This window comes from Sinohyriopsis cumingii, chromosome 16 (assembly GCF_028554795.1).
Source record: "Sinohyriopsis cumingii isolate HCF-2022 chromosome 16, ASM2855479v2, whole genome shotgun sequence".
NCBI classification, from domain to species: domain Eukaryota; kingdom Metazoa; phylum Mollusca; class Bivalvia; order Unionida; family Unionidae; genus Sinohyriopsis; species Sinohyriopsis cumingii.
Window position 1 is genome coordinate 63,316,907 of NC_142976.1, and position 275,428 is coordinate 63,592,334.

The following is a 275,428-nucleotide window of genomic DNA, read 5'->3' on the forward strand; positions in this document are numbered from 1 at the left end:
TTTCATGTCTGATGTCAGGCTTATACTATCTTTTCAAAGACAGCCATACCAGAAAAGAATACAACTAGAAAGTCACTGACTCCAGTATCATGTCAATAAAGTTTATATCTGATCAATGGATGGGAATTGTATATGTGTGTGTGTATGTGTGTGTGTGTGAGAGAGAGAGAGAGAGAGAGAGAGAGAGAGAGAGAGAGTTATATATGCAGCAGTCAAATACAACGTGATGATAGCAAATATGGATCTATGTATTTACAACCTTACATTGGTAACCTCCAGACAGACAGACACACCAATGGTAACAATTTTGTTTACAAACTTGAATAACATTGTCAAGGTGTGAATACAAAGAGTATTAAAGCCAGATGAGGTTACCACCAACAGGAGCAGAACTACTCAGCATCAGTTTTGTCGACAATACATTCCACACTCACATATTGACATTGGACTGTTTCTACATAAAAGGCATTAAAAGATGCAGAGTTATCTGAGTGAGAAGTAAGTGTTAGAATTCAAAATGGAATGCAGGAGCTTAATGCTGATGCTATTGATAAAGCTCTTAGAAAAGTACCAAATAGCTTACTCGATAGCAACAAAAAAAACCCCCCAAAACAATTGGCGTTAAGCAAAGACAAACGTTAAGTGAAATTGAAGCGAATTCTGCATTTTTGGTCACAAACAATTGGGAGTCAGAGAGAGAGAGAGAGAGAGAGAGAGAGAGAGACTGTGATGAGTGTATTCAGAAGTACACAATATCCCAGCAATTATTTAAGAGAAATTCAGAAAGTTCAATCCCTGTGAAGACAGACTAGATGAATTTTACTGCAGGTACATGACAGGTGAATCATGCAATAAAATCTTTGCAGTCGTAAAGAAGTTGCTTGTTTATTCACATGGTCAGGCTTCAGTAGAGAGAGGATTATCTGCTAACAAAGAAGTAGAAGTTGAAAGAAATTAATAGAACAGTATCTACACAGAGAATGATTTGAGACGATTTACATGGGGGATGGGGGTGGGGTGGGGCATTTGCAATGTTCCTGTTACCAATGAGTTAATTTGCAATTGCATTTCAGGCTTTGACGTAGATACGAAGCCTACTTAGCCCAGGAAAGAGAAAAGAAAAAAACTGAAACAGAAAAGAAAAATGGGGCAATTATTAATGGTAATTTAAAAATTAAGGAAACAGTGCGAACTCCGAGGTTGATGATGAAACTAAAACGTTTGCTAATGAATATTCTCTGAAGGTAGAAAAGGAGGGAAATTATCACATGTTGCCCATTCTAACTCGTTTAGGCAAAAAGTAAAGAAAACATCTGGTTTGTTCAGCATGAAACTAGAGGGAAATGTAAAAGCCTTGAAGGACAGTTCAGTCTTTGTTGTGTAATATTGTTGAATTTGGACAGTGGACATAAGATGTGAATATTTTAATTTTATTGGTTTGGACAGTGGCCACCTACAGTATAAATAATTTAAAGTATTGGTTTTGACAGGGGCAACCTACAGTGTAAATAATTTAAAGTGTATAAAATGCATATAGAAAGATTGAACTAGAGAATTACATGTGGAAAAAATGAAGACTTACACATGTGCAGTTTCAAAAACATGCAAACAGCTATTGGAAAAGGTAAGATAAACTGGTTTAATGGGTCTTAAAATGGGAGATAAGGTCGCAGAAATGTCCCTAAAAGTATTTAAATTTCATTTCAGTTTGAAATATATGTATGAACCATGCTATAATAAATATTAAGTTGGAGATTTATTTGTGCATATTTTGAATGCATATTGATACCTTCATAATAGTCATAGATTTATGTGAAAATACTGACTCTTTTTGGGGATAGCAGCAGTAGTGTATCCTTGATAGAGCTCGCGTACATAATATTTTCACTCGCAATTTATACATCAATAAACACATGTGAGAACACAATGTTCCTTCAGAATATCTCTCCGAGACAATTACAAAAAAATTTTTACGATCGCATGTTTCTTGCGCACTGGTACATTATAATTGCGTGCACCATCTCACTCGTGTAAAGGGTACGATGTTCATTCGTCATCATTGCTGGGTGAGCGGTTTCCCGAGGGAATAACATAAAACCTCTCCATTAAAGACAACGGCATGTTTAGCCATGTGGGGATTACATTCCAAATCAAGAAGCATCATGCTCTACATCCATATTAGAAATAACTAGAAATCTGGTTAGAGCGCCCGCCTCTGATGTCATACCAAAGACGTATATAAAAAATGGAATTTGCAGCTACCTCGCCTCGTATGGCGCTCTGCATTAAGAGGTTAGTATTAGAACTGGTCGGCCTGGTGTCAGGATAATGTTACTGGGTTGGACATGATGCTACATGTCTGCAGCATGATGCCCCAGTGCTGGACATCACTATAAACTGTCACACTGCAGACATCGTAGAGGTATGACTGAAAAATTGTTAAAGCTACGTGTAATAATCCAACACACACACACACACACACACACACACACACACACACACACACACACACACGCACGCACGCAAACACACACGAAATCTGAATTAAGGCTGCTTTTAAATACTAATTTTTTTCCTGGCCTTTAAAAAAATATTAAGTGTTGCATGCCACTTCACTTGCATAATCCAATGGCTTTTCACAAAACTGAGGAATCTGCAAGGCAATTGCATAATAGTGACACAGTGATACTGTAAAAGGGAGGTAACTTTGTCATGCTTCGAGTACTTACTGAGTCAAATTTAATGATCAGGGTATTCAACAACCGCATCAGTTGGACTTTGCATACCTTTATGTTACAACGGATTGTAACATTATTTTCTCTTTTCAGCTTGTCTTGTGTCAATGACTGTGGTAGTAATGGGTGTCAAGGGAAAGGACTATATTTACAGCATGAAGACCGATACGGAACTAATATTTCGTTATTTTCTGAAAGGCGTTGTCTTGTCGGGTCTGTATGAAATTGGATGGTCCATGATTGTTGCTATGGTTGCCTCTCTTGTGACTTTCATCGCATTTCTCGTTTGCTTTTTTGAATACAGAGACATAACGGAAGAACCTCGACCAACACGCGTTTAACAATGCTGGTGGCATTTGTATATCGAACACGAGCTATTTCGAAACAATTGCATATTCTAACAAAATAATGACGAACTATGCTGTCCGTATCTTCTCAACGTGTGCGCATTTCATGTACTGTCATTCGATGGAGTGGCGATCATATTGAGATGTCCGTTTGGTGTGATGACGAACCAAAGGATCAAAATGTTGATATCATGCTGTGTTCGAGTTGCAGAGTTAAACGTCAATTAGCCACACACACAAAAAAAAAAATGCATAAAATTTATACCAGTACCTCATTTCAGAACAATCTGTTGAATTGCCTAATTATTCATTTTACTAGTGTACTCAACTGGCGTTGTTTTTGTACGATCAGAATCTCCGTATAGATTGAGAACCATTGTAATGCTAAAAGACGTTTTAGGAGCGGGGGAGGGAAAGGCGATACGCAGCGTTTGGAAGGTCAACATATTTTAATTTTATTTTTTCTTGTATTAATTACATTCCACAGTTTGCGGGTTTATTTAATCTTATTAAATTATAACATACCTTTGTTTAATACTAACAACTGAATCCTCAAAGCCAATATTATGTTAGACTTTGTGTTGACCTTTCACAATATCAGCATACAACGTAGCCTTTATAATCTCATCGTCACAGTTTTACAGTTGGTCTTGTTTGCATGTTTGTCAATAGTAGTTTAATGCTCCTGAGTACAACTCACAAGCACATATTAATCTGATGAATTCACAATTGACGCTGGTGTTATCTTAAAATTAAAGATTGGTAGATGAATGAGCAATCAGTGACACGAACTCGTGTTCGTTTATAGATATAGATATATCTAAACTTGATATCTTTGGTGTTTTTTCACGGCACTCAAATATTGTGCTTTTCACCCACACGATTTCGTTTCTTTAGACTTTAAAATAACCTTTAAAGTTTGAGAATGTTTGAATGAAATTGATTTCTTAGTCCCGCAGTATATTTTTCGATATATGGTGGCTTTGTTTAAGGACTGATTGCATTTAGGAAGTGTAAAATGGTCGTGATTAAGTTGACGTTTTCACGAAAAAGCTATTTTTTAAAATTAAATAGACATATTTTGTATTCGCTGCTTTTGTTTTGTTATTTTTAAAACTTGCTAGCAACTCATGGTATTCATTAGAATATGTGTGATAGCCCAGTACTTAATCTAATTCTATCAGAGACACATACAATTAAATTCTTGCTACCGCGAACAAACTACATGTGACGCAGTCCTAATATCGAGACATAGAAAATATATTTGCATTCACTTACTGGCCGTTTAGAAATGCATATTCTGTTGAAAAATATCACTGAAGGAATTATACATTATGTTTCAAAATGTCTGTGATTTAAATGTAGATGTTCACGAAAATTAAAGAATATTAGGACATATCATATTGATCTTTCGTTTCTTTTGTTTTTGTTTTGTTGTTTCTCTGTTTTTCATGGAGAGTGTTGTTATACGATTGAGAAGGATAAGGATTTCTTTGTTTTTAACTATTCCTATTACAGCAGCGAGACTTCAGTGTCTTTCACAGGTCGAAAAATTCGAATTTCTATAACTTATAAAGACCACACCGACTACACGAAATGAGACTGAATCTTAATTATCCCGAGTGTTTCTCATGTTGTGATTGAGTCAGGCATTTCGCTTTAGTACGGCACAGATAATTCATGACGCTTAACTATTTATTTGACCTATCGTCCATAGACAATATCCATTTATTTGACGTATCGTCCATAGACAATATCCATTTATTTGACGTATCGTCCATAGCCAATATCCATTTCCTATGTTGAAAGAATAACTAAGCATTTTTATGATGCAATTTGATATTCAGGCTCTTTTTAAACAAAGTTTTTAAATTAAGGTCATTCATCTCAGTTAAAATATTAAAATATATGATTTCCATACTTTACAAATTCATAAATAGTTTTTTAAGGATTAGGTTTTTAAAGCAAATTCCTTTTAAAGAAAGTTGTGAAGAGCATATATAAATAAATAATATATATATATATATGTGTGTGTGTGTGTGTGTGTGTGTGTGTGTGTGTGTGTGTGTGTGTTACATAATTAAATACCCTCGTAGTGATGGAATGGTAAATCAAACTCGTTCACTGTCTCCAATATTCAAAGAAAGCAATGAACTTACAAGTATATGTAATGGTTTAATACAAGATTGAAAGCTACAAATGAGCTTCTAACTGCCTCCCTCCAGGTAAATACAAACCAAATATTAATAGTAATTAGTATACACCCATCATTATACAACTCATTGTACAGGCTCCTTGCCCCAAGTCTTATCCGAAATATTGCTTATAATACAGATATATATTATTTTATAAACCCCATTTCATAAGCTATCTAAGAGAAAGAAGCAAAAGCAGACAAATTTAGTTAAACCAACATATAATTTATGTCTGAGTTACAAAGTGAAAATTTAAAAGGCACTTACAATATTGCGAATTAAATCCTTGAAACTGTCCTAAAATGTCCTATCATAAGTCCAAAATTATAGAATGTTCAGAATAAATTCCAATGGTCTTGAATGTAATGATGATACAACAGTATAAACTTGCTGATTTGCTGATTTGCTGATTTACCAATTGCCTTGAATATCTTCACAATAATCCCAAAGTACTGGATTAGTCTAAATGTCAGTGAGCACTTTGTAATCCCAAAGAATAATTTAAATAAGTAATATTACTAGAATTATATCTGAACAGAACCTTAAACACTGCTCATGGATTGAAATTGATATGACACAGGAACGAATCTGTTTACCAAATCAGCTATTTATAAAAACACCCACTTGACCTGCGACGCAATAGACTGCATTGGAAAACTCTAATTTCCGATGAAAAATAATACCAAATTATCAACAAGTTCTCTTCCAAAACATTCCAAATCAAGTTAGGATTTGAACTCAAATTTTAATAAATGTTTCTTTTTAAAAACATGGCTAAAGTCACGTAGACCAAAACTCTACCATCAATCACGGACAAAATTCAATTACAATATAAATGAAATGTGCATTATATATTAATTGTTATCAAGGATGACGTCGCCTAAAACGGTCACATGAATGGACTGCTGCACAATATACAACGTGAGTTGGTGTATGGAATCAAAGTATAAATTTAAAAAATAAAAAATAAAAAACCAGAATAACAACACAAAACGTTTATCGTGAATACTATCACGTTTCGTTTGTTAACGGAATGACATTGGTTTATGATCAGTCCTTCGGGACTCGCGAGTTATGATGTTTTTCCATTATCAAACTTGACGTGATACGAGCACGCAAATCAAGGTACTGTACTGATAAACTGTACTTCATTGTTGTTTCTGTTCGTTCTTCGAATTCGAATATGACCATGACTGACCATGATATCACTAACTGGTTTTGTTTCTGTGATTTGAGGGAATCTTGAAAGCGTTTCTTCTGACCACCCTGCGATCATCTTCCTTTCCCTTCTACAGCTCACCATAGAAGATCTTTTTTAGTAGTTGCTCTTCTAACATCCTGGTGACGTGACCTGCCCATCTCAACTGTAATTTTATAAGTAGAGTGTGGATATTTGGAATGCCTCCCGGTGTGAGAGCCTGAATGTTTGAGACACTATCATATCATCTTATCCTCATTAATTCATCAGACGGCCTACGTGCAAATGATTGAGCTTCTTGGTATGGCGTCTGTACACCATCCATGTTTCGCAAGCATACAGCAGGGTTGGCAACACACTATGTTTGTAGACCTTAAGTCTTGTTTGTAAGCTCATACCTCTCTGCTCCCATACATGTGCCCGGAGTCTGTCAACAGCAACACTAGCTTTAGCAATTCTGGCGTCGGTGTCATCATAGGTGGCAACTGCACATGATAGTGTGTTGCCGAGATAGGGAAACTTATCCTCTGGCATGAGGGTTTGGCCATTTACTGCGATGGTAGGATCTACGTACGTCTTTCCTCGCGCAGGTTGGTGCATCACCACTGTCTTGTTGATATTGATTTTGAGACCGAAATCGTCACAAGCTGAAGAGATATGATCTGTTGCATGACATACACGTATTTTACATTTCACGAATAGTCGTCAGCAAATAGAAGAATACGAACAGTCACTTATTGTAATTTCGTCTTCATCTGTAGTCTCCACAGATTTAAGAACTTGCCTTCAGTCTGGCATCTGATGTTGATTGCAGTGTCATAGTCAAGAAAGGTATCAGTAAACATGGCAGAGTACACTGAAGAGGGTTGGAGCCAACACACAACATTGTTTGATCATTGGTGTCAAGCAAAGTTGTGTGTTAGCCCCAACCTCATTTATTATAAACTCATCTTTACAAAGCTCATTGTTAGGGTTACTTTTCCCAAGACTGATCTGAATCCTTGTGACATTCGATGCATAATTAGGTCTCACTAGGTCCAATGTTCTTACTCTGTTATTCTCGACACGATAAAATCATTAAGATTAAGTTCCTGAACTGATAAACTACACAATTTGCTTGACATCTAGATTTCATGTAACTAAGTAGTCAACGGAATTGTAGTCTGTAGCGAAATTTGTACCAGGCAACACTGATAGTGCATTTGTTTCTTCAAGATCTAACGGTAATATTTGTAGAAAGCATGGATCAAGAAATACAATTTAATTTGGATTCTTAAAAGAGAATAGAAAAATCTTTGAATTACTCATAACACTGCTTTAACCCTTGACCTGTAAATAGAAATATGAAGGAGAAATATACTTGACTCAGTTTCACAGGGAACAAATTGAAATCAGAAAATTACACAAATGTGAACAATTACAATAATTTTTGTCATACGAATTATTTTTCTTGCGAGAAATACATACGCTAGATGTTTTTAAGCATGAAAATATAAAGAAAATATTATTTTAAAAAATAATGTGAAAACATTCATAAACTAAACATTGATTTCTTTCAGCTCTATTTCCTCAATGTTTGCGCAATATTCCTGTTCCTTTGAGCTAGGCAGAAAAATATTGATGGGTATATTTTCTCCATGGCTGTTGTTTTGAGCTTCCCCCTTCAAAGAAGTCTCCAGTATGTGTCCAAATTTTTCTTCCTCCACTTCAGACAAATTGTCTTTCTTCTTGTTGAAATATTCCAAACAAGGTTTCTTTGTGATGAATCTCTCTCTGAAAAATAATGGCCATGATTCATAGAACAATTTCAACCAAATGACCGCTGTTTATTATTATTATTATTATTATTATTATTATTATTATTATTATCATTATTATGTTACAACATTATGGTCGTAAACTATGAAATGGAAAGAAGCGAAGCCAACAAGATTAGTTAAATTCAACAAGCAATTTATTTCCCAAGAATACAAACTGAAGAATTTAAAAGACACTTTCAGCATTGTGATTTAAATCCCAAATAGTCCTGGCTGTTCTATTACAAGTCCTAAATTATAGAATGTTCCCAATGAATTCCGATAATTTTGAATGTCCTGATGTACCAAGAGTTCGATGTCTTGCTGTTCCACAGTTATATAATCCATACTGTCTTTGAATTCTTTATAATCCCAAAATAATTTAAGTCCGAAACAAAAATGAGCATTTTGTAACTCCAATGAATAATTTAAATAAATTATACTTGTCAAATCATAACTAAACACAGGTTACCAAAGACTGATATTAAAACATAAACATTTACATAAATGGCTTTTATACATTCCCACTTGACCTATGTTGCAGTAGCATTTTCTGAAAATCAGAAACTGTTGTCAGCAAGTTCTCTTCCAATCTGATCAAAATCAGACCTTCACTGTCCTACCTGACTGAAGATCTGACAATGACCGCTTAGGGGTCATGTTCTGATGACCGTTGAATTAGCCAATGGAAATGAAGCATTAAAAAATCGGAAAGTGATTGAAATCGTTCGGCACATGTTGATGCTCCTCAGCTACACTGCTCATTCTCTTAAACGTGAAGATATAAGACTTAATCTGACTGACTGTTAAAATTAACTATTATAGCAATAACATAGGTCACCAGAACATGACCCCTAAGTGGTCGCTGTCAGATCTTCATCGACAGCGGAGTTCTGATTTTAATCAGATTGGTTCTCTTCTAAAACATTCTAAGGTCAAAAACATACTATACATTAAATATGCATAGCAATTATTATTATTATTATTATTATTATTATTATTATTATAAAATTATTATTATTATTATTATTATTAGTAGTAGTAGTAGTAGTAGTAGTAGTAGTAGTAGTAGTAGTATATTGTTGTTGTTGTTGTAGATTTTGTGTACTTTTCCTTTCAATGACGATGGTGAGTATTTTCGTATTTATTTTGAAAATGTATTGTATGACTTTATTTTTCTTTGTGCTGTCGAAACTTTACGAAACCAAACAATAGCCATCTACCTATTTGTGATTAAGGTTCAAAGATTGTCGAAAACGCCTAGACTGGTTTAAAAAATAATAATGTTGCACTATGTTCGTTGTCAATTATATCACAATTATAGTATTCAATCCCTGACACATGCTCGATCAATTGCACTCGAAAGGAATGTGCATTTGATATATCCCTTTATTGCCTTCGTGTTTTGCTTTTATCTGCAGAAAATGCCGACTTGTTTCAGTTTTCCTTTTCTTCCTACGTTACCTATTTGCCTCTATCATTGCACTACCCTCATATTTATATCTTGAAGGTAAACTTTGTATGATTCGCCCATCTGCACCATTCTGCGTTATATATGTGGTAACCACTTGAGGAAATTTTTTTGTCATGGGATGTGTCCCGAGATATGTTCCCCATCTGAGAGGGTCCTGAACATTTTAAAGCAGTGCGGTTTATATTAAAAGTTGTTGACCATTAATATGACTGCTTGTATGATGGCAGTTTCTTGTGTCTTATGAAATCACTAAAGGTTACAATGTTGGCAGCAATAAGATTTCCATCATTTTAAATTGAAAGCTTTCTTAATTCATCACTTAAGACGATTATTCCATGAAGTTATATTTTGTCTACAATGTTGTTATTGTTGTTGTTGTTATAGAGTTTAACGGCATTTTTCAGCACTAGATAGGCTATACATGACGGCCAGTAAAGAACCACCGACCCACAAGAAGCTACTGGCAAGCTTTTCTCACATACCCACGTTGGCCGAACCCGAGACTCGAATCCACGCAGACAGAGGTGATATGGCAATGATCCATAACGGTGAGCGCTTAAGACCAATCGGCCACTATGGGCCCCTTGTCTAAAATGTTGTACAAGCAAATAAACTGATCTATTTAATGAATGTTTCTTAATGGAAAGATTCGGATTGAAGTCAAATAAAAAAGATTTAATTTTTGCAAACATAGTATTCGGAATCATTTTCTCTTGTTCATCAACAACATGTAAACACAGTCTAAAAGTGTATGTGCATGCTTTTTGGGCAACTCTAATAATAATAATAATGACAATAATAATAATAAACTTTCTTTAACGAGGGTAACACATTTGGTCATGACTGACCCATCTACCATGTGGTCCCCAGTTTATTTTATTGACTATGTAGAGAAAAAAAACAACACCATGCACATAATCAGGTATCGTCACACACTCATTCATACATATTTAACATGAATGACTATATGTGACTCTAATGGGAAACCTATTCACTTCAGCATAAGTCGTACGTATTGTGTTTATCGAATAAGATCTGGACGTATTATTTAGGGATATAATGATAACGTCTTCTAATCAGAGTCTTAATATGTTATTCCAGCTGGTCAAGAAAGAATTTCTTTAATGATAATTTAATACAATCTAGGGAAGTTGAATTACATATCCTCAGTGGTAAGTAATTCCATACAGTAGGTGCTGATACAGTAAATGAACTTTTGTAATGATTGGTTTTCGGCCACGAAGAATGGAAAGGTTAGAGATATAACCTGGAGAAAGACCGTTTAAAGGCTTATGTCATCATTCCTTTAAAAAAATACGTTTTTTTATAGGTATCCGCTGCAGACATGAAAACAAAACATTCGAGGGAGTTAAAACAAAAAGTTTCAGTATTATTCGGGTTGCCCTTTTCTGGAGTTTATCAGTTCTGGACAGATTATAATTGGATGTGTTTCCCCATATGGTACAGCCGTAATCTATCATTGGTAGTATATATCCCGAAAAACAAAGTTTAAATGATTGGGGAGGTAGAAATTTCGAAAGCAATTTTAACAGAGTTATTCGTTAGATAGGTGATCGATATGTGCACTCCAGCTGAGGTGTTGATCAATGTAGATGCCAAGAAGTTTTTGTTTTTTGACAATAGATACGTCTAAGCCATTTTGAGTTAGAAGTAAATCCATGTTAGTAGATAGACGCTACCTTATTCCGATTGTCATAAATTTCGTTTAAGAGATATTAACATGCATTTTGTTTTGTTGACACCAAACTGATATATTGTTGAGGTCGATTTGAAGTTTAATTTTAACGGAGTCTAGAGATTTACCAGATAAAACCAATGTAGAGTCGTCAGCAAAAAGACCTGTGTTAGAGTACGTGGATACAAGGCTATGTCATTGATAAATAGCAGAAAAAGAAGAGGACCTAATATAGATCATTGAAGAACACCACTTAAGATATGACATCGGTGCGGATATATATTTACCCGTGTAAACAATCTGGCGTCTGTTAGTGAGATACGACGTGAACCAGGCAACTGAATTTGAAGAAAACTTGTAGGCTGAAAGTTTTGTAATGAGCACCGAATGGTCAACCAGATTGAGTGTTTTTTTTTTAAGATCAGTGAATATTGCGCTATTAAGTTCGCCTGATTCTACTGCTAATAGCCCTTGGTCAATAAGTTTTGTCAATGCAGTTTGACAAGAATGATTCTGACAAAAACCTGATTGTGATTTATAGAGGAGTTGGTATTTGTCGAGATATCTGCAAATATGTTTGCTGACATATTTTTCAATAATTTTTGAAAGTAGACAGAACAGATATGGGTCGATAGTTGGATGGGCAATTCTTTTCATTTCCCTTATAAATTGAGAATATTTTTGCTAACTTCAATGACTCCGGGAATTTACAGGAAGTGTTACTACAGTTAATTATTTCTTTCAACGACTCTGAGATTGACAAAGCCGACATTTTCAGAGTTTTGTGGTGAATTCCAACCAGATCAGCTGATTTGTTTGTGTCAAGTGTATTGAGAATATCAAAAGTGTCATTTATTGTTATTAAGGGAAAGTTGAAACTAACATGCTCGGGTACCCTTTTAGTCACAAATTTAGGAAGTTTGTCTAAATTAGGCTATGTAAGATTAGACCTGTCAATGGTTTGGGATATATTAGTAAAAAAGAGGTTCAGTTGGTTTGCAATATCTAGTTCATCAGTATAACTAGTGCCATCAACTATAATTTCAGATAGAGCTAGAGGTGCAGGTTTCGTTGAAGTTAGATTTCGCAAGTGTGTCCAGACGGATCTGTTATCAGAGTTTGAGGTGATGGGTTCTTTGAAAAATGAGCGCTTGCATTTTACAATGAGTGATTTGACTTTATTTCGCCACAAGCGATAGTTTGTAAAGTCTTTATATTTACAATAGTAGTTTCGTTTGCGTTGTGGCTCTACGATTTCATTGGTATACTATTATGGTTGTTTTGATCGTTTAATTCTTTTGATGCGTATGCGGGGGGGGGGGGGAACGTGTTTATTTAGGATAGTAAGAAAACAGTGGTTCCAGATAAACAAGTCATAATCTGCGTCTATGTTAAGGAAAGTTATTGAGTTGATGTTTTGTGAGAAATTCATTTTCAGAAAAGTTTTTAAAACATCTGTGTTGCATGTAGGAGTGTAAGTTATTTTTCTTTGCTCTCTGTTGCTTACGAGTTGCACAAATAGGATAGTGATCACTAATAGGGAAACATTACGTTTGTCTCGTAGAGATTGGTAGGATGGGTAGTGTAGATGTGGTCGATCATAGTAGAAGTACTGGCTGTTACTCTTGTTGGAGCATTTATTACCTGTGTAAGGTCGTGTTGTTGTATCATATGTAGCCATTTAGTGTTAGTATCAGAGAGGAAATCAATATTAAAGTCTCCCATGATAAATACTTCATTGTTGGAAGATAAAGCTGTCTCTAACTCATGTTCAGATTGGTCAGTCCATGAGGAGAGGGTGTTTGGGGGGGGGGGGGTCGGTATGCTGAGCAGATATAGATAGATTGATTACTGAGGAAACTCAATCAATATTGATTCTGTAATAGAAATTTCAAAATCTGTTCTGTTATATGTTAAGTTATTTGAAATGTACATGACTATTCCTCCTCCTATGCCTTATGGTCGATCTCGTCTTTCCAAAGAAAAGTTGCTAATAGAGATAGCACAGTCGGGTACATTAGAATCTAGAAACGTGTCGCATAGTCCAATTACTGCAAGGTTGGGTTCATTTTGTATCGTAAGTCTACGTTCATCGATCTTTGGAAAGAAATGTCTTACACTGAGGTTGGTTAGTTGCAAACCTTTCTTTTTCAGAGCAAAATATGTACAGTTTATATATTCCCAGTCGTACGGTTTCACGTAAGACTATTTAAGTATGCGGATACGTGTCACGAGTCTGTACTTTTGAATTAAGTAACAGAAAATGTGAAAAGCAACCGGCTTTGTAAAATTCAATAAATAATTTATTTCCCAAGAATACAAAGTGAAAATGAAACAAAGAAAGAACTTACGGTATTTAAATCCCAAAATAGTCATAGAATTACAGATACAAGTCCTAATCATTTAAAGTTTTGAATAAACTTTAGTGTTAATCCAAATTAGCTATAAATATAAAGTCTTTTACTGAAATTACAATATATAACTTGGACTATGTCAGGTACGCCAGGTAAATTGTAAGGGAATTCCAATAACTTAGACACATCCCCAAAATAAACATGTTTACTTCTATTAATAATAATCCTTTTACTAAACCTATACACATAGATAATATTTTAGCTATGTATTAGTTGTTTACAGAATTATGTATATATACAAAATCAACAATTTAGGTCAAATAGAAAATAAACTTGATTTTGGACAAGGTTAAGTCCAATATAAAATGTTACAATACAATAGCATCAAATAAAATTAAACAAATTTGAAACAACTAACAAACAACGCAGATTAAATATACATAGCAATACATTCTAAAAGTACAGAACATTATGTTGTTTGTTTTTTAAAACCATGGGTAACACATTCTTGGCATAGTTCAAATGTCCATACATGTTTCAGGGAAACATTTATGAGAATATTGAATTAAATGTTTTAAAACTATAGTTGACAATTTTTTTAAACTTTGTGGGAACTAGTCATAGTTTCCAACAAGTAATTTTTGCTAGTTATTAAACTGAGTGCATTTTTCATTTTAGTGCTTCTACATCAATCTCTTTTTAATGAGTGCGAAACTAAAGCTGTAAGATTTAATTTGAAATGCTGAACATTTAGCACCTTTCTTAACTTCACTATAGTTAGCAAACTTTTTTTCCTCTTTTTGAAACCATGGAAAACATTAGAATGATTTTCCTATTTTTTCTGCATAGAAAATCTACCTTGACAGTGACAGATCAGTCTCCTCACTTGCAGGTTCATCTTCTGACGTGTTGAGGTCATTGTATTTGAATGTCCTGTTGTATGCTTGCTGTCTTTTCAACATCTTTAATTTCATGGCTGTCATCTGAAGCTGTTTTTGCACTGTCGATTCAGGACACCTGAGATAAAGGCACAATACGTGTTCGCTTTCAACATCATAATCGTAGCTTTTGCCATCATCATTATTAACAGAATATTTTATCGAAAATCGCTCAGTCGCATTAAGCAGAAGGCATATTCGTACTGGGTACAATATGGAGGTTCAAGTTCAATATAAAGGTTTAAGTGAATCGGGAAAAATATCAATTATAAATTTACAGAAAACTCTATACTTTTTGTAAATATAATTTCAACTGTGATAAACTTAGAAAGGAAAAGGGCGATGCACGAATTTGATATGAAGGACATTTGTTTATAAGTATAGTATAGTACAAGTATAGTACAGTACAGTACAAGTACAGTACAGTACAAGTATAGTACAATGCAGTACAAGTATAGTACAGTACAGTACAAGTATAGTACAGTACAGTACAAGTATAGTACAATACACTAGAAGTATAGTACAGTACAGTACAAGTATAGTACAATACAGTACAAGTATAGTACAGTTTAGTACAAGTACAAGTATAGTACAATACAGTACAAGTATAGTACAGTACAAGTATAGTACAGTATAGTACAAGTACAGTACAGTACAGTACAAGTATAGTACAATATAGTACAAGCATAGTACAGTACAGTACAAGTAACCACTCCGGTGGCCTAGTGGTTAGAGTGTCCGCCTCGGAAGCGGGATGGCGTGGGTTTGAACCCCAGCCGAGTCATACCAAAGACTTAGAAAAATGGTACTAACAGCTGCTTTGCTTGGCGCTCAGCATTAAGAAGTTATTGTTAGGACTGGTTGGCCTGGTATCAGGATAATGTGACTGCGTGGGACATCATGCTACATGTCTGCGGCATGATGCCCCAGTGCTAGACATCACTATGAACTGCCACACTGCAGACATCGTAGCGATATGACTGAAATTTTTTTAAAGCTACGTTAAAAATCCTAATCACACACACACACACACACACACACACATACAGAGAGTACAGTACAGTACCAGTGCCGTACCAGTAACGTACCGTCCCGTACAGCACAGCACAGCACAGTACAGTACCGTACAAGTATAGTATAGTACAGTATAGTATAGTATAGTATAGTATAGTATAGTATAGTATAGTATAGTATAGTATAGTATAGGATAGCATAGTATAGTATAGTATAGTGATGTGATTTTTATTTTTAACGTAGCTTTAACAATTTTTCAGTCATATCGCTACGATGTCTGCATTGTGGCAGTTTATAGTGATGTCTAGCACTGGGGCATCATGCCGCAGACATGTAGCATGATGTCCCACCCAGTCACATTATCCTGACACCAGGCCGACGAGTCCTAACACTAACCTGTTAATGCTGAACGCCAAGCGAGGCAGCTGTTAGTACCATTTTTTAAGTCTCTGGTATGACTCGGCCGGGAATCGAATCCACGTCCTCCCGCATCCGAGGCGGACGTTCTAACCACTAGGCCACCGGAGCGGTAGTACAGTACAGTACAGTACAGTACAGTACAGTATAGTATAGTATAGTATAGTATAGTATAGTATAGTATAGTATAGTATAGTATAGTATAGTATAGTATAGTATAGTATAAGTATAACATAATAAGAATAAATATACTATTCAATTTATCACGCAACCAGATGTTAACTCTGTCGATTGAATCGCAAACATAAACCCCTGGTAACAGAATTTGTACAATTTGACCCTACTGATGTAGTACATTTATTCGAATCTTTGATGTTATGCTACCAATCAGGATCATATTTGAGTCGGAAACTTAAATTTGGATTTATCTTTATATGATAATATGCCATGGAAAACTGCATTGCGTGTCTGACATACCTTGGTTCACTTCTAACATCTTTGAATTCTTTACAGTTACTGTCAGCTGACAGTCGACTATCAAGAGAGGAATGTTGCGTCTGATATGCAGAGTCTTTAGGACGATAATCTGTGAGATCAGGCACCAGACTGGATGAATATTGCACTGACAAAAATGTAGAGCAACCTGCCGAGGATCTTATACTTGGAGACGAACTTGAAACACCGTCGGCATCGAATTGCGGGGAAAGTCGGCCTCTCATCTCTGTAAGATCCTGTTTGTGCAGGCGTGGATCAGTCTTATAAAGGTCATGAACTGGACTTATTCGCAGGTCATACGAAGAACCCGAGGTGGTTGATTCGCAATAATTTGCTGATATGTATTTTTCAACTCTATTTGAAAACGAGTTACCCTTACTCTTCACGTGAGAATAAGCAGTTTCAGCTTTGAAATCCTTGTTCCCGTCCCCATAACCATGTCTTGATATTGGCATATATAGACTTGCTGGGTGTCTGGCTTTCGAAATATTTATCCATCTCCTTCTTACGCTGAGGGATTTATCAGAGTGCTGCTCGATTTTCTGATAACTCCTCCTTTTCATTGCAACACTGTTGTACGGTTCACAATCATCATTCTCAAATCTCGAAGATGATTTGTACAACTGGAGTGATCGTGTGCTAAGTCTTTTTGCACTAGGGCTGTAAGAATGCAACTTCTCCCTAGATCGTGAATGGCACCGTATACTGCTGTCTGGTAAAGAATACGCATGTCGTAGGTATCTATCTACACATATACCACTTACATACTCATGAACATACATCCTGTTGTGGTGCTCTCGTCTGCCATTCCTCTCATCAGTACCCCTACAACGTTTGCCTTCATGATATTTATGATGACAGGGTTCTGAGATGTCATGGCTTTGTTGAGTGTTTTGTTCGTTTTTACTGATATGTTTATCTGACATTTCTAGAGCAATGCGTCTCCTATAAACGTCACAGTCTATTATCTCATTATAAACTGACGTGCTTTTGCTCTTTGATGCATACTGTCTTCGTCTTTCTGCTGCCAATGAATGTTTTGGCTGCTCAGCATCTAGAGAAATCGCATTCCAGACCTGTGGACTATCACACCGTGTATTCTCCACATTCGATGTAGATGAGCAGCCACTGTCGGCACTCCAATCATCACGGTGTTTGTCTGGTGAGCACCTTTCTCTAAATGTGTCAGAATTCCAGGACTGCTTGTCCTCGTCATTGGACCTAGCATTACTGTATTCGCTTGTATCCACTGTATTGTTATCTTCGTTGAGAATTATTATATTCGGATAATAATGCTCAGAGTTCGTTAGTGATGCCCTTGGATTCATCCCTTTTCTGTGAAGATCAATTCCTGGGTTTTCAGTACCAGATTGCAAACCAAGCGAAACTGTTCTTCTCACGCGATTGAACATTACATCGTCTTTGTTCAGTGTTCCAGTTGTTGAGGAATCAAGCTGCAAATTGAAAGACCTAGATCTGATCCAGCTGGTAGCACTTGATTGTGCAGGCGGAGAATCAAATGAGAATTTCAGCTGCCCACCAATTATTCCCAACGAGGGGCTATCGTTCCCTAAACCAACAGCTCCTATGCTGCCACTGTGCTGAAGGATTTTCGCATCAGATGGTATGTGTGTCTCAGAGGATTTGTAAGAGGCAAACAATCGGGCTGCAGCCTCGCGATTATTTTCATTTATGTCTGGAGACCCGAGCCGCTCATGGTAGTCGAAGTCAACGTACTTTCTTGTTTGAGCCTGGAAACAATATTATATAAAAATTAGGCTTTTACCATAGTCTATTGTATCAATTTAAACCTAGTATTAGACCCACACACAAGGCACAAGCAGCCACAATGTCCTTTATATTTCAAAGTTATTTTTTCTGATGACTACTGAAATAATGGTTTACAGTTGTCAACAAATATGTTCAAAGTTAAGTACATATATTTCCGCCTGACTGAACATATGGACACTTACATATACAGAAACGTCGGAAGAAAGAAAACTAGACACGTTGTTTATTAGTTCTTGTGACAATTTGCAATAAAAAGGCAATAAATTCAATCTGAGTAATTCTGAGAGTTATATACCATTACAATGGCATTTACTGAGTAAACTAGGTACCTGCATATTTGACTGAACTGTTGGTGAAGTAGGGAAACTGAAGTCAGTCGTTGATTCTGTTTCTATTCTCGGAATATCAATCACTAAAGATAACACATTTCTTTTCGGATTGGTCTCTTCTTTTGGCGAAGCTAGTAATAATAATGATAATAATAATAATAATAATAATAATTATACAATTAAATAAATAAAAAAACATTTTCACGTTACAATTCGAGTAAAGCAAACTAAAAGTACAAATATATGACCGATACCTTTTAATTTTTGGACTAATCCTGTTGAGAAATTTAGTTATTTATTTATATGTACAAATTTTCAAAATGAACGTCAATTTCTAAAACAGCTCTATTACCACAAAACCATGTATTGCAAAACTGCAAAACAATTTTGCCACCACCAATGCAAAATTCTCCAAAATCTTGCCAAATATACCAAATTCATTGCTCTTTAATAACCAACACAATTTTATACGCTATGTGGTGCTGTTCATTAAACTAAATATTTCTCATCTATTTCTTCTCTTTTGCTAACTTTTATACACCCCAGGATGGTTGTCTTTTCCATTACTCTCTTGTATCAGTATATATTCTGTATTAAACATGTTACCATTGTATATCTAAATGTAGTTGTGTTTTTTTTTTTCTTCTTTTATAATACTCCTGCTCTGAGTGTCTGATTGGAAACGTTGATGAAAAACCTCGTGTTTAAACAAAGTTTTCGGTGTCACTTCATGAAACTCTGACAGTTGTGGCATTCTCATGCCCCGAGATTAATTTTCATTAACTGAAGTTTTGTTCTGCTGTATGAATATTTATTAATATGCGTCATTTTTTTCTAGACATCTTGATCAGTGATATATTCTTGAAACTTCAACAAACAAACAAAATGTTCTAAAGCCGTATGACCTCGCTTATAAGTCAAGCTCAGCTGCTAACAACATAGTCCCATCGAATAATGAGTAGGCAGATCGGAGTTAATGTTGTTTGTTCTACTGATTACTCTGAACGAACAACATAGACCAAAATCTGCCGGCGCATTATGCAACTGCATGTTTGTAGCTAGACCCAAATTATTAGCCCGTATATGAGGTAAGTAAGAAAAATATTAAGTAATTTGGCAAACAAGGAGAATTTCGACTTTACATACTTATTTATATAATTAATTTTAAAAGAATCTCTAACTTAAGATGAAGTTAGGGTTGATAGTGCTGGATTCATATTTATGATCACCAGGTTCGATTCCCAGGCTGAGTCTGTTGTCGTGTTGTGTCCTTATGCAAGACAATTAACTCTCATATCCCAATAAAACAAATCAAAGTCTACTGGCAAAATTCTATATAAACAAATTCCGGGTAACCCCTACCAAACCGAAATCTTCTCCTGCATCTCTGATGCACACCAAAAATGTATATGAGGATCAGGCTAATTTACGTTCAGTACGTTTTTCTTAATTATCAGGGTATTGTGAATTACATCATAAAAAACGGAATATTGGATATAAGGTGTTTTCCTACCTTACTTCATATTCGCTTAACCAAGGCCCTAAGATTATATCGTGCTTTAGAATCTCACCAGAACTTAGCAAGAGATTAGATTTGAAGTTTCATCGAAATATGTATATTCATAAAAGCACTATTTACGCTGGCATTGTCAATATAACTGAATTTTCTTTTTTTTCCTCCACACTTACTCTAACATTGTGGTAACAAATATAACCAGCCCAGCACTATCTAGAGATATAACTGTGGCGAGATTTGATTTATTTATCTCTCTGATGAATAAAGGGATGTTTACCAAATTTGTTTTTATTTTGACGTACAAAAGCATATACATCATGTAAAATTGTGTGTTTTGTGTGAATCAGATACTTGTAAAGTGCACCATAGCAAAGTTGTAGTGATAAATAGATCAGAAACAATGTAACTATTATTCTTCCGATTTAGGCCGAATAAAAATGTTCGAATGCACATAGTTCAAGGGGCGCAATTGAAGGAAAAAAAAAAAAAGCTACCCAGCACTTGTATGATAGAGATCAAATGATATTGGCATTTACCTGCATTCAATAGTATATACACAGAGCTTATTCCTGGAGAAGGATAGTTTAGGCGAATACACCGTGTAAAAAACGTAATTGTTATCCAAACCGCAGAATAATTATATTACTTTATACACAGATATTTTGCACTAGACAGTTCTATGTTTAAGCCATGCTTTCTCAAGGATTTGCGTGCTTCGTGTTGGTCCCGTTCATATTTTAGAGCGCTCCGGAGCTAATACGTGAGTATCAAAATTTTGCACACACCCTAAATCATTAGAAATCTATGTTGATGGTTTGTTAGTAACAAGAGCATTTGTCTCGTCCGAACAAGATTTGTTTTCTTCTGCCCAATACCAGATCATTAAATTTTTTTAATTAATACGAGGCTAATGATTCTATGACCTATTCAAAACAAGCATGATGTCCACCACCAAACAGTGATGTCATAACGCGTTAAAACTATGTTTCTTTTGTTGGTTTTTAACGGCACTTTTAAACACATTTGTGGCATGTGATGCCGAGCAATTTGGAGCTAGGTGCCTTTCCCTATTACACGCCGCGACAGCCGGCACAGGCTGGCCTTGCCGGATATTGAAGCTGCAATGTATTACGAGTCTGTCGCTCTGCCAACTGAGCTGCCGCGACTCTTGATTCAAAAAGTATGCATCATCCCCTTTAAAATTTGGCTAAAATTAAAACTTTGATATTGACAATGTGATTCCAATTTTATGATATGTAGTGTAAATATATCAAATGCGTACAATTGCGCAGGAAACCTGTTCTCATGACGGTTGTTTATATTTGACCTGTTTAGTAATTTATTCTCCAAACTATTGATGATTGTAAGGGTAGATAGGTTTCCTAAATGGGAAGAAAGAAATTACAAAATTGACATCGCCACTGCAGTTATATCATTTTTCTCCCACCGATACATTTCAATATATCACAAAGCAATATATATTAAAGAGAGGATATTTGCTTGAAGCAAGTGAATAACGGATATATTTAATCGTGTGGGTGAAAAACCACTTAACTAAGTTTTTCCACCCAAGAGATTAAATGTATCCGTTATTAACAAGTATCAGGCAAATTTTATTTTTATTTTATGCTTACAAGTACTGAAAACTGGATGCATAGCTGACTGAAATAATACATTTCTTACATAATTCCGCGAGATGAAAGTGGTTTGGCAGTATGTTCTGCTGTGTTTAATGAATATTATTCGCACAGAAAATATAAACACTATCATAAATATTTTTCTGAATTCAGTGTAAAATAGCAGATTAAAACAATAAGTCTGCAATTTGTTGGATTTCAAATTGATTCCTCGGTACGGTAGGTAGCCATATTTACACTCGACCTCGTAGGCGTATAACAACGAATTGTTAGTCTTAATGTAATCTGTGTCTATTGACAGCCATTGAAAAAACTATATATTTCACTCCAGAGAAATATCTAGCTTTTTTTCTCTCAGAACGTCCAGTATATCAAGGCCTAACATAAAATAAGTGAGATTATTTAAAAATAGTAAAACCTTCCTCACCCTGGCTGCTCTTTCTTTCGGCTGATCGTGGTATTCGTTTAGGAAAAATTTGTATGATTCTCTCTCCGCACTTTCTTCTAATGGCATATGAAAGACAGAAGAGGACTGAAAGGATCATAACCAAGATCATTCCAATCCACATCGGCTCTTTCATAAGCTTTGCTCCTATGCTGAGTTCTTGATAAAGAGTGGGGAGGGGGGCATCACATTTGGCACCTTCAAAAATAAAAAGCAATACTAATAATGATGTTTCTGACCACGTTTTTATGTGTTTTCCAATCTATGACAAATAAAAATCAAACGTTTGTATTCTGATATATTTCGGCAAAATATCTTATTTGCATTGTGAAACGAGGTCGTCACATCGTAACGAAAGTACATGGCTCTCTTTCTGTATATTTCCAAAAATAAAATGTACTCTTAAGCTATAATCAAGACGAATTTCCTGTGACGAGGATGAAATTGTATAAACATCTGTTTAAGAAACAGAGGCCAGCCAAGTAGCTCCGAAATGAGAAAATATGGTGATGAAGATACAGTCATAAAACAACATGTACATTCTTTCTTCTTAGACAAAATTAAACAATTGAAAATAACTTCTGTGTTTTCGAATTGCGACATCTCATATACCATTTTCTTCATATAGCGAGTGAAGTTAAAGACATTCGATAGTATATATAGCTGTCTTTTCGAACTGCGATATCTGACATACACGTTAAATTTCTTTTTATAGTGAGGGAAATTAAGGACATTTGATAGCATATAAATGCATGTGAAGAGAGATGTAGTATGCTAATACAATATGAAAATGGGATGTCAAAATTCACGCTTTTGCTGCGATCTCCATTTTAGCGTGTCAGCAAAAGCTGATGTCGGCCTCTTGCCTGTAATCAAGATCATAAAAGGGGGCAATAAATCTTAAAGCAAAACAAAGACATTATATATAATCTTCTAAGCCGAATACCGTAATCCTAATGCTCATTGTAAATCCACATTCACAACCACGTGAAATATAATGTGGTAGGAGAAATATCGCAACAATCCTAATGCTCACTGCAAAATACTCTTTCACAACGGCATTACATACAATCTTTCCAGCCAAATACATCAGTCCTAATGCTCACTATCAATCCACTTTCACAACGGCATTATATACAATCTTATCAGCGAAACACCTCAATCATAATGCTCACTGTAAATCCGCTTTCACAAAGGGCATTACATATTATCAGCCAAATACCTCAGTCCTAACGCTCACTGTAAATCCTCTTCACAAAGGGCATTACCTAGAATCTGGTCAGCCAAATACCTCAACTCTAATGTTCACTGTAAATCCACTTTCACAACGGCATTAATTATGCTATTGAAGGCCACATTTATAGCTGCATTACTTACGGACTTTCTCGACATTAATCGTTATTGGTCTTCATGATAATATTTGCCTTCGTTTGCATTGCAGAACTGGATGAACCAAGACAAAAGATTAAGCTGCATTCAAAGGATGAATTTCTGAATGCAAAACCTGCAGTAGTATTTTCATTGAATAGCATTTTACGAGAAGTTAAATTGGCAACCTTCATCACGTTTATAGTCGTCTATAAGTCGGATACAATCAAACTGCATAGACCCAGATCTACCGTCCCTTAATGCTTCGGCAAATCTGGGTATTCACAGTTTGTTAGGAGTAAGTAGGAGAACAGACAATATATACCCTGATCTGCTAGAGAATTATGCGACGGCAAATTTGGATAAATGTTTGCAATTTGACCCTACTTATCAAATATTATATACAGTAAGTGTTTTCACGTTGCTTCGAACTTTGTAGCCCTGTATGACAATTCAATAATGGCAAAATTACATGAAATTTCAAGTGTATACTTCACTGTTCAGCACGACAAAAATATAATTACCTGTCCATCCAGACGTACAATGGCATGATGGATGGGAAGTATTTTGCCCGATACAATTACCGTGCCCGCTGCATACAGTGTATCGACAAACCAGTTCATCCTTCTCACAGAGGACACCCCAAAATCCCGAGTTGCACGTGCATGCAAAGCCACAAGGTGTTAAGGAGCATTGACCATTTTTACAAGGGTTACTGTCACACACTGTCACTTGACAAAAAAGACCTGTAAAAAAAATGCTCCGCCTTATGATTCTTGTCATGTCAAGTAATTTCTATCATTGATAAAAAGACTACATAAACTTATCACTATCATATACACATCTGTTTACTATCTTTTAGTTTGACGTGAAAACAAGCATGGCTGATGGACATTAGAACTTCAAACGACATCGGAACTAAATTTAAAAATTCCGTGAACACTTTTATCAGAAAGATATGTTCACGCCTCACAAACCAAATTTTGAAAACTCTTTTTGTGATGAATATGTTTTTCATGGAGAGTAATCTCAGCTGTGAAATAAAAATTATATTTCTTTAATATTACGTTCATTATTACATAATAATGTGGTATGATTAATGTGATGTTATCGATCTTACATAATAATGTGGCATGATTAATGTGATGTTATCGATCTTACATAATAATGTGGTATGATTAATGTGGTGTTATTGATCATTCATAATAATGTGGTATGATTAATGTGGTGTTATTGATCTTACATAATAATGTGGTATGATTAATGTGATGTTATTGATCTTACATAATAATGTGGTATGATTAATGTGATATTATCGATCTTACATAATAATGTGGTATGATTAATGTGATGTTATCGATCTTACATAATAATGTGGTATGATTAATGTGATATTATCGATCTTACATAATAATGTGGTATGATTAATGTGATATTATCGATCTTACATAATAATGTGGTATGATTAATGGGATGTTATCGATCTTACATAATAATGTGGTATGATTAATGTGATATTATTGATCTTACATACTAATGTGGTATGATTAATGTGATGTTATCGATCTTACATAAAAATGTGGTATGATTAATGTGATGTTATCGATCTTACATAATAATGTGGTATGATTAATGTGGTGTTATTGATCATTCATAATAATGTGGCATGATTAATGTGGTGTTATTGATCATTCATAATAATGTGGTATGATTAATGTGGTGTTATTGATCTTACATAATAATGTGGTATAATTAATGTGGTGTTATCGATCTTATATACTAATGTGGTATGATTAATGTGGTGTTATCGATCTTACATAATAATGTGGTATGATTAATGTGATGTTATCGATCTTACATAATAATGTGGTATGATTAATGTGGTGTTATTGATCATTCATAATAGTGTGGTATGGTTAATGTGGTGTTATCGATCTTACATAATAATGTGGTATGATTAATGTGATATTATTGATCTTACATACTAATGTGGCATGATTAATGTGGTGTCATCGATCTTACATAATAATGTGGTATGATTAATGTGATGTTATTTATCTTACATAATAATGTGGTATGATTAATGTGATGTTATTTATCTTACATAATAATGTGGTACGATTAATGTGATGTTATCGATCTTACATAATAATGTGGTATGATTAATGTGATGTTATTTATCTTACATAATAATGTGGTATGATTAATGTGATGTTATTTATCTTACATAATAATGTGGTACGATTAATGTGATGTTATCGATCTTACATAATAATGTGGTATGATTAATGTGATGTTATTTATCTTACATAATAATGTGGTATGATTAATGTGGTGTTATCGATCTTACATAATAATGTGGTATGATTAATGTGGTGTTATTGATCATTCATAATAATGTGGTATGATTAATGTGGTGTTATTGATCTTACATAATAATGTGGTATAATTAATGTGGTGTTATCGATCTTACATACTAATGTGGCATGATTAATGTGATGTTATCGATCTTACATAATAATGTGGTATGATTATTCTCAAGTTCAACACTACATAATGTTGTCTGATTATTCATACGTTCATTAATAAATAATAATGTGGTATGGTTATTCTTAAGTTCATTCCTACGTAATAATGTGGAATGATTATTCCTACGTTCATTACTAAACAATAATGTGATACGGTTATTCTGAAATTCATTACTACATAATTGTAACATGATTTGACATGAATGGCTGCTTGGATTATATGACAATACAACGCAATGTGATGAAAAATCAAAGTTTATTAAATTAATTAATAAAAATACGTATATACTATACAAATACAGTGATTGTTTTCACACTAAACATACGACTCATTCAATTAATTTACACAAATATTCGCAAATGGGAAAACAAAAATGTAATTCATATATTCAAAAATGATGGTAAGACAACCTCATGTAATGAAAATAAGATTCAAATAATCTCGTGTGATGAAAGTAAGATTCAGATAATCTCATGCAATGAAAGTGACTCAGTTGTACTCATTTGAAACAACATCATCAATTGAAACAAATATGTTCAATTGTAATCAACATAAAAATTGTTCCAAACATATGATTCGTGACTCAGTCTATTGTACAGTCCGTATGATTCACAAACACGTATGACTCATAAATACTCGTAAAAACTTGAAACGAAACATTTTGACCTGGTGCACGTGTCCATTCTCAAACCACAGTTCTCCTGAATTGTTTGGTTGGCCCACACTTGTATTGGTCACACACTCTTCACGGATCTACCATGCGCACAAGTTTACAAATCAACAGTTCCGTCCTTGTATGGCTTTGATAAACACCTGCTTCCATCCCCATACAGACATACAGACGGCCAGACTGACAACCTGATATACCAGCACACACATACGCACAGCTAAAATAAAACCAAACCGGTCTTAATAAAAGGCACGGAATTAAAATCTATAGATACATGCTACTAAATTAAACTCTTGATACAATTTGTAACAATTCAAAAGTTCACAACGTTTCAAATCCGCGTAGTGTTAACGGCAACATTTCACGCCACGACATTAAAAACTGAATATGTTTTATATATCAAATAAAATAAAAATGTAGCACTTACCCCTATGGCTGTAGAACAAAAATGGAGAACCTACACTCCTTGACAAGATCCAAAAAGACCAGTGTGTCAATTAGAGAAGAAAACTTGCCTTAAATCTACAGGAGAATGAGTAATGAGTAAGGGAAAATACCCGTGCATAATGTGCTTTTTGTGTCTCTCACCGCAAGCGAACTACGACGAGATATATGTTCAGTCGCTTAACTAGAAAAACAATTATCCACCGTAGCCAACGTTGTACGCATGTTCAACGAAAATGATCCAATCGTTCTAAGGCGAAACCAAATTAGTTTTACATTATTCTGTGACAATAATAATGTGGTATAATTATTCTTATGTTCATTCCTACATAATGTGGTATGGTTATTCTTGCGTTCATTACTACAGAATAATTTGGTATGGTTATTATTGTGTTCATTACTACAGAATAAAGTGGTATGAGTATTATTACGTTAATTACTACATACGAATGTGGTATGATATGAGAATTACGCCAGGAGTCCTTGACCATAACGATTGAAAGGCGTTTTCATACACACCATCAAATTTTATTTTGCAAAAGTATAAAGGACACGTATGTTGTATTATTAACAGATTTACTACAGAATAACATTCTAATGCTTCCATTCTTGACGCTTAATTGTTGCTTTGTTACGCTTTCGCTGCATGATACTTCCAGTAAATTAAAGTTTTTATTGCCGAGAAGGAGACGGGATCAGACGATGATGATATTGTTCTACAACACTGTATCGCAAAAGGAAAGGAATATGGAAAGTTTAAACTAAATATGTAGCTTCCAGATGTAGTTTTATTATCTTCTAGGCAGAAAACTGGATGAAAAGTCTGTCATGTTAATAAACAGCCCATTGCTGATATACTTTTATCCGTCTTAAACGTTAACGTTGCACTCTTGCTGAACGACACAATATTCACTTGAGTTGCTAAGCATCCACAATAGACAAAATCAGAGAGAAATCCCTTAGTTTATGACGAGTCATATAGGCAGTTTTCGTAATCTTCCAGGTGAAGAGTATTGATACTAAGTGAAATAAGGTAAAATTCCGATGCGATGATGTGGTAAGTAATCAAGACACTAAGGGAGTAATTTTAGCAAGGGTAACCAGGACTCGAAATAATTCCAGTCGCTTAATTCAAAGAAATGGAGCTTAAATTTGACTTCGTTCACTGCTGCAAGGGAAATATATTATGTTTCTAATAAGTTGCATATCTTGCAAAATTATCCACATATTAATTTATTATTATTGTTATTGTTATTATCATTGTTATTGTTGTTGTTGTTTCATTTTCTCGAGACTTTATTACGCATACATTTATACAAACATCAAGTCATTTCCACTTTCCGATTTTGAAATTGACACTTGATACATTCTAATAGTGACAAGAATATGCTACACAATTTATCAATATAAAGAAGAACAATGATAAGACACTTCTTATAAAGTTCACTTCTCTACTCAATCTCAAACCCTTCTCCTACTGATAGTATTAGTAACAAAATCAGTGGTATTAGTACAGTATTAATAAGAGTAGTAGAAGTAGTATATTTGTAACTAAACTTTTATGTGGTGGTGTTATTAATATTTATTGAAAAGCAGCAGTTACTATTTTTGTTATTGATGCTCTTATCGTCTCTCCAGATTATGTTTATACTGCAATGAATGAAATATGATCTATTTTGTCTACCATTATAATACTAGATTAAAAAAAATTGATAATGTCTAAGCTAAGACAAGAAGGCAATGGCCTTCATCTATTCAATATTCAACAAATGTTGATGACGAGTATATGAGTCTTGCCGTTTATGACCTTAGCCTTCTTTAAAATGGAATAACTTTTTGTTCTGTCTTCCTCAGTGCTTCGTCCTAGCTAACGCTGGTTTAGGATTTGGTTTGTCTACTCAAAATTACCTGTAAGTGGTTTTGTACAGATGACACTTAATTCAGTCGAACAAGGAACGTGCTCAATAACCTGGCCTGTCTCAAGAAGGATGTTGGTCCTGACAGTGTACCTGTTTCTGCCATTATGCCATTTATAAAACCTTACAGCAGAGCATGGGAGATGATCTGAAACAAAGATGTAGTGGAACAGTCATACAGGTATGGTTCTATTTCCATATTATCTGTCATAGGGAATTATGTCGGGTGAGGGGATTCGTTGAAATTATGTCTTTCAATCAAAATAGCGGATAGTCCGATTAATAGGCAATATATAGGATGATGCAAATGAAGACAGGCGCGTGTAGAACACATCCCATTGTTCTCTTCAATTTTCTTACAAGAACTATACGTGAAATCACAATCTTATATCTGAAAGTGAAGTGTCAAGCATTCTGTCATACTTTCATCGGAATAGGAATACTGTTTACACCATCCAGACTGAACATTTCATAGCTCGTGGCGTGCAGTACTTTGATAATGATTGGACGCATGCCCTGTGCTGTAAAAACACAAATGTTTCAAGGTATGGAAACGTTGTAGATTTAGCCTTTGAAAACAAATCTGGCACAACAAAACAAATGTAATACCATTGCACATACCATCGTTCTTTATTAAAAACATTTATTGAGGGGACTCTGTTATTAACAGTTAAAGAAACTGAGTGATATTTTCAAAAGAATCAGAAAAGACAGATATTTGACAAACTTAGGGTCTTGCTTATTAAAATCTTCCTTCAAATCGGCTATACTTGTAACTTTAACATTGCCAAAACAAAGTTTTATGGGGTTATTTTGTTTTGTTTTTACATTTATGGGATCGTAATAACTATTCTATCCTGGTGAAATTTATGAAATAAACTTTAGAATTGACATCTTTTAAAAGTCTTGGAGATTTAAAGAGTTAAATTATTCAGTTTCATTGAGTTCATTTCACATGAACACATGTGTAAGATTGTAAGATTCGACGTTATCACGTGGAGAAATTGCTGACTTTATTCTGTTAGTAGAACTGCTATTTGGTTGTAGTGTAATGACCGAACTACATGTAATGTAGGTTGTCTTATAAATTACGAATCGTTATGAATGACGCCATGGTTTTATCTGTGATTCAACGACCTAACATTTGAACTCGTTAAGTTTCAAAATCTTAAATGGGTTGGAGTAACCTAATATCGAAAGTATCATGTGATAAATAAAATGCACATCACAAAGCACGGTCAACATAGATAGCCTTTTCAAACCTAGTCTTCTACAGAAATATTTGGGAAAACTTTACTGGAAAATTAAATTTATCTATTTTTCTGTAAAATGACAATTACAAACTCGCCATCCTACGTCGCAGGCACTGATTTTAAATCCCAGTCAACTGAAACAATTTATTGAACTGTTCAAACAAGAAAAATAGCTGAGAAAAATAACTGCTACTTTAGTGTGGTTGGTGTGCTGCACAATCTGTTAAAATTCTGAATATGACCTTGAAAGTCAAGGGGCTTTAGAATGATTTGAAGAATGTGATTATACCATATTACTTTGAGACAGGAAATGATTGAGATGACGGTTTTGATTTGCTTTTGCTTGCTGTTAGGGAATCAATTCAGGAATCATTGGTTTTAAAGTACTTTTCAAATACATTTTGGAAAGAATGTCCGTGGACCAACGAAGTTAATACTTCTTTCAAAAGAAGAATGAAAATTCAATCTTCTTCACTATGTATCTGATTTCATATATAATTGTCCAAGGCTTGTGAAGTACCAGGAACTAATCTTCATTCTACTCAGTCAAAAATACAAAGGAAAGAAGGATTTAGCCTGGTGATAGAGTTCTAGTTCTCTTGTCCATATTAAAACGTCCAATTTAGGCTAAAATTTATGGTCCTTATACAATTGAAAGGAAAGTAAGCAACTTAAATTACATCATTAAAACTCCTAGGAGGCGAAAACAAAAACAACTTTGTTATATAAATATGTTGAAAGATAAATTTCTTTAGAGATAGCACAGATAATTGATCAATCAATTTAGTTGTACATGTCTACAGTGACTTTGGTTTAACCAATCTTCGGAATTCTGAAATATTAAACAATCTTGTCCAGAAACTTTCAAATCTATAACCACAGAAAAGTTTATTGGTGTTTGATTTTATAGATCCAAGAAAAAGTAACTTGTGTTCACCATGTAATTCGGTGCCTGAACCAGATAATACATTCCGCACGTATATTGACTATATAAAAGACATTTGTGTCACCAAAATTGATTCACTTCCAATATCAATAATAAATTACGGCATTAATAACATTGGAAATGCAAAATATGTCACTAAGTTTTACATTTTAAATGGAATCTGGCAACTTTCACGCACGGAAGGTGCAAAAGAAACTTCAAAAGAAACTCCGAATGGATTTTTTCAGTATAAAGTGATGCCGTTTGGTACGAACAGTTCCCCATCAACATTCAAGCGTTTAATGAACCTTATAACGTTTGGTAAAGATAATTGTGACATATTCCTTGATGACGTCATCAACTACAACGATACCTGGAACTTCTTATTGGTGCAAATGTAATGGTTAATTTAAGTAAAAGTGAATTTTGATGTGCTTGTGTCACATCTTTAATAAATAGTGTGAGATTCGGTCAGGTTAAATCTGTAGAAGTTAAGGTCATGACTATCTCTGAATCGCCAGTACCTATTAGTAAAAAGCAACTGATGCAATATTTGGGTATGGCTCGATATTATTGGAAACGTTTGTTCAAATTTCCCCATAACTGCCAACTCTCCGACAATTTTGCAGAGCAAGAAATTCAAGTTTCAATGGTATGAGAAGTGTTAGGAATCATTTGATCAATTAAAGCCATTTTCAAAGGTGCACCGGCGCTTTCAGCTAGAAATTTCAATGAATTATTTAAAATGTATGTTGATGCAAGTGATGTAGGGGGTTGCTGGAGTATCTATTCAAGAATATAAAATGGTCTGGATGATCCAAGGTGTTATATTTCTATATAAGCAAACCAAAAAACATCATCAGAGAAAGTATTCCACAAACACGAAGGAATGGTAGGATTTGAACTTGGCTTCGCAGCATTTTTAATTGTATATTAGTTCAGCTGCTTCTCCGATTATTATATTCAGTGATCATAACTCCATTACAATAATTTAAAAAATGAAAAACAAAACTCAGAGATTGGTAAGATGGAGTTTGATGCTGCAGAGAAAAAGATAGTGTGGTTGCAGAAGCTTTCTCACGTGTAAAGGAGTAATCTATTACTTTATTTTGTGCTATTCATAAGACATCTTCCTATGTAATATTAAGTATTATAAAATTATTTGTATGGATCATATGTATATTCGATTGACATATAAAAGAAAGCTTTATTATGCATATCTTTCTTTTGCTTTATTAGAAGAGGTGTTGTGTATATTTCATTTATATTGTGTGTGCAACCCTGGATGACTAGGAGACAAACTACGTGGAAATAAGTGGATTGAGAGAGACAAAAACTGGATTTGCTGAAAACTTCAACTCTGAACTTAAACCATGTAAACTACAAAAACCTAGGTCGTCGTAACAGTATTGGTATATATTCCAGGGGATTTATCTACGGTGTTAATAATATTAATGATAGAAAGTTTCAATAGCCTGTCGATATTGCGCATGCACACTGTAAAACCTAAGGTTCTAAAAACAACTCATTTTTAAATATTAAAATATCAGAAGACAGCTTTCCCCTTTTTTTCATTAACTGATGGATGGCAACACTTGTTTCCACTGAATAAAAAATGTATACATAATCGTGGTATATCAGTGATACAGCGTACACACACACACACACACGCACACACACACACACATGTACATATATATATATATATATATATATATATATATATATATATATATATATATATATATATATATATATATATATATATATATGTATGTATGTATGTATGTATGTATGTATATATATATATATATATATATATATATATATATATATATATATATATATATATATATATATATATATATATATATATATATATATATATATTACGTGTGCAATATTAATGACAGGATATTTAGTTTTGTTAGTAAAGATAAACAGTTATTATTTTCTTTTATGAATTTAATGGAATTGAAATAAATGAAAATAATGTAAAATAAAAAAATATATTTGTCTCCTCGACCAATATTTTAGGACGAAAATTACCTTCCGATTGTGCGTTCAAACTTGATTCGTTGTTTGTTACACTGGTGTTTCCTTGAATCCAGAAGCTAGACCCATTTTCAATTTCTGCAAAATTATTAAAACATGCGTTAACGTATGTTACGTACCCTTCTATAAACTGATTCTTATCTTTACCTTTATTCATCATTTTTTTAAAAAAAAGGTTTATTTCAGTATGAACAAAAATTCTATGCTGCGATTCCATCAAAGAAAACATAATAATGGATACATGGTGATGAATATTGTTTTATTCTTTGACGGCCAATCAAAACTGATAGCAATGCATTTAAACAGAAGCTGTTGAATGTAAAATAAACATATTGTCTATCCAGAAAATACAACCTGCACATCTTACGGGAAATCACTATCCATGTACAAAGTAGGAAGATAATAGTAGCTTAATTGCATGTTTAGCTTCTCAATGTCACTGCTACATACAGTCACTCCTGCAGCATTGTAAATTTGGTGTCCTCACTTACTCAAATTATTGAAATGACCACAAATCAAATGCAAACAATGCACGTGAACGAGAAACATGAATCTATAGCTTTAAAGGACACTAGCGCGTCCAAAATGTCTTTACACAGATGCTTACTGAGGTCATCCATTACGCTTCCGAGGAAGAAAACGCTGGTTGGAATCAATTCGTTTAGAATATCTCCACTTACTCCTGAACAAGTTTTGGAAGCATCAAGGTATGTTTGAGATTGCGTTGTCGGCAGATGAAAACATGAGTTTGGTCCTGCGAACCACTTTGGACCAAATTTCTCTGCTGGACATAATTTTGCTTAAAAATTAAACAAAAGAACTAAATTAGCAATATTTATTCAATAGAGAATGTAAACAAGGACAGCTATGGAATTTTTTATATATTTTTTAAAATATTTTTTGGCGAACTGATAACATAGTGAATATCTGTCATCCAGAAAGTTTTATAATCATCAGCTGTCATCCAGAAAGTTTTATAATCATCAGTCATTCGTTAGAGTTCTTGAAGCAAAATAAAATTTAGTATTTAAAATGTTGGAGTCATTAGATGTTATTTATAGGGACTAGGAAACAATGCTTTACACTATTTATCTTGTTGAAAATAACACAACAAAAAGCTCTGACGGAGACTGAAATTTTCAAGAAGCTTTGTTGTGCTCTTGAACCAAGCTGTTATTCACCTGTTATACATCTTGCACCTTTTCTTTCCTGACATTTTATATTTTAAATTGGAATTTGATAAAAGGTCTGGGGCTTCATACTGTCAGAAACCAACATTTTCCATGATATATGCTTTATTAAACCGTCAAGCTTTTACACAGTGTCGTGCAGATCTCCAAAATTAAGTGCAATTTCAATATTATTCCGTATAAAAGAATGTTTTTACATGATTTTATAGCAGACTATTCTCTTTTTACATTCAAAAAGGTTTAGACCATGCTATTGGGTAGAAAGAGTGCTTTATGGGATAAAAGGTAGAACATAATATTGCGTAGGTGGGATAAAAAGTAGACAATAATACTGCGTAGATAAAGTGCTTTATGGGATACAATGTAGACTATAATATTTCGTAGTGGACTAAAGGTTAGACCATAATAATGCGTAGTGGGGTAAAAGGTAGACCCTAATATTGCATAGATAAAGTGCTTTATGTGATAAAATGTAGACCATAATATTGCGTAGATACAGTGCTTTATGGGATAAAATGTAGACCATAATATTGCGTAGATACAATGCTTTATGGGATGAAATGTAGGCCATAATATTGCACAGATGAAGTGCTTTATGAGATCAAATGTAGACTATAATATGATGTAGTGGGATACAATGTAGACCATAATATTACGTAGAAGTGCTTAATTGGATAAAAGTAAACCATAATATTGCGTAGATAAAGAGCTTTATGGGATAAAATGTACACCACGATATTGCGTAGATGAAGTGTTTTATGGGATAAAAGGTAGACTATAATATTGCGTAGTGGAATAAAATGTAGACCATAATATTATGTAGATGCAGTACTTTATGGGATAAAATGTAGACTATAATATTGCGTATATAAAATGCTTTATGGGATACAATGTAGACCATAATATTTGCGTAAATGAAACGTCTTCTGGGATAAAATGTAGACCATAAAATAGCGTAGATAAAGTGCTTTATGGGATAAAATGTAGACCACAATATTGCGTAAATAAAGTGTTTTATGGGATACAATGAATACCATAAATACTGCGTAGATAAAGTGCTTTACGGGATAAAATGTAGACCATAATATTGCGTAAATGAAGTGCTTTATGGGATCAAATTTAGGCTGCAATATTGCGTAGTGGGATAAAATATAGACCACAATATAGCGTAGATAAAGTGTTTTATGGGATAAAAGATAGACCATAACATTGCGTAGATGAGGTGCTTTAACAGCTATTCTTGTTTAGCTTAATGTTTATGAAACTAACTTTTATTATAAGTATTAATTTTCATAGATATGAACTTATATGGGTTTTTTTGGGCCATAATATGAAATTTCTAAAGGAAAATACTTTTGTAAATATGCCACTCAAACCCATGAATATTTATGAAACTATTAACATTGTGGTTTTGTGAAATTGAAAAGTAAATTAATACCGTTTGGTACAAGTTTTGAATTCTTACATGTAACAAATTCTACAGTTGCCGAAAACCCAACAGCTGTACGGGAACCGTCTGTTCGAAAACGAAACAGTATGAGATTGGTGGTTGAAATTCTCTGAAGCAGCTTGAGTCTATCGGTCCAGTTACCGCAAAAGACGGAAGGGCTCGTTGCTATGGAATCAGTTACGGTCACTTTGTCAAATATACAGCTACAAGGGAAAAGAGAATATGTTTTATTAAAGTATGTTTTAAAGTCATATAATAGAAAGATAAAGATAATCGACATACACCAGTTAAATGTTAGACTATTTATAAACACTCCATTTCCAATCATTTGACCCAGATCATCGGTCTCAAATATAAATTAATTTGTCAATAAATATTTAGTACAGCTCCAGTAGGAATAAGAATACAGTTACAAAGATAATTAAAATAAATTTGCACAGACAAAAAAAAAACATAACAGTTTAGATAAGTCCATGTTATAGAATTGACTTTTGAACCAGAGTTAAACCACCCCGTTTCGGGGATCTGGCTGTAGGGTTGCCTTTGCGAAAACAAAGCTAGCATCAGAGCATTTATTTTAGACGAGAAACACGATATCTTACTACTCCTAGCCTCCTCTCCGAACGCTGTCGTATTTATATACAAAAACGCGATTTACAATACATCTTAGAGACAGACAGAAAGACATCTTTCTATACATTGCAATATATGCATGCAATCTGTACAACAGTACACAGATGTGATTCGCATAGCTTCGCGCTTATGGAAAACTATCACCATTTGGCAGTTTATTACATGGTTTATTGTCTAGATAACGGTGGTCAGACGGTGGTCAAACAGCCACCACAACACAGACCACTGAAAATAGCTAAGGTGATTTTGTCTAGCCTTTAGCATTGTTGTTGGACAGCCCATCAGGGTAATTTGCATAGGTAAAGTTAACGACTGAAACATTCCAGTTCTTTTGCAGTGAGACAAATCGGAGATTATTTGAAGAAACAAAAGTTATTACACTTCGTTGCCTAGAATGGAAAAGTTACAGCCATCTTGTTCAAAAGTTTTATTTAGGCCTTCACGGATCAGCGGCAATCTTGTCGGAATTTACTCCATGTATAAAATGTAAAACATAAATATTTGCACAGTTGGAAATGAAGTTAGCATTAGTGTCATTGTGGGATTGTGATTCTTTTGTATGGTAAAACGTCGAACCACAGATGTGATTCAGCTGGATGTACCAGCTGCGAGGCGAACAAATCCAAGCAAACCTAAATTTCAGAATACCTGGTTGACGGAGTTTGACTTTGGGAAGCGCAGCGGTAAGGTGGGAGTATTTTATCCTTTGCCCATAATTTCACACATCATATTGACAAAAGCCGTTCTGTACAATACGACATCTGTCAACATAGCAACACCCCTCTGTGTCGGGGCAGATGCAGAAATATCATTTCCAAAGCTCAGAAAAAATTCAACAAGATCTTCGGAGAAGTTTGAACAACGGTACCATCCAGTCTCTGATGAATACAGAGATGAACACTAATGACATCTGCATCACGTTCCAACCTTGTACTGAACTAGTGTGAGGAGCAAAATTGATACCGTATTCCACTATCAGCTGGATTTTAACTTTGTGATATTATTTTATTTGAGAGACGAACTACATGGTTGGGGTGGGGTGCTCCCAATTTAATTTTCTTTTTAGAAGTCCCAACCAGGATCTATTTTGTTGCAAGTTAAATTTAGCGAAAAATGGATGTAAAGATCCGAGCCCCCGGTCAGCAATGCCAACGGTTAGATGGTTAAAAATAAAAAGGCTCAAATTCAATGAATAACAATTTAATAACAATTCAATCATCAAATGACTCAAATTTCTAATTACACTCCCTCTGCTCGACCCTTTAATAAGCCTATTGCATCACTTGATTATCAGTGTGAGATTGATTTCCACCTGTCCTTGTATTTCTACTCATCTGTTGTATCATTTCTCTCTTATTTCTCCCACTTCCTTCTTCTCTTCCCTTCCGATCTTTCTCCAAATTCCTTCTCCACCTCCTCCTCGACTTTATTTGGACTCCTACTCCTCCTCTTCTACTTCCTCCCCGACGACTACACTTATGTCGACTTCGGCTGTCTCGGCTACTGTCGTAATTCCGTCTCTAACTCTTGACGACTTGGGACCCAATGGAACCGGAAATTCTTTGTCTCCTAATAAGCTTCCTGTAAAAACACAAGGACGGTACAATCTTTTTCCTTAGCCCTCTCATCCCACACTACACACAGCCTATCATCAGACAACGGCTATTTAAATTTCTCTGGTCATACATTCGTTCACATCCAAATACCCATACATTCTAGTATAGTAAAACAAACGTCATAATATAACACGGTATCAATTACTTCCTATACATACATCAATAAATTCCGTCACATTAGTACATATTCCTAATTCCGTTATCCTAAACAATATAACAATAATCAGAAGCATTTCTTTACCTTACAAGTCATACAAAGCACGCAAATATTCAAATATCCATGATATGATATATACATACGTCCAAAGTAACTAATCTTACATACTTCAAATGTTGTTTCCAAATTCACAATTCAAGCATGTGTAAATTCTAACATAACACATTAATAAATGCACTGGTTTACTACGAAATATCCTAATAACGAATTGCAAAATTAATTCTGACCACAAGCTAACAATCTACATAATTCCGCCTCGCATTTAATAATTCTCTACGTAAGGCTCAAGCCCATTTAGTAAATGCGTATGTAAATGAAACACTACAAAGGTAAGTGTACATACTAAACGATCCTAGTAATTGAGTGTACATACTACAAATAATTACAATTGTGATGCAGTAATATTCTGCAAAAATCGAGCAAAAAACTTACTGACCTTTTCGAAGCTTTGTCTTTCCTTAGAATCTACCTCTAAATTCTGCCGCCAGATTGCGAGTGGCTTCTTTCTCGGAGTAAACCCTTAATTGGTGCGGTTCCTCTCAGATTCTCATCATAGAGTGAACCCCCTATTTCCGAACGTTTAAATGTTTTTATGTCTGTATGTTGTTCCATTCAATATGACATAGTGCATTATAAAAATCGTATAGAATTTTGATTTTATATAATTTTTTAATAGGGTTTTGTGCACCACCCTAATCTAGTGTTATATATAGACTCAAATAGTAAACCTATGCTGATTTACTGAGCCTCTTTGCTTAGTGATCTTTGCCTTAGATCGGTATTCTCCAGTGTTTGTTGTATGTATAATGATATAGTGTTGTAAGTGTTTTGTTTGGACGGCATTATAAGACATCAAATCTTGTTCAAGTTGGTATTTATTTAGAGGGCTATCTAGAAAATGAAAAAAAAGTTGTCTGATAGGATCTAAAACTCGCAAATGGAAGTTTTTATATTTTCCTACCAGATTTCTATCTTGTTAAAAAGAGCATAGAAGAATAAAAATAAAATAAATACAGTTGAAAATAAATTGAGTGCATGTTATGTGTGTGGTTTACTATCTCGTACCTGTTAGTAGTATTTATATGTTCCCTGTGGGTTTTTTGTGTGTTCGCTATGTTCTTATTTATTGGCTGTCCTTTTGGGGAGATCAGGTGTGACCCGTGCTACCTCGCGTTAGCCACGTAGCATTGGTATCACACCATCATGCGCTCCTTACTCGGTCCGGTCAATACCCTGTCCCAGTTGTTTTGTGATGTACCTAGCGTTGTCAAGATTAATTGTTTTCTACGAGATAGTAGTATTAGAGTTAATGTTCTTATTTATATTATGGTCTGCCTCTTAATGGAAAAAAAGGAGTAAACCTTATTGTTCTGCAATCCTTCCGAGCAAATATAAATTACTCTTACGATTTCGGAAGGTATCATTCGGGTCTGAATTGTAATCATGCCCCATCTCAATTTTAATTGGATATCGCTGTGGACCGATCCAATCAAACTTAGCTGAAAATGTCCCTCTTGCTGTCTGTCAACGTGGGGACGGATGCGAACGCGCCCCGTTCCCTCGTGGACATTCCTTTTGATCCTTGAACTAACCTTTAACATATAGGTGTGATAACGGCAAGCCTTTGTTAAGTGATGCGACTGGTCGCTTTGGCCGACTCAAGTTTCCGGTCTCTAGCTGGTCATGGTAAGCTAGCGTACGAGTTCAACACTAACTCCGCTGCAATCTTTAGAGATTAAACACAAGGCCGCGGTAATATTCCCAGTACATGTAGATTATAGCTTATGCATGACTTAGCTGTGTGCTTAGCAAACGTGACAATTTGTTTAATGTCTGCATGGTACTGATTATGTGAGCGTGTGCACATGTTTGTATGTGTGATGATATGCGACAATGCGACGTGTACCTGCCATATTTTTGTTTAGAAGTTTATAATATACTCCAAATAAAAAATATATTGTAATTCTAGTAATCTAATACAGACTTATATGAGTCAATAATTTATTTCAATTGTACAACGTTGCTTATTAGGGTCAAGCGCTCTGCTCTCCCAAACACCGCCGTTAAAGTTGTGGCAGATATAAACTATGTATGTGTTGCTAATGTACAAATGTTTAAATATACACGTATGTCTTAATATTTAACGGGGAACAGAGCCTTCAAATATTCGTAATCTAAAAGAAATACAATTTCATGATTTGTTGGTAATGTAGTTAATGAAATACCAGGATATTAAATATTCATGTATTATGTGCTCTTTTCCACTTTGATTTGTTATGTTTGTTAGCTTGTGTGTTTGGTTTTCACGGCAAATGTACAATTGATGGTCGTTTCGTGTCGAGGCAATAGGTGTAACGTGCATTGTCCATGCTCTATGCTGATCCGATTGCATTACTCTAACACGCTCCCTTCTTGTCACGCGGCCAGCACGCAAAACACTAAGCCGTTACGGGTCTCAACCAGTATTTTGATAATTTGATTTAGTAAATAGCAACATGTATCAATAGAGATTGAAAATGATGCTCAAATAATGCACCGAATTTAAATTTCTGATCGGGTATCAGTCAATTTCGGATATTTATCAAAAAATGTTCAAAATTAGAAATATAGGCGTAATTTTTCTTCCGGGTACTTTGAAGTAGCCCCCCATTTTCATAAACTGAAAACTTGATCTTTACTGTTCTGTCAAAGACGTTTTGCAAGCGCTGATCAAGACCGAGATATTCGTCGCTCTGAATGAAGCCGCTTTCATAAGGGAGATAACAAACACTAGCTCTTTGCATGGCATGACAATGATGGTCGCCGCCTAATACTTATTGGCTCGATATTTGCTTTGCAATAACACATCGCGTTACATATTCGAAAAGCTTGGATCCACAGGTGCCCGTTCATCATTCCCGTCAGAATAGGGTTTATGCTGTTCACTTAAAATAATTAGCAGAAAGAATAACGTATACCCTATTTAAAATTTATTCGACGGCAGACCAGATTCTATTTTGTTCATAGTTAGGTGCTTGTCATACATGAATTAATTCTGTGAGTAAGCGTCTAACGTCTGGTTTCTTGCCTAAGCCCAGAAGTAAAATTTTGTAAGAGTTAAGAAATAACTATGGAATTTCTAAGCTATTACTAGTCACCTTCTCACCTATATCAATAATCATCTGGATAGTATGTATGGATTAAGACCTTTGGACTGCTCTGTACGACTGCAAATCACCCGAGATATTGTTGCAAATTTTATATGAATATAAAGTATTTAGTTTTTGGGAGAGATTTGTTGCAATTTACTGATATGTACCTTTCTCCTGTCGCATGTGTATATGCAAAGCATGGGAAGCATTTAGTTTCACGTCGTTTGTTTACATTGTTTGAATGCTGTATTTTGAGACAATATTGAGTATGATGTTTTGAAAAAGAATGTTCTCTAAGACTGATATTATGTGCTGCGTTCAATGTATTTTACTATGTCCAGCATCTTTGTTTTGGAAGTAATTTATGTATTGGAGGCACCTCAGTTTTCACCATGCGGTATGTGCAAGTATAATTGAACATTAATAAACAGTTTATATAACGGCAGGCGCGGCCCTAGGATATGCGAGGCCCAAGGCAGCAAGCGATGAGCGCGGGGCCCCAAGCAACAACAAAAAATGCAATGCCTGAAAGTGCGGTGTCCTAGGCGGTTACCTCGTTCGCCTTGCCCTAAGGCCGGGCTTGTATAAAGGGTTTTCATTTGTACGTAGAATATGTTCTGCTTAAGAATAAAATAATGCACGTACCATCTCCTTCAAAGATGATACATTCCCGCTTTGTACATGTTCTGATTGTCCCGCACCACCAACTCAGTTAGAGGCCAATGTTTACTGTTATACATCCGCCACAATGATTTTAGTGTCTGGTCATATATTTGTAATCAAAAGTTTAATAATATAATTATCATTCGTTATTTGTCTTGAATCACGATATTTTAACGATAGTTAATATTTATTGTGTCTAAAATACCTTTTAGAAATATGCACTATTTTGGCGGAGAGTCACATGGTGTAATGCAACCGAAAGTTATAAATATGGGTGTCGTACACACCAGTCAGTTTACCTTTGACAGGCGTCGGGTTCTTATGCAGATGCAATATAACCCCATTAACTACTACAGTATTCCTATTTTGCAAATCGGCTGCCAAACTTATATGGATATGGAATGTTATAATTCTCGAGATAGAAATTAATTTAAAGTAATCATATTTTAAAGTATATATTAATGTCTGCAACATAAATATTTACTAGATTTCAGTATTAAAGAAAATCAAGTTGAGTAATTGCCTGTTTGTATGTTGGGCTTCCAAAAAACGTACGCTATTTCAGTAAATATTGTACGACTCTGTATTTTTATTATAACAGAAATGGTCATCCATTTCGCACGTTAATTCAGTTTATTTGGATTTGTTTGTTATCGGGAATTTTATGTTACTACTGTGAATATTGTTAAATCTTGCAAGAAAATTCTTTAGGATCAATATTATTATTGAATACAAGTTCGTGAGACTGTTGTTATGAAATGGAGGGATCATGCAAGGGGATCTGTAAATTCTGTTATATGTTTATTTATTGACATTTGAAGACTAAAATAAGCCCTTTATATTTCTCGTTCAGAGTTCCTGTTGTCTATACACTTGGATAGAAAAATGTAGTTTCTTCACATATAAGTAGCTAATGTAAGGGCCACATTTTCTATCTAAAATTCGTTGGTTATCAGACGACTTTCTACATACCACATCACTCAGACGACACATATTCTTTGACGGAGGGCTGTGAAAATAAGCGACACAGACTTTCCCATAGGGGGCCCTGAGTGGCTGAGCGGTCTAAAGCACTCTCCGTTACGGATCACTGCCAGCTCACCTCTGTCTGCGTGGGTTCGAGTCTCGGATTCAGCCAATGTGGATATGTGAGAAAGCTTGCCAGTAGCATCTCGTGGGTCGGTGGTTCTTTCCGGGGTTTTCCCGGGTTCTTCCTCCACCATTAATGCTGGCCGCCATGTATAGTCTGTCGTGTGCTGAAAAATGGCGTTAAACAATACAACAACAACAACAACTTTCCCATAGTATTTACTTTGTTGTGCGACTGGTGTATAATGACAATAGCGTGCTCGCTGATGCAGCAAATGCGTCAGATGATCTAAGCAAATCTATTCACAGTTACAATGGCATTTTTATATATGGATCAATAAAGCAGTTATTTGCGCATTAAATCAAACGTAAGCGTATTATTAAAAAGGAATTAAGTCACAAAAGTGAAAAACCTTTGGCAATTTCTCTAATAATCAACCAAATAAGACGCAAAGGAATACTAACATATTTATTGCGATGAATGTATTAGATATCACAATGGAGTTTTAGTTTCTTTTGCAAATAGCGACAAGATCATCAGTTATGCAAAACACCTAGAGATCATAAAAATAAACAGAATAAATTTTGAATTTATTAATGCATATATCGAAGACGCAATGAGTATCATGCATCAATCATTTTATTAAATTTATATTCGTCATTTTTGTGTTTGTGTTTTCTGGAATAATCAGATAAAGGAACCTGTATGTCCCGAAAGATCTAAGGCTAGATGACGGTGTGTTGTTAGTTTCTGTAACACACACACACACACACACACACACACACACACACACATATATATATATATATATATATATATATATATATATATATATATATATATATATATATATATATATATATATATATATATATATATATATATATATATAAGACACATACGCGCACATGCAGACACACACACACATACATACATAAATATATATATATATGTTATATATTCAATTTGTATAGTTGTTACTTTCGTTTGTTTTTTAATTTATTTCATTATATGCTATTGTAATGTAATATTGTATGTTGGATTTAACCAAAATCATGTTTATTTTCTACATGAACCTGAATTATGAATTTTATATATTCTGTAAACAACTAATACATAGGTAAATTATTTTTTATTTGTATGGATTTAATATATTAGGATCATTATTAATAGAAGTAACTATGTATATTTTGGTATGGGTCTAGGTTATTGGGATTCCCCTCACGTACTTACATATTATATGTTCTATATTACAATTTTAGTTACAGACCTTCTGATTATAACTAACATTTTATCATGTAAAAATTTAGAAACTTCCAGATTATAATTTTCCATTAGGTAATAGTTTTAATTAGAAATACTAATTGTGACCCCAGGTCGAGAAGAGTACTATATAATTTTGTTGCTGGAAAAAATATTAATTCGTGCTTAAGATCTAGCAGAGTCAATGGTAGTATTGTTGTGTCCAGTAAGTCATTTGGGCTGGAATTTATTTATTCAAATTATTAAATTCAAATTATATTTTTCTCTGGAAATACGGGGTGCTCATAAAAGTAAGATTCTTGGACAGACAGTCACTGGGATTTATACTGAATTCAAACTTGGAATTATATTAATGTGTTTCACCAAAAGACTGTTGGTACAACACCATGATACAGGCCACCAGAGACGCATCAACACTTTCAGCACTGGGTTTTATATGGATTTCAACTGAAGTTTATTCAGAACTTTTATTATCAGGACTTCCCTCTGTAATTCTAGGATTATTTTAGAATTTAATTCGCAATACCAAAAGTTCTGTTTTTTACACTTTCACTTCGATTTCTATGGAAATAAGTTTATTTTGTTTAATTTTACAAAGCTCGCTGCATCTCATTTTTAATATTACCTATATTTAAGAACATTGACTATATATATATATATATATATATATATATATATATATATATATATATATATATATATATATATATATATATATATATATATATATATATATATATATAGATAGATAGATAGAGAGAGAGAGAGAGAGAGAGAGAGAGAGAGAGAGAGAGAGAGGTAGAGAGACATACAGAGATTAAGTCAGTAAATATTACAATACATACTTGTCGCTATCCTCGATATCAAAGTAATGAAATTGTAATGTCGGGTGACTTCCTATTGGTGCCTTAATGATAATGCTACAGTCCAAATCATCTGGATAGTCAGTTGGGAAAAATGGGCTCATAAGTGTAGCGACTGGATTGTCGTTCGTCAATAAAATATCCAAATCACAGTCTTCTTTCAGGTTTGAAGAAGTTTCACTGTCTTAAAAAATGTAATATGTATATGTGAAAGAATTAGAATATATTATTTAATTACATATCACTCATATGATCACTTTCAACTCTGTTATATGGTTTATATACATCACACACAGACACACACACACACAGACATACACATACATGCATACATACATACATACATACATACATACCAACCAACTATACATACATACATACATACATACATACACGCATGCATGCATACATAAGTCTGTTTTTCTTATTCAGTTTAGGAAAGGAAAAAATAACATGAAACTTTCCATTTCGTCTTAACATTTTGTATGAATTTGATGGCGATCACGCTGATTTATGGGAAAATAAATAAAAGAAGACCATGATAAAATACAGAAAAAGAAACAATCTGAACTTTGATTTAGAGAAATGTTTTCCCATTAAATGGATTTCAGCCAGCGACCAAAACAAAAGCGAAATTATACAATAAATCTCACTGTTCTCCATTTTGTGCTATTTCTGACATATATCAACAGTCAATATCCTGAAGTCACATCACAGCATGACAACATTTTAGGTTTAAGTTTAAAATCAGAGCGACATTTAAATATTTTCAGAAAATTGTATCATGTTTTTAAGAGGTTAAATTTAAAACTCTTCTGATATGAGTATATAGGTTAGGGTGACTTCCTGCAGACGGCTACATAAAAATGGAATTGATCTTTATTGCCAAAACAATAAAATACTATTATAGCGTGTCACCTACTTTTTATACGCACGTAGCTAATAAACACTGTTTAGTCGAAATCAGTTTTTTTTTCTCCATGGGATATGATATGAATAACATTTTTCCCTTGATGCTCATTAACAATCAGCTTCGTATTATAAGGTTATAAAATATGATATTGCACTAGAACTAGGGCTGTCGACGCTGAATCAGGCTACATTTTGGACATAAAACATGTTTTAATTGTCTAAGTTTAAATGATTAAATGTTTAGTAGAATGTCATTCGATGATGTTGTTAATGATGATGACGATGATAAATTGATAATAATAACGCCTAAATTGATAATTGCAACAAACAAGAGACCACACGATTCTGAAGTAATATATCGAGAAAATCAACTAAGCATAAGAACGATACAGAATGGCTTGAAACCGTCCCAGAGGATCCCAGGGAGTTTGAGCATATCATAAAAATACCATAGCCCTGAAGAAATTGATTCGTTCTGTGCTGAAAGTATCAAATGTATTAAACTAGCAAAGACATGATTTTGTAATAGATTTTAATAGCTTAAACCCACACTTGATAGTTCCAGTGTTTTTTAAACCGATCACATGAATTCAGGCATTATAGGATTGCAGAATACGTATGAAATTTATTTACCTCCGAAACCGAAGAACTCGACAACTGAAAGTGGAGCTTTGACAACCGAAGTATTCCAATAAGCATAAGGCCTTAACAGACTTCTTTTACGAAAAGTTTTACTTAGTTCAATTTACGATCACGTCATACACTCACTGGCTATGTAAGCACTGACAGTTTAAAAAAAGGCAGATGGGCAATGTTGCAAGAGTCAGCATTGATCACTTACCGTCCGATTTCAAATACTGGCATATATAAGAATTCTTCGAATCGCACTGTTTATTATTCCAAAAGTATTTCCCCGTGTTTCCCTCTTCTTCGGCTGGATGGGTGAATTGTGTTCTGAGCTCAACGCAGTCCTCGTCCGACAGACCGTCGGCGCTGTGCTGTTTGTTTGAGGAAAACTCCGGCCAGCTCCGAAACCACACTGACAAAAATAAACATTCTTGTTAATGAGAAAAGAACAGATATCTAGAATATATACAGTCAAATACGAAACTATCGAGTATTCTCCTTGTTTTTTATAAATAAATTCAAGTACCTTAATGCATACATTTACTTCCTCAGACACACCATTTCTCTTGAGGTTTGGTGGCATTTCTTAATTCTCATGTCTAGGATAGCATGTCAACGTAAATCATTTTCCATCTCTCTTTCTTCAGTAAATTTGTTGCATGGCCCCCACATCATTCAGATAAGAGCCAGCATATAGATATATAGCAGACTAGCATTAACACACAGGTTTACATTAGAGTATCATTAAAACATGCACAAGCACGAATACATACAAGCACGTGTGAGTGCACGACGATACTGTTCACTAATATATGATAAAGACACCACGATACTGTTCACTAATATATGATAAAATAGTCAGCTATTATAGGCAAAGTGGAAATCGCACCAGAAACAGACAGACGGAGACTCCACTAGCACATGCCATGAAAGCGTTTTATTACAAGAAAAGAGCATATTGCATTCTGAATTTAAAGTCCTCCTTCAAAAAACAGAGGATAATCACCCTTCAAAGGAGTTTTACACAAGACTGCATGAAAGAAAGCGGTCTGAAGTAGATGCATAGCCGCCTAAACCAAATCAAGGGCTACAGCTACTGGCGTGATACTTGGCATCAAATCAGTACAACAATGTTAAAATGGAATTTGAAAGAAATGCATCTATGAAATGCAACCATGAAAGAAACATCTGTCGTGAGAAAGTTTGGACAATTCAGATGACAAACCTGCAAAAAGGGTGACGGACTTTCCAAGTACACAATGAACAGTTTTCAAAAATGTGTTAGGAATACCACAAACTAAAATAAAATGTCTAAATAACATTTTTCAACTGACAAATAAATTGTCGAAATACGTTAACATCAGTAGGAAAAATAGTTCATCTTTAACGTGTCATAACAAAATTAATGTGCATTTTAAAAGAAATACCCAACAACACATACAAGAGAGAAATTTTTTGCAAAAATGTTCAAAATGTAGTTATTTTGGCATTTTAAAATACTTCAACAAAATAAAAGAACATTTGTTTGTTTTCTTTAACCATCGGCTGGATTTTTATACATTTTCTCGGAAATATTCTTTTCTCTATAATTTTCTATCAGGTTTTTGGAGACCTTCACATAATCACAAGTCTGGTCACAATTCTCTAGGAATCTGATTATTATATTGTGTTTTTACCATTCTACCATGTGCATTTGAAAAGAGCGTCATTTACACGTGTAATAAACCATGTTTTCTTATAACTGCTTGACTGGGGATGCTGATGATATACTACTTTTCATCGCAGTAGGGCTTTCCATCACAGTTTAGATATTCCTATTATTTAATTCTCTTAATTAAGAGTATACGTTTGATTCCCAACACTGAATCATCCTGCATCAGCCACCTTGGTTGTGTCCTCGGGAAGAGCACTTTGCCTCGGCACAATATAACCCTCAAGGGAGTTGATGTGCCTTAAAACGTACACAAACATAGCGTTATTTTATAATGACTATTGATCATTCTAAAGATGGTGTCTTATCAGCCTTAAAATGAACTCATATATTAAGATTGTTGCCACGTCTATTTGATGATCACAAAAAGCCAAATTTGTCAAGTACATTTAGCTGCAAAACGAATGGGGTCTTTGTTGTTTGTTATAGTTTTGTTTTTTTAATCACACATGCAAGATACTTGGCGGTCATTCATGAGATCATAAAATTGAAACTGCTTTATCCATTGAACTTCAGTGGAATAAAAGCAAACACGCTTGCGTTTCCCACATGTTCAACGCATACAGAAGTGAGAGCTAGGACTATTTTTCTGGATAACCATCGACAACTCTCTGTTGTGTGTGCAATAGAGCGTCTATTTGGTTCAACCACATTACGTTACCGTGCCTTATTGCAATATGAAGTCGTCGTTGCTCAATGTGATTTTTGTATTTTGTTTCCTCTGAATAGTGAATTTTAGTGAACAAGTTTACTTTTGTGAACGTGAATTTCAACTTTTGTCATTCCACATGTCATCTAAGCAGGTATTACTTGATACATGCTACTAAAATATATTAGATTCTGTTTTCTGCGTCTGCTCCTTCTATTACAAAGAGTCCATAACAGTCCATAACAGTATCTTTTACGCTAATCTTTTCCTATGTGTTTAATTTTATAAGTACAGTAACCTACAAAATTCAATGTCATAAAGACCAACATCGATCCTGTTTTTTCGGGTCTTTTAATTTGAAAACTGAGCACAGTGTTTTCTTGCGATTTGGTATTGTATTATATATCAATCGAAACACTTTTTGCCGTTTCCCATACTGCATATAATGCAACGGCAGGTCCTGGTCGTCGTTGTTCACAGATTTCTCCGCATCATACACTAGTGGATACAGTTCACCACCGGTATGACCATGTCGTATCATTTTTTGATTTATTTCTTTGATGCCATGAAAAGTATTGCTCATAATAAAGCATTTGATCTTTTAAAACAAATAAAATAAGAATATAAGGATTCACATTCCGATAATACGACTCATATAATGTCTTCATAGGAAGACTAAAAGGGTTGTTACGGATATATGTTATATATTCGTGTATAAAATAGTTTTATCTAAGTCAATTCGGTTTGTGACCTTTTATTTTTTTTAAAAACTTTTTTTAACTACAGTGGCTGTCTTGTAATACGTGTAAAATTTAAACTCATAAATTAATCCATGGTCAAGTCAACAACTATTTTTGTCAAATAAGCCACACATCAATTTGAATGGAGGTCACGAAAACATCACATGATACTAGGAATGCATTTGACCTGTAGAGATATCATACACGCCCTAGTTGTTGATTGGCTCATTAATTTAAGAAGGTCAGAACTTGACCGTTAAATTAAATAACAATCTAATAATTTAAATCTTCGAGAATATTTTTAGAGATTCAGATTTTGTTGATTTGGTGCGAACATAGAGACTATATAAGACAAATTAAAGCACCATATTATGATTATTCAGTTCATATCCCAGTTTTGTAAGAGTCGCGAGAGGAAATCGTGACATTTATAATATGTTCTTTGGACTTACAGAGTGGAAAATATTTATTCTAAAAACGGCAGTATTTTGGGAATTATGTGAAATTATTCAAGGACTTGAAAATTTAAATAATTCCGTTCTATTATGTGAATCTTTCCAGGACAATAGGGATCTTCTACTTTCACGGGACTATCTTGTAGTAAAACCTTTTGGTTTTAGGACTGAGTTTTCAATTGTGCTAGAACGTTAGCACATAAACACATTCGAACCTTCATTCGGAATCCCTTTGGATAATTTCTGGATTAATATGAAATTGATACTACAATTTAGGATAATATTCTAGGAATTCACACACTGTCAGTTATTTTTTAATTATTTCACCTTGTCTGATTTTATATTTTAGGAAAATTAATTTATATTTTAGAAAATTGAATGCTTGTTTGGTTGAGCTTGTATTGTTACTTAGTTTAAGCTACTATATATAACAATGGTTTACATTACAATACGATGTCTCATACAATGTCTTCATACAAGGATGTTAAGGGTTCACATTGCGATACGAGGTCTCGCATAATGTCTTCATAGGAAAACGTTAAGGGTTCACATTTGAATTCTGATGGCTCATATAATATCTTCATAGGGTTTAAATTTCAAAACGATGACTATATAATGTCTTCGTAGGAAGAACCTTTGGGTACCTTAATTGATATTTATATTACTACTTCAATAGTGGTTCAGTCCATCAATGGTTGACTTAAATTTGAGAATGTTGTAGATTTCCTGAGACCTTTTTCTGTACATTCCAAGACTATTTCTACTTTTAAGTGTTTTAATTGGACACATAAACGTGGAACGTGTGGAAAAGGTGCTGAATTAAAGATACATGCCTGCATAAAATAATACATACACTTTGAGACATTAAAATCATTACCATTAATTTCAATCAGCTAGTCATGAACCGTATACTTACTTGCAAACTTTACTCTAGATTTGTCTGCCCAGTAAAATTCACCTTCAGCTTCAATGTCATTGGCCCCAACCCACACACTTTCAAAACTTCTTTAATGAAATATAGAACGAGAAACATTGTAGAAGACAAAATTAATCACACTCCATTTCTTGCTTACGAGCAGTCCTACAATGTAAGATGCCTCTCCTAATATTTGTGTTTTTGGGGTCACCGGCTAACTGACAAAATAACGGCACTGTTTAGCGTCTTCCAAGGTCGACTATGATATCGGAACCAGAAGTCACATTTTCAGGAATATCTCACACACTTGGTAGCCCATATCGAGGCTTTTCTACGAATGAAAGTCAAATTGCTTTAGTCGGACTTCACTTACTCTGATGTCTTTTTCTGATAAATTCAAATTCTAACACAAGCAAATCGACGTCTTTTCATGGTGGTTTTAAAGTGCGAGAAGGACTCCTTTTCTCAAAAATTACCGATCCTTTTCTCGAAAAGGACTTACCGTCTGCAAAAAGGACCAGATACGTTTCTGCTAACAGTTTCAATTAATATTTTTATTTCACGAATGAAATTAATTTGTGTTTTAACTCATTCAATTTGTGTATCAACTCTTTTTACATAGCATTTAAAATTTCTTGGTGAATTAAAACTTTAAATTGGCATGACTGGGGTAGATGGAAAGACAGGACCAAGTACTCCAATTTTCATGCTTAAAAAAGAACAGTGAAGAACAATGTTTCTCAAGAAATGTATTGAAGTATAAACAAGCCTTTACACATACAAGAAAAATAAGCCAAGTATCCAAGCAAGACAAAACATTACAACCGCTCCACAATTTAGGCAAATACACACCTAAGCATAGCTACAGGATAAATAATTTCCACTATACACAACATAATCGCATGTAGGATATTGTAGGAAGTTTATTTTCTTGAATTTTTATATATAAACACTAACGTTGGTCTGTGTGTCCCTGAGGCCAAACAAACGGTTGCGAGTTCGGCGGTTTGTTTGGTATTTTAAAATATATTTTTGTATTTTTATGTTCAAACTATCTTTTAATCTCGCTCATTCCAAATGTTTTTTAATATTTTCAATTTTTTTTTATCTTGGAAATGTATTACTCCTCTCATAGGATGGGCACTAGATAGTTAAAAAATAATTGATAGTCTTTAGCTATCCACTACCCACCCACCCACCCTAAAATTACACCTATTCATCTTTATATCATCAAATGACAACAAAACTATTTTCACATTTATTAGTTATATATTCAAGAGCAGCCTTTTGAATATTACATATAGATGTACCACAGTATTTGAACAATAGTGTTTACTTAAGATACTTTCTCAAGCAAGTAAAGGAATTCTACCAATACTTAGAATCTACATGGCAGAACTGTAGCTATCTTCTCAGTCTGGGAAAATTGTGTGACCCCAGCCTTTATTTGCATGAACTAGCATGTACATGTATTAACCGTTCTAAACTGCTGTATTATATCTACTAACTTTGTGTGCAGACGTGCATAGTAGATATAGCTCTCCCTCGTTATAACACACTTTACTGTAAAATGATTCCAGATATAAATGCCGTAGCCCATGACTCAACAAATAATACCTAGGAATGACAGTATGGGCTGAAAGAAAACAAAGTGAAATTTAGTTGCATATCCTAAGTTCCTGTAAAAATTTGCATTCAGATTTGCAATTAACTGATTTTGAAAGACCAAAGAACAGCGATTGACTTCTGACACGCCTGAAATGATATCACATTTTTCGTCATGCATAAAGCCTCTTGTCTAACCAAATAAAAATAAAACGATGTAACCAAAAAATTGGTAGGGCAGAAGAAAAAAAAACAAATGCATAAATCCATCAAACAGTTTAGGAAAACCACAACAACATACAATTATATTTTAATACCTCACTACGTAGTTGTTACACTAACAACGATCACCATTGTACTCTCTGAAACATTTTAAAGAAATAAATATATGACAAATATTGACCATCATACTTATGAAGTGTTTACCTTTCTAACAGTGGTATGCAATGTTTCAATTGAGGAGAATGAGTGTGGATCATTTGTTTTGAGAAATAAAACTGTTGATTTGTCATTAACAATGAGCTATTTTATTATCAAATGCTCTGTCTACGAGGTTGTTGTTGTTGTAGGGTTTAACGCCATTTTTCAGCTATATATGGCGGCCAGTACAAATGGTGGAGGAAGAACCCGGGAAAACCAGCGACCCACCAGAAGCTACTGGCAAGCTTTCTCACATAACCACTTCGGCCGAACCCGAGACTCGAACCCTCGCATACAGAGGTGAGATAGCAGTGATCCGTAACGGTGAGCGCTTTAGACCACTCGGCCATTCGTGTGCCCATTGTGTACGAGGTACTTTAAAAATATTAATGTAATTTCTTTTCAATGAAATACATGACGTTTCGGGATGATAAATACGACTATTTAAATACAGGTTACAATAAATCTGAAAATGACCAGGACAACTTTAAATTTAGTTTTAAAGTCCATCTACTTTGCGGTAAATGTACATCCACCCCCACTCCCGATTTTTTGGTTTGACTAATGAGTCTTCTACTTTAGTATTATCAAAATAATTTATAATGTTACCAGAAAAATCTGCAACAACAGATCTCATGTCTATTTCGTGATAGAGAAGTTTTGCGGGCACTTTTTAAATTGGATTAAAAGAAATAAATCTGTATACAATACTGATTCAGATAAAATTTAAATTTATTGCATTCCTGAAATAGAAGAAAGAATTATAGAGACTGTTAATAAAAACGTAATGGATCCTTTTCGCAGACGGCGAGCCCTTTTCGTGAAAAGAACCCATCCGCGAAAAGGATCCATTGTTCACACTTTATATTAAGAAAAATATATTAAATGCTATGTACAATGAGTTACAGTGCAATATAATTTCATTTGTAAAATAGAAATATTCATTGAAACTGTTAGTAAACACGTACTGTGTTCTTTTAACAGACGGTAAGTCATTTTCGCGAGAGAGACCGTATAACGAAAAGGATCCATTTTAAACATTTTATATTCAAAAAGACATATTATATACAACGCAAAATGAGTTACTACACAAAATAATTTAATTTGCGAAGTGGAAATATTGATTGAAACTGTTAGTAAAAACATTATCGGTCCTTGTCACAGATGGCAAGTCATTTCGCGAAAAGGACCGGTTCTCTTCGCCATTTTTACCCACCCTGATTTCAAGTTCCGTTGATCTATATTTCAGTTCAGTGGAATGCGATGGAAGCCGAGAATGTTGAAATCGGTTTCTTGAACGAAACGAATAAAAATATACTAACACTGAAGAAAGTATTTAGATAGCTTCATTTCGTTCACGATAATTATCATCCTTTGAACCGATATTGGCATTTCTGGCTTTCATTGCATGTTAGTTGACCTCGGAAGACGCTATACAGCGCCTTTACTTAGACAGTAAGACGGCGACCCCAAAAATACAAAAACCAGCGGAGGAATCTTACGCTGTGTGGCTATCTCACGAGTAATATGTGCTGTCATTTAAAAGAATGTCCCATCGAATACAGTTTTTGCATGTCAACTATATTGTCACAACAAATTCAATAAAGCCCCTCGAAATGTGATGAAAAAATAAGTTTAAAAACTAACCATCAAACCCAATATTTATAAAGAAAATATTATTTATTTATTTATTAAATTCAAATATCTCCTTTCCAAGAAAGCATTCAGATACAACAAGTCAAAATGACTAATTAATATCAACGGAACCGCCCGTGGGATTATGGTAAATAATGTCGATTCAGTGAGCATTTATCTATAATATATATATATATATATATATATATATATATATATATATATATATATATATATATATATATATATATATATATATATATATATATATATATATATATATATATATATATACTATTATAGGTTGGGTCTGATGCTGCTGCTGCTGGTGATGATGATGATTAATTTGCGTCTGTGTACTGCAAGTACGCTATCTCTTAACATTCTCTGAATCGGATTTGAGATAAAGCCAATTTAAGTAGGCTTTTGTCAGTATTGATTACTTGTCTTCAAAAACATTGACGAGAAGACCTGCTTACATATGAAACACCATTATCCAAATCACGCGCTGTCATACATTTTTTACTGATCTAGCATATGCAAACAGCCAACGATAGAAAATTTGTCCAGACCTGAAAAAAGATTTATACAGAGAAATAGTGTTTATTCTACTAGTCATCATTTTTTCCTACTGGACAGTGTTTATCAGACTAGACAGTGTTTGTTCTGCTGGACACTGTTTATTCTACTGGATTGTGTTTATTTCCTTTGCAGGTGAACTGACAGTTAAACAGCTATAGTAACATTTTCAATACTACAGTTTTTAACGGCGAATTCTGCACATCAAACTCATACACAATCGTAGTAGCTATCCAGGCACATTAAACATGTGTTGACTTCATGGAAATTTTAAACATAAACAACGTCATTAAAAATATTTTGAAAGAAGATTGTGGCAGTCCTCTACGACGAATTTCTATGGTTCGAATTCACCAGTATGGTTTTGTAAAATGCAAGTGAATCTTTAAACACATGAAAGTTTGAAATGCCTATACCTTTGTACTAAGGCTTTGCTTAACAGCCCAAGTGTCTGTATATCGTCTACAGTCGCCAACATTGCCCCCTTTTCTTTGCATTCATCGAGGCCCTCCCACCACGAAACATTGGCGGACACAATTTCATAACAATATCTCCATGTGTCCAACAAAGGTGCTAAGCATGTGCCATTATATTGTTCCGGTCCTAATGCGTACCATGTTACTTTATATCCAGGTCTTGTGTCCTTTTCATTCGACACAAATTTTATCACAATTTTACCGCTGTTGAACACAAATCGAAGTAGGTTTTCCTTCCCTTCCCAGTTTCCACATATTCTGTAGGTGTCATCGTTCACATAAAGTTCAATATAGTCAGACATACAAAGGTTGCCTTGCAAGCTCGTGTCATTCACCGATTCAGTGTACAACATGTCAAAGTGTAACTCTATAACAAACGAATCAATAACCTCGATAACAGAATAACACTCTTGACCGTTGGTATAATTATCCGGATAGTTGAAACTTGAAAGGGTTCCAGTCTTGTTAGAGAAAGTCTCGTTGACGCACGCAGGTAACCCTTGGTACCTAATTTGAAAGCCCACGTGATCATCATTATTATGACCGGTATAATATAGCATGCGCAGTGTGTTGTTATGATGCCTGTAAAGTAACCGAGAACTTGGAAGATCCGTCTTATACCCACATAATGTAATGTTTTCAGAATCGTCCGTATGTATTAGTTCAATGGAAGTATCTGTGCATTGTTTGTCTTCATATCTCGCGAGATGTAAATAGTCTAACGTAATTTCGATATTATATAAACTGGGTAAACGAATATTATATTCGCAGTATGGAATTTGCCTATTTTTAGAGGAGTTGAAACTACCAATGATCCCATACAAATTCGTGAAAGTTCTGTTGCATTCTGTAAAGAAAACGAAATGTATAGAATATAAAATATATCAGCGTAAAAAGAAATTGTTGTTCTTTGTGTGTTGTATAATTTAAGTTAATGTTTGAACACAGCTAAATAATATGCGAGAATTTACTTCGCGATACCAAACCTATCATTTGATTAATAATAATAATAATAATAATAATAAAGAAGAAGAAGAAGAATAACTATATGAATTGTTAATTACCCAAATATCTTCCTATACTTAGTATTGGAATTTTCATCCAGTCACTTGATTTCGAAATGTACTTAGTAGTCTTCGTGTATCACAGATTAGTATGTATGTATGTATGTATGTGTGTACGTACGTACGTACGTATGTATGTATGTATGCATGTATGTATGCATTTTGTTATATGAGCCACTTGGGGGAAAATGTAAGGAAAATAAGCTGACAATTTAAATTAACATATGAGAGCCTCTATTGGTTCAAACATGTTTATATGGTAAGATGGGAACAGTGTTACCAGAGGCTAACCTCAACTGGGTGGCAGAGTAACAGTGTTACCAGAGGCTAACCTCAACTGGGTGGCAGAGTAACAGTGTTACCAGAGGCTAACCTCAACTGGGTGGCAGAGTAACAGTGTTACCAGAGGCTAACCTCAACTGGGTGGCAGAGTAACAGTGTTCGAGTTGACCTCAATACGTTCTACTCTAGGTATAGCATGGGAACTCTATATTAAATGTTTATGGGGTCAAATGGGTTGATAGGTTCAAAAGGGCTTATAAAATTAAAATGGGTTACAGGGTCGAAAGGGTTTGTAGGGTCTAAAGGGCTTATGGAGTCACATGGGAATGGTAATGGGTAAAGAGCTTTTAGGTTGCAGTTGTCCACATAAACAAACACATAATCCGAAGCACCTAGTGTAGTCTACACACACAACACACATACGCACACTATCAGAACAAATAGGGAAGGGTTAAAAACAAGCTAAATCTAATCTCACAAACCTAATATTGATCACACCACAACAATACTGTCCATTACACCACCTGTACCATCCAACATCCCATACATACACTATCCATAATGCCTTGAGTTAGCTTAGAGTTTAAGAGGAAAAAAAATGAAATCTCACAAACATACAATCACACACCACCTATTCCATCCAACAGCCTACACACAAAATCCAAAAAGCCTTGTATTAGCTTAGAGTGTGAGAGGAGATGAAATCTCTCAAACATACTATCCATCATGCCAAAAAATACAATCCACCACAAAACGAATACTATCCAACATCTCATAAACACTATACATAACGCACCGTGTTAGCTTAGAGTTTATAAAACAAAAACAAATCTCACAAAAATGCTATCCATCACACCACCGATTACCATCCAACATTACCATACACACTAGCAAAAAAATATTTCCCATCATGCTTGAATGATGAATGTGTGAGATTGCGTGTGTGTGTATGTTATCAATTGCGTATAAAATATCAAAGAGACACTTACTTTTCTTTTGGGTATATTCTCTCTTTTCAAAATCGCAATGAATATTTCACAACCTACCACCAAAAGTCTATTTTCTTCTTCTTTCACTCTCCATCCCTCCTTCTGAATTTCTTCACGGCACAGATTCTTCCTCATCTTCATTTTCTTCTCGTCTTCTTTTCTTCTCTTTCTTGACGGGCATGGGTTCTTCATCTTTGGAAGACGTCTTCTCTTCTCTTGTTTCTTTGATTGGTTCTTTTTTTTTTTGTTAGGTTATTCTGAAGACTATTAATAATGATAACAGGTATCTCGACCTCTGTCTCTTTTATCTCCAGTCTTTCCTTTGCTTTGACGATGTGGCGCATTGTGGAACCCAATGTCCTTTCTCTTGACAGATACAGCAAGTACCTTGACTTTTATTTCGTGAGTAGGAGTAGTCTGTAGTTTTTTTCTGAAGTATGTTTTCGTATGGCGCTCCTCAAAGCTCATAACAGAAGCTCACTCTGTGTTAGCTCTTCCATCTTGACTGATTGAGAGTTGAATGAATGCATTGACTCTAAGACACTAAGCATATATATATATATATATATATATATATATATATATATATATATATATATATATATATATATATATATATATATGAATGAGGCTCCATGCATGTAACATCTAGTCAAATGAAATTTTGCAATCAAGATGAAGCGATCGCACGATATATATATATATATATATATATATATATATATATATATATATATATATATATATATATATATATATATATATATGAGGTTCCATGCATGTAACATCTAGTCAAATGAAGTTTGCAATCAAGATGAAGCGATCGCACGATTTCAAAGAGAAAGAAGAAAATAAGACCATACGACGTGACATATCGCCTCATTTAAGTGAGGAAGTGTTAGCTCAAGTCCATTAGAGAGATTTCAAAAACTGCCTTCGCTATGCTACTGTGATGGCTCACAATTTCTCGGGATACAATGGACAAATACTATTCAGAATAAGGCACCGAATGCCCCCAATCCACCAAGAACTAACTCGTTTGCATGAAAGTGGGACAAGTAGAATTTAACGATTCCTTGAGCTATTTGGCAATGCCTTTGAGTCGAATGCCTAAAACGTTTAAAACGTCAGAAATGGCCAAAGGGTATTTTAGAAATTATTTCAATACCCAAGTCAAACACGCAGTCATGATGCATTTGCCTGACGCACATTATTACGACCCAGTCTTCCTATCTACCTCTGCTCTCAAAGTCTTTGACTAAACGTTAGATCGTCCACGTTGGGAGGAACTGTAAAACGTTGGTTGCTGCACCAAGGCGTTTGGGTAAATGTAATTTATCAAACGTTTGATCGGGCACAAAACCCATTTGATCGAGCACAAAACTCATTTGCTCGCTCGTCCACCACAGTTTGTTACAAAGAGTGGCAATCAGCTTACAGCCTCCTTCAAGAAAGTCAAGGCGAATTCATCATCTTTATGGAAAGCATTCCTCGCGAAGAAGACGGGATCGTGTCTGACATGAGTCATCATAATGCCAGTATCCTTTACATTACCCAAAATTTGTTTAAACAAGGTAAATCCCATCCTAACATCAGTCTCAACACCCATTGATTATAAGTCCCAGAGATAAATTACAAAGGCAAGTTTTAGCAAAACAGTTAGGAACTCCTTGGCTGGCTTATGCGTACGACAATGACACTCAAACACTTCATGCCTATTTACTCATCGATTTAAAACTCACTACACCCGATTATTTGCGATTTTGTACCCATCTGTTTCACGACTGGTGCTAGGAAGGAGGGCCGATCATTTACACATTTCCATCAGCATAAAAAACTATCAAAAATACTCCGACACTTCTTTTCTGTCTCACAGTCGTCAACATGACGTTCTTTCAATCTCATCTTCTCAACAGTTCCTAATTAAAAAAAATCCTTTCCCAAAAGACATCCAAAGAAGAATCGCGACTAGAACGCGTTCCCATTAAAAGAAAAGCCCACCCCACCCCATCCCAAAAAAAGAAAATACCCAAGAAGACTAAAACAGCTTTCACCAGAAAAAGAGGAACTCCAAACCACGTGCCTCTGTGACTATGTCTCCAGCTTCTTCGAATTCGCCTTGCTCGTGATCATTTTCAAACCGTATTTGATGTCTTTCCAACATGATGAAAAAACATAAACTGAATGTGGTTTTACAGTGGCGACACCAACGTCTTCATTTTCTTTAGCGGCCGCAAAAAAGTCATGAGGGATCGGGAATGTTACAAAGTTTAATGGATTTATCGAAACAAGAACTGTCACTATTTTGGCCATTGCAAAATCATCAACGTGACGTGATGCTCATCAAGACGATGATACGATGTAACGACAATCAATGGATACGAATTCCAACATAAAAAGACGTGTCAGGCTATTCGCTTTAGTATTTTTTTTACTCCTGAAACTAAAAAGATGCCAAACCCAGAAGTGCATGCCATCTCTCTCCTGCCAAATCATCTATATCGTGTGTGAATACTATTTGAGTGTCGTCAAAGGAATGGTACCTTCGTCCAAGCACCAGAAAGAACGCTTTTTAAAACATCAAAACGTTCCTCCCGAAACGGTTAAAAAGAAAATCCCAATCAGTCAAATGAAAAAAAATGGTTGGTGTAAATCGGAAGAATTCTACCCACGTTGATATAACCCTTGCTCAAATGACCAGATGCTACATTGTTTGGAGGGACTGTTGGACAAGTTTTAGCAAAGACAAAGAAATAAGTGGGTGGACGAAGGTAAAAGGACCCCCATTTCTTGAGAGACGATAACCGTGTACTTTGGAATTTCATGGAAGGATGAAAGCTGACTTTAATGTCGTACAAACGATGGATGGGAATCCATCGCTGAGAAATACAACGGACCAGTCATTACCTCGCAATCGTAATCTGACAGAGATGTCACAGTTACAACAAGCATTACAATTGTTGATGGATCTCACCGGTTAGTCAGAAACGGAAAAATCGCAACGGTTCGGTCAAATCTTTCAATGTCTTTAAACCATTCGCTAGAAAGCTTTAGACCAAACAGCTTAACCGCCTCTGAAAGACTTTAATGTCATGATGAAGAGACAATTACCACACCCAGTCACCAATGCAGCCTCAGCCAATGGATGACAGAGGAAGAAGACGCACGAGTAGTCTTTCAAACTCAGTCGACTCCCATTCCTGGTGAGATTGCAGCTTCCTTGTTGACCCCTTCCCCCCACTCCGCGACGAGAAGAACTTAAAGCTTTGATTGAAATGGTGATTTTGAACCTTTCTTTGGCAAAAGTCAAAACGAAAGAATGGAAGCTAGAAATGAAAAAAGAAAGCAGGAAATGTGATTCTTTTGCCACCATTAACCACAACTTCAGCTCCTTTTTCTGTGGCACGTCGCACACGCCAAGCAGTTTCCAAGCCAGTTAACATTTGGTGATTTGTTTTTAAAAAAATCCTAACCTAAAATCTCTTTGCCAGCTATTACTAAAATCCTGCCCATCATGCGGGTTACGGAGGAATTCAAAACTTATATCATGCTTCCAAACCCCAGCTGAAAAGTGTGCAATTACCCCAGGTACGATAATGTTTACAAGTTCAAGATACGTACACGTTACATAAACCCATATGATGAAGATTTTTCAGAAATCAAACTACCAAAGTGGAGGGTATCGATCGGATATGGCATGCCGATTTAGCAGATGTCTCTCATTTAGTCACGTAAAATCGCTGCTACAAATATTTGTTTTATATCATCGACAGCTTTTCTGAATTCGCCTGGGCACTGAATTTATGAACCAAGCTTTAGAAGAAAGAATTCAAGAAAATAGACATCCATTTCTTCACCACCGAGAAACCCGAAACCAATGCCAGAATCTTGGAACTTTTTCAACGCTACGTAAAAGAACGCATGTCGAAAATATGTACGCATCAACACACGCTCAAGTACATTGACGTGTTACCACATCTAGTCAAAGCTTACAATTAATCGTACCATCGCAGTATCAGATGCGCCCTCGAAGCCACCCACGACAACGAAGTGACCGCGTTTGAGCGCTTCTTTGGAATGTCCCCATCTGCCGCCAAGAAATATGGACTGTTAACGACAGAAGATTGGATGCGCATTGGAAAAACCAAGCGCACATTTCGAATTGTTTCGTGTCATTGGACAAGTGAGTACCTATCACCCTTCCGTCTATAAATTAGAAGACATGGACGAAGAAGTGTTAAAAGGAACCTTTTAATTCCTCGAGTTACAAGTGACCAACAAATAACACGACAGGTACGACATCAAAAGCATACTCAATCGAATGACCGTAAAGAAGGAAAATGCCGAGCCAAACAAGCGAAAGTGCATTGGAAAGGGTATCCGCCATGTTTTGATTTTTGGATTGCCGCTTCGCAGGTCATCAACTATAAAAATCAGTGGCCGTGGTTCAGCAGCAGCGACCGCTACTTCTCAGACTTATTCTCTTCCATATATACAAAAGAAACCCCTTTGGGTGTGGTGTGAAGAAATTGTGCTTAAAACGCAAATCATCTTTCTCTACCAGATCTTTGAAGTGCATTGTGTCATCAAAGCAGCTATCGCCAATTTGAGTTTGCAACATGAAGAAACAATGGTAGACCAATTTGTTTAGCAGATGCATCGGTTACCTTCCTCCCAATCCTTCCTGAAATATTCCGTTACCAGCAGTATCCTTCCGTGCAACACCAATCACCCACAAAACAGGAACAACGTCCCTCTTTTGGAAACTTTCTTGACCTCGACTGACTCCTTGGAAAGCAGAAACTTCGAATTATGAATAACCAGTTTTATTTAACTTTTACCCAGTGACAGGTCCGTTGATGTGTTTCCTAAAAATGCCTTTTGCTGTTTCGCGGCCTAATAACCTCAGGCCATCCAAAGTCGCTTTGGTAGAAATCATTCGTCCAACGCTAATCCTAAAAATCTCCGAAAATGAAAACACTTTCGTGGTCAACATCCTGAACGAACAAGCGCAAGAACACTTGAACAAACATGATCCTCTGGTGTACAGATTCAAAAAACCATCACCGACCAATCCTCCATTGAATATATATACTATCAGAATTCCTGTAGGGTATTTTGTTTTAGCGCTCAACATGTGTATAAACGATTGCTTCCATGTTCGATGAACAGTTTAGCAAAGACCTAGCCAAATATAACAAACTTGTCAAGATTGAGTACCATAAAATTTCTCACCTTCTTGACATGTATTTTACGAATACCAAAATCTGGTCATTACCTTTTGTCCTGTGTTGCGTGTTATTTTGGGTGGAATCATCGCCAGGTGTCCTATGAAAGCCATCAACAGTAACGAGGAATTTTTTCAAGTACTTTAAATACCCAATCCAATTAATCGAAGGAATGAATTTTATGTTTGTGTACTCCGATGTGGTGAAGTACAATGTTGTGCGAAACACAGCCGCTCAGATACTGCGAGTCAATCCTTTCAGAGTAGAATCTGCCACGACTGCTTACGATGAAGGTGGAAACACGTATCAAGTTCACGGTGAATTTGTATATCTTCATTATTTGCCTGTCCGTATGTCGTATTTCGACAGTGTCGGCATTGGTATAAAAGGAGATCTGGGACAAAATAGTCCATACTCGAAAGAAACAGTCACGGTGAAACTATATCTTCGAAAATATTCTCGTGCGACTTGTACGTCGCGTATTCTGTGTACCGAGGTGTGTCTCAACAACATGGACATAATTCAGGTGATATGCTCAAATTTGCTTTCGTTTGGTGGCCCCCGTCTTAAAATCGATGTTGACACGAAATATGTACGCTTTGAAAGAGCCACTTTGAAGCAAGGAAAATAATTTCTTCAAAATGTCATCATCAACAAACAAAATTCCAAAGTAACCTTCTTGATAGCAGGCAAATATGTGTTGTTTTAAACTGGAAAAGACCTTTTGGATCCCCGAGATACCCCTATAAATGCGTTGCACCACTGAGGCATTCATTCCTCATTCACGCCACAGCAAGGACAAGGGAGAGATATACACCACTTTCAGCTAGAATTAAAAGGGAAGGCATTTTTCCTTCACGTACTCACTTGAGGCATACAACGCGGAAAATACGTCAGTCTGACCATCCATCATTAATGTTTTTGTTAAATGTGTGACTTAACCACTCACTCACGCATACACTCACACCACGGAATGATGGGTTAAAGGGAGTTTGGAGAGTGTATATATTGGATGTATATGTTGTGGTGTAATGGACAGCTTTTTGTGAGATTTGGTTTTTTTAAAAATATTTTTTGTGGTTTTTTTTTAAATTATGCTAAAGACAAAGCGTTTTGGATAATGTGTTTGGGATGTTTGATGGTACAGGTGGTGTGACGGATAGTATGTTTGTGGGGTTTCATCTTCTTCTCTTTAACTCTAAGCTAACACATTGCGTTATGGATAGTGTGTGTGTATGGGATGCTGGATGGTATAGGTGGTGTAATGGATACTAGTTTTGTGATGTAAGGGATAGTAGGTTTGTGAGATTAAATGTAGCGTTATTTAACCCTTCCCTGTTTGGTCCGATAGTGTATGTGTGTACTTGTGTGGGTGTGTGCGTGTGCAGACTATACCTACTTTTTGGATTGTGTGTATATGTTTGTTTTCTATGGACATCTTCAACCTAAAAGCCATCAATCATTACCATTTACATGTGACTCTATAAACTCATTTAACCATATACATCCATTTGACCCCCTATACACCCATTTAACCCTATACACCCATTTGACCCTATAAGCATTTAACATAGTTTCCAATACTTAACTAGAGTAGCGCGTATTGAGGCCAACTAGAACACTGTCAGCCACTTGTAACACTGTTCCAATTTGACCCCATAAACACTTTTGACCCTAGGGAGACTTCTCATAAGTTAATTTCCCGTTCTACACATTAAAAGCATTCCCATGTTAATTTCCCGTTTGACTCAATACATTTTCACGGTGTTTTCCCTATATAAACTCATTTAATCAACAAGTGGCTCATATAACCACGTATGTACGTACTTATGTATGTATGTATGTATGTATGTATGTATGTATGTATGTATGTATGTATGTATGTATGTATGTATTGTTACATATATTAGATTTAATTTATATTTGATTTAAGTTGTAATTGATTTGATTTGATTGTTTTGGGGTTTTTTAATCTTTCTATTTTCTTTACTTTTCAATAAAATGTAATTTTGTTTACAAGGAATTTGATATTTTCCAGAAAATTCAGTTTGACCTGAATGTTTCTATAAAAACCTAATAATGGAAACAATTGTTTCTATTTTTGACTTAGTTCCTGGCCTTGATTGAGGGTCAAGTAAACAACTTTCCAAGGAGTAAAATGAATGGCTCTTATCATGGACATACAGGAGCTATGTGACTTTTATATGTAAACATGATATCGTCATCCTCTATTTCGCAAGTAGGCATTTCCGAAATTGCGAAATACTTAGTATTAATAGTGATGTTTAGAGAGAGAGAGAGAGATCTCAGAGTCGGGGCTTTTAAACACTTGCTGTCAAGTCGTTTTCTTCTGTTGTGACCAGAATTGAAATTTTAAAGATATTTTGTTTTTGAGTTATATGTTAGTTCTTCTTCTGATTACGTGGACTCTAAAAGATTAATTCGTTTCTCTGGAAATATTCTTGTATTCATACAGAACTCTTAAACAAGGATTTTTCCTTGAAAATTTTATTTGGATTTCCAAGACCAGAGGATTAATTATTATGTTTCTACAAAGAACTGTAGACGTCAACACAGTACAGACTAAAGCATACGTCTTCGCCTTCCATCTTGGATTCTTCGTCGGGACTCGAACTTGGAACCATTAGAACATTTCAATATTAGGACTTCAAAAACTTTATTAGTGGATTGTTCTTGTAATATTTTTGGATTTGATTCTGGAAAACGTAAGTTCTCATAGTTTTTCATTTTCACAGTATTTTTCTAGGGAAATAAATTATTTATTATATTTTTTACGTACGTATGAATGTATGTATGAATGTATGTATGTATGTATGTATGTATGTATGTATGTATGTATGTATGTATGTATGTATGTATGTATGTATGTATAGGTGTGTGTGTACGTACGTATGTATGTATGTGTTTGTATGCATGCATGCATGCATGCACGCACGCACGCACGTACGTAAGTATGTATGTATGCACGTACGTACGTTATTACGTATGTATGTATGTATGTACGTACGTACGTATGTATGTATGTATGTATGTATGTATGTATGTATGTATGTATGTATGTATGTTTGTGCTTTCTTACATACCCGTATTTTGCATTTCATAATATACAGCCCTTAATCCTCTTGAATGGACTTTGGAGTCTGCATAAAATTGGACATATATAACCCCTGTGGTAGATATAAAATATGGGTTTCTGACATCTTCCGTGGATTGTAAGTCACACATAAGAGGTTTCGTTTGGTCGTCATACGAAACCCTCACTTGGTCATGGCAACACCCATCATATGCCTCTTCTAAATCAAACTTCTGAAACTGCAAAGGAAACGAAAACACAAGTGTCTTGGTGATAAACACTTTGTTTACTATACCAAATTTATAATATGTCTTCTGTGTTATTTTGGTTGACAAACCCAGATCATTTTGTATGTTGCGTACGTCTGTCTTACAAATAATGTAATAAATTTGTGCAAGGCAAAGACGTGATGACAGACAACAGAATAAACCTGAATATCATTTCACTGTGCTGCTTTCGGTTCGCAAACATTTTGAAGTTAAACTTAGAATTATCACCCTTGTTCTTGTTAGTACAAAATATAACCACCGATCCATCGATATTGTTCTCAAGGTTGGCCTGAATTGTTTTACCGCTCCGCTGGCCAAATGGTTAGAGCGTCCGCCTCGGAAGCGGGAGGTCGTGGGTTCGAACCCCGGCCCATTCATACCAAAGACTTAAAATAAATGGTACTAACAGCTGCCTCACTAGACGCTCATCATTAAGAGGTTAGTGTTATGACTCATCGGCCTTGTATCAGGATAATGTGACTGGGTGGGACATCATGCTACATGTCTGTGGCATGATGCCCAGTGCTAGACATCAATATAAACTACCATACTGCAGACATCGTAGCGATATGACTGAAAAATTGTTAAAGCAACGTTAAAAATCATAATCACACACACACACACACACCTGAATTTGTTCGCTTCAGAGGTGCAAAATACAAACACTTTTTGTTCTACATGTGTCATCGTGTGTGCATGGGAGTGTATGTGCTTCAATGTCCGCTGAGGTAAAACTTGTTTCAGACCATTATTGTTTTATTTTCTCCATGTGTGTGTGTGTGTGTGTGTGTGTATGTGTGTGTGTGTGATTTGGACTTTAAACGTAGCTTTAACAATTTTTAAGTCATATCGAAGTTTGGCAGTTAATAGTGATGTCTAGCACTGGGACATCATGCCGCTGACATGTAGCAAGATGTCACAACCAGTTGCATTAACCTGACACCGGGCCGACCAGTCATAATCCTAACCTCTTAATAATGATGAGCACCAACCAAGGCAGCTGTTAGAACCATTGCACACACACACACACACACACACACACACATGTGCATAACGTTTACATCGGGATTTATTTTTCTGGAAGGATCGAATATAAAATATTAAATAAAGAAATGGTAAAATTACAATATAAATATGATTTAAAAATCATGGTGCATTTGAATATATATATATATATATATATATATATATATATATATATATATATATATATATATATATATATATATATATATATATATATATATATATATATATATATGAAGATTAATGTTAAAAATGAAACAAGCCCGATCCATTAATCCTAAATAAAAATTAGTGTTTATATGAACAAGACAAGTAAATTATAAAATAATTACGGTGCCTTGCACTTCCTCCCATATATAGCCAATTTTCACATAAATAAATGCCGTTAACCGGAATACTTATGAGACAGTGACGTCCGTATCGCCATTATCAATTCTAAGTATGACAATAGCAGGTGCGTGTATTCAATTTGTTCTAAAATACAACAAAGATGAGTTAATGATCGTACTAGATTTAAATTAGTTTTACTTCGGAATAAAAACGTTGATTATGTTTGGAATTCTAATCATATTCCATTAACTGCTTAATGAACCACCAATAAAAGAGTTGTAAGTTTTGTATATCAAAGATGATGATCAGAGGTCACTAAAGAAATAACGTTATTTTTAAATAAACCATAAAGAAAAGAGTCAATGCCATTTGATAAAGAGTATTTTGCAACAAAATAATGGTTGGAGAGAGAGAGAGAGAGAACTTTATTGCCAATAGGTCAGACATACTCGAGCATACAAATATAATAAACATTACATTCTTAAACGGCGATATTATCCTAGCTGTGTACTTAAAAAAAAAATCAGGAATATTCTTACATAACATATATAATTAAAATTTGATGAATTTAATGCTTATCTCGAAGAAATCGCTTAATATTTATTACATTTTACGATAGGTTATAAGTTAAAGTTGTTTATTATTATTATTATTATTATTATTCGCTCATGTACAGACACCACTCACATGAAGAAAATAATTGGCGTTGTACTTTTATAGAAGAAAAAACCTGGTGTCCTGCATTTATAGAGAGACGATATGCTATTAATATCCTCCAAACAAATTGAAGGTTCTGTCTGTCTGTCTCGGTCTCTCTCTCTCTCTCTCTCTCTCTCTCTCTCTCTCTTTCTTAGCATGCTTTACACGATGTAGTTGATATCACGCAATTTAACATGAATATGCTAAATTCGAAAGTGTGTTTGTTGGTGAATTAGAAATTACCTGCAAAAATAGAGCTGTTCTTGCTAAAGAATATATGACATATGTACAGTTAAGACCGTCAGGGAAGATGTCTAGGTAATGTGAGCTAATTATGCCTCCCAAGGCACCTGCGTTGTAGTAAAACCTGCATCCTAGATAAATGGAAAGATATAAAGTTTTGAATGAATATTTAAACTTATACGTGACTTATTACGATAAATAGATGGGTAAGAAGGTCTGTAGGAAGGTAGATGGATAGATGAATATGAAATGACTTGTAGTTTAATAGAAATAAATGTACGTAGACAGATAAACTGGCACATATATATAGAATGACAGATTAACAGAAAAATAGGTAGGTATGTAGATGGTTGGAGAATGGAGAGGAAGGAAGGCTAAATATACACACACACACACACACACACACACACACACACATATATATATATATATATATATATATATATATATATATATATATATATATATATATATATATATATATATATATATATATATATATATATATATATATATATATATATATATATATATATATATATATATATATATATATATATATATATATATATATGTATGTATGTATGTATGTGTGTGTGTGTGTGTGTGTGTGTGTGTGTGTGTGTGTGTGTGTGTGTGTGTGCGCGTGCGTGTGTGAGTTCAATGCTCACATAGGATTCAAAGAAAATAAATCAGAAGCAGGTTTTATGGTATACATACCAAAATTGGCACATGTAGTATAGTTGACTTCATAAAGTGGACCATATGTTTCAAAAATTTTTATCCTGAAATAATGAAGAGACACTATTTTGTTTCATTTGTATGACTTAAGAACAAATTATCAACTAAGATCTAAGAGAAGTTAACCAAAGTAGAAATTTGCTTCTATGATCACAAATTTATATCCAAAGACAATTTTAATGGAAAAAAGTCTTTATTTCATGAAATTAATATGTGTGTTTATTTAGAACACGAGTCATCATATTATTTAAAGGCACTTTGATCAAGTTGTTTCGTTTTCCGTTAGATCATATGTTGTTCCCTCAGAAATTCCGATTTGGACTCTTCGTTGGTGTTTCCATGGTTCCATGATATGGTCGCTGTTGGAGACAAGTTTGATGGAGACCGTTTGTAAAAACGAATTCCACGTCCAATAAAACTGAGTTGATTTTACCATTTCATAACACCTTAGAAAAATTTAAAGACATGAAGATATGGTATGATACAATGTAATACATGTATTTTTTCTTGTGTGTTCATCATTCGCCCTTTTCTTCATTTATTTGAGTGTTGTAATGACATAAATGTGATCCATTTTAAACAAGAAATCATTCAATAAGCACAAACAACGTTTTTCAGAGTTTATCAGAATTGAATGTTCAATAAATACTTTCTCTATTCGTACAGACGAAAATATGACCTAGTATATCATACCTTATCGTGATTCTCTGTTTCGTGGAATCATTTAATTAGAATTGTACCATATTACGGATTGGATTTCCACATGTCGGAAACGCAGTGGCTTGCAGCACGTGTTATTGAAAACAAGAAAAATTAACTAAAACAACTATATTGATGAAAGCATGTATTTCGAAATAAAAAGGAGAAAATCATTATTCCTCTGATCTAAAAGGCAATTCAGATAATGGAATTATTTTGCATTTTATTCCCCTATAACGCTTATGTGTACTACTGACCTTAGGATTTCCTGTTTTACTACGATTTACATGTTTAAGACCGAGAACAGTTTAGAAATTACGTTGTACGTCAACGCCATTGAGCAACAGGCAAGAGGTGATTCAAGCCCTGCTAAAAGTACCAGTTTACAGTGTATTGTGAAAACCACGGGGTGTATGAAAATATGATATTAAAAGTTGTTGATCTCTTCACTGGGCGGGAACCATGGTGGGACACTGGTTAAGGCGATGGACTAATGATCAGAAATATACAAGTGCAATTCCTACGATTGGATGAACCCTGATGAGCCACTGCTGGACACGGCACCTAATCACGAGGTAGCTTTCAAAGTGTTCATTTGCAGTAATAATACAATGTACAATACAAAATCTTATAAAAAAAAACATTTGCTCTAAGTTTCAGCAATCAATGTTTTGATGGAGACAATGGACGCGTGCAAATTGTAATTGGTGGACGACAATTGGACACAAGGCTGCAGATGAAGAAAAGCACTTTGAAACTGATGACGTATTTTTATATGTAACTGAAAATGGATCATTCTTAGTACCATATACATGACCACAACACTAACATGTATGGTACTGTACAAAATTTACTTCGATAGGGTATATACATCACGAAAGCATTTACAGATCTGGACTAAAAATAGAATCGAGAAGGCAAAGCCATTTAGAACGCCCATGCATTTCTGTAATTTTAATGATTGAGATGTTGCACTGCAAGCCGTCGAAAACATTGTTTTATTTTCCGTTTTACCAGAATACTCACCGTACATACAGACAACTGGAGTCTGAATTGGGTACTGTCCAGATGAAGGTCAATGGTAGATTTAAAGTACAATTATCTGCACTAAATATTCTCCCAGCATCCGTGCCAGCCTCGTTTTCAACAGTAACCAAGATGCCTGCAATCGAACGATCTCCATTTCCACTGTGAAGAGATACTGCAATGGGACGCAAATAGTATTGTCTTCACATCTTGTGACGCATCCTTTTAAGAATGTGATCTAACAAACCTACTACATTTGTTTAAATCAATCGGGATATTATACCTTGATAATTAATATCACTAGTAGTAGTGGTAGTATTTATTTATTTATTTATTTATTTATTTATTTATTTATTTATTTATTTCAATATATACATTGCCCCAAAAGCGACAACAAATCTCGATACAGATTATCGCACCGTAAATCTTAGATTTTCTTCGCGATTAATAAATTTAATCAACATAGAGACTGTAGCCTTACGCTAATTCAGCATTTCTATGGGATAAACTGGGATGAGAGAAATTTGCTCAGAACGCAGCTTTCTTTTCAACTCTACTGAAAAGGCAATGGTAAGAAAAACGTTCCTTCTTGGAAATTATTCTCTTTTTGACTTCTACAATGAATCAAAAACACACAATATCCTTTAGTTAATCTTTCAGTCATACAAAACCGAATAAATTTATACCGGAAAGAAGACAGTCACACATACAAAACCGTCTTAAAGAAGCCAGTCACACATACAAAACCGTCTTAATTTTAAACCGGAAAGAAGAAGCATTTTAAACTGAAAATAAAATATGTTCGTTTATCCAAGGTTACACTTTTCATTACTGGTCACGTGTTATACGTGAGAAAATTGAAAGAATATTCACTTTAGATTGTGTATTATTTTCATAGTTTTCAAGGAATTTTAAATGTACAGAAACGGTTTTATTTGCCAAATTTAATAGCTTTTACTTTCTCTTGACAGGAAAGTGCACACTCATCAAAAATAGTGACTGACTGAAAATGATCGAGAAGCTAAGCTTTCGACAATCGATTATGACGATATCAGAATAACGTAATTTAATTTGACTAAGCTGAGAGCTTTAATACATTATCATCTGACTAGCAAAATAACAAAATATTAAAAAGAATCACAAATATTTGTAAAAGACAATATATTTAGAAGTAGAAGCATTGGATAGACATACAAACAGATAGATAGGTAGATATATATATATATATATATATATATATATATATATATATATATATATATATATATATATATATATATATATATATATATATATATATATATATATTTATAGATAGATAGATTGGTAGATTGGTATATAGACATAAAGATAAATATATATATATATATATATATATATATATATATATATATATATATATATATATATATATAGATAGACAGATAGACAGACAGACAGATAGATAGATAGATAGATTGGTAGAATTGTATATAGACATAAAGATAAATAAATAGATATGTAGATATATAGATTCATAGACAGACAGACAGGTAGATTTATAGATAGAGAGACAGACAGACAGATAGACATATGGATAGATAGACAAATTGGCAGAATTGTATATAGACATAAAGATAAATAAATCGATATATATATATATATATATATATATATATATATATATATATATATATATATATATATATATATATATATATATATATATATATATATATATGCATAGATAGACAGACAGATATATAGTAGATAGGTAGGTATGTAGATAGGTAGATAGATAGGTAGATACATATATAGATAGATAGATAGATTGGTTGATTTGAATATCGACATAAAGATAAATAAATAAATAGATAGATATGTAGATAGATATATATGTAGATAGATAAAAAGACAGACAGACAGATAGATAGATAGATAGATAGATAGATAGATAGATAGATACTGTTGGATCCTTTACACATTTTGTCCTGATGACTTGTTGAAGTCTATTTTCATATATGTCTTGATAGTAATCTAAACAGAGTAAAATTACAGTAAAGTATACAGTTTGGCCTTCCTTCATAAAAAAATTGGTGGCTCCACTTGGTCAGTTTCTCTTCCTGAACTTCAAAGATAAATGTTGTTGTTTTGTTTTTTAAACGAGCCGATAACTTCTTTTACTGTTTATATATTTTATACTTAATTAATTGTACTTTCATTGGCTGGTATTGTTTAATTCTGCAAAATTTATTTTCCCATTTTTAAAAATTTCAAAAGTTAATGTATTTTTCACTAGTTTTAAACTCGTTTCTGGTGTACATAGGGTAAGCTGTCTGCTTTGGAAAGTGCATAGTTTCCATAAGCACCTTATGTAAAGACAGTTCAGTCAATGACATGGAAGTAGCGTTTAGGTAGGACAACATTCTCTCCATTTTGTATGTTGCCAGCGCAAACAACTTCACTTCATGCCAGCTTTTCTCTCAGAAGTACACACTAACTTTAGAGCACCACGTTTAGATGTGCTTTGATTTTGCACGTAATCAAGCTATTCCATTTCGGAAGTCAGCAATTCTTGCATGTAGTCCTCATCCCCACAATGCTTAAATGTAAGTGATTGGTTCTGAAAAACACCGGAACTTATGAAGTTTGGTCTTTGCAATCACAACTAATGCAGCATATGAGCCTGCATATAAGTCCGACACGCATCCAAACTAATGTCAATTTGCAAACATGTCTAGTAGCTTTATTAATATATATCTCGAAGTTCAGTTGGTAGAGCGTCGGACTCATAATCCGAGGATAGAGGGTTTGCTACCCGCCCAGGCCAGTTTGGTGGTATTCTTGGGCACTTAGCTCCCATTTCTTCGTCATGATATAATCAATAATGTGTTAAAAGTACCGTCAAAACAACTACAACAACATTCGCTTATCTATGTTTCTACCCTATGTATTTATTTGACAACTAGCTACTTTTCTGTCTATTCATATCTGAAATGCTAATTTGGTTCTTCAAAACGTGTCGGTCTGACATATTAAGGAAAGTACAGGCAAAGGCGGGCTCCATTTGTAATTTTTTCGTACCTTTTTAATGTTTTATTAAACGTCACAAATCGTGAAACATAAAAGGACCATTCCATCCTTACCTGTGTAGTTCTGACTCGGAACCAAATCGACCTCTGGATCGAACAAATAATGGCTGATGTCTACTATGTAGCCTCCGTCCGTGCTGGGCCTTGATGAAATTCGCGTTGAACTTGTGTCGCCACATTCCAGACATGTCCAGGACTCCACCAATGAAACTATGACAAAAATGATGGCTGGCCAACAGCTGAAGTTGACGTAACAGCTTCTTGAGATTTTCATGTTACCCTTGACAATTCCGATCGGACACTCCTGCTAAATAGATAATATAACATCAATACATGACAGGTTATATCATGACGAGGCAAATGGTGTAAATACCATTCCCCAGGAAAACACCTTGACGGTCGACGAAGCCTGCTCTTGGCACGATTTGAACCCGCGTCATAATGGTTGCGAGTATGGCAAGCGAACCACTTAGCAACTTGGCTATATAATATAATCAAATGTCGCAATGTCAGCTATGATACAGGAATGTCAAAGTTCTCAGGTTCATAATTATGTATCGAATTTGCTATGCAATTATTGTTGGTATGACTTCTAGAATTTATCATTGCCGTGTGTGTGTGTGTGTGTGTGTGTGTGTGTGTGTGATTTGTATTTTTAACGTAGCTTTAACAATTTTTCAGTCATATTGCTACAATATCTGCAGTGTGGCAGTTTATAGTGATTTCTAGCACTGAACATCATAACGCAGACATGTAGCATCATGTCCCACCCAGTCACATTATCCTGACACCAGGCCAATCAGTCTGAACACTAACAGCGAGGTAACTGTTAGTACCATTTTCATACGTTTTTTGGTATGACTCGGCCGGGGTTCGAAACCACGACCTCCATCATCGGAGGCGGACGCTCTAACCACTAGGCCACTGGGGCAGTCAAGTGCTTAGATAGAGGGGGGATTTTTATGCTGAGAGAAGTCGTGGAATCACAAGTCTTATAAAGTGTTCGCAACGGATTTTGGGTACAAAACATTAAAGAAATACTTTATATCTTCAGTCTTGTTCGGTCACAATTATTTTAGATAGTTTATATACATATACCTTTATTTCGTAATTATTCTATATAATACATAGTGAACTGCTTCTTTGCGTTTCTGTTGAATATGTACAAAGTATGTGCAATCGGATTAAAATCAGAGCTCCACTGTCTTACATAAAGATCTGATGATGACCGCTTACAGGTCATGTTCTGGTGAACTTCGAGTTAAGTCAATGGAAATTCAGTTTTTAAATATCTGAAAGTGAATCGAATCGGTCGATACACATCCATGCTCTTCATCCACACTGCTCAGTCTCCAAACACGACGATATAAGATTTTATCTGATTGGTTACTAACATAGGTTACCAGAACATGACCCATATGCAGTCGCTGTCAGAATCTTCATGTAGGACAGCGGAGATCTGATTTTAATCAGATTGAATGTATGTGTACAGTGTGATGCTCAGAGAGCAATGGATATTACAGAATAATAACAATCCAATGACTTAAAGATGTTAGGAAAAATGTAAAATATATGCTTATAAAATGCAAAATTTTCCACGCTCATTGGACATCCGTTGTGAATTCTTCGATTTTAGTAGTTCTTGCAAGTAGTCCGTAGTCCCATAACGCCTAAATAGTAGCAATTGGTGTTAAAAAAAACACAGGAACGTTTTGAACTTTCTGAAAAAGACTTGGAGGTAATAGCAAATATATTTTCCAAAGTGGTAATTTTTGGGTTGACGAACATTCGGCTAGTTGTTCGAAGAAAGTGTTAAAAATAACAAAGGATAAAGTTTCAAACTATCAACGAAATACTCGCATTGTTACCCTGCATTCTTTAATTTTATTCATGCAACGTTTTATAAAAAAAACTTTTCACAAACAAAATCGTCGTTTTCTAAAGCCTCAATCTGTAGGTTACGTTGCTGTTATTGATGACACGTCATCGAGTCGACAGTGAAGCTGTTATGATGTAAAGGCTGTTTAAATGGTCACTATTTACATATGAAGTCTTCCAACATGGCAGATCACGTTTCGATTGGAACCACTTTAACAATGTTTGCTGTATATGCCCGTGTAAAATTCTCACTCCAACTGCGAACACCGGCTGACGAATAATTAATTCGTCTGGATATATGGGTTAAAGCAGTACGTTGTTCGCAGCTGTGATGAGCCTTATATACGATATCTCGGAATAATATTCAATAACTTGTAGATCGAAACAACATCTCATCAAATATGTAGCAATTCAAACATTGTGTAAAACATACTCAAAGTATCCATTAAAATTATTAGGAAATTGTGTAGGGACTATATCTGAAACAGCACGAAAGATCTGAGCTATTTTCTTGATTTTTGTCTATAGGTTCTAACCTGAAGATGTATTCAACCGAACTTGAAGGACATATGTAAAATTCTGTGTTTTAAGGCTGAGTTAAAACTTTGTTTTATGGTTGAGACTTTATTACTCTTCCTTCTGCACTAAAGTAGCAGAAGAACCATTTAAATATGTAACATTTAATCTCGATAACCTTGAAGAGACCAAGTACATCAGTTCGAAAAATGAGTACTTGGACAAAACCGGATTTAATATAATTGTTGAAGGCAAAAAACGCACCGATATATCAAGGTGTACGATGTTTGAGTGATATCACTTCTGTAGAAGGCTCAGATTAAGCCCTAACCTGACGATCCATAATAGGTTGACAGGGCAGGGTCTACGCAGTTCATGTGAAATTATCAGTAGAAACCCAGAGTAGACTGGTCTGCCAGTGCATCATGGACAGATTGGTCAGGGTCTATATAGTTTTACCTGAGATTATTAATAGAACGCACAGAATATATTATGTTCTGCTGGTTCCAAACGGGCAGGCAAGTTTAGGGTCCATATTACTGGGACCAACAGGGCAGACCCAGGTCTGCCAGTTCAGTATGCAATGACATATATGGGTCTGGACAGATACGTTAGCCTAATGTGCGGGCAATACGATATTTTTACATGGCGGACAGGTAATACTGAAATCACAATATATCAGTTTAAAATATGAATCTGATCATTATGATATTTTGCATTCGCAAAAACAAAACACGAAATGATTACTTAGCTGAAATCAATGTCATTATGGCTATATTAATAACCTGCACAGCCCGTAAGGAGAGTATAAATTGTCACGAAAGTGTGCATGTGAAATAATGCTTTAGCAAAGTCATTTGAATAGTTACGATTGCTTACAATACTTAATGGCCCTAATATGATTCTCTGGCATGACATAAAACAATGCCATGTAATACGAAATATTATTCTTTAAACGAGGATGAAAATAGAAAATACATAATAATCTCTCGACAGCCAACACTTCGGGGACAGACACGGTACGTATGCCATTAACAGGAGTGTCCGATTAAATTGAAAACAGAGATAACATACTGGAGTGTCCACTTAATTTGGCTGTCTCCTTGACTATTATAAACGTTATTGCTACGCAACAAAATTGTTTTACTTGGTTTAATGTATTGCCTGAAAAACCATTTTCATGATCGTAGTATGAATACTATGACAACAGAAGTATACATATTGTCTGTCTAGCTCGTCTGAGTTGTAAATATTTTAGTTCAATTTTGCATCCCAAGGAAAAGACATTTTGAGGTTCTCGGTAATTTTATTTTAATCGCGACAAGCGAGCTCTTATTTCAAGATTGGACTTAGTTTTTGTTCAGCCAGATTTCTCAATCCGAACAAAAATATGACGACCGTATGGGCGAGTTAGAAATCTTGACTCCTTTTTAGTTCACTTACATCTTCTTGTCTTAAATCTATTAATGACAATGTATGTTTGCTTGTTACCACAATTATTGTAGAAATTGCCATGCCCATTTATATGCATTTTGACATAGTATCACCGAAAATCAACAGTCGTTTTTGTCTGTTTTATTGCCATCCCTTGTCGTCCTCTTCACGTTCCTTCTAGAAACTGTCATTGTCTTCCCCGCGTTATAATAAACCACAAGACTCTTGGGCAGATTGTATAATTTTGCAAAATATTTTCATGCAAATTTGATAGGAATTATAAGATTTTCTTAATTGGGATCCGAAGAAAGGACAAAAATACTGACGTTCTTCTTTGTCAATTGAATGTTTCTGCAGTTACAAAGTGTATATGTGTGCGGCGCACTTTGCCATACAAAATATGTATTGTTGTGTATTGATCCATGGCATACATATCTTTTGGGGATATATAATGATGCAGTTAAACCTTAAAACGATTCTGGGGAAAAGGTTGGAGGCCCAAAATAGTTAATTTTAAATTGACTTAAATTTAAAGAAACAAAATATTTTCCTAGTATATTGCATTGTCAAGAAAACTGGATTTTAAGAAAAGGTGCATTGTCTCAAACACTCAAAAAATGCACTGTACACTGTACACAATACTAATAAATTGACCACGTAAAGGGCTATTTTCCTCTGTAATCAAGTGTTCGTTATGGCAGATTCCACTAAACATCCTTATCACAAACTGCAATAATAAGTAAATAGATGTGAAGACATAGATAGATGAGTAGTAAATAGTAAGTGAAACATCGCTGGGTGGATGGATGAATGAATGGATAGGTCAGAAGCTGTATGAATGAATATACAGTAAAAAAGAGAAATTAGAAGGAAACCGACTGACGAACAGGTATCAAAACGTAAAAAAAAAACCATCCATTTTTCTGACATTTCACCTGCAATCATATTTAATAGTGACGTTTTTGTATGTTCGATCGACGTAAACATTTTTGGAACTATTGATATGTTTGTAGAAGTAGAATATTTCCTTTCCTAGTAGACCGCTCCTGTGGCCTAATGGTTAGAGCGTCCGCCTCGGATGAGGTAGGTCGTGGGATCAATCCGCGGCTGAGTCATACTTATAAAAATGGTACTAACAGCTGTCTTGCTTGGCGTTCAGCATTAAGAGGCTGGTGTTAAGACTGGTCAGCCTGGTGTCAGGATAATGTGACTGGGTGGGACATCATACTACATGTCTGCGGCATGATGCCCCAGTGCTAGACATCACTATAAACTGCCACACTGCAGACATCGCAGCGATATGACTGAAAAATTGTTAAAGCTACGTTAAAAAAATCCAAATCACACACACACACACGCTTGAATGTATGCGTGTAATTATAAATTTTAATTTTTAAAAAGTCTTCATTTTCAAAAATAAAATGTGGAAGCTCATTAATGTTCCGCTCTACAGTTTCGGACATTGAATTTTTGCACGTGGCTTGCGTCGGTTAGTATACTCATGTCTGGAAGAACTCGGTTTTAAAGTTCCATTTTGGAATAGATGTGCATGTCGTGAGCATTATGCTCTCTTTTCACCCGTGAATGCCTACGATTAGATTTCCTCGGTTCTCATGCATTTGCATGAACTTAGTCAGTCATTTTGAGGCCGAATAAAAGTTTCTTGGAAGGATGACTACCCAACATAACCTATCAGGCTGATTGTGTGAACCAGGCAGATTTTCTCTACCAAACGCAGTCTCGTATAAGTTGATAAGGGATCACTTCCATTGATGTATAAGGGTATATTTTACTGGCTGGTTGATGACGTGTTTGAAGAATATTACATTTTTATTATAAAAAAAACAAACTTGAAACAAAAAAATAAAATAAAAACTATTCTCAGGCATCCACCGGTGAAAAGAGAACGTAGCGGATTTTCGCCTGCGACTTGCGACGATCCGTTATACTACATAAGTGCCTTATGTATATTTGTTTCTTTTATATACATTGTTGTAACGAAAAGACAATAGACACAACTCAGATTGAACAAAGGAGAGAGAAATAAATAGAGACAATGGTACTGATCGACCTGTTTGGTTACTTAATAACTGATACATTTGGAACACCTACAGTTAAATCATGAAGCCAGAGCTTGAAAATGCAAAACAAAAATTTGCATAGGGCCACTTATCTAACTTTGGCGAGGAGATATTTAAAATAAGGCAAGTACTTTAAGTGATCCAATCTTTTAAAAACTGGAATAAAGAGGATATAGAGGTCATGTTTTGCGAAAAAGATTGTTTCAGATTTGGTGTGGGATATAGGATGAACATAGGGGAGATGGTCAGGAAAGACAAAATAACATTTTCAAAATCTGCAGATATATATTTGTGCACAAGAATGTCCATGCTTTAAGTGATGTAAACATCTGCTCTCTGATTTGTTCGGAGAGGCCAGCGCATTCCAAAAAGAGTAAATAACGGTCAACGTAACGAAGTTAAATGGGGCCCAAGAGGTGGATTAAATTCGAACCTTTTCTAAGCTGTGGCATATATTAGTTTTTGACATTCCGTCAAAAATTATTTTATCTTTATGCGACCAATAATATAACATAGACAAAGCTGAATAAAGTTTGAAGGCCAAAACAAACAACGAAAAAAATTAAAATGTTTGATGAATCGTTTAAGAAAGATTCATTTGAAAACATTATGCCATTAGAGAATGACACGTCCATCAGAGACAACGGAAGAAAAATGTAATGACTAAGGACTATGAACCCTTCGAGTTTTTCAAAGATAAAGAGTTTCTAGATTTCATAAATCGAAACCAAATTGTTCTTTAGAACATGCAGAAGTTTAAAAAATGCATGATACGTACATTTGCATAGGTCAAAAAAACAGAGGAAAACAAGAAAATACATCCAAAAACACGAAAGGAAGGCAAAAATATGGTACACGTGAATGATATGATAACACGGTTATAAAATATGCAATTTCCTTGGAATAATAAATGAGATTACGGAAGAAATTAAAAGAGATAACGTGTTTAAAATATGTGAAATTGATTCTGATTAGTCTCAAATAAACTACAAAGCAGGTAATCTAAAATAATAAAATGTACATAAATATTTTGATGCAGTAACTGGAACATTTCAACTTCCTTACAACTTCATAGAAAGAATGTATAGTTACACGTGCGTTTCGCACAACTACACAATCTGGTATGCATATTTCCTTGACATACGGTTTACCATGTATAAATGTATCATTCCAAATCATCACTGAAACCCTCTCTTAGAAACATCACTTGATTTAGGTGGACTGTTAACACCATGACGGTGAAGTAAGATCAAGTAACCTTTCAAAGTGTATACAGATTTTGAAAATTTAATTTTCTATTAGATTTCTTTTTTGACGTCTTGTAGTAATTGACATTAAACTTCGCAAATACCTTGTACGCTCGATTGAAATATGTTAATTCGGTATCACAGGTGTAAAACAAAATATGTATTACACTCTGTGTCCACAGTTGAAGACACAGGAAAATAAATTGGAGCCATTAACTTTATGTCAGAAAGGTTAGGACTCAGATCACAATATTATGGCAAGAATTCGATAGTATAAATCAGATTCTAGAGTACAACTGGACTCTGCTGTATGTGGCGTAATAACATACTTAAACATCAACATTAACCGTATAACAAATTTAGGTCATCCGGTTAAATTAAAACAGTTTGTAAAACGACAGGTTGATATTTAAATTGCAAGACATTTGTTTATAATAATCTGAAAGATTCAAAGGCACAGAGAGAGAACAAACTGGTAATGAATGATCAGTTATTGAAGATATTGGTAATGCAAGAGATAAGAAAATATCATAACTACAAAAAGAGATTGATGAGGACATAAACATATTTTAGATGCACACGATTTGTCCAAACAGAGGTTTAACGCACTGTTGAATGTCAATCAAGCCCTACAAGTCGTAATGAAAAGTGCAGATGATTTGTCTAAACAGAGATTCAACGCCCTGTCCAATATCAATCAAGCCCTACAAGCGGCATGGGGAAAGTGTAGATGATTTGTCTAAATAGAGATTCAACGCCCTGTCTAAAGTCAATCAAGCCCTACAAGCCATATGATAAAAGTGCAGCTGATTTGTCCAAACAGAGGTTCAACACCCTGTCTAATGTCAATCAAGCCATACAAGCGGTATGGGAAAAGTGCAGACGATCTGTCTAAATAGAGATTCATCGCTTCAGTCTAATGTTAATCAAGCCCTACAAGTGGTATAGGGAAAGTGCAGCTGATTTGTCCAAAGAGAGATTCTAACGTCAATCAAGCCCTACAAGTGGTATAGGGAAAGTACAGCTGATTTGTCCAAAGAGAGATTCAACACCCTGTCTAATGTCAATCAAGCCCTACAAGTGGTATGCATGGGGAAAGTACAGCTAATTTGTCCAAAGAGAGATTCAACACCCTGTATAATGTCAATCAAGCCCTACAAGTGGTATAGGGAAAGTGCGGCTGATTTGTCCAAAGAGAGATTCAACACCCTGTATAATGTCAATCAAGCCCTGCAAGTGGTATAGGGAAAGTGCGGCTGATTTGTCCAAAGAGAGATCCAACACCCTGTCTAATGTCAATCAAGCCCTACAAGTGGTATGCATGGGGAAAGTACAGCTAATTTGTCCAAAGAGAGATTCAACACCCTGTATAATGTCAATCAAGCCCTGCAAGTGGTATAGGGAAAGTGCGGCTGATTTGTCCAAAGAGAGATTCAACACCCTGTATAATGTCAATCAAGCCCTACACGTGGTATAGGGAAAGTACAGCTGATTTGTCCAAAGAGAGATTCTAATGTCAATCAAGCCCTACAAGTGGTATGGGAACGTGCAAATCATTGGTCCAGAGATAACACCCTGTCTAATGTCAATGAAGCCCTACAAGCTGTATGCATGGGGAAAGTGCATATGATTTGTCCAAACAGAGATTCAACACCCTGTCTAATGTCATTCAAGCCCTACAAGTGGTATGTGAACGTGAAATCATTGGTCCAGAGATAACACCCTCTCTAATGTCAATCAAACCCTACAAGCGATATGCATGGGGAAAGTGCAGATGATTTGTCCAAACAGAGATTCAACACCCATAAAGAGATTCAACAACCTGTCTAATGTCAATCAGTCATACAAATGGTATGGTAAATTGCAGATGAAATACCCAATATGCAAACATGTACAACCAATTGAAGAAAGAACAATCAGTAAGACAAATGCTTTGGGGAGTAATTTGGTGAAGATAAAGGAATCATGAGAGGACGAAAATACAATACATTCGCCATTAGAATAGTTTCAGATAGATCGAATGATGAAATCCAACCAAATGATCAGGAAATAAAATTAATTATCAAAGGCTTTGGCAACTGTGTTAAATACTTGAACAACCATTTAATTCCTCACACTATAGTACAAAAAATACACGAGTCGTGTACTGGTTGGAGACCAATTCTCGCCACTTTTTCCTGTTTTTTTAATCATCCACTACCAACATGAACTTGCCCCTTGACAGTAGAATACATAAAAGCAGGGCCTTTAACAATAGTTTTCCTCGTGTTAAATATGAAATCAGCGACATGAACGGTTACGAGGAGACCGTTAATTAAAACTGTGTTGGTGATGAACTTTACGGGAGAGTCAGTGCCAGTTGTCGCCACATGTTGATTATTAATGATCTACTCACACATGGTTATCAGATGATATTGTCTTTTACATTAAATGAAAATACAGTTATTTCTGATTAATTAATGTTTAATTTGTGTTGCTTTGTAATTCAAATTAATGTTATTTTCCTGTTACGAATTATGAGAGGAATGCATGTAATTTTACTTATTCACCGGTTGAAAAATAACGGGAATTTTTTTTAACATTGTGTGACATGTAAAGGTTACAATAATGTCTACTTCTCTGCAGTTTTAATAAATATATCGAAATAATGAAGTTGAAGGAGTCGAAGATATTTAATTTCACGTATAATTACATATGTAACATGCGCTTATTCTGCCGATAAATTATCATTTCACGATGAACAACGATGTAAGTAGTCGAATCATTTTTGACACCAGTTTTGTTTAATTATCTGACTGTGCAATTATAATTACAAAAAATATTGACAAGGAAACAATGAAAGTAAATACACAATAAAAAACATGATTCGAATAAAAATTATGTTAATATTTTCATAATATTTTGGAGAAAATGTATAACAACGAAACACCACTAAACTATTTATTATAAATTGTCATTATTGTAACATAATAAGTTTTTACTGGTTCTGTTATTGTCACCAATAAAACTATTTTTAATTGTTTAGGCAGAGGATGCTGATGAATTCCGTTTCATCTTATTTTGGAAAAATATAAAAGCCACACAACATTAAAGATCTTGTTATAAATTGTCATTATTGTAGCATAGATAAGTTATTACTGATTTATTTATTAACGATTATATAACTATTCTTCATTGTTCAGGCAGAGAATGCAGATGAATTCCGTGTTATATTTGCCAAGGTTACCCCCTTCATGAGCATATATCCCAATACAGGGTTGGTGGTACCACTGTGGACACCTGCCACACTGAACCCAGAATATATACATTGCCTCATCTTCAACATTCTCATCATCAGACTCTTCTACTGGTAGATCAGAATACTGACACACACCACATATATCTAAATCAGAGATAGATTTTCTTTTCTTTCCTTCCAAACATTTTATTGATTTTTTCTTCTCTTTATTCTCTTTCAGCTGTGCTTTCTTCTCTAATTTGTCCTTCATGCGGCCTTCTTTCAGTTCTCGCTTTTTCTTATCCTCTGTTGCCTTTCCTCTAACTTTCTGTAACAATCATCACATGTTAGTACTCTTGAATGTAACACCAGTTTTGCTCTTCTATTTTGCGGTTTAACATGAATTGCTGAGAAGATGTTAGATACGTGTTGAGGTATAAGACCTTCTGCTACCAAGGATTTACTCCAATGTAACTATCACAGGTTGGACAGACTGGTTACAATGCCTGTAATTCTTAATCAGATGATGGTTTTGCTGATGTGGATGGTTCACATGATGGAACGGGCTGACAAATCACCATTTTCAAATGGCTATTGACAAGTTGAGTCTCGTCAATAGTGTCAGGATTTCATGGGTAAATACCAATTTTTCTAAACACTTCTTTCACCTGATGAGTGGCAAACGGATCAAGGACATGAGACAGCACTCTTGGAAATTTGGCTTTATTTAATATTTGATTCTTGTTGATATAACCAAGGTTAACTGCAATTGAGGTGAATTTTATTTCAGTGGACCAATGATTTGCACATCCAATGGTTGTAGAATATAGGTTGTGTGTGGTGGCAACCCCAATAATTCAGTTTGATTATCTCGTGCAAGCTTGATGACATCTAGGCTTATGTGGCTTAAACCAATGAGTGAAGAGTGTTCCATGTATATACCCACCTTCCTTATAAGCCAAATGGGGTAAACATCTTTCAAAAATAAAAAAGAATGAAAGAATTGTTCCACTTGCAGATATGTTTAAATGCACAGTGATGTGACCGGACGTTGTGACAGATTGTTTGTAACTATGTTTGCTTTTGATACCAATAACTTTCTGACTACTTTTTTCTTTTCCACTAAATCCTGTTTCATCGCAGTTGAAAATCTGATCTGGTTTGTTGTCTTATCCTAATTTGTGTAGTGTGTCTTCAAGAATAGTGAAGTATCGATTTATCACATGCACGTTTGATATCCTGTTCCGTCCTCGGTCATGTGACTCAGCATGTTTCTCTGATAGTTCAGGAGGATGTCTCTTAAAATAAATTCGGAACCATTTGTCGCTGGGACCTTAATTCACGTTAGGGGGCGCTCACCAGATAATATGTACTTTTGAGAGAGTGACGTATGTAAGGTAAAGTAGTTCGTATTTAAAACATGCACAATGGAGAGAATGTTGGCATACCTCTATGCTACATTAATGTAATGTGGATGATATTTCTTTTGGATATTGTACTTTTGGAAATTTTACATGATTTAAGCACACTGCTAACTAAAATGACTGTTCCCTTGTGTTACAAAATCAGCCTGAATTAGTCTAAAGTACACTATACATAGCAGCTATTAAAATAGGGAAAATGAATTTTGACAGACTAGACAATACCAGCTTCTGAAAGTGCAATGAATGAATTACCAAATATATAAAATGTAAAAAAAAGTGATCGGCTTTTTTTTTTACAATTTACCTCTGAAGTTCAGGAAGTAAAAATGACCAAGTAGAGCTAGCACTTTTTTGAAAGGTGCACATCTGAAGTAAGGCCAAGCTGTATACTCTATAACCCATAGTACACCCATCAGTCATACACCAAAATAAAGGAAATTAAAGCTTCTTTGCATTATACCTAAGATATACAAGGTCTTTTTTAAATAGCCAGTATAACCAGTGAGGAAAGCCGGGGAAATTCTTTTTCTTTAAAATCCTAACCCTATGCAAAATACGAATCTGTAGAGCGCCACCTTAAATAGAGAATGGCGCCCATTTTGCTTCATGATGGTAATTATATATTGCCTTGCAATTTTTCTGGTCAGCGGAAAACCTTGTTGTGCCGAATACTTCATATAATTGACTAGGGACGATTCTTCATTTGTTGTTAACATCGGGCATCTTCCAGGAGTCTTTTCTTGTACCTTCCCCTTGACATGGTCTTCTACAGTTTTTCTAGGGACTTGGAGTTCCCTGGATGCTTGTGAAATTGTGAGCCTTTTCTGCTTTACAGATGACACAGCAGATTGAAGTTATTCCTTTCTATATCTCTTTGGCATAGCTACAAATAAAACTGAGTCATTTAGTTTTTTTCTTTACTGTTGTAAATAACATTCACCAGAAGGATGTTATTTTTCTTGACAGTTTTCATGTTGCTTAAGTTGATTTATAAAAGCGAGGGCCTACATCAAAGTATAATTTATGACGTAGTTATTGTTGACCTCTGTATGATAATTGTACCACGTGTCTCCCCACGTCAGTAAATGGAGGCGTAAGGGGCTAAAGTTGGGGTTTTGGTTATAGTCTTTACCTAATCGACTTACCTAATGCCTGTTTTCGCTCGGACTTGCCAGCTTAAATCAATCTTCTTATTTTTTAACAGTAGCTAAAACTTCGCGTGTGGTCACGAGTTATTATTACTGTGGTGACAATTGGTACGCGGAGAGAATTGGTCTCTAACCAGTAGGCATTCAACACCGACTATTTCAGTAATTTGTTAGAATTTAATTATACATATCTTTAAGTGGCAAGTATTCACTTCATTTGAATTCGTATACATCCATATTCCTTTGGAAGGTCATTATTTAGACGCTCCAAAAGGTGCATAAGGCAAAATCAATATTAAAGTACGTAGACATTTTTGGACGAAATGAACCTGAAGGTGTCATCCAGTACAATCCGGATTAATGTCGCGCGCTGTGACGTCACAATGAAAGCTACGCATATTGATAAATGAATTCGTACTACCCTCCATTGTGATGATTCCACTCGACGCGCTCTTATTTTGACCCAAGTTTAGTACATGGCCACCATTGTAAAAGTCCACAGCGATAAATAATTTTCATCTGGCAGTTTCTTGGTGACAGTTAAGGTGCAGAACATTCAATAATCAGGATTGAATAGACTTTTTTTTTTAAAAAAAAGGAATTTAGTATTAAATTTTAAAAGAACAATTTATATTTAATTTAAAATGAGTAAATGCGTATACATGACCCATGTGACTTGTTCTTATAATGGTTATCAGAGTTGTGACTGAAACACGCGAGCGCCCGTTTCACGACCAAAAGCAAAATTGCTACTAATAAGAACAAAATAAATTTTAATTAAATAATGATTATGCCCGTGAATACCAGATACAATTTGAGTAATAAGATTAAAACTATGTAAGATTTTACATTCGCTGGATTTTACAAGTTTCATGTTGAATTCGAACATTTACAAACAAACGCAAAACTGTTGTTAAATCAATAGCTCATTTAATACACAGGTGTTTTTTAAAACATATTACCGACGAAGTCGACAAAAGGATGAGAAAATATTTCATTGATTTAGAACAAAAGTTTACAAAAGATACAGATGCATTTAAAACTGAAATTTACAAAAGACTCTAGCCTTTAGTCGTAAAATTTCTACAGTTAAAATCTAAATAAACGAAAATATAGAGATAAAATTGAACATGGAAATTGGTTCGACAAGATTTGCATTAAATGTTTGAAAAAAAGAAATCTATGATAATAAAATATAGTTAGAAGAGAAAAGCAAACTAATTTCTAAATATTATTTGTTTTACAATGTAAATCTTCCTCCAAGTAATTTGTATTAACATGGCCGTTGATGATGTACTATAAAATTATGTCCCAGTCCCAAGATATGAAGATCATCGTTCAATATCTTCCCTTTCTATTACTTGGCTTACCGCTGACATATGAATGCTGATGTCTTACCAACATGGTGATGACAAATGATTAAACGAATTAATAGATTCCATTCCACTACCTCTGAAACAAATCGAAGAGTTAAATAACTAAGCCCTGAATATATCAGATATCGGATTTCAACAAACATTACTGATAATAGTCGTTGTGACTTAAGTAATTTTAATCAGCTCCCATTAGTACAAGCGAGAATATGTCTATATTACAAATCGTTTATTCCTTCGACCATTCGACAATGGAACAAATTATCAATTGAGACGCATCAATTAGTTTCCATTAATAACTCAAAACACGTTGAATATTCACGACATTTGTGTTCAAATACACTTTCTTGAGGTGGAAGGGAATTTCAAATTTATTTTTCATGCCCGACTTAGAACAAACTGAAGATCGATCGCTTAATAAACATTTATTTACAAAAAATGCAATGGAATCGCCACTTTGTCGATGTAGATATGTAGAAATTACACAACACTTCTTATTTTCCTTCTTTTATTACCAAGAACAATCTCGCTTTTTGTTCCTTTTTATTTAATTATTTATTTATTTATCTATTTATCTATTTATTTATTTTTGTCCCTCCCCTTTATTTTCTCCCTATTTTCTCAACTTTTTTGATTATGTTGGATACAGCTTAATTGACAAATTTTAATTTAAAACTTTTCTTTATCTTCGTCTTTCACTTACTCCGTCTTTGTTCATCCTCCCCCATTATATGTCTTGACTAAATGCAAGTGTTTAACAAAAAGACCCTTCACTTTGATTATTAACAAATTTAGATTCTTGTCATTGAAACTTAATATCATATATTATGTTATATAATGATAATTATATATATTTACAATTTTTGTATCGTAAAAGGAGATCAACATTATAGGCCTCTAGATTTCGTTCTAACCTCTTCCCTTTTATATTGTACCTCCTGTAATCTTCTACGATACAAACAATGCAAGGACACCAAGGTAGAATTTTGGAAAATTCAAAAGCACTCTATTAATGCAAACGAAGAAACAATGTTTAATGATTTAAATGAAGCAATATAATTCGATATTACACATTTTTGTAAATTATATAATAAATAATGTAATTAGGGCAAAAACTCTCAAACCTGTTTGGAACTAAAATTTGAGAAAAATTGCATACAATCCACAAAAGATGACTAACTCGTTAGACAAATACTTTAAACAAAATAAACATCCCAACGAAAAAGTCATTCTCGAGATCTACAAGGAGTAAAGAAACCGATCTTAAAGGCCACATTTTTACAAAAGCTTTATCTTGGCTCAGATAGCATATTCCAAAAACATAAAGGGCCAGTGATAGATGTTGCACAGAAAGAACATTTAAGATATGATGGCAGGAAACTTGAAAAATACTTATATACCAAGTGACTGGAAAATCGGCCTAATTGTACCAATCAACAAGGCGGTAGAGAGTGTAAAAACGAACCTGACATTGATGTTTTGTACAAATTATTAGAAATATTTATATATGACATTTTTAATACATGGTATAAAATGAAACTATAAAACGTTCCAAATGCTCAACTGAGTGGCTTTCAAAAGGGATAACGGCATCTTGCATAAATCTAACTTCGCTAACCTGGTATAAGAATCAAACGTCTATGCTGCATATTTGTGTATAAGGCAAGGTGAATCTTTTATAACAGCCGTAGAATCAATTCCTTCTGGAAACCCTGAGTTAGTCGATGATAATGCTCGTGTAGTGACAATCCCTGCTTGAAACATTGTTTACCAATGTGTGTTGAACAACGGAATGTTCTCTCTTTAGAAATTTGAAACAACTCTTCATTATATACTTTTGAATCCATGTGTAAGTCTAGAAAAAGTCCCGACCTATTACCATCATGAGAAAGACTGGCACGAATTATGTACATAAGACTTCAAATTGGCTGCAATTTATTAAACAACAGTCTTTTCAAAATCCATTTGTTGTCTAACAAGAGATTTATAATGACAAATGTAAGCAAACATTTGAAATAGCGGTATTTAGAAACAGATTGCTTTCAGGATTATTTTTAATCGAATTAAAATCTTTGTACAGACCATACTAGAAAAAAGACAGAAATAAATAATGTAAGAGGAACAAACTTAACTTGCTGAAGGTACAAAATAAAACAAAACAAATCAATACATACAAATCTAAAAAAGAAAAAAACTAATGCAAACATACAGGTTCGAAATGCTGACTGACGATTTGGTGAGCCATGCTCTTACGTCTACACCATTCGCATGCGATAACACTGTGATACGCTAATTATCATATATAGGTAGTTTGTAGCTGTGCGGGGCTCTTTTGGGTGTGATGAATTATCCTAAAATTACTGTTATCCCATTTTTAAACAAATATCTCGTACATGTCTTTCCATTACAAGTAGACAAAACTTTCATAATTCTGAAATATAATCCCTTTCCGGAATAAATACTTATTCGATAACTATACTGCATTGTGCTACTTTTTATCTGTTTTATTGTAAGCTGGAGACCGAAATACTAAAGGATACTGTGAAGTTATGTACTGAAGTAATTCATCAAATTGGAAAGATTCATTGTATTACTTTTTTATCAATCATGTAATTATCTTTTAGAAACCATTAGTAAATAATACGTCAACTGCATGTTGTTGTTGTTGTTGTGGGTTGACATCCTTCATGCGCTGCTTCTATTCTTAAATTATCCTCACCCCAAACTTTAGAGAATCAAAATGTCACAAAACACGATCAGAAAACGGAAAAATAATACAAACGACAGGCGACATTTGAGTGTCAATTTTATTTTCAAACAAAGAGGAAAAAAGGGCGTTTTTGATACTTTGTATTAGAATTATGTCTCCCATATGGCGAGAGACATAATGGGTGAGCAAATAACACGCTTTGTCTAATTTCATTTTTCACTCAGGAGCGGAAATGAAACTACGTTTTAAATTTGCATATGTGTTAGATTATTTTTAAATAGATTTTTATGTCAAAAAATTAAACTTTCTCTCAATTGCGCTGGTAGTTTGACAACTCTTCTGAAAATGAATAAAATATGGCAAAATTTGCTGTTTTCGACGAACAAACGAAAAAAATTAAATGTTTTTTTTTCATGATTACACCATACCATATGTATTGTAATAATGTTACAGTGAACGTATAGTCATTTTGTTATGTGTGAAATTTTTTGGATGTGTTTATTGTAGCAGTAACATTAGTTTAGATGTAATTAATAATTGACAATTGCAGAGATGCAAGGTACCATTGCACGCCGATGCACTCAGATTTGATCGTTTTACACATGGTCTACAGGCAGCAGGCAAACGATATTCTAGTTTTAAAAAATTCACACATACCTTTATATTTGGTAAAAATATGAATTTGGCTGCCGCATGTGGACCACCTTATTTTTTTTAATAGCTCAAATTTTATCAACATAGGACATTTTACAGTAAAATGTAATGTCATGAGCACGCGCCTTTGACCTCAAATCAATTAAGTTTTAAAATCAATTGCAATTTTAAGTTGGTTTTTTTTTCTCCAAATGTTTGTGCAGTTTTGCCATGGTATCATCAAATCAATAACTTTTTGAACATTTGTGGATTTTTGGCCAAAATGTGTCCTTTCAGTAAATACCTCTTTCCTAATAATAATTAGAATAGCGGCAGCATAAGTGATTGGTAGAGCAGCAGTGCATCGCCGTAAGGAATATTCGGGAAACAACTATCTGTTCAATTTACTAGATCCTAAAGTAGCTCAGGAGGAATGAATTAACTGTGATTATTAGAAGTACAATATAACAACTGCAGATTTGAATGCGGACATTGTTAAGACACCGCATAAATAGAATTACAAAATAAAAACTGACGAGTTTGATACAGAGTTAAGTCTCTGGATTACTTGGATCAGGTATTAGTGGAACAATCTTTCCCATTATTAAACAACCTGGATGTTGAGTGTGCACTGTATATGTAGAATCAAGGTGCAGTAGACACCGTGCATCTACTCACCCAGAGAAATGGCAAAACTTGAAAAAATACGATAATCAAAACTGTATGAGTTCGAACAATATTGGGAAGAACAAGTAAAATGTAAAATACAAATACTTATTAAAAATTTCATAATTAGATGATAAGTGCTTGTGAAACACAGCACATTGTGATAAAGCAGTGATACTATTTTCAAATTAAATGATTGCAAAATCTTCATTAGATATGATGATTTGTGGTTACCTTGTTCAGATTGGACAAACAAGATTGAATGATAAACTAATAAAAGTACAATTAGGAGGGCATAATGTAAAAGACAATAGCAAAGAATGTATTTAGCTTAACATGTGTATTCGAAGAAAGTTTAGAATACTTCTAGATGGTATGATAATGATGTCCACTGTTACCTTATACTCTGCCGCATGCGTTCAGATTTAACAGAAGGCGTGCGGCGGTAGAAGGTGCTAACTATGGACATGAACTGGACAACATTTCTCTCCGCTACGAATATCTCGCTAAGTATCAAAGTTTAATAACGCGTCAAATGACTAAAAAAACAAATTAACATTTACAGTGCAAACCAAATTGCTAATGATACTCAACTAATGTATATATTTTTTATTGTTGTTGAACTGTGTTAGTAGTCACTTGAGAAGATATTAATCATGAGTCAGTTAGATAAGAAATCTATGAACGCTAAAGGAGCATGAACAAAACAACCAAACTATAATTTAATAAATTAATATGTGATTGGTTGCTCGAAATTGATGGACAAACATATTATCCGCCGATATATCCCCATAATTTTAAAGACGATTAAATGTATGAATATGTGATTCTACATGGTTTTGCAAGCTGTCAAACATCGGAACGTATACAGAAATATAATGTACAGATCACTGAATTGTCCATCAAACCAACCATAACTTAGAGTGTGATAAACACCGGTAAATGTCTATAATGGAAACAATATGTGCAATTATGTATTGCTGTCAGTCAGTCTGCAATAATTGCAATGTTTTATGAATAGGGGAGATCAGACCCGAAACTATTTTCATATCAATACCGGTTTGGGTGCTGTTTATCCGACTACGAAGAAAAAATCATCGAATAGCATTCAATACACCTTTAACAAATCTCACACTTGATTCTTCTCACCGAAGTCTGATCTGGAGCTGTGCAGAACACGGATACTGGGATCGGAAAAAGTTCGTTAAATCCGCTATAGAGAAGATCTTACAGAAGACAAAATGTATCAGTTTGATGAGCATAAAATTCACACGGAAATTAAAAAAGCAAGTGTTAACATTTTCTTTCATATTGATAGTCGGGCCTAAACTGAGAAGAAAATATGATCATAAATTGTATGGTAGGAATCATATACTAGCTACTGTACACCAAGGCCTTCACCTACGGATCAACAGCAAAGAAATAGGAGATTCTCCGAAAATGGATTTTGATTTTGTGTCATGTGCTCAGATACACTTAGAAAACAAAAATCTAAATAAAGCCATTGTGAATACGTGCTATTAATACAGTATTTGTATTTGAAACAGCCTAAGAGAACCATAATTTGTGGAGTGACTATTTGTGGAAACTCATTTGGAGGTTTTACATTACATCATTATCATTCGCAAAACAGTGGTTACTCAGTGCTGAAAGGCTGTACTTATTATAGATCATGAAGATAAATGAGGCATGTGGTTAGAGTTGTTGACCAAAGTTTGCATACTTTATTTCTAATCGGGACATGTGGGAATTTTGTTTGGGTAAAAAAAAGTCGGCGACCAATCTAGCTAAGTTATTCAGTAGTATTTGTATGGTTGATCGTGTAAAAGTACAACTCAGAGAGAATACCTGCCTTGGGTTGTCTTCTACAGAATAACAAAAAGCGATGAAAGCGGTATTTCAAAATACCACATTATTCCAGATGAATTTGAATGATAAACTGTATATACATTGAAACAGAACAAAAGAAACAAACCTTTACCGAGGCTTGATTACAGAGCCATGTTGTAAGCAAAGTGTACAGTGGGTATGCTGAAATTATGTGTGCTTTGTAAAGTACTTATATGATCATTTTCGGTTAGCAATCTTTGTACATTTAGAATTTTAATTTCTTCTCTATTACAAATATGTTTTATTCCTGCACTTTTGTTTCGTCTTTTCGGTCCTGAATAAATACAGCTTTCCTCTTAACCTACACAAATTTCAAATTGGAACATCAGCTAAAAGTTAAGTAATTTTCTTATTTATTATACCATGTAATATATATTGTCATTTGATTGTTGCCAGTATCATACAGCGTGATTTTATCCTTCAGAATTTGTTTAGTTTCCATCTGTTTACCAAACAGAACATTTTTAATTATTTTGAAGAAATTTTTTTCCAACTCATTGTTGATGATTGTCTCTAATTTGCATTCTGTTTATTGTAAGATTTCATCTAAGTTTACTAATCAAAAAAGTCAACCATGTGTGTCAGTCATTTTAGCTTGAAGCCTAACTATTGAATGAACATATAAGTGACTATTTTTTCTTTCTGTTCTAATGTACACAATAATTTTGCTTCAGTAGAATTTTTACACTTTCAATTATTTATCAACTATATGCTACTGTATTAGGGAAAAAAAATAATCTTGAAAATATTTTATTACAAAAGTGATAATTTTCATGCGCATAGTTATTCAAACCACCTTCTTGAAAAGAAATGAACATCTCAACATGCTTTTTTATATTTCAGTTATCCTATTTCATTTTAGATGTTTCAGAAAATTCGTACACATTTAGAGATAGATCCAATTTATTTTCAATTTAAATCATGTCCTAGATTTCTACATGAACATTTATCAAAATTAATCACTGCATCGAAATTCGTATTTAGATGGTATATCTACATTATCAGTTTATGTATTGTTTGCACAGACTTCACGAAACATTAATAATCTCTTTCTTTATATTTCTACAGGCTTTAACTCTTCGTAATTCCTCCAACTTTGCAAAGGAAAATATTTAAGGAATCATATTATTTTCATAGCCTTAAACGTATCAGTTAAGCAACTAGTTGATAAGTAAACGTTTTTAATGGCTGTGTTTGCTTCTTTTTTCCCTAACTGACCGATTGTGTCTCAGCTAAATACTGCATTTTCTGTTCGCTTTATTTCTTGGATAAAAGCACACACACAAATTCTGTCCAGACCATACACAGCGCCGGTCGCCGTGTAAACGGCACTTATATTTTGTCTTGTTAAGTGTTATTAGAGATGACCGACTGCATTGGATGGTTGTATGAGAGAGATCAGCCCTAATTCAATGGTTAGTCGAAACGACATGTGTGTGTGCGTGTATGTGCTACTCTTCTGCCTTGCATACAAACAAGATTTAATATAGACAATAACTCGTTATTCTCATAGTCATTCCAAACCTAAGGTAAAGAAGCAGAAGTGAAATTAAGCCTTGTGCAGCTTACGTTATGTTTTAATCGACCAAATGAATCGTCGGTCATACCGAAAACTCAAATAATTCATCTAAACTATGAATGCTGCCGTCCAGAAGAATTTATTTTGTAGATTAGATGTTTAATCCCTTATCTTCCTCAAAACCATAACATGAAAGGAGTCAGTCTTACATTACCTGAGTAGTTTTAGTTTAATGTGTTTGATTTTTATAAAAGATACGTGTGTTTGATTTCGATCATCTGGTTTCATGCTACAAATAGGGATTAAGGCTGAAGAAATTGTATGCTGATGAAAGTGAACGCAATATGCTATACTTTTTGTCCACGATTATGAGAACTTCCAACTCAAAATTTCTCTCTCTCTCTCTCTCTCTCTCTCTCTCATTTCATCAAACTATTTCAGATATTTAGAAGCAACCATTTAACCATTTGTCTTTATTAAATGGTATTCGTGAGTTCCGCGTTTTCCAATAAAATGTGACCTGTCTTCAGAGAGACAGATAGATGGAGACCTTACATGTCACTTTTGCTTCTAGTCCTCTCTTCACAACCTGTGTACTCTTATGTTAAGTGTTTAGGCTCTAATAAACAATAACAAAAGAAAGAGTGAAAACAACAAAGCTTTGAAAAATTTAATAAATTATTTATTTCCCCTGGAAAAACACTGTAAAAATGAAGAAAAAAGAACTTGCGGTTTTAAGAATTAAATCAAAAAATAATCCAAGTATAATCAAAGAAATAAATTTTAGAAGTCCTAGTAATGAAAAGTTCTAACTAATTCAAGTTTGAGTCCCGACGAAAAATCCAAAATAGAAGGCGATGACGTATGATATATCCTTTATAGTACAGATGTGTCTACAGTTCTTTGCTGATTCACAAACAATAGTCCAGTGTTTGAATTTCTGAATAAAATTTAAAGAATAGTTTTTGTCCAAGAATTCTGTATGAGCACTCAACTATTTCCAGGAAAAATAATTAATCTTTTAGAATCCAAATAATTTTTGAATAAAAATTAAAATATAACTCCAAACTGGTCACAAACAAACACTTTCCAGTGTAAAAGCCCAAATAATTAATTTCTCTATAGACATCGGTATAAAACCTGAATACTGCGCAATTTCGTAAAACCCAGAATTGCGAAATAGAGGCTGTTTACATATAAAATCACGTACTCCCAGTATGACCTTGATAAAAACCAATCAGTTTACTCCGAGAAATAAAATAAAAACAAAAAGTTGTTTACTTGTCTTAGTGATTTCTGAATCAAGGTCGGGAACAAAGTCGAAAATAGAAACAGTGTGTCTATTATTAGGTGTTTATGAAAAGATTCAGGTCAAGCTGAATTTTCTGGAAAATATCAAATTCTTTGTAAACAAAAATACATTAAATTGACATGTAATGAAATTAAGAATAAAAAAATTTAAAACTCACAAACAGACAATTAAATTAAATCAAATATAAATTAAATCAAACATACACAACAGTACCAAAATCGCTTAAATTGTCAACCACCAAGGATAAACACTACGCCAGAGAGAAAACGCATTATCACCTGGTGGAAAAATGACAAAGGAGAGGTCTACGTAATACATCTTACGCAACCTCATTCATAAGATTTACCTTTATCAGTTTTACCGTTTTCTTTATTCCTTCATCATAGGCAATTATTATAACCTTTAAAGTTTTTTAAATGATTCCGTTGATTAGGAATGGCTATTATTTATTAGTTAAATTTCTAATCTTTTGGAAATAAGATATGATACATACTTTTGAATACTACTGTGACACTTATTCGTGGGTCCCCAGTGGTGAGAGACCGAGTGGTCTAAAGCGCTTACCTTTACAGATAAATTTACATCTCACCTCTCTTCGCGAGGGTTCGAGTCGCATTTCAACTAACGTGGGTATCTGAGACAGCTTGCAAGTAGCTTCCAGTGAGTCGATGGTTCTTCCCAAAGTTCAAACATGCACGTCCTACGAATTTGCGTTGATCAGAAAATGTTAGTAGAGGAAATAGAAACAATGTCCAAAGACATCACAACTAAGCAACAAAATGGTGCAAATGAAAGCGTGATAAGGAAGGCAATGTCGTAATTGAAAGGATACAACATTCGAAAAAATGAAGTTGAGTCAAGCCACATCAGAATCGAACTGGAAAGCGAGTACTGAGCAAATGATTACAAGATGGTCTTCGAGACTGTGAACGGGTTGAAAAGCAATGAGAATCATATAGACGTACTATAATCATCAAGGCATTTAAATTACTTTAAATTTCATTCAGCGAAGGAACGGGAGAGACTCGCACTACTCGCTCTTAATTTTTCACTGACAGTATTTGCGCAATATTCCGTATTAAAGCTATATGCTAAAAACGATAAATCGTAATGAATTAGCACAATCATGCGACATCTTGGTGAAGTAAACGCCAGTACACATTTCATAGTTTGTGGATATAGCGATTTTGCAGACCTAATTTGCACATGCATATTGTAGCAATTAAAATTGTACTACTGACATAACAGAACCAACAGTTGTTTAAAAATGTGGCAAAGAAAAGAACTGGTGGAGGAAATGGAAAAAGGAAACATTAAATATAAGAGGTGGATATCTACTGCAAAACAAACGAAATTAAGGTTGTGTTACTATGAGGGATAATGAATGTATAAGAGTGCTAATTCAACAGAATTTATTGTTGAAAAACAATAAGAAAAGGATCAATGTATTCATGCAAGAAAAGCCAATTACACAATAATAATTGGTTTTAATAAATGGACTTCAGATTTTAACAAGCTAACCAGTCCAGCTCCTTACTCTTTTATTGCAATAAATGCCGTGCATTAAAATGGTCAACATTCCTTAAGTTAACCTATGAAATACATTAAACAACATATAAATATAATATATACAGTTGACAATGTAACACAAATCTTCGCAGAAACAACAAAACTAGCAATGTCGATAGCAATATCTGGTTGTTGGATTTACTTAATGCATTAGAGATAAAACCATACCAGAGTCAGTCAAGTCAGTATGCAACTATCAGGTTTATTTCCAGATGAGAAATTTGCTGTCTGCAACTAAACTTCCTTTACCTGATGAAAGGCATTCAGATGAAATAACGATAGCATATATATGAAACAATTTTATTTGATCTGCAACAATTTCAAACTTTCACAACGACATGACTGGGGATAACGCAAGGGATGAAGCGAACGCTTGCTCGGTAATGGGCGAGACCATAAAACTATACAATAAAGATCGTCTAGACTACATCCGCCGACAAACATAAATGAAAATATGGATCTGGTATTGCTAAATACCGGAGGGCAAAGATTTACATTCAGTCGCAGACAAAGAAGAATCTTTAACTTACACACGTAAATATAACAATGGGTCTGCACAGCTGAATAATGGAGAACACTTAAAACAATACATACAAAAAGATAACTGTTTTGTTTTTATATAATAAAATAAACATTAAACATATTTGTAACAATGGACGAGAAGAAAATGAAATCAATGTAAATGCTAGAGCTGCTTAAATTAATTAATCAGATGTTGTAATTTATAACGTGACATCGTTGATGAACAGGTTTCTTCCGTTTGACAGCTTCCACGTTTGCAAATTGAACTAAAAGATTTCATATGGCATCAAAAAGAAGTATAAACGTGACTGGATTTTTGCAATGATAGCTGTGTTTGCTTCTATTTGCATTAAAAGCCAGCTTGTAAACATTTTGGTTTCAGCAAGAAAATCGTGGAATTCAATCAGTTCATCAAATGCTTGACAAGAAACGAATTATAATAGTTCAGCTAATGCAAAGCTTGGCGTTTATCGCTCATTACTATGCAGGGAAGCTAAATTAGACAATATTGGAGTTGCCGTTTCTTATGTATTTTTTATTTTCATCTCTCCATTTTCTTATTGACAATTTTATACATGCACTGTAATAATTGGCACATCGTAAGTTATCTTACAACTATTCCTTGTTCAAATTCATATTATGTTCATCATGTTATAACTTTCCTTGAAAATAACTGGAAGATAGTTAAGACAAAAAACAAAATGAAATTTAGAACATAACTGAAACGGCAATTTCACAAAGGACAAATCATCCACTTCAAGTCGAACTTGGAGGACAGCATGGAAAATGTTTCTATGAATCGGTAAGGGCTAATACGAAAATAAAAATGACATCTCACCCAATCCGCGATGACAAGTGTCTGCAAACTCACATGATGTTGAAATCATGCTACTTGAAAGAAATTAAACTCAAAGAGGACCTTCATGTTACTGATAGGCAGTGATATAACTGTTTTGGACATTCTGATGTTGGAATACACAACCCTACAATTCTAACTTTCTTCAGAGAGCTCTAAATCTCCTACCAAAACAAATAAAATTTGTGCGTTTTTGAAACCCCTCAAAAGTATAAACATTTCCGATGCCAAATTAATACCACTAAACCTTAAAGTATTGGCCATTATTCGTGTTTACCTTAGACATTGCAAGTTTTAAAATAATGTTTTTCACTCAGTTTTTGTTTTTTGAAAACTTTTAATCCTTGTTACAAACAGCTACAGAGGAGTACACGTAATATATTGAATATCAGCATCAAAGATGAGGATGCAGGAGTAACGGATTTTTATAGTATTAATTTCTTTTGAACAGAATGGAGATTAAAGAGCTGATAAAATCGCAAGCGTTGTAAAAACAGATTAACGAGAACAAGAAAAACTCAGAAGTGCAAAACTTGTTTTAAAAAAGAGTCGGTGCTGTGTTTAGAGCCATTACGGAGGAAACCTAGACAGAATAGGTATAGAATAATAATCTATGTTTTCTATTTAATTAGTCAGGTCAAGTATAACTTGCTGACTTGGCACTGATACGAAGCTCAAAGCATTAGTCAGATAGAATAAACTTGAAGTTTTGATGGTGAATTTGCCAACCAAAATTGTAGACATAGAAGGGTTATCGCAATTAATTCGAATAATATGCACTTCGTTTACTGATCTTGCATCGAATATAGAGCAACGCGCATCAAATTCTGCTTCTCGGCGATTCCAGCGGAATGCTGAGAAATCATATTGCAAACCACGTGTGAATATTTATGTTATTACCAAGGTAACATTTGTTTCTTAGAGCTCGAGGAAAGAGACCTTTAGACTTTAATGGGCTTTCATGAAGGTCATACATAGAGGATCTCGAATGGGAATGATTTTATGCTGAAATTATCAGACGAGTTGAGTAATTTCCAGTTTTTATGAACTTTGGCGAGCGAAAACGGCATTATTCAATGATTTGTTTTGATTAAATCATTATCCATTTGAGAATTATGTTTATCATATAGTTTTTACTTTAGTGGAAAGAGCTTTAAACAACGAAAAACGGACGATTTTGGCATCTCATATAATTCTGGCATCTTTCAATAAAACAAAATAGTCTCTGACACTGGTTTAATCAATTTTACTAAATAATAAATGATTTGCTGTGTATAATAGCGAGTCAAGATTTATTGTTTTTGTGATCCGATTATTTGCATTATTTAATTTGAAAATATGGTGTACTTGGATAACTTTCTGTCAGTGGGAAACCATCATTTGTCAAGATTCTTTTCACATTTACTCATGGATAGGTTGACATCAAAACCACGCTTGTATTTGGGATATATGCAATGTGCTAGCGTTGTAATTTTAGGCTGGCGTTTAAGAATTCTTTGTGGGGTAAATTGGCTATTCCTGACACTACTTTTTTCGTGAAGGGTGCTCTCCCCGTTTGATCATCGCAGACCATTGGAGGAGGCCCTTCTGCCCTACTTGTAAAAGTTGCTATATTGTATGTTTTGTTGTTATGTTTGCTTTATATTTTCTTTTTTAATTAAAGTTATTTTGTTTTGTCTTTTTAAATCTAAACATTCATCATTTTGTATTTTTAAAAAATCTGCCATCCTCTGCTCTTCCTCTCTTTTTTGTCGCCTTTTTTCTTTTCTTCTCATTCTGTCCCATTCTTGTTGTGTCAGATGTGATAAGTCAACTGAATTTATCCCTGTTTCTGTTTTTTTTTTAATGTCATGGATAATTGTTTTCCCGTATCTGGATCCCCTTGTGGATTTGTCACATGTACACTTATTTGTTTATCTGGTTATTTACTATGTCTGTATTCTCTGTCACTTGTCCTGCTGTTGTTGTTTTAGTTGTTACTTTTGTCGCCGCTCGCTCTTGGTTATTTCCTGATTTTGTTGTTATTGTTGGTTCAGAGTTTGATTTTCTAGTCTCTGATGTTGTTGTTGTTATTGGGGCTTGTGGTTTCTGGTCAATTATTTGTTTCTCTTATATTCTGTTGTTTTTTTCCTGTTGTTGTTTCTGTTATTCCATTTTCTCTTTTCGTTGTTGGTTCTTTTGTCGAGTTTGTTGTTGTTGCTGTTGGTACCTTGTAGTTGTTGTGGATGATGCATTTGTTCTCTCTGCTTTATGGTTGATAATTCTTGTTCTGGTTGTTGTTTCCCAGGTTGTTGCTGGTGTAATTGATTTGATGTTTGTGTTTCTCCTTGGTTTTTCTCCTTCTTTTGTTTTTGTTGTTGTATTTGATTTGTCCTCGGTATTCTCGATCTTCTCTGTCCATTATTTCCCGCTCTGTTTTCTGTATTGATTGCTGTGTTGTTCTCTTGATTATTCGTATATTTGTGAGGAGTGTGTCCTGTCTGTTCGCATGTGTTGCATTTTCGATAGTAAATACACCCCTTATACCAAGATTTGACCAAGAAACCGTGTAAGAAAAACGTTCGTTTCACCTCTGGCAGTTTACTCTTTTCTATTTCCAAGATTATCGTTCCATTGTAGATTGATGTCAGCGGGATTGTTGCTAGTCTTCAAGATATCACTTTGATTTTCAGTTTTGTCTCAGACTTTTTCGCTTCTGAGGGTATCTCTTGTGGTATGTCTGAAATGTGCAGTTCTCCAGTTTGTTTTTCAATTTTGCGCAAGATGAGTATAGACTCTTTGATGGTAACTGTTTCCCCTGCAATATTAAATTCTCCAAAAGGTAGTACAGGCTGAGTTCCTCTTGGGCGTACATTATACCCTTCATACCATTTTCGGTTAATTGAGTATATTCGTTGCAAATACACCGAGTTTTGAACTTTTATTGCAACCATTACTGCCATCGTCCCTGGTATTCTTTCTCTGGGTTTTCCGGTCATATCTATTTCCTGTGTCCCTTTTCTATAGATACATTCCAGAAAGGATTCTTCGTTTATTTCTATCCGTCATGTCTGAAAATATTTTTCAAGTTCTCTGACTGGCTTATTCGCTCTGATGGCCGAAATTTTTTCTCGTGGGTCCTGTGTTACTAATGAAGTGTGTTTAGTACTCATTCTTCTGTAGTTCCTCTATTTCAGTATACCGGTATATCAGTATAATTTTTGTATTTCTCTTCTTTGCGATTCTCCCGACACTACTGTGCATTTTTGTGATTGTCGACAGTTTTCTTTAACAATGTACGTTGGGCTACCGATTTGAAAAGCGGCCGTCATACTGTTGAAGTAAAACGAAAGAAAGGTTCCTGGAGTTGGAGCAAGGGAAACGCCACAGTCACAGCCAATCAATGAGAACAGCATGCAATATTTTCATGGGTTTATTTGGATCAATCACACTCACAGAAAGTGATGTTAACGTGTTGAAGTGTCAAATATAATTACCCGCAAACACTATGTAAAGTTTACTATGTGACGAATACATTTATATCATAGTAACTTTTCCCTTTTCGACTTATCCATGTGAATTTTCAATAGATATTTAATCTATTGTTTACATTTTTTATGAAGACGTTGATATGCTGATAAGTAAACGGAGCATAGATTAATGAGTAGGAAGAGCACAGACTGATATGTAGGCTGAGCATAAATTAATGAGTAGGAAGAGCACAGACTGGTATGTAGGCTGAGCATAGATTAATGAGTAGGAAGAGCACAGACTAATATGTAGGCGGAGCATAGATTAATGAGTAGGAAGAGCACAGGTTGATATGTGGCTGAGCATAGATTAATGAGTAGGAAGAGCACAGGTTGATATGTGGCTGAGCATAGATTAATGAGTAGGAAGAGCACAGTTTGATATGTGGCTGAGCATAGATTAATGAGTAGGAAGAGCACAGGCTGATATGTGGCGGAGCATAGATTAATGAGCAGGAAGAGCACAGACTGGTATGTAGGCTGAACATAGATTAATAAACAGGAAGAGCACAGACTAATATGTGGTGGAGAACAGATTAAAGGCAAAAAGGGTGAGAATAAAAGTTATTGGAAGCCTCTTAAACTCTTTCATGCTTTTTTTCCAGCACTTTTCTCAGATGATGACATGAAATGAAATTTAATTTTTTTTTATTCAGTTTTAGCACTTTTTAAAATTAACATTAGAAGCTGCAATAAACACTCTCGCACATGATGGATAAAAAGTTATATCTAGGCAATGAATATATCTAAGCAATGAATATATCTCAAAAATGAAGACATTTCAGCAATAAATAAATCTCAGCAATGAATATATCTCAGCCATGAAGCTATCTCAGCAATAAATAACAGCTCTGTTCTATTTATATATAAAAAGAAAACTTCAGCGTAAAGACAAATGATCAGAACAAAACAACATAAGAGGGACACACACATACACACATGTGGAATAAAAGTCTTGACGTCATCCTCCTGACAATTTACAGTTTGAAATAAACTCACTAGGACAAGTTGTACATTTCTTCAGCTTATTGAATATTCAGAATGAATTCCAAAAGATGCTAATATTCTGATGTACCACGATGATATAATCCAGAATGTCTTTGAATGAGTTCTCAATAATCCCAAAGTAGTGTTTCAGTCCAAAAAGTTAATGAGTAATTTACAATTCCAGTGAATAGAATGCATTTATACATATTTCTCTTGACATAAGACATGATAGAATGCTCTGGAATTTCCTAGGTGTGATTCATTTCTAATCGAAAATTCCATCAAATTGTAAACAAGATCGCTCCCTGAACATCCTATGCTTTAAAAAAAAAAAAAAAAAAAAAACAAAGGTTAGGCCTTGAACTCAAATTTTAGCAAAAATCTATTTTTTCTATATAAAAAAAAAAAAACATGAGAAAACTCGGGTAAGCGAAAACTACACATTTTAAATTCAATATACTTACCATTGTCGAATCGTTATATTATAATGCGTTGTTTCTCTTCGTAAATAACAATATAATTCTGAGAGACTGTCAAACAAGGCTTATGCTATTGTTTTGCTGCTGCTACCATAAATAAAATCATACGACTAAGACATGACAATTTTAGCGAAAGGGATTAATGTTACATTTAAACTGACATTTTTCACTATAAAAAGTAAAATCTGAAAAATCTCATCACTGCAGATTAGAAAGGATTCTACTTGTCAAATGAGCAAATATATAACAAGTATTCCTATGTGCACAATGAACGTGAACAAAATTAATAGATTTTAACATCATTTCCATTTATTTGTTATATCCTTTCAAATTCATCCTATTTAAAGCTGTGGGCGTTGTTATCTATGAAGCAAACCATTAAAATAATACAAAAGCGTGTTTTCCACATGGCAAATACACTTCTGAAAATGCGCAGAAGCACTGAGCCCAATAAGATGAATATCTAAGTGAGAAAGATCACTCATGAGTTCTTAACATTAAGGACTTTAGTAAAGAAAGAAAGAAAGAAAGAAAGAAAGAAAGAAAGAAAGAAAGAAAGAAAGAATGAAAGAAATGAAGGAAGGAAAGAAAGAAAGAAAGAAAGAACGAAAGAAAGAAAGAAAGAAAGAAAGAAAGAAAAAGAAATGCGGCAATTTTATTTTAACTTTAAGCTAAAGTGTGAGGTTTCTGTAACATGAAGCTTGATCGGCTTTTTCGTTTTCTCGTTTTCTTTTCATTTTACAGGTCATATTACTTTTGTTAAATGTCATAACCTCTTGGTCGCGATAAATACTAGTACATGTAACGTTAAAAAAAAATTGAATATTGTGTTTGTAACTTATTTGCTTCTTTAACCATGTGCATAAATATAACGCATATATGTAGATAAAATAACGTGCTATGGAAAACATTTGCAGCTGCACGTGCAGCAAACCAGACATGTGGGAATACGTATGCCTGTGACGACACATTGGTAAATGACGGTCACCTAAAAATGACTAAGGGGGACAATTCTGGTAATGGGCACCGAGCATAAGAGCGTCGGGGCGCTCGTAGAGTGCTGTCAGACAAGTACGAAGACCCATTTGGATAAAGTTTATGGATGTCATTTTATGTAACCTCCGGTAATTTTGAAGTGTTTTCGCTATATTAAAGATGGTCACGAATCCATGGGGCTGACAGTTTAAGTGGCTGTCTACGATTGACAAGTGGGAAGTGGCTGCTCTGTGTGTGTGTGTGTGTGTGTGTGTGGTGAATTTCTAACGTACCTTAACAATCTGAGTCATATCGCTACGATGTCTGCAATGTGGCATTTTATATTGATGTATAGGACTGGGACCTCATGCCCCAGACATGTAGCATCATGTCCCACCCAGCCACATTATCCTGACACCAGGCCGACCAGGCCTAACACTAATTTATTAATGCTGAGAGCCAAGCGAGGCAACAGCTAGCATCATTTTATAAGTCTTCGGTGCGTCTCGGCCGGGGTTGGAAGCCACGACCTCCAACATCCGATGCGGACGACCTAACCACTTAGGCCACCGGGACGGTCTGCTCTGAAGGAAGAAATTGACGAAGTTGCTCGATTCATAGTGGAAGATATTTCTATTATCACGGGCACTAATTGTTCAGCTGTTTTTAAACATCGAAGAATCAATAGATCTCAGAAAGTTTGGTGCAAGATGGGTCCCTCGTCTGTTAACATCTGATCAAGAATGGACTGAAATTCTGAAGGAACACAGCCACCACACTTTGTTACATCCTCCTTACAGTCCTTATTTAGATCCAGGTGATTTTCTGGCTGAATCCACTTGTCAATGACTCACTGAAGGGCAGACCATTTGGAAGCGGCCATGCGGATGGAAGTGCAGTTTTCCAGTGTATGAACGACACCAAAGTGAAAACAAAATGGCATTTAATAACTGGCTAATCAGACCGAAAAAGTGTGGAGAGATACCATAGGAGGATGCACTGTTGTATTTACTAATAAAGAACTTTACTGTACAAAGCTCTAATAGTGAGACGTTTTTAAATGCCCCTCGTGTCTTTGACTCTTGTTATCAACTCTGTACAATTGTCTAACTACATGGTTTATTCCAGTTTCTATTTACATCTTGCGATTCGCAAAATGTTCTCATTTTTCTCCTTCAATCTGTTTTTTCACAAAAGACAAAAATGTCACGAAAATAAAAGACAATTTGTGATTTGTGATGATATAACGCCTCATTAGGTCAGAAACCATTTTACAAGAAGAAGGAAGACGACAACGCTAATGATGAACGATGATAGTGATGATAATGATGGTAATCATTATAAATTATTTGCCCTATGTTTCCACGAAGCAAGAAAGCAATCTAATTAATAATTTTGGATATACAATTTAAAAGATTAGACGTAAAGGAACATAAAGCTTGAAATAAAATGCAGACTTTCAAAACACATGAAGAAAGATACTATTTTGATGTTTCTCTGAACAATGGTACTTTCATATGGTACGTGTATCCATAAGGATTTTGGTAAGTTCAAGAAGTGTCTGAAATTTAACGCACAACGGTACAGGTGTTATCAACGTTAAGAAGGGCAATTAATTTAGAAATATGCATTTTTTAAGAATATTTCTTAAATGCGAATGCTATATATGGTATGAACCACATGTTAATTCACTGATCGCTGAATTATTGATAATAAAAAGAGCGAATGTTCTTAATACTTCCTCTCAATTCACTTTAATTGCTAGAAAATCGGCGATCTAATTTTTCAGTTACTCTTCATTATAATTCAACATTTTAACATACGAGTTTTCTAAATTATGTACTCTCCTACTCTTCTACCCTTTCAATTTGCAACAAATGTCTAATAATTAAACATATACTAAAAATTATAACATTACTTACCTTCATTTTTTTCCGTGTCCACCAGGAATGTTTTGTCTCTGAATCTACCTTTGGTGATATATTTTAAATTATGCGGCTCGTAATCTGATATAATGATGAGATCCTCGTGGGCGATGCACCACAACTACGCCCATTATCTGCAGACCTGAGTAGCATTTCAGATTTCCTGCAATAAAATATTCAGTTTGCATTTATTGATCATTCAGACTCAATCAACTTGCAAGAAGGGATCCATACGTAACTGTTGTCATGGTTATTGTAGATATGACAATAGGAAAGAAGAATAGGTCATATCACAGTTCCTGATTTCATATCTTTTAAAGAAATTATTTTAATATATGCGATCTAAAAATGTGAAGTTAACAAATTTATAAATGCGCATCATCTTGCAAATTATTTAACTTGAAAACCACTTTGAAATTTTCTGAGTTTAATTATTTAAGAAAATGGTACTCCAGTAGTACAAAACAGAATGTCGTTGTATGTGTATCTAAGACATAAAACGAACGAAGATTTTAAGGTGAACAAAATATCCAGATGAATATTATTAAAACATGGCCAATTGAATACCATTACAAGATGGCCAAATAAATGCAATTCCAAGGTGGTCAAGAGGAATACATGTTTCTCAATGTAGTTAACTGCGTGCCAAAAGTAGAGTGCATAAATGGAAAATATACTTTTATTTGACAAAGATTGATCAGTGTATTGAGCATCACATGAACGCTTTGTTTTATGTGTTTTCGAACGATGGAGTATGACATTAAGGTCAGTTTGAAAACCTTGGATAATTCTTGCATGACTGGTGCTTTGGGTGTTTCTACGTAGACTCCATGCCAGGACTTCTTGCAATGGTCATGGTAGCCACTCGGAACACCTTGGAAGATTCTTACATTATTTGTCGTATTTCTTCTCTGGGCTGCCTTAAAAACTGAGTAATAAGATTTGTGTCACGCAAAGAAAACTGTGAACGAGCTAATATAAAATTGTCTGACAGATCAGAGGTAACGATGATGTAAGAATCTTTCATGGTGATCAGAGTTTCGTGGTTGGTTGTAAGAAGAAAATGCGTTTCGCCAAGAATGTCGAAGAGCGTACTTAACACACATTCAGGTAAGTAGATCGCCAACGATCGCAGTAATAAAAGGAAAGCTTATGACGCTGTATCCACATAACGTTTTAACTTACGTGCTCTCTCCTCCTTCCCATCTCTCTCTCTCTCTCTCTCTCTCTCTCTCTCTCTCTCTCTCTCTCAATGGGGCCCCGAGTGGCCGAGTGGTCTAAAGCGCTCTCCGTTACGGATCACTGCCATCTCACTTTTGTCTGAGTGGATTCGAGTCTCAGATTCGGCCAATGAAGGTATGTGAAATAGCTTTCCAGTAACTTCTCGTGGGTCGGTGTTTCTTTCCTGGGGTTTTCCCGGGTTCTTCCTCCACCATTAATATTGGCCGCTATGCATAGCCTATCGTGTGCTGAAAAATGGCGTTAAACTCTACAACAACAACAACTCTCTCTCTCTCTCTCTCTCTCTCTCTCTCTCTCTCTCTCTCTCTCTCTCGATGGATCGATCAATTGATCATTTACAACTCTTCAACTCAGGTACTCTCTCTCTCTCTCTCTCTCTCGCGCGCGCGCACACAACCTCGATCTCGATCTCGATCTCCATAATTTACAAACTGATATTTGGAAAAAGAAAATGAATACAATGCACTTGATTTAGTTTACGGATAGTGTTAACGAGGGAGAATTATTTTGTATAAAACAAAATAGCCAGTATATCGATACGAAGTATATGAATCCCTGTTAATTAAACATACAGTGATACACTACTTGATATTTAGGCTCTTTTTCTGAATATTGGAGTGCTGGGGAACTCAAGACAAACGATTGTCGGGGACGAAGTCTATGTCTGGAGCGACCGTTACTATAGGATATCTTATTTCGCTATGATTATTTTTAACCTGAGGCCATAGCAATGAAAAACAAGAATCTTCTTCGTCTTCTTGATTCTTACGGATTTTAGTATGAGACTTTTAAGTCGTGGAACAAAGACGAATTGCCTTTGTGTGGATTGCAAATAACGACTTTGCTTTAAAATCCATGATACACCTGAGCTACAACGCTCACAAAACACAAAATGCACATTTGGTATTGCTAACGCAGGTGTCAGACTGTGCGCATTTTATACAAACTCTGTATGTTACGGGTTAGTTTATTATTCTGATAAAGGATGTAGTAAAAAGAAACAGTATGAAACTACAAGCGCTATACTTCAGCTTCCCCGTGTATAAAAAAAAAAATTCAGTGCCCTGTGAGACAAGGTCAGTAAATTAGACGGAAACAAAAACAATTTAGAATTAATTTTCCTATATGTTCTATGTCAACTTAAATTCTAGATGAGTCTTTGTCTGCCATCACTTTCATTCATTGATATACGATTGCAAATTCAAATGTGCATGAAGTCTTATACAAAGAACATACACTTAATATCGGAAAGCAAATATTATGGGTGTTTATCTTGATATTATTTTCATTTCGTGTATTTTAATTTCAAAGCCATCTGGCATGTTTTCACATTGCCCATAACGTACTTTTTGGCGCAAAAACCTTGCAGAGATGCTTTTTGTTAAAGACTTAAAATTAAAGTAGTTGTCAAAAGCATCAAGTTCTAACTGCTTGTTTATGCAGTCTAATATAATTATTATTAGTCCTTTTAGGGGGTTGGGGTGGTAAAATGCACCGAACAAACATGTAGATAACTCAAAAGGGGTAACCCGTACAGGCAGTGTTTCTTTAGAACGCCTTGTTGGAAGCATTTTGGTTTGGTACCGTCATATGCTTTGTGACGTCGAATCATGACGTCACAAAGAGGCGTTTTTAAAGATTAACTTACAACCCCCAATTTCTTTACAAACTAAAGATGGCGTAAAGATACAGCATATATTGGATTAGGGATATCTAATATTAGAAATGGATATCAAACATACACGAATTCACGGTGAGTGATTAAAATAAGGTTGAATAGCTGCTTTCTCATAAGTATTCCAAGATCTTTATTAATTTCTTATAAAATACAGATCCTCTGAACCCAATTTCATTGTCATTTCATTTTCGTAACTTGATTCCCCTGTGTGTTTGGAAATGTGGGATCGTGTCATTGCGCTCTCAAGAGGCGACGACTACTGGGAAGTATCTTGTTAAAAGGCTTTAGAAAAAAATACTTCACCAAATTTAAAAATAACCTACAAACCATGACAACATGAGAAATCAGTCATTCTGAACAGGTCAATCAATTTCAGTTTCAGAGAGACAAATAGTTTGCAATCTGAACACAGTACACGCTAAAACTCCTGACCAAATCGGCAATTTTTGTAAGTCATTGTGGGTATCTTTTGCAAGGGATTGTGGGTGAAAGTTGCACGATGTTATTTTTTCAGTAGCTCACCCCTATATCAATACAGTTTTTGCACATTAAACACAAATACCGATCATATCTATAACTTTTTGGAGAAAACTACCCACATTGCCTTTGTAAATTTGGGGCCGATTTGTATAGGAATCTGCACTACGTAGACCGTCGTCTGGTTGTTGTTGTTGTAGGGTTTAACGCCATTTTTCAGCATACGATAGGCTATGTATGGCGGCCAGTATTAATGGCGGAGGAAGAACCCGGGAAAACCCCGGGAAGAACCACCGACCCACGAGAAGCTACTGGCAAGCTTTCTCACATACCCACATTGGTCGAATCCAAGACTCGAACCCACGCAGACAGAGATGAGATGGCAGTGATCCGTGACGGAGAGCGCTTTAGACCACTCGGCCACTCGGGGCCTCCCGTCGTCTGGTAAAAGCCACACTTTTAACAGAAATGGCAAATGTTGCACTTACGTTTTTAAGCACCCAAATGATGTACGAACATTGGGAAAGAGTCGATGTTCCATTTGTCCGGTTTTCCAACGTCCAGTGAGGTTAATTTAAGCTGTCAGCAAATCTGAATGAGAAAAACAGAATTAATGCAGGTTAAGTTGGGTACTGCAGATCTTCAACACCGACCGTTCTTCTATTAAAATCGGTGTCATCGTCTGCCAAATTAAATCTTGGAATACCTTGTTCATTCTGTTATCAGCTGCTATACTCGCCATTAGGAAACACACCTGTGCGATTCAGAATATACTTGTGACACTAACATTATAAGTGATAACTCACGATATAAATTAAAACTCACGACAATGTAATGTATGTGTTTTATAAGGTTACTTGCATATCTGTACAGTAGTGGTCATGTTTTCCCGCGCTACAGATTAAGTTAAGTTAAACACGGTTGATGTATATCCTTCCAGTGTTTCTGGGAAAAATAAGACGTCATCAAGTTAAATGGTATAGTAACTTCAGATCTTGTTATCACGAAAGCGTTAATTTGAAAACGTAAATTAATATCAACACTTCCTGAAACAGTTTAAAAGCATATCCCATTAAATGAAACTCAGCCTTAACTGCACTTTCTAGAAAATTTATCAACCAAGTAAAAATAATCATTACATGAGCCTTAAAAAATCATGTTTGATATAGTTGCAAGATACAATTTCTGATTTATTGTTTAATTTTATAATATCGCAGACAAAAATCCATTCTACGAGATTCCGTCATTGATATTTCTGCTCTATCGTACGCGGACTGCGTCTTCATCTATTTATTACAGTGGTCTTCGCAGAAAGAACCAGGAACCACCTGATTCATTTAGTAAAGATTTAAAATAATGAAATTACAATTCTAAAATCTCGTACCTTTGATTTTAGTCTCCTAAATTATCTTCAACAGGAAATTAGCATGAGTTAGGGAATGCTTATTTATCTATATTCTCATAAATTTTATGGAAAACGCTGTAAAGCAGACAACGCATTCTAATGTACTTACATAACGTCATAGTGCCTTCAGAATTATTGTAAATTTTCATAAGGTTTATCAAAGGCTATTTTGAACGATGAAACACCATAAATGACATAAATAGCCGATTACACGATCGTACACATTCACTCCCCTGGGACGTACATGGTAGTTTCCGGTTACTGGTAAATAAGGTAAAGTGATGTGATGTATACAGTAGATGAAGTAGACGATCAAGGCGAAATATATGATGGCACGATAGATGGCGTAAAAATGGAGTTGAAGGGAATGGGGTGCAGGCAGTCTTCTGATTCGAGACGCTTCCTCCAAATCGCCTACAGGTCCCTCTTCTCTGGTTAAGTAAATGGCTTTTGCTTCGTGGTTTTACTGACATGTGCGGGTTTCTCTCTATGCGTACGTGTGTGCGGTGGTGCTTGCATCAGTGCTTAATGCCACTCAATTTATGATGAATACTTCAAACTTGAGGCATGATGGACTTGATTTGAATATAAAAAATGGTCTAACCGGATGATCAATCACCGGGAACGGACTTTACTTTTAGAAGTTCAAGGAGGCGCTGTCCATGCGACTTTCTGAAGCATTGCCTGGCAGTGGATGCCATTCCGTTTCTACTGTAGCATTATCCCACTTAGAGTTTAGATAAGGATGGAGCAGGAAAAGAATTCTAAGACACATCAGGTGTTGTGAGAAAAGCTGAATTACATTACACACGCGTGCGCACATACATGCACGGGCGGATGTCCACATTGGATCATATATTAGTCTTTGTGATTAATTAATACAAAACAAAAGCAGATTAGGTCATCACAAAGAATTTTAACTGTTTTAAACGACGAAAAAGAAAAGTTGGAATGGAACAGAAATACATAACTTGAGAAACTCACGAATGGAGCCTATGCTATATCAAATTGCATATTCAAGCCACATCCTTTCTTGCAGATACTCATTCCTACCTTGAAACAAGGATCAAGGATATCATGCGTCTTTCTGGAATGTATGTATGTATGTATGATATATATATATATATATATATATATATATATATATATATATATATATATATATATATATATATATATATATATGGATGTGTGTGTGTAATTCGATTATAAAATATTTAAAAATGGTATCATAAAGAAATCTTTCTACATCTGAACTTTGACCATCCACCAAGAATATCAAGGGTGGGTGCCAATGATAACCCGCTCTTGCAGGTGGTAACCAAATGGCAAAATAGCTACAAGTTTCGTAAATATCCACCCTGCGGGTTTTGGAGATATCATAAGAGACGGACAAACTGGGTGTCTGCTGGTGGTGGTGGTGGTGGTGTTACAATATCCACTGCTAAGGCCTAGGGATAATAATAATAATAATAATAATAATAATAATAATCTTTGTTGAATATATCTGAAATTTACTTAAAACATTTTAAGGAAAGTCGTGATACTGTTTCGCACTGCTGTTGATATCTAAATCGATAATGAAACCGGATGTATTGCCGAGACACAGACATAAAACTGTATGATCTGCGATGAATCAAAGCAGCAGTGTCTTAAAACTTTCAATTGTCTTTGTTTTCAAACATAATTTTACTCGACAAATGTTCTGTTCATAGATAAGGTAAATACTTCACTTTTAAAAGGTTGGGGATTTTTTGGGGGGTGGGGGGGGAGAGCCAGATCAGTAAATGAACGATGTCTAATATGCAGTAAAACATTTTTTTGTAAACATCGGCTCTGTCCTAGCGATACCACATTCGATACAAAAAAACCACACTTATCTTTAAGGAATGAATCAACAGAAAAATCATAATAATCAGTGGTCTTAGCAAAATTGTGGAAAAATGTAACTGTTTGCGTCAGTGACCGTCAGATGCTTGATCGTTTACACATTTCCAGATTTTGTAAACCTTCACGAGCAGTAAAGTAAGCCGTTTACACATGTAAACGTCTCAGTCTTATTTTATTGATATGCCACGTATGAAATTTTCAATTCTAAAAATAGTTACACTACTTAAAATGAAGGTCGGTGTTCCAGAGCAATCTTTTGATATGGAGCTATGGACTGACTTATAAGGAATTCGTGTAAAGCTCTAATGCTGTAGTTACGTGCCAAAAAAGTCATGTATGCCAAATGATCTGAATAATAATGAATCTTGAAAGATATTATTCATAAACATCGTTGGGTTCCATTAAAACCAGGTAATATCGACATTTCATCACATATGAGCCATGTAATTTCTACATCGAAATGAGAAACGCTGCCATTTTTCAAGTGTACGAATTAATCCGATGTTGATCACGACATTCTTGGGTGAACGTATTTCAGTCGAATGCTGGAACACAATTAGGATAACGTAAGCGTTGTAAGCATATGAAGCTAACACCACGAAATGTCGGATTGCCTTCAGCCCAAGTTCGCCTTTATGTGGATATTCCAGCGCCTAAGCTGATCATCAGTATTCACCAGTCATATTTTTATATAATGCAGGCTTTTTTAAAAGATCCACTCAGAAAAGAGGGCCTACCTCTCTTCATTCTCTCTTGAATCAATTTGTGCGCCACTTGCTAATGTTGTTGTTATTTGATTAGTCGTTAACGGAATACTTTTAGAGCACTCCAGAAAAAAAAATCGAAATTACATGCGACTCCGTTAAGTGAATTAAGGGTGACACCTCTTAATTCTAAACTAAATAACTGAACACTGTTTAAACCTAAAATCTTGATTATTTCAAAGCACCCTTTGTGCAAGATACCTTTATTAACGAACCATTTCCTTCTTTCCAAACTTTAGTTAGATTGAAAGACTGGTGAAATTTATGATAAACGATAGCATTGTGACTTTCAATCCAGGGTTCCAGAGCAATGTTTTATTATGGAAAGATTTTCACTTCCCGATGTACATATTTGCTTTCGTCAGATATTCTAAAGATAAAGTGGACATTTAGCACAATGTCTATGATACGTGTAATACAATATTTGTACACTATTATCATAGATCTGCCTTTTTCATATAAGTGTCCCAGAAAATTGTACTGTAGCGTTTCATGAAAATCGTAGCTCACTTACAAAAGTATGCACCTCATCTCCATACTTACATTCATTGGAACAGGCACTTCCAGTTCTTCCGTATTTTCCAACCCCAACCCCTGTAGCAAGCGGTGAAAAGATCACAATGGCTACATCTATGAATTGATTAGTCAATATAAAAATGGACACTAATTGAATGAAAAGGTATATACCGTGCAATGTAATTAAATGTCCTTGCTGAAGGTAATAAGGCCCAAATATAGCGTTGCAAGACATCTCCGAACTGCCATGAACAATGTAAGTCAGTAATTTGTTATAAGAACTTATAACTCCGTTCTTCTGAGCATAACTGAAATCAATAAAACTAAATTAAATTTTCACTCTGCCATCAAGCAAGTAATAATTCCAAAGTCGACATTGGTATCAGGAATTACTTTTGAAAGCTATCAGGACTTAGTTGTTGATGCCTACTTAAATTCAAGTGAAATACTCACATTTTCATAACCAACAGCAGAAGAAAGATATTTATGAACCTCAGTTGGAGAAATACATTTTTAGTTTTGTTAAGGAGGCGCGTAATTTAGCTACAGCAAAAATTCACATAATTCCATTGATTCCCTTAAAGGTTGAAGCTGATCAGGGAAAATTCTAGCGACAATTTTTCCCACATTCTAAAATTTACCACGTTGTCTATTTAAACTCTTTGTAGACATATTATCCACATGTGTAATTAACTTCATTGACAACGTAGTTAAATTACCACAGACAGGCTGCATTTTTTTATCTAGATTCGACAACAACTGTTCATAAAATTGTACTGACAAGTTTGAAAGCACGCGCCAAATTGAACAGACAGTTTCGATTGGTAGACGTACTAGGAGGAATGATATGAGGAAAACAAAACATAATACATTTCAGATTGACAATACGTCTAGAAAACCCATATAGCTTAAGTTTGCTTTGCTAGTTTTGAAATATTATTACGAATATTATTAGTATTATTATTATTATCAACAAATGTCAACTGTTGCGGATGAACATCGGGTTTATGAGATCAACTAGTTATTGATCCCACGTATCCACCTTCATGAGTTCCCTTTTGATTGATCTACGTATTCAATACTTCCACCCAGGAAGCGGTGGTCTCATTATTTAAAAAAGAAACATTTTCTCACCTTTGTAACACACATTTATTTTGTTCTCTTGACTGAACTCTCTACTTTGAAGACTGCCAACCTGACTTGGATTTTATCAGTCTATGTACCGTCAAACTGCTGACACGTGCGCGCAGACTATCCACCACTCAATTAGCCGCTGGTCGGTAGATCTCCGTCCCAGATAATAATGAAAAACAAACGAAGTAAAAGTGGCAGAAAACATTTTCTTGGTGTACGTAAAGTCTTCTACTGTACAATGATGCGCCCAGACCAGTCTTAGCATTTACACATTTTGACTTACTCCCTTCTCCGAGGTTTTGCCTGTTCTATGTATACTCTGATTTTGCAGGCAAGATGTCACTGTTTATATATTTTATTGAATTTCTCCTAGAATACCCGACATGCAACAACGACCCTTCAATGCATCACGAAAAGTAATGAACTTGGTACTAATTACATAACTGTAAAGTCAATTATAACAAAGTTCTTGTGTCCAGAAAAGTAAAGCTACTTTTGGCCAAATGTAAACGCTGGTGCGTGTAATTGGAATGAAAGCAACAAACCAGCACGTGAATCCTTGAAAACGAACAATATTAGCGTTTAACTGGTAATTAGAAGGATACATATTATTTTCTGGAAGAGAGAGTGTGTGTGTGTGATTTGGATTTTTAACGTAGCTTTAACAATTTTTCAGTCATATCGCTACGATGTCTGCAGTATGGCAGTTTATAGTGATGTACAGCACTGGGGCATCATGCCACAGATGTGCAGCATCATGTCCCACCCAGTCACATTATCCTGACACCAGGCCAACCAGTCCTAACACTAACCTCTTAATGCTGAGCGCCAAGCGAGGCAGCTGTTAGTACCATTTTTGTAAGTCTTTGGTATGACTCGGCTGGGGATCGAACCCACGACCTCCCGCATCTGAGGCGGACGCTCTAACCACTATTCCAGAGCGGTTTTCTGGAAGAGACTTAATTTCGATGAATATTAAATCACGAGTGTACAGAGTGTACAGAACACAATTGTCATTTGCATCGCATGGAAGGGTAGCTAATGCACATATAATGCACATTGGAGGGAGTTCGATGACAACTGCAAATAACTAGCATCGTCCATCTTAATGAGTGTAGAGAATCTCCCTACTTTTTTCCCATGATGCACAGCGATGATGTGAAGTAATCAGTCTTTGCAGTTTCCAAACTAGCCTCTATCGTGCGCTCTACATATATTACGTGTTTCCCGGAGAGTGAGAGGTGTAAGGTGAAGTTCTTTTTTGTAACTGCAACATGCACTATCGAAAGAATGTTCATATCTCTATACTATTTTCATGTACTGTGGCTGAAATGTCTTTGAAAAAAATGTACTTGTGGAAATTGTGAATGATCTAAGCAGACAGCTAACCAAGTGCTCGAAACATCAGCCTGAATTAGACAAAAGTAGATGATCTGTAGCAGGTATTAAAATAAGGAAAACGAATTTTGCTGAAAGTGCAATAAAAGAATTACAAAATATGTTAAAATATTTATCGGCTCCATTTTATAACAATTTATCTGTGAAATCCAGGAAATGATAATGAGCAGGAAGATAGAACAGTTTTTTAATAGGTGCACATCTGAAAAAAGTAAGGCCAGGCTGTATACTCTATAACCCACATTATATACATCAATCCTACACCAAAATAAAGTTTTCTGAGCAATATCAAAGATATACAAGATTTTTTAATTAGAAAGGATAACCAGTCAAGAAATTATTCCCTTTCTTTACAGATCTAACCCTATGCAAAATATAAACCTATGGAGTTCAATCTATTGGAAAGATGTAAATATTGTGCTGTATTCGAAATTTCCTCGTCTCTTTCCAATGCCAGTCGAATATCTTCGACTCTTTGAAAAAGACTCCGGGTAATAGTAATTATACTTCCCAAACTGGTAAGAGTTTGGCGGACGAGACTAGATGTGTGGAGAACATATTTTTTATAAAATGACAGGCGTTCAAAAAAAATTAAAAACCCACTTGGTATTTCAATATTCAATGAAATACCTGCACGTCTAATTTTGAATGTTATTCTTGTAACTTTATAATGAATAAACTGAAGAAATCAGTGGGTTATGATAGCTTTAACAGATTGCCTGCGCAGCGATTAGTGATGACACATCATATATGGACGTTCCGATTGTAGGTGTTGTGTGGTGAAGGAGGAGTTATTGTGTTGCCAAATTAGACCCAGCACAAGGGAATGCAGGTAAACACTCGAATCAGTGTTAATATCTTTCTGAGTACCCCTGAGCTAATACGCATGCATCATCCTTAGTTGTTGTTGTTGTTGTTGTATGGCTTAACGCCATTTTTCAGCATAAGATAGGATATACATGGCGGCCGGTATAAATGGTGGAGGAAGAACCCGGGAAACCCACAAAAGGACCACCGACCCACGAGAAGCTACTGGCAAGCTTTCTCACATACCCATACTGGCCGAACCTGAGACTCGAACCCACGCAGACAGAGGTGAGATGGCAGTGATCCGTAACGGTGAGCGCTTTAGACCACTCGACCAGTCAGGAACTCTCAACCTTTAGATAAATCTAAAGTTGACAGAAATGTAGTCTACAATATCGATCTATTTAATCCCCTCAATGCCACCTCTTTGTTAGGATAAACGTTAGAACTGTGTACATGTAATTAACAGAAAACCTTAAAAAGTATATATGCAAAGCTAAATTTTCTATGCTACTATTTATGAAAATTATACTAACAGTCTCTTGGATATAAAAGATAAGGAATAATATTTTTCCATGGGCGCCATGACAATAGGATGTAATTTAAATTTTATTTTATGGCGTCATCTAAATGGCTTGATTTATTCATGCGAGTCATCAAGGAGATTATGAATGAAGTGGAACAAAGTCTACGACGAGTATATTCATCTGAATATTTAGACCTTTTCCTATGGTAATGTGAAGAGATTCATGTGACTGGTGCTAATGATAAACTCCAGTGTATCATAAACATGTTATTAAATGGGCAATGCCTGATGTATCAAGTGGTCTCGTTGAGAAGTATCCGGTCACATGCCGTCAACTCGTCGACCTGACATATCTGACAATAACCTATTGATTTTGCCTTTAATTTTATTTATTACTAGTATTTCTTTCTACCAGGGTGCTCAAAATCTACAAGAACTCCCAATAAAGTCGAAATCCTTAAAAGGGAGTCAATTCATCACCAGCTAAGACAATCTCCAAGGCTATATGAAACATCAACTCCACCATCCAGTAAATATCAAATGGGCAGGAAGGAAGCTGCGGAGAGAAATTTTAATGCTAGGCAGGAAGAATGTGTCGATAATCTGAAGAACACACGGACACATTACTCGAATGATCTGTCACACAGTTCACAAATTGAACAAGGGGTGAAGACTCCTCGACAAAGGCATCAATCGACCGAAGATTACAGGAGGGAACTAAAGAATCTGGATGATTGCTGGAACAAAGATTTTAGTCCAGAACAAAGAAATACCCCACGTCATTTGCGACGGCGAGCAAAGGAGACGAATGAAGAGCTTTCATCCAAAAGAGATAAACTTATCGAATTGTTTGAATTGACGCCAAGCGCCAGACTGCCTCAGTTTCAAATTGAAACTCCAAAAACGTCCAGTTCCGGAACTAAGAGAGGAACCGATGTGCAAGCTGTTTCCTCAGATGAGCGGAGAACATTTAGATCTAGAACAGAATGCAGTGCAAACAAACTAAAGTCACAAAGGATTGAAATGAATACAACTCCAGTTGGTAAGCAAAGAACAAAAAGAACCATAAATTTTTATGATTCTTATGCGGAGACTAGGCCCGTATTTCAAGATCAAACCTCAGTCAATTACGAATCAAGCGAGCAAAACAATGGTAGCAGTGGTGATGACACTAACCTGAAGAAAGACAGGGATCAAATCAAAACGAAAACGTATATAACAGAAGAAGGCCATAATTCTGATGAACAGCAGACCAATTTATCAATTAAAGTGAAACGTTGCAACCGATGGAATGATGATGGTGATTATTACCAGTACAAGAGAAGAAAAAAGCTTCGAAGTGAGATCACAAAAGAGGAGCTGTGGGAGGGTTTTCCGCTAAATGTCTGTTTCAAACGTCAGCCACTGAAACCGAAGTCAATCAAGTGTACTGAAATCGGTGGCAGGGACAAAACGGAAATTAAGGTTCATATGTCTACTCAAAAAGAAGCTTCTTTCGATGAGACCAATAAATCTGGAAATGCCTCAACTAACATCAACCGTTCTGGGGCAAGTATGGCAGCTAAAGGTGATACATATCCTGACACAGAAGCAAAAATGGAACAGTTATCTCATGACACAGACATTAATCATATTGATGTACCAGTTCATGAATTTCATAAAAGTCATGTCATAATTAATGTATCCTTGAACAAAACCACAAATTTGGGTGGCGATTCGGATCTGAATGCGAGCCAGGAAGACGCATTGCTGGCAGATTCCAAATCAAACCTATCACATTCTGTAACTAGTGCAGACAGTGAAATAGACTCCGCGACGGAAATGGAACTCCTTCGAGAAGATAGTCAGATAATTTATACAGCAGCAAAAAAGACCAAAACAGATTTAACAAATTTATCCGAGAATGCCGATGCAACGCTTCCAGAGATGGAACGTTGCAACCTATCATTGGATGCCTGTGTTAAAAATGACTTACATAAACATGTAAAATCTTGTGTAAGCACTAAATACAAACTTAATGGTAATAGAGACAAAGCTGTAGTGGAGGTGGTGATAGGCGCGAATGAATCGAATCTTTCGATCAAAGAATCAACCACTGAATCAAAGGACGATTCGAATTCAAATCAAAATGATATGCCAACCACAGAGGAGGGTGTGAAGGAGAGGAGTTTTAAACGTATAGGAGGATATACCTGTTCTTGCAATAAACACAAAGAAAATACTACCCATCTTTTAAATGGATGGGAAGTTACAGATATTTTAACTAAAGTTGAACACTGTGGAGTTAACATAGGATACAAATCGGAGGAAACAATTTCACCTGATGCGAAAAATTCGAAAATATATGGAGAGTCGGTTGCAGAGGATGTAAGTGGCTTTTATAAGAAAACTACTATTACCATTGGGAGAATTGAAGAATCGTCAAGTAACACACATAAGCAATGTAATGTAACACCTACTGTTAGTGAACTAATTCAAGAATTGGAGATAGAATCTGGACTTAAAGTGCTTTCAGCAAAAAAAGATCTAATGCAAGATATTATGCAAAGAAGAACACCTTCCAAAAAGCGAAAGAGATCGGGTGCAGATATTATCACACCGAAACGCAGCGCGCGCTTGCAAGAAAAATCAATGAGAACTCCGCTTAAAGATGCTTTTTGTGTCTATACACGTATAAAAACGAATGACCAATCCAATAAAAACGAAACAGCTGTTCCTGGCGGAAACCATCCCAATTCGAAATTAGATGTTGAGGATAAAAATGTTGATGATTTGCATGTGGATGATCCTGCTGTACATTCAGAGGTTGACATCCATGTACCATCGGCCGTAAATGATGAAGTAGTTTCCATGAGAAATACTGCTACGTCCCGAAATACGCGGGAGCAGAAAATCAGAACATATTCGGTGCCAAAGGAAGTATATTTGGACCTAAGAGCTGCTGAGAGGATGCCAAAAGACAATCATGATCCGTTACATGGTGTTAACCATACTGAAGAAGAAACCTTCTTAACAGAAATTTCAAATGTACCCATAAACGATGTAAAAATAGCGTCTGAAGAAAAGAAAATAGACCCATCTATTACTGAAATGGACGAAGAAGCAATAGGATCATTTTCGAAAAATAGCGTTGTGAAGGGTATTACTCGCATTACAAAGTCTAAATTGTGTGAGGAATGCGATGAGGAGGGTTTTAGTTCGGATAATAACAAAAAAGACGGGATTGCTTCACAGTATATTATGAAAGAGGGAGAATCGAAAAGGAAGACACTGTGCAAAAAGGGACAGAAGAGAAGTACGAGTGAGGCGAAGCTAAAATTCAACGAGACCGAGAATATTGTATCAGAACCAGAAGAACTCAGTGATTCAGCCATAGAGGACAAGAACAAAAACACTTATTCAAAAGCTAAACTATGTAACGTGCCCCAGGAATCGAATAGCAAGGAAGACGGTGATACAATCAATTTAAAACATAATGTTTGGAAAGAAAGATTGGGTAGATCCTCGACGAGGACTCGAGCAAAGAACTCGTGTCAAATCGATGTGACAGGCGGATATTCTGATGAAAATCCTTCCAAGAAGACTAAAGGAAAAGTCAAAGAAGAGGCAAAATTCCTAAATAAACCTTTAAAATTCGATAAAGACTTTCAAAACCAAATTATGGAAGTAAATCAAAAAGATCTGCCCGAAAGAATTCTTCAGTATAAAATGTGTTCAACGGTGCAAGACAGCAATGCAAAAATATATAACACTAATTCAAGGAATCAACAGAGTCATGAAAAGAAAAGTGAAGAATTCAACATGAGAATTATAGATAGCTCAGAGAAAGCAAAACATAATGCAAACGCACATAACAGAGCTGCATTTGAATGTAATGGATCCATTTCCTCGCATTCAGATAATCTGTATATTGGAAACAAAGTGGCGTCGGCTACTTTGTCTGGCATGAAAGAAGTTTCATCTAATGCAATTAACAGTAACAGGAAAGAGCTTCATGACACAGAATGTTTACAGTCAGTTGTTGTAAAAGGGACCGATCACAACGACTCCCCAAGCCAAGATTACTCATTCAGAAGCAGCAAATCTAAACAGCGAGTAACCTCTCCACGTGCCATAACTTATGAATCTACAAGCACAATAAAGGCTCTAATCCCTGAGGAAGAGTCATCCTCGACAAGTAGCACTACTCCTAATATATTTAACAACGTTTGCGAGTTATTCCCAGATATCATACCAAGAACAAATTGTGTGGATACAGACAAGGACAAGAAGCATCCACCAATATCGTCACAATCGTCGCCATCTTCATCATCTAATATCAACGACCCAGATGCATCTAATGGTAAAAGATCTAATCGGTCTAAAGGACCTAAAAATCCAAAGAAGCACTGCAAGTTGAACGCTACATCCAATACACATTTTGATCCTAAAGTTGCTCTTAGTTCTCTATGCTTGACATCCGAATCGGACTACGATAGCGATGTTGGGTGTGAATATCCAATCACAGAGTCCCGAAGCGACCACAGCTATTCGGCATCTAGCTGTGACGTTTCTGCGGGAAACACTGACAGAAACCAAGCACCAGAAATAAAAAGAAGAATAAAGATGAAATATCCTTTTAAATGCAGGTCCAAAAATGCATTTATCAGAGAAAAATTGAATGTTGCATTCGGACAACAATCCAGGAAATTGAAAGAAACTGATACTAAAGCACAAGAGATTTCCTATAACAAAAACAAAATGAGTACTAGGTCATCGGAGAATACGGAACAGAATGGATCCGCCAAAGCAAAGGTACAAATAGTGAGTGGTGTTTTGGACAAAAAGAAATGTAACAGAACTCCTAATAAAACCTCAAAAGGAAGGAAGGACGACAGGTGTCAATATTCTGGCACAAAGAAATCAAGGTAGAGTATCAAAGATTCATCACACAGATTTAGTATAATGTCATTTGTATGCCGTTTTGTTGCAGGATAGGAAAATAATGTTTGAATGAATATGTAAATTCAAGTTTAAAATATGGGAAATACATTTCATTTAGATTTACGGGATCGTTTTCGTTTTTCCTGGCTGAAACTTAACAGCTTAAGCTACCACACTCTTCGTCGACATCTTTAGCAATTGTTGACCTTTGCAAATTTTGAAGTTTACCCTGGTGTACCGTAATCAACGATGTGGAAATCGCAGAAACGAAACTCTAAGGACACTAAATTAAACTGCATTACGATTCAATCGTAAAAGTCCAAATTAGGCAGTTATTCAAAATGATTGTGACACCAAAATACTCTGACTGTGATCGAACTTTACTACAATTTTTTAAATAATAAATGCCAGAAGAACAGTTCTACCCTACCCACACTCCAATCCCTACCATACCCCACACCCCGAGATAGAATTAATTCCCGAAGTTCGGCACAGCTCTTTATTGCCTTTAAATTCTGATCCTTTGGTTTGTATTTATCTGTCCATTACCTAATTCATCTAAAGGATTATTTTGATCTCAAAGCCGAGCCCGAGACTAAAACCCACTCGGGGCCTCCAGGAATAGGTGTAAAGTTATTTATTTTATGCTAAGCAGTGAATTACTTGATTTTCTAATTAAAATAATATTGATATTTCACTGTAGTGAAAAAATAACAGTATTTTTTCACTACAGGAACTACTTTTTTTTGGTCGGAACATACTTACCTCCCTTTGATTTTCTGTCAGTGAACTACTTTTTCCTCATGTACATGTCATTGTCATTATTAATATTCCCTGTCTGTTATCCTTGAAACTTGTAGTTTGTTATTCTGGAAATATCAGTTATTTTTTATCAATCTGATGTGGAACTAATTTTGTGCTCAAGTACACATAGCACAGCAGAACATGTACGGTAAACAGCTGACATTACCGTAAGAAATCTGCTAATTGACTGTGTCACAAACTTTAGGTAGCGAACTTATGTGAGCATAAAATAAAAAGAATATTTGCTTGAAACGAGTGAATAACGGATACATTTAATCTAGTGGGTGAAAAACTCTAGTATTTTCATCCACTCGATGAAATATATTCGTTATTCACTCGTTTCAAGCAAATATCCTCTATATACTAAGAGATTTTGTATGTAGCAGTGATAAGCAAGATGAATTATCATATTGTATTGTAGTTATAAAGCACCTCTTGATTTAATGTTTAATTCCTTCATAACTTCTCTGACGTCTTCTTTTACAGTGTATTTCATGTAGTTATGTCATAGTCATGTAGAATCGACCTTATTAGTAAAACTTTCTTCTTGTTTCATGCATGCTTTTGTGACAGTTGCGTCTTTTCAGATGAAGTGTGGACCTTTAAAAAATGTCAGTCGTAGTTCTTGTTTTTCTATGTCTTTTTTTACGCCAACCGTCATTCAACTTAATTGAAAATTCTTAGCGATGCGCATTTATTTTTTAATTTCATCATATCGAAAACCTCCATAAAGGACAGATCTGTAAATTCTTTAAGCTTTTTTAACGTTACAGACATTAGCGCAAACGTTGGATGATTAAAAAAAAATGTTTAGGATCGCCGTTATGTGCCTTGGCTTCTTCAACTATAGTTAAGCATAAGCAGAATCCGGATAATATACACTACTTTTTCGCGTTAGCCGTTGCATCTGCTGCCGCAGCAACAAATGTAATGATGACATCAACATTAATGGCAAAAACAGAAAGGATGGTAATAACAAAGTCGAATTCAAAGGCAGCCGCGAGAACATAAAGTGCATCATCATACAACTAGTAAAACTGGTGTTGTTACTGCTTCTACAAATGAATGTGTACCACTTTGTAACACTTTCAGCAACATGTCGAACGTGTTGGATCATATATTTTAATATCAAAGGCCTAACGTAAAAAATGTGCTGCTAATGGGCTTTTCTCTACGGACTGATGATTCGTTCCACACAAAAAAAAATCAACAACAAAAAATGGATGGTAGTGTTTCCCCATTCCCTACTAACACCACCATCATGATAAATAATATATATCATTAAGTGACATCGATTCGTGACACAAGGGAAGGAACAATTTTGCAGGGTTGATAAAATGAAATTGTTTTTAGTAGTGTGATATAAAGTCTGTAATTTGTAAGGTCCTGACTTTAGTTTTCTTCTTGTTAGATAAAAAATATCAATGGATTAAAGCATCATAGAGACTGTCTCAACTTTGCAAAAACTGGAATGTGTTTGACATTTGTTTACATGAGGGGCCAGGAAGAAGATCAAATCTCATCAAAAACAATCTTTGTATATATAAACACCCACAAGTCTAACTTAAAGAACAAATGATGTAGAGAAATGCTTCGATGGCACGATAATCAAGCAAAGGCATTGACATGTGCCTTCTAATGCATACCAAATTGTATATGTCAAGCAGAAGTATTTTTGCTAATTTGTAATAACAAGATTTTTGTCAAAAAGCCTAATTCCAAAAATTAAAACGAAAACGTATTAAAAAATGCAACGATTGCTATAATGACCATAAACTTGATTAAAGTTATAAACATATCAACAGATGAATATAAATATGTTTAACAAACCTAATGTATCTCCCTTAAATGATTTTTGCTTAATTATGCTAACAAGGATTTTATATTAAAAGTTCAATGAATTTAAATAGGTGTACATTTTCTTTTACATCTTTAATGTTTATTTTTATACAGGAATTGTTAAAATGGCCCTTGAAATATAATCAAGTCATCTGTATAAATACAAATAAGCCTAATAAATGACATGTGTCTACCTTACGTGATTTTTACTTAATAGTTCGTGCAAGATATTTGTCAGAAACGTTCATAATTTTAAAATAATCTATTAAAAGGTCTGAAAAGTAAACAAAATGTGTACCAAATAGCCTCCATTCACCATATCTGTTTCGGGTCATGGAAACCTCCCAATGTAACCAAATACTGAATTTGCTCTGGTTTAGCTCAGTTTTTTATCCATCTTTCGTAAGTATGTGTGACGGATGAACAGACGACGGACGGATGGATTCATGGCACAAAACGAGTATGTCACCCTGACTAGGTTTGAAGTTTGGGAGATACCATGAAAGATGGGTTACAACTATTCACCATTTTGACATCAATAGATACAAATAAATTAATAGTACTACTCCAGTCAGTTTAAGCAGAGGTTTTCGATGTGTTGATACAAAACTGACACTGGGTAAAGGGTGTAAAACATGAAATAGCCTTTTAATTATGTATATAACATGCTGTGTTTTTTTTAACCTGTTTAACAGTCCCTCCTCGTCAGCTAGACGGAAGAGCAATGAAAAGAAAGCGAAGGATGCGGATGATCTTCTTTATAACTCGATGCTAGAAAAGCATGCCTGTGTGCTTTGGTCGAGGTACTATTTTCTTAAAAAGAAAAACAAATAACATTTAGTTATAGCCTATGATAATACGATAGTGCAAGTAAATGACTGCGTATGTAAAATACAACAGATCATGCCATATTTTAAGTAACTATTGCATTTAACAAAGGCGTTTGATACATTACTTGCCACACTTCAAAACTGCAATATAGATTCTCCTCAAGGTCGGGCTTTCTGATAGTTTTTTTTACGAGTACTCGGGTATTCACCAATATTCGCGATCACACAACCCCCCAACCGCAACATTTCCGACCTTTGACAGAGCGCAAAAAATCCCTAGAATGCTATCTGATCATAAGCATGTTCAGACTTGTACATTCGCCCATAGCTCGAACCCTTACGTAGGATGCAAGGGACAGGTATGATTCACAAATTTAATGTTGCATACACCTGCCAAATATAAAATTTCATTAAAAAAATAAAATACATTAGTGAGGTCAAAAAGGTCTATATTTTTATAGGTATAATAAAGCCAAACATAAGAATATCATTCACTTGACCTAACAAGTCAGTGGAAATTCATGGAATAAAAAGTTGATTCACCCCACCACCAAATTTATACATGCATTTTTCATCCCCAAATGCCATTTTTGAGAACACGTGATTCTCACAGTGCAAACACAAGCCCTTTCCCTGGGCGATAATTTGAATAACGTTGTGTACCTTATAGCTTGATTCAGTTCAAAAGAGTTGTCATCCAGGCCGTTTTTGAGATATTCTACTTGCCTTGAACTAACGTGTCTACTGTTATAGGTGGCTAGCGCTGCTTCCAACCCGACAATTGGTATTTCACTGACTACATACTTTGCATTACCTACATGAGGTGAACATGCCTCGCATCAGTTTTAAGAACAATACAAGCCGGAAAGACCAAATTCACAAATATATCCACGTCGTTTATTATTAGACAGTAATAGTTCAAAAATCCCACCATATCCATACGTTTAGAAATTTGCCACGGGCCAATTTACGAAACTGTCCCTTGCCACCTGAGGTGTGTACGTTGATGGTTGAATACAAAGTAACACACATAACAATGAGAGTATGTTTGTTTCACTTATTTTGTTATTAGGCATATAGATAGAAGTCTCCTCGACTCACCAATATCTGTAGCGGATATCCCATGCAATCAGCTGGTGTATGTCTGTGCTCGAGAATAACCAAATAAGGATCTTTGCATGTATGTGATACAATATATTACACATGTGAAATTTGTCAGCAATCTTCTAAAAATCCAGTCCTAGGTCAGCTCAGTTCTAGAGTGATGTGTTCCAAGTCGTATTCGTCTCTTTCATGTAATTATCGCTGTAATTACATACAATACAAAACTACAATTCGTGCCTTTTCAAAAGAGCCTGGCGTGCCACCATTGGACCTTTCATCTTCTGACCCCAAAATAAATAGGCTTCCTCTTTAATGTCTTGGATACCAGCCCTCCTCAAACCTTAGTCAAGGTACGTGGTTTAGAAATAAAGTTATCATGCAAACGGCATTTTTGTTCTTCTTTACCCAACAATTAAGCCAACCACAGATTTTGATGAAGGTACACGTTTGAGAACTTTGACCAAACAATCCACAAACATCTTCCTTACTCACATATCCAAGGCATCCGTAATGTTTGTCCAATGTCTATGATGTAGAACTAATGATATTGCATGAAAACCATTTGTTTAAATTCTTTCAGTTACAGTGTATTTAATCTCTGACCCTTTCTTTACAAAAATCAGTGGCTGAGTAAAGGCCATCCATTAAGTTTGGTCCAAATTTGTGACATAAGCTTACAATTATTGCGTGAATTTTTTTCTTCTTCTTTTACTAAAAGTGACTTTTATCTTTGACCTCAAAATTGATAAAACTATTTCTTACCTCGGGTGCATCCAAATGACTCCACTTGGTTCAAATCTGTATTACAGTAACATTTACCTTTGACCTTTTGACCTTATAGTAGATTGGATTCTTTCTTTTGCCATGAAGGACTTATTTGTAAAGCTTGACAAACACATATGATATGGAACTGAAGTTATCGCGCGGAAAAGGAAAGTTAACTGACAGACAGAAAAGGTCCGCCAAAAGACGGACGTATAAAATCAGTTTTACAAATGAATATTTTCAGAGATGCAAATAAAAAACTCAATTAAAAGTGTGAAGTCAAAATATGATAATACAGTTTGGCATGGGAACTTCATATTTTATTCAAATCGAAGATATGACTTGTACGCACAGGTCTTTCTGTATTTTCGACTGAAGTGTTCTTGTATTTATAATTAGAAACACTGAGTTTGCATTGCTGCTATTTTGGCCTGTGACGGATATTTGAAGAAGTGCTGCACTTAGGTTTTACAGAAAATCAACGTGCAGTAAGAAGTTTCAGGTGACAAAACATGGCATCAACCCAGAAATGTACATCTAGATTGTTCTGTTAACAGGTTACATCCGTGCTTACGTGGGTTTAAGAGATAACACTATCTATAAAGAGATGGTTCTTTTGTGCAAATATAAACCTCTGGAAAAAAATGCATAGTTTTCCATGTTTTCTACGATTTTGTTTTCTTTGACGTGCCAACTCTGGCCACATACGCAAGACACGTTTTGATTAGTAGAGCCTGGGCTCAAAACTCAACAATTTTCATCTTCACAGGTTCACAAATCACAATTTAGAATCCATTTACTAATGAACGTTCTACATATGGGATTTTTGTTGCTCTGTGTGTGTATGTGTGTGTTGTGTGCGTGCGTGCGTGCGTGTGTGTGTGTTTAGATAGATTTTTTCTTACGGGGCCCAGACCAATCGAAATTTTACATTTCTTTTCTTCTTTTCAGTGAACACCGTCGCCATTATCAATTAACTCGACCGGATGCAACTCCTTCTGAGGTCGATCAATTACTCCGCAAGGACTGGGAGACGCTATCCTTAAGGGAAAAGCTCCGCTACCTGGAGAGAGCCAGATATGCCCTCCACGACGAAAATAAGCCCACAAAATACAAAAGAAAGAAAACACATGGTAGAATTTTAAAGCAGTAATTTAAAAAAATCGGCGATTTTTTTTACAATATTGATAAATGTTTGGGAGCAAAATATATTTCGAATCGTTCAGTATCAAAAGGGATTACGCTTGTATAGTTGCGTGAAATTACATCACAAAATAAATAAAACAAATCGATTTTAATACATAATTTTATTGTAATTATTACACAATATATTTACTGATTATGAATTGTAAACATGAAAAATCTGCTCAAATTTGAGAATTTTGTGTGATCTGTTATGGAAGGTTCAAAACATTTCTACTAAGATACAATCAGCAACAGTTCGTTTCATCCAACCGTTTGATTTTACACGAGTGGGTTTAATCAGTCATAATACAATGATTTCTGATTCATTAGAAGTTAATTACCTATATGGTAAATCCTGATCAAAATGTAAGATATACGTGTACATTTTTCTGTTGCTTAAATATACATATTGTTTATATTGCTAGATCACCCAAAAGAGGTCAAAGCTGAAAAGGATTATCCGAAACCCAACACCCGCATGATGGACAAATTTTTAGGCATGTCACCTGGTGTTCAACTAACTGAAATAAAGAAATGGCTCCACTTTTACCACGAGGTTTCTCCAGATGAGTACGCATCGGTGATGACAAGATTCAAACAGGCTTTAAAAGACAAAAAATCCAAATTTAAATCCTACGAAGAGAGTGCGAACAAGTCTTCCGATTCGTATGACAGTAATGTTGACGGACAGGCGAAGTACAGAAGACTCCTGTTCGAAAAGATGCTGGAATCGAGAGAAAAAATTATAAATCTCTTTACAGAGAAAAAGGCGATCCAGAAGAAATTTTTATTGGACAACTTCAACAGTACCGTCAAAAAGCTCATCGCGGGAGAAGAGGTAGGATTTGTGAGAGGAATAAAATCAGAGCGTCTGACGGAAGTTCTAAATGATCTAAGGAGTTTGGAATCAGCGAGAAAAATTGGCGTGTCAGGGGAGCCCATCGGAACAAAAAGTTTTGAAAACCTGACTAATCAATTACATTTCTCTCACTATAGGGACAACAGCATAGGCGCTTCTCTATGTCAGGATGCATATGACGTTTTCGAGAATCATACTTCGGAAGACGTGGACCTAATCAACCAGTTTTTATTGGAGGTACGAAAACTGTCTCCAATTCTCTGCAGAAATTAATCGCAAAGAATATATATATATATATATATATATATATATATATATATATATATATATATATATATATATATATATATATATATATATATATATATAGATATAGATAGATAGATATGTGTGTGTGTGTGTGTGTGTACTCTATATTTTTCTGTGCACAGGGAAATTTTGTGACATAAGAAAAGTCTTCGAAAGCTGTTCTCTACACTTTTTCCGCCATTATGTTTGTTAGAATAAAAAGGCACAGGCAGAATCTATAGTACATTGTAACTGGTGTCATACAAATGTTGACATTTGGTTATCGTCATTTTAAAGTATCTAACAACAGCATCTAGAACATTGGCACCCAACACTTTGTCCATGAATGGATAATTAGCTGATGTACTTATTACACTGTTATACATAGGTCATCAACACAATCACACTGAACAGATTATGTTTTATTTTCATCTTCACAATGCTAATGTTATTAGTATTAGTTTTTATTCATCAATGTCTAAGCAGTCGGGGGTTCTAATAAAGAAGATTTTCGCTAGAGTCACGCATTTAATGATGATGAAATTACGTTGCTGGTAGTATTTAGTGGTGGTTGTGGTACCACATACTGCCTGTCTGTTTTACGTGTTACTGTAGGCATGCCGTATGATTCCAACTCTGCATGCGGTACAAATTAGTAACTTCCTGTTCCGAATAAAATCTGACGTCAAGTCGGCATTTTATACTATCACGCATTCTTACTTCAGCATAGTTTAAGCGATATTTCTTCAAGACAACTTCTGCAAATACCATTAAAAATAATGCATATATGGGGATTCAGCAGAAAGCTGTCTCCAGTATTATAAAGAAGTTGAGTAAGGTTAAGCTGAATGCTGACAACTTTTACATCCAGCTATTGATCAAAATAATACAAGATAAAGATTGATCAGTATTAACTATGGTTTTGTCACAATGGACGTTAGTGTAACATGATCCCCTCCATCGGAATTTTCATAGGATTCTTTGGATGTTTGCCTTAGATGAGATGTTTTACAATATTGAATTAACTGCTAACATCCATATTTTTTAATCATACCAACTTTGTAACAGAAACAAATTAAAGTTCACCGAGCTTATAATAAATCCAAAGTATAATTAATGTAACGGAGGTACCCAGCCCAGTTTATAATCATTTTATATTAAATCGTGTTTATAAGACTGAAAAACAACATATTTCACTCAGATAGGATATCTGGTCTCAGAGATAAGGACGCTAAAACTTGACAAGAATACTACGCACTTTTTTTTCTTCCACGACCCCGAGCTAAAATTTAAAATAACAGTACGCACTGTTTATTTTTTCTTCCATGGCCCCCGTTTCACAGACGTATGTGATATTATGATTTGTTGTTAGAACAGAGTAAAAAAATCATCGAAAATAATTTATTTCAGTTTCAAGCAAAAACGTTCTTATATTGAAAAAAACAAACTACTAAGTTAAAAATCAGAACGGAGTGAAGCGACGAAATGTTGCTTTCATTTTATTTATTTTATATGTACAATTGGTTTTATACGTTTGTCAAGAAGCCAGTCCTCCATATATGTCTCAACGTAAATACAGGATTTTAGAAAATTATTTGCATCAGCATTATGTAAGCAAAATTAATTCAACCACTCGGAATCATATGTAAACAGCGTTGAAATTATTCTAAATATCTGTCACCAGTACCCATAAACCAATAATCTAGATCACAGGTTGGTTTATTGCCAAGGGCAAGTTCATTCCTGGTCTACTTTTGATATCTGGTATTTTGTACTGATAAAACGACTACAGTAATATTTATTTGTGTATTAATAGTTGTAATTTTTCAACAACTGTCGCAGTTAGTCGTCTAAAATGTTCACGAATATTGCCAAAGTTAGTCGTCTAAATCTTTTCACAGCTACTATAGAAACAAGTCAACAGATAGTTTTCACAAATACTACCTTTTGTGACTATGTTCAGGGGTATGCTTCACGAACCTGGAAAGCAATTGTGGTTACGCCATGCTGAAATCTAGAGTGGTGGTGTCAGGGTGATTGAAAAAGCCGCGCTGCGCCAGCAAGATGTCAAAGCCCGTCGTGGTCACAGCATATTTTAAAAGAAACGATTCTCCATGCGAACCCATATTTCTCAGTAATGCTCTTTTCGGGAACAGAGCTACATTGCAACACAAAAGTGCATTCCGACAAAGTCAGTTAGTAACGTGAAAATTATATTCTGTCAACCCTGCATCCTTTGGACGAAAGACACGGTGATCCACCATGCAAGTACCACCAGCATCTGAGTGAGCTCGACTTCAAAGGGATCGACTTCCCACTTATCCTGAGCAATCTTAACAAATTCAAGAGCCACAACAAGGGTATTGTGGCCAGCGTTTTGGGTAAGAAAATGATCACTATCACCTGCGCCTTAGCAAGAAAGCGAGGCAGCACAACTCGTACCTGTTACTAATAACTAATATAAGAAGTATGAACGTGTCAGGCCATGTCAACCATCCAGGTGAAATCAGCACGCAGTCTCTTTGCGGAGTTTCAGAACCCGGCAACACATATTATGCACAAAGAAGCGAAAGACCTGCGCGACGACCGGGTGAGAGACCATTGCCATATTACATGTACCGCGGTGCTACTTACAACGCGTACAAACTGACGCTGCAGATCTGCTCTGAGAAAACAAAGGAACCAGAGGTGATCCATAAGCAACGCGGCTACAACAAGCATCTTATGGGGGGGGGAGGCTATCAAGACGGTCTCAACATCCAAAATAAGCGTCATTCTTAACAACACAAAAAAGTGCACGCACTCCACGCTTGGACAAGAGCTGGCGACAAGGCGCCATAGACTCCGCTCGGCCCGAGTCATTATTCAGCAGATTGGGCAACCTTAGAGGTCCTCGTTTGTAGATCCGTGACAGTGACCGATGGAAACCGGTCCAATTGAAAGCATTCAGGTCGTGCGTCAAGTTCACTTCGACCTTGTGCCGCTCGCTATCTTAGTTTCGCAAGTACACCAGTTCGTGTCGGTCGGATGCGTCATCTACACGGTTGATTTAAATCTCGTCGAGATTGGGTGGCCGAAGGCGTCTAGCTGGATATCGTTCCTTGTGCCCTGACATCAATAGTTGTGGTGTAACAGGTACTTCTTACTGGGGTCCTTGCTCCAGAGCAAATCTGGGAGCTTCCTGAAGCTGATGGTGATGTTGTTACTGTGCTTGAGTGAATGTTTTTTCACATTCCCCCATCGTATACATTTTAATCTTGCAGGTTGCGTAGAACCCTTTGTAGCTTATATTTGCCATGGGGGAGGAGCACCGCGCTGCCGTACAATGTTTCTGTATCCCGTTTATGTAAACGATGTCGCAGGTAGTACGTGGGCGTATTTTGAAGGGTTTTTGGGGGTGTCAAACGGCGTGGACGTCATCGCCATCTCGGCTGCGAAACAATCTAAAACGCCAAGGGACCACTGGAACCGGTCAAAACTTCATCCGCGCAGAAAGTTAAACTGCTGAAAGACGAAAATGACGATGATGCTGAACCTATTGGCGAACTGAGTAAAAATGGACTACCTGTACGTAGTCGACAAGAAATGCTACGACGTGATGTGGCAATTCAGCAATGTTTCTTTCTGCGAGTATTTGGGCAGATCCTCGCCTTGCTCTCTTGATGTCCCCTTGACGTCTGTCCTTCTTCTTGGCTTCCATAGCGAGCCCTACTTCGTGCAGATCACCTGCGATGCCGTGCTACTATGTGGACTCTAGCAACATCAACCGGGACAGCCCCGTCTACGTACTTTACTATTTCACCCCTTCACGTCGGGTACTGCTAGAAGCGACAGGGTTTAGGTGAAAATAGCCCCAACGGGTCAAATAAAATGGCTCTTCGTTCGGCCAGTAACACAGACCAATGATTGATCCCTCCCGTCCCGCGAGGTTAAATGTTAACGGTAGGGGCAGGTAGGCAGTAATAACTAAGGTCTTTATTATCGTGCTCCTCTGTACCAATGATAATGCATCGGTCTCGTATTCGAGCCAGATGTCGTCGCCGCTCATAATATTACCGTGATCTAATCATCTATCACAAACCATATGTGCCTCTAACTGGCTGGCTAGTGACAACTATCAAAACATTTCGCAACTAGCTTCGGCAGTAGTTGCTAAACGTTTTCTTCTGCTGTCAGCATCGTAAGTCGGTCCAAGGTTTCGGCGATCTCAGTGACAAAAGGTAGTAGTCGTGAAACTTTTGTTACGATTAGCTTCTATAATAGTAGTGAAACTCTATTGATGACCAGCTTTGATAGTAGTCGTAACCAGTTTTTCTCGACTGATATTAATAGCAAAAGTGAAAACTTTTTGACAATTATAAAATGGTAAAACTTTTTACGCGACTTTGAGATGTGCTTGCATGATCTATGATTGTGGGCCAAAGTCGACTTTCCCATCGACTGCCGCTGCTGATAATCTCATATGGGCTAATATAGCATGGCAGGGACGCAAAACTGATATTTTTATTTCTCCGTTTCTGGCCGTTGTTGGTCGCATATTATTTAATAAACTTATAGAGAGATGAATCAAACAGAATCCTAGGAGTTAAATATCTCGCACGTTTCTCAAACATTCTCAAGATAAATGCATGACATTGGCAATGTATATTGCGAAATGCAGTTATTACAGTCAAATTTATATAAATAAAGTCAAACATGTATTTAACAACCAATTAAGGAAACATAAGCAAATGATCAGTATATACGAGTCAATTTGCATCGATATACAAATCAATAAGAACTTAAGAATTTTGACTTCACTCACTGGCGATATTTCCATCTAAATGACTGCTACATAACAATAATAGATTCCAGGTCATATCTTTGAGTTCTGTATGAACAAATGTTTTTTTTTCTTCAAACCGAAATTCATATATTAGACAATATTCTTTCATAAAATCAGTTGCCTCATTTTTGTCACACACTAGTGACAAAGCATTGTCAATATAACACATCTAATTCTATCTACATCATCAAAATATACGATGAAACATTATGACTGTAATAATTTGAATTATGTCCTATTTTTCTTGATTAACCTTGACAATAGACTCGAACCTCCAATAACTACAATAATAATGCTTAAAGAGTGTCCATTTTTCATCGCTTCAGACTGATTCATCTGAAGTCCCCATTGTAGACCCTGACACCATCGAGGCTCTTCTTGGAGTTGAGGACCACTGCAGCTCTGATTCTCCCAGATGCATTTTCTTCCAAAATGTTCCCTATCCATATCCAGACGACATGGGCCACTTTCGGTCATTCCAAGGCACGAGACCCCTTTACAGTAACGCGGATTCCACTTCAAAAACCTGCTGCCCTTCTTCTATCCTGACAGACTGGATAGTGTCGGACTATATGACTGCAATGGAAAATCAGGATGGCCGCCTGAGACCAAATGAGCGCAACGTAGACTGGACTGTATTGACAAGAGATTCCCCTTGGCAGGTAGCACTCAATCATAAAAATGGGCTGGTTTCCCAGTCATCTGGAGGGTACACTAGATACCCAGTTTACCTGACCATTCCTTCGACTACCGTACAGGATTTCACAAGACAACCTTCGCCAAGAATGCAAGATCAAAACATTCCTCAATGCTACATTGCGGAAAATAAAAATTCGAACGCCTCCGTTTCTGATAGCGATCGTCAAAGATTAGTATGCGGTAAACAAAAAGACAGGGAATTGCAAGTGGCATGGTGTGATGACACAAGATGGATGCATGGTTCTAAAGGTATACAAGTTGAAAACTCGGTTTACAAAAGACCTATAATCAAAATCGACTGTAGTCAAATGCATCATTGATTCAGATTATTGTACTCTGTCTCAGATACTACCAAATAAGAGAAATATAACTAAACTCCTACCAGTGGAAAGCATTTCAATCCACTTACGAGACATGATACAGCTGACGTTGTAAGTGAGCAACGGATCCGAACATAACTTACTGATTATTAGCAGCAAATGTGCCTGGAGTGACTTACTTAAAATTACTATGATCGTGTTTAGTTAACATTAAAACTACAACTTACTTTAATAAAATTATTCACAACTAAATTTTGACTTTTGATGTTACTACAAGATTATAATGTTTGTTAACTATTTGTATTGATTTTGCCACAACCAAAGCGCGTCCTTTTGTATCAAACCCACTGCACCGCTATAGAAATTAAATTGCTATATACCAGACACATTAATCTTTCCCTATGTAGACACAAAAAGGTCCAATATTTATGTTTCAACTGAATGTGCCCAAACATGAGCGCACACTCTCATATGTAATCCATTTGATAGGATCCCAATAGCTTCCAGTAATTATTTTGGTCTTCGCATTTTACGGATAATCACACACACACACACACACACACACAGAGTAAAGTACTATGAAACTTCGTTTCTCCAACACCCTTTAATACCAAAGCATCAGTTACTACCGACACTTTATTTGTAAAATACTCAATCTGATTAAAATCAGATATCCATTGCCCTATTGCAAAAACCTTGCAATAAACTGGATACAATGTATGACAGCTTGTTAAATGCATAAATACGCATTTATTCAAGATACAGAATGGAAATTAAATAAACAGATAAATTAAATAATTAGCAATCGTCTGGATTCAATGGAGTTTGACTTTGGATATGATATTCGGGTAGTTTTTATTGTACGATAGATTTTGTACTTGTTGGTAGTCAGTCAGGTACAGTGTAAAACAAAACCTTCCTGTAACTGTGTGACTGGCGTTCTAATCAGTTTATTTGAAGCATGTGGATAAAAGGAGTGGGAGACTGAAGAAATTATTTTCTTTTCATTCTTGCAACTGGCAATCTTGTGCAGAAGACCATTTTATTGGAATTCTTGCTGATTAATAATAACTGGAATTACTAGGACAGCAATAAAGGGGGGGGGGCAGCTTATCCATCGATACTTTCTAATACAAACAACAGTTGCGTCTCATGAACGTATCTTGTACGATTGCTATCATAAGCGCCGAGTGGAATATTCGGGAGGAATATTATAGTCGCCATATTTACTCACTGAAATTCGCAAAACCAGGCGCTTTAGACTTGCAAGGCGTGATATTTTAATAGAAATATATTCATTCAATAGTAACTCTTGCTTATTATCTTCCCTTGCCGCCTATAGTGGCGCTAGTTCCAAGCTTTCTGTTGGTGAATGGACATACTCGTTCACTTCGCCTCCCGAAACCTAGTGGAATTTTGTGCTACTTTCATTCCATTCATTGTGGGAATTACGTTATTGTATAACGTAATACATCTTATAGTATAGGCAGGGGCGGATTAAGGCTCACTGGTGCCCTAAGCACTGACAAATCTTGGTGCCCCCCTCCTTTCCACGCTGACCCAGTCCATTTTAGTTGTTGACCTGTTTGACCAGATATACAATGCAGGTTGCAGCAGTACAAAAATGTATTCATATGATAACACAATATACTGTACAAACTAAGCCAAGCTTAGGCTGCATAAAGTTCTACAAAAATGCAATACAACATCTATTTTAATATTTCACAAGTTAAATGTATCAAAGTTCCAATTATCATGACCTTAAAGGCATTTTTCTACATTTCATTTTCGCAAAATCACTGATAACATCCTCGAAATTAATGCTTCTCAGAATGTCTGCTTCAAGTGTTAATATACACAGTGAGTCGAGTCTTTCTTGAAGCATAACTGATCTATTTGGTTTTTTTACACGTTTCAGTTGTGAGAAAGACCTCTCTGTTGTGCAGTTGGTGACCATTAATGTTAAAAATATTCTTAAGGCAATTTCAACGTTTGGAAAGGCACTCTCTAGTTTGTCTTCTGTAAATGTGTTGTAAAGTTCCATGTGAGTGAAAGATGTTTTCTTGGTTGTTTTAAACTTATGAAGAACATATGAATGGAACTGCTGAAGCTCTGTAGAAAAAGTGTTGTTCATGTCATCTGGATAAGCATCAATGAGTGTCTGACAAGTCTTTGAGTACCTTTCACTTTCTGATAATTGGGAATTAGCACCTTGCTGGGTGGCATTAGGAATATCTGTCAGACAAGAGAATCTGTCTGCTATTTCAGTGTACACCTTTCGTCTCCTCCTCATTTCCGTTTCTAACTTCAACAATTACATAAAAAGTGGAGATACGGAATTTGTCTCTGGCACTGAGAATGACCTCTGGTGCATTTCCATCGTTGGGTATTCTCTGTCTTATACGCTTACGTGTTTGAGTTGCTTTGTATTCTACACCAGGGAGCATGTCCTTTGCAAGTGATTCAAATCTCTCAAACTCGTCTCTTGATGTGTGCAACTGGTCTGCCAATGATGAATACAAATCTGCACATGTTTGCAAGATCACATTTTCACTTTGAAGAAGTTGACTTGTCCTATGAAACTTTTCTAAAGTTTCATTCCAAAAATTCAGCATGAAGACAAATTCCAGTTCTTGCATCTTGTTTGCAGTATTCTTTGCCTCCCTTCTAGTGTCACCTTTTTGCAACTGGTCATCTGAAAAATCTTCCAAAGCTTCTAGAATCTTGAAGAAAGAGTTGATAATCGCTGCAGTTGCCACAGCATGTGCTTTCCATCTGGTGTCTGAAAGTGATTTCAACACTTTTTCATTTCCAATGCAATCTTTGAGAATTCTCCACCGAGCAGTTGAGGCTGAAAAGAATGTGTAGAGCAGTTGTACAGTGGAAAAGAAATCTACTGCAACTTGACAGCAATCCACAGCACTTCATCCAACTAAATTTAGTGAATGAGCTGCACAGGGTACATAAATGGCAAACTAATTTGCATCCAAAAGTTTTTGCTGCATGCCATTGTAACGTCCAGACATGTTGGCAGCATTGTCGTATGACTGCCCTCTGCATTTAGCAAAATCCAATTTACAATCATCACATAAGTACTTCAACACCTGCTGTGCCATAGCTTCACCAGTGTGGTTTTGTAATTCCAAAAATGTGATAAATCGTTCAACTGGCTGTCCATCTTGCAAGTATCTGAGCACTATGCTCAGTTGGTCAACATGCGAAGATCAGGCGTTGAGTCCACAGACAGACTGAAGTACCCAGAAACATTAATTTCGTCAATGATGACGGAGTGCACTTTCTTTGCCATTAACTCAATAAGTTCCTCACATATCGTTTTGGACAGGTACGAAGGGTTGCCTTTTCCAGTATTGCCATACCGTGATATGTGAACAGCCAAGAATGTGGCAAACTGACTTATTAATTCTAGTAGCCCTAAATAATTCCCATTATTGAGAGACCCAAACTTTTCCACTTTTTCTCAGAATGCCAATCCTCGTTCATCCAGTGTGCAAATGACTGCTACAACACGCGGAAGCACATTCTCCCAGTAATTGTACTCCTCTTCAATTTGTTTTTCCAGTGGTTGTGTCAAGCCTAAGCCTTGTTTCCGAGTTAAATATGTCAACATGGCATCTCGGTGAGTTGTACTTTTTTCATGGTTGTCAATTACAGCAGTGTTTCGCCAATCACTGAATCTTTCATTTCTAGCAAAATGCATTGACCCTTTGGGCGCAAATAGTTTACAAACAAAACAGTAAACTGATCCTTTTGAAGGAGAGTACAACAGCCATTCTCTCTTGTAGTGTTCACCATTGGCTTTTATTCCAAAAAAGATTTTCTATGAACAGTATCTCTTTGGCTTCCCAATGATGAAATTGCGACACGATTTGTGAAATAGTCCATTGTGGTGCTGACATTCCCTGGGTCCACAAGCAACCCAATAAGTCACATCATCACCATAAAATTCATCCCACAACCCTGGGTCCTTAGCTTTGTTTATTTCATCCTTGGTCAGTTCTCTAAACTTCTTGGACAGTTCAAAAGCATTTACACATCTTGTCGTAGAACTAGGTCCAGGTTGTGGCACTTCATCATGTGCAACGTCATCATGAAAATCTGGCCTTGCACCAACACTTACTGTTTCTGATGAAGGAGATAGATTTGATTCACTTGCTGTCTCTGAAGACTGACACTGGTTTTGATCTTGATCATCTTTCTCTGCAGTTTGTAAGAAGAAATCTGTCAGCCTTCCTGTCTTGGCTACGACAGACAGATTGTTTTGCTCATTCTCTTTTGCACGTTTTCTTTTTTGCGCACCACTCAACTGAACACGCTTCACGACAACTGAATTTGGCTCCACAAAAAGTCTCAAAAAAGATCGACAGATAAGAGACAACTATTTATACTAATTAAATAAAGGATCAATGAAGCTGTATGACATCTTACCAGTGCAGTGGTCTTAGATTTCCAAGGATATCGCACACATCACGTCTGAGGCACATAGGTAAGTCGAGAATATTCCACAACAGGAAACATGTGACAGTGTTAATGATCTTACTGACCGACAGAGGTCAGAGTTCACTGCGCCAGCAGTGCTCCTTGTGGTACACCTGGGAAGATAACCCTAGGGTACACCATGATCAAGAAACAGAACATTATGATCAATTTGCACTAGTTTTATCAATTTTTTTTTATAAATCTTCATTCGTTTTTTTTCTTTTCACCCTTTTCTCAACTTTGTGGTGCCCCCTTTGACCCTGGTGCCCTAAGCACGTGCTTAGTCTGCTTAATGGTTAATACGCCCCTGAGTATAGGTGGTATACATTATTTTTTGAATCTCGATCATACTTATGTGATTTATTTATACACGGCTACATTTTAATATAAAACGTGTTGGGATTTCGTGTTCGCGTACGTTGTCCAATACCCATACTAATTTTACTTTCTTACATTCCTTTCTCGTTCATAACTAAAAATGACTATATCTACAAAGTGTAATTCAAAGCCAGCGCCGATTCAAATGATTCGTGCCTCACGTGTACATCGTCAACTACTAACACTTGCGCTATTTGGTCAGAGACTACATTGTCGACAGTTCAAAGGAAAAGTCCAAAAAACAGGGTGCGACGTTGAAAATCAAAGGCTGAGAGTACCGATGTCTTGAGCATTCACCATAATATGGAATCTGTGGCCATTGGCCTCCCACCCCACCCCTTCCACGGCAAAGATACGCTGAACATTACCTACTGCTACTCTTACTTCTGGGAAACTGGAGGAAGCTGTGCTTTATCTTTATCTTCCATCATCTACGCCGTCGCTGTAGTTACAAGTGTGTCGTTTAGTACAGCAGGCGACTGTTGAGGTGATTAGTGCTGGCCAATTTTTTCTCCGTCCTTACGTTTTCTTCTGTCTTTGACGAGAATGTTGACACTATAGTGGAGTTTCCACCCAGTTCTATGTAACCCAGTGGGTGTTAGTCCCCTTGTATGTCCGAGCATGGATGTAGCGCCGGGAAGTATGGGCACATGGGGAATTAAAAGTATCCTGATTGAGCCGTGCCATCTACTCACACCTCAGTCTAATCGACCGTAACGTCAAGCCATCGGTCCATATCGTTCAGTGACCGCATGGCTTCGGTTGTATATTTTCCTATGCCTCGTCAAGCTGAGTCATGGACCGTTAGCTTTGCCGGACATTTTATCGATAGATCTGTCCGTTCGTTTATCATTACCATTTCGCCGGCAGTGCCGCAGTCTACACTACTTTTTGTACAACCAATTCCAGTACCGACCGATTTTGATTTTGACAGGCCGTCCATACCGATCCAACAACTACGTCCTACGTATACGGTTAGCAATTTATTCACGAATTACTCTCTTAGTTTGTACCGTGACAACCTTAGAAATGAGGGCCACGCTTCTTCTATGCCCCCTGTTGATCATTATCCGAATGTAGATCTTGATCCCGACCAGGACGACCAACACTTAATATTGGGATAAACCTGCTTATATTTCACATTCAGATCCCACCATGGAGAGGACCAAGTATAGCTTTCAAGCGCCTATACAGGAAATTTAACGGGTGTTGTCGAACTCAGAATGTCCGCAACTACCTTCTATATCGGTATACAGGATCAAGGCCTCGGTTGATAGGGACGATAAGGAAGTCAGCCCATCCTTTCATCTTCTCGCATAGTCGGGAAAAATCAAAGAAATCGTCAAGATTAGTGATCCCGATGATTTCAAATAAATTTTCTGAGAACCCAATACTAGCGTCCTTCGCATCTTGCTGCTATGAGTCAATCCGACGCCTTCTTCACAGACCTCCCAGCGTTAGCAAGAACAAAGCCGCGATCGATGACTTAGCCTACTTACTGTAACATGGATAAAAGCATTATGTTCGCTACTTCGAAGCTCATCCGCAACATAATGATATGCTACCGCTCAAACTCGCTGAAGCCTCATCACGTCTTGACCCTGCGAACCGTCATGTCGGATCGCTTCTACCGTTTGGTGGAAAGACAGATACAATGCTGAGGCAGGCGGCTTAGGAACTGGCGCCCCCCCCCCCCCCACCGGCCATTTCTCGCTAAGCCCAGGAACTGTCCCTCCATCATCTTTGATTCGTCCTCAAAGCCGCTTTGACCGGAAACGAGGGGATGCAAGATCGTTTGCTTCTAAACCCCAAAATCCTGTGACGATACCAACCCTATACACGGCGACAATCTACTGATCCGTCTCGGAGGCAGTCGTCTCGTAGCGGTAGGAAACGAAGTCCAAACGAATTTACAATCCGTTTTGACCAGACTGATGCATATTCCCACTTTACTATCCATCTGTCCTTACGAAAATTCCTGCGGGTCGCGTACCGAGGAACTTGTTCTCCATGTTGCATCCTCCCTTTCGGCTTAAACACAAGTCCTTGAGCTTTAACAAAACTACTCAACTTCGTTATTTTCCCGTTCCATACGACATCTACTTCCATGGCAGTGTATTTGGACGACAGCCTCCAGAAACGTATGGTAAGTTATATTCTATTCAGAGGAAAGAACCATCTCATTTCCCTTTTACATCATCTAGGAACTGAGAATCCTTCACAACAGTCTGTCCATCTGGGTATGGAATTTCTTACCTACCTCAACAGGGTACATCTTACCCACCCTCGGTGGTCCGGATCATGATCAAGCAAAGTCCATTTCCTATCTATCTATAATCTATAAATACGCTGACGCAGTCACACTTGACTATTAAGCAACGGGTGGTGCGTGGTCAAAGATAAAGTAAAGACGAAAGTGATAGGACAGTCAGAAGAGTAATGATAGGAAAGGCAGAAATAAGTGAAAGAATGTACGTTTTCGTCCCATCATACTCAGACCAATCAGGCTAACACAGCGGCGATGTGATATGGAACCTCAACCGGCATAGACCTGAGAATCACGAGGTCTTACTTGTATGTTCATTAGAATGTGATATGGAAAGCTCCTGCTTGTGAGATATTAAGTCAGAAGCTTCTGCAACTATTGATGATAATTTGTTCCAAGTCCCTATTGTACATGGGGAAGAAGCTGAACAATTCGTCGATGCTGACTTTAATTGGAACTTTTTCCTGTGGTTTTCCCTAATTTGGCTTTATGCCAGGGTCAGGTATTTGTCCGATGGTATGTCCACTAGGTTGTTCGCAATCTTGCACAATATGGTCAGCTGGGCCTTCGTTCACCTGGATTCGAGTGATTCCCACTGGAGATGGTTCAACATTGTACTGATGCTGATAATGTTAAGGTATTTATTTGTGGTGTATCTAGAAGCTCTCCTATAAACCATCTCTATATTATTTATTAGATCTTTATTATGTGGGTTCCACACAGTCAAGCAATACTCAAGACCTGGTCTAACCAGAGTGAAATATGCAGCACTTTTTACTTCTTCATTGTTGATTTGGAGGTTACGGCGCAGGAAATCAAGGTTACTATTCCCTTTTCTTCACTATCTTGCCTATGTGCCTTTTCCAAGAAAGGACTCTGGACAATTCAACCCCAAGATATTTTGTTGCCTGCTCATTGGCCAACTTGTGCCCCTTAAGAGTATATTCGGACAAGATTGGTGATTTCTTCCTGTAAAAAAATTTCTGAGTGGAACGACATATCCAAAAATCCTTCCCAGAGGGCCAGTTGGTTCAGGTCTTCTCGAAGGATCTCACAGTCCTTGGAGACATCTATTTTCCGGTAGACTGTACAGTCATCTGCAAAAAGTCTCATGTTGGATTTGACACTCGCAGGAAGATCATTGATGAACACCAGGAAGAGGATGGCACCCAAAACACTCCTTAAAGTACCCCACCAACAACTGGTGCTGGATCTATGCTGCTACATTTCCAACAAAGGTATAACTGGGGTTATTATTCCTGCAGCTCCTCGGATTATTCAGTGCAACAGTGGATCTTATCACACTAGGTCGCCTCTATGTGTCCTTTGCTGATGGCCTTGCTCTCTTAATGGTGCCTCTTTTCAATGCCACTTAACAAAAGGATCAGCGTAACCAGCAAGATTGTATTATACCTGGACCAGTGGCACAACCTAGGTACCTCACAGTAGGAATACCTCCTGAACTGCCACCACAGGATGTGACTGTGTACAGGTGAAAGCAACTGTAGTTGAGGGCCCATCTATTACCGGACTTGCACACTGCCAGCGACCAATGGAGATCCGAGAATAAGGTCTCCACATTAACATACATGCCAACCCCTGACGAGGAAAAAGTGTAATCCAAGTGGACAAAAAGAGGAATCCAAGCAGAAAAAAGAGGAATCCACATATAACATGCTAAAAATTCAATAAACAATGATATTTATTTGCCCCTCTCGTCTTTTAACATCCTTTACTGCTTCAAGTTTTCAAATGCAGCACTTTTAGCTTTAGAAAGCAACAACATCTTTTCATGTTGCATTTTAAAACACTTTGTACCAGCTAAGACCATGAATGTTTTGCACACCAGTAGAGCACAAAGTACTGGGTTACTGAGCCTAGATCTGAACTCACTTTTATGTTTATTAACAATACTGAACAATCTCTCAGTCAGCATTAGAATAGTAAAGAACCAATATTCCTTTCATAACCTGACAAAGAAGAGGAAATTTATATCTTCCAGTGATTGTGTCTTTTAGCTGGGAAATAAGGTGCCACTGCACATCAACTCTATCTGCATTAAGTATATTGTCAGGTAGAATCCCAACTTTACACTTCAGGAATTCTCCTTCCAGATGATCCAAGGTAGACAAGGATGGTAATAGAAAGGGATATCTCTTGACAAAGAATCTAACACTTTCGAAGCTTTTTGACTGTCTCTTATTTACATCAGCAACTGAAGCATTTAAAAGCACTTCATCTCCATAGGGGAATTTCTGGAGCATGTAATCACAGGTTGTAGCATAATAATCTCTAACATTATCATAAAACACGTTCACAGCTAGAGTAGAATTATGTTCTATGTATTCTCTTGCTTCTGCACCAATAGCAAGATCTTCATTATCTTGCTATTAAGAAGTCGGTAAATAACACTTCTGCATTTATAACATTCATGTCCGCACTTTAGTTCTGCTGCAGATAAGAAGTTACCTTAGTATTGGAGTTCGCAAGACGAGCTAATTTGATGTGTTTCTTTGTTTTCAAGTGTTTCTCTACATAAAATTTACCAACATGCCCAATATTAAAATCGTTTCCACGCAGACTGCAATGAGCATGATGCTGCCCTAGAATACAGGAACTCATATCATTGCTTAAAACTGACCTGTCATACATGTACTATATAGTACATGTATGACAGGTCAATTTTAAGCAACAATATGAGCCCCTGTGCCCGAGAATGAAACACTGTATTATGCCATTCATTTATTCATCTTTGAAAGATTCGTTTTTTTGTCTTTTTCTGATCCACCTGTGAAAATCTTTGAAAAAATATATGTACTGTAACACAAACATCGACTAGAATACATCTGAAGACTTTTAGTGCCAAATAGTAAAATTATTTCCACACGGCCTGCAATAGACATCACGTGATGCTGCCCTCGTGTACTCATCTTTGGAGAATTCTGTTATTTTTGCCTTCATCTAATCCATCTGTGAAATTATTTGAAAGGAGATAGTTTTGCTCTCATACACGCATCAACTAAAATAAATTATACTTTTTAACGCCAAATACCTATAGACTGGTTTTGTACTAAATATAAATTAGAAAAAATAATCTGCAAGTAAAGATTAAAAATTAGAAAACCAGTCTGTTCTCTCCTAACTAAGACATACAGCTGCTATAAATAGAATACGAGGTCGAAAGTTTGAAAGTAGAACCAGCATGTTTCTGGGTAATAGGATAGTTTCTACAAATAAAATACTGAAGCCGTCTTTTCTAAAATATGGTCTGTGGGATTAATAGGATGTTAATAAAAACGAGAAAACTATTGATTTTTTTTGGAAGGTGGATATACCGAAAAAGCGTAATCCATATAGGTTTACGTGTAAGGCGTAATTTAGTGAAAGAAAAGCGTAATGATTACGCCAAAAGCGTAATGGTTGGCATGTATGCATTAATCTCATGGAAATGAAATGTATCATCAAAGCCTTTCGTTTTGGAGCGACCATCTTCAGAATAAGGTCGTGTTCATCATGTCCGACAACTCAGTAGTAGTGATGTATCTCCTCAAAGAGGGCGGTGCCAAATCATCCCAACTGTGCATTTTCATCTGGGAATTTTGCTGTTGGTTCGCAAAATGCAACAGCGATATCCATATCAGAATATTCCCAGCCAACTTTAAGTCTTAGCCTATTCTCTGTCAAGAAGAGGTCAGATTCTCCATACAGAATGGTCCCTCCATCTGTCGGTCTTTCCATCAGATCTGCCAGCTATGGGGCGTCCAATGACTGATCTTTCTGCAACCTGGTGAAACCACAAACCAGCTGGGAGGGTCTGTGGGTCTTTGCCTACCCCAAAAAGAACTTAGTTCCAAAGATTATACAGAAATTATGAGGCCAGAAGTATAACATAATTCTGGATCCTGGCTCAACAATCTTCTCGATGCAGGATTAGTTCTACACAGGAAGATCCCAGCCAGGCTCAATCTTCTCCAGCAGCCTCAGGCCAACTGGTTCCATCCTTGGCTAAACCATCTTCTCCTTCACGCCTGGATCTTGTCCAGAGTACCTTGCTGTAGAAATAATTCAACCCTACAGTCATGGAAAGAAATGCACAAGCTAGAAGGCCCTCTACTTTAAAGGTCTGTTAAGGGAAGTGACACATTTTCATGACTGGTACAAATTCAAAAGTACTATTCCTTTAAGCACACATGGGCCCGCAAGTAGTTGATCGTTTTTCTTTGGCTTTTCAAGGAGAAAAAGTTGGCTCTGATTACTATTAAGGTTTAGGGTTCTATGATGTCAGATATGTTCTGTCATCAAGACAGGGAGGACCAAGAAGAAAAAAATTGGCTCCAATTACTATTAATGGCTCCCGTTCATGGCAGAAAGGATCTTGGTCATTAAAAAAACCTCTCCAACTTGTCCATCACCCACTTTGTTTTCTAAGAGGAATCTTTCTTGGGTTCTGACTTGGCTAAATTCAAACAAATTTAAGCCTTTAGCCAGAACCTTGCTGAAGCTCCATTCAAACAAAATCTGTCCTGAGATATGATCTATGTGTCATAATCACACAAAAAATTGAATCTTAAGTTTAGTGATCCCATTTAAAGATCGAAATGTAGGTCAACAATGTTGCTTGAGCATATTTCATGCACATTTTTGCAGCCAATTATTTGGTTTTCAAGTATGAAAAATATCTAAATAAAATTATGATCCTCTGGGTAGTGTTCAAATAAGAAAATATAAGATCTGACATTGAACAGGACTTTAAAAAATCCACAATCAATATCCATTCTAAACAGAAAATTTCAAGAAATATCTTTTAAATCTTTTTTTTTTTACAAAAAATGATTTTTATCACACAAAAACGTACCTGCCTTATTCTGGTCCAAAATATAGGACTTGTACAAGAAAAACAGGACAATTGGCAGCTATGCACACATACATATACAATTACAGTTACTCCCCTCTGGTTCATTACAAGAATTTATTGCAACATACTCTTTCATCATGTACTATTATTAGAACCTTTTTAACGCTGCAACAAATTTACACTTGAGAAATCAACCTAAAAATCATCAAACAGGAGAAAGAATAAACACTACCAATAAAACGTTTATTTCAAACATTACTGCTATCCCTCCCTCCAATTCTTCTATAGTATAGAGAGTTTACAGTGAAAATGATAAAAAGTCTTGTGTCTTGGATCGATATATTTTCTTTAGGGACAGAACATGTACATATATAAACAATTTACACACATACAAAAAAGTGTGGATTAATAAGACAACTAAAAATATGACATTAAAATAATGGAATGTGAATCATATGCCTTGCAGTGTGATGAATCATATCTTGTATACAATGTGAACTTGCTTTTAAACTGATTGTTCCCAAGTCTGAAACAAAATAAATGCCCATTCCTAAAAGTGTCAATACACACCTTGTGACCTAAGATATGCCTAAAAATTATAGATTAACTCACAATCATGTACATAATTTAAGAACTCCATGACATGAGAGGCAACCTTTTTATTTTTTTAGTATTTTCTAAAAAGCATGAACACACAACAGTTAAAGTACAACTAAGAATGTTAAAGAGAACAAGGCATGCCCAAAAATGATCATTTGTAAAAAAGAAATCACTTAGGAAAAGTGGAAAAGGTAGTTAGTACAAGTCAAGTCTGAGTTAGGATATGTGTTTTCTGTATGGACATTCTGCCAGGAAAATATCTATATCGATGGGGATGTGAAAAAATGCATAGTGCTGTGCTTAAGTTTTGTTGAGAAATGAAACATAATGACCAAATGTATTTTTACTGACAGCAAACTTGACTTTGGCGCTGTTGACCTCCAAACCCATATGGTTCTTCCTAGGAGTAAGGAAACAACTGCAGGTGCTAAACTTCATTGACTTCTGTTATTCAGAACTTAGATGTCTTCCAAGAATGAAATAGATACAATCTATTTTTAGCAACAGTGACCATGACCTTGGAGCTAATAACCTCTAAATTAAGGTTCTTCCTGGGGCCAAGGAGAACAAATACACGTAATTTCAATTAATTCTGTTAACCAGAATTTCAGTTACCATCTTGAAATGCCTGAGAAAAATCTATAATTAGCAACAGTGAACTACAGCATAGAGTAACTGACCCCTACCCCCCAAGAGGGTTCTTTCCTCAGCTGAGGAAAAAACATATACCAAGTTGAACTTAAATCTGCTCCAAAAAACAAATCAGTCATCTGGACAACAAAATGGAGGCCTACACAATCAACTGTCTGCCTGCCTGGAAGAAAAACTGCAAAACAACTGACAAATCTACTACAATTAATTGTCAGCAAAATTGTCTGACATTTGAAAATGCAAAATTTGGTGGCCAATACAAAAAAGGTAGGTCTGCAGTTACAGTATCTATCTAGTTCTAATCATTTTCTAATCTTTTAAACTCATTTGAAAGATTTTAAGCTCTAGGCAGGAAAGGCTGGAAAATCGGAAAAAGTTCTTACAGTTTTATCAGTAGGAAAATATAGTAATAGGATGAATTATTTAAGCAACATGAAAATGTCAACTGTCACAACACGGACAGTCACTATCACAAAAATGGCAACCTTAATCAATATTTAACAAAAAGATAAACTAGATGAGTATTAATAAAACATGGATGACCCAACTAGAGTGCCCAAAAATGGCTTGAACACAGAATTTAACTGGAGAGAAAACATTTGATAACCCTACCACAATCACTGTGGGGGATAAAAACAAACTTCCACACCAAAAACCTGTGCAAATAATTTAACATAAACTAGAAATTACCTAAATGTTATAAACTATATGCAACATCGAGGTAGAACCATATTACAAAACAATCAAATTTCCCAATGTATCAAGCCCTACATCAGGAAATGTAACAACAAAAATGAAACACTAAAGACTAAAGTCATGAGAAACCTGGACGATTAAATGTTTGAATAATGGGATAGCTACAAACAAAAGTTAAATAATGGCCAAAAAATAAAAGGAATAAACAGCTGAAAAATGGTCTTAAAATGAGTCAAGTACATTTCTATTTTGCGTTGCTGTCAGAGCAGCAAAAATATTAAGAAAATAATCAAAGATGTTGTGATATTTGTTATTAAGTCATCACTGCAATAGAGAACCATATTAATTTGACCTAATTCCTGGCTCAGGACAAATCTTGGAAACTATGTGATGCAAAACTGGTATTTAAGACAAGATGCTACAATATATAGTGAAGATATTGATTCCTGGCTAAATTATGTATGTAAAAGAAACTTATACAAATTATGTGGTGGGATACAGAAAAAGAGATAATAATAATAATAATAATAATAATAAAAATGATTTGATATGATGAGTTACCGGGTAATAATGTCACAAGATGTGGGTTATAAACTGATGCCTAACTGAGATTCTAATCAGACTGCATTGAGAAGGTTACATTTATATCAAATTCCCTATCAATTCATAGTTGCAGTAACCAGTATTGTTCTCCTCATGTGTGTTCCACATAACTCCACCTGGATTAGACACAATCAGCAGCATCTTGAGGGACTGAATGAAAAAGGCAAGTACATTATCCCATTACCTTGCTACATATATAGAGATCAGAAGGAAAATATAAACTTAAATATAACATATAATGTACAACAAAGTATTCAGATCTGCTGAACCAATCTCAATCTTTCAATCTTCTTTTGAAGGTTCCTCTTTCAGCACCTCTAACCCTCCATCATTCTTATTCTTCATCTGTTGGTAAGTCAGGAACAGATTGGCATACTCTGGCCTCTGCATGGCAAAATCTCTAAATTCATCTGAAAAGCAAGTCACCACATAATGTTAACACTCATAATGTTATAACATCACATCACACACAATATGTGACATTATGCCAGGCAAACATTTTTAAAAGTACTATTGTCCATCTCGTATAATGTCACCCCTTCTGTAAATAAAATATGGCTTATAAATGGGGTGGCCTCACATGAGGGATACAAAATGGCTGAAATATATCATTTTAGCATCCGGCAAGGTGGCCTAATGAAAAGGAGTAACCTCTACCGAGGGGCTTCTACAAAAAATACTTCAATGGGCATTGGATGGAATATCCACTTTTATTCATCAGACATAAATTTTATGAAACACAATTGATAGTAAAACATGCCAGACACTGCAAGCATCTTACAGTATACTGATTTCATAAAAGATTGCAGGGTACCAAACTGACCAAAAATAATGCATATTAATATACAAATTTTCCAATCAATATGCTCTGACAGCTCAGTGTCAACCATAGTCTGTTATGAAATCAGAACTGAGTCGAGCACTGGAAAAGAGAAGTGGAGGATCTCAAATCAAATAGATCAGACTGATTCAGCTGTCTACCTTTGACAAATAAATATTGTATAACTATTAACAAACTGGTGAAATAGTCCAGAATAAAACATGTCATACAGAAATAGAAATAACTGAAAAAAGAAACAGATGTCCTGTGTGATTTATAAACGTTTCTTTTGTAAAGGTTATGATCGCAGATGTGTCATGGTGCCACACAATGTCCTCCATCTGCATATGTATGATATCACAAGAAGTCAGTCAACAGTGGTCAGGATTTAGGATGTAACTCATTTCAAATTATCTCCTATGCCTCAAGAATTGCCATGAGGACCAAATTTAGAATGAAATTTGCTCTTTGAAAAAACCTGATTATAAAATGCTAGAACATCCACTACCTTGCAAATATAGCCCTTCCAGGCTTGCTTGCCAAGATGGAAGTCAAACTTGAGTGGTCTCCCATTTGATACAAGATCTGGTACACTCATGGTGTAAATGCTGGGATGGCTCGTGTGGGTGTGCATGTATTTTGATTGTATAAGTATTATGGAAGTAATATATTTTTACTCTGATAAACAGTTTTTTTTAAAAATAAGTTACCAGATCATAATATGTTGGGATAACGCAAAAGGAATAGGGAGTGAAATCTCATTACCAAGGTGCTGGTTTTGTCTCTGGTCTCCTATGTATGTGAAGCATCTTCAAGTCATGTGATATACCAAGACTTGTTATATACCAAGTCATGTGAGATGGTACTTAGGGTTAGCACATGGTTTATATATGGAGAAACAAATATTCCACTCTTGCAAATCCAGTTCAAGTTGAGTAACTTGCATCATTATAAAGCAGCCGAATGGCCCTGAAAAGCAGCCTACTGTACTGCTGATACATGTCTCTCCAGGTTAAAACAAGCCCATTCTGATGAAAGGTCTGCAGGGTAAGAGCTAGAAAATGCTATCTCTGACCTCCATCACAAGGCCTGGATGATCTCAATTTGGGAGTAGCTGTGCTCAAATGTAATACTAGGGTTGATTGCCCTAAATTCAAGAGCCAAAATACAAGAGAAATTCCTGTCTTCTGTTAGTTACCAGTAGGATGAGTGGATAACCCAATGCATCCATGATGAAAGAGCAAGATTTTATATTAATCAGGCTCACAGCAAATCAACTGAGCAACCACAACTCTTATCTCTATTAGTCATCTTTTACAACACGCCAGAGAGCACACTGAGTGTATTTAACATCTCTGAACCTGCTTTGAGTAGTGCATATTGTCATACAGAGTGATAATATGCCACATCACCCAACAAAGTTGACATTCCTGACATCTACTTCTGTATTTGTACAGCTCTAAATATAATAACATTTAATTTTTTAATTTTTCCCACATTAATACAGTCCATTTTAATCTATGTTATACCTTCAAGTACACGCACATAAATGATGGTACACACACATGCACAAAAAATATGCATTTTAATCTAAATAAGTAGCTGAACAATAATTATCATTTTGACCACACTGCAGAAATAAATAACTCTGAATTTAATGTTAACATGGGTTCTTTACTCAAGATATTACCATATGAGATTTTTCCATCTTGATCGGCATCCACTTCTTCAAAGAGTTCTTGTACATCTAACTCCTCCATGCCAAATGCGTTGTTCAGCATCTTTGTCAGATCTGGCTGTGTAATGTAGCCCTTATTCTCTGAATCAAATAGCTGTAAGAAAAAAATTGCTGTGCCTTAAGTAAGAATATATATCACTGCCAAGAAAAACATTTGTCTTTTATTCCTACAAAGATGATGCATTTCCATATTTCCAGTAGAATCTTCTCAAACCTGAGTTACATATTCATTTTATGCTTCTAAAACAGGAAAAAAAATATGAGCTGGTGTTTCCCCAATACGTATTAAACTGTGAGTAAGTAAAATAATTTATGTCATCATTGCAAATATTGAATTACTTAACACATTAAAATGGGCCAACATACATGTACTATAATCAATATTATCCATTGTTTCTGTCACATTATGACGTATTAATCAGACTATATTCTATTATTTCAACCAAAGAAGATTGGATTTGATAAATGATGGTCAAAGCTTACTTTCTCATGGCTGATTGAATATGGGATAAGGACAGTTTACTTTTAAACAGCCTAAAATTTGACAGTTGTCAATTACTGTTACCACATACAGTACAGTAAAATTTAGTGATTGTGTCCCAAGGTAGTGCTAGTGGTGGTGGTGGGGGGGTAGATTGGCTTGGACTGAAATTCATGTTTGGCAATTGTAGATTTATTGATTTATTTATTATATTGGAGGAAATTAGCAGAACCTATTTCAAGCAAATATTTGCCTTTAGCCAAAGGCTGGTAGCAAACTTTTCTGATCTTTTGTGTTTACTGCCTAGGAGATGAGGGGGGTAACTCTTTCTTCTTAGCCAAAAATAGTGCAATGCCATGTATTTTCTTTCATTGCGAATGCAAACACATGGTCAAGAATACATGAATTTAACTCTATATCATCAAACTATTTATTCATTTAATGTACATTACTAGTGATAAAGTGTCCCCAGGAAGGATGCAAAATTTTCATTGCTAGTGTCAATTGTTTAGAGTATTACAAATGTACACAGGGCAAAGACTACCCAAGAAATCCCATTTAAATAAAATGCAGGACTATTTCTTTATGCGCTCCTTATTAATTTTCACAAAACAACAAGAATTCCGTCCACATTTGTTCTTGTGGGTAATGATATTTATTTTCATTACCTCATTCTGAGACTGCTAAATGGCAAACTTCTTCATGACTAAAGATCCAGCCATATGGTATTTGCCATATGTTAACCAATTTTTAATTTTCACCCCAAAGAAAGCAACAACTCAGTAGAAAAAAACTTGTACTTTGTTTAGGGTCTTACACCCGTTTCTCCTAGCTCAAAACTGCATGTCTTGCAAGGGATTATGTGCAAAAAAAGTTGTCATTGCATTGCATTATATGTAAATATAGCATGGCATAGCATGTTGTGCACGTTAGTCCTGCTGAATGATTGTGATATGGTTAAATTTTACGTACTTGGTCCACCAACTTACTGTGGCCAGTGTAGAGTGCCAGCAGTTTGTGTTTACTATGACACTTACCTCATGTTTTCTGGTCATGGTTCCTGCCAAGTATAAGTATAGAGAATGCTAATTTTTTGTATAGTTACAATGCACACTGCACAGACACTTTGTCAGGAAGCTATTTTTTTTATAAAGACAAACCTCTATCTTTCAAGGTATGTAATAATCGTACACATTCTTTCTTTTTATTATCTGTGTTCAAAAGATATAGTAGTTTATTATGTTAAATGTTTGGAATTTATCCTAAATTTCCATCAGTCACAAAATTTCACATAATTCTATCAAATTTGTCTGTTTCAGGTAATGGTCATATTTTAATCTGAAATAAGAATCTGGGTTAAATTATGTTGTATGTAGCAAATGATGAAAAGAATTCAAGTTTTTAATTATCTTGTGTATATAATAGTTCTGAACATGGTTATTATTTAATTTCACATAATCATTCTGAGAATATAACAGTTTAAATGTTTATTCTGGTCTTTTCTTGTCAACACATACATATCATGTATAGTGGTATCTGAAGCAAAACATGTTCAAATTTATCACTCATGTTATTACATGGTTCATTTGCAAATATTTCTAGCTGAATTCCAGTGACATAAGTTGGAAACAGTGATGTGTGCTGCAGGAGGTCATGGTTGCTATGGTTCAGTTTCTTTGCGATCATTCTTCCGCCTTTGTCTGCATGAATGTGGCGTTCTGGCATGATCCTCAGCAAACAGCAAGGAAAATCATGTATGGGATCATTCCTTGTATTACACCCTATTATGGAGGAATAGGACATGTTTGATGTTCATTAGATGACTGATGTAGTACAAAATATTTCATGGTCAAATTTTATGTTTAACAAATGAATGACAGTGTAATAAAACTCATGTTTTAAATTTCATATTTATTAGATGATGGATGTTGTATTATAAATGTCATGCTCATTAGATGGTCAATTTAGTATCATAAAATGTAATATTTCTTATCTGAACATTACAGAATCATATTTTCATTTTAATAACATGAATGAACGATGTGGTCATATTTTTGTGTCTGTTACCGAATGGTGTATTTTCTACATTTATGTGTTTTCATGAGGAATACAATTCCATAAACTCATCATTTGTGTGAATTACAAGTTCATAATTTCACTCAATGAACATAACAGTTTCATATCTGTCGAAGAGAACTATACAAGTACTCATCTGGTATGTTAACAGACAATAATACATGTTTGTAACATACACTGAGTAATGTGTATAGTTAACTACGAAAAGTGTGGAAAACTCCTTAAAATTTGAGATGTGGCATGTCAGTGAAATAGGATTATTCTGTGCACATGTGGACTATTTGAAAAGTTATTTGTTTGACCTAAATTGTGTACTAGATAATATTTGTTCAGCTAGGTGGTTTCAGTGTACATATTAGAGTAGGTCTAAATTCATTTCCATACATATGTACCTTGCAAAAAAATGTCATTTTCGTAAATGGTTTTTGTCTCGTCACTAATCCAAAACCAACCTGCTCTATCCCTGTGACAACATCATCAAAACACCTACAACAATATTCACTCACTTGAAATCAGACTCTTGAAGTAGCATTATATGACATCATCACTACTAATGCATATATGCACACAAAGAAAGGTATAAAGCAGTAAAACCATGTAGCAACCATACTTTGGTGGAAACAAATAACAAAAACCAAGAAATCTGTTAGTCTTCAAGGTGCCTCATGCTACAGCAAGATGATTACCTTAAATGCTAATTGTATAGTTTCCTCATTGTTGACTGGATTTGAGATTAGGGACAATCCAATAACATACTCCCTAAAGTCTATGGTACCAGAACCATCCTGAAACAAATACAGAAAATTAGGATATTAAATAAAAACTCGCAAATGAAAACAAAACATGTTTACCATACTGAGCAATAAACAAATTCAAAAAGAACATATTCTGCTAGCCTGGGGAACCGAGTGGCCAAGTGGTCTAAAGCACTCTCCGTTACAGATCACTGCCATCTCACCTTTGTCTGCGTGGGTTCGAGTCTCAGATTCGGCTAATGTGGGTATGTGAGAAAGCTTGCCAGAAACTTCTCATGGGTCGGTGGTTCTTTCCAGGGTTTTCCTGGGTTCTTCCTCCACCATTAATACTGGCCGTCATGTATAGCCTATCATGTGCTGAAAAATGGCATTAAACCCTAAAACAACAACAACAATTCTGCTAGCGTATGATATTTTTAGCACAATTACACTGGACATGTGCAAATTTTGTATTTACAATTATGAAAATGTTTTTGATTCCTAATGCTGGGGTCCTTTTTTTAATGAAAATGATCACTTCCAAGAATAAATAAAATGTACATTCAATTTTTGTGCTATGAAGAAAAAAAAAGAATTATTTTAAACTAAAAATTATCTGAAATATGGTATTACAGTGCAAATTTACCAAGTACACCTCCAACCTTGATCATTAATGAACAACAGGATTCATAAAGATGGACAATTTTTGTATGAAAAGTGATGGTGGGTGTGGATAGGGGTAGCAACTGTCATTGATGCATGCGAATTATAATCTCTGTTAACACAAATAAATATTAATCTTATGAACTTTCATATCTATTAATAAATTCATTAAGATAATTGTAATATAAACAAAGTTGACACTGACATGTAGCACTCATAGATTTATGCAACGGTACAAAGGAAGTTGCCTCCCTTTCATACTGTAGTACCTGAATACCTTATTAAGAAAAACTAATAACAAAACCAGTTCAACTTGAATTACACTCAAATTATTGCAGGAACTGAACCCATCAATTTGTTGGCACTGTGAAATTGCTCAATATAATTCAAATACATTCTCCTGATCACATTAACATTAGGAGAATAATTAATAAGAAGATGGAATGCTGAGCATCCTACCTATACTCTGGGCATCCTAAAAGAAAGATAACCCACTCTCCTAACATAGATGCATCACAGCAGACAGACTCATCCATCATGACAATTATAACTTTCTTTGCATGAAAAGGCCATAATTTATGCAACTGGTATCTCAACCTGCTTCCTCCCACCCACCCACTTCCAACTCAGAAACACTCCCCATTTATACCTTAGAAACTGTTTCACTGCTTCACCCTTAAGTCAATGTACACTTATTTGGCACAACAAAGGTATAAACTTATGCAGTCACCATGAATTCCTGGGTCTGTCCTTATCCCACTGTTGTCATTACTAGGAAACCACTCAGATCACCACCCAAGGTACTTGTGGCTCAAAGAATAGAGCACTGAATCTGTGACAAGAAGGGTGTGGATTCAATTACCACCTTTTGATCAGCTGGGATCTACTACCAAATTTCTCTGGATTTTTTTTTTTTAAAGCTTATTGGTAACTTTGCTAAAGTAATTAAATATGAAAGTGTTTCAGGAAAAAAGCATAGTTTTTCAATTTTTTTCATATAAGTAAAATTAAAAAATGTAAATTTAAAAATAATTTGTGTCTAATAGCACTCAATGGATGAAATGCCATGCTGACACTTATAATAACATTACAAACAAGAAGCTTTCAGACACTTAAATACAGCTGTGTCATTACTGAGCATCAGAAACACACTAACAATTCCTGGCTTGGTTTGGCTGATTACACTTTAAGGTACCACAGAGCTAATTCATTCCTAAGTTTGTCAATGAGAGTAAAGGCAAAGGTCATAATACAGCACAAGTCAAGTAATGATACCTGGTACAAAACTCAAGTTATTGCATAGAAAAGAAAGGGTATCAGACTGATGGAAGAATGCACAGACATCATAACTTAATTATGGCAGGCACATAAAAAGGCCAAAATTCTGTAGTAACTTCAGTGTCCTGTACACTCTATTTTAATAAAAATACATAAAAATGTCATGCAATTAATAAGGGATATACCAATCAGACTTCCAGTAAAGATCTGCTTTATTTGTGCCGTTTTGTACAATATTTGCATGTATGCTTTAATTCTCTAAAAATTCAGTCTCCAGATTTTAGACTGAAGTCATAAGAACATTTTTAAAATATCTTTAATAAAACAAAACTTCTAAGTGGAAAAATTTAAGTACAAAAAAGCTGATGATTTTCTGGATTAGGATTAGCATTAGGATTACAAAAATTGTGCATACAGTTACATAAATTTTGGCAACTTCAGGGATTATTTTCTTTTAAGATCTCTAATGTTTCTGGATTGCAAACTGAATTTACACTTACTCTGTCGTACATTGCAAAGACATCCTCAAGTGCTGGGTTCACTGGTATCTGGAGGTAAGTGGAGAACTCTTCAAGGGAAATAAGACCATCTCCTTTATAGTTAATACTGCCAAACGTCTCAAGCAATTTCTGCATCTGCTCCAAGGAAATTCTGTTGGATGAGAATCCTCCATGATGTTATATATGGTAGTTTTCAGAATTGCACCCAAAACACAGAAGAATCTCATTACAATGTACCCCAACATAGTTACCTTAACTACTACAGTGCATTAAAACTGGTGTTTCATAATCCAGTTGCCTCAGTGATCAGAACATCCGTCTCAGGTGAAGGATGTAGTGGGTTCAATCCTTGGCCGAGTCATACCAAAGACTTATAAAAATGATACTAGCAGCTGCCCCCCCACCCCACCCCCCTGCACTCAGCATTATAAGGTTAGTGTTTGGACTGGTCAGCCTGGTGTCATGATAATGTGACTGGGTGAGACATGATATCACATGTTTGCAGCATGATGCCCCCATGCTAGACATCACTATAAATGCCACAATGCAGACACCATAGCTATATGACTCAAATTGTTAAAGCTAGATTAAAAATCCAAAAACACAAAAAAAACCACACATAAGATTAAATACAATTATAATAAAAATAAACTTTGTTGACTAAACTACTTATCTTTGTCCATAATGTTTTGATCCACGACATGTTTCATAAAACAAAAATCTCACATAGTCCTAAAAGTATTAAAAGGTAATGACATGTATGTCACTGTAACCTATTTTGCAGTAATGACAGTATTCAAGATTGCCACCTGCATGCTAACTCCTGACTAGCAATTATTAGAATGGTTCATATCTGTTACAATTTTTTATGGATTCTGACAGTTTTTTAAATATCTACTGACCCAAAAATTCAGGTGTTCAATGTTAATTTTCACCACTGTGGGGAAAATAGTACTTTCTGAGAAGAATATACTCATTCCTAAACTTGCAACAGTGTACAAGTAGTAACATAAAAGAAATGAACAGAATGCTATTGTTAATGACAATACCACCAGTAAATGTCAACTGCTGTTGTAAAAAATGATGCTATGTGTCACCTATGATTATCTAGTAATACATTTTCTGGAAAAGCTCTAAAGAAACATTAATATCAATGAAGTATAAATGCCAAAAATGTTTTGCAAACTGTATGTTCAATGAACTACATCATGCTTAAACATGATCAACAATCTGTCATTTCCATCTTTAGTGAAATTTAACAACAAAACACCTGGTACAATTTACACAATTACAAACAAAAGAATAAAGGAAATTCTTTCAAAAAATGCACAAATACATTAACTTTAACTGCTTCTTTGTTTTAATAATGCATAAATATACTCAAAATTGTGATCAGTCTCCATAACTTACATCATAGTCATTCAGAAAATGGCTAGAACCTCAATAATTAACATCTCAGCCAATCAGAAAAGGGCCAGAACCTCAATAATTAACATCTCAGCCAATCAGAAAAGGGCCAGAACCTCAATAATTAACATCTCAGCCAATCAGAAAATGGCTAGAATCTCTATAATTTACATCTCAGCCAATCTGAAAATGGCTGGTAGTTTTCTGGCAACTGTACAAATTAATTTCATGACAGTAAAATCATCACACACATACATACTTTTTGGACAATAAAGTAAATATAATAAAATCAAATCTGTGGTGGATAAATACATGCCCCCCCCCCCCCATAGTTTAATCTACCCAAGTGATTGTTTTGAAAGTTTTTTTTTTTATACAATAGATGATTAGACTGAAATAATCGATAAAAAGTATGTATCAATGAAGCGCTTCCACAAAAATATGATGGCCTGAATTAAGATGAAAGTTGAAAATCTAACCCATTGGAAAGAAAAATATATAATAAAACAATGCTCCCTCACAATGCAGAATAAAAAAATTTGTTTTATTGTACATCTTACACAATGTACAAAGGAAATGCAATTTTCGGTACAATGTCAACCCTGTCTGTGTGATAGTTTGGTTTCATTTGGTATTTTTAAAGCAGAGAAACACAATTATGATATGTAGTGTTGAGGCAACTGGAGTAAAGTGATTTGCCCAAGGACACACCACAGTGGAATACTAAGACAGATCTAATGGTAAGATTATAATTCACACCCTATTGGTCCTTAGTCTGGCACACTAACCACTGAGCCTCCAAGGCTCCACCTTGTCAAAATAAAGAAAAAGATAATAATTTTAGCTGGGAATTTATTTTGGTAGGATTCTCTGTGAATGGTCTGACAGAATGTGGTGAAAATAGGTGGAACCAAGTGACATCTTTTTACAGGTATAAACCAAAGAAATTCATCAGGGACCACACGTATAGAGTGCTTGAAAGTTTCAAGAAACAAGAGTCCCTGAAAGAAACTGATGCTCTACTGACCAAAAAGAATTTTCAGGAATTAAGATATTTCCATTCTTCTTTTTATCTACCAAGTGTGTGTGTGTGTGTGTGTGTGTGTGTGTGTGATTTGGATTTTTAACGCAGCTTTAACAATTTTTCAGTCATACTGCTATGATGTCTGCAGTGTGACAGTTTATAGTGCTGTCTAGCACTGGGGCATCATGCCGCAGACATGTAGCATGATGCCCCACCCAGTCACATTATCCTGACACCAGGCAGACTAGTCCTAACACTAACCTCTTAATGCTGAGCACCAAGCGAGGCAGTTGTTAGAACCATTTTGGTAAGTCTTTGGTATGACTCGGCCGGGGATCAAACCCACGACCATCTGCTTCCGAGGCGGACACTCTAAAAACTAGGCCACCAGTGCGGTCTAACTACCAAGTACAATTTTTTATATTCTGTAATGATAAGATCTTCTAATTAGCCACAATGGCAGCAATAATGGATACAAATTGGCATAATTTTCATTAGGATCAATTAGTCATAATAAGAAGTCTTCTTGTGACAATCCTTTATCGATATGACTTTCCATATAGGAGCAGCAACAATTTCAAGATGGCTGCCATGGTGCCATATTTAATCAACAGATCCACACTATTTTCATTTAGGACCAACTAGATATCATAACTGGTCTGCTGGTGAAAAGTACGTGGTGATAAGACTTTCTGTTTAGGAGAAGTACAGGTAAAACCCATTATAATGCAATACTCAGAGTCCAAAGAATAACATCACGATATAAGCGGGATCGTGTTGAAAAAATTTTGGAAATACTTCTGCACAGAAATTGTGCATTGAAATTTCAATGTCATCAGTTTGAACTAATGTCTTCATCATATATGGTACGTTTTGTTCGCCGGGTTTCATCAGACATCAAATATACTTCAGTTTTGAATTCTATACATGCTAATATGGTGAAAACGGTGCATGGTGAAATTAAGGCAAGATAAAACGCAGTGCTGGGACTAAACATCTGCTAGGCATATGAATAATCAGCCCTTCTGAGAGCATGTATTTAGGATGCAAAGAAAAGAAAGGTCACCTTAAATTAAAAAATGGGAGCCATGCTGCCATCACATTATAAGCAGAATCGTGTTATAACGGGTTTTACCTGAAGCAATAACAAGATTTTAAACATGAGTGCCATGGTGGCCATATTGGCTCATAGATTAGCACCATTTTCATTTTGGACCAACCAGACATCACAAGAAGTCTTTTGGTTGTTGTTGTAGGGTTTAACGTCATTTTTCAGCACAGTCTTTTGGTGAAAACACAATGACAATATGATTTTCCATCTAGAAAGTCTAGCAATAAGAAGATTTTCAAGATGGCAACTTTGATGGTCATACTGGATGTCTGGGCTGCACCATTTTAATTTTAGAACCATGTGGATATCAAAAAAAGTCTTCTGGTGAATACCCATCCTGACAAGAATAGTAATATTTTCAAGGTAAGTGCTGTTGTGGCCAGAACACAACCATTACCGACAAGTTAATGGGTCGAATGTGTTTTTAATCTTTCACAGCAATCATCCAGGTAGTTAAGGAGGAGTAGCAAGAACAAACTTCTCCTACCGGAAAGACATCGGAAAAGTGATGGCAGATGATGGATGATGAGCGGGCCATGTCAATTGCTTTTCTGGCGTTTTAGACGATGGAGGGTATGATTCAACATGGATATTTCTACACATTCATCTGAAATATATCCATTCATGTTTAATGAATCATTTTACATTAAAACATTATGTATACCTCACATATAATCAAAATATCCTAGTAATGTATAAAGACTGCAGTGGGTGGGTAGATACAACAATTATTATAACAGACAATGGAACATACACATGCCAAGGACAGTGTCTGGATCATGTTGTAATAGTCAAACTAAAAAACAACAATCAATATTTTTTCACAGTAGCAGTGATGAAATTATTTAAATACTTCTGATATTTGTATTGATGACCTTCTTTTACAGCATTGCAAATTAATATTATCCTGATGTCAATAACATTTCCATTTTCTATGTTAATTTCATTTCCATTTTCTATGTTAATTTTATTTCCATTTTCTATGTCAATTTCATTTCCATTTTCTATGTTAATAACATTTCCATTTTCTATGTTAATAACATTTCCATTTTCTATGTTAATTTCATTTCCATTTTCTATGTTAATTTCATTTAGATTTTCTATGTTAATTTCATTTCCATTTTCTATGTCAATTTCATTTCCATTTTCTATGTTAATAACATTTCCATTTTCTATGTCAATTTCATTTCCATTTTCTATGTTAATTTCATTTAGATTTTCTATGTTAATTTCATTTAGAGTTTCATGTTTCTTGATATTGATAACATTGTAAAATTTTTAGTGAAGGTTATTTTTACTGCACCCAGTGTATTACCTTGAGATCAATAACAATAAGGTTCAATTTCTATGTTCATTTCATGTTTCTTGTTATAGATGAGATTATTCAATTTTCAGTGCTTTTTTTTACCGCACCCAGTGTATTATCAACTTGGTATCCCAATAATCAGAGTCTACTTTTATGTATTATGTGAACAAAGAAACTTTCCTGACTGGATAAATAAAATCTTAAAGTATTATCTTTTGAAACAGTTGTTTTATTATACATTTTTCTTGACAATGGGGTCAGGTTTTCAACTTTTAACAATCATCTCTCATTTTGGGCATCATCTTTTTTGTGGAAGTTACTTCAGTGGCACGCACTTTATATTATTTCCAACAAAATTCTCAAAGTGAAAATTTAACTTTAAAAAAATCTCTTGGAGGGTTCAAACGAATATGATGCTTAAACATTGACAGATTCAAGAGACATACCCCAATTTCTTGTGGAGCTTCTGAAATTCGACAAGACCAGCTTGCATTGGTAGTTTAAGCTTCTGTGCCTGCAGCATAAGGCGACAATCATCAAATGTGTGATCTGTCACTGGGATTTCAAGACATCTGGAAGATGAAAATCAAACTATTATATAGTGCTCAAAGAAATATTTTTTTCCGACACCGGCCTAGGGCAAGTGGCTTACGAAAATAAATCACTTGCTAACTCAAAATATACATGCTTGAGATGGTCATATTTATTTGACTATTATTCTGACACAATATTAAAACTGATATAGTATATTTTTTTTAAATTAAAAAGATATAAACAGAGAAATTGGCATTTTAAAAAAAATGTATTTACCTTTCAAAACATTACTTGAGACAAATATTAAATAAATTTTGATTTTTTTTACTTAAGAGCAAGTTTTACCCAGGTCCTGATTTAAATTAATACTAAGAAGTTTTGTTTTCTGAATGCTGCCAAAAAATCAGCACTTTTCTTGATCAAAACAGAAAACAGAAATGAAATCAGAGAGCCATTGCAATTTTTTTAAATATCAATTATAACTATACAATTATGTAAAATGCTAGCAACTATATTCATGCATGAGTTCAATACAACAAAAAGTTCACAAGATAATCACCTGAAATCCAATAATTACAAGTGATGCATGGGTATATGATATACGATATGATATATATAATATGAGATATGATATATGATATGATATGTAATATGATATATGAGCTATGATATGATATATGATATGATATGATACTGTAATGTGACAGGCCTCTAATTTACGAATGAAAACCTTTTCAGGGACAAATACTGCCGATATTCATACAAGATATGTGCTCACCAGTGTGCATAGTAGTAGGCTGCCACCACCCATCGGAAGGGAAGAAATATGTGAAAAAAGAAGTTTCTCGCTGGAAACTGGATACTGCTACAAATCCAGAGAGAGAGAGAGAGTGTGTGTGATTAGGATTTTTTAATGTGGCTTTAACAATTTTTCAGTCATATCGCTACGATATCTGCAGTGTGGCAGTTTATAGTGATGTCTAGCGCTGGGGCATCATAAGTTCTGGAGTTAGAGAAAGAACAAATCCAGATAAAACAGTTGTGGCCTGGAGGGATCTATACAGCTACACAGCTAATGGAACTACTGCTTACTATCTGTTCATTCTAGAACAAGAGTTTTCTACACAATCACCACACGATAGTGAAAATTGAGTTTGAGAAGTAGCGTGGAAAGATTAAAGATGAATGAAAGGGAGATTAGAGGAAAATATTATTATAAGTAAAGATGAACTCTGCCTCTGCTATTCTGCAATGGTGCCTAGTGTCCCATCCTCATCTGTACAAAAGAGGCAATAGAAAGTTTGGGAGCAACTTTAGAAAATAGAAATATCATAGAAAGAAGAATGAATAAACAGAAAGAAACCACTAGGTTACTGATACCACTTACTGAGACAATGGTTTGTTACCGATGGGACTTTCCTAACCTGAATGGGCTCTTAAATAAAACACATACAAGGATACGGCTGCCAGAACTTGTATTGAAAACTTGAAATGAACAGGACACAAAAATACATTCACTGACATCTCTTGAAAAAAGAATTCATACATTACATTAATACATGGTTATTTGACTTTGCTCAGTGATGTTGTAATTATTTTGAATAATTCACTGAGTGATTGAATCCAAAACAAACACTTACACTGCAGTACTTTCAACAGGAAAAGAACTCTGGTTGAATAAAATCAATGCAAAATTGAGTTATTTCTAATCAAAGAAGTGTTAATAAAATATATTGACTGGATATCTCCAAGTAAACAATGGATTTATATTATAATTCTGGATGAAAGAAAATTATTAACACTATTTACAATCTTTGGATTTACTTACACCTTCCCCATGAATTATCTTACAGTTAAAGCAAATAGGAGCGAGATGTGGGGTGAGTAACATCTGCTCAAAATGAATATATATAAAAACAATGTAACAACTTTGAAGTAAATTTTGAAGAAAAAAAATTTATGAGCCTTAATTTTCAAGCAGAAAAAAAGTATGTGGGGTAACAATGTTTTAGATAGTTGTATGGGCATACAGCACTGCAAACAGCTGTAGTCTGCTACTTCTGGATCACTGACAATTGTGAGAAACTGCTTGAGTGTTGAGAGAAATACCCAACAAACTTTCTTTAAATCTTAATAATAATTTGGTTTTCTTTAGCAATAACTGATTAAAAGAAGTATTCTTCAAGCAAATCTCTTGTGTTTTTACCTTCTATGTTTATCCTACCCAACGCCCATACTCTAAACTATCATGTACATCTAACGCACTCAGACTGCAAGGATGCGACTCAAATGCTGCCCTCCACTCAAACTTTATACACTCTGACCCCAATCCATAACCTCTGTGACCCCTGATGTCACGGATTTGAAACACAGGCTCCAGATACTGAAAGGTATTATGTGAGAAACTCAGCTGATAAAGAAAGCCGAGACACCTCATGACTGTCAATATGTTTAGTACTCCTACATCATAACTGTGAGTGTTTATAATGAGTAACTCAGGTGAGATGCAAATTATCAACAATTATTGGATATTTGTTAAGAATTTCAGCTCACAAATGCTACAAATGATGAACACTTGTTTGAATAGATGGTATATCAAGAGGCTCTGCAAGGGATATAAAAATAAAGTTGGACACATCTACAACTGAGGGCTGTTACACAATGATATGATATGATATATGATATGATATGATATATGGTATGAAATATAGCATAAGATATAATATAATGATATAACATAACATAACATAACCTAACATGACGTAACTTAATATAATATATAATGGAGGCATATATGGTTAAACGGTAGGGGTATTAACAGTTTCTCTGTCCCCAGAAGGAAGGAAAAGACCATGGGGTATGACCAAGAGGTGCTCTGCAGTCTAACACATGTTAACTCTGGAATCATTGATTATATCAGCAATTTCTTAAATATGTGAGACAAATTTGGTGTTATTTGAATTTTTTTTAAATCCCCCTATACCCCTTTGTCCCACCCCATGGGGTGAAATTAATTTTTTTTACAGTGTTGAAATAATCTAAAAACACAGGAATATCAGTGACCCAAGTTTTGCATCTCTATTTCTAATGGTATGGGATTTCTAGGTCATTACACACATATATATGTATAGATATCCCAGAATGCCTCTTTGAAAGTGTAAGAATAAAAACAGCCAGTGCTTTAACAAGACATCATGTGGACAAATAAATAGATTATTAAGTGATCATAAATTGGACAGAAGAAACTGAAATCAATTATAAAACTATATCAAATTCCAAACGCTAAATCTAATTATCCTTTATGTTCCTGAAATGACAGTTAAGAGGATGGGCAATTAGAGTCAACAACTCCCATAAATGTTGTCATGGAACACTGAAATTGAATTCATTCCAGGTCTCACAATGAGTACACAATTAGTTAAAATCCAGCAACCTCTGTAAATGTGATGCCATGGAAATCAAACTAAGAGGTTAGGGCAGACTTGGGCAATAAATTCTGTGAAACAAGGCTAGAGATCAAACTTGAAGCATAGGGAAAACTGGTGCAACAAATTCTGTGAATGATAACATAAAAATGCTAGAATGCCAGAAATCAAACTTATTCTGAGGCTAATCAATATAATCAATATCAATGCAATCAATCAACCAGTAAAAAGCTGTATGCCAAATGCAACTGAAATAAATAACTTCTTGATCAAATTATGCTGCTGAAATCCAGGTTTGGAGGATGAGCAGTCATGAAAAATAGCAAACTACAGTTGATAATGTAGAACGCTGGATGTCATTCAAAGACTCAACAATTTAAAGCTTCAGCAAAACTGGGTTACAATTTAACAACTCTTACAAAGTTATGATGCAAAATTGGGTTATAATATACAAATCCTACAAGTGATGATGCAAAATTGGGTTACAATTTAACAAGTCTTACAAAGTTATGATGCAAAATTGGGTTACAATTTAACAAGTCTTACAAAGTTATGATACAAATCCCAAGGTAGGGAGACAATCAGGGTCATAACTCCTTTAAAAGATGACATAAACAGGGGTCAAGCTAGACTTGAATTGTAGGGAGAAGTGACTTCTTTTGGAAAGAAGTGTGACCTGAACAGGGAGAAGTGGGATCAAAGCAAGACTCGCGTGCGTGTGTTCTTTTCATTCTCTTACTTCAATTATACCATCTATTTCCCAGTATACATATTTGCATATAACACTGGTTTTAAGCAATACTTGATTTTCAAGTAGAAACTTTTCGGCGTTCTATTAATATTAAAAACACATATGGTGCATGTTTAAAAACTATCATATTCATATTTCAGTGTATTTTTACAATATGACTTAAAATGAGAACAACAGAAGCCATTGTAATGAATTTAACCGATTAACTAGATTACAGTATTGTAATTACAATTAATTAAAAATGATTAATTAACTACCCTTAATCAAGAATGTTTCTTTTTACTTTCTGAAAGTTCATTATAAAATAGCATTTGAAAAGATTTCTAAACTTGTTTGAAACAACCCCTGTACCATGTACATAGCAAATGTAAACGCCTTTCAGATCATACTGTTCGTCCTAATTTCTTTACCATAACTGTTCATAGACAACACACGGAAGAATTAAAGTCAGTATATGAATGAACTAAACCCTTTTTTTCAAACTGAATCAACGCAGCAACATGCAAGTGCATCTGTTTTTAGAAAGAGGGGTTTTCTTAATGTAACCACTCACTTTATAGCTTAATTACAACAGTCCATTGACGGGATTGCAAATTCAAAATTTTATTATTTGTCTATGTACTTAGTGTAACATTAGGCAGTGGTTAGATAGTATTTAACTTTGCTGTTCGTTTTTTTACCCCTCGTATTTTCACAAAAATGAGTGAACTCAGAATACAACCATGACCTTACAGCATCTTGAGAATTCCACAACAAAGCATTGTCCCAGAAATTTCTGACCTACATAAATGAATTTTAAAGCTAAATCTTTAATAATGTAATATATTTAGACTCTGCATTCTGTGAATTGTACATTTTCCTGAATATATTTGCCCAATGGTTTACGAAAAGAGACAATCTAATAAAATGGTACTTTCCATACCAGCAATGTCTGCCATTATTTCCCCAAGAAAGTTCCAAACCGAATTTTATCAAGAAAATAATGTACACGTGGCAGTTGAAATATTCATGTTACCAAATCTATTCTTAAAACTCAAACTGCTATTTACATAAGTTTAAGTTTCAAAACATAAGTTTGCATGTTCATATCATCAAGGATAACTTGTGGAAATTGGGCAGTAATAGTTGCTAACTTACTCAGGAAATGGTTAATGGTCAATCAGCTATCAAAGCACATCCCTGTGAATGTGCAAGAGTTTGTATGTCAGCGTAATTGATATCAACACCAACTATTTGACGGCTTGAAGCCTACATTTCGCCTGAAGCTATATACAACATAACACTGGAACTAGGCAAGGGACCATCTAAAAAAGGATGGTCATTAAATATTCCACTAACAATGTTCACAATCACCCTTTTTAACAGTAAGATGCAAAATCCTCATGGTTTTATTAAAAGCCCAAACAAAACTATATCAAGCTTTGTGAAATGAATTAATGTTTATCACGTTAAATGATAAATATTAAAGGCAATCATTTGCTGCTGTGACCGTGACATTCAAGGGCAGGAGACACGACTCTGGAATGGGATATGATGTCCAGTTATGATATAACTGGTTAAAGTTTCATTAAAATATCTTCACTGGTTCAAAAGTTATACAACAAACAAGAATACAAGTCCTAGTAACATTTTTCCTTGCTGTGACCTTCATCTTGAAGCAAGTGGCATGGATCTGACATACAAATGACTATCTATACATGATATACTTGGGCAAAGTTTCATGAAAATCTCTCCAACCGTTACAAAGTTAAGGGCTGGATAAGCAAATGTTAATGTCCTCATGGATTGATAGATGCCATTCCATAATTTTCCCTAAGAAAGTATATAAACAGTATATAAAAAATTAATTGGTTGACTTGGGAGTCTTTTTTTTTGTTGTCAGCTTCACCCTCATTCACCAATATATCAGCAACCAAATGGCTGCTGTTCAAATTGTCATAATTTACTTCACAATTATTGTACAATAAATCTAGTTTAAACTTCAGAAGACATACTCACTCTGACATCTTCTGGCGAACATTACTGGCAAATAGCTTGGGATCTTTTTTTTCTTCTTCATTGGGTACATACACTGGCAAAAACTGCAATTGGAAGAATTTCTTTTAAATTAATCATCACTTTAATAAAATTCAGGGTTAGGACCTAAAAGACAATATATAAAAAGGTACAATGCAACTTGCAAAAATGTACTTGAAATGAGTAAAAGTGTGTGTGTGTGTGTGTGTGTGTGTGTGCGCATGCATGAGTATGTGTGTGAGATTTGGATTTTTAATGTAGCTTTAACAATTTTTCAGTCATATCACTACGATGTCTGCAGTGTAGCAGTTTATAGTGATGGGGGCATCATGCCACAGACATGCAGCATGATGTCTCACCCAATCATATTATCCTGACACCAGTCCTATCACTAACTTCTTGAAGCTGAGTGCTCAGCAAGGCAGCTATTAGAATTTTTATAAATCTTTGGCATGACTTGGCCCAGATACGAACCCGGGACCTTCCACATCTGAGGTCGATGCTCTAACCACTAGGCCATCAAAGCAGACCAGCTACAACTACGATGCAGTTTCTCTTAAAACCAAAGAGTCACAAATCCTATTTTGTTATATAGTAGTATCAAAATTTTATGTATCATGTGCTTCATTCTATGAAGGAATATACTCTACGACTACCATGGACAGGGTTATAATAAAGCAATACTGTATATGCATCACATGCTTCATAATAAGGTAGTCTCACTATAATGCAATATACTCTGTGACTCCCATTTATAGTGTTATCATGAGGAAGTACTGTACATACATTGTGTATATCATTATTAAGCAGTCTCACTATAACAATATACTCTGAGTCGCATTTGCAGTGTTATAATAAGGTAGTACTCTATATGTATCATGTATTTTGTTATAAGGTACCCTCACTATAATACAATATACTCTACAACTCCAATAGTGTTATAATGAGTGCTGTATATGTATCGTGCTTCATTTTAACATGGCCTCACCATAGAGTAATATAATCTATGGCTTCTATGACATCATTTTAATGAAGGAGAACTTTTCATGTATCATGTACTTCATAATGTGGCAATCACAAAAAGTGGTACACTCCATGGGTCCCATGTGACAGCATTAAAATAATGGAGTTCTGTATAGGTATCAAGTACGGCATTATAAGGCGATTGCACAATAAGGCAGTATATTCTATGGCTGCCATGGACTGTATTATAATGAGTACTATATTATATCATATACTTAAAAAATAAGGCAGTCTTGCTATAATTCAGTATACTACACTTTATCGCTGCCATGGACAGCATTATAATGAGGGAGTAGTGTACATGTATCATATACTTTGCAATAAGGCAGTCACTATTATATAGTATACTTTATGGTTCATATGGACAGCATTATAATGAGGAAGTACTGTATATGTATCATATATTTCATAATAATGCAGTTTCATAATAATGCAGTCACACTATTATACAGTATACTGTATGGTTGATATGAACAGCATTATAATGAGGGCATACTATATATATATATATATATATATAATACTTCATAATATGGCAGTTTCATAATAAGGCAGTCACTATTATACAGTATACTTTATGGCTGCCATGGACAGCATTATAGTGAGGGAGTAGTGTATATGTATCACATACTTCGTAATAAGACAGTTTCATAATAAGGCAGTCATGCTATTATACAGTATCCTTTATGGTTGATATGGACAGCATTATAATGAGGGAGCACTGTATATGTATCATATGCTTCATAATAAGGCAGTCTCACTATAAGGCAGTATACTCTATGGCTGTAATGGACAGCATTATAATGAGTGCATACTGTATATGTATCACTTACTTCATAATAAAGCAGTCTCACTATACTGGGGTATACTCTATGACTGCAAGCATGGTTGAGTTATAATTTGGTATTTTGTATATAAAACCATGCAAGTAAAATATCTATTGAGCTGAAACCATACAAAAGATATCTTTCACTAGTGAAGAGCTATGGCTAAATTATTTAAGAAGTTTTGTTTTAGAACTATTAAAATTAACTTAAGATTATACAAAGGAATCAATGATTGAACCCATATTATATGAGAGGTGGCAGTATAATGAGTGGTCTTAATAGTAAGGAGCAGTTGCTTTTTTGGTACAGTATCTTTCTGTGTGATCTTTTGCACAGTGTCATATGTGTTCTTTGGACCAAGCAGACATCATAAGTCTTCTGGTGAAAACTCCATGCATTATTCTTTTTCATTGGATTGGATTTATTGTGGACTTTTAGAATTATCAGGTTTTAAGACAAAAAATATAATGTAAAATCTGATCTCCCAGTAGGCTTAAGTTTCAAAAAAATTGTTCCAATATACTTACCTCTATCTCAAGATTTGTATGAAACTGACATAAAGTCAGCCAGAACTGGCAAAACCTGTGAATAAAAACAAAACATAAAAAAAGAAACAGTTAATGACTCACAAAAACAAGAAATGTTGGATCAACTTTTTTATATATATTCTCCTTCATGATATTTTTATAATTTAATATATGGGCTGAAGTGGCAGAACTGAATCAACCTTTGTTTATTTGCATATTTTACAGTTAACAGAAAATAAAATAAAAAAGCAAAGAGTTAAAAACTTGGCATATAACATACAAGACTTGTGTGAGGCAATGAGAAATAAAATTCAATTTATACAATCAAAATCACTATGTACTAACTAGTCACTGAGATGTCATGATCCATAAAAAATCATGTATCCTGGAAGCATCTCTGTTTAAGTTCTTTACAGATGAAATCTTGACCACTTTTTGCATGGAGTTTCTCTGCTGATCTGATAATACTTCCTGTTTTTCATGCAGGGAATAAGCTACCTTAAGTTTGGATTGGTGGTTTTTGTCTAGCCTGGACCAGAACAAACAATAATGACCAATGAGAATCAATTAAACATATTTCATTGCATGAGACACCAAAAGTGTAGCTTTCAAATTCAAACAAAGTAGACAAGATACAAATCAAAATAGAACATCGCATAAAAGCAGTTATTCAGCGTGAGTAAAGTACTTCATTATACATCAGAACACATCTGGAATTGTCTCCTTATGCTGAACATGCTGTTGGGATACGATAAACAGCATGGAATTGGCAAGGAGGGGTAGATTCAAACCATGTTACTTAGTGTTTATTTGTAGGAGGATAGTGAGTTTTCTCAATGGCCTTTTTTGTTTTTACTACCAAAAATACATGCCTGCACCTGCAAAAGATGTCTCAGAAGAATTCTCAATTTAAATAATTACAAGGCATATGACTAATAATTATTCATGACTGCTGAAGACTAAAATAACTTGCATGCTGTCAGTATCATTTTGTATCGATTTTCCACAACTTGTATTGATGGGTGTATCAGTACCAAAAAAAAATGTATGCACTGATGAATCATTTCACCCCTAATGAAAACCCAAAGTTGATATGACCATGGTGATATGACCATCCATTCAAGACAAGTAGTGATAACAAAATTTTCAAGATGGCATTATGGCAGCAATATTGGATGTCCATGCAGGACCTATTTTCAATTAGGACCAACAAGACCATTAGATGAATGTGTGTGCAAAGTAACCATCCAAACTGTTTAGAAGTCTAACAATAATTTGTTCTAATAGACAGATAAACAACTGGTGATGGACAAAAGACCATCCTATAAGAACAGTAGAGCTAATAAAACAATGGTCACTTACGCTCCAGGTCCATCCCATGTCCAAGTTACTGTGTCCTACAAGCATAAAAAAATTCTCTTTTAAGCTACATATCTCCATGGTTAACATATTCAATTTATGAACACAAAGGTATAAGTGTGAATCCTACATAGGATCAGCCTGAGCTGGCTACCACAGTGTGTCCTTAGCTAAGGCACTTTACTCCAGTTGTCTAGGCACTAAATAAAAACATCTGTGTGCTGCTTTGCCACAAAACACCACATTAGATACACACCTATCTAAAACATATATATCTATCAATTAATCCACGCACAGCTGTGTATTTATAGCTAATGCTCAAACAGTGAAATCGATACAGATCTGTCAAATATCTGCACTGTAAGGCCAGTATTGCAATTACTGTGAGTGGATGTAAATTGTCTACTGCAATTCAACGTTATAACTCTGAAAGGCAATGATGATTTGCACCATTCTGATTTTGGCAGTAATCCAATGATATAACTTTGCCATGCAATGACTGTTTGCACAATTCTGACTTGGGTTGTAATTCAGTGATATAACTTTGCCAGGCTATAACTGTTCCCATTATTCTGACTTTGGCTGTAATTCAATGTTATAACTTTGCCAAGCAATGACTGCACCATTCTGATTTTGGTTGTAATTCAATGCTACAACTTTGCCAGGCAATGACTGTTTGCATCATACTGACTTTGACTGTAATTCAATGCTATAACTGCCAGGCAATGAATGTTTACACCATTCTGAGTTGGCTGTAATTCAATACCAGGCAATAAGTGTTTGCACCATTATAACATTGACTATCTATCTCCCTGCTGACAGACAGACAGGCATATATATCAGATAGACAAATAAAAAGATAAAATGATTAATGTCTAAAACTATTTTTATGATGCATCAATATCTGATTTTAAAATAAAGTGTTTGTATGAAATCCATTCTGACTTTCAATAATTTATCGGCATTGTGCATGATGCCTCACTTCACCTGGAATAAATATTAATTTGAAGAAGACATTTTAGTTGATTTTGATCTTTTACTGCAAAAACGATTTCAATTCTGCAAATTAATTTGATCCACTTAATAACATTGTAATGCATGATGTACAATGATCTTTTATTCATGAGCATTCCTTTCCTTAAACTACATGCCACTAATATAGATAGTTCCCGAATGACGTCATCAGCCTCATCAGCCACCATATGTGGTCAGCTGGCAGATTTACCGTTGACTTTATATGGTGTTTGGAAGCTGAAATACATTCACTGAATCTCAAGATATGTTTCCAAAAATTATATACATAAATAGAACACAAATCAAGCTTTCTGATAGTATCAATATTTGTGATTTACAAGCTGACTTTGCTTCAGTTGTTAAAAAAGGTAAAATTTGGTGATCGCATATAGGAGAAACTGCCAGGTTGCCCATCATCCAGGTAAAATGGGTAGAATATTGTCTGCTAGTGACATTATCAGGAAGCATCTACGAACAAAATCTTTGAAAACTTATTTTTGAGGTACATACATGGAAAGAAGTGTACCTTTGTGTTCATTCACTCACCAGTCTGTTGGAATATCGTAAACACATAGGCTGAACTGGAACTCCTGGATGGAATGCACCTAGTGAACAAAAAACACTATTTTTGAAAAGAATATCTCAGTAGAGCTCAATATAACATTCAAATAAACTGGGCATTTCACTCCACTGTTGGGAACTGCATTTTCAGAAATTCAAATATTTATGTAAACAATGCATTCAGTGAAAAACCATCAGTTGTACAAGGAATTAATTTCATTCAGTGTGAAAGCCATCAGTTGTACAAGGAATTTATTTCATTCAGTGTAAAAATCATCAGTTGTACAGTAAAAACTGTTATGAGCGACCTCTGCTATGAGCAACCACCTGTCATTTCCGACTACAATCGTAATGCACAGATCAATTTTATTATATAAACGCTGTCATAAGCGACCACCTGCTGAACGCGACCAGTGCCTGTGATGTCTTGGCAAAATATGCATTCTGACAATGCTATGAATGACAGCATCTGAAAAATGAGGATAAACTCCACCGACCACTCATACCGTTCTGAAAAAAATAAATAGGTTAGCTACCGATATCTCAAATTTTAAGGTATGTTTATAGTGTTTAATAGTTTCTGTTGTAAACCACTCTAAAGTACATGTAGATTATTATCTAGTCTGGTTTGTATGCTCCCTGCATTTTTCTCCACTATTCATATAAGGGAGAGCAACTCAGGAAGCATATGGAGCAAGGAACCAGACTAATTATTCCCACACTCAGCCTGCTTCCCAGCCTTATCGTAGATCATATGTGTGAGTAGGACCCAGCATCCCTATGAATGACTGTATTGTGAGGACACAGACACCACTGACCTATATGTAATCAATTGTTACAAGGACTGCTTGATTAGTAATGAATGTTCTGATCAAAAACATAAAAGGAATATAAAAAATAAAAAAAATAAAAAGGATTGTGGCAACCGGTGATAGATGCTCCAGTCCATAAACCAGGTTAATGTACATGTCATGAATTGCCATTGTAGTGTCAAAATTGACATAGTGGTTGCATATATTTTTAGAGTAAATACCTATTGCCTGGGGTGGGTGGGTGAATAAGGTCACTGTAGAATCATTTGCGGGATTCAATTGATAGTATTCAAGACTTGTGATGTTTGTTGTTTCCCCCCACCCACCCGTGTTAAGTGATTACATCCCAATCACACATCTGTCATCTATTCAAGTTGGTGCAACCGGGTTACACACTTTGTTTATTGAGTTAATCCCTGTATGTCTTCTTTGAATGAAGCCACTTACTTTTGTCTCTGAGTAAATGGTTCTGTTTCTGGATGAGATAATTGCTTCTTTTTATTTCATTAATTGTTAGATATGCAATGGACATGTATAGATTTTTCATATTTTCCCAAAGCCCAGACAAAACCATCTTTACATTCAATATTACAACTGAGACTAATAATGTAAACACCTAGAACCTTAATTACAATGGACAAACCTCCAACTAAAAAGAAACAAATTTTAAGACTGGAGAAAATAATTACTGTAACTGAAAGAAGTGAAAAAGAGCATACCACTTGCAAAAAAAAGTGGTTTAAACATCAGTAAAACAAATTTAGTTTGTTATAAAGGAAAAGGAGTAAATCAGAAACCATTTAATATGCTAAAATATGTGATCTTCAAATTTAATGTGATTTCATGTTTAATGATTGAAGTATATCTTTATTGCTATACAATTTTGTTTTTAGATGAATGCATACAATATTTTAGCAAGAACTATTAATAAAGAACAGAATATACGTACAGTGGTTGTGGTTCTTTTTCTTTAAATTGTTCTGAAACTGGACCTTGGAAACTGGTCTTTTTGTACACACCTGCTATGAGAGACCACCGGTCTTGAGAGACCACTTTTTTTTGGCAGAAGGGGTGGTCTCTCTTAACAGGTTTTACTGTACAAGGAATTAATCTCTTTCAGTGTAAAAGCCATCCAATGTACAAGGAATTAATTTCAATACCTTAAAAATACTCTGACAAGCATGCTTTCCACAAAACTTACTGCTTAGTTTTTATCTGTATACTTAATGTAGAATTATTCTTATTTTCTACCATGTCTTAGTCCGATGAAAATTCACCAAGAAAACTATCCAGTGAGACCTATAAAAGTCACAATGAAAAGTCACCAAGACAACTGTCCACTGAGACATATAAAAGTCACCAACAGACTGTACAAACTAGAGCTGGTTCACTAGTCCATACATGACAGAGTGCAGATTTGAGTCATATCCACAATGAGGGTATTAAATAAAATGATATGATGACTTTCACCTGAATAGTTTCCTTATTTTTTTCAATGGTGACATATTCTTCTTCTGTTTTTACCACAGAGATTTTTATATCTATAGGTGATTAATATAGTTTTACAGGTGATAATTATAATTTTACAGGTGAGTAATACAGTTTACAGGTGAGTAATATAGTTTTACAGGTGAGTAATATAGTTTTAAACAAATGTTATTTGTTACATTAATGTCAGTAAGTTAATGAAGAGCTAAAAAGTGGATCTCCCAATTTTCAACAATTTAAATTGCAGACATGATTTATCATTTGCTTTGTCACTGAATGATTTTGTTGTTGTAGGGTTTAACGCCATTTTTCAGCACACGATAGGCTATACATGGCGGCCAGTATTAATGGTGGAGGAAGAACCCGGGAAATACCCGGAAAGAACCACCAACCCTCGAGAAGCTACTGGCAAGCTTTCTCACATATCCACATTGGCCGAATCCGAGACTCGAACCCATGCAGACAGAGGCGAGATGGTGTCACTGAATGAAGTACATTAAGTTGTATTCAGACTGTCAAAAAAGTAATCATTATTTTTCTGTCTAAAGACATGCAGAACTCTAAACTTCTGAAGAAAATGTAGACTATAATGTAATGGTAGTAATTCTACATAACATACAACAGGTATTATTTTATACATTTATAATTATTATCCATTGTTATGTGTCCAGCCCATCTGTAAAATAAAATATATGAATATTCACATCCTTATTACACACACTGGTATTGTCATTTAGCTTGTAAAATATGAGCACATATAAAAAAATAAAATGGAACATTTAACAACAGTAAGAGATTTTTCAACAGCTGGAGAATAATCAATGTTATAGAAGGCAATGGCAATATGATATACATAAATTGGACATAATAAAGTTGTGATAATCATGGTCTTCAATCAAATTAAATCTTAACAAGAGTCCCTCGATTGATGCTCTACTGGCCAAAAAGAATTTACAGGAATTCAAAATATGACCATTTATCCCTTTTAACTGAAAGGTGTTGAAGCTGTCTCTATTCTTCAGCAATAACAAGAATTTCAATTAGCTGTGGTGGAATACTGCTTGGCAAATGGACATCAGTTTTATTTAGAACAAACAAGACATAAGAAATCTTCTGGTGGAAACCTCATGTTGATATGACTTCCTGTGTTTGAGGAAGACTGTCATAGTGGCCATATTTAAAATCAGACTGGCAACATTTCCATTTAGAACCCACCAGACATCATAAGAAGACTGTTTGGTGAAAGAACATTTCAATATTACCAGTCATTTTGGAAAAGTGATGATAACTAGACTCTCAAAATGGCCATTGTGACAACCATATTGAATGTCATCAGATCAGTCTCATTTATGATCAACTAGACATCATATGAAGTCTTTTAGCAAATATACCATGCTAATATTACCATACTTTTTAAAATAAGCATGGTGGCAGGCATATTGGATTGCAACTGGCACCATTTTTTTAATTTAGAACCAACTAGACATCTTAAGGAATCTTCTTGTGAAAACCAGTCTTCATTCTGGAGTAGTGATAAAAAGATTTTTGAAATTTCCACTGTGGAGGTCATACTGGAGAACAGATCAGCACCATTTCATACAGGACCAACTATACATTATATGAAGTCTTATTGTGAAAACCGCATGCTGATATGACCATCCATTCAGGAGGAGTGGCAATTAAAACATTTTCAAAATGGGCACTGTAGTGACCATACTAGCCATCAGATCGGCACCATTTCATTTAGGACCAACTTGATATCATAAGAAGTCTTTCAGTGAAAACCTTATATTGACATGATAGAAATTTTTCAAGATGGCCACAGTGGTAGCCATCCTGGATGTCTGAGTGGCACCATTTTCATTTTGGACCAACAAGACCATGGGATGAATGTACATGTAAAGTTTCATGGCTATCTTACAAGTAGCCATGCAGAAAAGCTAAAACAAATTTGTGCTAACTAACAGATGGAAGGATGATGAGCAACAGACCATTCCATAATCTCTTCTGGTCCATGACCAGTCTGACCAGTCCATATCCAGTCTATGACCAGTCGAGCAAAAATTGTGAAAGTAAATGGAATCCCTACTGATGATCATTCAGTTATTTTCTAGTCTGTTTGCATTTATGTGCATAAATGAAAAAGTATGCCATAAAAAAGATTACAGTTATCTTCTACTTTTTAAAATCAAAATTGTAAAATTATCTTAAGGATTTATGGAAGCGAAAGGTAAGAAGAAAGTCAAGTTTTTATCAATTTTTAAATTAAAGTTTATGGGGAAATTTTCGCAATAATTTTTATTCTTAATTTGTTACCTAATTGTTTCTTGTTCTAATGTATAATTCATAAGTAATACCTGCTCTGACATTCTTAAAAAAAGGAAGAAAAACATGATCGATGCAGATCAATTTTAACTGGATACACTGCTTCTGAGAAGTGCTAAGTTAAACATCCCAATAATACTATATGATGCAACCCTCATGCTCTCAACATGAAAGAACTGACCTAGTTTAAAAGTAATCAAACAGCTCCTGTTGGTACATGTACCCTCAGGGAAAAGAATAATTTGCGGCCACTCTCCACGTGTTTGAACTCGTCTCTGGATCTCTTTGATGGTACTTGTTCGTGAATTGTGATCCTCCCGCTTGACCCAAACTGGTTGGGCATAGGACATCAAACCTACAACAAGAAGTGACCTAGGTTTGGGCAACTTTGTATGCAGTCTTAATAAATGTCAGGTGCTTACTCACAAACATGAATATCCTGTAAATATATCGACTAGAACTGGGTAAAATAATAGACACTTAAGACTGAAAATTGGTCACAGTGAATTATTTTTGTTATAGTTAATTTAATCAGCTTGAAATCCATCCACATGTCAGTTTTCTTGACTAGGTGAAACTTAATCAAAGATATTACGACTTATACAGCTAAAAATATAAACGTGGCTAAGTATGAAAATTAGGCTTCAGTGGCCTAATGTTTGGTTTGGCTGAGTTGTTCTCTCTGAGATGTCTACCACTGCCAAGTTTTATGAGTGTAGGTGAAATGAGGTCCAAGATATTGAGTGCTTAAGAAATGAATAACTGAAAACAAAAAAGTTATTCAAACATGAAAATGAATTTATAATGACCTAATTTTGATATGACGGGATAATTCATCTTGATATGCATCCACATTGCAATTTTTCATAATTGTAGGTGAAGTAGGCTCTATTATGGATATAATGAACAGATAGCTAACACAGGGAATGTGCCAGGCTTCGCCAATGTTGCACATTGCGATTTGTTTTCCTTATTGGCAATAAAAAATATACCATCTGGTGATCTTTTTGGCAACAACATTTTTGGCTGTTAAAAATGTATATACAGTCTTGGATTTGGACTTGAGAAATTCAAAGGCACCATGACAGAAAGCCACAAACTTGGACAGGAAGCCGCAAACTTGCACTGGAATTTATTGTTACATAAACAAATACTTTGTATTTGTACATATATATATATGTACATACATGCACCACTCCCTCGATAACTTGCGATCTCGCTTGTAACGCGGTGTCCGGCATGGATCCCAATTTCCCCCAAAGAAAATATATTTTAAATATCTTTAAAATATGCTGAACGTGAAAAAATTAAGATAAGAATTGGTAAATTAAACCTTGATACATCACTCATTTTATCATCGAAAATAGTGATTAATGTCCATAAAGATAGAATCCATATTGTGAAATCTGCAAGTTCTAAATAAGACATCATATATTATGTAAAAAAATTTAATGATAAATAGTTGTCAATACACTGTAAATAAAGAGTCTGGTGAAATAGCAATCAATGAAAACTTCTGGTAAATGCTAACAGGTGACAACAGAGAAAGAAATAAATAAACACCAATTAAATGTTTTGCTATGTGAAAGTCACGTTCTAATCCTTTAATTCTGTTTCAGTGTAAACATTATAATTGCAACATATTCTGTTCTATGAAAACAAGAAAAGAGTCAATCGACCGTCACATCGAAACCTGTGAGTACTTATGTGAGAACCTAATTACATGCCGGCTTTGTTTTGATCAACAACTTGGGGAAGTGTTTGTTGCATTAAAAAATCAATTAAAAGAAACCCGTGTTGTTTTATCATTTTGAATACGTTTTTTGTATCAAATCAAATCAAGCAAGAGAGGTACAAAGAAAAAATTCAAAGGCATGCAAATTTGAGCATAAGTTCTTGTTGTCACTACCGTTATCACAATTCATTTCATTTGACCAATAGAAAATGGTTTCACATTTTTATACGGCAGCTGGAGACACAAAATGTTGACTATGTAAAGATCATACAGTTGAGAAATCTGCAGGAGTTTTCTCGGTGGCAGAGAAATCAAGGAGTAACACACAAAAAATTAACTGGTTCTTTCAAAATGTGAAGTTACCACCATGTCAGCTAATTCAGCGCGTCGGGTAATTCTGCACAACGATACGTCATTTATGTAAACATTGAATCACAGGCTATTTTTGTTCAAAAATCCATTTTGTATCAAGAAAGAATGCTTGTACTTTAATTAAGGAAAGTGATATTCATAATGTGTACAAAAATATCCAAAAATATCCTGCATTTCGACTCGAAATGCGTATGAAAATGTGAGTTCTAAATGTCAACATGAAGACCCACTTTATGACCTTCTTGAAGTGGTAACCCAGAAAATCCGATTTACTATGTATCTTTTAGAATCATACAAATAAAAACGTTATATAAAAGAGGGAAATGTATACCTTAAATAAGATGTTGTAAACACATTACATCCTATTCATTGTTGTTTCTCTTCCACATAATAGCTTATTTTTTTTAATAAAACATTGAACTTTACTAACTTTTTATAAGATTGGTTTAGTTTGCTTAATATCTCTTGCCATTTATTGGCATTTTTACCTTGAATTTTGTAAAAATAGCTATAAACCTGACTAATTACTCGAATAAACTGCTGACAGAAACTGTGTGCAGAATAGGCCGATATATCGAGAGTCAGGAAAACATGGGTGTGGTATCCCCTGTGTCAAAATTAATATTATTTTAAACAGAATATTCTGGTGATAATTGCCTCTTTTCAAATGGTAAGCACTGCCGTAGTTTATTTTCGTCAATCGGTCGAATTCAGTATGCATTTTGCTTCAATATTGGAGATGGAAACCTTAAGTGCCCAGAAATGCCTGACAGCATTGTATATTTTTCAAGCGTGTCACAAACGGCAAGTATTATCGTGTTAAAATTATGTTGTTTTAAATTTGTAGACCCATTCATGTTGGTAATGATTAACCCTTGTGATTTTTCATGTTACTTCTACCACAATCAAATCTATCTATATATCTATCGTTCATTCGACAATTTTTCTTGAAAAGAGTGTCGATCTTTTGTATTAATAAAACCTGTCTAATTTGGATCAAACAATAAAACTAGAATGTATCCAATTCAACACACAAATTAGTGATGTAGTACACAATGTGTGCAGTAGTATATGTGTTAAGCGAACGGAAACCATGTGGAATAATGTTTTTAATGATCTCCTCAATATACTGTAATTTATCCTGAAATTAATGTTGTTCTATGAGGAAAAAATAAACAAAATACACCATTATGAAGAGATATTTATTCACAGTTAATCTCAACACAATTATAAATTGCATATTCAACACTATAACCTGCCAACCCACCCCCACCCCCTTTTGCCTTTACGTCGATCCCTTTATTGGTTTTGGCTTTTTTTATAGGTCCCTTGGTAACTCGTGCCTCACTTATAGTGTGGTCAATGTTTCTGGACTCCGATGTGCGTGAGTTATCGAGAGAGAGGTGTATATATATATATACTAAGCATACGAATAAAAATTCTGTCTCCATGAATGTTTTACAATTATTTGATTTTTAGCGGCGCCTTCAATAACAACAAACTTAAATAAATGCATTGTTTAATTTTTCATAGTGACTGGAACATATTTATTGTGCTATGCAAATTTCCTGTTTGCAACAAAAATGTTCATGCTTACAATTGCTACCAATGGCAGTTGTAAAAAAGTTCCAATATTTTCAGACAATAGATATCTGGCTGTCGAGTTAAATGACGGTGGGACATCTCACAAAAATGTTAACACTTTTTAATTTGTTCACATGCTTTCATTTCCCTATGAATAGCTTCATCCCTTTGATAGCCTCGGCATCATGGTAGTTGTCTCTGGCTGACCCATATCTAGGCCAATTTAAGTACATGTACATGTAGCATATGAACAACTCTACATGCTGCTAGGATAATATATATCAGAGTGAATTATTTCAAGAAATGTGTTTGTTGACAATGGGATATCGATCAAATGAGGACTACCATTTTTTTAATATATGTTTTAGTTGCGTTTTCTAACATGATTTGACTGATACATGAATTTTCTAACCTATGATCAAATACTCAAATTCATGGATTTTTCATATGCATGTGTATTATTTAACACGTTGTGGAGAGTACTACACAAACGTAAGTTGTCAATATGTAAGTTTATTTCAGACTAGTTGTCTTCATTTAATCAAAATTTCCAATTTGTTTTCTCTGTGTAAATCCTAGTCACTGACAACAGGTCATCTCTTAAAAATTCCACTTGTATGCAAAATTTCAACTTATGTTTAGCCCCCCACCCCCTTATCTAAGCACTCATTTATGTCAACAATATTAATTTGGTCCTGAGGATGTTGAGATAAACAGACAGTACTGTATTACAAAATTGGCAACATTTTTTAAAAACTGGCAACAAACTATTGAGGTTTGCGATTTTTTGGGCGACAACTTTTATAAAACCAGTACCATCCAAGAGTACTATGAACATCATATTATATATACATCCAAAATCATGTGTAAAAGTCATCTAAGAAGGCACTGCTGACTCTGCAGATTATTGACTAAATTGGTATTTCTGATATCTGGTCAAGGTACTTGGTTCCAAATGAAAATGACTGCAGAAAAAATGATCTTCTTATTAGACATAAAATGACAGTGACTACCGACCTCTAGACCCAAGAATTTACACTTTTTTTCTCACTATCCTAAGTGTAAGCCTGCCACAAATTTTGAATAAGAAACCACTCCAAACGTTATTCTGCAAAACTCAATTTTGTAAAGCAACAATGACTCTGACCTTTGATATTTTGGTTCCAAAATATATAGTATTCTTCTTTACCCCAAGCACAATCTATCCAGAAAGTTTGGTCCATGTAAGTGAATAAATGCTATTGTCTAGAAATGACTTTTCTTCAAAGCAACCTTGACCCCTGGCCCCAAAATCAATAAGGTTTTCCATTACCCCAAATGCTAAAGTTTGGCACCTGTTAAATGGCAGAGAACTCTAGTTACATAGCTGAAAAGATATTGGTACTGGATGGATGTTTAAAGAATGAACAGCTAAAAATACTCGTCACCTGAATGTGCTAATTTCATCTAGTACCTAGCTTTGGTATGATACTGTTACTCTACCTGACATTTATCCACATACCAATTTTCAGAATAAATACAAGTGAAACAGTGCTAGGGATATGAGAGGGTAACAAAATTTTTGTGAGGGTAATGACTGAATAAACAGGCAAATATATTTCTGCACAGTTTTAATAGATTTTAATATTTTAATCCAGCAAAGATCCAAAATGATTATGATGCTCTTATGTATCTGGTTTAATAATAACTTTAATACTCTACCTATACTTTTATCAAAGTACAAACTGATTGTCTTGTCTGCAATAATGTTACGGAGCCTTAGTTACACACTACCAAAATGTGATCTTTAGATTTGATTTTTTGACCACCCTTTTGATGGGATGCTCTTCTGTGATGGGCTTATGTGCCACATCTTCTTAAACATTTTTTATGGAAAAAGAAAACAACAGAAACATAAATAAATATAAATAGTTTACTGAAAACACTTTAAACCAAATTCAGTCACTATTCTTGACTTCTGATACTTTGAACTGTCACCAGTATGGCTGCAAAGTACAGTTCTAATTTGATTCAAGTCTGATACCTAAACATGAGCAAATAATTAGCGGTCAACATAAAGCAAACCAGATGACCACAGCGACTTTCATGACATCAATGTTCCAACAGATACTGTATATCCCTTGGTAAACTTCTTTGCAGTGTCTGATAAGAATTTCATCCAAGGTATTTCTGATTTAAGCCAATTAAAAACTGGGAAATTAATGACTTTTTTTGCATGCAGCATGAAGTCATGCAATTCACATGAAAATCATGAGGGTTGGCAGGTCTGTATAACCCATGGTAAACTTCTTTGCATTGTCTGATAAAAATTCCATCCATGGCAGCAACAGATAATGCCAAATCCAAAACTTCAAACATTTACAATCCTCCTTAAAGCTGATCATTTGCACATGTGACCATAACTTTTGACCAATCTGATCTGTGATCCTTATAAATTGTATTTTACCCATGATGCAGTTGTGAACAAAGTATGATGAGAATGAGGATCCGTTGATACAAACAGGAGATAATGCTCTTTAAAAACTTTAATATAAAAGCTGACACTATCTCACACCTTTTGTTAGAACCACTGCAGATAGGAGAAAAATATGGCTTCAAAACAGAATACTTACTTCCAAGTATAAACACTGAAGAGTTCTCTTTCTTTGATACTGCAGATGGAAGCCCAGAGCAATAAAATATTGCTAGTGTATCAAAGAAACTGGAATGTGGTGCTCCACAAATAATGGGGGCCTCTGATGATGGTTTGGGTTCACCTTTGACCTTTACATTGTGAAAACCTATCACAAACACTATTGCACGTCCAATGTAGATAAAAGGAAGTTCAAAACACCTGGAAATTTTTTAAAAAATAGCATTTCAAAAAACACTTTGAAGGTGTATACCATACAAGTAAATATTAATCCTTTATTCACTACTTTCAATACTAAATGTAGCAAGGACTTTCTAAATGATGTCTGTTTATATATATGAGAGAGAGAGAGAGAGAGAGAGAGAGAGAGAGAGAGAGACAGACAGACAGACAGACAGACAGAGAAAGAGGCACAGGTGGGGCTCAACACAACAATACTGAATCTTGACTATACTGAGCCACTGAAAGGTAAACTCCAAAATGCTCATCTAATGAATTCAATAAAATGTACTTAAGAACATAAACCCTTCGAAATAAATGTACACATGTGGTACTACAACATAAATACTAAGAATGATAAATGGTAAATATGTGTAATATCTGTAAAGGTATATAAGAAAGATAACGGTAAAAATATTTAAAAAATCTTAAATACTGGATCAAATGTGTTTATATAAAATCCATAGTTGTACATCATCATAAAGTTTCTTAATCAAGTTTCTGAAGAAACACCTACAAAATTATAAAACAAACATGTACACTGAACAATAAAAGAGAAGTTACATGACACTGCACAAACCAAAATGGAGAATCAAAGCATTAGCATTTCATTTCCTTGGTACATTTGTGTACAATACGCTCAACTGCAAATTGTCAAGCTACAGGTACTTCCCACCAGCTGTCTGAAAATAACGAGTTATTTGACATTTCTTTCACTCACTAATGATTCTAAAGCCAGGAAGTTACAATCAAAGGTCTGAGCTTATCTACCTCTGAGGCAGTTTAGTTCAGTGATGGTTGGACAATTATTTAATACAAGAGTCCCTCAAAGGACCTGATGCTCCACTGACCAAAATGAATTTTCAGGAATTCAAGTTAAGACCATTTATTTTTTACTTCTGAATGCTCAAAACCATCTGATATTTTTGAACAATAACAAGTTTCAAAGTAATTACTGTGTCAGCCATTATGAATGTGAGATAAGCACCATTTTCATTCATGACAAACTATACATCAATACATGTATTTTGATGGAAAACTGGCAGTGAATGTGATCATCTTTTCTGGACAATGAGCAATGACAAGATTTTCAATATGGCTGTCATGGTGGCCATATTGGAGATCAGATGTACCAACTAGACATCTTAGTAAGTCTTTCAGTACTGATATGATCATTCATTCGTAAGTAGTGATAACAAGATTTTCAAGATGGCTACTATGGTGACTATATCCTCCCATTAGGGTGAACCTGAACGCAGCGAAAAGTAGTGATACAGAGGTGCAGGGCAGCGGAAAGATTCTGACAATAGCAATAGGCAAGTATTACATCACTAATTTACTAAATTAGTTTCTCCCACACCACACCTAAAAAACACCCAACATTTTATATCAGCACAGCAAAACCTGTTTTGTTAGACCATAATTTATACCCCCCCCCCAAAAAAAAGTCTCTCAAGACAGGTGGTCTCTCAAAACAGATTTATGCAAGATTATCAATTTTCACGGTCAAAATGCAGCAGGCTCAAGAAGGAAAAATATCATAGTTCTTGTTAAAATATTGCAATCATTTCATCTGAAAGTAATTTTGTACAGCTATAAGATATGTATCTATTATAAGACATCTACCATTATATCTGATAACATGTACATGTATGTCTGATATAAATTATTCATCCTGTTCATAGGTTAACTTGACATGTCCAAAAAATTTAGACTCACTTCAAAAATGTAGCGTAAGAACTGCACAGTGAGGCATGATACCAATTACTCATCCTGTGTATGAATTGGTGACTTTGAGCATATGTAAATATGGAATATCAATTTAAATAGAGCATATCCTGTGAAACATTCTTACCAAGTTTGATCGAAACTGGTTCAGCTGTTCTGGAGAAGCTGAAATAGGTTTCTAAATGGTTGCAAAAGAAATCCACATCAATGCGAGCAAAGCAACTCTGGATATAATTTTAATAGAGCATGTACTAACATTCCTACCAAGTCTGACTGAAAAATGATTCAGCAGATCAGAGAAGAAATTGAAAATAAGCTTTCCACCCATTTGCTAAAGAAATTACACCTGCTGCATGGGAAGTCACCACATAAACAATTTTGACAGCACAGAACAAACATTCCTACCAAGTTTGCTCAAAACTGGATCAACAGTCTAGCATTTGAAAAAATGTTTCCATATGGTTGCTATGGATGACACACCACCGTTAGGGGAACAACCCCAGATATAATTCTGGTAAGTATGTTATAAGAAACACTCGTATCAAGTTAAAACTTGGCTCAGCCATTATAGAGAAGATGTCGAAACGTTGGGGTCTTTTTTTCCAACTGGTTCCCAAAGAAGCCACACTATTACGATTGGACCCACCCCAAGTACATTTTGAGAAAACATGTCCTTATAAATATTCCTATCTACTTTGATCAAAATTAGTTTTGTCAGTTTGGAGAAGAAGTTGAACTATATTTTTTTTAAAACCTTGTTGCTATGGATGTCACACCAATGCTAGGTGGACCACCTTAAGTGTTTGTAGTGGCATGACCTAAGGAATGTTCCCATTATGTATGGTCTAATTTGTTTGAAAGAAGTAAAAACATATAGCACATATGGAAGGATGGGCAGATGACTGGCAAGGTGAATTTAAAAAAAAAACACATGAAGAAAACAACCATGAATAAACTCTGCAGCAAACCAGCATTAGCCCATGCTTTTCTCATATATTCTCAAAACATAAATTATTATTTTTCAACAACAATAAAACTGAACCAAATTTTAAAGAGACAACAATTCTCTGCACCAAACTTTTAAGGAAAATAAAATTAACGTATTTTATTTAATGGAGTAATCAAATCTGAAAATTAAAAGGGTATTTTAAACTAGACAAAACTGTGTGATGTATGTCCCCATCATCCAAACTCCAGCACATGGGGTTTGATTTTAATTCAGAAACTGTCTGTGTACACCTACTGACCACACCTAATCATATCTCGAACAAGGAAGTCTATCTTAGATGATGTACTACTTGGACTACATTACTACAGCACACATGCATTTCCAAATGAAGTATATGGATAACTTGACTCCTTACTTTCTCCATCCAGTGATAGGTTTGTCCCTGTCTTCTTGTGACTGAAAAGCGGTTGAAATGAATGCAAGGGGCCATAACAATATCAGGAGCAGTCCAATAAGGACAAGTCTGAGTGGTGCCAATGTCACGGACATCAGTACTATCTGAAGTACAAGAAAGTACAAAATACATCATTAGAAAGGTTCAATCGGTATATTAATAAGCCTGTACAGACTTATATTATATAACTTATCAAAAATTATATTCATTCAATATAATAGCTCTTTTCTATATCAATGAGACAATCACACACTGCCAAACTAAAGAAAACTGACTATAAATCTATGAGTCTCATTCTTAGTTTTCCTGCACACTGCACCACTAATGGTTCAGCTTTATGTGTTCCCATATCCTTGGCAAATGGAATGTTTCAGTGCAGGTGTTCCCATATCCTTGGCAAATGGAATGTTTCAGTGCAAGTGTTCCCATATCCTTGGCAAATGGAATGTTTCAGTGCAGGTGTTCCCATATCCTTGGCAAATGGAATGTTTCAGTGCAAGTGTTTTCATATCCTTGGCAAATGGAAAATTTCAGTGCAGGTGTTCCCATATCCTTGGCAAATGGAATATTTCAGTGCAAGTGTTCCCATATCCTTGGCAAATGGAATGTTTCAGTGCAAGTGTTCCCATATCCTTGGCAAATGGAATGTTTCAGTGCAAGTGTTCCCATATCCTTGGCAAATGGAATGTTTCAGTGCAAGTGTTCCCATATCCTTGGCAAGTGGAATGTTTCAGTACAAGTGTTCCCATATCCTTGGCAAATGGAATATTTCAGTGCAAGTGTTCCCATATCTTTGGCAAATGGACTATTTCAGTTTAATAGTGTTCCCATATCCTTGGCCAATGAAATGTTTCACTGCAATGGCATTCCCATATCCTTGGTAAATGGAATATTTCAGTGCAAGTGTTCCCATATCTTTGGCAAATGAAATATTTCAGTTCAATGTTGTTCCTATATCCTTGGCCAATGAAATGTTTCACTGCAATGGCATTCCCATATAGTACATGGGACATCTATAGATAACTCTAACCCGACTAAACTTTGTTAGTATGTCCCATGTCCAGACAGGATCTCTGAAGAGATGACAAAGTTAATTAACTCATCCTTATGCTGTTGATTTAAGAACCTCACAAGTTTGACCATATACCCTTAATGGGTCCCCTACAAGTTTGACCATATACCCTTAATGGGTCCCCTACAAGTTTGACCATATACCCTTAATGGGTCCCCTACAAGTTTAATAACAAGTTTTTATATAAGAGCTTAAGTCGTGTTACCAATTCTATTTGTTTAAACTGTGAAGCAGATGATTTGTTGACCATGTGCTTGTCATGATTTTATGAATGAAAAGTGTACAAAATGGATTGGACATGGATTTGATATAAATCAGAGCTGATCCCTTACTTAAATGTGTACATGTAAGGGACATCTAAGATTTCTTCTATTTATGCGAAATAGAGCATTTTTTTAATGTATATATACTATAAATAGAGTATTTCTTTCAACTTTTAAACTTAATGGCTATGTTAAATTCAGGAGTACATGTTTATATACAAGTCATCTTGATGTGTCGCATGATGACAGCGGTTCTCAGAAATACTCAAATGCAGCATAAATAGGTACAATGCGGTAACAGGACACTGTAGTATACAATTCAATTTGAATCCCTCTCCTTGCAATTTTAAAAACGAATGGCATCAAGGACAACAAAAAAGCATGAAAGTTAGTCATTTCATTCATGAATGTATAATTCTGAATACAACCATCACAAGGGGTCCCTAAATTTCCATCTTGTTCCCATTTCAGACCAAACAGGAGTTTCCAGTGAAAACAACCAGCCTGGTCACATTCATTCTTTGGTTCTGGAAAGAGTCCATTTTTAATGAAAGACTGAGGTTCATTGGCCTACACATATGTAGAAGGTAGAATCTGTGTAGTCTGCATTCCAATACCTTCAATGTCTTGTTTTAATAAGTCTCAAAAAATGTGACCATAAAAAGGGCAAGCAGTGAAACTCTTGCATCATTTGGTTCAAAGGATGTGACTCCTAAAGTTACAGAAATTTACAAAGATGACAAAATATAATAGTCCTATTGACTCAAAACAGTCTTACACACACAAATATGGTGGTGATGTTAGTGAAGAAACTTCCATTTGGATTTATACATGAACAAAACAGACCTGCTAGCAACAATAAGGTTAGAAACTGATGAAAGAAACGGCTAACTTTTCTGCAATTTTCAAGCAGGTGATGCTTTTAGCCTTTAGAATTGGTGGGGGCAGGTAGTCCTACAACATAAGGCATCCAGCATGATATTTATATTGTCTGTGTGCAGCATCTTGCTTCCATCACAGTGTTCTGTTGCTTGTTCCTCAGTAGGCCAAATTTTAAAGAATATCTCACAAACTTGGCAGTCCGTAGCTACTGTTGCATTTCAAGTGAAATGCATATCAACAAAACTTGAAAACATGCAACCAAACAACATATCTGAGTGGATGTCTTCCATTGTAGGACTATATAGGCAGTGGAGCACAAACTTTGGGGCGGGGGGGGGGGGGTGGGTTTGCAAATACTATAAATGCTAGATGGCTGGATGATGATAAATATGATAATAATAAAATTGGTTTAAAATTTCTCCTGGAGTCAGACGGCAGCCTGCCATTTGTTTCATCATAGGCAAGTACACAAACATGAAAAAGATGTATGTCTACATCTCTCCTTTAAAACTGAATATGCCCCGTCTCATGTATCAAGCTTGTATAGCAGTGGTAAGAACTGTTTTTGACTGTAATGAATTTCAACGTGGTCACATAGGTGCATTTACTCTAATTAAATTAAATATTAATTGCTGTTATAAAATTTAATACTAAAATAGTTTAAGTAACGTCTATTCTATCATGATTGTTGAATCCTCTCCACCTTAAATATCATCAAAAAACTTCCAGACAAAAATTATTTATTGCTATGAACTTTCACAGTGGTAGCCAGGTGCTAAACTGGGACATCAAAATGAAGGACATCAGGCCTATAATAAATACACAGTAGTACAAATTTTGTTTCCAACACATGCTGCTTTTATTGTGATATCACATTAAATCCAGTTTGTACTGGGTCACGCTTTCAGGCTGACCTCATCCAATGTCAATATAATTTAACATTAATTTGCCATATGTACTTCAAGGACATGTAATTAATGACCTTCTAAGAAGGAATATGGATGAATGAGGATCTAAATAAAGTGAACAATTATCATTTCAAGGACTGTGTAATCGAATTCTAATAACTGACACTCATTACTGAAATAGCTCTGAAGACCTACACAGTTTACTAGTCAAGTCACCCCATTGCAAACTCATCCCCCTCCAATTCTCTGCCACTTTGTGCCAACTCGTCCCCAGTTTGGAGTAAATTTGCCCCCTAAAGTTAATGCCTTTGTGCCAACACCCCCCACTTTGAAACCAACTTGCCCCCGCTTCTAGTTTACTCTCCCCATACAAACAATCCAGCTTACACATTGCTGATTCTCCAGTTTTCATTCCATCTGATGTTGATTTAACCATATAAACTTTTAAATTTACCATTAAATTCATACTGGTACAATAATATGAGAAAAAAGGCATGAACTAGAGAGACTGTGATTTTCAATCTTATGTTTTAATATTCTGCTGTAAGAAAATGTATTCTCTGAATAGTTTGCACATGTAATTTCAGAAAGAAATTTCTTTACAATAAGCCTCCTTTCTTGCATTTATTATTGTTTAAGAATGTGACTTGTTTTCTTAGACTTCTTATTTTTGTCAGTGACTCTTTGTCTTGTGACTTCTTTCCTACATATAAACACATACATACAGAGTGGGGTTGCTAAAAAGAGAGTACAATAAAGATATTCTACTTTTGATACTACATATTTCAGAAGAAAAAAAAAAGGTTATTATATAACAAGTTAATTATGTTTTCTAATGCTTTTAATATCATACTGTCTACATCTCACAAATACAGAATTTATTTATTATCATTTTTGCATATATATTTCCTAGTATCTTTTTATCTTCATTTTAAAAGAACTTTTTATGCAAATGTATATCATACTTGTCAACTTGTATGGCTTACTTGTAATTTGTATTAAAAAAATCCATTTTCATCAGTGTATGGCCATACAACCATTTTGTATGTTTTTTCTCATAAAAATGCACCTTTTTAAATACAATTTTTACAATTCTTTTTGTTGTTAATCCTGGAGTCTGGATGTATTTTTATTTTAACTGAGCACAATCCTGAGTCTTTTTTAGCTATGCGCAAGCAACGTGGGGATTAACTCTAAAATGCTTTGAAAAGCGATGGAAGCCGGGAATGCCAAAATGGGTTAAGATGAAGTATCCTTCTTTAATGACATGAATAAAAATATATTAATTGAAGGAAGTATTTAGATAGCTTCATTTTGGTCAAGATTCTCATGAACCTTTTAACCAATTTTGGTATTCCCGGCTTCCATCACATTCCAGCCAATTGAAATGTAGGCCAACGGAACTTGAAAACATGTTCATTTGCTTGTGTGGAATTTAAATTTATTTGAATTTATTAGGAAAAAGACATCAGTGTAAGTAAAGTCTGACTAAAACTTTATAACTTTAATTTGTAGAAAAGCGTCAATATGGGATGCAAAGATGTGAGATATTCCTGAAAATTTGACTTATTGTTCTGATGTTAATTAACATTGGAACAGCTTACACAGTGCCATTATAGGGCAGTAAGACCTGGACACCCAAAAATAAATATCAGGTGGAGGTCTTACATTGTAGGACTATGGGTTTATGGGGGAAAAATATAAATAAGTAATAATGAGACCATGATGAATTCAAAGAAGTTAAGATTACATCTTGAAAATTCAATTTTCAAAATAAAATGCACATATCGTTTTTTTATACTAGTACCAACACTTTAATTTTTGAATTGCTCCACGTTTGGAGAATGAAGCACTTAAAGATGTGTTTGAGGATTATTGGATGCAGCCTGATGAGTGCGTGCCTGTATTAACAGACGATCGCCAGAAAAGGAGCTTTTTGCTGGATACAATAAGCCAGACAATTAGTACTGGTGGCATCCACTTCCAAAATCTGAAATTAGTTACTCAATGACTACTTACCTTGCCTCACAACAATGCAGACTGTGAGAGATCTTTTTCTGTGATGAAAAAACTACATACATGTTATACGAAGTCCATTAACAGGGATGGTCCTGGCTTTTAAAAAGATGTCGCCAAAAAAATCGCCAACCTCAATATTTTGTCGCCAATTTTCAAAAAGTGTCGCCAAAAAAGTAGTGTGCATTTTTCCAAGTGTTAATTTAGTCTATTAATGTAACAGGCAATGAAAATTACAAAAGATGGATTAGTTAATACTTTAATTACAAGAAGCATTAACAAAATGTTACAAAGTGTTACATGAAGATCCGTCGCGATTTTAGGGCTGCCCACTTGTTGAATGCAGTTTCAAAGTCTAATTTTTCACATCTGTACATGCTGATTCTCATTAAATTCTCGAGAGATGAGATACAGAGCTTATTTCTGATGTCAGTTTTTATGAAGTTCATCTTACTGAATCCACGTTCACAGTCTACAGTGCTGACAGGTGACACCAGTAGTCTCTCAGCAGCCCCCCCCCTTTATGGCTAGCTTCACAAAGCTTGTAGTGAATTGCTTCCTAAATCCCAAGAATGATCACTGAATGCTGTATAAATTTTCTCGACAAGAAAAATAGGATCTACATTCCCACGAATGAAGCTTATACGAGTCAACACCTGGCAATACTGGACCGTATATATAAGCATAAATTCACACCAAATTTAGGGATTCTTTCACTCCTGCATTTTGAGAAATAAATAATTATTATTAATTATGCAAAACTGTTTTTTTTTTTTTTGCGATTTCTTGTTGCGGAGTTTAAGTCTCTGCAGCCGTAACACAGGACTGATGGCAAAAGGAAAAGATCAATGAGTAAAATGCTGCACTCGCAACATATGTAATTGTGATTTAGATTTTTTCCATTTGCTTTGTATTTATACACGGTAGTCGGTACTTCAAAGCTTATCAGTTTTCTATGAAGGTTCAGCAAAACTATTGTATTGGTATATGTATAAAAAAAAAGAGAAGGATTAGCCATACAATTAATTTTATCTGTTCTATTCGCGTCTTCAGAAGTCGGTCAGTTGTAGGTATAGTGCGGTAGCATGATTGACTGTAACACAGCATACAGTACTCAGCCCAGATGTCAGCATAGGCAGATTATGATGTAACAATGCACTGTAAAGATGGGGTTGTCAATAAGAATAAAGGATCGTTTGTGTAACAGATTGATTCCAATGCATTGCTTAGTCAAGTTTGTGGCTTCCTTTCGTTCTGCCTTTTAATTTATCCAGTCCAAATCCATGATTGTATGTACAAATCAAATAACCAAAAAGTATGTCGCCAAAAAAATCGCCAGATGGGATATTTTTGTCGCCAATAAGGAAAAAAAATCGCAATTTGCGACATTGGCGAAGCCCAGGACAATCCCTGCATTAATGCAAACACAACAACATCATTTTTACAGTTTAAAATAAACACTGACACCGGCTGTACAGTCTTTAAACATCATTTTTACAGTTTAAAATAAACACTGACACCGGCTGTACAGTCTTTAAACCCCTGATTACAATTTGAAAAGTGCAAAGGGTGTATGTGTTGCATATGACAACATGTGTTACAACACACTCAAAATGACAAGAATAAAATAAAATAAAGTTTCAGAGATGTAAATAATTATGTAAATGTGTGTAAAATTAGTTTATTTATGGCATTTGTTGTTTTAAAACTGTTTATCTTATATAATGTAGGAATACATTTTTTCGTGTAAAGTTTTTGGGGTCTTTGTAAGGTTTTTATTGGTCTGGCATACAGGTTTTCATCTCGAGAGGTTGACAAGTATGGTATATGTCTAACAATTTTTTCAATTTCTTCAGTATCTTTTGGCCAAGAAACTTTTGATTGCTGCTATTTCATAATTAGATAATCTGTAACTGAACAATTATTACTCTAAGTTGGGGACCATTCCAGTGCCCTAAGTGGTTAGAGCATCTGCCTCAGATGCAGGATACTGGTTCAAACCCTGACTAAGTCATACCAAAGATTAATAAAAATAGCACTATCAACTGTCTCGCTAGGCACTCAGTATTAAAAGGTTAGTGTTAGGACTGGTCAATCTGGTGTCAGGATAATGTGACTGGGTGGGATATCATGCTACATTTCTGCAGCATGATGCCCCAGAGCTAGGCATCACTATAAACTGCCACACTGCAGACATCACAGTGCTATGACTGAAAAATTGTTAAAGCTATGTTAAAAATCCAAATCACACTAACACATTAGTCTATGTTGGGCAGAACTGTTTTGTATGAATTACTGTCACATTAAAGGGCACTGAGTGAGGAAATAAACTTGCAAATTATGATTACATTATACATTATTATATTATTGTTAAAGCTATTATTTATGATGGGTGCAAGCTGACTCTGAAGTGAGGGCAAGATGGCATAAAGCGAGGTAGTCTTTAAAAGTAAGACACCTACCCTGATATTTGCATTTTTTAGGTTGCTGTCTTACTGCCTAAATAACAGCACTGTGTAGCATGTCCGAGGTCGACTAATCCCTGTTGAACCACATTTCAATTGGCTGAAATGCAATGGAGGCCCCGAATACAGAAATCAGTTAAAAGGATGATAAGTATCTTAATACAATGAAGCTATCTAAACACTTTCTTAAATGTTAATATATCTGTAGACATTTCATTAAAGAAATAGACTTCAACTTAATTCAATTTCAGCACTCCCAGCTTCCATCGCATTGCAGCCAAATGAAATGTAGGTCAAGAGAACCTGAAAACATATCCATTTGCTTGTGTAGATTAGATAAAAAGACATCAGAGTAAGACAAGTCCGTCTAAAGCAATACGACTTGAATTAGTAGAAAAGCGTCTATATGGGCTGCAAAGTGCGAGATATTTCTGAAAATTTTTCTCGTTCCAATGTTAGTCGACCTCAGAACACACTATACAGCGCCAGTTATTTAGGCAGTAAGATGGCGACTTTAAAAATACAAATATCAGAGGCGTCTGACAGTGTAGGACTAACAGTGGGGGCGACTTTTGTATGTTTTGATATTAATTCACAGTATAAAACGCAAAAACAGCAACTCTGAATTTTTGCGAGTCTACATAAAATGGGGGCGAGTTGCTGTGTGCGATTTAAAATAAAGTGGGGGTGAAATGGCGTATGCAGGTTGACATAAAGTGATGGCGAGTTTGCAATAAGGCCAGTTGTCCCGCTCCCCCCCCCCAACAAGACCTATACATAATACAGTACTGTACGACTTTTACGACTGCCAAGCAACACAGTACCTGTACAATATGAAAGGGACTGAGATGTAATTTATGCAAAAATGGGTTCTGTATATCAGGTCCCATCAGTGATGCTTGACGAGGAATCCGTGATTTCATGGTGATTAGTAATAAGTACTACAAATGACACATTAAACAGGTTTCCGTAAATGGTAACGGAAGTTTTTCCATGTTTTCTGGATGTCATGCGCAGTGGGTTTCCAGGTAGCAGACTGAATTTCGATCCAACATTTGAATTAAAAACTCCTTTAAAATATGCATGAATATTTCCAACCAGTCTGAATCGTTTGTTGGCGCTTTGAACTCTGGGTAATTATTGCGATGCAAACCACCCAAGATGGCAACCAGATAGGGCTGGGCAACTGTAGCAGGTTTAGGAAGAAAACTTGAACCCAATCTGGTATTTGAATAGACTGAAAGTGAAACATCTCGAAAATGGAAAGTGCAAGCGACCGAAATGGAAAGGCCGGGGAGTTCCTTGTTGGTGGAAAGTATCGTTTAGTGAGAAAAATTGGGAGTGGGTCATTTGGTGACATTTATCTCGGAATCAACATAACAAATGGAGAAGAAGTTGCTGTGAAACTAGAATCAAGTAAAGCCAGACATCCACAGCTTTTGTACGAAAGTAAACTGTACAAAATTCTTCAGGGAGGTGTGGGTATACCACACATTAGATATTTTGGCAATGAAAAGGACTATAATGTCCTTGTAATGGACCTGCTTGGGCCCAGTCTGGAAGATTTGTTTAACTTCTGCTCAAGGCGATTCACGATGAAAACAGTCCTCATGCTTGCAGATCAAATGATTGGCCGCATCGAGTATGTACACAACAAAAATTTCATACACAGAGACATTAAGCCTGATAACTTCCTTATGGGAATTGGACGCCACTGCAACAAGGTCTTTCTTATTGACTTTGGTCTGGCCAAAAAGTACAGAGACAGCAGAACAAGAACCCATATAGCATACAGAGAAGACAAAAATCTTACTGGTACTGCCAGATATGCCAGCATCAATGCTCATTTAGGCATTGAACAAAGTCGACGAGATGATATGGAGTCCCTTGGATATGTCCTGATGTATTTCAACAGAGGAACATTGCCATGGCAGGGTCTGAAAGCCAATACAAAGAAGCAGAAATATGAAAAGATCAGTGAGAAGAAGATGTCAACCCCAGTTGAAGTCTTGTGCAAAGGATTTCCAGCAGAGTTTGCGATGTATCTTAACTACTGCCGTGGCTTGCGCTTTGAAGAAGCACCTGATTATATGTATCTTCGTCAGCTATTCCGCATCCTTTTCCGCACCTTGAACTATCAGTATGATTACACTTTTGATTGGACAATGCTGAAACAGAAAGCAGCAGCAGTTGCCCAATCAACTGGTACTGCTGGTACCACAGGTCGTTAAAGGAAAAGTAATGCATTAGAATGCTCAGATAATATAAGTATGTAGACTTTAACAGTAATGTCTGTAGGAACTTTAACACGAAGTTTGGAGAGCTAGCGTTTATTATTTTGAAAGTTACAGCCTGTGTTGATTGTATTCTTGTCCTGGTGAGGGCACACGATCGTCAATGTGTATTGTTTCACTTTATTTTGACAAACTGATGTAAGGAATGGTGTTGGAAAAAGTTATATGCTAGCTTGAACACTTGGGAACAAGCCTAGATGTCTGAAAGTTATTTATAATGAGCTATAATTGTTCAAGAATTGTTTACCTTATGATGTGGTATATTTCATGTATGTATATTACAGTGACGGCAAAAATTCTCATTGAATATTGTTGCATCTTGAACATTTGAGAGTTTCTGTTTGTATAGTGGTTTAAAAACCTTAGTACAGTGATATATTATTAGCCTGGTATTCAGTGTTGCACCTTGGTTGAGCTGTCAAGGGGACATTTTATGTACATCTCTCCCTCTGTAATGATCAGAATAAATGGACTTGATAAATTTTGGCAGGTCACTGTCAATTTGGGATGGGAAACTCGCACGTAGGTTTGATTTAGGTGCAACACTGCACATTCAGTTGGCATATTTGATTTGTACAGAAGTCCATCAGACAGTTAAATTTTATGAGATACTTAAATATTATGTTGAATTGGTAAAGTTTTCCTGAGCTTAATTGATCATTCTAAAGTTACAAAACCTTTAGACATGTACATTGCTGAACTTATTTTTTTTAAACAGACTGTGTCAAGAAAAGTAATAGACTATGTAAAAATTGTGGATTATATTTTCAAGCCCTATCTTTTTCTACATTAAACTCGTTTAGAAAGTAACCCTTTTTTAAAATGGATATGTTCATTTCCTCCCACCTTCACTAACCTACATTTTTGCTTAAAAAATAAAAAGACCCAGCACATATGCAAATGTGTGGATGCAAGTTGATGTATTTGATATAAGTTGGTAGTCACTCTAACTGTTGTTGATCTTCATGTTGTATCTTATTTATTGATGTATCAAATGCTTTGTAACAGTTTTATATTTTATTTTGTGCTTGATGAAGAGTTAGTTTCAGATTTGATTGGCTGTAATGATCTTTGGGTTTGCTTGTTGATTTTTAGCTTGCCTCTTCAAAGTAGAGGGGAGCTTCTGCACTTGGGCTTTGGCACTGGCACATAGAAAAGCATGTGCACGTGTACAGCCTCAATGTATCTAAACTAATCTTTCTTCCTAGGTCCAAGGTAGCAGTTTTGACTGACTGTATAGCTCCTGCTCCCAGTGGTTTAGAAGTGATTTTGGACTTGTACTTGAAAATATTCTTTGTTAACTTTTGCACTTAGTTCAGGGTTTTGTGCATCCTTTGTGCGTGTGTGTATATATAGAGTCATACATGGAATTATGAAACTTGGTGAGACAATACATTTGGCAAGTACTATGTCCTGAACATAAAAGTAGGTCACTGTGCCCCATGTTTTAAGCTTCACTGACTGAAAGTTCGTGTTTAAAGACTATTTCTTGAGCTCTATTTGTGTCTGAATCATCAAACTAGAAAACAAGATGTTAGCATCACACACAAACAACAAAAGAAAAACAGTGATGTACATTTAAAATTGTGCAGGTCATCATTGTAGTAGTTTAGGTTAAGTTTTGCATTTAGATCTTTACCTCAAAGGCTTTTTTGTACTATATACATACTATCCTATCTGGAATTATAAAACTTGGTGAGGGATGCAGCTTGTTGAGCAATACTCCCTCATGCTGAGTATGCCCACTCATCGCAAATGTAGGTCACGACTTTTGGTTTAAGTTTATTTCAGAAGTATAATTCATGCTCGAATGATTCAACTAGATTAGATGATTGTATTTGTCTATTACACCACATCAGAGAACAAAAGATGGTACCTGATCTACATTTATCATTGTAGTAGTTAAGGTTAAGTGTTTTCATTTAGATCTTTACCTCGAAGGCTTTTTTTGTCCTTTGTACATACTATCCAATCTAGAATTGTAAAACTTGGCAAGGGATGCAGCTTGTTGAGCAATACTCCCTCATTGCACAAGTAGGTTGTTATGACCCAGCTGTATCGCTTCACAGACTTGGGTTAAAGTTTGTGTTTGATGTTCATTTTTTACATACTGTTTAAGATCATAAAATTGATGAGAAGTGCATCACTGTTAACCCCACCCTTGCAACAACAAAAAAATCTCATTTTGGCCTATTTTTTATCACATTTGAGAATCTCAAAGCTTGATAAGGGAATGCTGCATCTTGGGAATTTTGGCTTTGTGGGTTTAATGCCATTCTTCAACACATAATAGGCTATACATTAAAAAAAACACCAATCCGCAGGAATCTACTGGCAGGCTTTCTCACATTGGCCAAGCCAAGACTCAAAAACCCACATGTACAGGGTTGAAATATCACTGATCTTTAAAGGCTAGCGCCTTGGACCACTGGGTCTCCCAGTGCCCCATCTTGATAAGTAATACACCCACATTACAAAAAGTGGTCTGTGTGACCCATATTTCCTTCTTCATGATAATGTTGAAATTTTTTACTCCATTTATTGGTTACTGTTTATCTTTAAAGTCATGAAACTGGATAATTGTATTCATCTGTTAGTACTACTCACATGCAACCTAAGAAGGTTGCTGTGACAAGGATTTTATGATTTAGTTATGTATTTGTGTTTAGCTTATGACCAGATACATTTTTCTATGCTGCATGAATCCCAGCCTTCACAGAAGGCCCTTTCTGACCAGTGCAGTTACAAGTTGGAATAAATCATTTATTCAGGGGTAAACTTTCCATATTAATGACTATGCATTTTATATTGTGATAGGTTATCTTCATCAGAATAACTGTATTGTGCATGTAAATGAGTATAGGAATTCAGTGAGGAAATTGCATGCATTTTGTTAATTACTAATGCATGAACTGTGTTTCGCATAGTTGTTATACTTCTGTCACTTGCTTTTAAGGCTGGATATCTTCTGAAGTAGATTTGAAGAACAGTCATTGAAAAACGAAAAGAAAAATTTTTCTTTGGTTTTTATCAAGTCATTATAGTACCACTATTTTGATATTGAAAAAAAAAGAGTGAGTTTCTTTCTAATTGTTTTATGTCTTGTGCCATATGGGCCATTTCTTTGGTCAGGATCACTTTGGAATTTATATTCTACATAATAAACTATGTTGGAGGCTACTGAATGTTTTGTAGAGGCAAGTTATGTAATCATTGGTTACATTCTGATAATAAAATGTTGTCACAGAATGACTCTGTGAATGATAATTGAATAAAAAGATGTAAATCTAAATACTATTAAAAGTTAACTTTGTACCCTTATTGATATAGAGTTCATGTGCCAAAGAAATGAACATCCAAGTGGCATTTAAACATGCAATTTGATTTATTTAGGTTATTGACATGGAATAAACAGAATATTTAAATTTTATGACTTTAAGATGGGTTCTGAAACCTCAGGAGGGACAGAAGAATACATGCCACCAGTAACCATAACTGCCTTAGTAAAACTTGCATGAGCAAAGGGAAGTCTCTATATATAGATTCAAATATGGTCACTTTGACTTTATTGATACTATATTTGCTCAGGTTTGGGGCATATCTGATCTTTCAAATTTGGTCGAGCTAATTGTATATATAATAATCAGAACTGTACATGTCAAATGTATGTACTTTTTTTACTGGCTTGTCACAAGAAGAAAAATCAACTTGTTCTGAACTAAGTATTGTATAAAGTTGTTACATAATATAAATATGGATCAAATTATTTCTGGACATCCAAGTCCATAAATTCCAAGAAAAGAACCAAGGAGACCAGATGAAGTTCAGTTGCACAGACGAGATATTTGAATATGAACCTGTATGCTTCAAGACTATCCTTGTATCTTACATGTGATAAAGAGTTACTACTTTTGTTTGTAAAGTATTTTTGTATATATGTATTAAAGTAATATCGAACTATTCAGAATATATAGCTGGCTGTTGGGCTACTGAAATAAGTATATGGTAGCCCTGATGGAGCCTTCTGGTAGCCCATGGATTCCAGCACAGGATTTATCAAACCATGGTGACAATGGCTTCACCTGAATTATAAAGTAACATTAAAGGTGATAACTTTAATGCGAGTTTACAAGTTTTCATGGTTTCTACGAATCTAATATAAAGAGCCAATGAAATTTGAATCTTTATTTCATCTGTTGAAACTATAGGGCCCTGCCCTCTTTTCATGATTTCAAGTAATGATGGAATTATTGTAATTTGAGAAACTATATAAAAATTGATGTCCATGAAAATTTGGATTCCAGGTGTATGTAGTTAAATTTGAGCCATGAAATTAATAATTTTCTAAATATTTATTGCAAATTACCACAGATTTATGACTTGTAAGAATAGAACATAAATGTGTGATTTATTTTCTGTGTTCTCCACTAAATTACATATTTTTCATGTCACATGCTTTGTTAACAATGATCTGTTTACAAAAATCAGTGGAGTATAAAGATCACATCCATGACACTGTAAATGGTTGATCTTAAGTGGTTTTTTTGTTTTGTTTCTTTGTTGAAAAAATTACAACATAATTTAAATACACAAGTTGACTTATGTTTGTGAATGATATGGGTTTGGTTGAGCGGAAATAAATCACAGTGTGAATTTATAAACCTTGTAAATAACATGTACAAAAATGCTGGTACATAAATCTAATAAACACAACTCGTACTTTTTGTGTCTACCATAATGCAGAGTGTAATACAAGTTCTCTAAAAACTTAAGTTAGTTACTCTGAGGATGGCTTCTACTTGGGGTAATGTCAAAGGTTAAGGTCACTTCTAGAAGAAGGAAAATTCTTTGGGCATAACTTAGTTATGACAAAGAACATGGACCCAAGTTAGGAAAGGGCTTGCACTAATGTATGGAAAAGGCTTATTTTTTTGGAGTCAAAGGTCATGGTCATTGTTGCTTTTTTAAAAAAATGGGTTTTGTACAATAACTTTTGTTCTATTGTAAGTTCTCTGAGCAAACGTTGTGGGTGGCTTGTATAGTATGATAAAGATATTTAGATTCATGGGGTTTAAATGTCAGAGGTCACATTCATGGTAATTGTTATGAGACAATAATGGTTTTAGCACCAACACTTCAGTTCAAGACTTCATTTCTTGACCAAAGGTCCAGGTCATTGAGATGCATAACCAAGCAGTCTCAGTCGTGCCTTGCTAGTGCATACATAGAGAACTATTAAACTGGTTGAGCATATGTATTGTTTATGGTACTCATGTTTTACACTTGTATCCTCGTCAGGGAACTCAAAAACACCAACATGTAAATTCAAAAATACCACCATGGAAATCCAAAAACACCATGTGTACATGCATACTGTATGACTGGGAAGTAAGGTTTATCTGCTGTAATCAGTTTGAAAATACTGCATGACAATTTTGTTCTCAAATATTATTCCATCATTAAATAAATCATATTTAGGCAATATCTTTACATCATTTTTTGCCATTATTGATGGACTTGAAAGCATTTTTATAATGACATTATGTTTAAAATTTGTATAATTTGAGGGAAATACAGTACACATTGAGGCAGACAAAATATTCTGTCACGCACTGTATTGCTAATATTTCCTTATAAAAATAGGTCTAATTATCTGAAAGCATGCATATCAAATAGGGATTATTAGCTTCCTGGCTATTTGGGCATTGGAATTTGTCATCCAGTATATAAGAAGATGACAAGCCAAAATAAAATGTACTTGTCGAGTTGATTGCTATTAAATGCTGAAAAGAAAAATTGTATCTGCTACTGGTAAATATCCGTGATGACATGATTATGTGAGACATACAGAGTAAACTAAACACTCAAATACTTGTTTGATGAACAAAGTGCTTTGTTTTGTCTGAATAAAATCAAGATTGTAAATGATGAATATAGATTAAGAAGTTCCTTTTATTATTGCTCCAATAGATAAAAAATGATATTGAAATGGTAATTGTAGTGATAAAGAAATGAGTTGTGATTAGGAAAAAGAAAATTCCACAAGTTAGATCTTGATTGTATAGATCATAGACCTTACCATCAAAAGCACACTTTATTTTGTTTCTGAAAAGAAAAGTGTCTCTTTCTTACGTTTTTCTGGTTTTCAATGTGAATCTTCATTTGTGTAGTTCATGCGAATAAAAATGTATAAATATGGCCATTATTTCTCTCTCTTATATTTTGGACCTCATGGCCATATTTCTTGTGAATAAAATTGCACATATCTGTATGTTGTACCCCAAGTTTTTGCTACTTTGCACCGTAGTGTTATACAGTAGTACCTTGGAACTGCACCCTGGTTAGCTCTACAGGTCAGACTCATAGTACAGGAGATCTTGTGGGAGAAGACAGGTCATAGTACAGGAGAGCCTTTTGTTCATTGCTCATCTATTCATTAGAGCAGGGGTCTCAAACTAAAACCACCCTGAGGGATGCATAAGGGCATTTTTGATGGTCCATGCTCACCATCTTTCTTATCTCTCATGACACCTTGAGACACTGCATGAGAGCAGTTTTGATGGCCCACGGGCCTTACCATCTTTGTGATCTCTCATGACACCTTGTGACACCAGTCATTTTGCAGGCCACAGGATACGACTTGGCGGGCTGCATGCAGGCCACATTTGAGACCCCTGCATTAGGGCATGTTTGCTATTGCTACTTCTAACTACTTTGAGGATTGCTATGAAACTTTTCACACATTCCTCTCTGGGTCATGTTGGTCTTGAATGAAAATTGTGCTCCTTAGACATCCAATTTGGCCATCAAAGATCACAGTATTCCATCTTGAAAGTCTTGTTATAGCTACTACTTGTGAATGGATGGTCATATCAACATGGGGTTTTCACTGATGTGTAATTAGCCCCAAATGAAATTGGTGCTGATCTGAAATCCAGTATGGCTACCACATTGGGCATCTTGAAAATTTTATATCAGCTCCTGAACAAAAAGCTGTATTGACACAAGGTCTTGAATTGAAGACTTATGATAGGTCCTAAATGAAAATGGCTTCACTTGGACAGCCAGTATGGCCATCAAAGTGGCCATCTTCAAAATCTTGTCACTATTCAATCGCCACGGGTTTTTACTGTTAGACTTTTTATGATGTCTAGTCTGCTCTAAATGAAAAAGGTATCACTCTGGTGGCTGCTAAAATTAAAATCTTGTTATCGCTAATCATTCTGAATGAAAAGTCATGTATTGGCAGCGGTTTCACCAGGAGACTTGTGTAGTTGGTCCTAAATGAAAATCGTGCTTTCCAGAGATCCAATATGGCCACTACAGTGGCTAATATCAAGATCTTATTGTTTGTCCACCTAATGAATGATCACATCAGTATTCGGTTTTCATTAAAAGACTGTCTCCAATTTCTTGTTGGTTCTTAATAAAATATGGAGCCAGTCTGGTGTCCAATATAGATGCTATGGCAGATATCTTGAAAATATTCTTCTTACTCATCCAGAACAAAAAGCAAAAAGTCATTTTGGCAAGATTTTACCAGAAGACTACATATAATGTCTAGTTGTTCCTAAATGAAAACAGCACTGCCCAGGCATCCAGTATTGCTACCACAGTGGCCATCTTGAAAATCTTATTATTAATAATTCCCCCAGAGTGGATAGATATATCAACATGCGGATTTCACTTAAGGATGTCACAATAATTTGTTGGTCCTAAAGGAAAATGGTGCCAAATCTGACCTCCAATATGGCCACCATGGCAGCCATCTTTAAAATTGTGTTATTGCTACTCCTACTGCACGGATCATTATATCAGCATGGGGTTTGAACTGGAAGACTAATTCTGGTGTCTAACTGGTCATAAAAAAGATGTAAATCTGATATCCAACGTTTTCTTGATAATGGATGGGAATATCAACATGGAGTTTTCACCAAAAGTCTTCTTATTCTGTCCATTTTGTCCTAAATGAAAATGGTACTAATTGTACAGCCAGTATGGTTAATTTTACATTGTTATCGTTCAAGAATGTCAGATGTTTTCAACACTGTAATTAGAAGAAATGGTCTTATCTTAAATTCTTGGGAATTCTTTTTGGCCATTAGTGTCATTCTCTTGGAGGGACTCTTGTTTTCTTCCACAGCAGTGAAACTTTAAATGGTTTATTAAAATATTTTACATTTTTATTTGGCACATTACAGCATTTGTTGTGCTGACGTGCTGTTAAACGATAGGCATAGTCCTCAGTTTTAATTGCTTTGTGAAAATAACATTTTCTTTGGTACAGAGAAACCCTTCTCTAACAATCTTTATTATTACACAAATTCGGAACACCGATAATGCAGTTTTGGGATGTCATCAGAATTTGTACAGTCTTTATCATTAATTTTTTTCTCTTAACTGATTTTTGAATTACTGTAATGTTCTAATGTCAAAGCAAATAAAGCCTTGATTTGTTAAACTGGCAAGATGTGTTATATTCTTGAAAAATTGGCTATTTTTAAATGAATAACAATTTTAAAAAGATTCCATTAGTGAATGTTTATTGAAAGTATGTCAATAATATGAAGGCTTAACGGGGCCCCGAGTGGCCAAGTGGTCTAAAGCGCTCTTCGTTACGGATCACTGCCATCTCACCTCTGTCTGCGGCGGTTCGAGTCTAAGATTCAGCCAATGTGGGCATGTGAGAAAGCTTACCAGTAGTTTCTCGAGGGTCGGTGGTTCTTTCCGGGGTTTTCCGGGTTCTTCCTCCACCATTAATACTGGCCGCCATGTATAGCCTATCGTGCTGAAAAATGGCGTTAAACCCCACAACAACAACAACAACATGAAGGCTTAACCTTATTTGTATTGAACTATCAACAATTACTATAATACTTCTCTGTGTTTGTCTTCAGTATACCGTGTAAATTGTGGGGCAAACAATAGACCACCTATGCCTGTTCAGTCAACCAGCAAATATACATGTACTTGCATACATATCACTACCAAGAAGATAATCACCCAAATTTATAAATTAATTTACCTAGCTAAATAAGATACTGTAATTGCAGATAATCAACACATATCCCATAGTAAAAATGTGTAGCTATCAAATAGTATTTTATTAACAACGAAATGAATTATGCACGTGACTGGGCCATGTTGTCAGCCAGTTATCATTTGATCAGTTGACTGGCTGCTGATAACCAGTTGTTTGATAAACAATAATACCTGCAGTGTATATCCCTTAATAAGTGGAATGAGATATTCTGTGTATGAAGAATCCTGTACAGGTCCAGAAGATTTGTTGACTGTTGTGAGATATTTTGTTCTGGTTGTTGCCACATTCATGTACCCCTGAACTGTAAGCCCCACCACCACCATCTCACTGAATTGACTCCATACATTTAAATATATTCTCACAATATGTCTTGTGATTAAGTTTAATATATTCCCGTATTATGTCATGTGATTAAGTTTAATATATTCCCGTATTATGTCATGTGATTAAGTTTAATATATTCCCGTATTATGTCTTTTCATATGGATATAACCATATGTTTCAAATCCTTTTTATTTCCTTCAAATATAGTAATAAAAAAACGCAGATGTCAGCTTCAGATCACTGATATACACTTGTCACAGATATACACTTGTCACGGATATAAACTTGTTACAGATAAACACTTGTCACAGATATACACTTGTCACGGATATACACTTGTCACTATTATTAGGGCTACAATAATATGTGTACATATATATATAGTTGGATGCCCACTGGAAGAGGACCGTTCATGGGGTGGAGGGGTTTGCTGATACAATCAAAACATGTTGTGTAGTAGTGCAAATGTAACATTTACATAATTCATTTCCTAATTTTCTTCTATATTCAAACATGGTTCTCAGCAAGAGTATTTCTTATTTAATATATATGATTTAAGCTTTTTTTAAAGATACTCACTTGCTTAAATACTGCATACAATGTAACATGATGGCAATCTGTGAAACCTGACCTTTGTGTGTAATTATTGTTCTCCACCGAAGGATTATTGTTGACTGGGTCTTTAAATTTAGTCTGTATTTATTCATCATAAAAAGGGATGCTGTGTCTTAAACATTTTTTCAAAATGGCTGGGTTCAATGTCACATTTATCTATAGTGAATATTTGCGTCATCATGCATGGGCGTATAATATGAGTAAATGCAACACCCAAGAAAATTGATAAATTGATGCCCTGCTACAAATATTGATTGTGTGGTATAGCCAAACCTGACTAGGTCACATTTATTCAGTGGTCACCAGTTCACAATGGACATTCTAACTCCCTGTCCCTGGTAAACTTCCTGTATAAAGGTACTGTATGTAATTGTCAGCTGTCTTTTTGTATTGGCCAGGTGTTTCCTAACCAAACATCGGCTTCTCCCCAGCCTTTTTGTATTGGCCAGGTGTTTCCTAACCAAACATCGGTGAATCTCCCCTGCCTTAAGTGGTCACTACAGTGTATATACATTGACATCTCGGTCTATGCAAACTTAGTTTTTGCTTCGTGAGAAAGGCATTGTTTAGAAAAAGGAATATTGTGTGAACAGATTTACAAACATTTCTTGTCTCCTTTGTCCTCATAATTTTAGTTACATTGACAGTTTAACTCAAACGTGTAAATATGTCAAATTTGAAAATGAAGCCGCTTTTATCCTAAGTGTGGAAGGTTGAAGATGAATGGTGAGTACAGTTGTTGTGTTATTGAAGCAGAAATGGAAATTAGTGATCACTCTAAAATTGGATTGAACTTGAAGTGTCTTTAATCTTTTATTTTTAAGTTGGAATAGCAAGTATTGATGGATAAGGAGCTATAACAAACAGTCCTAATGCCATATGAACAAAAATTTAAGAAGAATATGCAATATCTGATACATGTCTATTGAAAGTAAACTTAATCAGAGAACATTGAAGAAACACTCAATTTGAAAAATCATTACTTCATATGTTCTGTTAAATTATAAACAATCAACATACATACCCTAGACTCATGATTGCTTAAAAGTCAAAAGAAAATGGACAAATCTGAAGTAGTCAAATCACAATGAACAAAAAATTTAACTTTTATGAATCACTTCATATACAAAAATTAAATAAACAAGCTTTGAAACTGAAAAAGTAATAATCATTTTCAGAAGAAAAGAATTTTCTGCATACTGATAGATTTTTTACAAGTTTTTAGTAAATGCTTTAACTTTCTGTATTTCAGAGTCTGTTTTTGCACAGTTTAGACACGTGAAGTACTAATTTACATTCAAAGCATTATCTAAGTTTTTTGCTTTTCTAATAGTTTTTCTTTTAAAAATTTGGTCTTATGAATAATTTTTATTGATCTCTCTGAGTTTGGTTTAAGAACAGCCTTCGTTGCAAATTATTATTCACAATTAATTTGACTTCATTTCTTTTTAAATCATATTTCAAAGAAAGAAAAATAGATCAAAATCTGTTTTTTCTGCAGGGGCTATGCTTCTTCTAGAAATGTTGTTTGTAATGTATGCAAGTGCAAAGTACAGTATTGTACAAATACACTTGTAGTTTCATATAAACACATGAAGTTATTAATTTTACCTTAATTGCCCTATGGTCCATGCTTGATGATGTACCCATCCATCATTAAACTTATGGAATGTTTGTATTTAAAAAGTCTTGTCTCATCACAAGTCCATCAAAAAAAGTTTTTAAAACATTTTTCGAGTCTTGTCCCTGCGCCTATTATGAGAAGCAATATCACATGTGGTAATGATCATAAACTAGTTAGAGATGATGTATGTAATGAATCAAAATTTAAAAAGCTTTGTGTTGCATTAAATGTATTATCTTTACTCTTTACTACAGACACCTAAACAAAAAACTCTGGTATTTTTCAGTCCAGATGGGAAAAAAATCCCATTAAATAATTTCGGACATGGGATACAAACTTGTTACAAGTATTGCAATCGTCATTACCAGTTTTCTGTAATTTATGATATTGACTTTGTAATTTAAAAAAAAATTCATGACTAAATATAAATTGATATATAATTGAAACATGTCTTCCCTTTGCTAGATATAAGAGTTCTTGCATTACATCCTGTGAAACCTGTGTGACTGTCTTAATGCTTTGATGGCACCTTCATGCTAAAACTGTATGTTCTCCAGCTGGGACAGTCAGTGTCTTCCTGCTATGACAGGCATGTCTTCCTGCTATGACAGCATGTCTTATTGTTATGATAGCATGTCTAACTGCTATGATTTCATGTCTGACTCTATTTCAACACATCTCCCTGATGTGACAGCATGTATTCCTGCTAAGATGGACTGTCTAACTGCAATGATTTCATGTCTGAATGCTATTTCAGCACATCTACCTGATATGACAGCATGTATTCCTGCTATGATGGCATGTCAGACTGCTATGCTTTCATGGCTGACTGCTATTTCTGCACATCTTCTGTTATGACAGTATGTCTTATTGCTATGATAGCATGTCCTACTACTATTAACATATCTTGCTGTTATCAAAACAGGTTTTGTTGCCTATAGCAGCATGTTTTCCTGCTACTGAAGCATGTCTTACTGCTATGACATCATATATCTTCCTGCTGTAGCAGCATATATAATTGACATTTTGTAAAACAAATATTTGAAAATAAGACAATACTTTTTTTTGTATAACTGATCCAAGGCTTACAAAAGACAAAAATTATATGACTTGTTTCATAAATTTGATTTGATGTTGATTTGGGTATAACACTATTTTTCAGTGCATGATACATATAGGCTATGCATGGCAGCCAGTACAACTGGTGGAGGGAAAACCCAGATAAGAACTACTGACCCACTCGAAACACTTGCAAGCTTTCTCATATACCCACATGGGCCGAGCCAAAGACTTGAACCCACATCAACAGAGATGCAATGGCAGTAATCGGTAAAGATGAACACTTTAGACCACTTGGTTACCAAGACAGCACCCCCCCCCCACCACCATTTTTTTTTTAAATGAATACTCAAGGAAGATCCTATCTAGTTGCTACATTAACAACATTAATATTATGGAAGATTGCAGTATGAAACTTGAAAGAGTAAAAGTTACAAAGGGCCCTGCATAGAGCAAAATTGTTTGCATTTGGATGAGAAATGAAATGTGTAGTAAAACATCAGATATCCAGACCCATCAGGGGACAGAACTCATTCAAATAATCACTCATCCAGGATAATAAATTTTTGGTTAAAAAAGTTGAACTGTGTGTACATGTTTAAGAGCAGAAAAGGTAGAAACAATCCATATGCTATTTAGATTCTTGAATTAAATACTTTACAAATATTAAAGATCTACTACTTAGACTTCATTTCTTACCAAAATGTATAATATTGTTAGTTCTTGGAGACACTAGAATGACGTAAATTATGTGGTTGAAACCTCTCTTTTTAAATAATGAAAAATATTTACACAATTACAATAAACTGCCATATAGTGACACTTTCTGACTGGAAAAGAAAACTATAAAGTCAACCAAAAATAAGCAATTTCAAAATCTGGTGATCTGTGACCAATGCTGCAAATTATTCATGCAGGCTATCTGTTGCAGAAAATTTATATGACCTTAATTGTGCCCTACTGAAAAATATTCACTTAATGACAAAGACTTTTCCTTGTGTACTTAATAAAGACTATGATCTTAATCTGACGAATGGAATGAAGTTTTAAATACTCAACTATATATTTTATGGACATCAACTGTGGCATCCTTTTTCCTGCACCTTTCTTTGTAATGATCCTTATATATAGATGTACATTCATAAGAGTAGGATAAGAAAATGCACACCAAAAAATAATTGTCAAGTGATTTTGGATTACTTGACCCATAGCTATTTAAACATTTAATTTTTCAACAGGTTAAATACTCCAATATTTCACAAATGGTCATCCTTGAGTGGTTGCAGATCTGTGTACATGGTTTGATACATGAGGCCCATGTGGGCTTGAGATTGCTCGCCTGGCTTACATCTACCTAAAAGCCAAACCTATGCAAAAATAGTAAAGATGACTATCCTGATCCTGCGTGGAATTTACTGTGAGATATTCTTTGCAGGAATAAGTGCAGCCAAATTGTACACCAAGAGATCTCAAGCTAAAACTACATTCTATGTTGAATCTACCTGGAATGTGGCAAGAACCAATCTGGAATATGACATGGAAAATCTGGCAGGAAAGATTATACAATTGCAAGTGAAATCCACTTAATCTAAAAATATCCAATGTGCAGATGTCCAAGAAGACACCAAAGTAGTTCGAATCTGGGTGTTAGATAGGGGAATATGGATTGAACATCCGTACTTAACTTCATGTTAACCATTTAGGCTTAAATGGATATGTAATAAATATTTTAACACTGTACATGCAGATTCTGTATAAGTATTATTCTGGCAAATGTATGATCAAATGTTAACAAAAAAGATTACTCACCCTTTAATTTTTCGTACACAATCCAGTTATAAAAAAAATAATTATTTAAATGTATCATAATTTTTCTTACATATCACTTGGCATTAATTTTTAAAAAATCCATTAAATTATCGGACATAAAATTTCTACTAAGAAGATTTACATTTGCAAAAAAGATCGGAAATAGTGTATTGCCATTTTGTTTGTACAAAAGTTAATAATTAATTGTTGGTGAGAAAATACATGTACAATGATTGATGCATAAGTATGGGTACCCACAGCATAAGTCAAGGGGGTCACATACATGACCCCCCAGAAAACATACTGCAAATATATATATATATATATATATATATATATATATATATATATATATATATATATATATATATATATATATAATACACATATGTATGTATGTGTATATATACACACACACGCATAGATATATATACATATATATAAACTTCAACAAGTTTAATCAAGCAAATGAAGCTGAAAATACATCACAAGATTCTGTTCAAAATGCTTAGTAAATATCAGCTTTAGTTTCAGACTGCTTACTATACTAACTCTCCTGGCCGTGACTGACTGACACCCCCCCCTTGCAAAAATTCCTGCTTGGCGCTTATGTGCATAAGCTCTCTTATTTGTCATTACAGTATCTACTGGTGTTTATTGACAAATGGACAAAGGACTTCACAAACCATACCTTTAAATATTATCGTCAATTAGTACTCCTTATTAAGTCTGTCACCATAACAAAACACCATGTGCATTTTAAAATGAGTTGGAAGACCTTTGATGTTTTCTTATCCAACAAAAATTACATCTCAGTACATGCTAAAGTGAAGCCCACAGACAATGGTCAACTAGTCTTATTGTTTGATTATAGTCATACAAACATAAAATATAAAAACCTAGTCATTTTCTATCGTAAATATGAAAGTCACAGACTCCGTTAAATCGATTTGTTTATATACATATACTATCTTTTAAGTACTTGTTCTGTTTTGACTTGGATATAATTAACATTTTATTGCAAATATATTTTACAATATACCCCACTATTATCTTTATTGGCAAGTTCGAATAACAAGTAATGCATATGATCGCTTATCCTTATAACATCTGCTGTAAGGACAACGGCTTCAATATCACATTGACAGATTTTCATTTCCCTAAAGACAGCCTCATTTCCCTACTAGCAGCCTCGCTGATTTGACCTCTTCTGTCGATTCTTGCATTCAATCTGGTTTCAACTGGAATAACCCAAAGTGCTTAGCATGTATAATTACCGTGTAAATGACACTGCATAGCCATGTGGTTGTGACAGTGTACCCTGGTACATCGTAATTAAAACAATGAATTGATTTAGCTGTGTTTATTGATAATGGAATATAGTAGGTCATAATACATCAGGATTATCACAATCATCAGGTAACATACTTTTTTTCTCGGGGGACCCGAGTGGCCGAGTGGTCTAAAGCGCTGTCCATTACGGATCACTGCCATCTCACCTCTGTCTGCGTGGGTTCGAGTCGCGGATTTGGCCAATGTGGGTATGTGAGAAAGCTTGCCAGTAGCTTCTTGAGGGTCGGTGGTTCTTTCCGGGGATTTCCCTGGTTCTTCCTCCACCAGTAATACTGGCCGCCATGTATAGCCTATCATGTGCTGAAAAATGGCGTTAAACACTACAACAACAACAACAACAACTTTTTTTCTCTTTGCAAATGCTACAAATAAAAACCACCCTGAATAAATACAGTCTTGTACACTGACAAAATCTTGTTTCATCTCTCTCTCTCTCACACACACACGTGATCTCAAGTTCTTTATTTTTATTGCAATTTGATGAGATTATTGTTAATGCAAAAATACAAGTTGCACTTAATTTTTTGACAATGTTGTCTCAGATTGTTGCATACAATTTACCAATAAATAATAGCCATAACTAATACATGTTCAAACCATCTTAATCATTTTGCCAACATTACACAACATAACAGCTACATATGCTCTAAACGCAGACAAGCTTGCACGCTGAGACATAATCCTCTCTCTCTCTCCTTCACTAATAACAACAAAAATCTTTGAGTACTTTTATTTTTTATTGTAATTAGATTCTTGAGTTGAGAACAGAATGAGACAGAAAATGTAAATTTACTTTGTATGTTTGTACCGTTAGGTTGTCGAGTAGCATGTGTTCCGTAGAACTCATTCAGGTATGATCCCTTTATTTTTCATACACAGTACCACCAAATGATAATTATTTATCTTACATATAATGTTTCGTACACTGAAATTAATAATTACTTTTTCGTGTATGAAATATAACATGAAATACGGCAGATCCCATGGAAATTGATGATTAAATAATTCTCAGACCATACAATCAGAACCTACTGAAAAGGGAGAAAAGTTGTATAGTGCTATGGTATGCTTTTGTGGATGCTTTTAAAAAATGCATCTGAAAAATTAATAAACTTATTCACTGGGTGGAACACATTTCAATTTGAAGTATCGCTTTGTCATACCAAAGTATTATCAATTAATGAGTTCTTCAAAACTCAATAATTAAATAAATATTCAACTGATGTGTCTTGATTCAGGATTGTTCTAATGTGCAGTGTATCTGAGCTTATCTTTTAGGTTTATAAAGAAACACAAGAAATGGTGATGGTGCTTTGTATTAAAGTTAATCAAATTTTCTGCTTAAGAGTTTGGACATAAAGGTTACACAAATGTTTTTCTACCTTTAGTGGTGGATTGGTTTGTTTGTGTTTGTGATCTGGATTTTTAACGTAGCTTTAACAATTTTTCAGTCATATCGCTATGATGTTTACAGTGTGGCAGTTTATAGTGATGTCTAGCACTGGGGCATCATGCTGCAGACATGTAGCATGATGTCCCACCCAGTCACATTATCCTGACACCAGGCTGACCAGTCCTAACACTAACCTCTTAATGCTGAGCGCCAAGCGAGGCAGCTGTTAGTACCATTTTTGTAAGTCTTCTTTATGACTCAGCCAGGAATCGAACCCATGACCTCCCACAGCCGAGGTGGACGCTCTAACCACTAGGCCAATGGAGTGGTCAGTGGTGGATTGGCAACATTTGCACATATTTTTCAAAGCCTACTGTGCCAGGATGCTGTCTGTAAAATCAGGTAAAATTTTGTTCAACACTTTTGAGAAATGATGGCCATATTTGATAGCAAACTATTGCAACAATTTTCATGCCATACATTTTTCATTATAATTCAGCCAAATTCTAATAAGCAAATTTTGTCACATTTTAAGTATTCTTTTTTAGTAACAGCAGCCACATTTTGATTTCAAATCAGCATCATTTGAATAAATGTTTTATGCCAGACACTTTCTATCCAATCTAGTCACATTCTGTTTGGTTGTTTTTCTTAAGAAGTTGTTGAAAACATTTTCTATTTTTGTAGCGGTGGCCATTTGATAGTGAACTTGTATCAAATGTACAATGTACAAAGTTTTACAGGAATTTCTGTCAAATTTTAGAAAATTCTGCGCCTTGGTTTTGGAGACGTCGCTTAACAGCTTTTTAGTCATAATGGCCCTATATGAAAATTGATTGCTAGCACTTGCATAAAACTTTAAACCCCTTCATAATATTGTTTTTTCTCAAATATAATCAAATTCTCTCCAGTGGTCAGTGGTCCAGTGAGCTGTTTGAAGATTCTTCCATTTTTAGAAACAGAGGCAATAATTGATGATGGATTTGCATTATTTGTAAAAACTTTATTTGAGTTTATGCTGGGATGCTCTCTGTTGAGGTTGGTTAAAATACAAGGATACAGGTGCATGGATATAAAACAAGGGCAGAACTTCTACATTCTGTAATAGAATTTGACACCTATCTCTCCCTGGTCTGGAAGTTTAGGATCATACAGAATATTTTATTAATTTTACCATGATTTTAAAAAATCATTGACCCAAATGATAACAGAAAGGGTAGGGGTGCATTGGAATAACAGTGCAGAGCTTCCTGATTCTATAGTTAAATTATAACATATCAAACATAGGGTATGTGATTTACAACGATACAGAAAACCTTGAATCAAGTCCTTAACCAATGCTGACAACAACGAATCCCGTGGACCGAGTGATGCCTAGGTCTCACCTATGCTAAAGCAGGCAAAACAATAAAAAGGAACAAAAGAAACTGAGATATTAAACTTTATCTTAAATATAACTTATAGTTGTGCAACATGATCTACACATACACATCATGAAGTAAACATACAAACAAGAACTTTAACTTCAGCTTCAAATAAAATAAATACTCAACTCAGAACCCTAAACTTGTAATACCAACACACCTGCATTCCAATTCTGATATAAACTGAGGGATTATTAAGTTGTTAAATGACTGCACATACATTTTGTAATATAAAGGTTTAAAAAAAATCATAAAATTGTCTTTTCTCACACAAAATGTTGAAAATATGCTTCAACTTATAAGTTGGAATTTTAATTTTGGAGGCGTGACTAAATTTATTAAATGATAAGATTCATGATTCAGGTGACCATAAGGACCTAAAGTGACCATAAGGACCTAAAGTGACCATAAAGACGTAAAGTTAAGCACATTAATGCTCTTAAACTTCACTATAGGACCGCTCCGTTGGCCTAGTGGTTAAAGTATCCACCTCAGATGCAGGAGGTAGCGGGTTCAAACCCCGGCCAAGTCATACCAAAGACTTATAAAAATGGCACTAACAGCTGCGTCACTATGTGCTCAGCATTAACATGTCAGTGTTAGGACTGGTCTGCCTGGTGTCAGGATAATGTGACTGGGTAGAACATTATGCTACATGTCTGCAGCACGATGCACCAGTGCTAGACATCACTATAAACTGTCACACTGTAGAAATTTTAGTGATATAAGTGAAAAATTGCTACAGCTAAGTTAAAAATCCAAATCATACACACACACAGATTTTACTATCTTTGAACTCAATTTCTGTGACATCCTGGTCCTTGCAGTTAATTTATTGTATCATCCTTTCAGTCAAAACACGATTATTTTTAAGTACACTGATTACATGTAATCCATCCTGATGGAGGTGAATGATACTCGTTTCAGCATTTGACATCATTTTAAAGACAAAGCATGAAGAAAAATCAAAGTATTGAAAATACTGTTGGCTTGGAGAGCTGAAGTGACACCATACTAATTTACATGGGATCAGATAGGTGAATAGCTACAAAGATATTGCTATTCATGGTCCTTTTTACTATTGTTAACAGAGATTTTTGTGTTTTGTAGCTTTAACACAATTTTTCTGTACATGATAAACTACATATGGTGTCCAGTATTTTGGTGGAGGAAAGACTAGAGAAAGACCAGGAAGAAACACCAACCACATGAAGCTACTGACAAACCACCTCGCATCCCTACATTAACTGTGTCAAAACTCAATTCCACATGGACAAAGGCAAGATGCAAGTATTCTGTACCAGGGCTCTGTATCATTAACAGATTAATCTGATGGAGATAACTATAATGTTTAATTAAATTTAAGTTACCTTGCTTGACATGTGAAATGGATCTGAAAGGACAGTGGCTCTAACCTTAATGGGTAATTTTAATGACACCATAGTTAATGACTTTTATTTGTAATACAAACTGTAATTGGTAAAACAGAATGGGAACAATGTCACTAAATTCCTCCAAGCCAAAATGTTTTTAGATTAAGTTGTAATGAGCAGGTTTATATACACTAAGAAAAAAATAAAAACACACACACATATATATATAGTAGCTATGACAAACATTATCTATGTATTGGTACATATATGTAGCACAATAGACTACCTTTATCCTTTATAACATCTTAATACTATATTAAATACAGGTGATCATGACTTAAGTTTGGTAAAGTAATACAATTTACATGCACCCCCCCCCAAAAAAAAATGGGGAGCTATACATATCACACATATAGTGACATAATACCCGATTTCTTTTACTGCGTAACTGGATGAACAGTTACCAATTAAAAGCACCATGATTTTTCATAAAGCAGTGTTAATATTCCTGAAGTGGAATCAACCAATTTTTGCAGATATATTGACTTGACTATACTGTGATCTCATTCAAGTTCTCTTAAATTTTATACTGGTTTACAGCAGCCCCATTCCAGAAAGAAAGAAAAATTTATGCAAAACTTTTTATACACTGAAGGAAAAAATGCACAAGAAATATCACTCAAAGATATACAATGATGTCTGAAAAGATTTTTTTAAAAATTTTTATCTCAGAGGTATGTTGCATTCTGTGATAGGATAAGTTTTTTTTAAAGGGGTAATCAGTAAAACAAACAACACATACCCTGATCTGGTGGTACATTATGGGAGAGCAGATCAGGGTCCATGTTTGTGTTTTTTTTGCAGCTGGACCTGATCTGTAAGCAAATATGGTACTCTCAGTAAAAAGATAAAGATTCTAGATTTATGAATTCTCTGTATGACAACCAGGAGACTATCTGAACTTCTGTTAGTGATTAAGAAAACCTGTCTAATATAAAGAAAAAAATACAAGGATAAACCATGAAAATGTATTCATAACAATAACATCAGATGCTGTCATTATTTCTTTAAGAGAGTTAAGAAACCTTAAAATCGTATGGTAATCATCATTTTTTGTTCTGAGAATAGACAATTCTTTTCTGATAAAATTAAAAATATTACAATTTAATTCTTACATATATTCTATGTGTTTGCTAAACATTTGAGCAAATTTCATCATTATGAATAAAGCAAAAACAAAGAAAAACTACAGGAAAACTATAAAATTTAAGGAATGATATGTGGACTTTTTTTTATCAATTATATGCAAACAAACTGCATAAGACTGTTCATGCATTTATTACAAAATGATGTATAAACAAAAAAGTTAATATAAACTATCCATGTGTCATAAAAAGTTAATAACCTTTTCTATGTGGATATTATCATTACCCAGTTTAGATTAGTACAGAATGACGACAAATTTACACTCGCACTACTGCATGGCTACCACTGAAAAATACCCAGCTCGTGATTACATGTACCTTACCCTGATCTCCTAAGAAACCTTGATCCCTTCACTCATAAAACCAATGTGGTACATACATTACCTGAATGTATCATCCAATGAATGCATTCTGGTCAAATAACATTAAAACATTTACGGTCATTGCAATTTTTGAATATCTGACCCACTTGCAGAGATCCCATAGGCAATCTTATCACTTTTGCAAACGGTTACCACATGTGCAAGTAATGTACCATGTTTGTTAAATTTCTACCAATGGAGTAGATGACACTACAGACAGAAGGATGAACGGTGTCACAATAACCCCTCACTAAAGCATGGGGGAAAATACTGTAAACCACGAAACTGCAATCAAACTCGATAGAAACAGATGTGTGCTCCCCATCTGCCTTCAGTAACCCCTACATTTCTGCTCTCTTAGACCCCCTCCCTTTAAAGGGTCATTTACTCTATCTCCAGAACACCACAATACCAACTTCAATCTGTTATTTTCTATTCATTCCAATTAATTTCCTGTTACTTTAATTTATAAAATAAAACAACATGAAAGTACTTTTTGTCTGTTACTACATCCAAAAGATTGTGTTCTGCCAGCTGAGGCAAGTCTCACATGTAAAAAAAAGACTATGTTTTTGGACTAATTCATGTACCCTTTCAATTTAGACTTTATCTGTGCATATACATAGCTGCAAAATGGTCTAACAATCCATAACATTATATTCAACATGAAACTTTCCTGATTAAAGCTGAGGCTTGACAAGAACACCCTAAATATATCAAAACTACATACAAAACACTGAACAATTTGCTTGGATATTCCGCTCAGTGATATATACATAAAAACTCGTACATATTCAAATCACATAACAATGTCCAATCTACAAGTACCTACTTCAAAATTAATACAGCATTTACCAATGTAAAAACATGCATAAGGTTTTTCAAGAGCTAATAATTTACGTGAGAAATTTCCTCCTCTATTTGAAAAAAGGAGAGGAATTTTATAAATACTGGAGAGATTTAACAAAGTAGCAAAGGTACTGCTTACAAATATTATGCATTATGTTCCATAAAAACTAGTTTGATTTGCACATCCTAGAATGAACACAATGTGCATCCAACTACCAAAAGCCAAGAGTCAGATCAGCATCTCGAGTAGTACAGACAGTGCAGATCCCAATTTGCCGGCATATTAGTTGGATGTGTATTAGACAGGTATATACAATAATTGACACTTTAATAAATATGATATGTTGGGTCATAAACTAAATGGAAAGACTAAATAAATGGATCCTTTTTCATTTGTGAGGTAAAACCCATTTATAAATTCTTAAATGAGGTATCTGAGTACATTGTCATGTATACAGGTATACAACAGTATATACATTTGATTGATTTTTTACTCCAACCACAGTCAGACAAAAAAGACATTAAACTGCAACACACACTGGCTTACTGTCCACTACTGTTGCTTGCTAGGTGCAAACATTACATACTCATGGGCTGAAAGCTTGTTCCCTGGCTTGATGGGGTGACTCTAGCATATTCATGGTTGCGACTATACACAATACAGACAAAGTCATGGGCTGAAAGCTTGAAGCTTGTTATCTGGCTTGCTGGGATGACTCCAGCATCTTCCTGATTATCAATATTTACAATATATAAATGGATATAGTAATAACTTCAACATTTCTTATCCAATTCCCTTGAATTTTCACTATGTGCAATTATTTTTTAAAAAGTCAATGGAAGTTTCTGCCCATAACGAGGCACTCAGTTTTACATTAATTATTCTTCCATGAGTATGTATAATTATGGTATATACTTGCTTATAAGTCAAGTAAACAGCAATCTGCACAGACCCAGACCGACCATTGAATGATGCACTGGCAAATCTGTGTCTATGAAGTCAGTTAGGAGAAATCAGCAGAACATAGAATAAAGACCTTGATCTGCTGGCTCATTATGCAAAAGCAGATCAGGGCCAATGTTGTTTGTAGTTCGCATGTGGCTTATAAGGTGAGTATATATGCTATGTCTGCACTATCAATCCATCAAATGTAAATCTGTGTACTGAACCTTTCTTACGAGCAAATGTATATCAGACTACTAGCACATGCATATGACACTATCACACATTTATCAGACTATCACATGTTTATCAGACTACTAACACATGTATATATATATATATCAGACTATAATCACATGTATATCAGAGTGTATCAGACTACTATCACATGTGTATTAGACTACTAGCACATGTAGATCAGACTACTAGCACTTGCAAATCAGACTTTCTGCAAAAACACAAGAACTGATACACAAACATAAACATGTTAAAAACTGAAATTTCAAGCAACATTTTCAATTACCTAACACTCCTATAAACAAGGAAATTCTCAATACATCTATCTATGTACAGGGTCACACATCTGTGAACAGCATAAACCCAGGTATCACTACACGATCCAAATTGGAGATCAAGGTCTATGGTGTTTGCTTTAAATCATAAGTAGAGGAAACTGTCTAGACCCAGATGCGCCTCTGCATGATATGACAGGAAATCCTGGTCAATGATCATCAAACAGGAGATCAAGTTCTATCAAATTTTCTTCAGATCATACTTAGAGGAATCTGCATAGACCCAGATGTGTCACTGTATCATCCAACAGGAGATCAATTTATCTGTTGTTTGCTTCAGATATTAAGTTGAGTAAAAGTCTGGTCCACGATGTGCCACTGCATGAACTGACAGGAGATCAAGGTCTACCATGTTTACCTCACATCATATGGACCAAGATGTGCCACTGCATGATCTGACAGGAGATCAAGGTCTACCCTGTTTACCTCACATCATATGGACCAAGATGTGCCACTGCATGATCTGACAGGAGATCAAGGTCTACCCTGTTTACCTCACATCATATGGACCATGATGTGCCACTGCATGATCTGACCGGAGAGCAAGGTCTACCATGTGTACTTCACATCATATGGACCAAGATGTGCCACTGCATGATCTGACAGGAGATCAAGGTCTACCATGTTTACCTCACATCATATGGACCAAGATGTGCCACTGCATGATCTGACTGGAGATCAAGGTCTACCATGTTTACCTCACATCATATGGACCCAGATGTGCCACTGCATGATCTGACCAGAGATCAAGGTTTATCCTGTTTACCTCAAATCATATATACCAAGATGTGCCAATGCATGATCTGACAGGAGATCAAGGTCTACCATGTTTACCTCACATCATATGGACCAAGATGTGCCAATGCATGATCTGACCAGAGATCTAGGTTTATCCTGTTTACCTCAAATCATAAGAAAACAGTCTAGACCCAGATGTGCCACTGCATGATCATATAGACAATCAAGGTCTATCCTGTTTACTTCAGATCATAACTACAGTGAACAGTAAGGACCCAGATGTATTACTGCAATACTGAACAGGAGATATGGATTTATAATGTTTGCTTCAGACCACAAGTGCACAGAAGAACACAGATCCAGATGTGTTAATGCGTAATCCACCAGGAGATCAGAGTCTATGCTATTTGCTTCAGATCAAATTTAAGTGCATCCACCCATTTCTACTAGCTCATGATAGGATTTCAGATCTGGGTATAGGTTGTCAACAGTTTGGTGAGTATTATTCAAGAGTAAATTTGTTAAAGTATTATACACAAACTCTGGTAGGATATGAACCACATACTACATGTACACTCAAACGCAGAAGAATTTACACTAAACAATACTGCATGCAAAGCTGATGAGGTATATATTCATGCAAAACAATATGTATACAGATTTGTACAGTTAATTGGCAATAATATTCATTATGTGTATTCAAACATTTATTTTAAATATAACTGTCTTTCAACAAATACAAAAACAGCAGAAGAGAACAAAACAAATAATAATTTAACACCTTTCCTTGATTTACAGCAACAGGTACAACTTTCGTTGCAGCAGTTTGGTTGACAATGTCTCAGTTTAACCAAAAATAAACCAAAATAGTCCCTCAAAGGAACTTACACATAACTGGTTGAAAATAATTTATTGGAATACAAGATAATGCTATTTCTCTGGTTCTTTTATTTGTTTCTCCTTCTTAGTATTGAAAGTATTTTTGATATTCTTGAACAACTCCAATATGGAGAGTAAAACAAACCCAACATTCTCCCAAAAATCAACATGTTCACAAGCTATCTATAAGTGCAGTGCAGAAAGTCTATGTTACTGCTTTCAATTTTGAACCAGACATTGTAAATAGAAAATGAATGAACATGTCTCACACAATGTCAAGATATGCCCACATGCTAAGTTTGGTTAAATCTATACAAATTATTTGTGGGAAGAAAGAACACAAAGTTATTTAATTGACATTTTTCAATGCATTCGCTGCAAAACGGGTTTGATAAAAACAAGTGTTGTCATGTTCACAAGCTGCTACAGCTAAAACCTCAGTCAAGACCTTTGACCGTAACAATGATGATAGAGTGCTGAATATCAGAGTGGTAACTGGAATGCAATAGAAAATGGGGACTGGGGGTGATCAGATCCTCCCCAGCAGATGGGAGGGTAGCCTCCACATCCTTTCAGTCATCAGTTTATAGCAATTAATATCATGTCAGATATGAAGTCGACCCTCCGTGGAATACCAAACTGACAGATCCCAAAACCACAGAGAGCCTGATAAATCTCTACAGAAGTGCATTAGCACTTCTATCCTACTCCTCCACAACTACAGTGATTAGAAGAGATGTGAACACTAACAAAAAGATAAAACTAGACATTCCAGTTTCAAAAGGCTAACAAGCCAAGCGTTTGCTACTACCTAAGTGTCAATACACTTTAACCTATCTGAACACAATAAAAACTTTTCTTTGTCAGATGATATAAACCTTCTAATGTGATACAAAGCTCTCTAGCAGCAACATTAATCAGAAAGAGATTTTTTATTGGATTTACCAATTACATATTCTGCAGCTGGTAGGGATCAACATCTCTGTTTAAATGGGAGTCCAGGCATTTTTAACTCAAAGTTCATTTGTATATATATGTACAGGTCACTGTGTTCATAAGTTTACTTAAGTACATAAATGTAAGCAATGAGTGTTGACTCAATCGATACATCAAACAGATCCAGTTTTCAAAACTCCAGCACAAAAGTGTTGATTATGTAGCTGGTGGCTAGATTTGCACCAATTTCATTCAGAACCAATTAAATATTGCAAGAAGTGTTTACATGAAAACTCCATGTCAAATGCCACCATGCATCGAGTGGTGATAACAAGATTTAAAGATGATCAATTATGGTGCCATGTTGGCAGTCTGCTGAACACCAGGTACATACTGTTACATTGTGTTTTAGTGAAGGGTCCATGTTGATAAGATCATCCACTTGAGAGATGTAGCAATATGGAGATTTTCAGTATGACTGTCAACCAGTCATTTTGTAGGTTAGATCAACATATTATCAATACAGGAATAACAATACAGTACAAGAAAAAAGTCTTTTTAATATCTCTATGGACTTCTCTTTCGGAAAAGTTGTTGTTACAAGACTGTTCAAATTTTGGAAGGTCATAGTGACCAGCGTTTTTATGAAAAACCCTTGTTGATATGACCATCCCTTAAAGAGTAGTGATAAGATTTTCAAGATGGCAACAATATATCAGCACCATTTTCCAGAAGAATTAGCTATAAGATCTTCAACATTATAGCTAGGTTTGTTTGGCACCATTTTTTATGATTTAGCACCAAATATGTATTATAAGAAGTATTTTAGTAAAAACCCAATGTCTCTATGATTATCAATTCCTAAGAATCAGTAATAACAAGATCAAACTATGCCCATCAATTTGGATCACTGATCAGCACCATTTTCATATAGGAGCAACTAGACACACACAAAAAGTCTAAACGAATGTCTGTGGGGCAACATTATCATTTATGAGGGGCAACATTATCATTTATGACCTACAAGACATCATCTTTTTTTGGAAACCCTCATGTCAGTATGATCATCCATTCTGAGGTATTGTTTATAAACTGTTGAAGATGGCCACCATGGATGACAGATCAGCACCATTTTCGTTTAAGACCAAGCAAACATCATAAGAAGTCTTTTGGTGAAAACCCCATTTTTGTAAGACCATCCATTCAGGAAAATTTGCAATAACAAGATTTTCAAGACGGATACCATGGTGACTGTACTGGATGTCAGATAGGCACTGCTTTTTTTTAGGACCAGTTAGACATCATAAAAAGTCTTTAACTGAAAACCCCTATGTCAAAATGACCATCATTAAGGAATCAAAGTAATAAGGATGCCAAACAGCAGTATTATCATTTAGGACCAAGTAGACCATGGGATGAATTCATGTGTATAATTCAAGGCAATCCTCCAAGTAGTGTAGGAGAAGCAGTGATACCAAACCTACACTCACGGATGGATAGAAAGCGTCCATCAGACAGCAAACCATCGCATAAGCTCTTCTGGTTTAAACCCAGTAGATCTAAAATATCTAATATTGGGTGTAAACCTTTTTCTCCTTAGAGTCACTGTGACCTTGACCATTGCATAAGTGTCTTATCTCAAAAGCGATCAATTTCAAATTTTTGTCTAGATATCTGGTTAACAAGTAAACTTCATTCCTTCGATCCCTGTACCCTTGACTTTTGACCTACAGGGCCTGAAATTAATAGGCATTTTCTGTGCCCCATACACAAGCACATGAAAAGTCTGGTCCAGAACATGAGCTATTGCATGGAAACCAAATAGAAAAAAGTATTTCAAACACAGGTTTCACAGCATTACTGTATTTAAATATTGTCAAGTTTCAGTACACTTATATCTCTGCACAGCATATGAAACTGGAATTTAAACTCTTCAGCTTAATGTATTATTAAAAACCATAACACCCGCCTTCCCAAATCAAACATTTATTTAAGAAAGTTTCATATCCAGTATAAGTGTATCTGGATTTAGAGCTAGAATCTTTTCTACACTTGGACAACATATGCATGTTTATTACACACTACTTGGTTTGTTAGTTACTTAGACCATCAATGACCTTAACTGTCCTTTTACATTGTTTTGAAAAGATTTTCTTTAGGAGGCAATCAGGAAAAAAACCACAGATCTGTAGAACAGGGTACAGCTTAACTCAGTGACATAAATTTTAATTTACTCAGCTCCAGTTCGATGTGCATTATATTGTAAGTAAACATGGTAAGTTCCTCTGCATGTTATAATGGACAATTGCATCATATGGAGGTATATATCGGGATGAAATATCCATTCTGTTCATTTTAGCTGCTATAGTATCCAGAAATGAACATAACATTGGATACTCCATCCCCGCAACAATACCAGAAATATACTTAATGTCAAGCATAGGAAGTGTTTTTAATGTATTCTGTGTCAAAGTAAATTATAGTCACAGTAATATCATCACGATAATTTCTTGAGGAAATCTTCGGAATCGAAAGAAGCTGAGACAACTTTCCATGTCCTGGGCCAAGAGCATTCCGTAAAAGATGTGTTGCAGCATTATTATCTTGAGGTCTTAGAGCTAACTTCAGTTTGCGTTTCAACAAAAGTTCATTAATATGGCCCAGAGTAATTTGTTTTCCACCTGGTTCAACTTTTGGAAGTTCAAAATTATTCAACAAAACTTCTCTCCCCTCCATGTGTCCAGCAACTAATTTGACAACTTCATGAGGTTCAAGGAATTCCCACAGTCCATCTGATGCTAGAACCAAAAACTTATCTTTAGGGGACAAATGATGCTTTATGATTTCTGGCTCAGCAGTCAAATATGGTGGAGTCTTGAAATGTCTTGGAATCAGATTATTTCCATAAATACTTACTAATGAAGAATATCCAGTGTTGACAATGTGTTTCAAATCTTTCTTAGACCATTTAAATCGAACATCGCCAAAAGCTCTCAGTGGTGCCAAGTCTCCAAGTAGACGGCCATGTGCCAGCAGATTATCTGGAGATTCATTTGGATGCTGCTTGAAGATCCTTTCTTCCTCTGCCTTGTTTCCAAAACAATGAAGTGTTGACAATTCAACAGCCTCCCACTGATCTTGTTCTGTACAAACTCCCAGTATAGCTTGGCTATCTCCAACATTTGCGATGTACAAATCAGTCTCATCAACAAAAGCAACGAGAGCACAGGATCCAGCAAATGCCAGTGGAACAACAGACTCCAAGCTTGTCTGACATGTCGATCCTGGAAGTGCATCCATAGAAATATCCTGATCAAGACAAAGAAAGGCACTTCGCAGATGGTCTTCAACACCAGAATCTTCAGAATAAGCGGCCAGACTTTCAATGGCTAGTTTCAACAAGCTTTTGGTAAAAGTATCAGTGAGTTCTTCATTAACATAATCATCCCAGCAAGTGTATCTGTAAGGAGAATACAAAACTTCAGAAAGCATGTATTACTGATAGAACCTACAGCCTGATGCCAGCCAGGAGCAACTCTCCTCAATGCTAGCCAAGTTTAGAATGACCCTTTATGTTCGCCCCTTTTTTATTGGGGTTTTAGCCTTTTGACTGGGAGCAGTCAACCTCAGGTAATAAACAGGCTTCATGTAAAATTTGGCTAACTCTAAATTTTTTAAATTAAAAGAATTTGGCATCTTTAATGATGTAATCTGTATCAGCAAATGATAAAGCAACTGTGAAAGCCAAAACTGATTGAACTATCAAAAAAGACATGGTAATTAAGTACTACTAGGCTTTTCCTGATTCTAAAAACTGTTGTTATGCAGCATGATTTTTTTTTAACAATATTAAAACCCTGTGCTGCCAAACAAATATGTTCCCGTCCTTTTCATACAGGTGAACAAGGATTCCAGATATCAGGTGCCTATAGCAAACTGCAGGAAAGTGGCATTGCCAATTTCTGTTCCTAAGCTAATGAACTAAATTACTACATGCAACTAAAATTCCCAACCTTTGCCTCATAAACGAGTTCATACAAATGCTATATACAATCTTTTCAATATTTTAAGTCATTATAGTGCAAAAGGAGATACAAGACACAAGTATGCATTACAGCAGAAATGCACCAGCACATAAAATCACATGCAATTTTTTTTAAAGTCTGATAACAATGTGTACATATGTGTATAATGAATTTAATGTACAGGATTCCATTTTTGGCTCCTCACCTGACTATTACAACTACATGTAGTTTTTCTAAGAGTTTTCTCCCAGGTACCTTTTTTGAAATTTAGAACTGTGAACAGCTAAATAGCAAGTTTTTTTTACTGTAACAATTAAATGTTTTCTGAATATATGCATGAATGCAGTTCACAATAATTGTACAAAACAAGTATTACCAACTGCAAAATAACAAAAGGAGGACAAAACAAATATGGACAATTCAATCAACTGCACATATAAAATCCTACATATAAAGTGGGGCCCCAAATGACCGAGTGGTCTAAAGCGCTCACCATTACGGATCACTGCCATCTCACCTCTGTGCAAATTCGAGTCTCGGCCAATGTGGGTATGTGAGAAAGCTTGCTGGTAGCTTCTCATGTGTTGGTGGTTCTTTCCAGGGTTTTCCCAGGTTCTTCCTCCACCATTTATACTGGCTGCCATGTATAGCCTATCTTGTGCTGAAAAATGACATTAAACCCTATAACAAAGTAATCAGTTACACACTGTATTTGAAATAAAACAATGTGTTCCCATTTTCGTGTTAGGCAGATGCTGTGTGCTGTGCAAACCTGTACATGAGACATTTAGTCTAAATTATAGATCTTAAACATGGTTAAGAAGAAATTTATTTCATGTTCAGTTTGAGGTAACTTTTTGATAATTCTTTAAAAAAGGGAAGTTTTATAAATTCAGCTTGTTTATTTATTATTTATGCAACACTTTACAATACTGCTGGACATTCATGTATGTGCAGGAAAATGTCTGATCCCTCACTGATTCAAAGGTCTTGAGCAAAGTGTATATGCTTGACTGACTGCATGAACCCAGGACGTCTAGGGTTTAATTTTTAGGTTGTTGTTGTTGTTGGGGTTGTATTTTTTTGGTAACCTATCACCCGTCCCACATAGTTCAGGAACTGATGGGAGGTTGTAAAGGCATAACATAAAAAAATAGCACTCAGAAAAAAATCACAATGACATTAGAGTAATGGCACACTGGTCTAGCACAGTTAATGTATCAAATTTTGTTGAAAACTCAGTCCTTTAAGGTAAAATTATATTCATAAACGTATGACCAATCTGCAGCAGGCTTTGTGACATCAATAACAAGAGGCCCAAGTGTGCATCATTTTATTTACCTGGGTAACTGACATATGTAAGTTTGTAAAAGCAAATACAAACATGTTTTGAATCTGAGGAGCAGAAAGAAAAGTTTGGAGTACTTAGCTGCCACATATGAATATTCTGGTTTTAAGCACACACATAAAAATATATTTCTTTGAACTAAATAATTTTTTATTACTAATTTTTCATTCTCCATTTACTGAAATGAACAACAGTTACATAACCTAATTTGTATTCCTTTGAGAAAAGAGAAAAGCCATTGTCAGTATTTCTCAACACAATGTCATATGATAATTGCATATGTACTCTACATAATTACTTAAAATAATTTGCTTGACATAAATTACTATACATTTTTACCAATCATGATTAGCGAACAACATGTGAAGATAGCCATTACTGAATCGTGCTTCTTATTATATGTCCAGCAGATGCTAAAAAATATTCAGAGAAAGAATTAGCATCTTAATGATCATGTCTAATACTGTTAATGTTGAAAGAAATTAAATGCAATTTGGAGAGAAAAAAACATTAAAATAAAACAAAAGTAACACATATGCAAATTTAACAAAATGAATGCAAACCCAAAACTTCAGACAGCTACATATTTCTTGCTCACTGGCACATTAATTGTTTATTTTGTATTTTCTCTCTCTATTATTTATCAATTAAATTACCGTGAATGTCAGAAAATGACATATTTACACATAAGATGATTTGTGATTTTCATAAATCTATATTTTTTTTAAATTAAGAAAAATCTGAACAATTGCAGCCATACATTCAGGGGCCCCGAGTGGCCGAGTGGTCTAAAGCGCTCTCCGTTACGAATCACTGCCATCTCACCTCTGTCTGTGTGGGTTCAAGTCTCAGATACGCCTAATGTGGGTATGTGAAAAAGCTTGCCAGTAGCTTCTCATGGGTTGGTGGTTCTTTCTGGGGTTTTCCCGGGTTCATCCTCCACCATTCATACTGGCCGCCATGTATAGCCTATCGTGTGCTAAAAATGGCATTAAACCCTACAACAACAACAACAACAACCTTACATTCAATTTTTCATAATAATTATAAGGAAGATATATGAAATAAATATAAGATTGCAGAAACATCTATTGATGGCCAAACCCTACTGAATCAGCGTTTCCCTTTACCTTCATAGACCCTGTAATTTTTAATTTGACCCCCCCATTTTGATACCAAAGTTTGATTTTTACTCAGTCTGACTTCCAGTCTTGATTCGCAGAAGATTTTTTACTCTCAGTCTTGCACCCCTAGGGGCTACAATGTGAATCCATATAAATTTCAACTGGTGGGGGATCTGGATTTTTAATGTAGATTTAACAATTTTCTAGTCATATCACTATGATATCTGCAGAGTGGCAATTTATAGTGATGTCTAGCACTGGGGCATCATGTTGCAAACATGTAGCATTAAGTCATACCCAGTCACATTATCCTGACACATGGAGGGCCCCAAGTGGCCAAGTGGTCTAAAGTGCTCTCTGTTACGGATCATTGCCATCTCACCTCTGTCAGCGTGGGTTCGAGTCTCGGATTCAGCCAATGTGGGTATGTGAGAAAGCTTGCCAGTAGCTTCTCGTGGGTCGGTGGTTCTTTCTGGGGTTTTCCCGGGTTCTTCCTCCACCATTAATACTGGCCGCCATGTATGGCCTATCGTGTGCTGAAAAATGGCGTTAAACCCTACAACAACAACAACTGACAAAAGGCCAGCCAGTCCTAACACTAACCTCTTAATGCTGAGCACCTAGCAACCCAGCTGTTAGTACTTTTTATAAGTCTTTGGTATAACTCAGCCAAACAAGAGAGACATATTGCCATGATCAAACTAATTATATAACCATTCATCTAAAAAAAAAAATCAGTTTTCGAATTTTATGCTTAAAAAGCAGGGTCAGTCAGTTATAAATTTTTTTTTTTTTTCATTCTGCCCCCACCCCCCCATTTATAGATGCTTGATTACTCAACATCACAATGTTATATAATAGTACGAGAAGCACTTTCTTTATAATTGCTTAAATAATTGCCATTTGTCAGGTAACTTGCTTTGACTCTGAAGCTGACCATGACAGGTGAACAGCATACAAAAGTGGTCATTCCTGATTAATTCTTTACAATCTACATCTAACAGATGCTTATGAATGTTTGGATAAATAGGAAGCATCTTGATGAGCAACAAATCTAATATTTTTCTCCAAGGATGAAATATAAACTGCTAACACTGTTCTAAATATCCTAAATTAATGTATTTTTTGGCTGGAGAAAATTTTTGTTTCATCACACACATAACAGTGTTAATCTGTTTATGTGTTAGTCTAATATGCACACTCTATACTTTAGTTAATATGCTTTTGTTTGATGCAAGCTGCAATAAATGTGAAGATGACCAAGATTAGTAACAGTATGAAAAGGTAGCCATCACTGGATCCTGATTTCCTCTCTATGTTAAACGGGCACTTACAAATTATTGGGAGAGGTAGTAAGCATCTTAACCAGCATCATGTCTAACATGATTGCCTATAAATTAAACAAAATCTGAACTGGTCTGATCATTCAGAAAACCTGCAATTCTTTCTTTTATGGTTTGACAAATTTAGAGGGTCCACAGCAAAACAATAGGGTCAGTCAGAAAGCTGCCAGCCAAAATAATATATTTCTTTAAGGACAAACTCATTTACTACATCCTATACTTCAATTAATTTTAATGTGATGACCATGATCTGGATGTAAATAACTGGAGCAGCCTTCTACCTTTGTTATTCTGCCACAAAGGTGATGTAACTGACAGATGACATCTACTGAGAATTAGAGGACATTTTTAAAATAAAATAATGCAGCCATGATGAACATCTGAAAATAACTGTCAGTTATCAGACAGTCCTCTACACAGACTTAACACACAGCGAACAACTATGATGGAGCTAGATGGAGTGAATCTGGACGAGGCATACTATTTCTAAATGTCCATTCTGACAAGATATCTTTTTTGTAACAGGTCTATTTTTTTTAATCCAAGCATGAATATATTTTATGGATTACCTGTGAATAAGATCATTCATTGGATCTACTGCACCATTTTTAACTTGCTCCAACATATAGGGTGGTAACATTGTCAGAGCTATATAGTGAAAGAGTCTTTCACTAAGTGCCTGTGAACATGCACAGCCTGCATGTCCATCATATATACCAAAGAGATACTGATTTGTTGCTGTATTCAGCTTTGCCTGTGCATGTCGATCTTCTATTGGTGTGTTGGATGCAAGCTTGTTTGTTTCTACGCGGCTGACTGCCCCTCCATTGGTCTCAAAAGTGGCTCCATGCAGCTGGATAATTGATGTTACTTGCTGTGGCGATAATCGAGGATAATCAACTGAATCAGCCACACTTCTTTCATTTAAGTTAAAGCTCCAGTTGCCAGAGCGCTGAGTTGTCCGATACAGTCCCCTTATTTGGCCGCTAAAGGGCCTAATCTCATTTGTCTGCCGAACAATTTTGACCCGTTTCCGATGCCCACGTACCAGCTCTCGACAACTTTTCAGAATCCTTGAATTAACATTTCTTGGTAAAATGTTAAACATGCTCTTAGTTCTGTATCAAACACTGATATACAAAACGAAATCAAATTTTTATAATTTCGATCTGTCTTTTTTAAATATTTATTCTTAGTTTGATAAAATCAAGGTTATATTGTCGTACACTACACCATAAGCTGTAAATCCGAAAGAGAACTATGTCATTGAAACTAGTGTACTAAAGTGATAGCCAAATTGTACAGTCGTTCTGGTGCGGAATATTGCTGAAAGGTAAAGAAGAAGAAGAAGAAGAAATTTAGGTGTGAGTTTAATACTTAGTTCTGATTATGTTCCACTTATAAGAAATATTAATTTATGTTGTCATCAGCATTTAATTATATTAAATATTCCATTATGTACTACTGTAACTTTCTTAACTCCCCATATATGTGACTATATAACCTGCACAAATACTTTCGGATTTGAAACTGTGTTTGCATCTGACGCAGCGTAGGGTCTTTTGACATAAGCACACTGTGATAGAAACTTGATACTTTTGTATAAATTTAGCACAACTTACGGTCTTCGTGTGCACTTCACGGTTATCTAGAAGGTTCCATCGGTAGTTATATCACGGGGGCTCGTATCGTTGCTTACAATTAACCTGCCATACATGTACTATATAATAACTATTAGTTATTAGTTATTATATCATACATGTAGTTATTAGTTATTATATAGTACATGTATGACATGTCAATTGCAAACAACGATACGAGCCCATGTGGTTATATAAGCGAGCAGCAGGGAAGGTGAACAGACCACTTGATTGAAAGTCCATTTATGAGAAATAAAACGTTTCATACAAAAAAAAAAAGAAAAGAAAAATACAAGGTCAATAACGCCAAACCTCTAACTAAAAACCGAGAGTTTCTCCAATTGGGTAAGCTCATTTTGTTACTTCATCTTTGTCGTTCGTGTTTTTAAATTTTTATACGTGTTTTTGTTTACCTTTCGGCCACTCATTTTTTGGTCGCACCCTCCCTGCTGCTGTCATTTTATCAAAAGATGTTATCAAGACTTATACGATATCGTGACCAAGGATCATGCAAATTTATCGTGATAAATCCGTGTGGGGTAGCTAGTTCTTTTGAAAAGAAGTTTTTGAACTTAATCATATCCATATCCTTTGAACACCAAGTCTGATGAATATTTCGCAGAGTATGTGTATCAACTCCATTTAACACGACTAAAATATTGCAGTTATCACTAATTACTTTTGGTATTTGTGTATATACCTGAGCAACATAAATCACGTCTGTGTTTTTATGCCTACCTCGAGAAAATATCCGAGCTGGATTTGACTGTTTGTCCAGCATTACATCATCGTATACTACGATATTATTTAATAAATCCATCGAGGTCATCTACTGATGGGGCTTCATCAATATCAGCGATAAAATCAATAATATCATTACCATCCTCGTCCAACAATTTTGCATTTACATTAAAATCTTTAAGCACATCGTAGCATCTCTGATCATCTACGGATGGTGGTACTAAATATAACTTATCCCACTTGAGCCATCTCATTATCAAATTAAGCAGTAATTGTGTTTTACCCTATCCGATGGACCCATTAATATCATTCTGATGGAATTGGGTAATGCTGAAATATGTTTTACTGGCTCTTGCTTTTGTGTTGCTAAAAAATCATTGATATCCGTGTTGTACAAATATAATAAATAATATGAATAGCAGCAGAGAGGGTGAATAGACCACATGCTTTAAAGTCCATTTATAAAAAATACAACTTCATACAAAAAAATCAAAAATATAAGTTCAATAACACAAAACTGAAGCCTCTAATCAAAACCGAGAGTTTCTCTAATTGGGTTAGTTCATTTTATTACTTCATCTTTGTCGTTCGTGTCTTACAATTTTTATGCGCGTTCGTTTACCCGTCGGACACTCATGTTTGGTCGCACCCTCCCTGCTGCTATGTTGTGTGAGTAATTAAATCATTATTATATCAATAATGGAATCTCGCAGGTGTCAGACTGACACTAACATGATGATGTGACATTATAATAACGATGAGCGATTTAATTACATGTTTTAAACTGGGGAATCAATAACTCTCATTCGTCCACCAACACCTTCAAGTAACATTGTTTTATCGCTGAGTATAACAGCGACTGCTCTGTAACCACCAGCGGGCAGTCGAGGTACACGATCTCGGAAGTGTATATCAACGGCATAATGCCTAAATAAATCTAAATGTTCCAACGAAAAGTAATAGATTTGATATAATGTTGTGAAATCCCACTGAGATATCTGCAAACCAGAATCAACATTCTGCTCATGACCCATAAATGTCATCAACCGATGATAAGCACGTGCAACATTATTTTGATCAAAACTTAGCAAAACTTCTTCAGAAGGTTCTTGATGTCCGTTTATCCTCAAAACAACTTCACTAACCCCAAGCGTGTCAAACACCACTGGTTTTCTTTCCTGCGAATCTACTCTGGCATTTTCCTGAAATGCGATGAATATATGTCATGGTGCTGACACTCCCTGCTGTGATGCTATCTGCCATGTGATAACCCAGCAGCATTACTTTGAACGCTATCTGTTGTCATTGTCAACCATGATAACAATGATTTACCACCTGAATTCATAAAAGCTGGTAGTGTTTCTTCTTCTGCAAGCGATGTAGTCATTACTGGCATCCACAGTGACAATTTTATTAGTATTACTTTACCTGCATCAACTAAGTTGGTTCGCCAGATCGCATCATTGTCGGTGACTTTTCTTATAAGTACCACAGTGTGTTTAGCGCCAAATATAACTTTTCTAACATTTATACAGAATCCAAATATGTGATAATGGAATCACTCATGAAAATTTTTCTTCTGCATTTAACATTTGTCTGCGTGCTGCGAACTCTAAGCTGAAATCGTCATTCATCGATGCAACTGCGTCCCCAGCTGCATTTATAGTCTCACGTTGCTACTCTCGGGGTGATCAGTGGTATCCTTTGCAAACATCATTGACGGACCAGCTGACCTCGAGTAACCATCGCTGCATCTTGCCAGGCCCAATATCGTCGTCGACGTCTTCCAGGCATGATTCAATAGTTTTTCCGTCAATTATCTATATGACACTGTTTTAAAAATGCCATAAAACCATTATTAACAACACCAGGTCGATCTAAAAGTCCGTATGCTGTATCATCTGCTTTCAAAAGTCTACCTTCTACTTCAATAAACGCTTCAGCAGGTAAAAAACTATATACTTGTATTTTGAACATGTAATTCTATTCGTCCATGTGCGTTAGGTACACGTACGTCATAAGAATAAAACTGATAATCGCGCACAGATTCAGGTTTGAGAACTGGCGAATCGATGTCAAATGCGGGATCAGATACACGTTTAAACATTTTATTACAATTACTATCGTCTAACAGGAAGACCACTTCCTGCTTTTAAACTTGCCGTTATATTTTTTTCTTTTTCTGACATGGGTACACCAGGCAACTCTGCTAATTTTTGATTTGCAGCTTTATTTATTACTTTACTAACATCTGCAGGCATAATTTCAGTGCTGGGTAATTTTACTGGCTGAGGTTGTCTTCGTATTAATCGTGCTAGTCTATCCTTGATTGCCGAGAATGCTGTTGTTGTTGTTGTTGTGGGGTTTAACGCCATTTTTCAGCACACGATAGGCTATACATGGCGGCCAGCATTAATGGTGGAGGAAGAACCTGGGAAAACCCTGGAAAGAACCACCGACCCACGAGAATCTACTTGCCAAGAATGCTTTACTAGCAACATCACCAATACCTTTATCACGAACAACGTCAATAGCTTTCATTGATAATTGTTTTGCAATCCGCACTGCTTTTGGGGCTACCCTTTAAATAGACCCTGAACAACATCACCGAGTCCATCTCAGTAGGTAACTTTATATGTTGGAAATCGCGAATTTATCACCCTGACCATTACAGGTCCACGTTCAGCATTATGTATAATCATCTAATTTTCTTGTCACTGATCTAATTGTATACCCTCAATCACTGTGATAATCATCAACGATTTCATCGATGAGAGACTGATAAACATTAATGTCCATGATACCGCCTGTAAATAACACTGGTCAACAGTGAAATCATTACTGACTTGAAAAGGCCCTAATCTGTAGTATTTTGGTGTGCCGAACACGAATATAACCGTGAAAAATTTGTATTGGCTCTCGTTTTGAAGATATTCATATACCTCATTTTCTATGTTTCACTGTGTAAATTTCTCCAGTAGGACTGCAGCAACATCCGGAATAATGATGTAACATTGCATAATACCATCATGCTCACATCATCCACAGTTGAGTGCATCATTTTCTGATGCAATGCAATACTAATGCCATGCGGCTGCTGAAGTAAGTTGACGTCAGCAGTGTACTATACATGTGTAGGCCTATTATACTAATGCCAGGCGGCTGCTGAAGCTGACGTAAGCAGTGTACTATATAAAGCCCAATCAGATAGGTTCAGCATTTAAAATATTTTAGACGTTGTGCGAGACAGTTCAAGCTACTGTTACATAAAACTTATTATTTTATCCATTTACGTACAATAAAGAACAGTAATGCCTCGAAAGTGTGTTAATACCGCGGACAATTTTTGCTATATTTGTGGGGAAGTGACATTTGCCAACCAGAAGAAAAGTATCAATTCTCAAGTGAAGAAGGCATATCATCTTTACTTCGGATGCAAGGTTGGTGACCAAGACAAGCCTTGGGCTCCGCATATATGCTGTGCTACATGTACAACACAGCTTTCACAGTGGTTGAATTGCAAAAGGTCATCAATGCCGTTTGCAGTCCCAATGGTGTGGAGAGAGCCAAGCAACCACCTAAATGACTGTTATTTCTGCTTGGTTCCTCCTCTTTCCGGCGGAATAACGAAGCGAAAGAAGTCGAGAATAGTCTACCCAAACATTCCGTCTGCATTGAGACCAGTTCCACATGGTGAGGGACTTCCTATTCCAGAACCTCCAGCAGAATATTCTCTTGATTCATCTGACGAAGACAAAGGTGAGTCGACCTGTTCTTCTCCTGGTCCATCAGCATGCAGTGATCCAGATTTTCACTGTGGTGCATCATCAACCCCACACAGAATAACACAGGAAGAACTAAATGACCTGATTCGTGATTTGGACTTATCAAAGAACAAGGCAGAATTGCTAGGATCAAGACTCCAACAATGGAATCTTCTAGAAGAAGATGTCACAATTACTGCATATCGAAAGCGCCACCAGCAATTGGAGCCTTTCTTCAGAAAGGAAAGTAATCTGATATTCTGTTCCGATATTGAGGGCCTCATGAATGCTTTAAAAATCACTCATGACCCACAAGAATGGAGACTATTTGTGGACTCTTCGAAACTGAGTCTCAAGGCTGTGCTTTTGCACAATGGAAACATTCTTCCATCTATTCCAGTAGCGTATGCTGTCCACATGAAAGAGACATACGATAACTTAAGGCAGCTACTGAATTCCATTGAGTATAACAAGTACAGCTGGCACCTCTGTGGTGATTTGAAGGTAGTTGCCCTTTTAATGGGACTGCAGCAAGGATATACAAAATACATGTGTTTCTTATGCGAGTGGGATAGCCGAGCAAGGGAAATGCACTACATGAGGAAGGAATGGACTCACAGGCAGAATGTAGCCATTGGAGAGAAGAATATCCAACACCCAGCTCTGGTTGAGGCTCAGAAAATCTTGCTACCACCCCTTCACATCAAACTAGGTTTGATGAAGAACTTCGTGAAAGCCATTGACCGGACTTTGCCACCATTCCGATACCTGCATGAAAAATTCCCTCGACTCAGCGAAGCAAAGATTAAAGAGGGAGTTTTTGTGGGTCCTCAGATTCGAGAGCTTTTCAAAGATGACCGGTTCAACAACTTGCTGGAAGGTGACGCGAAACAAGCATGGAATGCTTTTCGCCTAGTTTCTACAAACTTCCTCGGAAATGTTAGGGCAGAAAACTATAAGGAACTAGTAGAAGACATGTTGATGAAGTATAAGAAACTTGGCTGCAATATGTCTCTAAAGATTCACTTCCTTAATTCCCATTTGGATTTCTTTCCTAGCAACTGTGGTATTGTTAGTGATGAACACGGCGAACGTTTTCATCAAGATATCGCAACAATGGAACAAAGATACCAGGGAAAATGGTCCACTACAATGCTGGCTGACTACTGCTGGACACTCCTCAGAGATGTTCCCGAACAGCTGTACAAGAGACAGGCGAAGAAATCTAAGATGTAGTCAATGACTTGATTTTTTATAGGTAGGCTATTACAGTTGACCTTTTACTATTGGAATGCATTTGGTTATGTAAACATTAATTTCTTGCAGATTACAAAAAAACTAGAGCCAATTTTGCAATTTGACTGTCATATTCGTGTTCAGCACATAAAACTTGATAAGAATTGACTAATTTTATTTCAGTAACATGACTTTTGTAAAAATTTGTTGTCCAGTGTAATCTTTGACAAATATCAGCAGCTTCATTCATAATTTCTGGGAAATTATTACCGGCTCGTTTTAACATATTCGGGTTTTACATATTTATCTCTATTACGATATCCAAACGCAGCAATATCAAATATTTTGTCTTTGTCCCTGATAGTGGCAATACCTTCTGTTGTGAATTTATATATAATTTTAGTCTGAACTCTTGGCAGAGGTTGTGGCTCATCTGCGCGTTGTGGTTGAGGAGGTTGCTGGGGTGGCCAGCAACAGGCAATGTTTCAAGAGCTTTTTGAACCGCCTCAATTGCTGTAACAATTTTCTTGCTTGATTCGATAATTGGTTTGAATAATTGTTCTGTACCTTCTGCAAATTCCACCTGAGACTCCTGACGTGCTTGTAGTTGCTGCTTGACAGCATCACGAAAAAGGATATATTTCTTAATTGACTCTAGTCGCTCTCGAGTTAATCTAGCTGTGCGAAATTCCATTACTGATATAATAATGATTTAGTTACTCACACTCTTCAGCAGCAGGGAGGGTGCGACCAAAAATGAGTGGCCGAAAGGTAAACAAAAACACGTATAAAAATTTGAAAACACGAACGACAAAGATGAAGTAACAAAATGAGCTAACTCAATTAGAGAAATTCTCGGTTTTTAGTTAGACGCTTCGGTTTGGCGTTATTGACCTAGCATTTTTCATTTTTTTTTTTTCGTATGAAGTTTTATTAGTCATAAATAGACTTTCAATCAAGTAATCTGTTCACCCTCCCTGCTGCTAAGCGTATTGGGAGTCTAACAGGAATTAAAATTACCTCATAGGTTTAGGTAAGGGGTTATTTGGTGATAATGTGGGAAATCCTATGTTAAAATTGTTTATTGGTTTAACATGGGGATGCTGTTATGGGATCACAAGTTGTTTTGGGTCAAAATGAATAAAATGGCAAGAGTTTAATGGGTACAAGAGAGAATAATAACGTTGAAATGTTTATATACACTTCATATATTCTATCCAGCAACCTAGGGTATGAGTGTTTATACACACACCCTATCATTACAGACACACATACTATCACACAAGGGTATGAAGTGTTTATAGACACACTACTATGTCATAAGTTTTGGTTTTTGTGGGGAAAGGCATCGAAATACATAAAATATGCATAAAAAACGCACACAAACACGTGCCAAAAACACAAAATAAATTAGCAAATTATTAGTATCTTTCTTTAAACATTAAACGTATAAAATGTCTAGTGTCCTTGACGGTAATCTCAGAACAATCAATACCATGATTATAGTGTGATATTCCTCCTCTGTTCTCATTGACGAAAAAGTGGATTGTCAAAGTTGGGAGGCATTGTATCTACGCCGTCCCTCTAAGATGTTGATTGCTGCACCAAGTGGTCCAGGCAAAACTGAATTTTTCAAACGGTTGATCGAACACAAATGACAATTGCTTGATGGTCCACCACAACGTATCGCGTGATGTTCTAAAGAATGGCAATCGGCTTACACATTATTTCAAGAAAATCAGTGAAAATCCGTCTCGTTTGAAGAATACATTACTCCCGACCGAAGACGATGTGATCGTGTCTGGCTTTAGTCAAACACATCTTGTCATCTTTGATGACATGTTAGGAGAAGAAGAAGAAATTGAACTTACAGGAAAAGAACATACTCATAATGCTAGTATTATTTACGTCTCTCAAAATTTAGTTCCAGAAAGTAAAGCACATCGTGCCATCAGTCTCAATGTCCCGTACGTGATCTTGTTTAAAAGTCTTAAAGATAAATCTCAAGTACAAGTGTTTGGCACACAGTTAGGAACAGCTTAGCAAACTTATGCGTATGACGATACCACTCAAACATCCCACATGTATTTACTCCTCAATTTAAAAATCTACCACTGACGATTATTTAAGATTTCGTACCAGTTTTGATCACAATTCCTGCTACTTTGAAGGTTCTGTGATAAACAAATCACCGTAGGTGTCAATCTGATTAAAAAAAAAAAAATAAATAAAATATAAAAGTATCCTTCAAAACTTTTTTTCCTAACAGTATACAGCATGACATCATTTCCATCTCATCCTCCTGCCATCATTCGCGAAGAAAATTCACAAGGTACGGTCACATTTGTTAGAAGCATATCTCAAATGGGTAATACAAGAGGTTACTTTAACTGCAAGTCAATTACTACACGGCATTATTTACATAGCCCATGAAATAAACACGTTTGTTTTCTAAAACAAAGAGTCGTGTTGTCACAACTGGCAGATACAAAATTCGATACACAAACCAAAAACGAATCATTTTGAAACCTGGTGAAAGCGATTTGTTTGATGGCGTCATTATTCGTTTACTTTTAAAATGGGATCCTGATGCCGATGATACCAGCAAAAATAAATAAACAAATCCCCAAAATGGCGGCAGACAAAACAAAGACACTTTTTAAAGAAAAAGAAAAGCCTCAAGGAGAAAAGTCCCAAGAAAACGACATCTCCTGCCTGAAAGAGAGACACTGTTGCTACCACGTGCACGTACGTCAGAAAAATCACGCTGCTCGATGATGGCGTATCCTGCAATTTCTTCTTCGACGTTCATGATAGCGTCCGCCAAGACTGATTTAAGACCAGTGTTTCCAAATTTTATGAAAAAACGAAAACCACATTTCTAGGAACTTATACTTCTGCAGCGACTGCGACAACGCTTTCTTCTCAGGCCCGGCCCAAGACGAACGAGGCAATCGCCTTGGGCCCCGCGCAATGCAATTTTGTTGCTTGGGGCCCCGCTCATCGCGTTTGCTGCCTTGGACCCCGCATATCCTAGGGACAGGCCTGCTTCTTCTACTGCATTAGCGACTGCTGCTGCAGCTAAAAAGCTGCCTCACCTAAGACAAAAATACAAAAGTGTTAACAAAGTTAACTAGATTTGTCCAAACAAGAACTGTAAAGATTTTGTCCGTTGAAAACTCTTCATCGCCTATTGGTGTCCATAGTGTCGACAATCAGTCAAGGCAAATTCCACTATAAATAAGAAGTGTTAGATAAGCAGAAAAACCGCCCCTCATACTAAGACGAGAAGGATTACTCCTGAAGTTTGCAACATGGATGTCAATCCACGACATGTCGCACCCTATCAGGGCAATCGTCGAGAGATTAAATATAAGCCCTTTAGGCATAAACTGGTCCCGAACTTACCACGGGGGAAACAAATCCATGAATTACAACAACAACAAAAATGAAAGCTTTCCCATATCAAGGCAGAAAAGACACGGACCTGCAAACCTCCCAAAATTAATTTGAATAGTCTTAAGTAAGAGACAAAACAAGAACAGCCACTATTACTAAGGCCAAGAATCCTCTCGGAGTTAGACGGTAGATATAAGGGATATTTCGAAATTTATACTGACGGTTATAAAATCCCCAGACCCTGGACTCACTTCAGCAGCAGTGGTTATTCCGGCTGCGAGCATCACGCTTGTGGGAGAGGCTATCTGATGGCTGCTCTTTCTATACGGTCGAATCCTGGGCAATATATCAACCAGTTAAATGGATTCAAAACACCCGAATAAGGAAGGCAATTATAAGTAGCGACTCCCTCATCATGCTGTGTTCTCCAGAGTCAGGCAACTCTTCTAGTAGAAAGAATCTGTTACGAGAAGTTAACTTGAAGCTCAAAATTCTTGGACGCGATTAATTCTACTTTATATTTGTATAGGTGACCTCCTGGAATTGAAATGGCCAAAACGGAAGCCGGAAATAAACTGAGCTAACCCAGTATCTATCAGCTGGATGAAAACCTACTGCATAATCAGGCCAAAAAGTTTATAAAAAATATGGCAAGGGGAATGGAACAGTAGTTCAAGAAGACGCAGGCGACACAAACTGCAATAAACAAGCAGCGATGTCAGCGAACCAAGCTTGATGAGTCCACATGACACTAAAGTCCTTGCAAGATTAAATATTGGGAAAAAAATTATTAGCCAGCAGCTTTGGACAGTTCTGACCAAGTAACAAAGCGGCGCGCATTAACAGCCCACATTACACCGTCCCAGAACAATCCACCATGTTATCAATGTCTGTCCCAAATATAGCAAAGAAATACCATATAAAGCGGTATGTTCATTGGTCTATTTGCCAGACAATTGTATTTTATGTTTTATTTATATGTTTCTGTAAGTGTTGTTTATGTCTGTCTTTCTCCGCGAAAATTCAAAGTTAAAATCCTTTACTCTTTCCCTCTTCTATGCGATTGTATGTTTCAGGGTATAGTAGTGTGTCTATACACACTTCCTATCCATGTGTGATAGTATGTTTGTGTGTATGCAAGTATAGGGTGTGTATATAAACAATTCTACCCTTTGTGTGTGTGTGTGTGTGTGTGTGTGTGTGTGTGTGTGTGTGTTGTAGGTTGATTAATAGCGTATGTGGGATTGTAGGTAACGATTTTAACAGAATTTCCCGTATGACCCTATAGAGGCCCCTAATGTAAACCTATTTGCCTATGTTTATTCCCGTTAAACTCTCAATAGGCTCATATAACTACCAGCATTCCAATGTTGTTCCCACAGAGAATACATTGATCCGATGTTCCTTTTTTCCCCAATGTTCTACATCAAAGCATTTATTATTATTTATAGCCTGTCTTTCAAATACTATTTTATGTGCACAGCAGTAATCTCATTAATTTCTTGTCTTACTTTTATGTGTTATGCCGAATAGGGGTTAAAATTTATATCTGGCAGTTTCCTTATCAGGCAGCCGCTTTAATATTTTTGTGCATTTTATGATGTCATATATTTATTCGGTGATATCATATAATTATCCTATGATATAATGCATTTTCATTTTTGATATTATATATTATATATTTATTCAAGGATTGCAAATTTTTTACCTAGGGTAATTCTTACTTTATTCTATTAAACTGTGAAAGAATAAATGTTACTTTTATTAATTCAAAAGAAATATATAATGTAAACTGTAACAAAATGATCTACTATCATGGAATATACTGTTGCAACTGGTGCGATGTTTGGAAGCTGCATAATAGGTTTATAGACAAAAGAAAGGAACGTCACTAAAATCAGGTTATAGTGAAGGTAAAACAAAAGATTCTGTCAAATTAATTACATCACATCGTCATTTAAAGTGTATGTTGCCGATCTATTTCTTTTCCATTATTATTATTTTTAACGGAGAGTGATAATTTCATCCGGACAATTTCTCAGTTACAACCGCTTCTTTGCAGGTGCATAAAGAAGTTTCGTATTTTATCACATGTCATGAATGACATATTTACTGTATACTGTCCTTTGACTGTTTAAATTACATATTTTCATAATTCTGGAGGCCAATAAGGCCAATATTAGCTGTTCAGATGAAATTGTTGTTCTTATACGAATCTGTGGATTAAAGCAAAGCTGCAAGGTGATATCGCAACTTTCGTCATTCGAAGAACTCATGAGTGTTTAAATTTATTTACAGCCGAGTTACTGTCATGGCATATCGTTATATGCTTCTGGCGAAGAAGGGGGAACGGCTCCTCCAGCGTGCAATAACAAGGGGATTAGCAAACAATGAAGTGAGTCGCAAAGCATTTTCCTCTTGATCCTTGAGGTTGTCGGTCGAGGGGGGGGGGTCAGACTAATGTTGTGTAACATGTTACTCTTCGCCTCTTTTTAAAAAAATAATATTTATCTTACATCACGGGTGATTGTGAACAACCATATTAATACATAATCTTTGAAAACAAAGTTCGACACATAGTTCCTTAGAAAATAAGGATCTGACAGGTTCTGTAACAAATTATTTTGAGTAACCTTTGTCTCCAGAGGCATATATAAACGCTCTTCCTTTGATCCATCTCATTAAGTCCTTTAAAACATTAAGGTTTGAGCATAATTCTTTGTCAGAACACCATTGTAATCAGTGACAACTAACCTGGAATATGAAAGGGGTGGGGTGGGCTGTTTTTTAAAATTGTTTTTAAATTAAAAAATCACTCAAATTAAATTGTTGGATGTTGGACCCTGATGCTACTACATCATAGAAAGCAGCACTGTCCCAAGGCAAGATCTATGCATCTTAAGCATCCAGTAAGGCTTACTTTAGGTTGAACTAAATATTGCTTAGTCTGAAGCTGGATAGTCCCACAGTGTGTGTTTCTTCTGACCCTTGTTACCCCTTTTTTGATATTTGGACATTTATGTTGGGGTGTAAGGCCAGAGTCAATTCCCTATTGAAAAGTTGGAATTCGACACCATTTGGTGTCGGCATGGGGTAGCCATTTACTAGCCCGCCTAGAAAACTTGAACGAACTTTCACTGAGATATACCTGCATGAAAGGGGCCCCAAGTGGCCGAGTGGTCTAAAGCGCTGTCCATTACAGATCACTGCCATCTCACCTCTGTCTGCATGGGTTAGAGTCTCGGATTCGGCTAATGTGGGTATGTGAGAAAGCATGCCAGTAGCTTTTCGTGGGTCGATGGTTCTTTCCAGGGTTTTTACGGGTTCTTCCTCCACCATTAATACTGGCCGCGATGTATAGCCTATCGTGCTGAAAAATGGTGTTAAACCCTACAACAACAACAACAACAACAACCTGCATGAAATTGATAGGAATATGATTTATTTTTTCAGATATTGAAAGTAGAGCATTTGTTATATCTTTAATCCACTGACGGACTAGCCTGAACAATAGCGTTGATGAAATTTGACCTGGAACTCGACCTTTGCATTCCGAGTCACATGACTACACAAATCTCACGACCTACATGTTAATGACATCAGAGTTCAAATAGTCACACGATATCAACAATAAATCATTTCTAATGTTGCTGCAGGAAAACAAATCGAACATATAAATGAAAGTCACGTACTGTTTACAGAAAAATGAAAGTACATAAACTTCTAAAATTATTTTGTCTGAAAACAACGACCAGATATCTGTAAATGTTGCAGCAACTTGGAAAAAACCATATTCAACAGGTGGAGAGCACAGGTCAATGCGGTAGTCATGTGATACCAACAAAGTACATTGCCGACATGTGCTTCAAACTTGATGAATCTGGTTTTCTCCACCTTGCTGCGATACCAACAGGTTTCTAGTCATTGTTCTCAGAATAAATATGTTGGGAATTAAGTGTACATTATATTTATGTTCAAGTATTATGTGACTTTTAATATTTTCGATTTCTATACAACAACTTTCAAAATGGTATATTATTGATATCACGTGATTATTGGACCTCTGATGTCATTGACATGTAGGTTGTGAGATTTGTGTAGTCATGTGACTCGGAATGCAAATGGCAAGTTTCAGGTCAAATTTCATAAACGCTGTAGTTACATCTCGTCTGTCAGTGGATTAAAGATATAACGAATGCTATATTTGTTATTTTTGAGAAAATAAATCAGATTTCTCTCGATTTCATGCAGGTATATCTCGATGATCGCTTGTTTGAATTTGCTAGACCGCCTAGTAAGCGGCTACTCTATGCACACACCAAATAGTGTTAGCAAATTCCAACGTTTCGATAGGGAATTGACTTTGACCCTACACCCCAACATAAACATCCAAATATCAAAAAAAGGGTGGCAAGGGTCAGAGGAAACTCGGACTAACATTGACCTTGATATTTATGTTTTAGGGTCAAGGTCTTACTGCCTATGTAACATCTCTTGTGTAGCTTGTTTTGATGTCGACTAACATAATGAGGAGTCATTTTTTCAGGAATATCTCACACACTTTGCAGCCCATATCGACACTTTTCTACAAATTAAAGTCATAATGTTTTAGTCAGATTTTACACGTGTAATGTGCAATAAAACCTTTTGGAGTACTGCTGGTATACACATGTAATGTGCAAGGAAATCTTTTGGAGTACTACTGATATATACATGTAATGTGCAATGAAACCTTTTGGAGTACTGCAGGTATACACATGTAATGTGCAAGGAAACCTTTAGGAGTACTACTGATATATACATGTAATGTGCAATGAAACCTTTTGGATTACTACTGACATACATGTAATGTGCAATTAAACCATTTGGAGTACTGCTGGTATTCACATGTAATGTGCAATTAAACCATTTGGAGCACTGTTTGTAACAATCCTTCAGACATTGGCTAGCTCAAAATAAAGGTAATTTATGAAGAAAAGCAAACTACTAGAAAATAAGCTATTTAAACATTTTTCCAAAAATTATTTAAAAAAGGAATATACAGTGGTCCCCCTCTTATAAGGCCACCCCTTTTGCACTGGAAAAATGGCCTTTTAAGATGGGTGGCCTTTCCAGAGGGGAACTAAATTTTTGTGAGAAGTATATGTAATGTACATAGTAAGAAAGCTACATACTTCAAAGCATTTAATATCGTCGTTTAAAAGTAACATTAATTATTAAAAGGTTCTTCTTGTTATAACAAGACTTATTTAACTGAATATACATTAATAGTTCTTATTCATGGTGTAAGCATGATATGCGAGTGGGTATTGTTGTTATGCACATTGCATAACCATTCAAAAACGTCATTTAAATCTTGGTACATACATAATTCTCTTTCCATTTGCTCCAATTTCCCACTGTGCTGAATAACCTCCTTATCGATTACGACATTGTTTATTCGAGTCTTTTCAACATAAAATTGTTTTATTTGAGTTTTTCTACATAAAATTGTTTGGCAAGTCCCCCCTCCCCAACTCACCCAATTTCGTCAAGTAGAATAACTTTTCTTCTAAAATAATACATCTCTGTTTACGTGATGACATGTTAATATTTGGTAATGATTTATTCAGATGTTGCTAACTGTATGCAATTTAATTATGCCATCAGAACTTTTGTAAGGTGGGTGAAATGCCTTCTTTGTAAAGGAAGCGATAAATGTGTTGTCACATGGTTTTTTGGTCTTTGTCTGGTACCCTGATCTGTTCAAGATTAATTTCTCTATGTGTGTGTTAATGCACAAATTTCTTTTTTAGCCTATGCTGAACCTGTTATGATCTTGCCAATTATGTCCGATAGTATTCATCAAAGAGGAGAACTCGACAGATGTGTGAAGCCCAAAACTCTAACATAACATTGTTGAGTCCATTTCCTGTATAAGTCGGCTTTTATAGATATTGATATAATATTAATCTTGTGTTACATGTACTTTAGTCAACACCTCTTTCAGTAACAGAAATTTGTCATTGGGAGACATGTAACGACTATAGAGATGATCTGATTACTTACCTTACATTACAATATGAATTCATTATTGGTTCTGGATACATTTGAAGAAAAAAGTGGCTGCTTATGAGGGGAAGATTTTCCATTTTTGTACTAATATGCTGGCTACTGGTCACGTTAGAGGGCTGGCTGTTTCTTGAGGGGTTCTTTTGAATACAAACTCGTTGGTGCCAAGGGATTCTGGCCATAAGAGGCGGGATCCACTGGTCTGGGGGTCCATTCAAGAGGGGGACTACTGTATATATATTTTACCTTTTAACCCATGCCACTCTCACTGTTGATCTCCATCGCTTTCTGAATTCTCCAGAAGTAATTTGTAACTTGCACCCTCACTAATACTATGGTATCTTTTTGGACCCCATTTTGTGCAAGTTATAGAGGGAGAGTTGTACAATGACATTTTCCAGTATACATCATATACGACACAGATTTTACATTGTGACCCCATGGTCACTGTGTTTGTGATTGTGGGTTGAGTTGGGGGATTAGATTCTGCAGTAGTGAGGCATTAAATTGTTCTGGTTTTAATTTTGTTTCATATGTTTCTTTATAATAATAAATGATCAACAGAATACCAAGTTTGTGCTATTTTGACAAAAAAACTAATAATCATTTTCAAATGAAGCAGTAATACTGATATTAAACAATAAATTGGCTCATGTAATATGCATGCCTAAATACAGGCAGCATAGATCAATATTAACAGACCAAATTTCAATCCGATAGCAGATCTATATCTGTCTGCACTCTTGCAGATCTGAGTCAGTGCTGCCTGTCATTGAGTGTGTAAAGTTTCATAAATATTTCACATAAATATTTTCCTTTTCAGTTACAGACAAGTTTACAGTTCCTATCTAGATTCACCCGTTCCTACAATATCAGAACTGCACTGAATGAATGGTCTGTGCTGAGCCAGAATGTTCCAAAGGGGTTTGAAAAGTTCTTTCCAGATGCAAAGAAAAAATCACCTTCAAAAGGTTGGTAGAAAGATGGGAAATAAACTTCACTTGTCGCTCACTATAAAATTCTTCCGTATATATTGGACCTTTTTTGTGACATGGATATCATAATCAGTCAAATTAAATTGGCTAAATTTTAATTTATTATTGCTACCTTTATTTTACTTGATTGCCTTTCTTGTCAACTGAGAACCAGTATGAGGTTTCACTGCATTACATACCATACTTTTTTAGGTGTTTTTTTTTACTCATCATTGTTGGAACATAACCATAATTTTGGAGTTTATGACTTGCCATTGATGGAACATTCCCTAATGTTTTAGTTTCTTATGACTATCATTGTTGGAACCAGGGATTTACAATTTTGGATAGACTTTGATGAATAGGTTGGTAGTAAATCATTAGATAGGGAAATAGACACAGGATTATCTCACTTTTGTACAAACAGATTGCTCAGATAGTTTATCAGTTTTTGAATCTATATATGTGATTATTTGCCAAGACAAAGCTGGTCAAATCTTTTTCATTCACTTGTCTACCTTTTTGTTTATCCAGAAATTTAAGACATTCAGTAAGCTTTACGCAGTTTTATCCATAGAAAGAAGAAAAGAAATATGTACAGGATATTAATGTCTTCAGAGGTCTTTATTTTCCGAAAAACAGGTTGATACACATTTTATGCTGCATTATTTAAAAAATGTACATGTCTGCTACAGTGACCAGCACTAAGCCAGTATTTGAAAGTTGAGTAATCAGTAGAACGAACAGCATAGACCCTGTTCTGCAGGCCCATTATGATATTGCAAATCATGACTTGTTGTTTGAAGTTTGACTCTACTTATAAGCGAGTATATATGGTACTTATAAAGTGATCATAAAACATTTAGTCATTTAATGTTAAATGCAGTTAACTCCTTAATTGGCACAATTGTTTTGACTTTAAACATCATATTGCACATGTTGTCAGTTGATCATCAGTATAATTGATTAAAAATGAAAGCGTCTTTATTACTGTTTATTCAGTTCATAATGGACACTGATATTTGTAATCGTATTTTCATTAATTTAATTTGATAAATCAGTTGGTGATCTGCTTGCTAGTATCTAGTTGAGTAAACTTAAGATAACAAGGCTGTTTAAAATATTCCTAAATAGTCATGCTAGCTTTGTTTAAAGTGATTTGATTGGTTTAATTCAGTCGCTTAGCACAATGTGCAATCACGCCGTAAATGGAATACATGAAATACGACAGTTATCAATTATTGCTTACCATAGGTGTAATATATCACAGACCGCCTCGGATGCAGGATGTCATGGGTTCGAACCCCAGCCGAGTCATACCAAAGACTTATAAAAATGGTACTAACAGCTGCCTAGCTAGGCGTTCAGCAATAAGAGGTTAGTGTTAGGACTGGTTGGCCTAGTGTCAGGATAATGTGACTGGGTGGGACACCACTATAAATTGCTACTCTGCAGACATTGTATCGATTTGACTGAAGTTGTTAAAGCTATGTTAAAAATCCAAATCACACAACACACACACACACAGAGAGTATATCACAGAATGTATATCAGTAAATAAAGAAATGTTGATTAAACAATTCATTAAAATTTGAGCACATGAATGTTCAGATAAAAGTGGATAAAGTGATTCAAGAATGAAAATTAATGCTTACTTGAATTGTTTGAAAACATAAACAGAGTACATGTCCTTGACAAATTAGGACCTTAAAATATTTTACTTGCTTGGCTTTGAAAATGACATTGGGATTTCATATGCTGTGCAAAATTTCAGTTATAAAAAAATAATATTAAAAAATATAGAGATAGCAGTCTTCATATTTTAGATATCTGTGAATATTATTGTTGCAGTTAGTGGGGAAATGATAGTATAACTAGTTGTAAAAATGTTGGGAAAAATTGAATTCTTCTTTATCCCAGTTTCATTACACTTGAGAGAATAAATCCAGGAATTTCAAAATTGATAGCCATTGTTTTATTCGGTACAGTCTAGTCTGGTTTATCCAACATGTTTGTCCAGCAGTTGCTTTTATATGATGTCGCTAATTGAAGTGAGTTTTCCAAGTCATTCATACATTGAATCTATATAGTAAGCAGTCACTTTCTCTGACTTTTTAGTGGCAATGATTTGTGTGAGACAAACAAGATTAGACTATATTGAATGTTTACCTGAATGTTCAGTTGGATTATGCATTTTATCTGTATGAATATTAATGCATTTTTTCTTAGGGACAAGTGAGAAAATGCCAGAACCGCCAAAGGAAGCCCCGCCATCAAAAGCTGCCTCAGCCAGCAAAGAAAAAGATCCTAATATCAAGGAGTTCACATTTACTTTTGGTGGCAAAAAAGATGGAAAGTATGTTCTTCTTAAAATAGTCTATCGCAGATTCTTAAAAAGCAATAAAACGTATTTTTGTCCATTAAAGGCCAAAAACATGAATGTGGTATGATTGAAATATTAGAATAGGAGTTGGTATATTTGGTAAATTTTGGATAATTATACATTTATCCTAAAGGATATCATAGTGCTGTGAAATAAATGCCATCATTAACTGCCAAAAGTCATATTATTATTGTTTTATTCAGCATATTACTATGACATTAGAATCAATTTTTTCATTGGTTTCCCATTGGCATTATGGGTATATTTTGTATTGTTGGTTGCCTTGTCACAATGGTGTTATGGGTATATTTTGCACTGTTGGGTGCTTTGTCACATTGGTGTTATGGGTATATTTTGTACTATTGAGTGCCTAGTTACCATGGTGTTATGGGTATATTTTGCACTGTTGGGTGCCTTGTCACATTGGTGTTATGGGTACATTTTGTACTATTGAGTGCCTAGTTACCTTGGTGTTATGGGTGTATTTTGCACTGTTGGGTGCCTTGTCACATTGGTGTTTTGGGTAATAAAAGGGCATTTAAAGCAGATAAAGCTCCACCACAGCCACCCGTTTCTAACTGGATGATTCCATATATTGACTTTGAATATTATTTCAATTGGACGTGTTCCTGCTTGACTGCCTCTTTATGATTCCTCTGCAAGCGGCCCCTCAAGCTCTTTGGTGTCCCTTTCCCAGTTGTCTAGATTGTGTTATGATCTTGACTGAGATTAAACAGTTCCTGTGTTATTGGTGAGATGAACAATGGCTTACAGCAGGAATTCCCCTAGAGAAATCCCATGTGAAATTACAGTCTCTATGGACTCCATTTCATACGTTTTGGGAGCCCACCTGATGGCCCACTTACCCAGGTCAGTTGTAAATGGGGGCCAGAGGAGAGGACCTTCACATCAGTTTTTTGGTAAGGAAGGATGATTCATATTTGGAAAGATCAACTTTGTGGAAGTTTAATCCTTGTAATGTTTGATAACTCTGTAGTGTTGAGCTATCTTAGACTGGGATTGGAGTTGGGTAGAATCACCCAACCTGTGTTCAGGTCTGGGACTTTGTACTGGTGCTCCAAGTACAAGATTATGGTCCAGATTGTACACATTCCCAACAAGTTCAATATCTTAGCGGATTCATTGTCAAGAAGCAGCCAGACTCTTCACACACAATGGTCCCTTGATTCTTTGATCTTGATTGGATACTTTGGTGGCATCCACTGACCAAACTTTTTGCAACACTGTGGAACCACACACTTCCTCTTCAGTCCTGCATCTAGAGGCCAATGCTGTAGTCACTTGGCAGTCAGTTGGGATAGGTTTAGATGCATAATCCAGAAAATAAGGGGCCAGACCCCTGCAAAGTGGTTCTGATGGCCCATTTCAGATGGGAAAAATCTTGCATCATTGATCTACTCAATCCAGCATTGGACATTCCCAGGAAAGTGCAAGCAGGAGCAACCCTGGCTATGAGTTTTCCATCCCTTAGAAAACTCATGTTTTGGTAGACATATCATCAGCATACAAGATGAAGGAGTTGCATGCCCTTTTGACTGATCCAAACTATTGGTTCTGTGGTCTTAATGATGCATCCAGTTTTCGTAACCACAAACAGGTTATCATCTGAAGGCAATCAAAAGATGGTCATTCATTCCGCCTCCTCAGTCAGCTTTATAGGGAAATGTTGCGACACAAGACCCAGTCCATGCTTTCAAGTACTACTTGAAATCCATGGAAAGCAAGTGTGACAGCTGACAATGCTTCTTTCTTCCTGTAAAGACTCTTGAGACATGACATAACCCTACAAGTGGGTGTAACATTGGGCATATTCTCAAGTCTTACAAGACCTGATACACCTCATGAAAATTTCAGTTCATGAAGTCTGAGTGATCCCTGTGAGCCTCACATTCAGATGCAACATTTCTTTGTGTGACATCATTGATAGCATTGGCTGGCAGGCATAGTCTACTTTCTCAAGTTTTTATCTCAGATCTAATGCCACAAAGAAGTGAATTGAATCTGGCAAATCCAGTAGCTGCTATCCACTATACCCAGTTTGATTCCCCTCTTCTGCAGTCTGATCTCCACTGCTTTCAAACCACTATAGTCAGTTTGATTCCCCTTTCTGCAGTCTAGATTCTGTTGCTTTCAAACTACTATAGCTAATTTGATATCCACTTTCTGCATTTTAGCCTCCACTGTTTTCAAACCCATATAGCCAGTTTGATTTCCCATTTATGCAGTGTGGCCCCTGCTGCTTTCAAGCAACATCATATACAATCCTCTGTAACCAGTTTTATGCTTCATGTATTTCTACCCAAATACTTACCTTAAAGCTCAAGGTGAACGCTAGCCTTTGAAACATACCAGAACAAACTAAGATTAACATTATCCCCAACTCACTGGATAATTTCTTTGAAACATACCAGAATAAACTAAGATTAACATTATCCCCCACTCACTGGATAATTTCTTGATTATCATCATGCTTCCATGTCCTTGCCAGCCACTTGAACTGTTTGGGCCCATACAAGAACTTAGCCTTGATTATTGCCATGCTTCCATGTCCTTGCCAGCCACTTGATCTGTTTGGGCCCATACAAGAACTTTGCCTTGAAGTAGGTCTAAAGTTGAGCTGTGATTTGAATATTCCACTGACCGTATGTTAGCAGTTGCAGCTAGATGCAGTAGGTCAGTGGAAATTGTTGACTGACTTTTTGGCAGAACATTATCAGTGGCCAGTACCTCACAACAACAGCAGTGTTATCAGGTGCCTTTGCATATGAATTGGACACTGGTCATAATGAAACAAAGTGGTTCTGGTCGTAGATGTTGAAAGCATGATTCCTCAGTAGATCACTCTTCTCTGCAATGTAACTATTTGCAGTTTAAACTAAGTTTTCTTTAAAAAATGTTCCTTATTCATTTTTGCAATTTTTCCAAAAAGTAAGCTTAGATTCTGTCATAGACATATTAAGATTTCTGGAATGTCAAGATTGTCCTTTCAAATATATTACTCGACATTTTCAGTAGAAATTTGCAGATGTCATTTTTTAGAGTACAGTTGTTTAAAAAATGTTGAACATTGGTTATCATGGTTAAAAGCAGGCAATACTGTAAATAGAGTTTGCAAAACCATAATGTTCTGATTGCTGAAATATTTGTCTTTCAAAAAGTACAGGTTGTGTAATGTGCTGTAAGTGGGAAGGGCTGATTCCTTAACTAGCTGTTTAATGGATGCTATGTACACACAAGGGAAGCTGTGGTAACTCATTTGACGGAGTGTTTGGCACGGTTTAAAGGGTCGTGGATTCAAAATGTACCTGTGCCATCCCAGGTCATTGTGTCCCTGGGAAAGGCAGTTTAGCTCCAATTTCCATGGCATGATCTTGTTAATGATGTGCTGAAAGTGCTTTTAAAAACCAACCAACCATTATACACAGATAAATATGGTAATGATTATGATTGGATTAAGACAGTTTCCATTATTTCCCCATGTCTTTGAAGCATTAAAATTCTTTTTTTTTAAATGACATATTCTTCTGAAACTTTGCTTTAGTATAAGTCCAAAAAATTTACACTGATATGCTACGATTTTCTGTATGGACTGTGCAAGCAGAAATCTTCATAATATCATTCATATCCTATGTCCTGAACTCTTTTATTTATCACATAACAAAATTGTTGTCAGTAAGTGTTACGTGGTTCACATTCAGGTCCTGAAGTAATTACAGCAATTCCTCATTATAATGCAGCTAATCGGAATAAATTGATTATACTGCCTTATAATGAAGTATGTGATACATGCAATTTGACTACACTTAAGAAAATGGAATCCATGAGCACTGTATAACAGTAACTGTTACAATGAAGGTCCTTATAGTGAGGGAGTGTTGTACAATTATGCCTTTTGCGATGTCATTTTGCAATTAATGTTTCATATGTGCAGTATTGAAAAGATAAGAAGTGCCATGTTAATGGAGTCGTTTGCTCAGATTAACTCTTCCAATCATTGCCATTCACCTTCTGTTACAGGGGTGGAGGAAAAGGAGGTTCCTTTAACCCTGAAGATCCATATATCTGGCTGGGCATTGGAGCAGGCATTATTCTCCTGACAACAATATCACTCCGGAGCAGTTATAAAGAAATAACCTGGAAGGATTTTGTAACCAATTATCTTGGCAAAGGAATGGTAAAAAACACACACTCACACACAAACATGCACACACACACACACACACACACACACACACACACACACACACACACACACACACACACACACTGGTGGCCTACTGATAAGAGCATCCGCCTCAGATGTGGAAGGTTGCAGGTTTGAACCCCATCCAAGTCATACCAAAGACTTTAAAAATGGTACTAACACCTACTTTGCTTGGTGCTCAGCATTAAGTGGTTAGTGTTAGGACTGGTGTCAGGATAATGTGACTGGGTGGGACATGATGCTACATGTTTGCGGCATGATGCCCAGGTGCTATACATAACTATTAACCGTCACACTGCAGACATTGTAGTGATATGACTGAAAGATTGTTAAAGCTACGTTCAAAATCCAAAACACACACATGCATGTGTCCCTTCCATTTGTCTGTCCATCCATTTATCTATAAGACCATCCTGAACTTGTTTCAGTGTTGGAATTGTTTAAAATTGCACTTTTGATTACATTGTATGATTACTCTTCAAATTTTGAAGGAATTCTCTCAGAGTGATTATGAAAAAAAAAGCTGTGTGCACGTATAGGTTTTGTTATTTTTCCTTTTATTGAAACTTTTATGAAATGTTTAGGACTCTTAGACCTATTTGTATCACAAACAAAAAGTCATATGTAATTCTCAGTTTGAAACTTTATTTCATTCTGTTGTAGTTCAGTAGAGTAAAAGTTCAAGGAAAATAATTTTTGTGATCTTCATTGACTAATGCATTTCATTATCCAACAGCAAATGAATTTGTGGCTATTTATTTGTCGCCACAGAGTCTTAAAAAACAAATAGCATACAAATAAAATCAAGTTTGCAGTAATGTACAAAAATCTTAAAAGCATTTTTACGATGATTTCGACTTAGGAAAGTTACAGAAGAGTTTATGCCATGCAGTGCTTTTATGGACATGTCTGTTACTTTGTGTCTCATTTTGTCATGTACCGTCTGGTCTTTAAAGCTAACGCAAATTGTTTTTAAAATATGGAACAGATTTGTTCATTATTGAAAAAAAGAAGTTTAAGTTTTTGTTATTTTTTTAACAGTTTTCAGCACATGATAGGCTATTTATGGCAGACATTATATTTGGTTGAAGAAGCTACTGGCAAGCTTTCTGAATACCCACATACGCCGAGCTTGAGACTCGAATCCATGTGGACACTGGTGAAATTTCAGTGATCTGTAAAGTGCAAGTCTGTAGACCACTCAGCCACCAGAGGTTTATGTCGTATTAAATATTTCATTAAATTTATGTTGCAGAATTGATTTGAATTAGGACATACAAGAGTTAGACTGTATGTACATAAATACTTGGATACTCTGTTGAAGTTTGTTATGACCCCACTGCTTGTGGTCAGTCTTTCAATTTAGTCCATCTGTCCATCCCATGACAATTGTTGGCAAGATTGCATGAAATGTACTCAGTCTGGACAGACGAAGTTTATGTTATTAAATCTGTAAGAATATTTAGAAGATCTGAATAGATTTCCAGGTCATAACTGCAATGTTTTTATTTTTATTTTTTGCTTAGACTTGCTGACATGAACATCTTTAACATGAATATGATTAAAATGACATGATATATAAAATTGTATAGGCATATTTGATTTCAGATGTATATGACTGGACTATTTTTCCATGTCCTTACAGCATTTTTTAATTTTTGCATATTTTACTCAGTTTTATAGACCCTTAGCTTAGCTTGCATACCAGATACCTTGACCAAATTTTGTAAATGGCATTTGAATTGAGAAAGACCTATTGATTTTGGGGTCAAAAGGTAAAATGTCAATGATACAGCAACTCTTATATTGTTTCCATGTGATATTTTAAGTTTTATGTTACCTACTATGACCAGGCTTTGTGGATGGCTTGCATTTCAGAAAAGGAAAACATGTTTATTTGGGGGTCAGAAGATCAGGATCAAAGTATGCCAAGAATGAAAATAATTTCCAGAAAGCCGCTTAAGTTGTGTGCCACTTGTCTTTATTTAACATGATTGTTAATGGCTTGCATTTGAGACTTGGAAGAATCCTATTGATTTCGGGTTAAATTGTCAAAGGTCAAGGTCTGCAGAACCCAAAGAAAGAAAATGGTTTCCACAAAAATAACTTGAGTCATATGCCACGAGCTGTAACCAAACTTTGTAGATGGTTTGCATTTCAGGCAAGAAAATCCATTGATTTTGGGGTTTGAGGTCAATAGTCAAGGACATCGAGACAGAAAGAACAACAATGGCTTCTATAACATGACATGAATTAAATCATACAGCTGGGAATCATGTATCACCTTAGGGAAATGCATGCATTCTTGCTGACAGCATGACTTTCATATATCTGGCAAATGTTATGAGATAACTGTCAGAAGGCATTGCAAGGCAACATTGCATGGTGACTTAACATGAGTTAATCTTTGTCATTTAGTACCAGAGTATTGGACCAATGAAAGATGGTTTTACATAAAAGTGTGTAATGATATTATTTACCACATGGCAGACAGTATAGTTTATGGTAATCTTGTTTAACTTTTTTTTGAGTTTTTTTATGACTTATGTGAGAAAAACCGATTAGTACCATTAATCCAGAGCTCTCATTTTGCAAAATATTGTATATTATAAAGATGACACAGGGTATGTTGTTTATATTATTGATGCAAAAATAAAACCAAGGTAATTTGCATTATCCCTCTGAATGTGTATTAGAGAAGGTTGCGTTTTAATACCTTATTATTTATGCATAAATAAACCAAGGTAAACATATTCGGAACAAGAGTTTTCCCAGCTTTGCCTGTCATCAAGTTGATTTCCATTTACTACCTGTGTTAAATTTTATTGATGTACCATTTGCTGGGTATTGTACAAACTCCATGTGTAAGAAATATTACTAGCTGTCTTACTCCACGGTGGGACTGCCAGTTGCTTTATCCCTCTGACTGTATATTAGAGAAAGTCATGTTTTAGTACAACTTTTTCCTTTATATAATCAGCTTAGACTTCTATGAATGGCATACATGCTGGTGCAGATTGAGATGTTTTTTTCTTCTTTTAATCTGATGATTTAAAGTGAACTACATAAACCATTAAACAGATCCAAGTCTAGATTATTGTTAGTCATGTGCATTTTATTAACCTAGGAAGTAAGGTATTACTCTTATATGGTTAATCAGTATTGACTCTTAAATATCTTAAAGTGGGGCCCTGAGTGGTCTAAAGCTCTCACCATTACGGATCGCTGCCATCTCACCTTTGTCTGCAGAGTTCGAGTCTCAGACTCGGCCAGCGTGGTTATGTGAGAAAGCTTGCTGGTAGCTTCTCGTGGGTTGGTGGTTCTTTCCGGGGTTTTCCTGGGTTCTTCCTCCACCATTTATACTGGCCACCATGTATAGCCTATCTTGTGCTGAAAAATGGTGTTAAACCCTATAACAACAACAACAACATTATATTAAAGTGTTTCCTGGATTTGACAATTTAGGGATCAGTTGACTCTTAATATGGAAGTGATGGTGGGAGCTCTGCTGATTAAAAACCACTGACAGCATAGAAAATGAAACTTTATAGGCATATTTTATTCATGACTAAATGACCTGATTAAAGTTGCAGTAACTTTTCAGTTGTTTTTAAACTGTTTGGACTTTAAATATTTTGACTCAAACCTTCTTTGCATAATTGAACAAAAACTGAAAAATGATACATAATTATTCTGATTTATATGTGAATGAGATGATTAGATTTTCAAGCCATTACAGTAATTTAAATTATTTACACATTGTTAACTTTTCGAACTTGGAATCTTTTGACAAAAACCGCATTAGCATGATGAAGCAATAACCACCTCCAGTAAGCAAATAAAATTTGGTAGGCATATCTGTGTTCATATATGGATGACGTGTTTAGCTTTCTTCGTCATATTCATTCATAACCTGATCAGGAGTCCATCCGCTACCTCACAAATCCATTCCTCCAAAGCTTGTTTTTAGCACCAGAAAGTTATCTTCTGAGCTCAGTAGATGCCATACAAGAGTAATCTCCTCTAGGGAAGTGAGATTTGTGCCTGATAAAGTCCGTACTTAAGTTAGTCCTCTGCTCATGCTAGAAACGGATAGGCATGGTCCAAATCAACAGAAATGGGCAAAGAGAGATGGGCATAGTCCAAGTCAACAGAAATGAGCAGAAGTAGTCATAGCCCAAGTCAACAGAAATGGGCAGATAGGCATTGACCAAGTCAACAGATGTCAACATTTTAGGTCTCCATACTAATTTGTCATCCATTACTAGCATAGTCAAAGATGCCATGATAGTCCCTCTTTCCACAAAGATTCTTCAAGCCATGCCTGTAGTATTATGTCCAACCAACTAACAGTGGAAGATCAGTTTGCACCAGCAGCACCCATTTAACACTTTGCCCTGATGCTACTTAAGTTGCAGATTAATGGCTCATACAGGAGATAATGACCCTGTTGCTAGCTTCTGGGGAGTTTCTGTCCATCCATTCGTCATGTCTTTCCAATCCAGGCTTGATCGGAGCTTATTGTCTTGCTTTTTGGCAGCCTGGTGGGAGTAAGAACCCTCCCAGTGTGTCCAAATGTGGCCTTGGGGCCTGTGAGTCCAGGCTTATGTGTTATGATACTGACATTTTATCATCCATCTTTGCTGCTGAGGTTTCCAACCAGCCTTTCCAGCAATCTATATATACTGATTAGCAAGCAGAAGTCCATTGCATTGATGAGCTATGCTGCCATAACATCCAATTGTCCCATTATATACTTGTATAACTGATCTGTCCATTTCACTGCTGAGCCACCAACCATCCAGCTAGCCATCCTGACAACATAAACCATAACAGTTGCCCAGCCAGCAGGTCCACTGTTGATGGTGCATCCAATGGATAGGTGTCTTGTTATGCCTAGGAGTAATGGGACATCTTTCACGCCACTGTAACTTATTTACAGAGACATTGAGCTATGCTTGATGAGGAAAATCCTCACAGTGATTGTAGAGTGAACTTATCTGGCTCACTCCAGTCCCACGATGGAGTGAAAGGAGTTCATTTTTAAGGCATTTGTTGAGTAGCCATATCTTATCACTGTCATAATGCCCAACATCTCTCTGTCAACATATTCAGGCCTGTAAGATCAAGGTGTTTGTGAAGATGAGGTTGAATACCCCTCATTGCATCTGCTACTGCAGTTGGCAAAGATCTAGGAAATCTCCAACCCACTTATCAAATAAAATCCTAGATCCAGGCTAGGGCTGTCAAAAATCACGAAAAACCAACCCGGGTACCTGTTGCGAAATTTAACGGGTACCCGTTAGCACATGAATGACATGTACAACCATAGACCAACTAATTGTTATCCCCATTTCTTTAATATTTTGTATGGCGATAGAGGCTAACCGTGTAATGCACTACTCGGTCTGATGCGTCCGCACCGATGTAGCTGCGAATGATCTGACCGCACGCTATTAATTAATAAATTTATTTAGAATGACCTTTGTACACAGATGGTAGGTATAATCCAACTTTTAATGATCACTGTGATCAGCCGCGTTAAATCCTTTAGAACACTCACCTTTTTTTAAAGTATAAGTCCTTGTTAGAACAGACCACGTTTATTCATCGGCTTTTGACCGCAGATTTGAATTACCCACGCATGCGTGTAAAGCAGCTTTACCACATGTCAAGAGTAATGCGTTAAAACCGTCTTTGTGTGTGTGTGTGTGTGTGTGTGTGAGTGAGAGAGAGAGAGAGAAGACCACAAACTGTATTCACTACACAATAATAATAATTCAAACTAGATAATATAATGTTTGTAAATGTTTTTATTTTTATGAGAAAAACTCGGAAAGAATTTAGCAAATCTCAATAATGCCAGTCTGTCATAGTCAACAAGTACATGATCATTGTTCGCAACACATTTTCCAGTTTCTGTTCAAAAAAACTAACATATCGACCGTATCTGGTGACAGCGATGCACGTTTCTTGTTTATAACGTGTCCAGCCGTCGAAAATGCACTTTCTGATGGAACCGACGTCGCAGGAATACAGAGATACTTTCGTGCAAGGGCAGCCAGCCTGGGATAACGTGGTGTATTGTCTCTCCAATACTGAAGAATGTCACCATTGACATTAAGTTGCGTCTCCGACAGATATGTTGACAATTCGTCTACTGATGAAGCGTTGTCATCTGCGGCACACAGAGAAGCGAGATCATCGAATATATTATTTTCTGCGACATTTTCCAGTTTCTGTCTCTTTGATTCTGGTTCATCCGTTTTGTCAGTGATGGCATCATTAGTTTGCGACACAGTTAGTGGATCCGGGATTACTACTGCCATCAACTCCAGTCTGACAGCAGCGTACGTCTCCTGTCATGGTGCTTCTTTAAAAAAACTTTAAAAGTTTATAACGCGGATCGACAACTGCAGCCTTAGCTGCATTGAGCATGCTGTATCCAGTAGGATAATAGTGGGTTTGAAGTTCATTTGTGATTGCTTTCCTACATTCTTTAATTGCAGCTGCATCATCTGGTTTTAAATTGGAAATGTTTTTCATTATTATGTACAAGTGCACATACACAGACGAGATAGATGGGTACTTTTGTCCAGATGACATGACAGTAACTTGCTTAAAAGGCTTTAGTATTGGTATGAGAGCTTCAGCCAATGACCAGTTTTCGTCCGTCATTTCATATGTAGAAGCGATGCTGTGGACTGTTACCTGTGGGTCGGACAGAACTGCACCGATCGCCCACCGTAATTTGACGAGGCGTTCCAACATATCCAGAGTCGAATTCCACCTTGTAGAACAATCTATTATAACTTCTGAAACCGTTGTGGTGTCATTATTTTGAAGAGCTTTCTTTTTTTCACGCAAAGCCTGAGCTGCAACTATACTGCGTTTGAAATGTGCGGATAATCTCCTGGATGCACCAAGCATTCTGGCTATGGATTTCACTTTTAAACCAGCGCTAATTGCCAATTGCAACGTATGCGCAAAGCAAAGTTGATCTGGCCAGTCATCCAGCAAGTTCATGGCTGCATTCATATTAGATCCGTTGTCATGGACTGTAGCAGCTATTTTATTTATTGGAATGTTCCACTCACTGGCACAATCACTCAGACGAACACTGATATTTTGCCCAGTGTGTCTTTCCGGAGTCTCTCTTGTCTGCAAAATTGCCGATTCTAGTTCCCACACAGGATTTATCCAATGAGCAGTCACACACATATATGCAATGTTCTGCAAAGATGTCCACAAATCAGTCGTAAATGCTACATATAAAGCCTTTTCCAATTTCACCAACAGTTTTCGAATGCCTTCATCATATAGTTCCTTTATTAAAGCAGTTGTCGTTGTTCTAGATTTAATGTCATAATCTGGCTCGAGAAAATTAATTAGGCTTTTAAAACCTTCTCCATCCACAATACTTATTGGCCGCCCATCTTGTGCAATAAAGGCCGCAATTCTGCGATCAATTTGTAAGGTCCTGGCTTTTGATAAGTTTGGTTTTCTGACCAAGAATGAAGCAATGCTCGGAGTACTATTTGCGCTCTCATTCTTAACAACGTCGATGCGATGTGTTCCAACGAGATGTTTCCGCAAAGTACTTGTGTTTCCACCTTTTGCAGAAAGCACCAGTTCACACAACTTGCAACGAGCATTATTATCATTTAGTCGTTCAGCATGCGCCCACACTTTAGAACCTTTGCCCATTACTCTTTCTTAAAAATTTACTTAAATACAAAAATAATATTACTAAGAGTCGCTATAATAACTGTTTTGTTCGACACATGAAGCTCTTCTAAAATGGCAATAACAAATAGGGCTATTATGCCCCAGTTATACCACGTGACCACACAGTCGCAGAAGTGATATTATTTTGGAAGTATAATTCTTAAGATAGTTATGACAAAAACGTAGTAGTATCGAAAGTAGAAATATCGGTATATGTATGATGGCTAACTTTCAAAATTAGCAGCGCTAGTTGACTAGAAAAACAACGAGCTGCTCAAAGATTACTTTGAGGCATTACGAAGATTTCAAGGTGTTTATGTGATAATTGTTCATAATATAAATTGTGGGATTTCTTCGACATGTGTGTTCGGAAATCAAAGGTATCCATCTGGATTTCATTAAAAGAGCGCGCAATGTACCGATCATTTAGCACCCACAATCAATAGTTATCGTCTACAAAGAGGTTTATTACCTGTAGAACAATGCTATGTTTTAACCTTGGTATATAATGCCTCGGGGATAACGGTTTGTCCTGTTGCACAATGCCAATGAATTTTATTAATCCAAACAGACTCTCTGATGTATTGTTTATTTATATTAAGCAGGGATCTGGTTTCTAATTAAAGCCATAGCTGTCACACCTGTTTGAAGTGGTTGGCGATTGTGGCGATTTTTTTTTACGGGTACCCGCGTTTACGTTTCAATACCCGGGTTTTTCAATACGGTCGGGTACCCGAGTACCCGTTGACAGCCCTAATCCAGGCACTTCCAGGGCTTTTTTTTTGAGAGCCAATTGCCAGCATCTTGTTCTTCCACCAGTACTGCACACACTTGGACATGTACAATACATATGTTTTAAGCCAAGATAAGAACATCACATCAGTAAACATTACAACACTGCAGATATAATTGGTTGATCATAATATATTTCATGCATCTTCCCACACTTCTGCAGAATATGGTAGCCATTTTTGTAAATTTTCGAATTGGCATCCCTAGCAATTCTTTAATCTGGCCCAAAAAGACAGACAATGAGCACGTGTGGGAATGCACAGGGCACATTGCAAGAAAATTTGTCTCTTCAGTGTGAGACCCAGAGGCTTGGGATGTGTCTTGAGGCAATGGCTTGCCTCCATCTGTTCTAATACTGAGAATGATATTGAAAATACAGGCCAGAACTGCAAAGTGGTTCTAATAGACCCACTCAGGTTGGATGAGCCTTCTGTGAATATGCTTTTCATTCCTACTGGGACAAGCCCACCCTACACACCTGACTTTTCTATCAAGAGATCCATGCATAGAAAGGAATTCAGCCCTTCAGTCTTGGAGAGAATCTCATGAGTTAGAAAGCCCTCCACTTTGAAGGTATGTAAAGGAAAATTGCATGTCTTCCGAAGCAGGTGCTAGGGTTGCAGCATCTTTCCTTTTCAGGCCAGAGTATCCCATTTTTTTCTAACTTTTTGAGAAGCTGTTGGCTTCTATCACTATCAGCAGCAACTGCTTTATCCAATACATTTAGACATCATGATGAAGGGGACGTAGGCCACAACAAGGACATGTTAGACTTGCTCGCCAATTTTTACCTGAAATGGTTCATCCACCTAATTTCCCAAGTGGATCCTTTCATTGGTTCTGACATCACTCAATTCAGACAAGTTTCAACCCTTTGTCTTCACCTCACTGTGGATGCTTTTGTACAAAACATTTTTTTTCATAGCCTTAGCTTTAACATGCAGGGTTAGAAAGTTGCATGCCCTTTTGATGGACCTGAACCATTTCCAGTTCAGATCAAGTGGTTTCATGGCCATAATAATGCAACCAGCTTCATAGCCAAAACTTGTTACCAACTGCAGGCAACCAAAGGCTTGATAGTGGTTGAGAGAAATCGATCCAAGGTCTAATCAATCCACTCAGACACTGCCAGAAACACACAAAAACTGTCATCGGGCCTGACAACACAACATTCTTTTGGCAAAGGCCATGAAGCAGGACATAAACACCTTGGCATCTTGGCGTAAATGATATATATGCTAAGCATATTCTATAGTCTCTAAGGAACAGATATGCCTCAAAAATGTCCTCTCATGAGATTTGAGCAGTCTTTTTAAGCCTCACATTGTAATACAATGTTTGGATCAAAAATATCATTTAGGCTGCTGTCTGGCATGCAGAGTCACCTGTCCTGAGTTTCTGTCTTTGGAATCTAGCATTGCAGAGATGGGAGTTGAACCTGGTGACCAATAGACGCAGTTACCGTCATGGGTTAAGAGGGAGTTTTGAGCGGCATCTATACCAGTACCATAGTTCTGTAAAATGGGGTGTAAGGTCGCTTACATCAAAGCAAACTACAACTCATTTTTTACAGTATTAGCATAATTTTTAAAGCATTGTTTCTGAAACTTCATTAATGTATTTTGGATTTATCACTTAAGTTTAGTGCAATGGTGCCCATGATTTGAATCCAAGGTATGTACTTCATTCATTGGAATGTACTTCATCCAGTGCATGTTCAGCCCTACAATGTACATATTTGGCGCCATTATGTAAAAATGCTCACAAGCCTAATAGTGAGCATTAAATCATACCCTATTGTTGTTCATTTGTTGTCATACTGGGATAATACTTTAATGAGTTATTTACACTTTCAAGGCAAAATAAAAACATAACGTTGCACTGATATAAAAAGTCTATTGCAATAACACATAAACAATAATCGAGTCAAAAGGAAGAAGTAGTGTTACAGCAACCCACAAATACTTAATTCTTTTCATCATCCAATCAAGTTATACAAAAATCTGAATTAGTCAAAAGCAATAAGAAAACAGAAAATTACATAAATAAATTTACTTTTCAAACAAATTCATACAATTTCTATGTAATAATCGTACATGCCAACCCCAAGAGCATTATATGGGTAATTTTTGCTAATGTAATTTTGCCAAAATAAATGCATTTAGAACTTACCATATGCATCTTGTGATGTTGTCTTGGACTTTCCGGTTGCCTTAGATGCGTTTCATGTACTTTTTAGTGTTTATACCTATTCAGTTTGGGTGGGTTGGCTTATGCACAAACAGGTTTATATGTGAGTGCATATGATAACCAGGCAGTAACCTTAGGCAACAGGAGACAGGTTTTATGCACAAATTTAATGCTACAATCATTGGCCTAGTATAAAAAAGAATCTTTAAAAAAATAAAATTCACAAGTGAGGTCAAAAAGGTAATATTTTTGGATACCTATATTAAAACAAAGCATAAGAATATTATCGACTTGACCAGAAAAGTCAATAGCAGTTCATAGCAGAAGAAGTTTATGCACCCCAAAACCAAACTTATACCTGCAGTTTTCATGTCAAATGGTCATTTTTGACACTATGTGATGCTCACAGTACAAACACAAGCTCTTTTCCTAGATGATAATTCAGCAAAACAGTGTATTAAACAGATTGATGCAATCGAAAATAGTTGACATCCACAGCTCTTTTCTTAGATGATAATTCGGCAAAACAGTCTGTAATAAACAGGTTGATGCAGTCAAAAATAGTTGACACCCAAGCTGTTTTTGAGATATTCTACTTGCCCCGAACCCACGTGTTTACTGCTATAGGAGGCTAGCTCTTCTTCCTAGCCGACTATTGGTATTTCACTATCTACATACTGCAGAGCAACTATGGAATGTGTACATGCCTGACATCAGTTTCAAGAAAAACACAAGCCTGAAACACATAGTTCACAAATATATCCATATCTTTAATTAGTAAACAATAATAGCTGAAGAAGTCACACCATAGCCTTAAGTGAAGAAATTTGTCTGGGGCCAATTACGAAACTACCTCCTGCCACCTTAAGAATTAGGCTGAATATAGTTTATGCCAAAAGTTGTGTACGTATCACATATATAGACATTATCTAGTAAAATGGTGTACAGGGAAATTTTTGGTGTGCAAAACTAAAAATGGTATTAAGTTTTTAGAAAAGTAACTATACTGTGGCAAAAAGCATTGCATTGTTTACATAGTGAGTTATGACTGACCGCATTTCTTGAAAGATTTTGAATTGCTTGCAACCTCATATGCTTTATGGTCTTTGTTTACCACCATAGCATCAGGACAGAATCAAAATTCCTTTAAAATGCTTCATGAATGTCAAGAAGAGATTTGGAAGTTACAAATTTTAGGAGTGAATGACAAATGCTGTTTTCAGTGACATAAGTGAAAAGTTCGTATGAAATCTTCTAGTAAACTTAAAGAAACCACACATTCAAGTAAATAATGTACTTTAGAAGTACTTTTATCTTGATATAAAACAAACAGCTCCTAACCTTTTGTTATTATTCTGGAGATGCTAATAGCAGCATCAGTGTGTGTTGGCAGGGGGGGTAATTACAAAAACAGTCTAGCTTATGTGAAGAGATCAGAGTTTAGTCAATTAACATTAAACCATGCTGACATTGATATACTGATGTGTGGCAGCATGGTAAACTTATAGAGTGACATGTCAAATCAATTAACATTAGACCATGCTGGAATATTGATATACTGATGTGTGGCACCATGGTAAACTTACAAAGTGACATGTCAGATAAATTCATTGATACATAGCAACTGAAATTGACCTAACATATATAATTACTCAGTGCAGTTTAACAGAGACATTTCTTCTCAGACACCAATTTGCTTACAAGTGACTTCAATGGTTTCTGGAGTTTACAAAATCATAGTAATTAATAAGATAGGTATAGAACAAATATTTACAGTGAAAAATTCAGTTCAAGGTAAAAATCATTTAAACTGCTTGGCTTTTAATAAGCACGTACCATAAAACAACTCTTGCAGAAGCTAAATCTGTCTGTCAGAGTAACTCTCTTAGATCAGAATGAGTATCTGGATGAGATTCAAGCTATTGTTTCTTTCAGCATTACTAACCAATTAATCCTAATATTTTACCATGCCAACTGAGACCTGCAAAAAGAAAAGAAACAAATGATACTGATGTACTTTTAACATTCATTGAAAACATAAGAATTTCATAGGAGAAACTGTATGTGTATTGTCAAATGCATTAAACTGCCACTTAATTTTAAGCTTTTTCCCCTTTGTTAACTGTACCTAAAAATTTCAAGATATGTACATAGCATTGATACATTTCCTATTATATACATAACATTGATACATTTCCTATTATATACATAACAGTGATACATTTCCTATTATATACATAACATTGATACATTTCCTATTATCTGCCAAGTGTGAGATATGAATCTCTTATGTCAACACATTGGGGCCCTGAAGGTAAAAACTAAGTAAATGCACTAAAACTGTCATTCTTCTCACCTAAATATAGCAAGCAATATGCCATATGCATCATTATTTCTAAGACCATTCCACTGGTGACATTCAACATTCACAACAGTATGTTTATGTATGATTCCTCTGAAGTCTATCTGCTCCTGTGGAGTTAAATATCTTGTAAGAATGCATGTTGGCATGCTATGCAATTATTTTGTGTGTCTGTACTGAAATATGAAAAATATTTATAACAATAGGAATGCAAACCTTGACAACTACAGAAATAGTGAGAAAATACATTATGTTCCTGTATTTAGTAAGTTAAATTGAAAATATGCTACTTTGTCATGATGTAAACAGTTCTCATATTGAGGTGTAAAACACAGTTACCCCACCCTCAAAAGAGCATTACATACAACACTAAGTGATATATGAAAAAAGGAAGGA

At 35.5% G+C, this 275,428-nt stretch overlaps 6 protein-coding genes and 1 pseudogene across 10 annotated transcripts in view; 4 read left to right on the top strand and 3 right to left on the bottom strand.

The window, feature by feature from the left end:
• The window catches only part of LOC149780576 (uncharacterized), an 8,041-nt gene extending 3,558 nt beyond the window's left edge, over positions 1–4,483 (top strand). Inside the window, exon 3 of the mRNA XM_089936398.1 lies at positions 2,829–4,483. Within this exon, the coding sequence (XP_089792524.1) occupies positions 2,829–3,076 (248 nt within the window). The 3' untranslated portion in view covers positions 3,077–4,483. The remainder of the gene's footprint in view (positions 1–2,828) is intronic.
• A 116,790-nt stretch (positions 4,484–121,273) lies between these two features.
• LOC149780577 (uncharacterized) lies at positions 121,274–139,477 on the top strand. Its single transcript, XM_089937690.1, has 5 exons — positions 121,274–125,753; positions 129,108–129,215; positions 132,063–132,244; positions 132,722–133,392; positions 138,595–139,477. Exons 1-5 carry the CDS (start codon positions 121,387–121,389, stop codon positions 139,285–139,287), a joined length of 6,021 nt encoding a protein of 2,006 aa, XP_089793816.1. The 5' UTR covers positions 121,274–121,386; the 3' UTR covers positions 139,288–139,477.
• A 12,128-nt stretch (positions 139,478–151,605) lies between these two features.
• Positions 151,606–201,932, bottom strand: LOC149780578 (lysophosphatidylcholine acyltransferase 2-like). 5 transcript variants are annotated; one of them, XM_089937691.1, is made up of 13 exons: positions 201,737–201,932; positions 193,268–193,410; positions 189,937–190,157; positions 183,815–183,988; positions 178,994–179,052; positions 177,437–177,471; positions 176,075–176,129; positions 173,680–173,762; positions 167,418–167,543; positions 162,124–162,274; positions 159,635–159,733; positions 156,344–156,485; positions 151,606–154,243 (listed from the first exon to the last, which is right to left on the bottom strand). In XM_089937691.1, the coding sequence occupies exons 1-13, from the start codon at positions 201,833–201,835 to the stop codon at positions 154,116–154,118; spliced, it is 1,515 nt and encodes a 504-aa protein (XP_089793817.1). In that variant the 5' UTR covers positions 201,836–201,932; the 3' UTR covers positions 151,606–154,115. The 5 variants fall into 5 exon arrangements, with proteins under 5 accessions (XP_089793817.1, XP_089793821.1, XP_089793819.1 ...); XM_089937694.1 differs by lacking the exon at positions 151,606–154,243 and adding an exon at positions 157,910–157,932 and having other exon boundaries at positions 156,377–156,485; XM_089937693.1 differs by lacking the exon at positions 151,606–154,243 and having other exon boundaries at positions 156,350–157,932.
• Positions 201,933–202,040: 108 nt separating this feature from the next.
• LOC149780579 (casein kinase I pseudogene) lies at positions 202,041–209,404 on the top strand (annotated as a pseudogene).
• Positions 209,405–219,751: 10,347 nt separating this feature from the next.
• On the bottom strand, positions 219,752–238,791 carry LOC149780580 (pyruvate dehydrogenase [acetyl-transferring]-phosphatase 1, mitochondrial-like). The gene is made up of 2 exons (XM_089937697.1): positions 238,117–238,791; positions 219,752–233,167 (listed from the first exon to the last, which is right to left on the bottom strand). The coding sequence occupies exons 1-2, from the start codon at positions 238,653–238,655 to the stop codon at positions 232,141–232,143; spliced, it is 1,566 nt and encodes a 521-aa protein (XP_089793823.1). The 5' UTR covers positions 238,656–238,791; the 3' UTR covers positions 219,752–232,140.
• Positions 238,792–250,527: 11,736 nt separating this feature from the next.
• Positions 250,528–266,653, top strand: LOC149780581 (uncharacterized). The gene is made up of 5 exons (XM_089936218.1): positions 250,528–250,722; positions 255,202–255,349; positions 257,582–257,708; positions 261,774–261,930; positions 266,501–266,653. The coding sequence occupies exons 1-5, from the start codon at positions 250,639–250,641 to the stop codon at positions 266,651–266,653; spliced, it is 669 nt and encodes a 222-aa protein (XP_089792344.1). The 5' UTR covers positions 250,528–250,638.
• Positions 266,654–268,335: 1,682 nt separating this feature from the next.
• Positions 268,336–269,667, bottom strand: LOC149780582 (E3 SUMO-protein ligase ZBED1-like). The gene has a single exon (XM_089936219.1). The coding sequence runs from the start codon at positions 269,665–269,667 to the stop codon at positions 268,336–268,338; it is 1,332 nt and encodes a 443-aa protein (XP_089792345.1).
• Between the last annotated feature and the right edge of the window lie 5,761 nt (positions 269,668–275,428).

Bases quoted from the DNA above. Each gene is read 5' to 3' on its own strand.
- LOC149780581 (XM_089936218.1), top strand. From the start codon at position 250,639: ATGGCATATCGTTATATGCTTCTGGCGAAGAAGGGGGAACGGCTCCTC. The intron at 250,723-255,201 runs GTGAGTCGCAAA...TTTCCTTTTCAG, and splicing joins GGGGATTAGCAAACAATGAA to TTACAGACAAGTTTACAGTT. The intron at 261,931-266,500 runs GTAAAAAACACA...GCTTTTTGGCAG, and splicing joins ATTATCTTGGCAAAGGAATG to CCTGGTGGGAGTAAGAACCC.
- LOC149780580 (XM_089937697.1), bottom strand. From the start codon at position 238,655: ATGTTTAACATTTTACCAAGAAATGTTAATTCAAGGATTCTGAAAAGT. The intron at 233,168-238,116 runs GTAATCCATAAA...TTCTCCTTACAG, and splicing joins ATGAATGATCTTATTCACAG to ATACACTTGCTGGGATGATT.
- LOC149780582 (XM_089936219.1), bottom strand. From the start codon at position 269,667: ATGGGCAAAGGTTCTAAAGTGTGGGCGCATGCTGAACGACTAAATGAT.
- LOC149780578 (XM_089937691.1), bottom strand. From the start codon at position 201,835: ATGAAATCACGGATTCCTCGTCAAGCATCACTGATGGGACCTGATATA. The intron at 193,411-201,736 runs GTACTGTGTTGC...CTTGTACTTCAG, and splicing joins GTCCCTTTCATATTGTACAG to ATAGTACTGATGTCCGTGAC. The intron at 176,130-177,436 runs GTAAGTGACCAT...TTTTATTCACAG, and splicing joins ACATGGGATGGACCTGGAGC to GTTTTGCCAGTTCTGGCTGA.
- LOC149780577 (XM_089937690.1), top strand. From the start codon at position 121,387: ATGGGCAGGAAGGAAGCTGCGGAGAGAAATTTTAATGCTAGGCAGGAA. The intron at 129,216-132,062 runs GTACTATTTTCT...TCTTCTTTTCAG, and splicing joins GCCTGTGTGCTTTGGTCGAG to TGAACACCGTCGCCATTATC. The intron at 132,245-132,721 runs GTAGAATTTTAA...TTATATTGCTAG, and splicing joins CAAAAGAAAGAAAACACATG to ATCACCCAAAAGAGGTCAAA.